Genomic DNA, 284772 nt, shown 5'->3' on the forward strand with positions numbered 1-284772 from the left:
TGAAATTAATTTACCTAACATCAGTAATACCTTCATATTACCTGGGCAGTAGAAACCTGACTTTCTGACTTGGTACGGGGAATATCCAAAGGAAAATGCTCCTTGTATTGTGGGCTGTGAGGAGCATCCTCTCACCCTGCTGTGAGGAGCATCCTCTCACCCTGCCTCGTGCACACCCATCCTACCCAGCCGCTTCTGACTGGTGAGATCCTGGAGACAGAGCTAAGTTACCAAGGAAGCACTCAGGTTAAATTCTACTCACATGTCAATTCTGATCTTGCATCAAGAGGTATAATTAGCTTCTATTGACTTGAATTTCCAGAAAGCAAGCATACAAGCCATTGAGTTAACCTTTGATGTAAGTGCTGCCATCCAGAGAGAGAAATTTGGTCTGAAGAGTACAAGGGTAAGTTGGATGCTGCCTTCCACGTAGCTAAACCCAGACATTGTAATTAATTCTAACGAAGACGCTCTTGTGGCCAAGTTTGACAAATAAACCTCTATTAGGATATAAAGCATTATTGATTGTTGGCAGATCAACTGGAGGCAGCGTGATAGTTCATGGGCACTGGGAAAAGAGAGAGAGTTCAGATCTGCTCCTGAAACAGAGGCAGCTGAAGCTCCTGGGTACCCAGCCCTCAGCAGTATCCCACTGTGGTGCTTCCCTATACAAGTGTGTGTGGGATCGAAGCTGTGAGTCAAAGCTGATCTATCTCCATCTTCCCTGCTATGGAGATACAAGAAAACCATGGATTTTCATCCCAGGGAGGGTGAGACAGGATATGGAAGTGACCTAGTTTTGCCCAACTATTTTTATCCTGAGCACAAGCTCCTGCTCATCTCATCTCAGCTCCAAAAGTGGGATTTTCCAGTGGCAGAAGTCAAATCTGGAATTAGAAGAATTCAGGATTCAGCTGAGGGTAACATTGACACTCTATGAGAAAGCTTGTTTTATGGGCAGCTTTCTGCTCACTGTGGAAAGCCCCTCGGACACTCAGCACTTGGCTTTGGAGCTTTCCCAACTTGACCACGAATATAACTTCATGTTATATTGAAAAGAAGAGGCTCAGACCCTGAGCTACCCCTGGCTGAATGGGCGCAGCTCCCAGGGAAATTATCATTGGCTGTTGTGTCTTTTCCTTTCCATGCTGTTACAAAGAACATGCTTATTCAGCCTTTTAACAGACTGGCTATTTCTACTTATTCAGCTTTCGCCATGTTCCTCATTATTTATGGATTCCTTTTTCCCTTGAATTTCTTTTCTTCAAGATTCTGGTTAAAATTCATGTGGTTTCAGCATTACCATGTTTTTTCACTAAAGCTTTATCAGTGTTAGCAATGTCTGATTTTTTTAATGTCTTTTTTATATTGCAATAATTTATGGGACACGAGTTCTTTCACAATATATTCCCTTTTCTAGAGCTGACAGCTCAAAATATACAATGACCTTGAACTGATTTCAGAATGTCTCTCTTTTGAGATGGGACTGGATAGAGGAGGAAATGTTTATTATTCTGATTGTGGAAGATCTCATAGAATCACAGAACCCCAGACTGGTTTGGGTTGAAGGGACCTTAAAGCTCACCCAGTTCCATCCGCTGTCACGGGCAGGGACACCTTCCACTAGAGCAGGTTGCTCCAAGCCCCTGTGTCCAACCTGGCCTTGAGCACTGCCAGGGATGGGGCAGCCACAGCTTCTCTGGGCACCCTGTGCCAGCGCCTCAGCACCCTCACAGGGAAGAGCTTCTGCCTAAGAGCTCATCTCAGTCTCCCCTCTGGCAGGTTAAAGCCATTCCCCTTGGCCTGTCCCTACAGGCCCTTGTCCAAAGCCTTTCTCCAGGTTTCTTGTAGGTCCCCTTTAGGTATTGGAAAAGAAGATATTGGAAGACAAGGTCTATTTGGATGTTTCCCATTTTGCAAAGTGATTCCTGGCTCCCTTGTACTGGGAGGCAGGCCATACATGTTAGGACTGAAGTAGCTGCCTTTGGCCAGTGGCTCCTTTGGAGAAGGAGAGAAGCAGCGTTTGCCTCTGCCCACATACAACTGGTGAAAGACAGTCGGTGTTTTTGCTGCAACGTGCCATGTTTCCCTGCATTATCTCTCTCTCTCAGGATCACTGTGGTTCAGTTTTCCATTCTGCCCTTCCTTACTCTGTTGCAATTTGCGTTTTGTGGACCTGCCGCAGTGCCAAGGTTTCCTTGGATCAGTTTTCTAAGCGGGTTGTGTTGCCCCACAGGAGAGAAGCATTTGGGTTTATTACAGGTGGAGCTGATGGTTACACCTCTGCCTAAGACAGTTGCTCAACACCTTCCACTGTAAAGCCCCGTTTTAATTACCTTTAATGTTGCAAAACTCCTGCCAGCAAGGCAAAATTTTCCAGGCCAGTTCCTTTAAAAAGTAACCGTTCTATCCCCTCATTGCCAACACAGGAGGCAGAAAAACAGAGAACTAGATTCTTCTGTCAATCCGATCTGGGGGTTCTGTGATTTTACATTGTTAGAGAGTAGTCCCATAATATTTAACAAGGGAATAAACTGTCCATGAGCCTTGTTCTTGCTAAGCTTGAGCATTTAGCTCGAATGCCTATGAAGTGCCTGGGAGAAGGAGTTTTGTGGCAGGCTCAGAATGAACATATCTTCAACTAAGACCTGGAAAAGCGGCACAAATTCAGTATTCCCTGGTCAGGTAATCAGTGGATTTCTCTTTCCTTAATGCTTTTGGAGAACTCTTCCAAAGCAGCTCCTTAGTCATGACAAAGACCTGTTCAGTCAGAGAATACTTTATATTCATGCTTACTTGTTGTTTGTTGCCTTTGCTTATGAGCTGTAATAATAAGCTCTGTGCTTAATGTTGAGTCTATAACATTGAGCAATGCAGAAGTGGGCTGCTGAATCAGGGCTTACTGGAAAAGAAAGAATTCTTATCCAGGCACACTGGGAAAATCTTATAACCAGATTTGGAATTGTATAGATTATCCTCTACTTCCAAAGATTTGTATTCCCTAAAGATGAGTGTAACGACACCTGCCTTGCAACTTGGGAATGGGTGAACACAGGGGTGAAACATAGCGGAGTAGAGAGGCTGGATCCAGAGGGACCAACAGACACCCTCAGAGCCAGCCAGAGGCACAGGTTGACACCCAGAGAAGCTGTGGCTGCCCCATCCCTGGCAGTGTTCAAGGCCAGGTTGGACACAGGGGTTGGAGCAAGCTGCTCCAGTGGAAGGTGTCCCTGCCCATGGCAGGGGTTGGAACTGGATGAGCTTTAAGGTCCCTTCAACCCAAACCAGTTTGGGATTCTATGATTTTATTCTATGATTCAAAGCTTTCAGGTGTGAAAAGGGAGGGACGGAGACATTTCAGTGGAAAAAGAGTTTCAGTTCTCTGGTCACAGAGGAAGTTGCAGTGTCTGTGCTCAGAAAGGAGATGGTAAATAAAACGACCAGAACGGGTGTTATCCGGGAGGAATGAGTCAAATCGATTTAAAACTCCTGACTCACAGTTCTGATACTTGCATCAGCATCTACAAATCCTCTCAGTTGCTTTAGCGTGCCAGTAATCACCGTCAAGGGGATTATTACGAACTTGCCTCCAGTTACCTGTTGGGTACGAGCAAGTGCAAGTTCAGGGTGAGGCAAATCACGGCACCTGCCAGGTTCTGGTTGGGAACAGCTCCAACAGCTCCAACCAGCCCACGGCTTTGGTGACCTTGTGGGACTTCCAGATGTCCATTAACCTGCTCACATCCATCAATGTGCTCAGAGCAGCAGCTGGACAGGGAGGATGTCACTGGAGTGAAGGCATGGCTTGAAAACCCAACTGTGGGGTTCTGTGACCCTACGGGTGATCACTGATGTACCTCAAAGCACTAGAATATGACAGAAAAACCCACAAAAGTGGCTAAAATCCTACTGGAGCACAGCAAAACACTACACATACCAGCATTAGCATAGCATGACACTGAGCGAGAGGAGGTCAACAATTCTTTCACACCTTATTAATAAAGACAGTTTGTTCTACTCAGTCGTGGTGAGCCGAGCTCACGCTCTGCAGCTCGCTGATGGTGCAAGCGTCCCACAAAGTACAACAGCCGATACCGTCTCCAGCACCACCGTGTGCGTTTGCACGACAGAGGCTGCACCGTCCCCTCCGAAACGCGCCCGTTTCAGTGACCCAGCGCCGCGGGGACTGCCGGTACCGCCTTCATCTGCATAGACCCGCCCCCTCTGCCGCGCCATTGGCCAGCAGTCTCCCCAGCAGTGGTGCGGCCCAGGGCTGTGGGGCTAGACGCTTCATTAGCATTCGCCCCGCCTCCGGGCAGGTGGACGGGGAAGCTGATTCGTCGTTTCGGCAGCCGGCGGGCGAGACTGCGCTCCGCGATTGGCGGAGAGGCGCATCACTCCGCCGCTGCGAGGGCCGCACTTCCGCCTCGGTGTCACCGGTGTCGGCCCGGGGGGTGTTGCGGTGGGGCCGTCGCGGGAGCGCGGTGCCAGGTAATGCCGGCGGGCCGTTCCCTTCCCTTCGGGGGGCTCCGCGCTGCCGCAGCGCTACCGCCGCTGAGAGAGGGGCGGTAGCGCCGCCCCCAGCCCCGCCCGGGCGCGGGGCGGCCCAGCCGGGCCGGGGGTCCGCTCACCGGTGGGCCGCGCGCGGCTCTCCTCAGCCCCGCGGGCTGCCCGCTCGGTCCGGCCGGGGTGGAGCGGAGCGAGGCGAGGCGCAGGCGGTCACCGGGCCGGGGTAACGCGGCTGCCCCAGCGCTCTGCCCCTGTCCCCGGTAGAAGCGGGATCCTTGGCCCGCTCGCTCTCCCTCCGGGTCGGAGGCCCGTGCGGCTGAGTCGGTAGCGGGTTGGATGGAGAGGACCTTCCCTCCCGTGCCTCAGCGGCGGGGGGGCCCCGGGCTGGGTGGCAGAACCACTCTCTCAGCCTTGTGGCCGGGCAAGGGGAGGCAGCGGGGCTGAAGGACGGTGCGGATCGCGGGCTGCAGGGCAGCGGGGCTCTGGCAGCACCAGCGGAGGGATAGTTCTCATTTCCTGTGTCTTCCTGATGCCTTTTGGAGCTAAGTGGTTTAGCAGAGGAGCCTGCGACACCCGGTTCCCCAAATAAATGCGTTGAGCTCAGCTTCAGCACCGTGCAGGAGCCTCCAGGGGCCTTTAAGGCCACAGCTGAAGCACAGCGAGCAGCCAGGGTTTATTAGAGTTTGGGTTATTTTTGTTCTTCAGTTACCTACTCTATGTTTCTCTTACAGAGCTCCTGAAAGGGAGACAAGCAGGATGGGAAAAATAGCAGGAAAAAGGCTTTTTTTTTTTTAAATAACATGCCACCAGAACTTCTGCATGGTAACAAAGGTATACATTATGTTGCCATTTATTTAATTGGGGTATTAATCATGTTTGTGCTGTGTGTTTGGATTCAGGGCTGCTTTTGGAAGCAGTTTGTTACTCTGCAGCACTTGCTGGGCTGAGTTTAACAAGGGGGTTCAAAATCACCTTCTGTTTTTTGTCTGCCGTGGCCTTATTTTTCCCTTCAGAAGCATCTGCCAGAGCATGTTACATGCAAGCAGATACTGCTTTCGTTTACTGTGGATTTTCTCAATTAAAATACATAGCCTTCATTTAAGATTTCAAAGAGTTGAAAGGAGAGACGGGCCTGCAGTGGAGATGAGCATTACTGTGCCGCTCTTTCTTAAAGCTTATGCATGCAAGAGAAATCTGTTTCATTCCAGCTTCATCTTCCAGAGTTCTGTAACTCCAGTTGACATCTGGGAGCAAGCACATCTATATCGTATTAACTAACTTTATACCAGTGTGCTCTGGGACTTGTGAAACCTCAGGGCAAGTTCTGGAAGCAGTGACTTGGGTAACTTCCAAACATACAGCACTGCGCCATGGGATGAAGTAGAACTGGCTAAACGAGCATGGAAGCAAGAAGTTCCGAGCAGTGACTTTCCTCGGAGTAACCCTCTGGGTTTTCAGTCACTGTAATCAGAACTTTCCTTAAAATAGTTGTCAGCTCATGCAAATGTTTGAGCATGTGGTAGGAAGTTGAGGGCAATCGAGGGTGAAATCAGGAGTGATTCGTAATGGTGCTTTCCTGAACCAAGAGCACCTTGTAATGAACTTGTCACTTCAGGGAGTGCTCCGAAGGAAACACGGAGACATCTGCTGTCCAGGAATGAACATCCCATTTTCCTCCTAAACTACTCAGCCCTGCTAAGGTAATCTTATAAACAGAAGACCCAATTTCAAGGTATAAAAATGATGATTAGACAACAAACTCTGTGTCTGTGAGTAGCTGAAGGCTATCCAGGTTAGAGGCTTCAGTTGTTGCAGTACTGAAAAGCAGTGTGGTGCGTGGAGTTCTTTGGTTGCTAATACCTATGCAGATGTACCTGGTTTGGTAGCTGAGCAGGGAGGATGACTTTCACTGTTAGATGATTTCTTTAAATCAGTTTTCATTCTCTTACTGCTTTCTAACAGTGTGTGCTTGCTTAAGCTGAAAGGTTTTATGATTGAAACTGGTATTTCTTTCAGTCTTTCTTCTTGTGAATTCTGCTGTGTGGACTTCACACATGCTGACCTAGAACAAAAGTGGAGAGCTTAGCTTTCTGTTAGTGCTGGCTGGAACACAAGCCAGTCAGGCTTTTGTGCTTTGATAAGCCTGTGTTTTTAAATCACTGTTTGTATTGCCAGTCAGGTGATTTATTGCTGCTGTTGTTTGAAAGTGAGGTTCATATGCAGGTACACTGAGGTTTGAAGCGGATAATTCATCAGGTTTTGCATTTGAAGTAACTTGTCCTTGAACAATGCAATGTTACATCATGCTGCTTGGTAACTAGAACTTCTGTTCGCAAGCTGGCATTGATTTTGTCACCTGAGTCATGAAGATGTAAGAAATGTCTGTATTTGGCACTAATAGGATGTTTTAAAGTGCTCAGTGTTCAGTCTGTTCACTGTGAAATAACTAAATGCTTGCTTTTCTTACCTTATGTGGAAGAAGTGCAAAGAATGTGTTAAATATGGAGTGCTCAATGTCTTGAATGGTTTTGCAGAGGTTGTGTAACTCGTCACAGGGTCATCTTCACCGAAGTTGGAAAGTGAGAGCAATGAGCAAGTTGGTCGCCTTGTGTCTGCCAGATATGGGACTGTGATATTTCCTGTTGCAAGAAATATATGTTATGTATTATATGGATTCTGTAGATCTATAGACACTGTAGAATTTGGAATTAAAGAATATATTATCTCAGTCCTTGAATTCTTAATATTTATGTTGGGAAAGACTGTATGGTGATAGTGATTTACTTTGTATTCTTAAATGCTTGTAACAGCAAGTTGCATGAGAGCAGTGAGCGATTAGAACATGTCAAATGTGACATACCATTACTTTCAGTTGTACTCTTCAACAACTTCATTCACTGCACAAAGATAAGGTCTTAATATTCAAGATTGATAAGTTACAAGAATAGACCAAGCTTACTTAAGCTTGGTTTATTTTCTTTTAAATACAGTTACAATTGGAAATTCATTCGCTGGTCTAGACGGATCCTTTAGATTATTTCAGTATATTTAATTGTGCACATAATTTAATGAGACAGACTCTTGGTGAGTTACAGAAGCTCTTCATGCAGGAAATGCAGGAGACTGGACAGTGTTGTCTTCCTGTGGGGGTTTATGAATGTGGTGGGAGCAGGCACAGAAGGTGAATTGTCCCTGCAGCTGCAGAAATACATCTGGACCTTTTAATCTTGTCCCTCTTGGTTTCATAATCCCAAACTTAAACTGTATACTGCTCTGTTGGACATGTAACCTCTGTGGTCGACATGAAACAACTGAAATCTTGGTCTGTGGCATTTCTGTTTGAGTTCAATTTGTTTGCTGTGCTCTTCAGTTTGAGAAGAGGTAAGGTTGTGGCTGCTGGGACGCCATGAACCTCTGGAGTATTACGAAGAAGGCTGCATGCTTATGATACTTGTCAAGAAACATGTTTTCATGAATGGATAACTTCATTGTGTTTTCACTAGAATTATTTTTACTCTTCTGAGTAATTTTGCTTTAGGGCTCCCAAAAGAATTTGTTAATAGATCTCACTGGGGTTTGATTCTGGTGATAGTTTAAAAGTAATGATTATATGAGTGGTGTTAGAATTCGGAGGTGTCTATGGTTCATGTCACTCACTTCAGACCTAAGCAGCTCCAGGCACTGAGGTGAAGTCCTGCTGTGTCCATGGACTGAGTGAGAATGAGAATCTAATAACTCTCAGTTACAAAGCCTGTACGTGTTGAGGCTGCAGAGAGGCTGGCTCATCAGCCTGTTTGTAATGGGCCATTAACAGTGTGTTTGTTGAGGGGATGAAATTAGAACCTTGTCGGAAGAGCTAAACCTCTCCCCCTTGTATGTTCTCTCTAGGTTTTGCACATCAGTTGTGTTGAACAGTTGTTCAATAGCGAAACAAAAAGCTATGTATCTCTAGAGATGCAAATAACTTTATTTACATGGTCTTATTTTGTCTTAAAGAGTTCTAAGTGCTGTGCAGCTGTTTTATTATCTGAGTTAATGTTACTCAGGCAGATAGCTAGGTGGATTCTTCATGAAAAACCATTTAGATCTATTTGTCCTGTTTTCAGAAGTCAAAGTTTATTGAAATATATATGTATATATATTGACAACAGCAAACATAGTAACACCCTTACACTGGAATCCATTGTGTATCTGCTATAGAAGTAGCTTTAAAGGAAATTCAGCCATAGTAGAAATGCTTTTAAAGCTTTTGTTAACTTGTGGTGTCATCTTTAAACTCTCTAACAAATAATGTGCTAGCTGTGTGCATGTGCTGCAGAGCTTCAGTGTGTGAGGAATTGTTGGTTGGCATAAAAATACGGTTTCTTTTGCCTTAGGGCTTTACACTAGGTTAGTCAAGTGTTGTCCTCCTGCTTCATTTGCAATAGGACTGCTGCCATAATAGTTTAAGAGTCTCCATGAAAATGATTTATAAGATACCTTGTAAAGAATAAATGTAAAGTTAGACATGCCTGGAGAGAATGGGGCCACAGAGGCAGAGCTTTAACAGTGCCTCTGAGTAAGAAGATCTATAAACTTAAAACTGTACCTGGTTTTACCATTCTAGGGGTTTTCTCCACTGATGTTACATGCTGTAATTTTCTCCAGTGATCAATTTGTAAGGTGGTTATATTATGATGGGAAAGATTCAAGCATACTTAATATCACCTTCAGAGTAAGTTTTGGCTCAAAGAGAAGTGTTCATAAATGATTAATTAGATATGTACTGACACTTGAGTCCAAAGCCACTGTGCTTGCAGTTATTGATTACTTCCCACCATGTCACTTAGAAATAAGATAAAACAAATCCTCAGGTAGCTGCTAAGGATCACAAGTTTTACAATGCAGTATTGAATTACTGATTTTTGTAACAGTGTGGTTAGAAATGAGCTGGTTTATCAGCTGTGATCAAGCCTCACATCATGCGTCATGTGGAGAAGGCACATAAACCAGAATTTAGTGATCTTTTACAGTTGCGGGCAATGAAATCGTTCCCAAGGGAAGGCTACAAAGTCTGAAGAATGCTGTAGTAGATGCTGTCAGGTGGAAAAATGTCCTTAAATATTCATGGAATGTTAAAAAAGGAGCACATTTACAGAATTCTGTGGGAATTTCACTGACTTGTCTTGCATCAGAAAATATTAATCTGCTGGAATCAAGTTTTCTTGGTCTGTTTGTTTGCTAGGTTGGGTGTTAGTTCTGTGAGGCAGTGTCCTTGGCTATGGAATTTTTGGCTGCAGTGAGACTGGAGTTAGCCATTGGTTCTGTAGGTAACTGAGCACTAAACTATGGTGGTATTTTCTCTCCAGTTACAGTTTCTGTCTTCAATAAATAGTACTTCTGATAGCAGCACTGTAGCTTTGTGCTGGGGGCAACACTTAGTGTGTGGCACAAGTATTGTGGTTCTGATGCAGAAACGCATTCTGTAGCCTGAACTCAGCTGCAGACCAGACTCTGAGTGTTTCGGTTGGCTCTAATTCATGTGAAGCATCACCAAAAATCTGTATTCCTGAGAGAAGAGAACGTGATTCTTCCTACCAGAAATCTGTTTGTTCAGAGCTAAGTTTTCAGATGCTCAGTTTGCTGCCACCATTGCTGTAAATGCTTTAAAAAGAAGGTCAGCAAAACTATCAGCTTAGGATGCTTTGCTTCTGGGGGTGGATAGACCCACACAGCTCCCTCCCTCCCTGGGATGTGGGAGAGAAGTCAAAGGGCAAAAGCAAGGAAATGTAGGGGAAGAGGCAATGACACTTAAAGGAAGGGAAAGAAGCCAAACAGAATAAAGAAAAACAAGAGATGCAAAAGCATTTGCATCTTGGTGGGAGATGCTGTTACTTTCGAACGCTGCAGTGAGAAACAAATCTAACTTGGTAAATAAAATCCTCTTCTGGATTCTGCTGTTTGTGTAGCTGTTCTCTGGCTGAAGAGATTTTAAGTGCATAATAATTACAGCAGGTATCTGAATTGCCAATTAAATTGACTTCTTGGCTAATTTTTATAGATGTTTTAGCTCCAGTGTAACCCAATTTCATGAGTCTTATTAAGATTCATCCTTGCTGCAGCTTTCATTCAGAGATGAAACACTGCAGTTTGATGCTTTCAGGAGATGTGTATGGAGCAAAAACCACATGAATATTTATCTTGTAGTTCAAGCTATTTATTTCTATCCCTTGAAGTACTACAGCTGTGTTTTATTTCAGCTGGCAACCCAAGAGAAGATGGGCTTGGCTCTTATTCCACCAGTCATGCTGTAGACTGTTGGGTTGTTTCATTTTCCTTTATTATTTTTGATGTTAATGTGAAGGGTGGGTATATTTGATCCTCTGCTGGCTCTTTTGGAGTCTTTTTCTACCCAGAAGCTGCATCCTGAATGCAGGATATGAAGCGAATGAAAATGTTGCTTTTTATTAACATTTTTTAGGTGGATTAAACAGGGCATGGCGTGAATTTTCCTTTGTACGGAGCTAATTTTCAATCCTGTCAATGCTATTTCTATTCTATTTCTTTTTCTTGCTTGCAGGTATTCTCCTTTCAAGTGAATAAACTGAATTTGGTTTAAAATCTGCTGTGAAAGTGCACATCCAACAAAACCTTGTTAGGCCTGTTAAAAAGCTGAGGAATGTGCTGCTTCATCAGTTCTTTGGTGGCACTGTAATTCCAGTGCATTGACCTTCCAACACCTTTACTGCTCATGCTGCTGAATGTCTGTGCTCATTTTCATGACTGCTCACTGTTTCTGATCTTGGATTTACTGAACTTCTCCTTGATCTCACAAGTAGAGTGTCTGTATAATGAACATGACCTAGTGGTTTATAGATGTCTCCTGGAGCTAGAACATGCTTTCAGAGCAGAAAATCCAGGATTTATAAAGGAGCAGGATGGTGTCGACAAACAGCCGCTTTCCACAATTGCTGCATGATGTGAAATTTCAGCTGCAGGAGGAATAAGACACTGCAGCTATAGTCAGCCAGCCAGACATCAAAATGGAGCTTGCTGAACAGCATTCCAGTCAAATGAGCTGCTCCAGCTATAAATGCTTACCTCTCTATGGAAATGGTTCTTTGAGGAGCAACTTTTGGTTAACCAGTTGGGTCTTTGTTGAGGATTGACATAGAAGAACAAGTCAGTATGGAGTAACTAGTTATGCTGAATTAACCAAGTCATAGTAATTGCATGTTTAAACTCATACAGGTTGTTTTGAACAGATACTTAGGTTTGGGGTTCTTTAATTGTAAGTTCTGAGGATCCAGGGTCTTGGAGACACAGAAATAAGCTGTTAATTTTTAACGTTGAAGATTGGGATTGGAGAAGGAGCAAGCATGCATGGTGGCAAATGTGAGGGATTACTAACCTATAGGTTAGCATAGAAAATGACAACTTTTAGTACTTGATAAAGCTGTAAGCAAATGCAGGCATGTTATGGACAACCATTCTAGGTCATCTCTGCAGCCTCATCTGGTGGTGAGAGAGCAGGTACATATAGATGCTCGCATGCAGATCACAGAATGCGTTGATACCTTTTAAAGTGCTTTGCAGAGTCTTGCACTTTTGTTGTCCTGGTTTTAAAAATAAATTCAAGTGGGTGGAAATGGTTTAAAATAGGTGGAATGTGCAAAGTCTGGGACTGATCTTACTGACGCTGGATCTCGGGAAAAGGGTTCCGTGTACCTGCTTCAGGGTACCTTCTGCTGCAGGGGACTGCGAGCTTGTACCTGACCCTCCAACCTGCGCAGAGTTAAGCTTTGGAAAGCAAAGCCTGTTACCAGAAGAGGTGACACATCACCTGGTACCTGTCCCCGTTGTGTTCAATGCAGTGCTTGACAGAACACTTTGTTTGACATATTCATAACCAAGTGACTGACAGCTACAGTATGACTTTGTTCTTCCTTTGTCATGGGACCGTGGTGTAGGTGGTAGGAATAGTTACACTCTCTGCATTGAGGCTGTGAAGATCACTGACAGAAGCATGTTATCTCCTGAGGGTGAGCATCTTGGGATCTGCCTTGGTATGTTTTGTGACCATTGGTATGCTGTGTGTGTTTAGGGACAGCCCTTTCTATTTGTTCTCTCTATCTGTAGCAGATGTACCTCTGGAAAGCTGTATGTCAGTCTTAGTAATTCCTCCTCGCTGCAGAGCCTATTTCAAGGTGTGCTATGGATGCAGTGCAGGTTTTCATTGTGTTCCTGCAGTATTCATTACACCTGCGTGCTTTTTGTCCTTTGTCCATCCTCATGTCCTTTAAGAAAAGGACTATCCATGGTCATCAGTCATACAGGAATGTGTGAACCTTTTCTGGTAAAATATGGGAATTTAAAGGAGTTTTAATGAGTAACCTGCTTTTGATTAGCTGCATAGCACTGGGGAAACCTTTTAATAACGAAAGTGCAAGACAGACTTTGTGCCCATGTCAGTAATAGTTAGTTGTATTTCCATCCCTTACCTGTTCAGGTTTTGGGGGTTCTTGTTTGGTACAAACACTGCATTTCTATTGCAGCATTGCTATTTGCATTTCTAAATTGTGCTAGTGGAAAGCATAAGGTCTTGTTTAACCCATTTGTGGATGATTTTTACATCAGGAAGGTGCAGAGCTTATTTCAGAGGAACCAAAGTGGTGGTCCTTTGATTAGAAGATACCAGAAGCTTTTACAAGTTTTTCACTTCAAATGCTCTTGCTGGTCTGGCTTTGTATATTGGAGGCATTGGCATGCAAATAAGCAAAATGACTAGAAAAACTGGGTTCTGCCCAAATAACTTGTTCAAGACTCGCTTCAATAAGCTCTGTTCAGCTTTGTTCTTTTGTGTTAATTGCTTTGCCACTCACTTTAAAATTTATTTCCAAGAGTAAAATCATATTGTGAATATTCTGGACAACAAAATACAGAGAGTTTCTCAGGGCAAAATATAAGAGAATAGAGCCTGCAGTACAGATTTACCAGCCAATGCTGAAGTTGGACTGTTGTGATGGGTATTAGATGTATTTGATGTTTTTATCTGTTGTCTTTCAGCTTGAGCTTCAAAACTAGCATCTTTCCTGTAGGAGATCAAGCTATTACAAAAATAAACCCAGATGTGGCAGTTTGAATTCATGCACACAAATCCCATAACAAATCCAATTAGTATATACCAATGCGTAGCCTTCAAATGTGAGGAAAGAGATGAGCTTTGTTGCTTATCTTGTAAACCACAAAATCTGGGCTGCTTGTAGCCAGTGCTGTGTTGGCATCATTGAACTATGAATTTCCACTTCTCTTAAGAGGCCTTCACTTGCAGCTTTTTCCTATTATTTATAAAATGGTTTCTATAAAGTCTCTCTTTGCCATCAGTGGCAGTGCAGCTGATGGCAGCTGGTCCTAAGCTCCTGAAGGTCTGTCTGACACAGGAGCATTGCACCCTTCCTTGAAAGGCAGTTTTGGTAAGAGCTGTTAACTACAGTTGCCAGTGTGTAAGTGAATTCTTCTGGGTACGTCATGGACATGGGGAGGAAATGCAGATTACAAATGCTGAATATGAAGCAAACAGGATGTTTTTGTCTTCTGGCATTTCAGCCTAATTGAAAGTAACTTTTTGCTATTGCTTTTAGCAAGAGGAAAGGACTTAATCTGTGCTTTTAGGCTCATGAAAGCTAAATGCTGTTATTGTGTCTTCAGCTACATGCAAATTCACATTAACTTCTGCTAAATAAAAGAATGAATGTAAAAGAAGTGCTATGAGTGTTACGTTATTCCTAGTGCAACTGATGCAAAATATATTACTTTATGCTTTTACAAGTGCTTCTAGCATCTTAGGACAATTTGTGATTGTTATTTAAAGTGACTTCCATGATTATTTTGTGATTTAGCTAATAGTTACAAAGCTTGTATATAACTTACAGGGATATGACTGAACTTTCAAATAGAATGAGCTTAAATTGTGGTGTGAGGTGCATATCAGGAGAACACAGTGCAACTCTGGCGTTCAGTTAACTCAAGTCTTTGATTCTAATTCCTCCATTTGTACTTGTGTTTTCAGAGGAAAGCTTCATTGCCTTTGTAGCGCAACTGCATTCTATGTGATGCAGTTCCGCTTCACAAGGCCTTTTGTAATGCAGCTATTAGTGTGCATGAGAGGGGAGCAGAGAAGCTGGTGTTCATCTTTGTGACCTGGTTTACTCCAAGGCTCTTAATAATAACTGACAATCTTTTAAATCATACTTTTTATGTCTTAGTGCCTTCTATACAAAACTACAGCATACCAGAGCTGCTGTTACAAAGCATCTCTGGAGCTTGCAAGCTGATCTGTGAGGTTTGGGTAGGGAGTGTTTTGAGTGGGACTTGTGCTCTTTGCATTTGAATTGAACCTGAGCAGGGATGGGTTTTGAACTAGCTCCTTTTTATGTGTTGCAGATACATACAAGGCTGTTTCAGACCAGAATCCCATTGCATGAAATGTGTGCAGCAATAGGCTAGTCCTGCTGCAAGAGCTTCAATAAAAAGGGAAGAGGCAAGAAAACACAGTGAAAGTGAGGGAATTGTAGCACTGGTCATGAGAGGGCGATGTCCTGTGTGAAATCAAGTTTCCTTCTAGAATTATTGGCTGCTATCTTGCTAGAAGGATGCCGTATTTGCAGCCAGTTGAAACTTGAAGCGTCTTGCATCTTTGAGGATACGGTACCTTGGAGGGTTAAAGAAACCTTCTAATGTAACTTCATTTTTGGCAAATGAGTGGATTCATTCCAATGTGCTGATAATTGCTTCTGGGGTCAGCAGTTGTCCTGAGATGTTCCTGTTTTCTGTTGCAATAGTTTTCTTTGGATTCCCTCTTTCCTCCCTTGCTATAAAGGTTTACATAGTTGCATCCTCAGGGACAGATTTTCTGCAAAGATAGGACATATTTGGAGACCTTGGAAGAGAGACTTCCAGATAACATTGGCTGGTGGGGCTGGGAAGTTTGGAGAAACTCTAAGACTGACAGCAGCTTTGGTATGAACAGGCATTTTTCTTACAGTCAGGGACTGGCTTCTGCTGGGTGAGCTAACACAGGGGTAGATGCACTGACTTGTACTTCCAGTACAGATTTAGATTGATGTTACCAGTTCTGCTGTTCAGTTCACCCAGAAATGTGAGCTAGCTGCTGCTGCTCTGGGGGCAACTGTTAGTTAAGAGGATTTCTCCCTTTCACATCTGACTTGTTAATGTTTCGAGCTGTTGCATCCTTGCCTAGAAGAGTGCAGCACTTTGGCAAAAGGAAGTCAGAAACTTGGGGCTGATGAGCAGCAAAGCTGAAGGTTTAAAGGTCTCTGACTGGAGAAGAGCAGGAAAAAGGAAGGAAACCATCAGCTGAGAGCAATTGCAACAACGCTGCAGCAACAGTCGAGGAAAGCAGATGCATAAAGTTTTGTCCTTGTGGGGCTGAGGACTTGCTGAAGTGTATGTGGAAGCTCAGATACTCACTATGGTGCAGATTGATATAAAATCCTATAGTGGCAAGGAAGTAAGGAGTTCCTAAGGGAAAAGCGGCAAACTGAAATGCCCTGCTTTGACAGGTGTAGGTGAATGCTACATTCATTGACTTAGATATCTGAGTTCCAAAATAGGCTATTTTAGCTCCTCCTCCTGAATGGAGAATTGGAAGGAATGTATATGTGTGAGGCATTCAAAAAGCTTTTGTTCTGGGCAGTGAGGTAAAAAGACTTCAACCACACGAGGAATTGTGCAGTTTGATTTCTTACAGAGAGGAGGAAGGAACTGGCTTCAAACATGACAAGCTCTTCTACTAGGAGTAGAGTGTGCTTCTGGCTTTGTTTCTCTTGATTGGAATGGAATTGTGCAGGTTATAATTACTCTGGAAAAACTACTGTTACAAAAGGAGTGGGATCTTCAAGGATCATAAAAAATAGAGGCTGACAAATTGAGGTTGCTTGGGAGCAGATATTGATAGCATTGCCATGCTGTCATTTATCATCGTGCACTTGGCTTGTCATTGGTACCTGGTGAACATTTGAAAGAGTGGAAACTAAATTTCCTCATTATTCTTAGACTAAAATTGGGTGAAGTAAAGATGTTTATGTTACACCATTGCCAGCCATCTGGAAAAAATCTCATGTAGTCTATCCATAAAGCTGGAATGCTTCATCAATCTGTAAGTTACTTGCAATTTGCCTGCTTTCACTGAGGAAATCTGTTGTTTCTTTACACTCTTCCTCTAAAGAGGAACATCTCCAGTTGTCTCAAGGGTTCACAGCAATAGCCTGACCAAACTTCTGTGATGGTCACTGGATGCTGATTGCACTATGTACAGTGAGGCCCAGTGGTTTTATGCAACACTGAGATTCTGAGATGTCAGGTTCTCTTCTTTGTTCCCAGCTTTCTTGGTTAAGGATGCAGAAGGGCTCATCCTCTTGCTGAAGAGAAGTTTTGTTCTGCCAGCTGTCTTTTTCTTCCTTCTGCTCCTTCTGGCTGTACTTGCTTGAAATTACTTTACAGTAAATAAAATGTTTTACAGTAATGTATATGATGTATTCAGAGAGAGGAATGTGGTATAATACATCAGCTGTTCTTGTGGTAGGTAGTATTTCTCTTCAGAATGACTTCGATAACAAAGAAGGCAGTTTACTTATGAATGCAAAAATCCATCTTTTACCATGTGAAGAAACAGGAAAATTAGTATTTGTCAAGTGTGTGTGTTTGTGCACATCAGAAATGTGGAAGTTGCTAATTCTGCTTTCCTGTCTTGTCAAATAGATCTTCTACAGCAGCTGGGTGTTTGCAAAAGAAGACTTGGACAGCACACAGATACTTCATCTCTAAATCAAGTCCAACGATGCATTAGAGGAAGCTGGAGTGGCTGCACAGCGATTTCACACTGAAGGATGAATAGTGAAGAAGAGTTTTATGATGCCGTTACGGGTGAGTGACAGGCACGGTGCCAGCCACAGACTGCATTGTGTGTTGCTGAGGAGCTGGTAGTGTATTGTTAATATATTGCTGTTAATGAATAAATAAAAAGTAAACTGCTGCTGGTAGAACTTGCAGTGCTGTCTTCTGAAGAGAAGAAAGGAAGGATTGCAATTCATGTTCAGACTTGGAAACGAGGTGGGGGGTTTTGATTAAAGCTTAATGCTAACTATCAATTTATAACAGTCCTTTAGAGGCCATGTCTAGCTTTCATTTTCTGTAAAATGCAGGTGATTTAATAGCAGCTTGAGAAGTAATAATTTTAAGACCTTTTGAAAGGTGAAATGTCTTCCATGGATTATTTTTGTTGTTATTTTAGTCATTTCTTTCTTTTAATGGAAAACTTATCCTGAAGAATTGAAGTAAAAAATGTTTTTCTGGTCAGGAAGAAATTACTGTAAAAGTATGCTTTTACAGTATGTAAAAGGGAGCCAAAAGCCTTTGCAATCCACTGCTGTTTCTAGGAAAGCAAACATGACTCACTTCACACTTGAGCAGTGTATCAAATGGAACTTTCTTTGAACTAATAAGGATGAATGGTTATTTATGATATGGTTCTGATGGTGAAATAAAATGCTCAAAGTATTTTAATAATAAAAAAAGAAATCCTGTCAAAGATCTCAAACAAGTTTAAAGTTTTCCACTTCAATGTTTCCTCAGAAGTCCTGTAATAGAGGTGAAATGAGACGTGATGGCAGTGGTGAGTGTAGACTGCTTAATGTGGAATCACGGGAATATAAAAAGTATACTGGGAAGCATGAAAGCTGAAGGAATGGAAGTAGCATGGAAGATACAAGTGGTAAGGTAGACTTAGACATGGCTGGTTGGAGAGTCATATGACAAGGAGTAAACAGAGGAGGTTGGGTGAAGCAGCGTGACTGACAGTGGACTGGATAGGACTTGTCACAAGTATGTCACAGAGGAGAGAAGGATGTTTGCGTTGCATTCATGCTGGGAGTGATGGGGGCTGCTGCTCCTAATCCAGCTGTGAAATCAAGTCATTGTACTGTACAAATCTTGAACACAGTCTATTGTTCCTTTATGTCTTAATAATGTTTCCATTCTGAGAGCTCAGGACCACAGCCATAAATGTACTGGATTTTTTTCCCCACTGAAAAAAGTGAACAGAACATGGCTCTGAGATCTGTGTGTACAGCTTTGATGTTGATGCATTCCTTTGTCTCTTGCTGCAGAAATACACAGCACTCGGTGTTTGAATCATCTGCATTTGAACACTCTAGTTTTGTCATCTTTCCTTCTCTTTTTGCCTGTCCTCAGCCTCAGAAGGTTCATTCTCCCTGCAACTGCTCCAGGTGGTAATGGCTTCTGAGCTATTGTGTGTGAGATGTTCTTGTACCTGGCAGTCTTGGCTGGCTCTGCTCAAAAGTGGATGTCGTATATCAGCTCTGTGAGCACTCCTTGTCCTGTCCTAATCTCATTCTTCCACCGGGAGGAGTGTGATGACAGGAGGGAAGTTTCTGAGCACAAGAATACCTGGTGTCTCTATAGGCTGAGCACAGCCCTCTTCTCAAGGAGGGTGTTTGGTCTGCAGCAGCCAATTCAGGAACTAAATGAGCTTGAACTTTTTTCCTTTATATATGTTGCCCTGGAGTGTGTCCCACAGGTTTAAGAGGAACACTAAGTTTGGAATACTTTGTTTCAGAATCTGTCTCTCTCAGGGCTGGCTTTAAAGACAGATGCTCAATCTCTTTCTCCAGATGGATGCTTTAGAAGCTGATGACAGTTTGAAGGATTACTTGCACAAACCTAATAAAGTCGAGGCTCAGTTCTTTTTAGCTGTGTCTTATCCAAGTCATATAAATGTGATGTGAACACTAAGAACAACTGTAAGTAGGTTTTCTGCATTCATGTTCCTGAAGTGCTGATGCCTGTAGCAACTCTTTGCCCCTGTTAGCACCATGGGCTGTGTATCTTCCAGTGCTTTGCTGAACTTTTAAGGTTCTAATGGATCCTCCTTCCTTGAGAAAGCCACAGCTTTTCTGTAGTTATTAACTGATGGCATGCATGTCTGGAAGTTGAATCTGTCCTAAGGAGACCCCTGGGTTTTTTTGTCGTGGATTTTATGTCTTTGCCTGGAAGTTTCCTGCTTCTGACACTGTCCCCGTCACATCCAAAAGACATGCTCATGTGATGGAATTACATGCTGTGTGGCTGGGAATCATCCTCCTGGCACATGGTTTGGCCCTGACTAGATGATGACTACACTTCTAACACAGTCCATCCTGTGCATTTACATGAGTGATGAATTGAGTTAGTGACTGGTAAAGAGTTTCCATGGAGAGGAGTTTCTTTGCATTCAGAGGTTATTAACATTGCTGATTAGTTGGACACTTGACATCCTTACTTCATGAATGAGTACTCCCCTTGGGAATCCCTTGGGAATATTACCTGTGGTCTCAGTTATTTCTGCTTTTTCTCAGAGGCAGGAGGTAGTTTTCCCTGAGACTGGATCAGAATCCTTTGAATTTCAGATTCCTTGAAACCTCATGTGAGATGGGGAGCACACGTCTTTGATCACTGCCTCCAGCCTGTGTCACCTGGGGTTCATTAATCTCGTCACAGACTTCTTAAAGACTGTGCCGTCAGGTTCTGCTCTGTCAGAACTGTATCTTTCATTAGTTCTGTCAGGTGTCTACTTGCCAAAGTGCTTTGTGGAAGGATTGCCACAGAACAGGAAAGTGCTTGGCCAGTTACCAGGGTAATTGATTTTGACAAACATGAATAGTTTAGTTTCGCTTTTGAAAGTATTGACCTGCAGGTCCATGGAAATCATGTTCTGTGCCAGGTTCATGCAGCCTGGTGTATTGGTGACGAAGTTGTCCTTCTGTTCCCTGTTGCTTGGCTGTTGTTCACTTTATTGCTTTCACCTGGGGAGGAGGAAGTGAGGTATCTGCTGCCAGATTTCTGTTTTCATAATGTCTGAATCAAATGGGATCAGTGGATTCTGCCGTAACCTTTAAGTGTTGTGGCTCTGTGAAAGGCCAGGATGCCACATCTGTGTGTTGTGAATATGGACTTGTTTGGGAAAGTGAAGGGTGGTAATTTCTGGCAAAGAAAGCATTTGCTCTTGCTTTGCTGTCTACCTACACTTGAGTGGATTTATCTCTACTGCTTATGCCCTTTTTCGGTCTGGAGGTTCTCAGTGTTGTTCTCAGTGCTGGGCTGTTTTGATTTCCTGGCTGAGTGACAGAGCTTAATTAGCCTTTAAGGAAGTTGCTGACTGTATGAAAGGGGAGGTCTTGTGTCTCTGTACATGACTCATAGGACCGGGTGCTGCTCATCTCCCTCCTAGGCTGGTGCAGAGCATAGTCTGCGGGGACTTGTTTCACTTGCAGGATGTGGAAGAAGAAGAAGGCCAAGAGAACCAGAGTTACTGGCAAGTCACTTTTCTTTAAGCTCTTGAAACAGATTAATGTGGGCACCCAACTGAAGTGTTTGACTATGAAAATTTAAGACTTAAAAGTAGCCCTTAACAGATGTAGTTGGGTCTTTTGATTAAGCTAATTTATGACATCTTATTTCTGTGTGTGGTCTCCTGTTCCCCCTTTCAAATTCCCATTTTTATCCTCATCCCCAGTGGCTTCCTGCCACTGTCCTGTAAGTAAAATTTACCTACTCGATTTTGCAAGTTCAAGGCTTTAACGGCAGCTGGAGAAAGGTTCTTTTTGTAACTTAGAAAAGCTACAACAAATCATTTCAGTCAACTGTTTTTATTCCAGATCAGTACTTTGTGAAGTGCATTCTCTGGATAGTTCTTCACTATAATACTTAGAACTATACAGAACTTGGAACTTCATTGAGAAAGAGCTTTGAAAACTTTCTCAATGAGCTTGTAGTAGGCAAGCCAGCTGATCCTGAAGGTTGAAAGTATAGTTGGAAATCCAGTGATTATCTATCTTTGTACTCTAGTGATGGTTTGGGTTGGTTGGTTGATTATGGGTTTTGGAGGGGGGTTTAAAGTAACCAGGTGGAGGTGCACTCTAATAAAGCAGACTTTATACTTCTGCTGTATCTTAATTTTCTGGAGTAGGGATTTAATTGTTGTTGTTTGTGTGCGAGGCACTTGTTTGAACTGACATTTATTTATTTACCGATCATTGTCCATAAATAATTCATATGCCTGAATCTAAATTCCCCATTGTGCCGAATAGGAACAGGGCAAACCAATTCTGAATCATGGAGAAACAGAAGGACTTGTGTGGATAAAAACCAATGAACATTTGATAGGATTTGCAAGGTTTCAGGTACAATGTAATTCCAGTAATGTTTTTCGTAACTATTCCCTTATAAACCATTTGAGTATTCCTGTTACGAAGCTTTACATTTACATTTAGGTGTGTTTATCTTATTGAAGTGCCCATTAAATGTGATGCTGTTTCTCATGTTGGGTGCACGTATCAGCTTTCTGGGTGAGGGTAAGTGTACCGGAAAGCTTATCTGCTTTCATCAGACAAACTACTAAAAGCTGTTTTGCCCAACAGTACTTGCCTTTTCCATCTCCTTGTACTGTAGCAGGTTCCCAAAAAAGGTAACATGTGGTTAGAAATGCTGTTTTAAAATCAGAAATATTTTGTTGTGGATTGACTGAAGCTATACTTCAGTTTAATGACCTGAATAATACATATATATATGTATGTATATATATGTGTGTGTGTGTATATGACTCTCAGACTTTCCAATTAAGTACTAAGGCTGCTAAGGTGTGGTTATTGCTGTATAATTACATGCTTGTGACATCAAAATGTAGGAGATGGTTTAACGCATGACATCACCCATTACAGCTGCTGTTTACCAAATAAAATCCTATCAGTGGTACTTCCTTGTGCAGTTTTGAATGTTACTGTCATGGTCTTTATCCCTGAATGGAAGGACTACAAAAATGAGTATTCCTTAAAGAATTGCATGCCAGCAAATACTCGTTTTCAGGTTGCTTTTGGACTCTGGCTCTTAAATTGGAAGCTGGAAACTGAAATCATCCTGAGGTTCTTGATGAAGAATTGACCCTTGTGGCACTCAGAAAGGATTTCATGCTCTTTGAATTATTTTCAACAACGATGTTCCTTTATTACAGTGATTGATGAGCAGTGCTTTCCATTGTGATGCTGTAACAGTTGTGAAGGAGGATTGTATTAATGTGTCATTTTTAGGGTGCTGTATTGGTGCTGCAACTGAGCCTTATTTGTCGTTAGCAATTGATTCTGCAGTCAGTTTCATCCAACTAGTGCTTAGGGCTGCTTGACGACAGAGGCTTGTGTTCTGTAGGTTCCCATTGGTTTAACTTTCTTTTATTAAAGCTGTTCAAAGCATCTTGTTATGTGGGGTGCTGGCATTTACTTATAACAGTGTTCCAGTAGCTATCTACCCAAGTGGATGGAATTGGGTCATAGGAAATGGAGTCACCTACTCTAGGTCATGCTTTCAGTTGCTTCTAGAGCTGAGAGAATGACACCTGGTGTCCACAGGTTCTTGCTGTAACCGTTAGGGAAGTGTTACATGGTTTGCACTCATGGATGGCAAAAAGAAGTGGGAATCATAGAATGGTTTAGGTTGGAAGGGACCTACGATCATCTAGTTCCAGCCCCTGCCATAGGCATGGACACCTTCCACTAGACCAGGTTGCTCAATAGGTTCCATTAAATATCCTACATTTCTTTTGCTCTAGTAGTATGTATGTTTGCTGCTGGATCTTGAAATTGCCCTTTTCTCTTTTACTTTCTCCTTGCCTGTTTGCAGTGTAAGAAGGCGAATTTAAGTGGTTTTAAGTTCTTTGAGAAAAGCTTCATAACTGAGTAAAATTATTGTAATGACAGCGCAGCTCTGAAGAAGAGAGAATGCAGTGAATCTGATTAGGGCCCACCGAAGAACCCGTGAGCTTCTAAATTGGTTTTATATTCAGCAATGTGAAAAAGGAGTTGAGAATGCTCGATTCTAATGCGGTACTTGGCTCTAAATACTCTTTGGACATGAGGTCACTTAATAAAGTGGTTTTATACTGATATTCTTTAAAATTAAATAACCTGATGTAAGTGTACTTACGCTGTGAAAGTTATGCCCCAGAGTGCCACTCACATTTTATAATAAGGTTCCTAATGAATGCAACAGATTTCTTACGGCTTTTATGCAGGCTTTGATTCTGACAATTCTTCAGGAGACTTTTCAGAAGCAAATCATAAAGTTGCAGAAATGCTTGATCTAGATCCACACCAAAGCGATAGGACTGGGAAGCATAATGGAGAGACGGAGATCCAAGAAAATGGAATTAAGAGACACAGGTAAACACCTGCTACTACATAGTGAATGAGAACTGAGTAAGTGCTGGCTCACTGTCTTTTGGGGCATTACTGTTCTCATTGGAAGAGCTTAATTCTCTGCATCTGAAAAGATATTCTATTGTCTACTTCTTAAGTCAACTGTAGGTTAATGCTTCGCTTCTTTCATAAATGACTTCAATACCTACAGCTGAAAATTACTTGTTGGATAAGGGGCTGATAGTGACAGTTGTTTCTTCCACTTACAGGACGTCGTTACCTGCCCCAATGTTTTCTAGGAATGATTTTAGTGTGTGGAGCATACTAAAAAAATGCATTGGACTGGTAAGTGAGCTTGGACGAAGCATGCTGAGGTCAGGGCTCCTCACTTCAACTGTCCGTTTTATTGCTGAAACCTTAAGAACAATCCGTGGTACATTTTGCATTTTGTCCTGTAGGGAACATCATCTTAAACTGCAGCTCTCAGTTTACGAACTCTCTACCATTTACTAACAGTACTACTTCCTTACCTTCTTTAGCTGTTGGAGCACGTGGATTGGCACATTTGTAATGCTGTCCTACAAGAACTGGACTAAAGCCATTACAAATATAGTCCAGTGTGCTTTGATTAACACAATGCTCTTTTCTGCCTTTTCTTATTCTTTACGTAGCAAAATGTGATTTCAGGGCTTTATTTTGGTGTGGTGGGCAGGTCTGGTTTGGTGTTTTACTTTTTTCCTCCCCTTCATAATTTAAGGAGTTTGTGCCAAACAAGAATTGCTTTAATTTGATGGAAAGGATAGAAAAGCTTGGGATCTGTTAGAGTTTCTTATGGAACCCATTGTAAGCTTGGAGTATTTATGGTGTGATGTAATGGAGTCACAAGATTTGTTCTTGGACTCCCGGACACAGATGTTTACATTGCTCTGTGTTGTTAAAGGACCCTGATGCTTGCATTGTTATTGATCGTCACTGCTGTTTTCTTTTAATCCTTTAGGAATTCAGTTATATTACTTCATTCTTATTAGGAATGAAAGGGATGTTCTACACTGGAGGGCTGTGCTGCCATAGCTGCTTTTTAGAAGCATTAATCCTTACATTTATCTCTAGCCTAGGTCTGCCAGTACAATCCTTTGTGAATGCAGCAGACAAGTCTGTAGCCCTTCTGTTACCTTACCTTATGTCACCTAGGAAATACATCTGTACTGTCAAAATCCCTTTCGTTAGGATGAGCGACCTATCCACTAGAATGCTTTGCTTGGACCAAATCAGTTGAAGTCAGTTGGGTGTAATGTTTTTCTCCTTACTACCTGTGACACTGAGGAAAATGTATGAAGTTCATCTGGTGGCATTCTCCTTTTTGCAAAGCTTTAATCACTTCAGTGATTCTTTAGTGCTCAGTCATGAGTGCAGCCTTTTAATTAAAGAACAAATTTTGCTTGGATATAGTAAAAGAACCTGGAGAATTGGAAACCTCTGTGCGAGGTTCGTGTCTGTCTTGTATCCACATACAAAAAGAAATGTTCTGATGCAAATAACAGGTTGCTGAAATAAAGCCACTAAAATTTGTTAGAGCAATTCCAATGCTATTCTTTACGTAACTGTTCCTTTCAAAAATTAATTTGTGGTTCCTGCAGCAAAACAGTTAGATTTTATGCAAATAGATATGTGAGGATTTCAAAGGAATGCGTGGTACTTAAGTATCAGTAATGAGCTAGCTGGCACATTAGTGCTGCTATCTATGGAAATTCTAACCTCTTCTGTTTCATGTGGAACCACAGAATAGAAGGTAGCATTTTCCTTGAGTTTTCTAGGCTTGCTGCATCCATTTGCTTATTCTTTCAGATGATAGTGGGGTTCTGCAGCACTTTTAGCCCCTTTCAGCTGTAGCACTTAGAGGTCTGCTATAGACTTACCAAATGGCTTTTGAAGAATGCTATAAATAAATTAACCCACAGCTTATTTTCACAGTTCTTGTTTGTTGTCAGTTGTTAACTTTAGTGTTGTGTCTAAGGAATTAACTTATCCTTTTGTTACATAGGAGCTGTCTAAAATTACAATGCCCATTGTTTTCAACGAGCCATTGAGTTTCCTTCAACGGATAACAGAATATATGGAACATATATACCTCATAAATAAGGCTTGTAGTCATGCAGACCCCCTGGAAAGAATGCAGGTAAGTAACAGCTACCACCTTCTGCTTAGTTGAGAGGGAGATTTTTCTCTCCCAGAGTCTTTTAAGACATTTTCTCACTTGAGGAAGTATTTTGTTCTTTGGGGCTATCATAAGGATGCCCATTTTGTCTTTCTAAACAAGTTTCTTGTTTCATAGTGGCTGTATCAGATACCTGTGGCACTTTCATACTTGATGCTGTGCACAGAGTTTGAGCCAGAAGTCTAATGCAGGAGATTTCCACAACTGATGATGCCCAAGGACCTCAACCCTTTTCAGGACTTCTTTTAACTGGGACTTTGGGGTTTTATGTGTTGTGAAGATGAAATCTTGGCTTTAAGTCACACTACATTGACTTGTTTGGTAGCTCCATGATTTTTAAGTTACTGAATAAAAAATTGCTGTGACTGAGACAAGCTTTGCCACTCTTTCCTCCAAAACTGGTGGTTGTTGGGAGTGAAATATAGTACCTGGCTGGTCTTACAACAAGGAACTGAATGTGGTAAAGCCAGGCCTATGTGCATTAGGTTATACTGGTATTGCTCATAGCTCTGTTTTAACTTAAGTGAAGCTGGAATGTACATACTGTACTCTGTAGCACATACTCCTGCTTTGCAGCCTGGTGGAGCTTCCGAGTGTCTTGTGTACTTGCTGGTATGGTTCAAGAAATCTCATCTGTGTCAGAAATACTGCTTGTCTGACACTAGAAAAACTCTGTTCTCCATGAGCTGAGTGTGCAGGACAGTCAAAAAAGGAGAAAAGTAGGTTTGAGAAAACAGGCTGTCCTGTTTGAGGTAGTTGGAGAAGCATGGGCAGAGGGAAATGTGACAAAAGTACAGCAAATAGTTCCTTTTGGAAATGAGATTCTTGTTAACTGCTCATATTTCCCTGCTTCTGTATCTCTTATGCTGTGGCTTACAAATGTTTTGGCCTGAAGCAATGCACAGCATTTCCGTTTTGGAAGAATAATGAAATATTATAATGTGCAACAAATACATTGGACTTAGAGTTTTAATGTGCTGTTCTCATAACAGTGTGTTCTTAATTTGCTTCTAGGCTGTAGCTGCCTTTGCAGTTTCTGCTGTAGCTTCCCAGTGGGAGAGAACTGGCAAACCATTTAACCCGCTGTTAGGAGAAACCTATGAATTAACCAGGTAATAATTACTTTAAATAAGGAGCTGGGGCTATTTGTTGTTTGTAGCAGACTCTCATGCTGGTTTGGTGTTTATGCAGTGAAATACATAAAAACCTACTAAAACATATGTCTGAGTAGATCTAAAACTGTTTTTCCCCCCAGGCTACCTCAGAATCTTTGAGAAGTTGTTATTCAAGTTGGTAATTTTGTTTCTAGGTTTAGGCAGAATATTCTTTGAATCATTCAGAGAAAAACTGGTCCTTGTTCTTCTACCAAAGAGATTTCCTGACCAGGCACTCTTAATTACTTTAAATAGGGTTTGCTGATGATGTTGGATGGATCACATCAGAGTAACTCTGAAGGGCCTCCAGCTTGCTTAAATGAATGAGTGATGTGTCTGCAGCAGAGAAAAGGATTTTCAGGCAGACCTGCTGCTGCTGCCCAAAATGTTCCTGTATTTTCATGAGTTACTTCAGTGAAACATCTGCAGATGCATTTGTGGGTAGCAAGTTGTTCAGGTGTTTGAATGTGGGTGGGTTTGGGGTATAAAGAGAAAGCGTTCAGAGTGCTGATTCTTTCGCTTCATCAATTGTAAATGTGTCATAGGACTAGAAAAGTCTCGCTTCAGCTTCATCTAAAAATCCTTCATGTTTTCACAGCACTGAGTAACTCTTTTCTCCTGTAACATTAAAAAACCTACTTACTGTTTAATGCTCTTTTTTTTTTTTGTTGTTGTTTCTAGGGAGGATTTAGGATTTAGGTTTATATCTGAACAAGTCAGCCACCACCCACCTATTAGTGCATTTTATTCTGAAGGCCTCAATAAGGATTTCATTTTTCATGGATCAATCTATCCCAAACTAAAATTCTGGGGAAAGAGTATAGAAGCAGAGCCCCGGGGAACAATTACTTTGGAGCTTCTGAAGTGAGTATGAGAAGTAAATACCTTTATGTTGATCTCCTTAACATTAACTTGAATATATTGGCTTTTCATAGGTGGTGATCTTGCTGAAGAGGTCATAAGAGTTTCTTTACAAGTTAATTTTAACTGCTTAATTTCAGGGCTTTGCTTGTTTTAAGTTATGTCACGCTTGTGTAGCTGGAGCAATGCGACCCAGTTTTTCCATTGTGAAAAATAGTAGTTCTTAAAAATGGAATGCTACTGAAAGCCAGTTGTGTGAAGCATGTCAAATTTAGAGAGAGAAAATTCTATTACTGGGCTATTCAAGCTCGTCTTGCTTATATATTCTTGTTGGCTTTGATTGTGTGGAAGGAACTGCATCTTCAGAATAGCTGTTCCATGTGAGAAGGGAAGGTGAGGAACTTGTTAGGCTTGCCTTGTCACTTGTTTCAAACTTCCTGTGTATGATCACCTTCCCATTAAGATCAAGAATGCCTTTCCAGATTGCTCCCAGGCTTGTCTGTAGCTGTAGATGCCTCTCATAAACTACACGAGACTGTGTAAGTTGGTTTGTGCCCAGGTGGCACAATGATTCTCGACCTTTCCCAGGTAGGACACAAGGATACACAAGGTAATAGCTGCAGAAAAATTATTCTGCAGTTGAACACTGAAAGGTGCTTTCCTAAAAGCTTTCCCAAAAGGTTGTTTGAGATGTTGTCTTAGGAAGTTTCTATGCAGTTCGTTTCTGTAAGGAGTCAACTTGTCTGCTGTATCAAGCGTTAACTTTGCCTATAGTTTCCTTTGAAGGTATAGTTCAATTCTCGAGCTGCTGGCATCAAATCTTCTGAAGCTTATAAAAGTATGAACTGGTCTTGGATATAAATGGTAATGGAAATAAAAGAAATTTCTTCTGAATGTAAAAGGAGCTATGAATGTTAGTGCAGATGTGACAAAAATAAAGTCTGTTGCTTGAGAGAGAAGCCTTTATTAGAAGGCTATTAAAAGTCCCATTCAGCCTAATCAAATTACAGGGCACTGATTTAAACTGGAATATAAACCATTAAAGCATTTACTTTAAAGAATTGCTTCAAGTTAGCAGCAGAAGTGGAAATCGAATTTTGAGCCTCTCAGTGTTGTGATTCATCCCATTCTGTTGGGTTGAGGAATCTGAAAACTGCTCAGGGCTTGTGTGAACAAACTGTTCAGGAAGCAAAATTGCAAGTCAATGTGAAGTACTGCATTTAAGTTAGCCATGACTGTTTGCAAAACACGCATTAGAAAACACACTTGTTCCTCACTTCTCCAGCACAAAGAAGTGTTTCAATTTATCAGCACTGTCCATGAGTGGTTTGTGTTTTGTTTTATGCTGTGCAGCTTTGGGTGTCAAGTAGTTCATGAATAAAGCTGTGTGCTAAGGCTGGGGGGATGAATTTGGGGGGTTCTGGAATTTTTCCCCTACTTGATGAGTAGTCATTGTCCTAAAGTATGCTTGAAGAAAAGTTGCTGTGGAAAAGTCAGGCTTCAATGCTCTGTTTTGACTCAGCTGGAAAATGCTGGACTAGGTGGAAACATTAAATAGGAGTGTTCTCTCCATACTTATTGAAAGTAGAAGTGCAAGGCATTTGTTACAAAGAGGATACTGCTTGTTTCTGTATCTTTTGTATTAAAATAGAGTTTGCAAGCTTTCCTAAGATGTATTCGTTGCCAGCCAGGTAACTTTAGCATTTCTTTTGCCAGCATGGAGAGATGAGTGGGAAGAGATGGCTTTGACTCTGCTGGGCCTAGTGCTGACTGGAGCCCTGTTTAACATTGTGACCACTTTTAGAATAATGTCTTTTAAGGGTTTAAAATCTTTTAAGGGTTAATTCATCTTTGTGAAGGTTTTCACAAAATATTAAACCAAACAGAAACAAAGTGGGAAATCCTTCAATTCTAGCACTTCTCTTTCCTCTCAGTAAATCCTTTGGGAAAAGGATGGAATTGAGTAATGAATGGGGCTTTCAAATGTCATGTTTACGAAGCTTGAGTATAGTGCTACTGAGTCCTACTGGTGTTAAACAATAACCAATCCCCCCTCCCTCAAACTTGTGGGGTATTTGTATGCAGTTTACTGACTCCTGTCACGCTCTTCAGGTTCAAAAGCCTTTTAGCACCCAGTGCTTGTAGAATGATTCAAGTGCCTTAGTCTGACCAGCCCTTGAGGAGGAGTGTCTGCCTTTATCAGAACTGGTAGTGACTAACCTCTCTGCTGGAAGACTCAACTATTCATGTTCAGTGCTTTTTTATCACAAAAAGGCACTCTAGATAATGATAGAGGTTTACAAGAAAGAGGTTTTGGAAGAAGCTTGGCAGTGCTGCAGCAGTAGTTGAAGAGCAGACACTATTAGGAGTTAGTCTGTAAGTCTGGTTCTCCTGTGAGTATTATGTTTTATCATATACAGCTTTAAAAGTGTAAATGAAAAAGATGAATTATTAAAGGTGTTTATGTTGGGCTGGAATCTGTAATCAAAAGCACATCAACTTACTATTTCAACTGTGAGAGGGAAGAAAAATAAAGGGATATCACTGTATTAACTTGCACTAATGTTTAGATACACACATTGTTGGCTCATAAAGAAAAGTCTGTTTCTCTTCTGTTATGAATTCAACTGTTGGCTGGTCACAGGAGTGCTAAATATTCTGCCGTGCCATGAACAGAATTGAGACCAGGTTTACATTCCAGCTCAAGCACAAGAAAATGATTTATTTCTGGTTTCTTTACAGACATAATGAAGCTTACACATGGACGAACCCAACCTGTTGTGTACATAATGTAATTATTGGTAAACTGTGGTTAGAACAATACGGAACAGTAGAGATTGTAAATCACAGGTAATGCTGATCATGAGGCTTGTAAGAGGAGCAACCATGCAACAGTCCCTACAAGGCAGATAGTTCTGCTCCCCCCTGACTTCTGGCATGCAGTCTATTCCTTGGGCTGGACTTAGTATCATAGTAATGCTAATGAAAAGGCACAAGGCTTGATGGCTTACAGGATGCAAAGATGTGTATTTGTCAATTCCCCCTTCAAATTCAGCCCTATTGACAGAGAACAGGGATTAAATTTAAACTCCAGAACCATTAAATGGAATAATTGTCAGAGGCTTGCAGTGAACCCTCCATCATGTTGGCTGTGACTGGGTTTTGAAGCTCTTCAGTTTCGATAATAGAGGATGTCTTAAATGAAGGGTACAGCACAGAAAAATGGCTGCAGAGTAGGGTAATGTGAACCTGGAGCATATCAATTGCTCTGCCAACTGCCTCTATAAAAGCTTTTTACCTTCTTTAAATGACCTCCTATAATGATGAGGGAGAGAATTCTGTGAAAACTGTTATTTCTACATGTTTTTTTGTCAATGAATGGAGCTTTAATCCAGCAGGGCTGCTGTTCTGGTACTTCTCATAGTATCAAATCTGCAATCCTGTTTCCTCTATTTGCACAAAACCCTCATGATGGTGTGTTTGTGCTTGACATAGAAACTTGGCTTGATACCTCACTGAGAGAGATTATTTACATATATGTACCTTCAGTGCAAGGAAGATGCTGAAATATAATGCTGATTGATGCTTGTAAACTGTTCAGAAGTTTTGAGATGCAATTTAGAGGTAACTTTTGAATGCACTTCACTAAATTTTCATGTATAGGTGATTTGTAAAAGCCATTTCTCATTGCAGTTAGCTTTAAATAGATGCTAATCTGAAGTGCAGTGTGCTAAGTGTGAGTTATGTAGTATACAAGGCTGCATTCCTAGTAGTTATGTAGTATACAAGGCTGCATTTTATTCCTAGTACTGTAACTACCCCCAGCTAACTACAGCTTGCCAGCATGTTTAGGGACTTGCTGCTTTAAGCATGTTCTTGTTTCCTCTGCAGCACTGGAGATAAATGTGTCCTTAATTTTAAACCATGTGGACTGTTTGGGAAAGAGCTTCACAGAGTAGAGGGACACATTCAGGACAAAAAGTAAGTGATAAAAGCTGTTCGGCTTCTCTCTTTCTGAGCACTGAGGCGTTTCTATTGCTGGCACAGTGACCACAGTTGATGTGACTGCGGAGTTACTGGCACATGGCAATGCAGATTGTAACCCAGTTCTGTTCTCTGTGTCAGTATTGAACCCCCTTGATTTTAGGATGATTATTTTAAGAATTATTAGAAAAAAGTCTCCAAAAAAGTTTGAAAATAAAGCTATCCAGGGCAAACGCAGAGTGCCCACAACTGTTGTACAGCCACAATTCCAGTATTCAGTTTAAAATAATGAGTGTGGTTATTAGAAACTTTTAATCAAACCCAAACCTGTTTTTTGACCCTGAGTCTCTTTATTGTAAACTACTGGCTTTATTGCACCCACATTCATTTAACAGTGTCAACAGCATGTGACTAAGTCATGAGGATGTGTTCTGCACAACTGAATGCCAGAAAGACTGGAAGAAGCTGAAACCTTTTCTTTGCATTGTCAAGTATCTGGCTTCTAAGATACCTGCAAATAAAAGTAAAATACAACAAAGTAGGAAGCTGTGTATCAAATATAGAACAGAATCTGTATGACTTGGCTTAGAAGGCTTTGTAAAGAAGGCAAACTAAATATCCTTTGCTTTCTCTGCAGCAGAAAGAAGCTGTGTGTGATCTATGGCAAGTGGACAGAATGCTTGTGGTGCACTGACCCCACTACGTATGAGACCTACAAGAAGAATGAGAAGAGAGGTGGTGAGCAGAAGAAACCGAAGCCGGTAAGGTCCAGGGTTCTTCAGGGAGAAAAGATACTGAAATAAGAGAAATGAGAGGAAAACATCTTCTGTACAGAAATAGTTGGGTGGTGGTGAATGGAGCTTTAAACCAGTCTGTCTTTTGGTAGGGGTTAGATGTGGGCAGTGCTAGTCCTGTGAGAAAGCTTTGGACTTTGAACTTGTGTAGACTTCAGTGTGAGCTGCTGGTGTTGAAGAGAGCTCGTAAGATGATGGTGTTTGATAGAAGTGTGTCAGAGAGAAGTCATCAATTATCAGCCCCAAGCTGATGTTGTCCAGTCCTTGAATAGGGAAAGCAGCTCTACTGCCATCTCCAGATGTAAGAACACTAGGATTTGGGCATTAAAATACTTACAAGTTTAAGTCAGTTATGGGTTTTGGTGATGCAAGCCTTTAGAATGTATGATGTAGACAGCCACGACAACAGGGGGGTCTAGAAACACGCAGGGTTTTTCCATCACGTGTGAGTAGTGTCAGGTGAGTTACCACCAAAGCCTCAGTGTTACATGGTGCAGCAGAAGACTTTTGGGTTTCCTGATGTCAACAGGGCCTTGCAGACCCTGGTTGTTCATTGAAAATGATAAATTAAACAAAATCTAATCACTTAACATTAAGAGGCTTAAACTCATATTAAAAAGTGTTCACATGAGAAGAATCCGGAGGCCTTGCTTTTGGCTCTGGATTCCATCATGGTGCAGGCTTGTATTTTGACTTTTTTCTTTATAGAATAAGGTTCTGTTCATCTTACAAAAATCAACTCTTTCTTTCCTTCCTTCCTTCCTGTTGAATCTATATTTAGATGGGGAACTCTTAACAGTAAACCAGATGTTGACATGGAAAGTAGCCTAAAAGAGTCTTTTTAAATAATGAATACTCAAACCAAATGACTGAAATTAGTCTCTTAACCATATGGAGCTGTTTTCTAGTGTATAAAACAGGCTCTCCTTAATTTAATAGGGTGTTCTTGAATAAAATAAATGGGTTGTGTCAGAGGGGGCAGAAAGAAAGTAGAAAGCGGAGTGGGTGGGAATGAGGGGAGGGAGGAAAACTGTAACACTGTCACTCTAAGATGTTTTTGCCTTAAACTTCTCTTCTGGTGGTTGTGGTTTTAAATGGTTTCTCATGGTGAAATCCTCTTAAATTCCACAGTGCGGCTGTGTCCTACAACAGGCAGAGTCTCTAAGATCATGAGGTCAGCCTCTTGCAGACTACCGAGTTTGATTTTAGATATGCCTTACAGCAGTGCATCTGGTAACAAAGGAACATTGAAGGAAGGATACTGTATTTATAAACTGAAGTGCACAGTCCTTGTAGTGAGAAAAATGGCAGTGATGATAGTTACTAGAATCTAGATCATGGAAATCAGTCTGAAACAAGGGCAGATCTGGTTTTAATTGCACATCCACATCTTTTGCAGATGATGAAGCAGTAGCCACAAGCAGGCACATTCTATTTGTCAGTTTAGGCCATTATGAGAACTGATTTAAATTGCAGTCTTGGCTTACTTCAACCTGAAGGAGTAATAACCATGTTGGGTGAAATTAAGCTATGGCATGGAATAGAATGGAAGTCACAGAAAAGGCTTCTGAAAGACATTAGTTTACTACCGTAAACAGACATTCAAGTTGGTGGGAGACTATTCAGAGACATCAGGAGCAAGACATTACAATAAGAATGAGAGGATCAGTATACACAGTAAGGAAAAGCAAACAGAGTGAGGCAGAAGTACAGGAGAGTGTTTAGTATCTCAGATTGGAACAGATTCTTCAGCAGTCACTGCAGAGCTCTAGATGAAACTGTCCAATTTCCTTTTGTTCCCCTGCCAAATGTTATCTCTGTTCCAGAGTGAAGATGTTATTAAATCTGAAAATGATGAGGCTGATGATATGCCAGAGGTTCAAGACACGGTGCAGTTCATACCAGGCAGTAAATTACTTTGGAGAATAAATTGTAGGCCACCAAACTCCTCCCAGGTAACCGTTTCAGTCAGTCTGTGCATCGCTGTCGCTGGTGGTTTATCCAAGGGAACATGAGAGATGTTGAAGGGAGAACTTGTTGAAGTGTGTGACCTTAGGATGCACATTGACAGGCTCTGGCAGTTCTTGTTACAGCTGAAAAATTACACTACAGTAAGCTCTGTGCTTTGATCCTGTGCTCAAAGCATCACTGCTGTGTCAGAGTTGGTAGCAGGAACACATGCTCTGACTGCAGCTGCTTCAGCGTGGGCCTGGTGGCGTGGGTGAACGTGTGAGAGATCTTTGAGCTTGGAGTGGCTAAAATAAGGAAACGCATTCCCTCTGCTGACCTTGCTGTTAAAAGACAGACTTCCAAAATGCAGTCACTGGGCAGCTGGGTATTAACTTCAATAGTTTCAAGAAGAGATTGTGGTCCTTTAGGTGCGGGTGGGTTTTTGGTTTGGGGTTTTTTGCGTGTTGGTTGTTTTTCTTTATAAAAGTCATGCTGTTATGTATCGGATAGGGAGGAAAATCTGTGTTAATCCTCTGAATCAAAGTGCTTAAAAAATCAAAGCTGTGATTTCCATCCCTTTTGCCTTTCCTTGTCCCTCCCCTCCAAACCCAGTTTTGTATGAGCCTAACCTTGATTCCAGGGCAGTCAGTGCGGGAAGGTTTGACTCAGCAATTTCTCTTGGAAGCTCCATTGTATCTATTCAGTAGAGGGAACCCAGTGCCCCTTTGCCAAAGTAACTTGTGCGTTATCTTTGATTTGCTTTTCAGATGTACAATTTCACCAGTTTTGCTGTGAGCCTCAATGAGCTGGAGAAGGGCATGGAAGCAATATTAGCTCCCACTGACTGCCGGCTACGTCCAGACATCAGAAACATGGAAAATGGGAACATGGGTACGTGTTTGCTGGAGGAGATGCTTTCACATCAGTAAGTTTTGAGAGGGATGGCTGGCGGGAAGTTCCTCATACAGGTCTTCAGTTTCTCATTCCCAGAGCAGCCGTAAATCATTTTAACCCTGTGGTAATGAGTATGCATGTGAACAATGTCTGTTTTCTCCCAGAAAATGTGTCCAGAGTGGATCCCAAGACTGCTGTCCTCTGTTAGGGTGTATTTGCATGTTTGCTAGCTTGGGGGAAACTGGCAGGCATGCTCTCTTGCTCTGGAGCTTGTCTGGAAAGACATGTGGTGAACAGACGTGCTCTGGTGTTTGTCACTGAAAACACATGGCCAAATAGTGAAAGAGTCACACTCTCTATTACGCTTAATCCGAGTTCTTTCCTGCGGTGTTTCTGAGAGAGAAACCACCCAAATTTCATTTTTGACACTGTGTTTGTAGTAGCAACTGTTCTGAAATGACAGTTGAGGGGTTTTAGTGTGTGTGATTGTCGTTGTTCCGTGAGATTTTGTACAGCAAACGCTTTCTCTTGCTTACATGAACTGTATTTTATTCCCTGCAGTCTCTTCTGTGTTTTCTGCATTTCTGTTTCTATTTTGCAAAGTAACCAATCTTTTCTTGACGTGTTTGTTAGATGTGGCTAGCAAAGAAAAAGAGAGACTAGAGGAGAAACAGAGAGCTGCTCGCAAGGAGCGTGCGAAGGATGAGGTGGAGTGGCACACACGGTAAGGGGAGGGAAGCTGGGCATTTGTTTCATGCTTGGAATGGTTTGGTGCGCTGCTTGAGGTGTGTTTGTTCAAGACAGTGTGTTTGATTTCCTGCATGGCAGCACTAATGTCACCTAAAGCAAATTTGCTGGGTCAACAACTAAATAATGTAGCTGGAAGCCAAAATTACCAGTAACTTCTCCAGGACAAAGTTATCCAATGTTAAATGGTGAAACCTGTCTAATGAAGTACTGTGGTAACGTTGGGTTTCTTTGGGTTTGTTTTCTACAACCTGCAGATGCCATATTTTTGTTAGAATGAATAAAATATGAAGTCTCATCTGTTCTTTAACCATGTCCTGTCCAGCTTTTGGCAGCTGAGTAAGACATTGTGGCCCTCCGAGGCCTTTTATTTCACTCTTATGACTTCTTGCCTTGGATACCTCAGAAATTGCTTTTTCTATTGCATATTCGAGTGACTTCCCTGTCACAGAATGCACCGGTGATGTGTGATTTGGAGCCTGCTCCTGCTGGTTCCTTTACACAGATGCCAGTGCTCTGCAGTCAAGTGCATGCCCATGGCCAGTTCCTGCAGGTGCTTCCTTCAAAGGCAAGAACTTTGGGATGCTCCCATGATTTCCTGAAATTCAGAAGAGCCGTTCTCTTCCCGAAGCCTGGAGGAGCAGCTACAGCCTAATTCCAGTTAATGCCTTTGAAAATCTCTTCCAGAAAACATAGAATTGTTTTCAGTCAACGTGGCTAAAAAGGGAGCATCTGTTCTTGCAGAGTACAGCTCCCCAGAACCAGACTCCTTCCTGTTTGGACAGGATTACAAAAAGGATTGTGGAAGGGAGTTGGCATTCCTTTAAAGTAAAATGAATCTATCTAATCTAGAGTATCAGTGTTCTTTTTATTTGCAGTGGGACAGGATGAAAGCCCTTTCATACTCCTCCTTGACTTTATGTTAAAAATAATCATAGAAAAGGTGCTTTACAAGGTGGTGATAACTGTGTAGGAGGTTTAATGCCTTATTTTTCACGCTCAGGCTATTTCCTGAGAGATTTCATTTTCTAATAAGAAATAGCAGTGTGTTTTTCCCAGTGTTTTAGGAAAGAAGCAAAGTTGTTTTTTTCCCCTCTTAATAACTGCTCACTCTGTTTGCTTTTTCCTTGTTTCTTTCCTTTTCCTTTCTTTTGTTTTCCAGATGGTTTCATCAAGGCACTAACCCCTACACTGGGACTTCAGATTGGCTGTACTCAGGTGGCTATTTTGATAGGAATTTCTCAGACTGCCCAGACATATACTGAAATTACAGAACCAATTGCTCATCTCATCTGGACATCCAGCTCCTAGATTTCGTTCCAAGCCAGTCACTGGTTTTGTTGATAGCAAAAACCAGCTTTTCTAAGTAAATTTTAACACAAAGTCTATGGGTCAACAATCAAGGATTTCATTAGCACTAATGTTGGATTGCCAAATATTGAGATACTGTTGCATTCTGTCCATAAAGCTGCACCTGAAATCATCATATTTTCACTAATTTTCAAAGGCACCTTTTGGTTCTTCATTGCCCCCCCTAGTTTCTTTGTCAGGAAGATTCGCTGTACCCGGTAGAGCACATAACATCCTTGAGAACTACGTAACTTAAATAAAATAGAGATAATATCCTTGTTACTTAGTACAATAGTGAAGAATCTGAAGGCTTTTGGAACTCGGAGCAGGGATGAAAAGCTAACCTTGTATCAGCAGGATCAAATCTAGTGCTGCGGATGCTCCCTGTGAAGAGATACATGTGAGCTCCCGTACGGTATGTAGCACTACGGGGGGACCAGGGCCTGGCCCCTCGGTATGATTCAATAATGGATTGACCTGGGGAAACAAAACCCAGCCTGAGCTTCCCAACGTGTAGTTGTCTGTTACAGAGTCTTCACAACTTCGGGACACTGTGAGCATTAAACTGTATACCTGTGATAAACCTACATAAAGCATACGTTAAAGAGCAGGGAAGGGTGCATTAAAAACTGTGCTTTTTCTGAAGTCAAATGCTGTTCTAAAACTACCAGAAGCTTCGGGAGCAATTGTGGGAATGTCGAGGTGGTTAAAATGTAAAATATATTGCTTGCTACCACTTGGAGGCTTAAATCTTCTGCACTACCTTTGGCAGCTTTGGCGCTATGTATGCTTCTATGCTAAACTCTTTGGAAGCACTTTGGTGTCTGTAGCCACACAGGTCCATATTCTGGGGACGTTTTGGTTTGCATGTTGTTCATTATTAGGTCATGTCTGGTTTGTATGTTGTGAAAAAGCAGAAATCAACTTCAAGCTTTGGCAGAGTTCTACCTATTACAAGTTGTCTGTGAGCACATGATGTCAACAAGTCAGATTTCTTTCGTTCCATGTCAAACCATCAAAGCCATATAACCCTAGAAAGGATGACTGGATTGATGCATTCGTTGTCGTTCAAGTGATAACACTCTGGGAGGGGTGAGAGGGGAGAGAGGCTAGAAAAAATAAGTCCAGTCATTAAAGCTAATCCTGATGTTGCTGCTTCTTTTATGCAAGCTTTTAATTGAGTACCCAGGTAAAATGGAGAGTGGCTGCACAGCCGTAAGGTGTTAAGCACCAGCAGCTGGAGGAGCTCATGGTGTGATTGATGTCCAGGACACACGTGGCTTCAGCCAGAGAGGAGGTTCTGAAAGGGCTTCTCTTCCAGCCTCAGGATTAAGAAGCAGATGAGAGTTGAGTGGTTTGTGGAGAGACGTGTTTGTGTCCAGCCAGGCACATCATGGTTAGAATAATGTTAAATGTGGGGGGGAATTTGGGTCTCGTCTTCACTGCAGAAGTGAGAGAAGCTGTAACAATTGAGGGCAGTCTGGAACCTGCTCCTGGCAGCGTTCTTCTATTGCCAGGAATCAGACTGTGTGTGGCTGCAGGTGTCGGGGCTCACAGCTCGCCTCGGTGTACGGTGCGCAGTGGGGTGCCTCGTGAGCACAGAAACCCTTGGCTCTTACACAGACGTTGCTGAGCCCTGTGGGACAGCACAAAAATACGGTTTTATGTAAAAAGATGAACTTCAGTGACCGTGCCGGGCACGGGGACCCCTTCCCAACCCGCTGCGAGCGGCACCGGGAGCCCTTTGTGAGGCGAGGACTGAAAGGATTCCAGTTTAATACCTCATGGGAGGTTAAAGCTTGCCTGAACTAAATAGTGTGTTTAATGGTGGAGTGGTGTTTGCATAGGAACAGAAACTGCCTGAATGGAAGCAGAGTCATTGCTAAAGCAATACTCTGTAAGAAGTGTACAGGTTGGCATCTCTCATGATTTAAGCTCAGAGACCTGAAGCCTTGTCATTAGATGAAAGCACAAACAATGGTTTAATCCAAACTATACAGGATCTTTATGGGATTTAAAAGAAATGGGGAAGGTTTCTAGAGTACGAGCACTCCACTGGTTGTGTCCTTACCCTCTTCTCCCCTTCCTCTGAGGTTTTCAGTTCAGTTTCAGGCTTGTTCCAACCCCATTCTTCTAATATATTGTTCATTGCCAGCACTTCAGATTCTTTCCCCTCCCGGCCACGGGTCTGTGCTTGGCTTCCCCTGGGCCTCCTGATGCTCTCAACAAGTTTTCTTTTCGATGCAGGTCTCGCCTCAGTAGTTTCCGTGTCAGGACATGAAGAACTTTGCACCTTTTGAAAGAATGTCACTTTTATAACTTGATTAAACACTGTCTATATGATACCGGTGTTAGATTGTGTTGATACAGCTCTGGAGAGAAACCAGCTAGAAAGGAATGGTAATAAACACTTAACACCCTTTGGGCCTCTCGATGGTAACAGATTGGTGTGAGACTGAGTCTGCGAGGGCAGGAGCTGACTTCGGGCTTGTTCAGCCCCGTCCGGAGCTGCACTGATGAGACAAAGGTGATTTAAATGCAGTTCAGAGCTCTGAACACCTCCTGCCTGCCATGGAGCCTTCGTCCTCCCTTGGCAGCCTACGGTCTGAGGGGCCTGAGGTTGGGGGGGGTGGTGGTGAAGGGGGGATCAGGGCTGGTGCAGCTTCAGCTGGGGCTCTGCTCATCCTCCTCACAGCTCCTTATGGGGATGGTGCGGGCCCGTGGCAGCAGGGGTTGGTGTTGGCTGGAATGGGTGGCTGCAGACTGTGGTGAAGGGAGTCCCGGAGGTGCTGTGCTCGTGTGTGAGGGAACAGGGAGCAGCCTCTTCAGCCATCCGGCATGCGTGGAATTCCCGGTGTCCGGATTAATGAGGACACGAAGCTGATCCCCTGAATTAACTGCAAAATCCAGCCCCCGTTCGCAGTGTTTACTCCTGCTCAATGACGGACAGTTTATTATCCGCCTTTGTTTGCCAAAATCAAGACTTCTTCCCCCAGAGGTGGAAAGAGTCTGCTCTGGGGGTAGAAGCCCCTTGGCTGGGCCCCGCGCCCCTCACCGCGGCTGCTGGTGCCGCACACCCGCTTTCGAATCACAGCGGGCGCCGGGCTTGGGGTTCCAGGCCCCGAAGGCCGAGCTCGCTCTGTTCCTGCGCGGTGCCTCCCGGTACGGCCCTGACCCGGCCCTGCCCGGGCCGCGGGGCGGGGCGCCGCCATCTTCCGCCGCCGCCGCCGCCGTGACACAGCAGGGCCGCCTGGCGCCACCGCCATGACTGACAGCAGCGCCGGCCAATCGCGTGCGGCCGCGGGGGCCCTCGTGCCGCCCGGCCCCGCCCCGCTGCGGGAGGGGTTCCGGCGCGCGGGGCAGGAAGAGCGGGGCGGCGCGGGGCCTGTGGGCGGCGGCGGCGGCAGGTACCGGGGGGGGGCCGGGCAGGACCGGGCCGTGCTGAGCGGCCTCCATCGCGGGCTGCTCCGCATGCCCCGGCCTGGCGCTGCTCGCCGGGGCCCGCCCGGGGGTGGGTTGCGGGCGTTGAGGGAGCGGGGTCTCCCGCCGGGGGAGGGGGAGCTGTGTGGAGGCGGTGCGGCGGCCTCGGGTCCCGGCTGGAACTCGGCGAGGGCAGAGGCCGGGCTGTGCTGTGGGCCTACCCCGCAGCCCCGCTCCCGGTTGTGTGAGGGGCTCGGCCGGTTCCCGGGTGTGACCGGCCGGTGCCGCGGTGCGCTCGGATGAGCCGGAGCGGCGGGTCCCGAGCAGCGGCCGAGCCGAGCCCAAGTGCAGCGTCATGCGGCCCGAGCGGCGTCTCGACCTGCGGCCGGTGCCGCGCTCTGCCCTCGGGAGGCCGGGCCCAGGCCCCGGGCCGGGCAGCCCCGGGTTCTCCTCCCCGAAGCTAAACGGGGAGCCTGAAGACTGGCGTTAGAGCAGCGCCTGTGGCTGTTAAACCCCCCCAGATGCTGTGAGCTGAAGAAGGAAGCGCCGAGGGGGGGTGTTCGCGGCAGGCTCCTCTTCATTGCGGAGCCCTGCCCCGGTTCTGCTCCATCTCCTCTGGATGTGAAGTTCTGGCGGCCGTGAGGCTGATTGCTCTTGTGGAGCTCTCTCGGTGCAAGTGGACATTTAATGTCGAGAAGAGGGGTCCTGGGCAGGGTTCTCACCGCACCTGCGCTCGTTCTCCTTCCAGGATGTCTTCAGGCGCGCTGTTTCCAAGCCTGGTGCCAGGCTCCCGCGGCTCCTCCAGCAAATACCTGGTGGAATTCCGGGCAGGGAAGATGTCCCTGAAAGGCAGCACCGTGACCCCCGACAAGAGGAAAGGCCTCGTTTACATCCAGCAAACTGATGATTCCCTCATTCACTTCTGCTGGAAGGACAGGACTTCGGGCAGCGTGGAGGATGTGAGTGCTGGGTTGTGTGTGTCAGGGCTGTTGTGTTCTTGTGCCGCTGCTGAAAGGGCTTCTCTGAGATAAATCAGGACGGGAGCACCACTGTAGCTTGGCAGATCTGTGCTTCTGGATTCTCTTCTCTGAGGAGCGCGGATGGGAGGAGGTTTGGGGAGGGTCGAGGTCATGGAATCATAGAATAGCTAGGGTGGGAAAGGACCTTAAGATCATCCAGTTCCGACCCCCCTGCCATGGGCAGGGACACCTCACACTAAACCATGGCACCCAAGGAAGGCTCTGTCCAACCTGGCCTTGAACACTGCCAAGGATGGAGCATTCACAACCTCCCTGGGCAACCCATTCCAGTGCCTCAGCACCCTCACAGTAAAGAATTTCTTCCTTATATCCAATCTAAACTTCCCCTCTTTAAGTTTGAACCCATTACCCCTTGTCCTGTCACTACAGTCCCTGATGAAGAGTCCATCCCCACCATCCTTGTTAGGCCCCCTTCAGATACTGGAAGGCTGCTCTGAGGTCTCCACGCAGCCTCCTCTTCTCCAGGCTGAACAGCCCCAACTTTCTCAGCCTGTCTCCATACAGGAGGTGCTCCAGTCCCTGATCATTCTCGTGGCCTCCTCTGGACTTGTTCCAACAGTTCCATGTCCTTTTTATGTTGAGGACACCAGAACTGCACACAATGCTCCAGTGAGGTCTCACGAGAGCAGAGTAGAGGGGCAGGATCACCTCCTTGGACCTGCTGGTCACACTCCTCTTGATGCAGCCCAGCATAGGGGTGGTTTCTGGGCTTCGAGCGCACACTGCCTCTGTCTTTGGGGAGCTGGAGGGAATACTCCTGTATTTTCTCAAACTGCTGCTGTCTTTTCCAGGATTTGATCATTTTTCCTGATGACTGTGAATTCAAGAGGGTGCCTCAGTGCACTACGGGCCGTGTGTATGTATTGAAGTTCAAGGCAGGATCCAAACGACTCTTCTTCTGGATGCAGGTTTGTGGGAAGTCGATAACAAAGGTCTTGGAACAAAACACTCCCAGTTTGACTTGTACCAAGGAGCAACTTTCTTACAGGAGCCGAAGACGGACAAGGACGAGGAGCACTGTCGTAAAGTGAATGAGTATCTCAACAACCCACCAATGCCTGGGGCTTTGGGTGGAAACGCAAGCGGAGGCCACGAGCTGTCTGCTTTGGGAGGTACAGTCCATTCTCTGCTCCTGCACATCGGAGGCTTTTATTTTAACTTAGGAGGAGCACTGACAGCTCCTTAGGAAGCAATTCCTGGTGCTGTGGAGGGTGAGCTGGGGACAGGTTTAATAGCAGCAGAGTAATCATGCTTTTAGCAGAATAAACTGGGCTGTTAAACAGGTTCAGGCTGGAAGTTAAGGCTGCCAGAAGAAATCTCTGTGTTTCCAGTGGATTCTCTGGAGTCTTACCTCTTTATGAAGCCAAGTTGCATTTATCTTTTATGAGCATCATGAATCCGTAAACACTTGAACCTGTTTTTTTCCATGCAGAATGTGATGCCAATTAATCTCCTGCTGTTTGAGCCGGAGTGCTGTGAAAAACCAAACCAATGTGAATATGTTGTGTTTCAGAATGTTTTTGTTTTTAGGTGAGGGTGGCTTGCAAAGCCTTCTTGGAAACATGAGCCATAACCAGCTCATGCAGCTGATCGGACCAACGGGCTTAGGAGGACTTGGTAAAATGCTTTAATATCTTTATGCCAAAATGGTATTGTCTCCTGCCAGGTTAAATCTTACCTGCCACTGTTTTCAAGCAGTGCTATTGGTTTGAATAGCGCTTCTCTCCCTGCCTCAGAGATGAGCTGAGGGGCAGAAAATGGTGCAGGAAATGGAGGGTGCCACATTCTACGCAGCGCTCATCTTAGGGCTTGATCTGCAAGAACCTCGGTTCTGTTCCTTGCTCCTCTGAGTCTTTGCCTTTTTTTTTCCTCTCCTTTTTCCTACCCCTTCTCTTCCTCCTAAATATTCACTGGAGCAGGGACTGGAAACTCGGGATTCGTTCCCAGTGAATGTCTCAGTTACAGAGCCCTGGAGTTGCTCGTGTTGCCTGTGATCCAGTGAATATTTGTGTGCAAAGCAGAAAGCTCATGAGGAATTCTGCACCCTCTGGGTCAGGGCTTTCTCTCCTGGGTGAATCACTGCTGTATTCCTGAGGGGATGAGGTGTGTTGTAGTTCCTGCTGTGTTTTGCTCCTAATGCCACCCATGCTCCAAGCCCAGCAGAGCACTTTCTGAGAGGTCAGACCCTCGAGTGGAGGCAGGCAAAGGAACACTTGCAGGTGGCAGTGACTGAGGTTCTGTGCTTAAGCTCCAGAGTCTGTTTTTGCAGATCTAGCTTGTGTTTTTCTAGCTTCGGATGCAAATCTCGTGTTGGTCGCTGCTCAGATGCAAATCTCGTGTTAGCGTTGAAAGGCTCTGTTTTTTAGGATGTGTTTGGAAAAGATCTTCCTTCTTGAAGCCTCACAACTCCTGAGACTCTTCCTCTTCTTCTCATCACCTTTTCTCAGCAGCTCTTCTTTCTTTGCTTTTATATCTAGCTGTAAGACATGAAGCTCACTGCTGTAACACAAAGGAAACCATGTGGTTGCCTCTGCAGACTGTGGTCATGGTGAATGTGTGGATCTCTTCCCCCAGTAGTGGCCTGTTCTTTTGCACCTCGTTTGCATCTCTCAGGTCTCTGCCTCCAAGAAAGGAGCTGTAAGCTTCCCCAGCAAGGGCAATCAGAGCAGCCTGGGGTACAGCCGGGTTAGCTTCACCCTCCTGCTGCTGTGGGGGCTTTGATGGGTGAAGTGTTTGGGAATGGTTCCATAGGAACAGATCCTGTGCAAAGGGGGGAGCTGGTGGCCAGTGCTCGCTCTGACCTCAGTGGTCTGCAGCTTCAGTTGCTCACGTTTGCTATTGGAGCGCTGTTGTTCTATCCTCTGCTTGCAGGTAGATCCCAGAAGGTGGGTGATGGATGCAGGTGCTGTGTAGGGACGTGCATCTAATTAGATGTGGCACAAGGAACCACTGGATGGGATGTGTGTGGTAAATGGAGTGTTTGGCTGTTGCGGCTCAGGGGAACTGTAGGGAATGATCAAGTCACCACTTCAGGGCACCTCTGCCAGGCCTTTCCCCAGCTCTCTTTAGCTGATGTTCTTGATGCTGTGATAAGTCCTTGGTTGGGATGTGTGGGTGAAGGAGGGCTGTTTTCTGGTTTCTTTTGCATATGGCAATTGGCTCTAAGGCTGTGTTTGTTTCCTGCTATTTCCTGATCACTGCTCTCCCAGGAGCGCTCTGTCTGTGTGGGGTTGTTCTTACTTTGCTCTGCCTGTGAAGCGTTCTCTGCTGATTCTGCTGCCACATCTCTGTTAGGTTTGAAGCTGCAAACCCATCTGTATGGGGAGAGAGTGGTGGCAACTCTGATCTTGTGCTGAGGACCTTGGCCTTCAAGTTTAGAGAAAAGTTGGGCTGTGGTACAGTGATCATGTCCAGCACAAACTGAAGTGATGTTATCCTTGTGTGAATCTAGACATCAGGTCCTTTCTAAAACACGCAGCTCTCTAAGGCAGTTTCTAATAGAGACATGAAACCAAGAGCTGTTAATGTACAGAACGGGGTGGGGGGGTTGGTCTGGGGTCTTTCACCCCCTCCTCCTCTATTTTAGCAAATACCTTTCAGGTACAAGAGTGACCTCTCCAGAGCAGAGAGGTGCAGAGCCCTGAGGAAACACATTTCTAACCCCCTTCTCCTCTTGTGTTTATGGAAGGTGGGCTGGGGGCGCTGACGGGGCCCGGGCTGGCCAGTCTGCTTGGAAGCGGGGGACCCCCGACCAGCAGCTCATCGTCAAGGTACAGCCCCGTCTGCTCTGGGGTGGTTGGGCTTTTGTAATGTGAAGGTGCTGCTTCTGTGGGAGGAATTGCGGGCTACTGCATGGGAAAGACAGTGGGAATCAGGACTGCTTTATTGCCTGTCAAATGGGGCAGGAGCCCTCCATAGTGTTGAGAAGAAGCTTTAGTTGCCTGGTCATTGCAGGGAATTAATGGTATTCATTGTGTCCCGCAGCTCTCGCAGCCAGTCAGCAGCTGTGACTCCATCTTCCACGACTTCCTCTACACGGGTGACGCCTGCCCCAGCCGTTCCTGCAGCTGCGTCCGTGACCAGCCCGAGCCCGGTGCCCAGCTCGGGTAATGGAACCAGCTCAGCCGCCAGCCCAACACAGCCCATTCAATTGAGTGACCTCCAGAACATTTTAGCTACTATGAATGTGCCATCTGGAGCAGGAGGGCAGCAAGGTAACAGTGTTCTGACCAGGCAGCTCTTGGATCCTGGAGCCCTTTGGAGCTGTTTTACTGTCCTGTCCTGTTCCAAATTGCTTTGAAAGGTCTATGGTTTTGATTCTTAATTTGAGTGCTGTTCTTGGCTGCTTCAGGAGTCGTATTCTCACTCCAAAACTGACAGAGGGAGAAAGGATGCTAGCAGTGTGCTAAGCATGTCCAGTAATCCTGACTAGATCATTTAGTTTACATGAGAAGGGGGTTGTGCACAGTCTAACAGCCAGCCCTCTCTTTTCTTCCTAGTTGACCTGGCAACTGTTCTGACTCCAGAGATAATGGCTCCCATCCTGGCCAATGCCGAAGTTCAGGAACGGTTGATGCCTTACCTCCCCTCTGGGGAATCCCTGCCACAGACTGCGGAAGAGATTCAGAACACCCTGACGTCTCCTCAGTTCCAGCAGGTGGGTGCCTCGCTTCATGGGAAGGTCTCCTTCCTGGCTTCATGGGAAGGTCATGGTGCAGGTCTCCTTCCCTCCTCCCCAGGCCTCTTGCCCTGCTCTGTCAGGTTCCTGGCACTGTTCAGGGTATGAAGTTGCTCAGTGGAAGTGGAAAGGAGAAGGGATGTGCTCTAATGGAGCACTAGTTCTGCCTGCAGTCACCCAAGGGCAGATCAGAATGCGTTTTACTATTGGATTTGGGCTTTACCTTTCTCTTTATTATAAGCACTTTTTGGCAGATGAGAGGAGTAGTGCCTTCATTTTTCCCGGGCAGAGTGGCATGGCAGCAGTCTCTTCTCAGGTCATTTCAAGTGACTAAAGGGAGACAATGCTCACATTTACAGCCCTTGTTCCTCTTGAAACACTAGCACGGAGCTCTGGACAATCTGTGTGCTATTAAACCTGGTGTATTTCAAGCCAGTTGGAACCAGTTGCACTGATGGATTGAAATCTAGTAATGTGCAAGATTTCAGTGGCTAAAGATGACTGGTTTTAGTTTCAGCTACAGCAACTCTTGTGCAGGGAGACTGGGAAAGGAGGGATGTTTTTACTTGCTGATGCTGGAGAAACATGATGTGAACTGGGGGTTTTGATGCTGATCATTCCAATTCACAGGCATTGAGCATGTTCAGTGCTGCCTTGGCTTCAGGACAGCTGGGCCCGCTCATGAGTCAGTTTGGCTTACCTGCAGAGGCAGTAGATGCAGCTAATAAAGGAGGTGAGTATCCTGTTGGGATCGGGAGGAAGTGGTTTGTTGGGGTGGGTTTGTGCACTGCACACAGCCAGGGAATGGGAATGTCAGGATTGGCTTCCATGTAACAGGCAGAAGCTGGCTCTGGGCTGTTTCTTTACAATGGGAAGGTTCATGGCTCAGGGGTTCCCCAGCAGACAGAGTTTGTGTCAGAGCTATACTTAGAGAAGGCAGGGTTCTGCAGAGAGCTCTGCTGAGCAGCCTGAGGCTTGTTTTCTTGATGGAGATGCAAAAACCTCTGGAGGTGTCAGTGCCCTTGTCCAGGAATGGGGTTTTGGTAGGAACTGTTACTGAGTCATGTGGAATAGGTGAACAGAGTGTTGGCTGTAAGACTGCTGGAATAAATAAGTGTGTTGGCTTTACTTAATGAGCATTTAGCATCCATTCCATTCCTGGAATATTTCTGGTCTTAGGCTGCCTGTGCACAGTGAAGTGCATAAAATGCACTTTACATCTGTGTAGAGATATCCAAACGTTATATATTGAATCAGTGTTAAAGTTAACAGATTCCTACCAGAGCAACCATTTACTTTCCAAGTAATGCAGCTTAACCTCATGTGAACAATGAACTCCATCTCAGAAAGCACAAAGTTCACTAACAAAACTACTGTGTTTAACTTCCAGATGTAGAAGCCTTTGCCAAAGCAATGCAGAACAGCGTCAAGTCAGACCAGAAGGAAGGAGACTCCAAGGACAAGAAAGACGAAGAGGAAGATATGAGTTTAGATTAAGTTATTTGCTCTTCCTTACAGATATTCCTAGATACTAACTTAAGCAACTGCAGTAGGATTACTAACTTCATATTATGCTTATATAAATCTACAAATAAAGGAATTTTCTTTATCTGCCATACTGTTCTTTCTCCCTCTGTTCAGCATGCACACGGAGGCAGTACTTGCTCTTATTTGCAGTAGAGTTACTGTTCAGCTTTGATGCTTTGGACATAGGGATAGACTAATCCTTCTGATCTATAGGAGTAATGAGCATCTCAAGGACACAGTACGGACTGCCAGCCAGTTTTGGTCATGCCAGGTTGTGATCTGCAAGGCTGAACATGAGGAGGTTCATTGCCTTCCTGAGCATCAGTGCAGTAACCCTGCTTAGGAGGGAGCTGCCTGGGGCAAATATCCCTATTGTGCTGATTATTGCTCTTCCAGTTCTCCATCAGCCTCATACTTGCTCTTCACCAGTAAAGTGAGAGAGAGTAACATAAAACTTTATTCCAAAGTATGTACCAGTGATTTACAAAGACCATCTTTAATGCTACAACTTAAAACCAGGTCATAATTACATTTGTTTAAGATGGACATGTTAAAACCCCATTTTACAATATTTACCCCTCATAAAAAAACAACCCCACAATATAACGATATAAGTTACAAGTCCATTTCAGAAGCAAGATGTTGTCCCCAAGTGGCTTAGAGAGATATATATACACACACTCAAATATATATATGATGTGTAAGTGCATGAGTGAACTGCGTGTCTTGGGAGAAAAAGGTCAAGTGAAGACTGCACTACAAAGGGGTGAGTGAGGCTGAGCAGGAACAGGCAATGCTGGTGGGGGGGGTGAGGGCTGAGGGCCCCCCCTAGCACTCCACCAGCCTCAGAGGTAACCTCTGTTTCTCCCCCTTCAAGCAACAGCTTCTTGCTTCACGCACCAGGACTATAGTCAGTGTTTCTACCAGCGCTGCAGGCAGCTGCAGTCGCAGTGAGTTTTGTGTCTTTTGCTCTCCCTCAGCCTATTTTGTTCCTTTTTATTTTCCTTTTGATCCTTATAAATCAATGTGGAAGCCGATGCTAATTCTGTGAGCAGAATTTTGTCCACGTTCCCCCTTGCAGAGCTCTGGAGCTGTGGCGGGTGAACTGAGGCTGCCCTTGAGCGGCTGGGAGGTTAAATGAGTCCTTGCTTTTAAAAACACCAAAGTGAGGGAATTAATCCAGTTTGTCCTAATTGCATTTATTAGAAACCAGAAGCTGGCTCCAGCCTGCAGCAGAAGACAGTCTGTGACTATTATTAATAGCCTCAAGTGTTCCGTGAACTAAATCTATGTGCGTTGTGAGTGTGGGGTGAAGGGAGCAGGTTTTAGGACATGATGCACGGCTGCTGCCTGCTTCAGCCCACGCTCTGTACAGGACAGTGGCTCTTCCCATGAGCCGTGTGGCAGCACAAGTCCTGCTGCCGATGCTTGACCACCGGGGAAGGACTCGGCCCTGTCTCCAGAGCCCACTCCAACTATTTGGTTGTGTTTGTGAAAGATGTCCCCAATGTGCCCCCTTCTCCCCACCTTCCTCCCCTGCCCTCCTTCCCCTTGGATCTGTGACCCCTCGCTGGTTTTTGCCCCCCCGACTTGCGCCTGCAGTCACTGGAGATCAAGTGTTTGACCAGCGTTAATGCAATCGAGTAGGTGATGTCCGGGGCCCAGGAGCAGTGCAGCTTTCTGATGTCAGGCTGTACACGGAGGTGCACGCACTTAACTTACAGCACGGGGCAACCCTGAAGGCCAATGGAGCCCCTGACAGTCCCGGTTCGTGGCAGGTTGATGTGCCTCTGGTTAATCACCAGGTTCCTTATGCAGCCCATGTAATGAGGGACGGGAGGTAACGGCGGCACTGTGCTGCCCTTGGCTGTCTCTGCAGAAGGAACAAGTGACAAGCAAGCATTAATCTGGCTCATTACAGGGCAGAGGATGAAGTAGCTCTGAACTGCACCACGACTGGGATCTCTCTGCACTTTGGAGTATCTCGTTCCGCAGCGCATCCTTCCCAACTCACCTGGCAGCCCTCCCATGTGGAAGGTGGCCCGTACGCTGGGTGGAGGAGGCTGGCTGGGTCCCACTGTGTAGTTGCCTTTTGTGTCCACATCAACCTGAATCACGTTTTTCGTTTTCGTAACTTCAACAGAAAACAACAAACAGTGCTGATTCCTTACCCAGAGAGCAAATCCACCTCCATCCTTCAGCCCAAAACCCTCTCCTTCACCTACAACAGCATCATGTCCTGCTCTAGTGAAGAGGGCTGCCCTGTCCCAATGGGAGAGCACACACTGGGTGTACGGGGATCAGCTCAGACCAGCTCTGGCTGCAGACCGGAAGAGGTCCTGAAGCTGAAAATGCAGCAGGAGCACAGGATGGCTCCCATCCAGTGCGGGGTTGAGCAAAACGAAGGCTTAAAGCAGAGCTGGGCTGAGGTGGGGGCTGTGGCTGTGACCTACCCCCAAGAAAGCGCTTGATGAAAACCTCAGCACTTGCTCAACAGCATTAAAGGCTGAGCTGTGTCTGTACAGGGGTGAATCCTGCACATCCCCGTCCCACCGCTGGGCTCCGAGCCCTGTGGACACGCTCTGCAAGTCAGGCTTTCCCTTCAGCAGGATGTGACAGATGGAGCTGGTGCATCCAGGGCGATGTGGGGCATCCTGGGCCTCACCAGCTGCTCTGTGACTGAGAAACACCCCATTGCTCCTGCCCACCAGCTCTGAGAGCACTAACGGATCAGGGACTCTCACTAATTAGGAGATGACCCAATGGCAGCTACAATCACCCAAATCAAGTGCATTCAGGTGGGAACTGGGGTTTAAATACCCGAGGAAGGGCTCTAGGCTCCTCCCAGGAGCTGGGAGCTGAGCAGCAGGAGTGGAGCAGTGTCCCAGAGCCAAGTGCTGGCTGTCACCTCACCTGCGACGCTGTGCCACTGCCCGTTGCAGAGCGATGGGCACGTTACTGATGTGGAGAACTCGTCAGCCCCAGTGTTTGCTCTCAGAGTGACCTGGTGTGAGAGACAAACCCATTAGAACCAGTGAGCTGGGTGGGATGGGCACGAGACTGCTGCTGCCTCTGAAAACCTGTGGGGAAACCACCCTCACATTACCTTTGTCTCCTCCATGTACAGCAGGAGATGGTGCCTTCTCCTTGTGCCAATGTAGAAGATGAGGCCAGAGGCACTGCGGGGACGGACCTCCAGTGTCACCTCCAAGTCCTGCTCGGTCACCACTGCATCAGCTGGAAGAAAAATGCCACTGGTGAAGAGAGGGACAAAGGACCTCCTATGAGATGTGTCCCTCCCAGTCCCAGGGCCATGGGAGCCAGCCCAGGCTGCTGTGGGGTACCCAGGACGATGGAGCCGCCATCCGCAGTGAAGAAGACCCCGCTCTCCAGTGCGCTCTCATAGCACGGCATCACCCCAAAGGTGCGCGTGGGGGGACCCAGGGGCCTCCCGTCCAGCTGCAGGTTCCTCAAGCAGCCGTCAAAGCTGGAGCCCTGCAGGGAGACCATGGGAGTGAGCACTGAGGGGCTGAAAACTGGGAGGCACAGGGCAGTGCTCCAGAACTGCGAATGGGCAGTGACAGGAGGATGCTATGGGACTACCAAGCCCTTACCGGTATGTGAGCCTTGGCTTTGCCAGCTGGGAGCCCTCCTACATACAAAGGTCCCCGGGCCACAAAGAGCCCTGAGGTGGCCATTGCAGCATCCTGGGCTCGCAGCCCATCGATGACCAGCTGGGCCCGGCTCTGGTCTCTGCTGAAGAAGACCTGCAAGGACCAAAGGTCAGTGCCAAGGCTGGGGCTTCCTGGGTCAGGAGGAGCCCCAGGGATATGCCCACGGCAGGGAGACCTCAGCTCGGAGGTTCAGCCAGCCCTGGCTGGGGTTTTACTGTCCCCTTTGCTCCCATAGGAGCATGAGTGTCCTGTGTGTGATTAGGAAGTGATGCCTGCACCAAACTAACCCCCCCGGAGCCCAGCCCTTTGCTCACCGTGTGCCACTGCTGGTCGTGGTACTTGTCTTTGCTGCGGATGCGCAGCCGGTGCGTGCCGATGTGCACCAGGAAGACAAAGCGGCCGTTGAGGACAAAGAGAGACATGAAGGTGCCCCCCTTGCCTGCCACGTGGAAGAGCAGCCCGCTGGAGGAGTTCAGCTTCACCTCCAGGGAGAAATGGGCCCTGCAGGGACAGGGGAGGTGATGGGAACACCCTGCTCTCCCACTGTTCTCCAAGGGAAACTGCTCTCCAAGCCATTATCCCTGGGGCCAAGTGTGTGTGCGGTGCCTCACCTCTGCCCAAAGGAGAGTGGGATCGCATCGAACTCCCAGCGACTGCTCGGGGTGTACCCGAAGCGGAAGGTGCCCCCGGCTGCGCGGGGCTGCGGGTCCAGGCGGCACAGCCCATACTGATCGTGGCGGCGGTCCTTTGAGGCAGGCTTGCTCAGCACCTACACACAGCACCAGGGAACAGAGTGAAGGGAGCAGGCCTGGCACAGAGGTGCTCAGCAAGGGGGAAATGGGGAGTTTCAGCAGCAACTGGTACCTTGGGTTTCCGCCTGTCCTTCTTTGGAGTGGCTCTGAACTGCTGCGGCTGCTCACCCCAGGGACAGCTCATGGTGACGTTGATGCTCTCCATGTTCTGCTGCAGGTCCACCACCATCTGTGGCTCTGATGTCCTACGGGCAGGAAGAAGAGGTCCCTGTCACGAGGCCAGCTGGGAGATGGGACGGGGCAGAGCCCTGCTGTCTGGATGTGGCACGGAGATGCTCACCGCTTGACAAAGACATTCCCGATGCAGCCGGTGAGGTTGCTGAGGGCCCCTGGCTCCGGTGACCCCCCGAGCTGCAGGAGAGGCCGCCTGTCCTGCTGCTGCCTGCTGGGCCCAGAACCTGCCCCGGTGTTCTGCAGCTCATCATCCACGTACAGCCGGATCCTGCGGGGATGAGCAGTGTGAGCTGAGCAGGCCCCGTGGCCACGGTCACCCCATTCCCCAGGACACGTACCCACGGGCGTCACTGTAGAAGGCCACATAGTGGGTCCTGTCATCCGCATAGGCGTTTTCAGTGGTGACTTCAGTTTCCAGCAGGTTCAAGGCTAGCTGGCCCCTTTGGAGGGATACCTGGCATATCCCCTCCTGCAGAAAGCATCACCCCATTGCTGCTCAGCAGATAAACCCCAAGAAGAGCCGATTTCCCCACTGCCCTCCAGGAGCTCAGGACACAGATCTCACTGTGTATTCAGCCCCTGCCCCCACCAAAATCTCACTTTTCCAAAGGCAGAGCAGCACCATCCCCAGAGCAGATGATGATTCTGCCCCACTGCAGGTGCCCACCTGGGTTGTGTGGTGGTACAGTAGCCCCTCGTGTTGGCTGGTCCGGAAGCTGAAGCCGCTGTAGAAGTCCCTCAGCCCTGGTACGTCCTTCAGCGCCAGTGTCAGGTAGCCATGGCCATGGACACTGACTGAGCGAGCCACCTGTGAGGGACACCATGGACACAAGGTGAGAGCCTGGTCATGGTGTGGCAGGGTGCTGGAAGGATGACTGAGGTGCTCAGGTCCTCGCTGGGTCTGGGAGGTGCTATGGCCAGCCCTGCAGAGCATCCCCCCATGATCCCTCTGCACTGAGGGCCTGGGGGTTTATGCTTGTTTCTATGTGAATGAGGGGAGATTAGACCTGTCCTGTGGTTCCTGTGCTCTCTTTCCCCAGCAGACCCTTTCTCCATGATGCCAGCCAGGCCTTGTGCTTACCAGGAGATCAGAAGTGCACCCGTAGCTCACACCAACAGTGCTCATGCGCTTCAGGTCGACGTACTTGCCGAGAGCCTTCAAGCCCTTCATGCAGCCCCGGATGGGCCCACCCGTGGGGAAGAGCGCTTTCAGGCTGCAGAGGAGCAAGCAGTGTTATGAGGACAGCCCCTGATGCAGGATTCAGCCCTGTGTAAGAAATGTTCCTGCAGCCCTTTAAACAGAATGCTTGGGAAGGACACAAGATGGCCACAGGTATCGCCAGTGCCTCAGGCACAAGGCTGCTCCAAAGCACCCAGCACAGCAAAGGAGGACTCAGTGGCACCCACCAGCACCTCATCCCTCACCAGAGATGGAGATGTCCCATTCTCAAAAGCTCTCGGTGATGGGCAGGAAATCACCCCCCAGAACTTCAGCAGGGCCCCAACAGCCCTGGAGGTGGCTGAGAAATGGCTGGGGCCACCACGAGGGACACTGGAGGGGAAGATGTGAACTGTCCCACCCCACTGCAGGCTGGACCCACCTGGGGGGCAGCACATCTGGGGGCACTCCACCCAGGTAGTAGGAGACAGCGTTCTCCAGGGAGTTCTCCTGCTCCACCATGAAGATGGTGAGACGCTCCAGCCGCACCAGGATGCGCTTCTTGTTGTTCATTTTGAGGAGGAAAATCTGGATCTGGAGACAAGGAAAATGACCTGATGATGATCTGTCAGCCCGGGGCAATTAGGCGCAGCACAAGGTCCCTGGTGGTTCTAGTCAAAGAACTTCTTGGAGCTCTCCACCCCCCAAAACCAAGGGTCCAGGTACCCCCTGCCCTCTGGTTGAGGAGCCCTCCAAGCAAGCTCCCCCTTACCGCTTTGTTTGTGGTGCTGCTGATGGTGAGGGAGGAGGAGTTGCTGCTGGGTTTTGCCATCTCCAGGCCAGAGCTGAAGTCATAGTAAAGCACCAGCTTCCCATTCCGGATGGCCAGACACAGGAACTGACCCTGGGGGAGGCAGGATGGACACTGAGCCCCATGTCCTGGTTGTGGCACTAAGCCCGACTTGCCCTTTCGCCCTGGTGGGAGCAGGTCCCACTGCCAGTGCCCCAGTGTGTTGCTGCCCCAATTATTGGGGATTTATCTGCAAAGAGCAGCCCTGCAAGGTGGAAATGCTCCCTGCAGCACTGCCAGCCCCAGTGAACCCCAGCCCAGCTCGGAGGGTCTGTGCACAGCTGCTCTCCAAGCTCAGAGCTGTCCCTCCAGCATCAGACCAGTGATTGCTGTGAGATCTGTGTCCAGCCCTCTTGTGGCTTATAACAATAGTGCAGAAACACTGCTCGAAGCAGCCCTGTCATCTCCAAATCCCTCTTCTCCCCTGTATCCTGAACTGGGAATGCCTGCAAATGGGGCTGAGGGGTGAAGGCTCCCCAGGGGAGCAGGCACCTGCCTGGTTCTCCAGGAAGAAGAGGATGCCATTGTAGGAGACCACCCGGATCTCCTGCTCGAAGCGCTTGGTGGTGCCAAATTGGCTCTCAAACTTGATCTCTGCGTAACCGGTGCCATCGAAGTAGGAGCCATCGGTCAACCAGGGGTCTCCTGTGGACTTGGACCTGAGCCACACAAGAAGACACCCAAGGCATCACTCCAAAGCCAACTGCCATGCTTTGGGGCACCCAAGGGTCACGGTAAGCGCCACAGAGCAGAGCTGCCTGGGTGCAGTGCCTTACCTTGCACAGGGCTTCTCAGCGGTGGTATCCAGCTGGAAGGTGTGTTGGAAGTTGTACAGGCTCACCACCTCCTCGTTCAGGGTGTCCAGCTCCAGGCACCCACGGTAGTTGGGATAGTGCAAAGTGGGAGGAGGCTGGGAATGAAACCAGAGCGTTAGGGCAAGTTTGATCTTGGTTTCCCCACAAAATCAAGGTGGCTTTGCCCCCAGGAAGCTCCAAAGGTATCACTGATACCCCCCAAAAACCATCCCTCCCTGTTGCCCATCTCACCGTGAAGCTGGAGGGGTAACCTCCCACATAGAAGACCACGTTGCGTGGGTCGAGGTTGAGCAGCCCCTGCTCCCCCTTGGCCACGCTGTCTCCCTTGGTCTCGTGCACCGTCTGCCTCTCCACGATCACTGACATGTGCCCATACTGCAGGATCCTGCAGCAGGGAGGGGTGGTCAAGGTAAGGGGAGACCCCCAAAGAGGAGCAAACCCTTCCCTGAGCCAAGGGCCTCCCCACACAGCTCTAGCACAAAGGAGTGAGCACTCAAGTTGTCAGTGCTGCCACAAGGTTGAATGGACTCTCTACGATGAGCTTCATCTTCCCTCTTCTGCAGTCACCCCCAGACCCTCCATGACCTGGTAAGACACCACCTCTCTGCGAGTTCTTTTGATGCATCTCAGTATTGATTATTTAGGGATGATTGGATTATGGAGTCCACAGCACGTCTGCAAGTCCAGGCCCTGTCTATGCTTGGCCACAGCATACCCACGATCCCTGCAGGGGCAGTCTCCCACTGAACTTCAATGGGATGTGTCCCTTCAGTTTCCTACCTGTTGATGCTGATGGTGGCAAACTGCTCTCCAATATCCTCATCAACACTCAGGAAGGCTGGCTCCTCGTTGCCCAGTTTGTAGACCCACTGCACTTTGCGGTCCTTGAGCACAATGCCCAGGTAGTCTCCAGTGGCCTGAACGCAGGGAGAGACAGGGCCACACGATGGCATTTGGGACAGGCAGGAGTGATGAGTGATGATCTCCCCAGTGCTGCACTGGCCAAGCACCCCCATTCACACTGCTCTCCTCATCCACCTCCAGCCAGGCTGACAGCCCCATCCAGTGCCTGTTTGTGTTCCCCACAAAGACACTCAAGGAGCAGATGAAGGGTGAGGGGCTGACGTCCAGGAGTGATCCCCCACTGATGCTACCACCATGGGCTCCCGCTGCCCTCCCTCTGCCCGCACACCCTGGCTCACCTCCCGGCTGCCCAGGTACATGACGAACCGCCCCTCCTCTGTCCCATCCTGCCGCCGCTGCCGGCTCCTGGGCTCGGGGTTTTGGATGTAGAATTTGAGGGATGTATATGCTGCCAAATCCTGCAGGTTCGTGGGCATCCGGACCTGCACACCTGAGCTGCCATTGAACTTCATGGGGACTTTCACCTGGAGGGAGAGAAGCATGGCCCCATGGCACTGAAACCACTGCTACTGCCGGTCTCATTGCTGCCAGCTCTACCCAGTCAAAGCATTTTCTGGAGTCCTTCCATGAGAATGGGACTCTGCTGTGTCCCAGAACTCTTGTGGACACCCCTTCCTTTGCATCCCACCCTCAGGTAAGCCTCATGCACCCCAGCACCCCCTCCCATGAGCCTACCTTGCTGGCAGCGTTCCTCGCCTGCGTGATGAGCTGCCGGATCCGCACAATGTTCTCTGAGACGGTGGCATTCTTGTTCCTCCTGTTCTCCAGGCTGCTCAGCTTCCCCAGCAGCAGTGGGATGGTGCTTTCCAGGCTGGACACTGGGGTGGGAGAGGAGCCAGGGTTGTTGGAGGTTAGTGAGGAAGGGAGATGTGAAGTTCAGGTGGTTTTGAGACATGTAAGTCACGGGACAGTTGACAGCAGTCACAGAATGACTCCTAAATCCAGCAGCCTTGATGAGGGGGGGTATGAAAATGCTCTAGGGCATGCAGCCTCCTACAGTAAATGTATATGATACAGTCACTGCAAGGAGGGAAAGAAAAATGAATTCCAGAACTTAAAGCACCCACTATTGGCTGCTACCTCCCACTATTCTTGACCTGAACTGCAAAGCACAGCTTCCAAAAGCACAGGGCTCTCTGGGGACATCTGTCCATGCACTGGCTCATGCCAGCCTCAGCCCTGGCAGCCCAGTGGGCTCAGCACTCACCAGATTTCCTGGCATCCTGGACTGCCTGGTTCAGGTCTTCATTTCGCAGGCCTCCATACTGGTCTTTCCACTCATCCAGATTCTTCTTCATGCTGCTCAGGGTATCTTCCACTCTCGCAGCTGTTTTGTTGGCGTCGGCAGCTGCTGCTTTGGCATTTTGAATTGCTTCTTTTGTGTCCTCTGGAAAGAAAGGAGAAAAATCTCTGGGATGGCCAGGAACAGGGGGAAACACCCTCAGGTCACAGCCTGGGCACAAGGACGGGAGCAGAGAGAAGCAGTCTAGCTATGCCAGAGCAAACCTTGGTCCCTGCCCAGCATGTCCTGCACAGACTGGAGCTGGCTCAGGAGCTGCTCCTTCTTCTCACGGAGATCAGCCAGCTTGTCCTTTGCTGTCTGCAGAGTGCCTTTAATAGCTGCAATTAGAAATGCAGATGTTGTGCGTTGGATCTCAGTTGGGCCCGAAGGACATCACACCTTGCAAGGAGCCTCTCTCACCCTCGTTGAGCTTTCTCTGCTCTCTCCTCACAGCCTCCTCCAGGTTGCTGCTGTTTCTCTTCAGCTCATTAGAGATGGCCCCGAGATTTTCTGATATGACATTCTGTAACACAAACATGGGCTGCCTGGGACTCTGAAGAGGAATTCAATGGACATGGAAATGCTCGTTCAGACAACTGCAGTGTGTGCTGCTGGGGTGTGATGGGAGACCCAGAGTCCAGCTGTGGCAGAGGCTCTACTCTCCAGCACAGAACAAAGTGCTCAAGTGTCAGAGGGAAAGGACAGCAGAGCCCTGCGTGTGAGGGTGAAAAGTGTGTTTGGCTTTTACTCATTTTCATGGGGCTCCCCATAGCACATACCATCAAGGCCTCACCAGCTGCCTCATCTGCATCGTGGGCTGCTCGTTCGGCTTTTCTCACAGCCTCAATGATGCTGGCATAGGCATTAGAAGCATCGATCGCTCGCTGGATAAAGCCATCCTGGTTTGTGCCCTGGATAATGCTGTGTTGGAAAATGAAGACATCAAGTCCATAGAGAACACTCAGGCTGGGCTCTTGCCCATGCCTCTACAGACAAACCCCTATAGCATCTTCATCACAACATGTGCTCCAGGATAAAGCTTTGGAGATGGCACCCACTGTTGCCCTGCCATGGTGTGTGGGCTACAGTTTCTCATCCCCAGCTCTGGTAGGAGGTGGCCTGACCAGTGAGTGACAGGAACAGTGCCTCACCTGGACAGGTTCCTTGCCAGCTCATCCAGGAGCCGGGCATGCTCCTCTGCCTGCTCCACAATGGGGATCTTGCTGCTGGCAGGGGAGAACTTCTTGACTCTCTCAGTCAGGGGTAGCTTTGCCCCATCTAGCAGGGCTGCCAGCTTCTCATACTCCTGCAAGGATACACATGACTCCTGAGGGCTGCCACCCCTCGTGCTCTGCCCATGCTGAAGCATCTCTGTCACTCACCTCCTTTGCACTCTCCATCTTCAGTAGGAAGTCAGAAACCTGAGCCAGGGAGTCTCTGGCCATCCTCAGGGTCTCCTGCACCAGCGCATGCTGCTTTTGGAGTTCACGGCTCTTGTGCTAAACACACAGACACAGGGTTGGGTATCAGTGAGGCTGGGGTACGCACCCTCACTGCATGGTACTGTGGGACCTCCTGGTGGAGGGTCTACCTGATTCTCCTCCAGGTTGTTTCGGTTCAGGCTGTTCAAGTCCTCTGTCTGCCTGGTTTTGTTCACAGCCTCATTGAGGGCATCACGGAGATCCATCAGCTGGGAGCTGTGCTGCGCCAGCCGGTCCCGGATGCTGCTCACCAGGTCCTGGTTGGACTCCCAGCGCGTGTGCAGCTCACTCTTCACCCGGTGCAACACTAAGGATGGAGGAGATGAGAACCTGATGCTAATTCATCTTCTTGTGTTAAAGGGCTCTTTCTGTACTTGGCTGCTTGAAAGCTTGGTTCTGGTCTCATCTGGCAGGTATCAAGGCCAGAAGTGATCATCTTCCCTCCCTTCCTTCAGCTTAGATAGCAAAGGATCTCATCCAAGAGATGAGATCCAAGCACCCCCATGGTGGTGAGTGAGATGGTTCTAGGTGTTGTAACTTTTGGTCATCAAACAGAACTACCCAGTTAGTAAGATCTGCTCTAAAATTTGCCTTAAGGGAAAAGGAACTACCAATGATCCCATTGGAGTGTCACAGGGCACTCTGAAACTACTGTCAAACTTGTTGGGGTGCCTGTTTATTAGCATGACCATGATGTGTAGTGTGTACAGGGGTTCCAAGCCAGGCTATCAGGGATGGCCAGACCCAGCAGGATCTGTGCAGCCCTGTTCCAAGCCACTGAGCCAGACTCACACTTCTGGGCCTCCTCATGCTCGCGTCTTGCCAGCTCTTCCCGGCTGCCCAGACTCCGCTCCTTCATCTCCCTCAGCATTCTTTCCACCTCGGCCATCTTCTGCCGAAACTCCTCAGTGGAGGTGGTGCTGGTGTTTGCTGCCCCAAACCTGGCCATCTGCCGCACCAGGTCTGCAGAGACATCCAGATCCCCCGTTAGCATTGACCAACCCAGGTCCTCATAGACACCCCCCAAGATCTTTCCTCTCTTACATCAGCCTGAGACTGCAGCCAGCTCTCATGCAGTACTCAGGCACCCAACCCGCTTGAGATCACTCAGAGGTATTACCCCACGTTTCTGTTTCCTTGGCCACTACCAGCAATGCATGCCACATCAGTTTTTAGCTTTACCTCCTCTCCAGTCACTCCCTGTTTTCCCAAATCTCTCCTGAAGCTGTAGTACAGACTGACCCAGTTTTATGCATTTTAATAGCACTTGTGCAAGTTTAATGTGTTTTTCTCCGGACTGTGCTTAGCCGAACAATGGAACTCACAATCAGCCTGGTCAGAATAAAAGCCAGAATTCTGCTGGGATCTTCATTTCATTTGTATTTCCCCTTGTTGTCTCCATAGCTCTTTCTAAGTGATGCAGTACTCGGTGCTGTTTGAAAGCAAGAGCGTGGCATTCCCAGCAGGAAAAATCCCACAGAGCAGAGACCCATCTTTACCTACCTGCAATGCCCCTCTGAATGCTTTGGATATTTAGAAGGAGCTGCTCCCCTCTCTGGTAAGTCTCTCTCGTGTGCTGGTCAATACGGGTTGCTTCTCTGTGAGTCATTGTCATCTACAACAAAAAACACTGGCTTAGCTGAAGTATGAGATTACATTTTACTTGATTTGTCAGCAGGGAAGATGTTCCAAAAAGACACACAAGACTCGGGAATGTGCAGCTTTTGAGGTCCTTGAACCATTTCTCCTCCAACAGCCTGCCCTGTGCTGCTCACCTACAATGCATTTAGTGACGGTCCTATTTACCACCTTCAGGGAACAAGCAATAAATGCAGCTCCAATGCAATAGGCTCTGGATCCTGAAACCATAGAGGACAGCACTGTCCTGCACTCTTAACACAGGCAAGGCCCCATAGCCCGGAGTCAGACCCACCTGAGCCCTGACCAGGACACAAGAAGAGATGGTGGGCTGCAGTTTGGCCAACCAGAGCATAGATGTACATATACAAAGAGGCAGTGTGGCCAGGGAAGTACATCATCAACTAGAGCCACTTCCTTCTCCCTTAGATTAGGAGCAGGCAGTTTATAAGTAACATCAAACCTAGCCCAGTTCGCAAGTTCTCTGAAGACCCAACTGGTATTTTCTAGACTAAGGACTCTCTAAGGAATGTTACAATAAGAAGGTTTGACTCATCTGCTGACAAGGCCCAGGCTCTCCCTTTGGCATAGGCCTCTAGATGTTTCTGTTCCTTCCTGATATGCTCCTCCTATAAATGACTGGTTAAAGTTGGAGCTGCCTCAAAAACAAGTAATAAAGCAAGAAACAATCATCAGTATCACAATATCACAGCCCTCTTAGAGAGGAACGAAGGTCATCTAGCTTGGGAATCTGAGACTATGACACCCAAGCCTAGGGCTGGTGCAGCGGGAGATCCATCCTGCCTGAACCAGGCTCCTCACAGCCTTCTAAGCCTTTGTTTTAGGTAAAGTGCTCTGGCAAAGGAAGATGGAGAAATATCCTACTTTGTGCTGCAGCGCGTTCAGGTCCTGTGTGAGGTCTACATTCTCATCCTCCAGCTCGTCAGTGCGTTGTCTGACCTTGTTCAGGGCCCTCTGGTACTCACGGAGCTGGTTCTGGAAAAAAGGAGACAAAATCAGGCCAACAGAGCAGGAAATGTGGGCAGAAAGTGATGTTAAACCCTCCACTTACAGCGATGGTCGCCATAGTGCTGTTGAAACTGTGGAGGCGAGCCCAGGCGATGGAGCTGGCGTTGAGGTTGAGCAGCTGGCTGTGAATGGAGGGGAAGGACATCTCGATGCTCTGCAGATCCTCCAGCAGAAGCAGGACACAGCTATCACACACTGCAAAGGGAACAGAGCCATCAGCACAGGCCCTTTCCTGGGCTTCCCTTCCCTCTTTCCCCAAGACACAGACCTTCACATCTCACGCTGTCCAGGCCATTTGCCACAGGGATCTCATACTGGTGCATGCAGACATCGCACTGCTTCCCAGTCAGCCCATTGGAGCAAGTGCACTCCCCAGTGCGCGGGTCACAGGAGCCTCCTCTGCACTCACACTCTGCCAAGTTTAATAACAGGAAAGTGGGATCACCTTGTGCTGTTACCACCCCAGAGAGAGGGGAAGGACTGGTTTTATTCCAGTTGTGTGCGATTGAACCTCTGCTTATTATCTACATGCCACTGCTGGGGGCTTCCCTAACAACAAGCACAGAACCTCAGGCACCAGTCAGTTGTTTTCCACCTGGAACAATCTGACGTGCCAGCAATGCCTTGGCCCACTCCTCCCCATGCAGGACCCAACACCCAGGAAGCAGGACTCACTCATGCAGCCACTCTCGCTGAAGCCCCAGTATCCCGGGGCACACTGGTGGCAGCGGGAGCCGCTGACTCCGGGCAGGCAGCTGCACTGGCCAGTCTGTGCATTGCAGCTGCTTCCCACTGCGCCGACGTCGCAGTCACACCTCCGGCAGCCAGAGCATCCCTCGAAGCCATAGTATCCCTCCTAGGGAACAGCAGGACAGTGGGTGACCTGTTCACTGTGCCTCCCTCCTGGGGCAGGCTGAGGTGATGTGGGATCCCAGTCTGGCTTTATAGGACTGTTTTGACCATCACAAAACTCCTATCAATAAGATGTGGAGCTGCAGTGAGAACTTAGACACAGCAGAGCACTGCTCTGCAAACCTGCCCTGGCCCTGCAATGCCCACTTTGGATGCATTTAGGAAAATGGGGTTTATTGCAATTTCCCAAAGGGTACCACATTACTGCCCAGGCTGCAGCTGAATGCTGCCTCTATTGCTTGTTGTCAGATCCTTAACAGGCTTTTGCTTATAAAGGATCATAAATCCAGCTTAACCCCCTGGCTGCCACCACTGCTCTGCTCATAGGCTTGAGGATGACACAAGGGGGTGTCCCTCATCCCTGGCCCAAGGACAGGCATCATCCCAACATGCAGGTGGCCTTACCTCGCAGTGGTCGCAGTGCTGGCCTGTCACTCCTGGCTTGCAGAAGCACTGGCCAGTTTGTGGATGGCACGAGTCAGTCCCGCAAGGTGAACAATTGCATTCTGCCAGGGAAAAACACACCCAGTTATACACTGAAGAACCTGCTCAGCCACTCACAAACCTTATTCCCAATAGGGAATCGTATGTCCTTAGGAGCAAAGACAGCACAGCTTCTCTCCTCTTGGATTTGCTTCTCCTGACAACCTATTCCCATGACACCTGCCCAGAGCAGAGCCGTTTTGCAAGCTGCAATTTGGCTGCAGAAGGAGATGAGCAGTGCTGGGAGTGGACTCTGCAAACCCACACTCCCGGGAGAGTGCCAGCAGTAGCTGCTCAGAGCAAAACTATTCCAGTCTGGCTGCGGTTTGGCAGCTTGCATTTGGGGGTGGATTGGAGGTTCTGGAGTTGTGATGCCTGAGGGCAGGTTTTGGGGGTTGGTGTTTTTAATTATCATCATCTTTGGAGGATGCCTGTAATGTGCATAACCAAGAGTGTGACTCACTGGGGCAACCGCAGCATGGCTAAGGTGCTCAACATGATCACAGTCAGCCTGTCCATCCTTCCCCTGCCCCACCAGTGCTTGCTGCCTGTCTCACTCACGTGTGCAGTTCTTGGCTGCCACTGCATCCCCGTAGTAGCCGGGGGCACAGAGCTGGCACCGTGCGCCGGCCGTGTGGTGCATGCACCCAGTGCAGGTCCCCGTCAGGGAGTCACAGCTGCTGAACAGCATGTTAGGATCTGTGTTCCCACTGCAGTCACAGGGCTGGCACGAGCTGCCAATCACCAAGGGATTGCCATAGTATCCTGGGGCACATCTGGAGAAGTAAGGCAAGTTAGAACACAGTCACGGCATGAGGGGGATCCTCCAGCTTATGCCTGCACCATGCTCAAGTTGTACAATTACAACTGTGCGAGCATCCAACACTTGTAACTGCTGCAGCCCTCAGGCATCTCAAAGCACTTTGTGTTTTGCCTCATGATACGACAGAAAGGTGCCCTTATTGCAGACTGCAAGTCGAAGCAAAGCAGAGATAAGTAATACACCCACAGCAACACAATGCTTCAGCAGTGGAGACAGCAACAGGGCAGCTGCAGGCTGAAAAGGATTGAAAGAAATGCTGCCAGAACAAAGCACACTGCAGGCAGAGCCAAGAGTTTCCTCTGCAGTCTTTACTAGGACAACTTACAACAACCACCCCATCCCTGGAAGTGTTTCCTCATCCCTGGCAGTGTTCAAAGCTAGGTGGGATGGGGCTTTGAGAAACCTGGTCTAGTGGAAGATGTCCCTGACCGTGACAGGGGATTGGAACTGGATGAGTTTTAAGGTCCCTCCCAATCCATTCTATGACTCTATGAACCTTTCTTCTGCCACAGCAGTGGCTGCGTGGGACTAGTGTGTCTGAGGCACCAGAAACACAGATGCCATCCCCCTTACCGCTCACAGTTGGCTCCAGCGTAGCCAGGCTTGCAGAGGCACTGCGTGTTGGAGCCCTTGTGGACACAACCGACAGCAAAACTGAAATGAGAAGGGGTAAACAGGAAGGTGCAGTTATCTCTGACGTGGTGCCAGGGGAGCTGATCACTTGGTGTGGGCTGCTGCGGCCTTGGGTAAGAGGGTATGGACATGGTTTGGGGTCATTGACAAGGCTGGAATTGGGAGAGCTGCCAGTGCCAAGCCAGTGCCCTGATGTGGCACAGAGGTTCCCAGTGGCTAAGCAACAAAAAGGGCAATCCCATCCAAGGGTGCTTACTTGTTGGAAGCAACTGAAAGAGGGCATGGACATCCAACACACTGCAGGGCTTCTTCAGCAGAGCGGCTGCCCACGTAGCCATCCTTGCATCGCTCACAGTGGTCTCCTTCTGTGTTGTGCTGGCAGTTCTGCAAGAAAAAGGTAGGCTATGGGCTCAGCACTGACAGCAAGAACTGGTGGGTTGCACAAAGAATTCCCCCCCAGATATCTGGATGCTTCAGTCCCTCCTCTTTCTCAGAGTTGTCTTGCACCCTAAGCTGGCCCTGAGAGGGACCAGCTCTGAAATGGCACATGCAGCTAATGCTCCAATTCAGGCACAGTCCTGCTCAGTTAGTATGCAAAGAGCTTTTTAATCACATGCTTCAGACCTTGTAACTCCCAAAATATCATGTTGCTTCACTGTTTACTTACCAGACATATCCCAGAGCCCGGCAGGCACTGATCTGAGTGGCCGTTGCAATGACATGGGATGCATTTTCCCAGAAAGAGCCCCTTGGTGTCCCTGTAGTAACCTGGAGCACATTCCTGAGGAGGGAGAAAAAGACAGAGATCTGAAAAACAGCCCAATACGTTCAGGCAAAGCAAAGAAACTAACTTAGTTCCCATGACAGAATTCCCACAGGGCTGTACTGGTGGAGAAGAGATTAAAAGCAACAATGCAGACTTTTCAGTATAGCTCCTTCCTGCTCCTTGTCAATAGGAGATAATCAGCCAGACAGAAGGACCTATTGCAAGGTACTACATACATGTAATTTTAGTCTGCAACACCTGACTGATTTCCCCATCATGCCTCTTCCAAGAGGGCAGATGCAGCTAATGCCTCTCTCCCAGGTGCACTGTGTTGTGGTGGGAGGGGAGCTGGAGCAGGCTGGTATGGGGGAGATGTCGCTCCTATAGCACAACCCAAGCTGCAATATTAACTGAAGCCCTCAGGGCTAGCTTGGAAGCTGGTACTCTGGCACCACTGCTTTGCACAAACATCCAAAGCCCACGGCTGCCACCTGCACCAAGCACAAGGGGTGGCTGAGACCCAAAATGTGGCTGTTTGACTCCCCTCTGCCTGGAGCAGCACATCTGCTTTCACCCTTACCTGGCAGGAGTCCCCCTGGTAGTTAGCTGGGCAAAAGCACAGCTCCACATTGCTGGCACGGGTGCCCGTGGCTGTGTCTGTTGCAATCTCGAGGACCACGCGGCGCAGGGACACAGATGAAGAGAGCTGGGAGAAGAGTGCCCGGATCTGCAGCTGTTCCAGGTTTGCCAGCACCATCATGAGCTCCTCTCGAGACACAGGGTTGTGCGTCTCTGTGTGCCTGAAGTTACCCTAGTGGGAGAAAACACGAGTTACTGGCAGGAAGCACAGGCACCTCAACATCCAGCCCAGCCTTCGCTTCCCTGCTGCTGGGAGCCTCCCCTTTGCACAGGTAAAGCAGCCCTGGCTCTTCACAGCCAGTTCTGCTGCAGTAGGCAGCACCTAAAATACTGGGCTCAAAGCAAGTGTCTCTTCTGTGTACAGGCTGGTCTTGTCCTTTTGGGAGCATCTGAGCACTTGGTCCACACTCGTGTGTGTGCAAACCCACCTCCACCAGCTGCAGCCGGCCTTCATAGACCTCCCCTGGGGATGGGTAGGCGCCTTCCAGAAACATGATGCTCATCTGATTTCCCTGGAGGGAAAGCAAGGAAGGTGTCAGTCACCACCTCATCCCACCCATGCACTAGTGGGGAGCACCAAGGGATTTCTCGGGCTGCACCTTCAGGATCACATCTGGGCGGGACTCCATGGGGATGAACACGTCCCCCCTCCGTGGGTCAGAGTGAAGCTCATAGCGCAGGTGCCCACCAAAGGAGGAAACCTAAGGGACAGACAAACTGCACGTGTTACTGCAAGTCCATGCCACTGAGATGAGTCAGAGCTGCCCATGTTCAACCAGAGCATGAGCAATGCTTGCATATCAGTGGGCATGCTGCTGGCACATGTGTGGTGGGGGTCAAGGATGTGCATGACTACTGGTCCAGCTGCCACCCTGCTCCTACCTGGTCCCCAAGGTAGGAGCTGGGTGCAACCCAGTAAAGCTCTTGGTAGGCATCTGGGAGGTTCTTGAGATCAGCGTGGAGGAGCTGCTCCCGCAGGCTCAGAGTTGTTGGCACTTCCTGGCGGTCGCTGGTCAACAAGAGCCACCCGCTCATGTCGATGAACTGTGGGGGAAGAGCAACCACAGATCTTCTACTGGAGCTACAGAAAGTATCTGGGTGCTGATGCTCCAGAAAAGCATCAGTCCCAGAGCCCCAAAAAGGATGATAACAGGCTCACAACCTCACATGCATCCTGATAAAGCCACTGGAATGCTGAGCACCATCCCTGCCTCCCACCTATGCCATGACTTTCCACCCTATGAGACTCCAGTGACCAGGAAAAGGGGCTGAAAGTGGAAGATGGGCACAGGGAGACAAAGGTAACCCTCCTCACGGTGTATCTTCCAGACAGGTAGGATTAATGCAGGACAGAGCCCAGAGGGCTGCAGGGAGCCCTGGCCCCTCTCACCTCAGCTCTGTGCTTCTCGGCACTGCGGCAGCGATCGGTGGCACCAAAGCAGAAACACTTGGTGCAGCCCTTGGGGTTGCTGGCATCCAGAGAAAATGTCCCCAGGCGGCACTGGTCACACCTCGGGCCCTCCACATTTTCCTGGAAGAAAAGCAAAGCTCATCAGTGCCAGCAGCTTCTCACAAGGCCTTAGCGGAGGACAGAGACAGCAGTATGAGTGATCAAAGCACAATGATGTGATGTTCAAAGAGGATTAAGCAGTCCCTGAACAGGTTTACTTGCACAGCACCCCCCAAACATTAAATTCACATGCAGAAAGCACTTTTGAGCCCTGCAAAGCAGCTGGAGCAGGTAGCTCAGGAGCACTCTGCGTTACTCTGCTGTCATGTAGGAGCAGAAGGAGTCAGAGGGCTAACAGCTTTAGCACCTGATGCAGGGCTGGACCCAGACTGCTCATCTCCCCAGTGACAGCCCAAAGCCTTCATGGCCAGGAAAGATGGGGAGAAGGAGACTTTCAAGGTGCTCTGAACCTAACACCATGTGGGGCAGACTGGCTGCAGCTCAGGCACACAGGCACTCTCCTTCTCCAGCCCCACTCCCTCCCTGCGCACCAGACACCCACAGCCCCCCACATCCACAGCCAGTGCAGGAGAGTCAAGCAGAGGGGAAAAGCACTAAGTGAAGGCATCAAAGAACTGACCTTGCAGTGACATTGCCCTGTGACCGGGTCGCACACACTGGCTTCAGTGCCAGCCTGGTGGCAGTCACACCGCTGGCAGTTGGGGTAGTGGTAGTAGCCAGGGGCACAGAGGTCACACTGTCGCCCAACGATATTGGGCTTGCACCTGGACGGGGCAAAGAGCCACAGCATTAGAAACCTCCGCCTTGTGCTCTGCATGGGGAGCAGCCACAGCTTCTATGGGCGACCTGCGCCAGTGCCTCACCATCTTCAGGGCTCCCTCACCTGCACTGCCCACTGTCCACATCACAACCCGGCTCTGTCAGCTCCTGCACGCCGGGCCGAGAGCAGTTGCAGTCCTCACAGCCGATCAGGGGGTGGCAGCCAAAGGTCTGGGGCTCACAGACAACACACTCTGGTTTCAGGGTGTGTGGAGGGCAGATGCACTGCCCCGTCACCTCGTCACAGAGACGTGTCCCGCAGTCACAGGCTAGAAGGGGCGGAAATGGGCTGTGTTTGGGGGAGCCAGACCCAGGCAGCCCAAGGAGAGCACAAAGCATTGGATGCAGAACTCAACTGCGCACAGGAGCTGGGCTGTTTCACGTAAGTGGAGCCCAAATCAGCCTCAGCCCTCTAAGAGGCAAACCAGCAAGTGCTGGGAAAGCAGCACAGGAGATGGGACAACTCACGCCTGCAGTTGGGGAAGCCCCAGTAGCCGGTGGCACAGCGGGAGCACTCTCGCCCGATGACATTGGACTTGCAGGGACACTGCCCACCGAAGGGCTCGCACTGGCTGCCCCGTGCCCCTGCCTCGTGGCACCGGCAGGGCTGGGCCCCGTTGTTGTAGAAGAGGGAGAGCGAGATGGCAGAGTCACGGCAGAACCTCGATGATGTGCTGGGGCTGCAGGGGAAGGCAGGAACAGTCACCGTGCTGCGCACCCCAGCCTCCCGGCACCCCAAAATCCAGCAGGATCTCCTGCAGCAACAGGTACTGAATTAATGGGAAGAAGAGCCCTGATACTGAGATCCCCCAAATACCCACGGGTTTAGTCATTAGATAAGGAAAGCCTTAATCAGATCCCTCCCCTGCCATGTATGAAGGGAATGGGTTTCTGCTCCTTGAGGAGTTGACAGCAGAGCAGCCATGCAAAGCCAAGGGTCTTACTTGATGTAGAAGCTGTTGATGCCACAGCTGCTGATGAAATCATAAGACTTGTCTAAGGGTTCCTCCTGCAGGTACTGAGAGCTGTAGCTGTCCTCAGGCACCACAAGGATGTAATCCTGCAAAGTAAGGACAAGCCAGGCTCCTTAGCTGAGCCACACAGATGCAGTCTGAAAATGAGCTTACTAAAAGTCCAAACGCACCCTTAACTTATCATCATCATCCCTTGCTGGGACAGAACATTACACACAACGTGCTGAAGTACTGGAAAGATCAGGGTTCATCACCCTATTGAAGTCTGTCCATCAGGGCCCATTTAATCTATTGCTCCAGGTGAGGAGTGGCCCAAATTCGCTGGAGTAAAAAAAGGCAGAATATAAGGGCAGCACTGGCTGTGCTTCTGCAGAGGGGCAGTTTAAGTCACTGCCATTTAAACTTCTAGACATGGAGGCACCCGGGTTCCAGTTCTGTCTTTCAGTCACTTATCCAAATTTTGGTCAATTTTCTGGTCCTGTTGCCTGAGAATAACAAGGGTTACCTGCTTCTATGATATCTGCCTGGACAAGCAATGCTACACAGGTGCAAAATGCTGCTGGGGCAGGAATAAGGCTTATTCTGGATCATCACAAGCTACATATGCAAAGCAACAGCTTCAGTTTCTGCCTTGTTTTGGTATCAAACCCACACAGTGAAAGATAACTGTCATACACAAATGCTGTCTCAGTGAATTCTGTCTTCAAGTCTACGCCACTAAGGTTGGAGACTGCAACTTTCTGGGATAGTCCAGAAACTGAGTGATGGTGAGAAACATTCCAGGGACAAAAAGCCAAGGACAAACTCCAGTCCTGCTGGAGCCCGGTCTGGAGAGAGACTCACCAGCCACAGCTGCTTGCCCTCTGGCACTCGAACAACCACAGTCAGATCATTATCTGTCACATCCAGGATAATCTGGTCCTCAGAAACTACCAGGCTCCGGCACCCATAGCCATGTGGGCAGAAATTAGCATTGGTCTGACCTGAAAAGACAACAGATTGGGCTAACGTTTCTCTTGCAGTCCCCATCACACTCTTCCAGTCTAGAAAAGATGAGTTAGTCTTGCTTCATCTTTATCCTCTGACATGAGAAACTGTTCAGGGCTTCTGCCTACCAGCAGCTTCCCCAGACCCCTCCCCTTCTCACCTTGCCAGATGCGCCCACCATTGATTAACACTTCCACAGGGAAGGTTGGATGGTTGGGCTGGTAGTAGTGTAGGATGAAGGCATAGCGTCCCAGGGTCTGGATCCGGGTGTTAAACACAACAGCAGCCTGGCCCGAAACAGGAGAACAAAGAGATGAACCCCCACATCAGACACCTGCACTCACAGCCAGGATATGGCTTTATTATTGCACAAATTGGTGCTCTTATTGCACACCTGTCAGGCCTTGAGACTTTTGGTGAATCAACCCCCCATGTCTCCACGCTCCCCCCTTTAATGGTGCCAACTGAAAAGCCAGCAAACCAGCCCAACCCACAGCCATGGCACTACCTGTGGTGACTGCAGGAGGATGAGCTCTGCAGTGGGGTCCACTGCTGTGGGAGGCCGAGGTGCAGGTTCCAAGGGGACCCCAGCTGGAGCCACATGAACAGCCTGAGCCAGGGGGACATCAGGGGCGATGGGCAGAGCCTGGCCCCTCTCCAAAATGATTGACTGAGAAAGCTTCAGGAACCTTGAGGGAACACAGGAGCTGCTGCAAAACAAGGAGAAAACAGGATGTCAAGATCTCTGACAAGGAAAGAGAGAGGCTGAAATGGCCCCAGACCTGAGGGAAGTGGGGGAAGCACTTGCTTTTGGAAACAGGCGCATTCATGCTAAAACCCTGAGGGACCTGAGACTCTTACCTGTTGGGTGAGAACGTGCCATGGACACTGATGCAATGCACCTTCGGCTCGATGAACTCCATGGTGAACTGCGCAGCAGGTATGAGGTACACCTTGTGCTGCCACGTGAGAGAGGTGCCCAGTTACGTGACAGGGTCTTGCCACTGGGAGCCTGCAGCAATTTCTGTGCTCACCAGCAATCAGGCTGACCACACTATCACCATCTACTTCCAAACACACCACTGACCACATTCTCCACCCTGGACTGGTCATGACATAGACTAAGATCTAGTATCCAGTCCAGACAGAACTAGAAACCCCTTCTACAGGTTAGGTACCAACTCCTGCCTCCCCTTGCAACCTGTCAACAGAGCTGCCCTTGCAGGGAGCTTACCAGGAAGAAGTCAGCCAGATCAGAGGTGAAGCGAACGGTGGCCTCTGAGGTAAGCTCAAAAGTTGCAATGCGGCTCTGGGAATCCACAGCGATCCCTCGACAAAGGAAACTGAGAGAAACACAGATTGTGAAGCCAGCCTTGAGCAGGGTCATGGCCCATTTCTTGTCTTGCCAGTTCTATGTCCTGAAGGTGTTTGTACAGAGTCCCTGGAAACCTTTTCATGTCTTTTCTGGCAAGTCATAAGACTTTAGTTTCCCAGGGGCACCCCAGACATTGGTTTCCTATAGCAAAGGTTGCAGTCTGAAGTCAGACACTTCTACAGCAAGGGACATGGTTTGACCTGCACCAACAGCTCCAATAAACCTGCCTGTAGGCCATTCTGTAACCCAAGGCCTCTGCCAATGTATTCGGTTGTAAATGGAAGCAAGAGATTATCTCCTAGCAGAGGCATTAGAGGACAATGTTGGGCACAGGTATGTACTTCCCAGGGATGGCCAGTTACTAGAATGAGTCTGGACATACACGAATCAGATGTAGAGCATTGAGGCATTGCTTTGTTCATGTGATAAAGCAGAAAAAGCTCCTCAACTAGGGCAGAACTTGTCCTTGCCATGTCAGAGGAGGACCAAACCCTTTCCCCATCTCAGAGATGACCATACCTGTAGACACATGGGTAGAAGACGAATGTGCCCTGCTGCATGGCCAAGTGCGGTGAGCTCACAGCAACGCCCACCGTCTGCAAAGCATTGGTGTTGGCGTACTCCACCAGCAGCACGTATTTCCCAGGCTGGGCAACAGGCAGCGACAGCTGAACTTCCACCTGGAGGACAGAGAGACGACTTGGTGTCTACTGTCCCACTCCCCATAGCGAATGAGTGCAGGATGCCTGAGCTACAAACCAGCCTCCTCTGCAGCTGAGGGGACAATGGGACAATTCTTATCATGGCATTGCAAGCCCTTTGTAAGTGAGACACTGCTTTGGGGTGCCTTGCACAGGGCATGCAAGCACAAAAATGCAAAACTGATGGGGCAACAGTAGGTGGTACACAGGTGCAAAGCCCTTCTGGTAACCAGATGTCAGAGCAGAGGGATGAGTGCTGCAGTGCCCATGCAAGGGATGAAACAAGTGCCACTCACATCACTGCCGCTGCACGTGGCCATCTGAGGATGGGAGGGCGTGAGCTGCTCTGTGGGACACAGTCTGGGTAACCGGTTGTCCAGCCTGCACACTGCTTCCAGCCCAGACACTGCAGGGAAGCCATCCACAGACAGGTACTTGTACAGGAGGCAGCTAAAAACATTAAGAAAGGAATTCCAAAGTACGGTTGTTAAATCATGACTTTAAGAGTCAAGAGCACCCATGCAGCCTTAGTGCCAGCAAGATTTAAGAGAGGTCCTGGGCAGAGCAACCAGATGCGCTGAGATGCTCCAACCACTACCAGACTGTGCCCATTCAATTTAAAAAGTCCATCAAGACATCACCGTAGCCTTTTTCCAGGACTAGCACTGGGAATCCAGCCTAGCAGAGAAGAGGGCTATGGTCTTACTGGGTGAGCTGGCCATCCAGGGTCCATGAGAACACACAGATTGCCTGTGCCATGGATGAAGAGATCTACGCATTGGCTTTATGGGCCAATGCAGGTTCAGCAAGCTTTATCAACAACAGCAAAGTGCTCCACCAAGCAGTTTTACTGCATCCAAACCCTTACAGAGTGTGAACTGGATATATTTTGTAACCCCAGCCCAAGAGGAGCTGAGTAGGTCCCACACAGCACAAAGACATAGAGATCCTTACTTCTGGGTGGCTTGTTCAGGAGCTGGTTGGTAGGTACATGGCTCCGTGACCTTCAGCTGCAGTATTGGTGCTTCATAGTATGAGCTGGGTAGCAAAACCAGATAGTCCTAGGAGGAGAGATGGGAGAGTTGGATATGTTTAGGACACTTGCCCCCAGGGAACTGCTGAAGCCCCTGTGGTGGATGGAGCACATGGGCTGGTCCTTACCAGCAGCACACCCTCTGCTTCAACAACCAGAGACCAGGTGTTGGGGTTGAGTACGAAGGGCTCCCCAAAGCTGTTCTGTGGGACTGTGACAAAGGCTGGCTCCGTGCTGGGAGCAAAGACAATCTGCTTGGTCTGCTCTGTACCTGGAGTGGGAGGGATGAGAGGCTGTGAAGGGACTGGGATGGAAAACCTGGGGCTGCAAATCGGAGGCTATGGTCAGGGAAGCAGCTCTGTAGTGCAATGGGGAGTCCCGGGCTCCTGCTCTCTCAGCGCTGCTGTAGCAGAGGCACCACAATCCCACACTGTCCTGTAACAGAGACATCCACTCTGAACCTGCTCAGTAGCTTGATGGGAGAGAAAAAAAATAAATCACTGCAATCCTTAATGCTAATCCACAGCTCTCACAGAGTGCTCTGCTTCCCCAGCCTGCAAAGCACGGAGCACTGCATGCCAAGGAGTGTTTTGCCAGCTACAGAAGGAAGGAACTCATCTGTGAAGAATGTATTCCGAGACAGACAAAAAGAACTGCTCAGATATATTCTTCCTTAGGGATATTCTGACCCAGCTCCACAGGCGAGATACCTGTCTGCTGGCAAACCCTAAGCTGTGCTCCTGTCTTTCTTGCCAGCCACAGACTCTGCACTTGAGACTTAGGCATTAATTTTAACTGACAGGACAGAAGGGGTTTGAGGGCAGATCCTGCTGCTGTCGAACAGTTCCTTGGCTTGGCTGACACAGTCCCATAACCTCAGGATTCATTAACTTTGGAAGCAATAACCATACAGCACCTAGAAGCAAACTGTCTGCCTGTCCAGCAGTCTCAGGAGCAATCTGAAGAGCACGACTGAGTGATTCACTGAGTATGGCTGCATGGTGAGCAAACGAGATGAAGAAGGAAGTGGGGAATGTGGCACGCTGACTATCCTGGTGTGGCACATGGACATCAAGGCATAATGCAGAGGGTCAGAAGCTAAAGCAATGGCTTGTGCTACTGCTGGGATGGGTAACCCCTTCCCATGTGTGCTAGCTCTGCAGCATGCCTGGCATCAGCTGAGGCCGAGCCCATGCTTTCTCAGATGAGAAGCAGAGGTGAGGATGCAAGGGATGAAGAGGTTTCCCTGAACAGGCAATGGGGTAGATTTCTTGACAAGCTGAAGTCCCACATCCCTTTGAGATGATTCACAACTCAAACTGAGATCGCTTCTGGAAGTGGGTGGGAGAAACCAGTCTGCAAATCACATACTTGGAAAAGGCTTCCCTTTTTGCAAGCCACATCTTCCAACTTATCTTCTTTCCAGGCTGCTTGTCCTTCACCAAAGTGAAGCCCATTCCACCGCAGCAGAAGGTGGCTCAGCACTTCTGGAGCTGATCTGGCCTATCAAGGAAGCTGCCCTCCCAGATCCCAGTGCTGGTGTGTGTCTGTCACTTTGCCTTTAGCACTAGTAAAATCCAATGTTGCTTCTGAGCAAGGAGGGAAGCACATTAGAAGGCAAATAAGCTCTGCTGCTGGATAGGACAGATTAAACACTTCCTGAGCTCACACTTTTCTTGTCCTTCTGCTGTGTAATGTAATTGGCCATAAAAATAATGAGATATTTTTCTCCTCAAAAAAAAAGTAGAAAAATAGTATCTTGGCATTTCAAGCCCTGCACACCACATCAAAGGCCAAACACCTTCTGTGTCAGTTCAAGACAGGAGAAAACTTCACACACTGCTAAGTTAGGCAGCTGGTGTTGACAGCCTTGTGCTGCGCACGTATGATCTGGAGGAAAAGCTTCAGCAGGATGATGTGGCTGTAGCATCAGAAGCAGTAAAATCAATCTGCTGACCACTCACTAGGGCACTTGCATAGCCTCGGGTCCATCCCCATGCAGTCTTGCTCATATCGATCACCAGAATATTTGTTCAGGTCTCTGGGCTTCTTCAGCCATCTTTCAGTGTCTCTTCTTCTCCAGCAGCTCATTGTTGATGAGAAGACACTGCACCAGAGTGCAATGCCTGTGTAACACATGCAATTCCACACCACTTCCAAACCCCAGACTATGAGTGAAGCCAGCAGCCTGGTTTGGGAGAAGCGCAGGCAAGGGCAGGACTGCCACATGAGGGCATCTATGAAATAAAACCATGTCCAGCTGCCAAAGTTTGGACCCAGTTCCCAGCACTTGGCCCATTCTGGTTTTGTGGAAGCTCAGATCAGCTCAGTTCTGCCTGGGGCACTGGGGTGATCTTGTCCTGTGCTGGGAAGGTTGTATGGAATCCTACAATAGCCTTATCTCACACCAGCCTGGCTGATAACTCCTCAGTGTGCAGCTCCAGGGCTGCGGCCAGCTTGCTGCTGCTTTGTTAAATAAAGGGGGCTGCAAACTCATATCAGCCTCTCAGTTGGAAGGGCAGGACTAATGGGTAAAGCCACATGGAAGTGTCTTCTGGAAAGGATGATGCAGAAGGTTGCCTGGGATGGGGAGGAGGTGGCGATGGTGCAGGGGAGCAGAGCAGTCTGGGATCCTTACCTCTCCTTCGTGGCTGATAAGCTGTAATTTTGCCATACACAGTGGCCCCTCCTGAATTAATATACCTCAGGATGACATGGAACAGATAGAGCTCTGCCTCCTTCACGTCTACAGTGACTCTGATTTTACTCTGCAAAAAGCAAAAAAGCACATGGGGCAACATGTCACTGGGGGGCCAGCTCCTGCCTGCGGGAGAGCCTCACCCGCCTGCCTACCTGCCTGCCTGCCTGCCTCTCTTCCCCCTCCCTTACACCCCATGGCACAGCTCTGGCCGGCCACGAGATGGGCACACTTGGGATGGGCACATCTGGGACGGCAAACCTGGGGGCAGGAGAAGGGGCAGAGGAGCGGTGTCGCAGCATGGGATGCTCTGAGTTAGTCTAGAAGTGAAAAATGCACTTACAGTTGCCACAAACATTAAACTTTCCTTCCTCAACGACCGAGACCCTCCCTTCCACACTGGCAGGCCCCCGGCTGACGTAGCGGAAGACGAGGCGGAAGAGGTCGGGGGAGGTCACATTGAGAGTCACCACTACCTTGGGCTGGTGGGAGAGAGAAAGGGGAGAGAAGCAGAGCACACCTTCAATTACCTCCACCGGCCGCAGCTACCAGCGCAAGCGCAGCCGCTCGGCTCACTGCTCCCAAAGCAACATGCCACAGCGCGAGGAGAGGACAAGCACACCGGCCCTGCTGCAGAGTCATGGCATGGGCACCTCGTGATGCTGTCCCTTTTGGGACCAGCCACAAAGGGAGCAGCCTGCCTGTGGGGAGGGGGTAGAAAGGCTCTGACCACATCTGGAAGATGTTGTGGCAAAGCAGGGCGGTTCGGCTACCCCGGGGCACACCAGAGGAAAGGTGTTTAAGAAGTTCTTGCTGTTGGTATCAGCATGTTGCTCTCACGGGCTTAGTGTGCTGTAACCAGCAGGTACCCAATGCTGAAGTACCTGCTGCTCTGCCCTGATGCTTAAAGGAGGCTGCAAATTGAGCTGGTTCCTTATCCTTGGGACCCTGCAAGGCTAAGGACTAGTGGTGCTAACTGATGGTTGTATCAGTCTTCCCCATGCCTGGACACTTCTTAGCAAGACCTCAGTTAAGGAGGTGCTTATGTCCAAACCGTTTCAAAGAGATGGAAGCATCTGCTTAAAAACCCTCCTGCTGACTGGGCAAAGCTGGGGTCTGCCAGGGAGACTCTTGTGTTCAAAGCTCCAGTTTACACATCTTCCTACCGAGAGCAAACTGCAAGGATCTTGCAGAGAGCAAACCATAAGTGAGGCCTGCCCGCAGAAAGCCATGTGCTAGCCCTTCTTACCAAGGCCTATTTCTATGTCAAACCAACACTGGATGCAACACAAAAGCCACAAATTTGAGCATGAGCTCCATCCTTAAGCTTAAGGTTATGGTTTTCTCAAGGCAGCCTACAAGGAGTTCATTCCTTAGCTCCTACCTACAAATTCAACAGGAAATGGCGAATGCATTTGGCCCCTGTTATCTTACCTAAGCATGAAGGAGTGAAGAAAACTGAAAGTACATGCACCAGAATAAGGAGCATCTTACGTGGGACAAGACTGTCAGAGAATCACTGCCCTGCATCCCCCACCCCAGACACACACAGGTGACACCTCCGCAGGGGCCATGCAGAAGAATCCACCGAGGAGAATAAAGGGTCAACAGATGAAATAGCTTCACCTCTAGGGCTTAGACAATCTAGATTAATGTAAACCCCTGTTACAGCTAACAGCGAGAGCAGAGCAGAACGGTAACAAGAGCTCCAAGCCGAACATAGCTAAGGAGGAGCTGATTTATTTTTGGAGAAGGGAGGAAAGGTTTAAGCAGAGAGCTGCAGGAAAGAGCAGAGTCAGACGAAAGAGCCACAAGGAAACCCAAAGACAGTGTTTATAGACATCCCTGTAAGTAATCACCAAGCTACCACCTTTGTCTAAAAGGATTAGGATGTCAGGGGATTCCCAGTTTAGGATGTTTCTCCTCATCGGTCTATCAGCACTACAGGTCATCCCAGCACTACAGGAAATATCTGTGCGAACAGGCTATATATACACTGTGCTGTTTATGTTGGCCACCATGTGACTTTGGGGGTCTGAGAAGCACTTGGGGTGAAAGATGTGTGCCAAAAGCATGTCAATCCACCGGCCACATCCTCCCGATGGGGAGCTGGGCTGGGATGGTGACAGCAGGCATACCTGGATGGAGGACATCTGAGCATATCCTCGCCAGCTGAAGCCCTCAAACTCCAGGGGGTTGTAGCCGAAGCGCACAGCCCGGCCAGCCGGTGTGGTGCCTTCCTCCAGCTCGTACTTCAGGTGGTGAAGGTCAGGGAAATAATGGTCCCGTGCGGGTCTGGGGAAGAGAAGGAGCACCATTACCTGCTGAGCTACGTGGAGGGACAGCCACGGGGAAGCCTCTGCAGCTGATGTGGCAGCAGCCAAGACAATGAGGTCCCCATCCCCCTGGTGGCAGAGGACATTGTCCCCAAGGGAATGAATGGGAGGCAGAGCACCCCAAGGTGCATCTCCTGCCAGCAGCTTACTGGGTGCAGGTGGGGCCGCGTGTGCTCTGGCGGCAGCGACAGGCTCCGCTCCGCTCCTCGCAGGATGGCCCCAGGGACCCACCGACGTCGCAGCGGCAGCCTGCGGGCAGGAAGCGGCTGTTGACATTCCCCATGCACTAACGAGCTCCTGGTCACTCATCAAAGGTGCGTCCGCGACCGCTATTTTTATTCCATTGTATCCGTTTTCATATTGGCCCCGGCCCCACTTGGATCGGCTCCTCTTCCACCTCAGCGCCGAGCTATTTCCAGGCAGCTGATGGAGGAACGAGGTCTGCAAACCCTCATGGCTTGTTCCCTCTTCCAAGCCCTGCCAAGACCGCAAGGGCTGGCTGAGAGTGGCCGGATCTCCTCTTTTCCCTCTTCCCATGAGCATAATAGAAAGCAGCCAACCTCTCAGGTCCATGCCCACCTGCTCCCAACAGGAGGGATGGGAACAGCTGGAATGACATGGCCAGTGGTTAAAACACACCAGTTCTTAGCACTTAAGGGGGCACCTTTCCTGGCCTTTCATTCCCCAGCCTGACAGACCTGTGTCCAACGGTGCCAAAGCATGAAGTCAGGTCTCCAGATTCACAGCAAGACCCAGGCCCTGCTCTGGGCCATGGTATGATCAAAAGCAAGAGGTGGGACACCTCCTGCTTCTTCTCTCCAAGGCCAACAGTCAGAGCATGTCTGGGCAAACAGTCAAGGCAAACACGCAGAGCTGCTTGCTCCAGGGTCAGCTCTTGTGCTGCTCCATTCACTGACACATCATGAAGGGGGCTCACCTTGGCAGCCAAAGTAATTTGCGTTCTCCATGTTGAAGTAGCCGTCTTTGCAGGTCGAGCAGAACTGGCCACAGACGTTTGGCTTGCAGAAACACTGCCCATCACCCTAGGAGAGAAGCAGGCAGGGAAGCTCATTCCTTCCAGTCACATCGAAGCTGTTTCTCAGTTATTTGGATCCTCGTCTGAGACACTGGAGAAGCATTTTGAGTTTCATGCTCTACATGGCTTCCTGCGTGTGGGTGGCCACATAAATTACCCAACAATACAGGCAAACAAAAATCCAAGCATCCTGGGCCAGACCCAGAAATATTTAGGTGCCTAATTTATGAAAGGTCTTAATCCTGTGTTCTCATGCAAGCCCAGACTATGGTGTAACCTCTGAGAGCCCAGCTTCAGGACAGGCTTCTCCAGCAGCTGCTGGGAGAGACAGAGCTGAAACACTCCCAACACAGCACATGCTCGGAAGCATAGAGGAGCAAACCCACCTGCTGGCACTCTGCGATTCCACTGATGGTGCCCCTGGTCTCACACTTGCAGCCTGGAAAGAGAGAGGTGAACAAGAAAGCCATAAGATTGATCAGCCCCTGAGAAGAAGCCTGCTGGGGGACAGCAACCACCACAGCAGAGGATACCGGCTGGATAAGTGGGGCTGGGAGCTGGTCAAGTAGAGAGTTGTGCTGCACAAGGGCTTGCGTTTAATTCTGGGCAACTACTGTTGAGGACACAAGTACTAAAACCTCTTGCCTTTTCTGCACATTTGGCCGTAGAAAATTAAGTCTACAGGGAGGGCTGAGAATGGCACAACTCATTGCATGACTCCTGTGTTTCATCCCAAGCAAAAAGCTCCAGGCTCCAGCCTTTCCCTGCTCCACGTGGGGGTTACCCAGACCACTCCAGTTTTGACATCACTTCAAGGTAAAGATGGAAGGAAAGGCATCCCTTCCATCCAGCAGTGATGGTCCCCACTGGCTAGGGTTTGGGTCTTGCACCATTACAACACGGAAGGGACTTTCTGGGGCTGTGCAAATGCCATTTCCTTACTCAGGCAGCCATAGGGGTTCTCCGGAGTCAGGTTCCAATATAAGGGCTTGCATCTGTCACAAGCTGGGCCTTCAACGTATGCCCGACATGCACAGGAGCCCTGGGGAAAGGGGTGGGGAGAAAAGAGCAGGTGAGAATTTGCAGCATGGTGCCTGAACACAATGTCAGATACCATGGTGTGGGTAATATCTGCTTTCAGGCTGAGCTTAAGGAAGGATATGGCCCAAAGTGAGAATAAGGGGATTACGTAGAAATGACCTGCAGGGTTTGGCGTGTTCATTTGATACTCACCGGGGCCAGCGAGGGATCTGCAGTCACTAACCCTGCTGGGTTACAGGAGCCCACTGGAAGAGAGACATAAGGGGTTTATGGAGAGCTCACACCCTGGCTGTTCTTAAAGGGGGTTATTTCTTCCCTTGCAAAACTCTAGGGGGATGATAAGCCCATTTACCAGCACCACACCACTATGTCCCAAGCCACGGGAGTCACACCCCATGAGAGAATGAGAATCATAGAATAAACCAGGTTGGAAAAGACCTTTAAGATCATCAAGTCCAACCTTTACCCCAGGGCTGCCGAGTCCACCACTAACCCATGTCACTAAGGCCTCATCTACATGGTCTCTGAACACTTCCAGGGATGGTGACTGCACCACTGCCCTGGGCAGTCCCAATGGTTCCAATGCCTGAGCACCCTCTCAGTGAAGAAATTGGTCCTCATATCCAATCTACACATCCCCTGGTGCAGCTTGAGGCTGTTACCTTCACAGTGTGGAAATCCATAGGCGCCTGGCAGGCAGCTATCGCAGCGCAGCCCCGTCACCCTGGGCCGGCAGCTGCACTGCCCTGTGTCCTGGTCGCAGGTGCTGTGCAGGGAACCCTCCCGGGAACACTGGCAAGCTGCAGGAGAGGGGACAGCAAGTGCTGGAGCGGCAGGGCACAGGGGCTCCTGCATTCAAGGCTTCCCACCAGCAACCTCTTTTGTCTGCCTGACCTTCATCCCCATCAAAGCAGCCAGAAATATGGGTTATAAATAACATGCACACTCATTCTTTGCGTTTGGTTGAAAACACCCCATTTTTTAAAGAAGAACAATAGAAGCTGCAATGTTTATCACACCTATTTTTACATACATTTATGTGTAATTCTGGAGGCTGGGAGAAGTTTAGGCTAAGAAAAAGGGGAAGGTCTGATTTCATCCCCTAAAGGTCAGCGACCAGTGACACATCAGCCCATTTGCATCCAAACAGCCATCGGCCATCAGGGTCTGCCCTGAGGATGCTGTATGTGGGCAGCAGACCGGCCAGCAGCCGGGGGCAAGGGCAGGGCAATGGCTCTGCCGCTTCCTGTATGACTTGTCTGCTGCGAATGCATGTCGAGATCCTGCTGCCCTATCACATGAAAGGTCAGCAAGCTGCCAGGGAGCTGCCTGTGCCCTCCTTACCCAGCCAGTACTCCTCAAATCCCTGCCAAAGGGGCTGGTTTAGGCTGACACCCCCAGACTGGCTAACAGCAAAACATCGTTATAAAACAAGAGATTAAGAAGAAATCAGGTTCTCTTCTTTCCTTGCTGTGACTCCTCTACAGCTCTGCAATCTGGGCAGTGCTTTATGAGACAGAAAAAACCAAACCCATAAGTGAGGACTAACTCCTGTGAGACCACTTCATCTCTGCCTCCAGCCTCTTCAAAGGCATAGTGCCGGCATCAGCATTTGTGAGCAGCCCTCTGCCAGCTGGCTGCAGCTCAGGCGTCTACATTTAGTATGGTGCAAGAGGGAGATGATGATGCTCTTTTGTTGCTTCAGGGAAATTGTATCACAGATGATTTTTTAATGAGCACTAAATTCTTGCCGGGAGACATATGAGTCCATCTGGCTTCCAGTCGGACTGCCGGCAGGGAGGGAGATGGGGACACTGCTGGGAGGGCTATGCAGAATGTCTGGAGCCGCAGGCACCTGCCACAGGCATTGCTCAGCCCTGGTACCAGCAGCTCTGTGATGCAATGCTCATGGAAGTGGACAGAATCATAGGATCATGGAATTGCTTAGGTTGGAAAAGACCTTTAAGATTATGAAGTTCAAATGTTAACACAGCACTGCCAAGGCCACCACTAAACCATGTCCCTACGTGCCACATCTACGCGTCATTTAAAAACCTCGAGGTATTTATATATACACTACATATAAATACTCCACCACTTCCCCTCGTCCAGTGCTTGACAACCGTTTTGGGGAAGAAATTCTTCCTAATATCTAATCTAAACCTCCCCAGGAGGCTGGTTATGGAAAGGAAAGCCATTACTAAGCCAGCAGCAGCAGCTATTCCCTTCCCTCCCTTGAGACCTGATGGTGGTTACTCACGTGTGCAGCTGGGGTACCCATAGAAGCCCAGGGCACACTGGTTGCAGGTATGTCCTGCAAAGTTCATGTGGCATCGGCACTGGCCAGCAGGGCTGCAGTTGTTGTCCACAGCACTCCGGGAATCACAAGAGCAAGCTGTAAGAGCAGGAATACCAACAGCGTGATGACTTGTGGCCAGCCACTGCTGCTCTGAATCATCATTCAGCCCCATAGGAATTAGCCATTTCCATCAGAACTAAATTAATTCCTTAATCCCCTGGAAAGACAGGCAGTCTTTTCAGCTGGAGTCATGGCTATACCAGGAAAACGCCACTGAGGGTTTTTTATAGCCCATTCAACATTCCTCAGCAGTTTAGTAGGTTAATGCTAAGAAGACAAAAAAAGGCATAAGCTGAGACACCAGGTCACAGGAGGGTTGTGATGAGGAAGCGTGACTGATAAAAACTGCTTTGTCTTCCAGGCTTGGGCATGATCCATGACCTCCAAAACAAGTCTGCCAAATTCAGTCTAAACCATGAAGGTTTTGATTTTGAAAAACACCAAATCTTGCAAAAATAGGCATGTTTCTCAGCAGGTGGCTGAAGGTTAATGCCCTTACCATAGCAGTGAGGGTAGGAGTGGTACCCAGGGCTGCACTGCTCACACCGTGGCCCCGTAAACTCAGGTCTGCAGAAGCACTTCCCATCGGAGTCACAGCCTCCTGGCAGCGTCCCGACAGCACTGCAGCCACATACTGCAACAGAGAGAAACCGTGTGCCTGGTGCAGGGAGCACAGGACAAAGCTCATGGCAATACGATTTCCTTCCCGAGGTTCCTAGATGGGCATTTCGGTGGTGCTCTAAAGCGTTCAAACTTGATCTTTACCCATTGCTACATCCTCTAAAACACCCACAAAACCACCTTCCAGTCCTTCAGAACCCTGCCAGAACACTCTGGCTTTGTGCATGCCCACCCAGGCCCACGGTTGACAGATACTCACGCTGGCACAGAGGGTAGTTGAAGTAGCCAGGAGCACACTGGTTACACAAGTGCCCTTCAAATCCCGTTCGACACAGACACTGCCCTGTCTCGCTGTCGCAGGTGCCATCGTACTGACCAGGGCCGGAGCACTGGCAGGCTGGAAAGCAACAGGGGCACTAATAAATAAGCAGCTTCTTCATCTTTCCCCTCCCTAGCAAAGGAACCAGAGAGCGCCTGTTTCTCTGGGGTGGAAATGCAGTCATTGGAGAAACCATGGGGGACACAGCTGGCAGCAAGTGTGCCTGGCCCATAGCTTATATCCATAGGGAATTTCTCAAGAGCCCCGCAGGCTGGGAGGATGCTGGAGGGTCAGGGCTGGGTGGAAAATACCAACAAAAGCCATGGGAATTTGTCACTTGGAAGTGGGGCTGGAGAATTCCAGTGTGAGAGGAGGACAGGGAGAGGCACGCTCCTTCCCAGCAGGGAGGTAGCAGGGCGAGCTCGGGGCTGTTAACCCCGAGTCACTCACGCTGGCAGCCGGGTCCATAGTGGCCTGGGGAGCACTGGTCGCAGTGTGTTCCCTGGAAGTTGGGCTTGCACACGCACATCCCCACCCGAGGGTCTTTACGACAGGCGTTGCCTTCGGTCCCACCGGCGTAGCAATCACAGTCTGGAGTGGGGACACACACAGGAAACACCACACATAGCTGTCAGTCGATCTCTGCTGCTGGGCAGATGATATGTAAGGACAGGGGAGGTGTGAGAGGCAACAGCTCAAGCATTTGCCTCCTAATAACCTTCCTACCAGATGCAAATGTTTTAACCAAACCCTGTGCAGGTGATGAGCACACCAGGCTCACGGGGTTGCAGGGTAACTGGGAGACCTCAGTCACAGAGCTGATTCAGAGTAGCATTGCCCAAGAGCTGTGCAGAACAACCAGAGCCTTCAGCTAACCAGGCTGGGGTTTGGGCTTTCTCTGGTCACTCCATGCTCAGTTGCACCTGAGACCTTCCCACTACCAGGGCAAGTGGGTGCTGCAGGCAAGCGGTGCTGAGGCCAGCCCTGCCTTCGCCGACAGCAGCAGAGCTGGGAGAGGGAAGGGCAAAAATCATCCAAGAACCAGAGGGAAAGGAAGGTGGGGAAATGAGAAGGGAAGTGAGACATCGCAGCTCAGGAAAGAAAAAACTGTCTGGAAGATAAGAGTTTAAAATATCAGAGGAAGGAAAAGGTTATCTGGAGTGCACTGGGAAGCATGAGATGGGAGGATTCGGTGGGAAAAGAGACAGAAGAGCTCAAGGGAGATTAATTGAGACAAGTGAGGATAAAAGAGGAGGGAGGTGGAGGGGAGCAGGGATGAGGGCATGGGTGAGCTTTCAAAACAACAGAGAAAGCAACACAGCAAGGAGTTCTGGGCAGAGGGGCCATCAGCATGGACCCACCTCATGGAAAACACAGGGCAAGCAAGTGCGGCAGAAGGACAGGTTTGTATGTGGACCCAAAGGCTGAGATGTGGGACAGCTCAGGTTCCAGCTCAGCCACAGCCCCTCTGTGATCTTAGGGGATGCTCCTTTACAGGAAGGCCAGAAGGGACATCCCCATCAGCTGCATCCTCTCTCAAAACCACTCTGTGTCAGGCCTGTCTCTTACAACATAGGTGCCCTGTAAGCTGAAGACCTGATCTTGTGCTGGATGGTGAGATATAACAGAAATGATGGTGATTGAGAAAACATCAAGGAAAACTGCACTGCTTACTTATTATCTGTCCTGCAGGAAGCACTTGCTCTCCAGTATCATTGTGAGTGAAAGCTGGAATGGCTGCACAGAGAAAGAGACATGGCACAGGTCATCATACACGCTCAAAGAAATCCTGTCGGGTTGACAGTCCCAAAGCTGAACAGACTGAATGCAGATGTGGAACAGGGAATTAAGTGCAGATATCCCACTAACCAAAGATCCATTACAGCCATTCTTAACCTGGGCTCTGGAAAGATGCCTTTCACAGTGAGACGAGACCCCAGCCAAAAGGGAAGCTTCTGCTGACTCCAGAGAGCTTGGTTCAGCCCAGCTCAGCCCTGTTCCAGCATCCACCCAAGCCAAACTTTGACTTGTTCCCACCTGCAAGAACATTTCCTGGGAACTGCCACATGGCGTGCCGGAAAGGTACCCGGAGAGCAGTCCCAACTGGAGCTGTTGGCTCTTCCTGCACCCACTGTCTCTATGGGGTCCCAGACCTGATCACAGCCCCACAGCCCTCACTTACGGTAGCAGTGGGGGAAGTCGAGGTATCCCTCAGCACAGGCATCACAGTGCTCCCCAGTGTAATTGGGTTTGCAGTAACAGCGGCCGGTGAGGTCCTCACAGGTACCATCAGTGAAGTCAGACTCACAGTTACACCCTGCAGGGAGGGACAAGCCAGCAGCGGTTGTCACTGAGACCCTTGCTAGCCATGAGCACCACAGAAGCATTACTACAACACAGAGCCTCTGGAAGAGACACCCCCATCTGCTGCAAATACTCTCCAAAAATAAAGAGAGATTGGGTCTGGTTTAGAGGAACTGCTGCCGCTGTCCTTGTCCCACTGTGAGGTCCCAAGTAAAGCAGCACAGTTCTGACTGGATTCTCCAGGAGATCCCAAATGCCCAAGAGGGATGGTGGTGGTGGCAACAGTGCAAAAGAGCTGGTGTATATCACAGCCTCCAGACTGAGCTGGGATCCCCAGCAAGCCTATAACTCACTTCTGTCTAGAAATCCCTCCCTTAGGGTATGGAGACCAATGGTCTGCAATTGCCAGCTGAAAGAGTACAGAGATGACAGCTAAGACTCTATTTCCCTCTAGGAACAGCAAGGGGGACAACACATTTTTAGCTCATTCCAGCCTTGGAATATGTCACCACTTCTGATTACACAGAGACTGCAAGCACACATACTGCCAGCATGCACACATACATCTGTACCAGCTGCAGCAGGAACCACTTATGTGGCCACATCATGGTGCCAGATTCACTATACCAGAAAGATCTCCCAGCCCAATCCTGCAGATCACCCTTCCCAGTGCCACCAAGTCCAGGAGAGTATCTACAACCTGCAGAGGAGATCACACTCACGATAGCAAATGTATGGAGAGTCGATGGGGTGGTCAGGGGATCGATAGTATCCTGGAATGCACCTCTCGCAGTTAATGCCAGTGGTGTGATGCTGAAAAACAGTGGGTTAGGGGGCCATCAGTTCCTCTGCCTGCAGGATTGATGTTCATCTGCAAGATGTACTAACAGCTTCAGGGTCAGAGGAAGCAGCTCAGGAGTGTCAGCACACACAAGACCTAAATCTGATCAGAATTCCACATATATCAATTTGAAAACAAAGCATTTCCTGCAAACTGCATCCTCCTATAAACACAGTATGAGTTTCAGGTTCATACTGACCTTGAGCCCATTTCACTTGCTTCAGATGGTAAAATGCCCTGCCCACTTTGTGCTAAGAGGATGGGAGCAATCTGTTTCCTCCCAGCAAGACAGTACAGCTAAAAGTTGCGTACCATGACATGAATTAACCAGCTCACAGTCACCTTGGGAGCAGAAGAGCCACTCTCCCCACTTCCACTGGAAACTTTAGAGACTGAGGAGACTGGCATTTTGGTGGTCAGAGACAGATCCAGAGAGGTGGCAGCACCTGAGCATTGCAAACCAGGCAGGGACTTCCCAATGTGCTCAGCACCAATCTGTCCCTCCAAGTGCAGATCTAACCCTAGAGCATCAGGAAGGTAATGATGCTACCCTGGGGACAGCTAGAAACCCAAGTGCTGTTTTCATTACTGGTGGACACTCCTTTAATCTATAGCTGAGACTGATTTCTAGGTAAGGGGTGTATGAAGGGTTGGTAGAGCTGTCAGCAACAGCAGAAACAAACACAGGAGCTCTTCAGGCCTACCTGACAGTCAATGCAAACACCTCCCCCTTCAAACTTGTCCTCATGACTTTTGCTGGCTTTGTGGCGATCCACCTCTGGGTCGTAGTAGCAGTCATAGGCATGGCCATTGCAATTGCAAGCTGAAAATACAGACAGACGTTAGCTAGGCCACCAGTCCATGGAGACCCTTCAGTCACCAGCTGGATCTTCAGATAAGAACTCTTTCTTGTGGGTTTGACTTTGGATGGGTTACTTTTCAATGAGGAAAGGTGCTTGAATGCATCTGGGTGGTTACATGAGCAGTCAAGCTCCCAGAAGTGTTCCAGTTCAAAACCACAGAAGCAGCAACTCTCTCACAAAGCCCAGTCTGCACTGGAAGAACGCAGCAGGCACAAAATCAGAAGTAAAATATGTGCAGGCATGTATAGACGAGAAAGACATTACCCAACTATGGGGCCTCAAGTAGTCTGGTTTAGAAGGCAGCATTCTTGCCTCTTTTATCCCACCCAGGATAGAGGTGAGCACCCAGTGAGGGTGCTCTTTACAAACCCACAAGACTGAGATCCAGCTGTCCTTTGCTGCCCTGAGTTTATAAGAGACTGTCTGAGGTAACTATGCTCCATGCTCTGCATTCCCAGTGCAGCATAAATTCCACTGTCGGCATGTACCAAAGGTTTCTCTGAACAAATAAAGACATCCTGTGTGTAAACACATCCAAATGTAATTCATCTTGGAGAAGGAATTGAGTAACGAGTCTTGCCTGCACAAACCCTTGGACACGGGGGAGGAACAGGAACAGAAGCAGAATCAAAGTCCCATTAGACCTAATGGGCCTCTCTGTGTGAGCCTCAACTGAGGACAACTAACCACTGTGCAAAGTGTTCTCTCTTGCAGTGCCAGTGACCTCCACTTCCCGCAATGCCCCCACACCACAAACCCCACCACTGCAGTGAACAGCTTCTCTGCACTGCACCAAGGGGCTGGTGAAGCACAGAGCAAGCTGTGCCTTGCAAAGCAGCTGGAAAAGGAAGGAAAACCCCACTCCAACTCACGCTGGCATTCATTCGCGCTGTCGGCAGTGGCAGGCTTCCATGGGAACTGGTTGAAGCCGGGGCAGCAGCGATCGCAGGACCCACCGCAGGTGTTGTGCTGGCAGTCGCACTGCAGCCTGCAAGGGAGAGGAACATGGTACAGCTGAGCCCATGGCCATGACAGGGATCAAATGAGGGATGTTTGTTAATCCAAACAGTCTAAAAAGAGGCTTCTAAGGCTTTTTGTAACGTTTGAATTGCTGATTTGTATCTTTTCTAAGCCAAACTTGCTCCTCCAGTGCCATTCTCTCCCTTCCTTCTCCAGCATCGCTCTTATTTTCTTCACAGGGAGACAAAGAATAGATTAAAATCAGTGTGCCACTGCCTAGCCAGACAATAACACGTGAAATGGCTGGATGTAGCAGCCTGAGCTGAAGTGAATAACTTGAGAGGGAGTAGCATGGTGCGCAAAGATGTCTCCACCACTGTGCGGGGGTAGCGAGAAAGGAATAAATGGTAGCCCAGAGCTGGAGAGGAATGGGGCCACATGGGTCCCATCTGCTCCTCCAGGAATACCTGTGCTTGAGAGAGGAAGGCCATGAAACTTGAATTAAGCCCTTTAGCAGATGCTGGCCCCACGCTCCCTGTGCAATGCACCTCTTGCTCTGTCCAGCCGGCACAGGCTGGGCTGTGCTGGGTAAACAGGCGGCTCCGGAGGCACCAGACAAGAAATCTCAGCCCTGGACTGATGGATCTTGTCCCTGCTCGACCGCAACGGTGATTCATTAACTTCAGTGACATCACCTCCAAAACTTCCACTTAGCAGAAGGCGATTCCCATCCAACACAAACGCTTTCTGTTGTATTAAACTTATGGATAATACAGCATGTTCCAGCTTTTATCTGTTATTACTCATTTCCCCTCAGGGCTGGGCTGCCACTCCCATCTCTCCCTCCTTCAATGCTTTTCCATTCAAAAGCCGTGTTTAAAAATAAATGTAATTTCTTAAAACATTAGGAACAAATGGAGCAGTCATTCTGGGTGAGATGCAGGAGCGCAGACACGCTCCACCAAGGCTGCAGTGAGCTGAGTGCTTTCCACCTACGCGTGTTTTTAAGATGCGGGACCTGCAAGGGTATGTGCAGTGAACATGGGAGAAGTGAACTCATTAAAATGAAATATGGGATGATCTGAAATTCTGGGGCAACACTCAGCATGTTTGCTTCAGCCATATACATATGTGTGGAGAAAGATGGTCACTGAGTCAGGCAACATATAAACCTGCTGAGCAGTGTTAATCTCCCTGGCTGGAGGACGTGGCTCCAACCACACATCCCAGCTCTTTAATGTTCAAGATGTTTGAAAGCACTGGTTCAGTTCCCAGAATGCAAAAAGATGGCACTCAATGAGTAAAGATGCACATTTCAGATGGAGGAGGAGCTGTTTATTTAGTCTCTGCTGTCCAGAGTTAGCAACGACCTCTCGGAGAGCCCATCTATCACAGCAACTTTACAGCACCTTGTGCTGAGTCTGTGCTGCGAGTGAATTATGCACCAATGTGCATAAGCCACAATATTTACATGTTTCATTGATTGAATATATACAAGGAAGAAGAGGGAGCGGCTGTGTTCACATAGCACATATTTCCTGGTCATCCTGCCATAAAAAGTAAAACCACAATCTTCCCACTGGAATTGATGCTCAGTAACAGAGGCTAAGAACAGTCTCCAGCAAGCAGCTGAGTCAGACTGCGAGCAGCACACAAGCACTGCATCTGCTTTTAACCAGGACACCTGAGTAGCACAACCAAGAAAAAACAGCCCTTTCCCCTGACTGCTTCTCGCTGTACTGAGGGAAAATCACCTGCAAAAGGGATTCACACATCTACCGGTACACATAGTGATTTCCCTTCCTTAATGGGCAAGATTCAGGATTCAGCTATGGGAAAGCATCCTTGATCTCCTCCTGCAGATCTGCTTCTGATCAGTCAGGCTGCTGTTGTCTTGCTGGTTATCTTTAGCATCAGGTACAGAAGTACCAGCAGGACTTTGCAGTTGTCTCCTCACTTGTGGTACCCGTGATGGGGCAATGAACCCAGAGAGAGAGCCGCTCTTATGAGGCAGAAGCAGAGCATTTGCAGGGCTTCCCTGAGCTCACATCAGCCACATGTTAACTCATGGTTCCTGTCCGGGCTCACTGCAACACGCCAGGTCCCTGCTGATGCTTTTCTCACTGCTCATGGGGTTTGCCAGGAGAAAGGCTTATGCCTGATCCTCTGGTGTTCACCTTTAGCCAGGACAATGTCCCTTAATGCAGCTCATTGGATTCTGGGGTGAAGAGAGACAGTTGCAACAAATGCAAAGCCCCTTGAGGAGGCTGTACCTGCCCACACAGTGAGACCCATGCACATACACATGCAGGGATCAGCTTAACACAGCTGGATGTGCAGCCTCCGTAACTTGGCACTTCAGAGAAGCTTTCCAAAGCTGGGTAAACATTATCATTTATGGCCAGGAAGTCCGCTCACGAACATGCTCCATCATGTCCTAAAGCCTTTGCCAAGATTTATAGCTCACCTCACCTCTATCAAAGTGCTCATTCTGCCTTTTTGGGCAACAGGCACAAGAAACACAGGCGTGTGCAGAAGAGAGAAGTTAAAATGAGAGGCAGAGACCTCCCAGGCAGGCTGAGGCATAACTGGGACTTTCAATAGTGCCGGGCCAATTCACATTCCTCTATTGGCATTTCCTTGCCCTATTGCTGTCACACATCAGCATCTGAGGAGGCAGGATGTGTGCAGAGGGACACAGCACACTCCTACTCAGATGGGTTGCACAGGTTTCTGAAGAGATGGCATTTCTGACAGCTGGGACCCATGATAAGAAGGGACAGTGCATCTGAGCCCAAACTGCCTCTGCAGTGCCTCTTGCCATGCAGTGTTATGGCAGGTATCACCATGCTGGCTCTGGGCTACCTGAGGGCAGGAGGGGAGGGATGACTGCCCAGCAGTGCCTACTTCATTGGGAAGGCTGCACACAGCTGCTGCTGAAGCCTTGGAGAATGGCAGCATTTCACCAATTACTCATTTTCTCAACTGAAAGTATTGCATTTCTGCTGACTTCTCCGTGCTCCCGGGCTTGCTAACAGGGTACAGCAATGCCAAGAGAAGTTCTGTTTACCCAGCAGCTTTGTCCTGATGTATCCCAAAGGGCTTTACAGATGTTCTGTGCTGACTGTACAAAGCACCCAAGTAGGAAATGTTTTCTCTTCCTGGCAAGCACGATCTGCTCTGTGTGAAATGCAACAGCTGCTTATGAACATGTGCTGCAACATTAGAGCATGGTTTGTGGCCAAGGGTGAAGATGCCAAATGCATCCCGATGAGAGTGGAGGAGGAGAATTTGGGGAGGCAGAGAGTTGTCAGGAGAAGTGGCACTGAACAAAGATTCCCAACACAACTCCTTCAATTCTCCCTCCCTTCCTGGAAAACCCCAAGCCAACAGTACACCAAGATGTTAAAGAATCACTCAGCACCATGAAGTGCTTTTGCCCTAGGACACCGATACTGCATCCAGCAGCACCAAAAGGTAAAACAAAACCAAGGAACTGTGCATTCAAATATTTATGAACTTCCCTTTGTCAGAGTTTGGCTTGCTAAGGCAGGATTGCTTACCAATGCATCTTTGTTTTAGTGCTTAGCACCTTTAACCTTGGCTGGGACTCAGTGGAATTTTATTTTAGAAGATCCAAAAGCTCTACATGATCCTGATGAGAAAGAAATATAAGCTTCCTTCGTCCAGCTCAATCTATCCATCCCTTTCATAAAGGCAATATTCAGGCTGCAAACAGATGGCTAAGAAGAAAACTTTCATGGTTTGAAGCAGCTCTTTGGCATTTCAAGTTGCCAAGGCAGATGGGAAGAGTCTCATGAGCCAAAAAGTAACTGCTTTGCATGCTCTTGTTCTTTTGCAAAGAGTAGTTGTTTAGCTATGTAATATAACCAATTTATGGTTCTTATGAGTAGAAATGGGCAGTAGAGTCTCTGGTTTCTTGGGAGAGCATCTGTCTATGAAAGCGTTGCCCCAGTGCTTAAGCCATGAAGGAAGCAAGAGACTTCTCTGGGCAAATTCAGAAACCAGTGCTGGGCTTTGATGAGAAAGCTGTTCAACAACAGTATTGTCCCTGTGCACCCATCCTCCCATTCCAGCACTGCTCCCATGGGGATGGCAAAGTGAGCAGGGAAACCAGACCAGGGAGCTGATCTGGCTGAAAAATAGCCTGTTTAAACAAAACACTTAATTTCCGCTACTTTAGCTGGACCAATTTCGGATCCCCTCTCAGGGCAGAGCTAGGAACAACAGTGCTCACACAACTATGAGCTCAGGCCAGGACACAACTCCCACTGGAATCTTTCACTCTTAGCACAATTCAAACACTTTTACAAAGAACATTGGAAAATGTACCTGTAAGGGTCATTGGGATCTTTGGCATCACAGACGTCTGCATGGCCGTGGCAGACACAGCGCCCTCCAATGCTGATATCTTTGATGCTGTAGTAATACTGGAGAACACAAGAGAAGTTGGACATTAGTATCTTCATGAATAAGCTTCATGACTGCCCTAAACTCAGCAGCAAAATGATGTGTTGGAATATTTCCCTTACAGTGACAAGCTGGACCTTGCAGGCTGCAATATCTAGCTATTGTAAGACCCATCACTGCTAACAGAGCCCATTAGCTATAAATCAGGCCTTCCAGCATAGCCAGAAAGTCACTAGTGATGCCAGGAGGCACTTCCCAGTGTCACATTGTTGGTGCTAAGCACAGCTCTTCCCAAGCAGCATCCAGCTCCAGCCACAGCAGCAGTGACATCGCTGCAGACATTCGGGGAGCACAAGTACAGAGAGAGAAAGTCCCCATGGGCAGCATCCAGGGATGTCTTCTCCTCAGAGGTAGCACACACAGCCCTCAAACACTTCCGTCTCATTAGCAAGAGGTATCAAGGTCTGCCTTACCCTCCTAGTCACCGTAGGGTCCCTTAAAGCTTTGCCCATGAGGTGCCCGAGCAGCGTGTTGGTCTGCAGGAAGCGCAGTCTGATGTTGGTGGCTTTGGTGAAATTCCGCAGGAGAGGCGAGTAGGAGAAGTTCATGGCTCCTGGGCGCCCGTTCACCAGAGAGACAACAATCTGTGAATGCAAGGAGGGGAAAAGCCACACTGGATGGGGCTTGGAGCAACCTGGTCTAGTGGAAGTGTTCCTGCCCATGGCAGGGGGTGGGAACCAGATGATATTTAAGATCCTTTTCAACCCAAACCATTCTGTGACTCTGTGGAAACAAATCTGTGCAATCCTATGAGGTGGAGGGAATTAATCCCTCCCTCAGCTGATCCCAATCCTTACCTCCCTTCAAGACAACTGAACCGGTTCCCTGCCAGCCTCATCTGGTTTAACTGAGCAGTTTAAGTGGCATTCAAAAGTCAATAAGGGCACCTCCAGTCACTGAGAAACCCTGGAGACCCCAGGGGATGGAAACGTGCAGCTCTCACCTCCCCGTTTTCTAAAGGCACAATCCGGGAGTATTCCGTGGTGCAGATGGCGTGGTCATCCCTGGTGATACGATCCACTGTTTGCAGTCCAAACTTCTCAATGCAGTCCCTCTTGGAAGCTGTTCATCCACCAGAGATGAGAGAAAAGGAACAATTCAGAGCCCTGTATTGATTTTTCCACACTGCTTGTGCTGAACTGAGGAAGGGCTCTGTGCTGCTGGAGCTCTGCTGATGGAGGAGCTCATACCATCATGTTCACATGGCTCCTCAAGGTCCGAAGGAGTGACCAGCACAGAACCACACAGTGGGAGCAACCACAAGGCATAGTCACCACAGAAATGCCAAGGCCACCCATAACCATCCTTTGGTGACAGCAATCTAGGGCTACTGCCACTAAGTGGCAATGCAAGGCTGGCTAAAGGCAGTCACACTGCTGGCCCTGCAACCTGCTTTGGAACACTGCATGCCAAGGCTCTCCTTGCTGCTGTAGGAATGTCCTGGCTTCCTTGCACGGCTCCTCCTGCAAGTCCAGCACGCTGGTCCCCAAGGATGTCTGACATCCCTGTGCTGGCACAGCCAAGTGAACAGGCTGGGGCAGCTCAGGACCTGATTGTGCAGGGTGGTGAGCACCCAGATCTACCCATGCAAAAACCTGCACAGTGCCACTCTCAGGGACTGTTCCCCCAGGGAAGAGGCTGGGGCAAAGGCTGCTCCTTCCTAATCCCATTTCACCTGTGCCAGGAGCTCTCAGCAGTGCAATGCTCCCGAGGGAAGAGAAAGAGAAGGCAGCCAACAGAACCTGCTGCTCCTGCCAGCACTGCGCAGCTCACAGGGAGCTGGTGGGGAAACATCAACCTAATTCACGGGAATAATCCGCCAGATCTGTTGCAATGTGCCTCCAGAAGGCATGCCCATCGCTCCACGTGCTGCACTGGTAGGCTAAGCCAGTCAGGAGGAACAGGAAGGGGGGAGCACATTGAGCTACTGCTTCCCCTGCCTTCACCTCTCTCTGTTGCTTCATCTCCAGCAATGCGGCCTCACTCCATGAAACACTGTTTTGGCAACAGCAGGAGCTTGGTTGAATCCACAGGAAGATGGTGTGGAAACATTTAACGTCAGGTCCCTGGCCACCAAGCTTTAGCTTCACCAGATGCTTTTTTAAAGGCAATTTATTCTGAAGCCCCAGGTGAGGAGCCTGTCACCACTGGCTCAAGATGATGGATTTCCATCATTTTGTGGCTCGGCATGGAGACAGGATGCTCAGCAAGAGCAGCTACTCAGGAAAACCAAAGAACTCCTCCAGTTACCGCAACCTGCACAACCACGTGAGCCAGAGATCAGGGGCTCTTTGAGCTAAACCAGAGCAACCCATCAGCCTTAAACCACAGCAATGCTTTAAGGGAACAACAAACTGCAGAAGCCTACCCTAGGCAGAGGAAAGGGCAGAGCCTCACTGTGCTATGGCTGCCTGCCCCTCCACGGTGGCACTGCCCAGCAAAGGGAGACAAAGTGGGCTGATCCTGCACAACACGATGAGCTGGGGCTCTGTGGGCCTGGATGGGCAGCTGGGACTGAGCATCTTTCATGTCCTGTCCCCATCTGAAGCGCTGTGTGGGGAATCCTTCATGCGGATAAACACCACCACCACCCGTGGTGCTCTCCCCAGCGTTCCTGCTTCTCCTTTGGTGGCCAAGGAAAGCACAGAGCTTCCTGCCGTGATGCATGGAGGATGTGCATTGCCATGGTCCCTCCAGAGCCCTTCAGCTGCACCAACAGATGCTTTCCATGAGTCAGTCCCTGCCCCCACAGGGATAAGCCCAAAAACACTTCAGCAGCCTGGCTGGGGATCACAGGGCAGCCTGGGGAACCCAACACCCCCCGTGATGAGCAGGGCTCGAGGGGCAGCGCTGAGCCCAAGGGGATGGTGTCATCCAGGGCACGGTCACTGGTGTCTCTAGAGGACACTTCAGTTTCTAACAGCTCTTATTACTGAACTGAGCAGTGTTTTTATTAGACCACCTACAGAACTCCTTAGGCCAAAAATAAACCTCTGCAAAGGACTTGTGCTAGCGAATCTGGCAGGTTTTGGAGCAGCCATTTCTTTATTTCTTTATTTCTTTATTTCTTTATTTCTTTATTTCTTTATTTCCATGGGAATTTTCCACTGGGCTGGATCACTGCACGTCACTTCTCAAGGGGGATGGTAACGGGAACTGATGTTGCAGGAGGGAAGGGGACTCCAGCCATTGCAGCATGGCCACTGCAAGAGCTCCCTGCTCAGCTCCAGATCATGCAATAACATGAGTGTAACAGACCCCAAGATGCTCCTTCCTGCACAAAAAAAGGCCAGCAAACCTAAAGCACAGGCTGACAGGTAAGCCAGAAATACGAGCCTTTAGGGGCAACCCACAGCAAGGCCTGTGAGTGCTCTGAGGTCCGTCCTTGCCAGGTTTTAAGCTCTGGCTGTAGATCTTAACTCACATCTTCTCCCAATTACTGAGGCTGCTTTAGGGAGGAACTGGTGGTTAACAAGTTCCTCCACATCTGGCTACCCCACAGACCCTTCGGGAAAAGGGGTTTGTAGAAGCAGCTGTTTCTACAAAGGGATCAGGTTTGAATCAGAGAAGTCAAAGGCACAGACTGGATCTCTGTAGCCACTGTCTGCAGCCGCTGCATCTGATCCCACCTAGCACAGTGGCAGGAGAGCAGTTCCCTGCCCCGCACAGGCTGTATCCGATCTCCAGTGCTGATAAACACAAAGGGACTATTTTCTGCATCCAGACTTTTCTGTTACTTGGAAGCTGGTCTGCTTCTGGAGAAGCTGAAATACATCCGTCTGGATGCAGTAGAGGACAGGCAGACAGAAGACAGCAGGGAGGAGATGATAAGATGATAAGAAATCTCATGTTTCAGATCTAGACAAGCAAAGTCCAACTGTGCCAGCTTTGGCATCCACATACATTTGGGTGTGCACCAACGAGTATTCTTTAAAAAACTCCAAACCCAGCCTCATACATGCACAAAGGGCTGCCTTCACCACGGCTCCACTACCTGGCATGAGGCTGCAGCTCCCTTGGAACACTGGCATACTTACAGGCGAAATACTGCCAGGGCTCGTAGGTAAGGCCAAAGTCAGTAGATCTCTCCAGCACCCAGAGGTCAGGACGAGGGGAATTGGCAAATTTGATCAGGACATATGCTACGTGGAAGAGCTGGAAGAAAGGAACACAGAGTTAGTTGGCTGCTCAAAGCATTGTGAAAACCAGGGAGAGCTTAGAGGGATCCAAGCTGAATACATGAGCTGGCACTTTGCAGATGCTGCTGCTCACAAGCAGCCTGCAGAGCAAAATCCTCCGTATCTAAAAGGATCGTAGTATGACATGGCTGCTGCAGAGCCAGATTAGGGAGCTCAGTTCCCACCAGAATGCAAACAAAACACAGACTTTGTGGCTATGGGCTGTGCTCAGGAGGCTGTGCTGGGAGACACCTTAGATTTAGCCTTGACCCGAGCAGGCAGCACTACAATACATAGCACTGTGGGTATGAAGCTGTCCTGTGAGCCTTGGCTTCTGGGTTGTTCTTGGGGTAAGAGGTTCCCACTGCACCTTGCATACAATACCACAACATCCTTACTTCTATTTCATGTTCTTAAGGCTCTCCACATAGCAGCTCTCCTTCCCCAGGTGCCACAGGGAAGGGAGAGCAGCACTTGCTTGGGCTGCTCCCATCTGTCTGGACACTGATGTGTGCACACACCCCCCTGCCAAGCATAAAATAAACGTACTCTTTAAAGAGCTAAATGTCAGTGCGGGAAGGAAACAAAAGCCGCAGCAGAATTTCCCTTCCCCGGCTGGCACAGGCTCGCTCCAAGAATCCCCACTCCATCATCCTGTCACAAAGTGATATTTAAAGGCAAATAAAGTTCTGTTATCAGAGAAAATTCCTAACGTCAAAAATAACCCAAAAGGGAGTTTAGCAGCTGAAAAGCAGAGATTTATAGGTCAGGAGTCTCTCCTCATACAAAGCTGGTGCTGTATGAGCATACATCCCCCCAAAGACTAACAGGTATCCACAGGGACACTTGTACAAGGGCAGGAAAAGGATGGCTCCCTGCCTGTCTCAGCTCTCCTGCCCCTGCCATGGCCATCTGCAGAGGAGCCAGAACAGCAGCCTGAAGCTCAGCTCTGCCCCAGCCACACACAGCGCTGAGCCAGAGGACGAGCATTAATAATAACAAGCCTCCAACACAGCCCCGACAATCCATGGAGGACTTGTTAAAGGGAAAAAGAGATAAGGAAGAGACATTTAAATCTACCAACTCATCCATAACACACATCTTGTTATGATCATTCAGCTGAGGGAGTCTGAGGGCTGTTGTGTGGGTATGGAGCGAGAGGACAAGTGCACTCATCCCTGTGGACCGGCACCAGCTCTTTCTCCTCCTCAGCAGGACACACAGACAAAAACTTCCTCAGGCTCCTGCTGGATGCTCCTCTGGCTGCTTTGGTTCCCACCACAGGCTGGCACCTGAACTTACACCTAGGGGTAGACCAAAGGGACTCCAGACATTTGCTCAGGATGGAGTGAACTCTGCACGATCCTGAAGCACAGCAGGTCAGAGGCCGTTCTCCAGCTGTGGATGGGCAGGAGGATGGGATTTGTCACTACTATCAGGGTTTGCACTGGTAAGGACTGCTGCCATCCAGCATTAAGATACCAAAGTGGTCACCCAACACAGTTCCCTGCTGTCAAAAGACTTGCAAGCAGACTGAGAAAAACCAGACCTAAATGCTGCCTTACCTCCCCTCTGCAAGCTCCATGTTGTCAAGGAACATGAAACGAAGCTTTTTTGGAGGAGCAGCATTTTCTGCCTGTTTACCCCCTCTGCAGAGCTGTTACTTGTTAGTGAAGCCCAAGAGGCTTCAGCTCAAGCAGCTGCTTCCTCTGCAGGACCAGTTCTCACAGCTCAACGTCTGCCTCTTAGCACGGAAACAGGGCTGACACCAACCAGTGAAGTTAAGTTACGCCTTCCCTCCACTGTAAATCCTCCTCCAGCTTTATTCTACAGGGAATAAACGAATGCTGCTGCTGGAATCTGGCACAGCTTTTAGGTAGACAAAATTCACCGCAGCTCCCATATACCTGCACACATTCTGGTCCCAGGCACCGGGAGAGCCTCTGCCCTGAACAACCAACCACAAGCACAACACTAGCAATGCGAGGCATTTCCCTATCTTCTGCATTTATCCTTTTGCAAAACCAGCTCCAAGTTCATAGTCAGTGAATCCCTGGAGTTTCTGGGGGGTCCTCACTGTCCAGTTTCGTGCTGGAAATAAAATGTTCCTTCTGAAATGTCCTCCAGGCCAAACTCCTCGCACTTTAATAAGCTCTCAGAAATCCCCTGCCTCTGGAGAACATAGGTTATGATCCGGCCAAACCAGTGCCTGGGGGAGTCAGCTTTTGCACACTGAGACTTGAAGCAAAACCAAGCATGGGGCTCAGGGCTTTACAAAGCGCAAACAGCAGCCAAGAAAAGAACCAGTGCTGCTGGTTGCTGTGTGCACTCTGGGACAGGGGAGTGGCGGGGTCGGGTATGCACAGGCTCCTGACCTGCACGAGCCCTCTCAAGCTGGAAGACGGCATAGCTGGTTTCAGGACATCTGAAGTCATGGGAGACACATCCACACATTGGGCACTGGGGAGAACTGTGTCCATGCTTGCTGGGAGCTGAAAGGCCAGTCCCAACCCCAGTGGCAGGGTTAAATATCCAAGACCAGGGGAGCACGCCAAGTATTTATTGCTGCTTTTCACAGGAAAGAACAACAACATCTGGCTGCTTACTGGATAGTGCTGGGTCAACTACAGTATTTCAGCTGAAGCCCAGTTTGGATATTCCTACCCTGCACTCAAAGCCAAACATGATTCCTGAGCTCCATACCCAAAACCATTGCTAGCCCTGCTGCACACTGTTAGACTGCTGCTGTTTTATTCCAGTCGTGACTGCAATTTTGGGACACAAAGAAGGCAGCCAACATGCACACCCACTGCCCTCCATGACCATTCCTACATGGAGCACTGAAAATATGCAGGAGTCTGTGACCGCAGTGAACCCCATCCTGGAACAGGAGCCATATCCTGGTACTCACAGGGATTTGTGTCACATCTGGCCAGGCCCCTGTCGCTCCATCCCACATCCTTATCTTGCGGAATATCAGATCCTGAAGGAAAACATCAAGGCAGATTGCTGCTTCCAGTGCATGTGCTGAGAAATCTCAGAGAGATACAGAGATGGAGCAGTAACCTCTAAAAATAGAGCTGGCACAAAAGCCAGACTTTTCAGTCCATGTTTAGCTCCAGTGCAGTTCTGCCCAACTAATATTGCAAGAAAAACGGCCGGGTTTTTTCCAAAGTCTTTATTTAGCTCCTATTATCAGTCAGATGAATAAAAACCTCTATGCTCCCAGTCCCTTAGGCAAATTTTTTCCCTTCTCTATGGAGGAAGGAGGTGAAGCACCAGATCTAACACACACACACTGGTCTCCAGTCAAGCAGATCCCTTGCTCTCACCCCTATAAAACCACGCCAGGTACAACTCAACCTTTGCCTGGGCTTACATGAAATGAGTTTTCAGCCAGGAAATTGTGACAGTATTTCAATAAGCAACCAACTATCTCTGAAGATAGTAACATCCCTCCATCCAGCTGCTGCTGTGTTAGTGTGTTTGGTGTACGTCCCTAGTAACAATCACTTGGGGCTGCCCCAGTGTCTAGAAGGATGGAGCAAGTCCTGGAGCCAGCAGAGGAAGATGGAGATGAGGGCATTTGCTCCATCTCCCACCCACTTCATCCCTTTTTGTGTGTTTGGGTAGTGGGCAGCTTTATCCAGCACCAAAATCCCACGTAAATCTAACACTGAGTTACTGCCCTGTGTCAGAGTTTGAAGATTTGAGGAGTAAAACCAGAACCAGCGGGGCAAGAGAGGACCAGCACGTTCTCTGTCCATCCATCCATCTACCTACCTATGGAAGCAGCACATGGTGGCAAACTTGCACATTTCTCTTGTATTCTCTCCCTCAAGACACTGATCCCACTTCTCCAGCTCTGGGAGGCACATGTGGAAAACAGGAGAGCAAAGCCGGACCCAGCCACATCCCATGTTTCTTTGGTGAAGGATTTAAGTCCCCGTGACAGTCCTCCAAGGTGTCACAAAGCCACACAGTAACATTTAATATACAAAAGTCAATTCCACATTGTTGTTAACAGTGGCAACTACACGTGGACAAACAGCAAGAGAGGCCCTTGTCTGGCCCTCTTTCAAAAAGGTACGAGCAGGCGGTGCTGGCCAGGAGCTATGTGTTGCTCTGCTCCTGGCCCTGGAGCACACAGGAGTAGTTTATATAGTAAACCACTCTCTAATTTTACACAGGACAGATTTATTACCTTTGGTGTTGACTTATTAAATAGCACCATGTAAAAACAAAGCAGTTCATCTCTTCCTAACCGCTGCTAAATATCCCTGTGGAGCGTGAGTGTGGATAGCGTTACCAGCGCTGCCGTATTCCTGCTTGGGATTTCCTGGAAGGATCGGATAGAGCAGGCGAGCAGGTGCTGCTCAGTGCATGGGCAATAAATCCCACTCTCAGGGGCACATGAGGCCTCCTGGATACGCACAGCATGGCCAGAAGCAGCAGCCAGCAGCAGTTTGGGGCGTACTGGGTCACGCACAGCAGCTCCAGACGTAGAATCATAGACTCACATCTGCAAAGCCCGGTCTGAAGCGGAGAACACAGGAAAAACCCAGATGAACCATTTCACAACCACTGTGTAAAGTGCTTTGGGTCTTCTTATCTTCACTTTTCCTCAAAGCTTTCAAAAGTGATCGATGCTTTTGCTTCCCCCTTCAAGCCCATCCATTCCTTGGGCCCAATACTGTGGCTACAAGCCCAAACCTGGAAGATGTGGCAGAGGCCAGAGCCTGGATGGGGTTACTGGTCCATAGCACCAAGGAAAAGCAGCTCCCTGGGAGCACAGGTCACCTCTGCCCAACTAAAGCTAGTAAGTGACCAAACCTCTTCATCCACCTTTTCTCTCTGCAAACAAGCACGTGGAAGGTGGGAAAGCCTGGGAAAGCCAGAGAGCTTTGGCTTGCTTTGAGTTGCTCTGGGTCAGTGACCTGCCCTTTTTGCATCTTTTGCCTGTAATCATTTATTCTCATGGAAGCAATGGATTTACTCATTAACAGTCTGACATCCCCCTGCTGCCCTACAGCGCACTGATTTCTTCCCAGTGCATAAATCAGAATCCTAAATCTCTCACATTTAGCTGCTGGTAAGTGTGTGCCTACCTTGTCTTTCCAATAACACAAGAACTATTTCAACCTCTTGGCAGCAGAAAAAGGTTCCAAGCAGGTCTGGCTTTTTATCCAGTCATTTACTGCAAGATACTCAAGCCCCTGAGACCAAACAAACCCTGCACAGAAAGGCACAAAAGTCAGTGTTTGAAAGATGGGTGTGAGCTCAAACACACTTTGCCCGTTTCCCTCCTTTGCTCACAGCAGCTCCTGCCTCATTCTTGTTTGTGTGCATGCCCAATCCTTGCTCTGAAAAGGACATTTTCCCCAAACTATTCTTGCTGGTTCTGAAGGAGAAGGTTCCTCCATCCTTGTTCTCCCAAGATTTAGACAGCCAAGTTTTAGAAACAATCATCCATCCCCTTTCACTGTCTGCAGAGCCCATTGCAACTCATCACACCCATGCTCAGAAGCCCTTCAGGTTTGGAACCACCTCAGAGAGAAATCAGAGCTGCAGGTAGGTAGCTCTTATCTTCCTCTGGGACAAGGCACAGGCTGCCCTGAGCCCACTGCTGCTGCAGGAGGTGACAGCATCCCCTGCCCGGCCCAGGACATGCACAGACGCAAGCTCAAGGAGAGAGGACGGAGCTGCAAAGCTGCAGCTGTTCACACACCTCTGCAGGGCTGGGGAGGGAGGTGAGCACCAGACCCGGGCACAGGGAAGGGACTGGGTTTGGCACCAGCTTGTTTCCAAATTCTTCTCTCAAAACTCAAGGGGTTTATTGAGAGAGAGCAAGGAAAAGCCTCTCCTGGAAAGCACAGCTGTGGAGCTACCAGGCAGCATGAAACCTGCTCAGTGATGTAACAGCAGCAGCCACCCAAGGTCTCATGATGTTATTTTACAAACAGTTGCTGTTCCCTCTCTAAGCAGCTCAGCTTAAGGAACAGCTGATAGAGCATTTTCCACAAAGGAGTTTTCTTTAAACACCACTTCTGAAAAGGATTTGGCTCGTCCAATTTCACACACACACTGCTTTATCTTCACAGCACCCTCCTGTGTGCATTGTCCCTCCCCAGCCAGCGCCATACGCTCCTGCCAAAAATCCTCAGGGAACCAAATCTGCATGCAGCACTTGGCAGGACACAGCAGTGCCATCACTTGTGGCTCCACGAGCCCGCACAGGGCTGAATGGAAGATCTGGATAGCCAAGTGTTAGAAATAACCACCAATGGGGCAGCAGTAGAGCCTGACAAGCAGCATGTTCAGGCAGCTGACACTAAGGAGAGGGGCATGGAGGAATATGGGTAGGATGCAGGTTTTGGGGAGCATCCTGTTAAATCCATGCCTGCCTGGAGCTGCAAACAGCAAGTGCCACACAGCCACACATACAGCGTTCAGGGGATGCTGACACAGCAACCTGCACATGCTCAAACACAAGCTTGTGCTTAAACCCCAGCAAGTGGGGTCCCTCCTGAACGAGCCCTTTCTGTGTTTGGCCAACAGACACCCAAGTGCCACTGGAGACAGATACGCCCATGGTGGGTGTAGGTAACTGCAGGCGTCACAGCAGAGCAAAATGCGGTCAGGATAGAAGGGGATGGATGGAATTCCTTGGGATGAGGCTTTAGTCACTTACAGATAAGGCCTTCACCCACACTAAGCTCTCACTGTGCATTAGGAGATACCCTGCACTTGGCTGAAATGGCCTTTGCAACTTATGAGGCTGCTGGGAGAAGTGTAAAGTAACCCCTTACAGACAAGACTTAAATATTTGTCTTTCAGAGCAAACTTGAACAAGCACCTCTCTGGCCTGGAAGGACATGGCCAGGCTAGGATGAAGGGCGCAATGCCCCCCAATCAGTTCCTGCAAATAAACCTTTTAAGTCCACTTCACTTGGCTCTGTCTGGGTCATTCTCCAGTGCTCCTGTTCACATGGACAACCTCTTGCAGGAGCAGCTCACCCCAATGCTGCCTTTGCTCAGGGAACAATCTTAAACCAACGTTTCAAGAACATCAACTGGTTGCTTTGGGAAGGAAGACTCAAACAACAGACGATACACACGTACAAAGGAGAGGCTGGCACAATATGCTGCCACAACATATCCCTGCATGGCTAAAGCCCCCATCTATCATGACTTCTTGCTATATATAGAGAATAAGGTCCAACTCTAGAGCAAAACCTGTCCCTGTTCCCCAGTGACTGCGCATCTCTGCGCAGCAGGCACTTGAGCAGGGCTGGAGGAGAGCCCAGCCCAGGCTTTACCAATGATGGTTTGATGCCAAACCATCAAAGCAGTCTGTAAGGCCTCCTGGGGCATCCACTCCTGGGTCAGAGAGAATGGATGGGCTTGGAGTCAAGAGCTGTAATATTTCTCATAGTGATGGCCCTGCCTGGTACCTCTTGTTTATCAACAGTCTAATGGGGTAGAAACGATGACCTTGAGCACAAGGAAAAGAAAGAATCTCATTAAAAGCCCATGCTCATCACTCTCCCAGCCAAGGACAACATCACCATGAGAAGATTTCACCAAGAATTTGGCAGTCATTGCTCAGAGCTGCTCCCAATCTTTCCCATTCCTTCCAGTATAATTTAACAGCTCTCGGTTAGGCTGGTTAACTGTTCACCCAGCTGCACACACACTGACAGGCACAGAAGAAAGTGTTCACAGTAACTGGTTGTTTGCTCTCAAAACATATAGAAGGAATCCGTGACTTTGGCAGCAACCGTGATGAAACCAAGTCATTAGGACATGGCACATTCCAGGTCCAGATGTATGGGCACAGCTGGGAAGAAGCGCAAGTCCATGGTTCAGCGCAGCACAGCTCAAAGGCTCTGCTTGTCCTTGAGTCCTCCAGGCTCTGCCCATGCACCTCCATGACCTTTTCTGGGATAACAGGGGGCTCTCCTGCACATCATCTCCTTTGATTCCCACTCCTGGAAGCCACCACCAGCTGGGGCAGGCACAGCACAGCCTGCAAGATGCAAAGTGTTCACGTCCTTATAAATTAAAGCCCCAGTGGATTTGCGAGCGGAGCTGCCTGCCCTGAGCCCAAGCTCCCACACAACCAAGGAGGAATTCAGCGTGCACTAGGCCAAAATTCCTCAACTTCCTCCAAACAAACAGCTCCTCACTAAGAAATCTGGTCTGACCTTTCATACCACTTCAGTTCTTCTGCTCTGCAATTCAGCAGCAGAGCCATCAATTTTTGCATGATTTCTATATGCAAACAGTGTGGACCACTGCAGATCGGCTTGGGAGAGCTGAAGCAAATCATTGCCTAGCATGATAAGTGGCACCTACATTGTACTGCTGATGCCTAAGCTCAGCGAACACTGTTTGTGGCTAAATAACACCCCAGTAAGGACGGGGTACCTACTAATGCAGGGTATTTCAAGCCAAGCAAAGAAACTGGCACATTCACAAAGGAGAGTCTGTCTGGTTCTCAGTTCAGGTCCAAACTGGGCTGGAAGGTAGACAGCCCAAAATGAATCTCAAGCTCCTATGAGATACAGTGCTCAGCAATTTCCAGAACCATCCTTCAAGAATGGATTTTGGCTTGAAAGAGTCTTAAACCCCCTGGAGCCAGCGTGACCCTGCAGCCAGCTCCCATAGCTCACTGTATCTGCCCATCACCACTCTGCTTTCAACACCTCCCAAACTCAGGCAGTTAGAGAGAGAAACCTGCAACGCAGACAGGCAGAGACCTCTCTCCCTTAGATTAACAAATCCCTAATGATGTAACACCAAATTCCCAACAAGCTGGGGTGGGAGGGTGGAAAACCAAGACAAAAGGCACAGCAATGAATTTCTCCTCTTTGTGAAAGTGTCAGACATCACAAGATGGATTCGTGGCACAAGAATGCAGGGGAGTAAAAGCTCAAGAGGTTACATGAGAGACCTTGTGATTTAGGCCAGGTATAAGAGCAAAATCCTTTAAATCCTAAGATTAACAACCTAAGAATTCAGTGAAGGAATACACATGTCATCCAGCTCTGAACATACAAACTTATATCTAATGGATGGTCCCAGTTAAACTAGAAGGTGCTCGAGATACATCACAAGCCAAGCTGGCTGTGCAGAGAGAAATAAGCATCCCAAAGGCAAGAAGTTCAGCTTTCCTTGAACCTTCCATCCTGGCAGTTCACCTGTAATCTCTGAAGTGCATTACCTCTACTTGCAGGGCTTACTCCAGCCTTCTGCTGTTATCTTACTTCCAGCCTCTTCCTGCCCCACTTCAAAAAGAACATCTAACATCACAGAACAATATGAATGAGCTAAAAAGAAGCATGTATATATATACACACCAGTCCAAACTCTTTGGCAACCCAACTATCCAGCACATTTGCAAAGGCAGGATGGGGTTTTGCATGCAGAGGTGAGGAGAAGCAATCTCCCCCAGCTGCTGAGGACAGCGTAACTATGGAATTCCTCCAGCACCTTGAGCACAGCTTGACAGGTAAAGCACTGGTCAAACCAGACCAACCTATCTGCCACCCATCACTGATCTCAAGCTTGGCAACACCTACTGGACTCATGGGAGAAGGAGGAAAGGCAAAGACATCTCAGCCATGTTTGTGCCAGGACCATAAGACATGGTCTACATGGTCTACAAAGCAGCCAATCTTCAACCTTCTTTGGACAACAACCATGAAGCAGTTGATTCCTGCAGTTGTATCTGCAAGAGTGCACTGAAAAGTGTTCCCAAGGAGCTGGAGAAAGCAACCTTCTCTCTCTGGGTGAGGAGACCATGTCCCAGAGAAGACCTTTTCTACAGACAACATACACTCATGACTACTGAGAGAAATCTCCATGCCTGTCAGACCAGCAAGGTGGATCCCAGGCAGCCTTCTTCCTTGACAGCATAACAGGATGCACACATCTGTCCCACAGCAACAGTCAGGCACCAACAAGATGCCTCAAAAGGCATCTGAGCTGCCCCGCTGAGGAACATGCAGGACAACAGCCCCTGCAGCTCTTTTCCCCCACCAGTTTAAATAAAACCCCAAAACCAGAACATCCCAGCACTTCCCACACAGACCAGGGCTCACCAGGCACAGCCAGAGCCCAGCCTGCTGCCATGGGATTGTTGCTCAAGCCTGGATCCACCCAGGAAGAGCTGGTTATGACAGCTGAGGCTCCATTCGAGACAGACTTAATCTCCCAAGATAAGGCTTGTCTGTGGTGAAAGGAAATTGGCTGCTTTGTTTCAAACCAGAGCTCCATTGCAAGTACCTTTATGCATACACTCACATCTCCTCCTCCGAGCTGCTCATCCCCATGGGTCAGCACTGAATAAATCACTGCAGCAGCTCCCGGCCAGCACAACCCATGGTGCTGAGGGCTGAGGTCTTCTGTGAACCCCTCCTGGGACAGACTTAATTGGACCCTTTAGACTCTCTTCACATTTCCAAGAGAGGCCGCAGTCCCTCAGCACTATTTGCTCATTGTAGAAGCAAACTCAAGAGCTCTATCCATCAAAGCCTGATGCTAATGAAGACCAGTAACCAATTAGCAATGCCCCAACTGCCTCCTCAGGGGGCTCTAAAGCCCAGATGGGCTGCAGGGTGTTCACCTACTCTGGCTATGCTGCAAGTCTCTTGCAAAGCAGCTTTGAGGTCATCCAGGCTATTCAAGTTTTGAGCTATTTTTAGGGCTCTGAATTATGTAGGGATATCCGGGAAGACCTCACAGATCTAGTCCAATTCCCACAGAGTTCAAGACCAAATTGCTCACAAACTCACGTTATCCTCAAGGGTTTTCTCTTGATGTTTGGCTTATGCCCTCCTGCTTCTATTGGTATTTTAATTCCTTTAAAAATTCTTATTAAACATTGAAGTGAAAAATATGCTGCAGTCTTTGTGGGCGAAACAGATTTTAAAGCATTCCCACATTGGGAATGAAGGTCTAAAATGCCTGAAAAGTCAATTCACATCCTGCTTCCTTCTTAGCTTTGGGCTCTTACCACAGAAAACAGAGGAGAAAAAGAGGATGGAGACATCTTTAAAGGCACATAGGCAGGAGAGAGCAGGGTGGGTGATTTAAGATCCAAGTTGCCAAACTTCAGCAACACAATTAACTAAGATCAGCTGGAATAAATGCAAGGTGGTGTCCTGCCACCCTCTCATTTGCAGCAGTGCCCTGGCCATGCTGGCCTGGCCAAGCTCACCAGAAGCATGCAAGCTGGAGCACCCTTGCTATGAGCAAAGCAACACTGGCAGAGGAGGGAATATTCCACAAAGCTGGAATTCACCCCTCCTCCTCTTCATCCAAAATAGCCCCATTACCAGCTTATCAGGCTCACTGCAGAACTCAACTGTTCTGGGGTCAGATGAGGAGAAAGGAGTCGTAGGATGGAGATCTGCTGCAAGAGCAATGTGTGTTTGCCGACAGCAGGAACGCTGGGAGGCTAATGCAATGGGGATGCTAAAGATTCCTGATCATTTCTGCTTTGGTTTTTGTTTGTCTGGGGGTTTTATCAATGCAAAGCTACCTGAAGGCAGAACCAGACACTTGGTTATTGAATCTAGACCCAGACAAAGTGAATGTGCACAGCCCATATGTTAAGGCAAGACCACAGCGACTCCTGAGCCCGTTCATCACAGCAGCCAAGACCTGCTGCATGCTGCTGCATGGAAAACAAGTGTTACTCACTCGCTTGTCTACAGCATATTACATTTTGAAATATTTATTGCCATCCCAATTGGAAGAAAGAAACATTTCTCTCTTGGACATAATGAAAACCACATTTCCAGCCCTTCACAGCTGGAAGCTGGAAAGGTGGCCAAAGAAAATCCCTTTTTTTTTTGCCTCCTTTAAAGTAAGCATCTGGAAAACTCCTTTGCTGAGGAAGGGGAACCCTCCCCAACCGACCCTGGGGAAAGAGTCAATTAAACTTGGTCACAATTCACAGGCAGGAGCTGATAAGATCATATCGTGAGTGTGATATCAACATCGTGTTTTCTGTCTGCCCCTGGCAGCTCCACTCCGGTAGGATGAAAAGAAGCTGCTTTTCGTTAATGAAATGCAGCAGCTCCCCCAGGCAGAGGGTTCAGTATGGTTTCAATCAGCCACTGAAATATCAGGGAATTCTTTAATCTCTACCATACATCTCTTTGCCTGATACACTCTGGGTGATGCTGACATGATCCTGCTTCCCTGGGATGGCAAGTGAGCTCCCTTCCACTCCCAGCTTCAAGCTGTCCCTGGGAACAGCTCCTCCAGCCTGAATCATAGTATGGGCAGGGTTGGAAAGGACCTTAAGATCACCCAGTTCCAACCCCTGCCATGGGCAGGGATGCCTCACGCTAGACCATGTCACCCAAAGCTCTGTCCAACCTGGCCTTGAACACTGCCAGAGATGGAGCATTTACCACTTCCCTGGGCAACCTCTGCCAGTGCCTCATCACTCTCACAGTAAAGAGCTTCTTTATATCCAGCCTGAACTTCCCCTGTTTCAATTTGAACCCATCACCCTTCGTCCTATCACTAAAGCCCCTAATGAAGAGTCCCTCTCCAGCATCCAACCCCTTCAGACACTGGAAGCTGCTCTGAGGTCACCTCACAGCCTTCTCTTCTCCAGCCTGAACAGCCCCAGCTTTACAGCAGGAACACAGCAGAGGGAATTACAAGTGGCCCAGATGAGTCCCTGTTCCCTTCCTTCCCTTCCACAGGACAGCTCCTCTTGCCCTCACACCTCCAGCAAACCCCTGCTGTCGGACGCATGGATGGCTTTCCCCAGAGCAGCCGATGAGAACAGAAGTGCTCTGCTTTGGACAGGCTTGCCTGGGAAAATGTTTCTCCTCTCAATTTCATGGCAGGTTGGAATTCTTTCGGAGGGAGGACTCTGTGGGGTTGTTCCTAAGGAACACGCTGTGTTATTGTAACTACTAACAGGAAATGGATGGCTTGCTCGGTGGTGGGACAGAAGGCAGTCCCTCTGGGGCAGGCTGCTCACTGTCCCCACCATGGATGCATCCTGTGTGCCAGTGGCACTGCTGGCTGTGCAGTGGAGACTGCCGAAAGCACTGGACACCCCTCAAAGGACCAGCAGTAGATACAAGGGAAGAGGGAAGGCACAAGCCAGAGCCCATCCAGCACAGTCTCCCATAGCTGTGGGGCAACCAAAGCCTAAAGCCTTCCTCTGGGTTTGCTGCATCCACCATGGACACCAAAGGCACTTCCAAAATGAAGTGTGTCACCTCCCCTCCTTATGGGATGGACAGACCCTTCTCCCCTTTCCCCCCCCTCTGCCTTACTGGAGCCCTGGCTACTGTGTACCAACCACTGGGAGGAAAAGCTGCTTCTGGCAAATGCAAGGCACTGAGAAGCAGAATCAGCTCACGCTGTTCTGCAGCACGCACTTATCTATCTCTGCAGGCAGCCCAGCTCTGCCAGAACAAACAGGACATCAAATAAACAACACATTAAGATGAAGCACGCTGCAGACACGTGCGGTCACTCTGGTCTCGAGCCCCAGCGGCTCCTGCAGCTCAGACATCTGCGGCTGCTTTGCTTTGCTCACCATAGAGCCCTGCTTTTCTGACCTGCACAGGGCTGCCTTGGAGGTAACGTTGCTGCAGAAAGCAGGTCTTGCTGCTGACAGACAAACCCAGCTCAAACATAACAGCTTCACTTAGCTGAGGACCGATGCCTTTGACACACCTCCAGCTATCCTGGTCAGAAAGGGCTCAGCAGACAGAGAAGAGGCCAACAGCAAACAACATCCCTCCTGTAAGCGTTGTGCTCAGGCAGCCCTGAGCCAGCAGCAGCACTAATCCACCTGCCCACATTTCCAACACTGGATTTCTGGCTGGTGAGGCAGAGACCCGCAGGAAGAGGCATAGCCCAGAGCTCCTTGAGCCCCACAGGGTGTTTCAGGTCACGCTGCTGACCCAGTTCCCAATCCGGGAGGGTGTTATTCCCACCGGCAGTGCTGCCAGCACAGCACCTGTCCCCCCTCTCCCTGTCAGCAACCTGACCCACGGCAGCTCCACCACGGACACGCTGACATCCTGTCCTGGCCCCAGGGACAACTGAGGCATGCGGGGCAGGGACACTGAACCGCATCGGGTCTCGCTGCTGACGTGAGATGCAGGAGTTAGGATGTGGGGAAAATAAACCCCAGAGCTGTTCCAGCACCGGCACCAGACAGTGCCCCAGAGGGTGGCAGACATCTCCGGTTCCCCCCTTCCCAATGGTGTCGGTACACAACTGATGGGTTCCACCACTGCCAAAACCCAAGCCCTCATCCCCACTCCCTGCCCAGAAAACATCACCCAGGGGACTTTATTACCTCTCAATGCAAGAAAAAGTACCACAAGTACTAGTTATGGATACAGCATAAGCATGGGATTACAGACTCAGCATGCCCTGACCACCAGTGCGCGTCCCTGCTAGAGCAACGTGGGGCCATCAGCACTGCAGGCACAGGCATCTCCATCGGGCTCCAGGGTTTGCTCTCCATTCAGGAGAGCACACAACTGCACACAGGGAGATACATGCTACTGATCTGTCTCCATCCACGCTGCTCCTCCATGGAGCAAGAATGAAGGACATGGGGCTGATGCTTCATTTTGGAAGCGGCAGTAGCATTGCTGCAGCATGTCCTGCTACTATGAGATTAACAAGAAGCTTTTAACAACCTGGTGCGAGTATCCCAAAACACCTTCAGAGCAGCCATTTAACTCCTACCATTTGCTGAACACTTGCAGTTCTAGAGGCAAGGACCTTGCAAGGGCAATTCAGCACTGAATGCAGCACCAAGTGTAACAGCAATGTGAGCATCGTGGGCTGCTGGGAAGAAGTGGCACTGCTCAGCAGGACACTTGCGAACCTGAGCAGTTTGGCTCACAAGCTGTTGGAAGCTGTACTCTGCAGTCCCCGGGAGGCCACTGCTCCCAACGGGAGCTTTATAAATACTCTCCAGGATAAACATTTGTAAATAGTGTCTTTTAACTTGCCCGGGACCAGATTCTTGATCTCCTGTTTTCAAAGAGAGTCACCATCTTCAAAGGAGGGGAGGCAAAGCCATTCACGCAGGCAGGGTAGCTACAGCAATGCAGTTTGGCACTGCTCTCCAAGGCTGCTGTGGTGAGTGTTTATACTAGATGTGCTGCGTGTGTCTCCCGAGCACAGCCAAAGCCTCCCAGCACTGTTCCCAGGCACAGGGAACATCGTCCCGACAGCCTCCAGAAATCGGATCTGCCTGGGGAAAGGTGATCTCCTCCATACCCTGCTGCTGAGGGACAGGGGTCACATTCTGCTAAGATCACAGCAAAGCAGACTGGCATCTGCCTCCAAGCCTCACGGTTCATGAAATCAATATATGGGTTGTGGTAGTAATTTTACCTCCTCTGCTCTTTGAAGAGTTCTCTCCCTCCCCCTTCTGCTGGCCACGAAACCATACCCTGGGTGGTCCCTTCCAAGGCTGTAAATTGGGTTGTTGAAAGCCTTTGCAAAAGAGAGGTCAGATGCCTTATAAACCAAGCAAACCCCATTGTGCTAGACAACTATTTGCCATTATTCAGAGGATATCTACATCCACACTGCTGCTTGCGCCACAGCAGGCATCAAACCTCATCCAGATGCACCCACATTGCACCCGTTTCCTCCAAAACAGCATGTGAAGATGAAACTCCTGGTGCCATGCCCTAGACCTCCAGCTCTAGTTACAGAAAGAGGCAAAGGTGGTGCGAGTTGTGGAGCTGCTGCCCTTCACTATGGTTGGTAAACCTCCATACAGAAGAGAAACCTGTTGGGAAGCAGAGCTCAGACTCAGCACTCTCCAATTCAATGGGCCCACAAGCAAGGAAGATGTCCTTGAAGAAGCAGCCATAAAACCCAGTGTCTTCTCTGCAGGTTCAGCCACAAGCAGGCAATAGAATGTACACGCTTGGAGACGTACACCTGCACATATACACACACAAGGATAATCCAGAGCCTAGCGGCTACCAGGAGGCAATTGCACACTGTGAAGCTACTGCTGAACACTTACTAAAGGAAAAGGGAAAGAAAACAACAGAAGCAGCCACAATCCTTCTCATCAGAAACAGTAATTTCATGAGGACACCAGCCACACTGTCCTTACAAACGATGTTAATGTGGCCAAAAGGCACAGTGCAGCGCATGGGGCTGCTCAGCCCTGGCTTGGCTGGAGCCATTGACAGTGTGGACAGCAGAGCCCTGTCCCAGCACCAGGCTGCAAAAGTGCATATGCTACCTGGTCCCAGAGTCTGCATGGGATACTGAAAGCACTTCCTAGGACTTCACAGTATCCCTATTCTGATGGTTGGAAAGAAGGACAAGAGGACAGAGAGCAGAAGCAACACCATGCAAGCATGTGACAGCAACTTTCAAACCAGTTTTTCAGCTCCTTTCCATAAGCTGACAGCCACATGAGAAATTGCAAACTGTGCTGCATACACTACAAATCCTACTAAAAAAAGAGAATGATTGCCTTGCAGAAAGCCCAGCTGCCCAGAAACTTGGGAAAACCCATCTGTCCCTAGAGGTGCTCCCACTGCTCCAAGCCATACAGCATCACTGCAGAGCAAGCACACATTCACAGCTTGCTCAGCCCCTCCTGCTTCCCTGCTCCCACTGCCCAGCCCTGGAAAGGAACAGAGATAAGGGGAGTGCTACAGAAAACACAAGGGCTTAAGAAAGCTGTGATTTAGTAGAGATAAAAGGTCTGGGTGTGTAAGCACACACCACTGAAAGACCACTGCTGAAAGAAGGAAGGGCATGTGCAGTGGCATGTGTCCAGGGTGGGGGCACAGCACAGGTATGTCACTTACCTGGGAGGTTAAACACACATTTTCAAGCAATAGCTGCAGTGTCTTTCTCACAGCAGCACAGTCTGATGAAGTTCATCCAACACACCTTCCATGGAAGTGGCTCTCTGCAGATGGCAACCCGCTAGAAATGAAACTGCAACCACTGGGACTCTGCAGAGTCCGAACCAGCTCCAGCTCAGCAAATCTGAGCCAAGCATTTCAGCTGCCAGCCCCAGGGAGAACATAAGGCAGGCAGGAATAATACTTGAGTGTAGCCCTTACTCTGAGCACACAGTTCCCCAGGCTCCTTAGTAAGACATATTAATTCTTCACACTGTAAAGGGGAAAGCAAACAGCTTGGACATTTTTGTTCCTATGTAAGGCTCTCAAGCACATTTGCTGCCTATCTTATCAGCACAGCTTTAGCAGCCTTTCTAAGCTCTTTCAAGACTTTGGCCTTCAGAAACCTGGAGAGGGGGGTGGAAAAGCCCACTATTCATACTCACCAAAGCATAGCACATTGTCAAGAGGACATTCCTACCATCCAGAGCAAACAAATGTTCCCAGCTGTACAAGATACGAGTTAAATTACAGTAAGAAATACCAATCCAGGTTCATTGTACAAGACAATTCAAGTATTTGTAGGAGTTCCTGGGCCAGTTTATAACTGAAATTAAGAAGCCAGACAAAGGAATTCTGATTTCTGCTGTAGACAGCTTGCAGGATGGTTTAAACCCGGAGTTCTGCAAGCACAGCTACATCAGCTAGGAACACAAGCTTGTTGAGATGGGCTCTACAAACCTGGGACCTGCTCCATGACCAGCCAGTACTAAAAATAATAAAATACTATAAAAGAGCTATAGTAAGACCCTTGTCAGTGCTGACAAAGCCTTGCTAAGTCTATTTAGGAAGCCCTTGGCTAAATCATGGGCTGAAAAAAGAAACACTCAAGTCCCCTTCCAAAGGATACAAATAGGATCTTGTGCTTTAGATACTGGATAAGACTTGAAACAGCTCCTGCTCCTTCTGTGGCCAACAGTGAGTTAGATGTCTGTGAAGTTCCCAGAGTTTCTGGGGCCCTGGGACAGCAGTGTCATGATCCCACCACAACACAGCATGCACGCAGGTAAATGCCACATAACCTACAATGACAAACAGAGGCCAAACCTTCTGTCTTGCAGGGCACAGTAGGCAGAACATGGTGTTAGAGCACCAGCCTGCTGCACTACCCCCTTCACCAAGGAAGGGCTGTCTCACCCTCTCTATACAGCCCATAACCCCATCACCCCAGAGCCCTGGACATCATTGCTATGGCCACGCCAAGGAGTTAAAACCCAGACACTGCAATTCACCACTTTTCTTGCCACCATCATCCTGTTTGTTACAAAAAGGCTTTCTGCAAACTGGGTGTCAGCAAGACGAGCCTCCAGCTACAGCATGTTGAATGGTGCAGTGGTGACCCTCCTCTTAACTTAGCAACTGAATTCTCCTAGAAACCCATGCCTGTTGCAAGCTCAGCTCTTAATTCACCTAAAACCCTCCCAAGACTCATCTGAACCTTGACAAAGCACAGCTTGTGTAGCTGTGACAATTCCCAAAGAGAAGATTTCAGACCCAGCCTGTCCATAGCCCACCCAGGTCTTCAATTTTCTTGTGTTTGTGGGATAAAAAGCAGTAATAATTCAATACAAAACCCCTGTGTCATGCATTTCACTTCCAGAGCTACAGGAAATCCATTCCAAGCTGCATGCCAGCTTCAGTCCCAGGGTTTCCTTGGGCTGTCCTTTCAGTGACAAGGAGAACAAAGCAACCTTGGCAACTGGCCATGCTAGGAGCAAACGTTTCCCCCATTCCCTTGAATGGAGTGGATATCCTGTCACAAACCTGCACACATGGGAAGGGTGAGGAAGGGAGGAAACGGAAGATGATGAATTAGCTAAAAACTGGCACAAAGTGAGAGGTCTCAGCTTGCCACCAAAGCCACTGAAAGGCTTCTCATTTTCCATGGCCAAATGCCAAAGATGATGGACTCACACAAACCTCAGAGGAATCCCCTTGGCACCAAGAGCAGTATATACCTAACTCCTACCATTGGGTTTGGAAGAGGTTATGGATGCTCCAGCTCTCGCCTCATTTCTGTGTGCTTCTCAACCCAGTTCCAGGAGGCGGCAAATGCTATTCCCTTTCTGCTCTCAACAACTTGTCTTTCTTACTTCCGCCATGTCTATTCCCAGGGCCAAGAGGTGCTGGAAGGTGCCTTTCTGGACCACCACCAGTCAGCAGCTTCATGTCCCACACATACAAAGACTCTGTTCCAAGAGGAAGAGAACTTCCCTTGCACCACTTACTAACTCCCTACACCAAACCCAACTGTCCCAAGCTTCCAAACATTTCAGCAACATCACTTCTCAGCAGTTCTCCTGCATGGGTCCTGCAAGCCTTGACACCAGCGGGTTTAGAGCCACAGCTGTTAGCACATTTCAACAAAGCCAAACCCGACCTGTGCAAGCAGGTTTATTCATCTCAAAATCAGTGTCACAGCCACACACTGCGGTAGCATTTATCAGCAGGTTTCCCTACCATGACACTGCCATTCATAGCCGGGTTAGCTGACCCAACAGCAGCACATACCAGGGCCGCAATGGGATTAACATTCCCAATGCCACTGCTAACACCAGCAGAGATCTGCAGCTACAGTGTTTGTGCGGCAGCTCTTGCTGCTGTTCAGGCATAAGGGCTCACAAGAACACAGGGTTTTACTCACAATACCCCAAGAGCCCCCGCCTTGTATTTACAGTCCCATTTACAAAGACTTGAAGCAAACCTACTCCAAGGCAGAAAGCAATGGCTGGTAAAGAATAAACTAAGCCCAGCTTGGAGTCCAGCCAAAATCTTCATGCTCACTAAGTTTTAGTGGGTGCAGACTTTGCAAAAGCCTGGAAAAGGATTAAGGAACAGCTTTAGCAAACAGCCAGGACAACAACAGTGAAGTCATGATGAAGCCAGTGACAGAGATTTCTGTTTGCAGTCATGAGCCTGTGTTTACAGTTTGCAACTCAGTGCAAATACCAGAAAGCCATTCTTTTCCCCTTCCCATCAGCGCTTGGCATCATGTGCATTTAACTAGATCCAAGAGATGCCTACGGACGCATGCCAACTGTTTCTTGGTCACAGGGCATGGTCCCATCCACAGTGATGGGAACTCATAGGAACCCATAAATAGAGCTCAGCTGAGCGTGTGAGGGGGGGAGCTCTGTATCAAAGCAGGCAAAGAAATTGGAAAGAGCTACTAAATGCATGAGGGAAAAATGGTGGCAACTGTCAGGGTTTGGCTGTTTGCTTGTCACTGTATGGGTTATGCAAACAAGCACTGAGAAGCATCAGGATGCCAACTGAAGATGCAAAATGATCCTCAGGCAGAGCACACCAACAAGAGCCGAGTTATACACACAGGCTTGGCCAGTAGGTCTGCTCCATCAAAGATGTGGGTTGCAGCACACATAGGTACAATAAAAGCCATCACTGAGATCTCCTAGGGTAAAGGCAACTTACTCTAATGGCAGCCACCCTACACTTCCAGATAACCATGTATATCACACAACACAAACATACCCCTGCACCAGGAGCTCAGCTAATTCAACCCTGCTGCCAGAGTCACAGCTTCTCAGATCGATGGGGTTGGGAACAAGAAGCACGATGTTTCCTGCCACATCCAGGAGTCTCACGACTCCCATGAACGCTTTGTTATTCAACAGAGGGAAGGACAAGACAGTGAAACAACCATCCTAACACTGCCCTTCAGGAGCAATGACTGACAAGCCCTAGCAAGTCTTGTGTGGCAGCAATTGCCAGCCCCTGTTACCTGCTCACCCTCTCTGACATCAAGTAGGTGAAATCCAGCCTACCTACAGAATGCATGGAACTGTTTTAGGAGAGAACTGAGAAGGAAGTGGATGCTGAGGCCCTAAACTACACCGCAGCCCCACCTCTGCTCTCCCTGCGACTAGGTGCTGCCTTTCCAAAGCAGCATTCAGGGGGCCAGGTTGGGGTGCTTGGAGAAAACCAGCACATTGCTTCCAGTGCTGCACAAACAGGAGCTGGCACCTTCCAGACACACCTTCCATTAGTGACCTCATGTTAACAAGGGCCTTTTTTATACCCCTGTTCAGCAAGTCCTTCTATGGAGCACAAAATATCATCATTCCTCCCATCCTTGTCAGTCTGGTAACCAAAGTAGCCCCAAACCACTGCATCGTCCTCACCTTGGGAAGCCATCCAAGTGCAAAGGACTTGTCCTCCTCCCTGGATCTCCCACTATGACAAACCCCTGCTCCAGTCTCTCTAAGCCATACCCTCAGCATGCCTTCAGAAGCTGAAACTCAGTTACCAGGTCTGTGTGAATAGGCCACATTTTCCCAGTTAGCTGCCACGGATCTTGAGTCTGCTCATAAGCCATTTAGAAAGACTCTTCTGCCCCATCACACCAGGCATGTGCCTCATCTTGTGTCTTCCTACTGGTCTTTTTGTTTAGTTTCTATCAAACGGGAAGCACGGTACTATTTATTGCACTGCCTGGCATCACACATATGAGGGGAGGTCTGGAATGTGAAGAGCACTGCATCCAGAAAACAGGAAACGGCTGAGGATCAAGGCTGGGCACAGCCCGGAGGCCCACATTTATGACTCTAATAAAAGGATAAGGCAGAGATGAAAGCAGGGCAGAGCCAGGCTTGGTAAAGCATCAAAAGAAAGGTGCAGGGGGCTAGAACAGGCTTGAAAGAGCAGAGAAGCTGACTAGGCAGATGTTCAGAAGTGTATTTAGCATCCTCCCTGGCAGCCCAGTGGATCAGAGCCAGGACATAGCTGAGCCAGGGCTCTGGAGGGCAGGAACAGCTCCTGGAAGCCTGTCCCAGGAAGCAGGAAGAGCCTACTTGAGGGGCTCCTCCATGCTCAGGACAAATATCAAGAACTGAAGGGACTGTGCAAGGCCACAGGATGAGGGTGTCTCCCAGCATCCATGGTCACACCAAGAGCAGGACGTCCAGGCTCCTAACTTCATCAGGGCACACTTGGGTGACTGTTGAGGGCATGAGCTCACCCCGCGGTGGTGATGGGTGCTGGCACTTGCTGAGGAAGATGATGGACAGAAGAGAGGGGCTGCAAGTGACCAACAGCTGTCTGGGGGCTTGACTCAAGAAATCATTCTCTTCTACAAATGATTTTGTACTGCAAGCTCCAGCACACAGACTGTGCGCACAAAATGATGGAGACAGATGCAGTATTCCTATTCTGGAGACAGGGCAAGCCAAAGCACAGCAAACAACCAACTTACTCAGCTGCCATCACACTCACCTCAGAGCTGTGAATCCCTCCTGTTCCACTGGGTTCACTGACCTCCACACAACACTCCCTGGTAACATCAGCTGGAGCAGGAAAACACAACGCTCTGACCCAGACAGTTTGGGTCTGTTTTAGCTTGCCTGGTACAACCACAAACAGGCCGGACAAAGCTGACCCTGGAGCACTTTAATGTGCACACATTCACGCTCTTGTTTACCAGCCAAGCAGCCACTTTCCAGAAGAACAGCAAGAAATGGCAAGGTTTGCCTTCCAGCTATTCATTACACACTAAAGCCTCCCATACGCCAGCTTGCAGCTCGCCTGACCTCTCCCCAGCTCCTGCTCTCCCCGAGGCTTTCTCCTAATCTCTGAAGAATCCCAGGGAGCTGAGCAGGAACGGGCAGCCTGGAGGGAAGGGGGAGCTCACCACCACCATCAGCCTCCTTGTTTCTCATCACGCCAACGTTAAACATAGGCAACAAGAAGTGGGGAGAAATGACAGTGGAAATCTCGCACGCACTTCTTGGAAACAGAGCAATTATCCTTTCATCAGTCATTACCTGGAGCTGTCTGGGAGGGAGGCTGAGGCTTATTTTAACACCTGAATTCTCCAGAGCTGGATCAGGTCTGGGCAGAGCAAGCACAGCCTCTGGGGAGATTAAGCTGCTGAAGCACAAGGGTCATTTGTACAATGCAAAGGATGGACAGGAACGTCCTCCTTGGAGGCCACAAAAGGTGCCACGGTGCTGAGCGATGTGTGCAGAGCCTCCTGCTTCCCTGGGAGCCTCCTCTGTGCTCGCAGCCTGGCAGACGTGAGCCATGACAGGTCTTTGGGGAGCACACGCTACAAGTGAAACACCATCACTGCAGCCCTGCAAAGCTGATTTTAAGCAGCACTGGTTCAGGACTTCAGTAAACATAGCATACAATTAAAATGCATGTGTCACCCATGATTTACCTTAAGGGATGTTCCACACATCTTATCCCTTACAACAACCAAGAGCAGTAGTAACAAAGCAGAAAGAAGTCTCAGCCTTGCCTGCTTTGGATCCAGAAGTGAACCTGGCATCCGACTTGCTCTGGGAGAAATGGAAGTTGGGCATTTTCCAGAGACATGGGCTGGGGAAAACACCATGGAAAACCTCCCTACCAAGGGGAAGGAAAGGAAGAGATTAATTTCAAGTTTCCCCCTGTGTACAAGAACCAACAAGGATGCCTCAGAGGGACATGTAGGCAGCAGATACATCACTCAGAAGCCATGAGCTCTCACAGCAACTGAAACAAAGGGGCAAAAGGAAGAAGGTGAAAGAGGGAAATGCATCTAGTTTTCAGCTGAAAACTCTTCTTGGATCCATTGCCCCTATCCCACACCAAGCATAGGTAAAGCAGCCTCCCAGACAACAGCTCCATTCAATAACCACCATGAGCTTTCCCTTGGGATTTCATGGGTTTACTCATCAAGAAGGGTTTTCTGATCAGTTAAGCCAGCAAATAAACATCAGATTTATCTGTGTGCTGAAGGCTTTTGCTGGGGGCAGGGGGCTAAACCTCAGCCCATTGCTTTGTGAGGCTTTCCTTCCTTCCAGCTGCCTTTCAAAGAGGGCTCCTGAAGATCTCCACCAGCAGCTTCCAGTTGTATTTCAATTACATGGAAATAAATGGGAGGCTTGAAATTGAGGAGAAAGATGATTTCAGAGCACCCTGACACACAAGGTGTTATGCTGTGGTTCAGTGGTGCTCCTTTAGCATTAGGCCAGGCAGCTTTTCACCTACAGAACCCAGCCCACATCTACCAAGAATGAGGAGGAATTTAACATTCACAACAAGAAATCAGCTCACACAAAGAGGATTGACTTGTTCATGCAAGCCAGGCATTCAGCCACATTCACAGAACCTGTAAGTGCCCCCACATCCAACGGCTCTGCAAAGCCAATCCCAAGGGGTCACATTTGCGGTGCAAGAAGTAAAGGAAGTAGGTTTATGCTTTGGAAATGCACCACAGGAAAAACACCCACCTCCCTCTGAGAGACATTTCACACTGAAAGAATAGCAGCCTGCTGGCCAAGGGCTGAAGCATCTAGTGTGTATTGTGCTAAGGAAAAGCTTGACTTGGGAGCCAGAAGAGCCTGGCAAGAAGGAGTTATCAGTTCAATGGAAGCAGGAGAAGTGGTAACTTTGGCACATCCCATTGTAACAGCTGGAAAACTCGAAAGATACTTCTCAAGGCAGCCAGGAAGTTATTGATCTACTCGTTTTCCTAAACACATCTTGCAGTGACTATGGAACACACCTTCACACTGGCCTGGCCTCACAATCCTGGTCCTTTCCTTTCTTTTCAACTCGAAAGGGAGCTGCATTTAAAGCAGCAACAGCCTGGAGCTCTCCAAAGGAGGAGGTTTCTGTTCTCTCCTCCGTGGCAGAGGTGAATGGATGAAGGTGTTTCTCGCTGGTATGTAGAGGAGGCTTCGTGCCCTCTGCACAGCACTGACAAGTTAAATACCTTTGGGATGTAAATCAAAACTCCCTGCAAAGCTTCAGTCTGAATTCCTGCCGTTCTCCAGTGTCACAGGGGCCAGCAGGCTCTGGGATGGGGGGAGATGGGGGATGCTAGCCAGCCACCTTCACACTGCAGTCATTAACCTCGAGCAAGCACTGGCATGAAGCTCCTGCTCTTGCATGACTGCAAGCATTCCTCTTCACAGAGTTTATCATAAAGCACCAACTGTCCATAAACATCTCTGGGAAGGGCTGGCCTGGGTTCACCTTCATGCAAGAAGGATGTCAGGCCCTGGCAGGATTCCAGTCATTCATGTTTCCTTCGGCCTCCTGATTTTTGTCAGCTCTGACTCAAATGACCTTCTTGAAGAGAAAAAAGAAGAAAAGACTCTTCCATCACACCCTTTCCTCCCCTCCACCCACTGGGGCACTTCATCACAGCAGGATCACTGGGGACAATTCCCATAGTGGCAGTGAGTCATGTTTTCCTCCGCTCCCTGCATAGCCCCTTTGCAGCAGAGGCACTTTCCCACTTCCACCCTCCAAAACCTGAACTGTTTCTCATCATGATGCTGTGACGTTGAATTTGCAGCACATCCATGCGGAAGCCCAGCCACTCATCCTAAATACACTAAAGCTTTAAGCACAAGGTCATGATCAAAAGTGAGAAAAATCCATTTAACTTTCCTCCTTGGAGCCGTTTGCCGTATTTCTGGTGCTCAGACCCAGGTCTGACATGGGAAACCTCAAGCGACTTTTCCTCCTCTTCCAGCTTTTCCCCTCACCGATTCCAGAAAGGAAAACTATTCCACCCCAAGGAAGCAGGAACACACAGCACCAGCAGGAGCAATTCAGACCCAAGTGCTCCAGCAGATAATCAGCCACAATCTCTTCCCATGCTGTGGTGGGAGCTCTGATCCCTTTTGCTGATGAAGCTGTTAAGATTAGGCCACTGCTAGCACTGAGATGACGTGATGCGAGTGTTTAATACGCTCACACCAGCTGGGTGGCCAGCCTGAGCCCTTCTTTAGCTTTTTTGCTGGCTGTGAACATTCCTCCCTCCCTTCTTCCCATAGGATTTTAACATCCCTGTGAGGAGAGCAAGCTCTCAGCCAGGAAAGGCAAAGACCAACAGGCTGCTTAATTAAGTGCCACTCTCCCGGTTGCCACAGCCTTGCCAAAGGCTGGAGAAACCCGATTCCAACTGGTAATGAAGTACTTATGGCTCTAAAGGGACCAAGCCAGCAGGGAAGGAGGGGGCTGACACCATAACCCCTTGTGCCAGCCCCTGCTGAAGCACCATGCATCAGCTCCAGGCACTCATGACCCCCCAAAGGGACAAAAGCTTTCAGTCCCTTCAATTAAGCCTGAATTGGTCCAAGAGCTCCCTAGAGGGTCATAGAGAGCAAGGAGAGGCCTTGTTTGCTTGCCAAGAAAAGCCCTGCTCTCAGACAAGCCTTTGAGGGTGTTACCTGTTTCACAGGTATCCAAGGAATGTGCAAAGCCTGGCTGCCAGCTATCCTGGCCTTATCCTGCACTTGCCCTGCAGACCCTGCTGGGTCCCCCGAGTTCCTCTTTTCATCTTCCATCCTTTCCACCAGCTTTAAACCTTCAAAAGGAGGAAATTAGCGATTCTGTAACATTTCTATTGCCCAACCTACCAACACAAAGGAGGGAAAAGCAAAGAACTGCCTCTCACCGGGAGCACTAGCGGGTTATTATAGCAATTACATACAATAAAGGCACGTATTAAGAGGAAGCCATGAAAAATGGGCTGAAGCTTTAGGTCTATGCTCCTGTTGAGACCAGTTGGGCAACCGCTTACTTTGCAAAAGTGGTGCAGAAATAGAGGCTCTGTGAGCCCAGAGAATCTCCCCACCAGGTGAAACAACTGATGCCAGCCTTGGATGCAATCCCATCCCAAAGGGTACCCAGAGCAAATACAGAGGCTTGGGAGAGGAGAGAGAAGGCAAACTTATACCAGCTCAGTTTTAACAGTACTGTAGCCTCCCAAATCATTCCAGGCTCTGGCGCCCAGCACAGCAGATCTGAAGTCTGCAAATCCCCAGGTGAGCCAAATGGAACAGCTTTCAAGTGCTGTTAGCTCTGGCCTAAAGCCAGAAGTTGCCATAGAGAAGGACAAAGAGGAGAAGCAGCTCTCAAGGGAAGTTGGTCATTGAAATTCCCCTTCCAGAGAAGCAGTGAGCGATCAGAGAGCCACATTCCAGGCTGGCCCTTGGTGGGAGGAGGGAGTCCAAGCAACTCAGCACACCCCTGCCAGATGGGAATTCTCCAAGAGACACAGCAGATGCCACCTACGCTGGCTAACGGGATCAGCACAGTGTGTGTGCCCCGGGGAGCCTTTGCCCACACAGCTATTATGCGACGCATGATGTGCTCTGGGCGTTAAGAGATGCTTTGCTGGTGTTGTGTACAGCACAGCTTCAGAGCTGGCACTCATGGGAGGGAACCTGTGAAGAGTGTTTGAGAGGCTCCAAACGAGTGCTGCAGCAGGGCAGGGAGTGGATCAGAGACAATCTTGCGGATTAAAGTGGGTGTTTGAGGCATCTGACAGAGGGTATCACCACCAATACATGCCAGGTATCCACAGCTGTAAACGTGGAGTCACACACCTTACAAACTGCAGAGACAAATGAGCCTTTTCTAAGCCCAGAAAAATCTGAGAGAATTAACCCATTTCCAGAGGGATAGCTTTGTGGATTAATAGAGGCAAGGGGGCTGGCAACAGTGCTATTACAATGTTAATTCCTTTTGACTTGCCAGCATTAGAGACCAAGCATCCATTGTCTTCCTTTGTCTTTTATAGGAAGAGCTTCAGGATGGACTTGCTGTTTGTAAAGAGCTTTAAATGCACCAGTTAAAGTTTTACAGCACAACCTTAAACTCCTCAGGCCTGTGTTCTCCTGTTCTGGGGTGAAGCCTTGCTAACCATGCCCCTTCAGGAGGCAGATGCCCTCTTTAGGGGAATGGCACTTGCAAAGGTTTCCATGACCAACTCAGTATTTAGGGACAGCCTGAATAATAACAGCAAATAGCACAGACCTCACTTAATATTACACATAGACAAGGTTTTCCTTCCATATTTTAACCAAACCCTCCTGCCCTGTGTCGTGGTTTAAGCACTAAACAAGCAGGTTTTATCTCACCTTCAGCAAGGACCCCTGAAGGATTTGAGAAGCAGAGGGGCAGGTCCTTGCCAGCCTGGTGTACAGCATAACCAAGAAGGACTTGGCTTACCTGTCCGAGGTCCAACGTGACATTGACCTGGTTGAACTCCAGGCCCCGGGAGAGAGGGGGGCTCTGCCACCAGCGCTCTGTCCCATCGATGGCATTCGTGATGGGGTGAGCCTTGTTGCTGTTTGCAGAGGAGCAGATGTCACAGTACTGGCCCTGTTGGAAAGGATAAAACCAACATTTAGCATCCCTTTTGTATTTCAGATATGCACTGAGTGTTGGCAAAGGCACTATCACAAAGAACTGGCTGCCAGAGGCAGAAGAGTATGGAGAGAGAGAGAAGCCCCATCACAATGGAGAGCAGAGGCTGCAGCTTCATCTCCTCCACTGAGGCTGCCACTCACACCCTGCTGACACCCAAAGATCCTGACCCAGCCCATTCAGTCATTCCTATGGACCCAGACTGGCAGCTCTCCTGCCCAGCTCCCTGCAATCTGTTTCTTGTCAACCTATTCATTTCAGGAGTACAGTCCTTTCAGCTACATTTTCAAGCTTAATAGTCTAGCAGCCAAGTTCCTTTTGCTGGCGATGCTGCAGTGCCAGGCCAGAAAGGGATGGTCCCTGCTGCCAGCTGGCCAATCACTTTCCTGCCTTGCTTTTGTGGTACTGGTTTGCCAGCTCCATGGACACGCTTCCAGAGTAAACAACTCTTCAACTTTAACAGCACCTCCTGAGCAGGATCAGACAAAGATCCAAGCTGTGAGGGGCAATTCTTTCTTTCCCCTTTAATGCACAAATGGCTCTGACCCACTCTTAAGGAAACCTGCAGAGAGCCCTGAAAACAGGCAAGTTATTTGCTTTGTGGAGCCACTGTTCTGTCACTTGAATTGCTGCTACAAACAGCCTAGAAGGGAAAACCTTACAGGCAATTTTCCCTTAAGGCACAGTTAGGCAAGCAAGCCCTCCTGCAGTCAGCTTTAATATTATACCAAGTAGAATCATAGAATAGTTAGGGTTGGAAAGGACCTTAAGATCATCCACTTCCAATCCCCCTGCCATGGGCAGGGACACCTCACACTAAACCATGCCACCCAAGGCTCTGTCCAACCTGGCCTTGAACACTGCCAAGGATGGAGCATTCACAACCTCCCTGGGCAACCCATTCCAGTGCCTCACCACCCTCACAGTAAAGAACTTCTTCCTTATATCCAATCTAAACTTCCCTTGTTTAAGTTTGAATCCGTTACCCCTTGTCCTGTCACTACAGTCCCTGATGAAGAGTCCATCCCCAGCATCCTTGTAGGCCCCCTTCAGATACTGGAAGGCTGCTCTGAGGTCTCCACGCAGCCTTCTCTTCTCCAGGCTGAACAGCCCCAACTTTCTCAGCCTGTTTTCATACTGGAGGTGCTCCAGTCCCCTATGAAGTACATTATCTCAAGACAGGCTTCCTGCATCTGCATCCCTACAAGGGCTGAATCACTGCAGAGCATGCAATCTTCCAGATGCCCCAAACTCTGGAGGAATCCCAGGGCAAAGGAAAGAGATTTCACAGCATTCTTCCCCACAGCCATGTGCTGTGTTATTTGCAGGCAACTGTCCTGAACAAGAGCACCTTTTAGTTAACACCTCCAGAGATATGAAATAGCAGATGTGCAAGCACAAGGCCAAAGGAAAGGGCAGCTGAAGCCATGCAGGTAATCCTGACACCCGTGCAGGGAGCTCCTGCTGCACAGAGAGCTCAGGACAAGGCTCGTTTGAACATGCACGGAGCAAGGAGGGAGAAGAGACCAGATAAAACTGACCCAACTCTTCAGCTCAACCCTTTAACAGGAACCGGTGCAACAGGTTGTGTGCAAATTGCTGCTGCACAACACACAGCACTGAGGTGGGGGGAGACATGAGTGAGGGTACAAAATGGGGATAAATAACAAAAAACCATAGTGGTTTCATACCGTACATTCTTGCCACAGATGTGAAAGCCATTTTGAAACAAAGTTCACACTGATGGGAGCCAGGCAGTTCAAGTTGAGTAAGAAGGGACTAAAAAATAGGATCAGCTGCTCCCCATTGGTAATGCTGCTGTTCCCTCTCCCCAGTACAGCATGAGCTGCTACTGGGCTGGTAGCACATCAACAGCTGAATTAAGTTTGCTATTACAAGTGCCATTAGCCCCTGTGCTGTTCCATCTGCTCATTAGTTGTTTCATTAGAGCCAGACCTAAACCTGATGAGAACCATTTCCAGCTGTTTGTATTATGGAGGAACTCAGGCTCTGGCACAGTGCATCAGGTCTCTACAGGGAAGGGAGTTCTGACATCAGCAGAGGATTTTAATTAAACAGCAATTGAGAGCTGCAGGGACAGCAGGTTGCCAGAGCTAGGGAGGCACGGACATCACTAGAGCACACCAAAGAAAGAACTTCAGCAATGCAAGAAGCTGCAAGGCAGCTTAAAGAACATAAAACTGCCACTATCGGAGCCAACCGCAAAGGGAGGGAGATAAGGAGGGGGTTTGAATGGAGGGCAGCTTCCAGAGACCTGATCCTGTTCCCGCTCAAGTCAGTGGGAACTTTGAAGTTTCCTCTGAGCATAAAGACCAGCCTGGCACCCCGCTGGCACCGCTTCCCTCGGGGAAAGCAGATGGCTTTGTCCCAGTTTATTTGGCCCTGCCGTGACCCAATCTCAGCTCTCCTCACCTCATTTATTGGAAAACCACAGGGAGCGTGGGGCAGGCCAGGCTGCTGGGATGAGGTAAGGAAGGCAGGAAATGGGGTATTTCAGACATAGAAAGTGCGTGCTTGTAAGCTGTTATTGGGGCTGCCCTCACAGATCAAGTAACTGCTCATACAGGCTGACTCTGTATGAGTGCTGATTCTTCAGGTATCTCTACTGCAGGAAACAGCAACTTGTTCTAGAACTCTGGTGGTTTCAGCTGCAGTTAAACCACTTAAGTCCAGTGGTATCATAGATGTAAACACAGAAGAGATATGTACAGAGAGGTACAGCACCAACTAACACCCAAAGCACAGATTGCCTGGGCTGAGCCAGCATCCACCACCATGCACAGCACAGGATGAAGAAGCAACAAGCCAGATGGTGGCTGCCTACTGCAGGGTATCAACAGAGAATGCCACTTAATCCAGAGACATTCAGGTTGAAACCCCATCTGTGCCCAGCACCATGAAGGGCAAGGGGACAAGACCTCTAGTTAGCATCAACACCACAAAGGCAAGCACAGCAATTCCACATGCATTCAAGTGTTCTGCAATAGCAGGGCTTAGGTGAAGACAGGCTTTAGATGAAAGCAGAAGCAGCACTGATCTGAAATCAGTGAGGTCTGCTGCATGTTTTTCAATTCTAAGGTCTACAATTGCTTCAATCAATGCCACTAACTTGCCTTATTGTTATACTACTAATCTGAACTAAAGTAATCATCCACAGCCCTGCCACACCGAGAGCAGTGAACAATCCATGCCAGCTTTGGCAAGTCTCTGGAACAGCCCCCAGGCAGTGGGTTGGGATGGGGAACATGAGCTATGCCTCTGCAGAGCTGGCTCTGTCTCGGAAGACAAATAGCTACAAGCATCTTCAGTAAAGCTTGATAAGATCAATAAACCTATAATCTCTCTTTTGCCTTATCTTTGAGACATTATCATGAAGGCAGGATTGTCTGTGGGACAAGGGAAGCAAACCTGTGCGGGGAGCCCCTTTCAGCATACCTGAGCATTGCTGCGCATCACATCCTTGCAGGCTGAAAAGCCCCCCCCAGTTAGAAACGCTGTCTTCTGCCAAAGAGCCCTGAATAAAGCAAAGGGGACTCCTTGAGAAGGTTTACAGCCTTCCCACAAACTGTGCCAGAAGCACTTCAAGTGTCTTTAGGGCAGCATTATTTCAGGAAGCTCAATGATTATCGACATTTTAAGGCTATCATGGTTTGCAGCCAATGAACTCCCTTCCCTGAAAGCCTTCTACAATGTCAAATGAAAACAAGCAGAAAACAGAACTGACTGAACTCACTGACTAGATGATTGTATTCATGTTTACGCTGGGTCTTAGGTCAAGCAAATGTCCCTTCACCACCACAGCACGTTGAAATCTCCCGGAGGGTGCCAAGAGGCATTCTCCCAGAATTCCTGACCAAACCTCCCTTTACACCCCAGCTGCACCATGCAGAGCAGGTGAATGGAGAAGGGAAAGGACATGCAGGCAGAGAGGACGTGCATGTGGAGTTCATTATTGTTGCTTCAGGCTGCTCAAATTGAACACTTCCCTCCCACCTCCCGCATTGCTTTAGTCACCGGGTGGTGCCAAACCCCCTAAAGGGAACGAATTGGAACTCTGACCCCTCCTGTTTCCTCCTCTCCCGTTTAGGTGCTGCCTGTGGTCATGGAAAGAAGCCACCACAAAAGGGTTTTTCTAAAGCTTTCAGGCTGACTGAAGACCACTGGCCTGGGAAGTGGTGCTCTGATCAAAGCGACCCCGTGCCAGAGCTGCAGAGGGGAGCACTGCAGAAATCCAGAGTTCAGGAGCTCCGTTTGGCAGAAGGGGGAATCCAGGCGAACGTGCACACCCTATGGAGCCAGGAAAGGGCTGCACTTCAGGATGAGATACAACTGCCCCAAAGCCAGTGCAGCCTGAAGAGTTCACTTTAGTCACCAGCACACTTAGTGTCATGCTAAGCTGGCAGTGTGGCCAGAGCACAGCTGGACAGATGTGGATGGATAAATGCATAGCCACATTTACCAGCTTTTCTGTGAGGTCTTATCCTCCCAGTTTGGCTTGGCAGATCACTCACATCTATTTGCAAATGCACATAGGAGCAGTTACTTCTTCACCTTTCCTTATTAGCTGCAGGCACAATTACTACATCAAGGTTCCTGTAAGCCTCCTGCTACTTGTACTTAAAGCAAAGCTTCTTCAAGTCACATCAGAGTGCAGCAAAGTGAAACAGATCACTTTAAAAGGAGGCAAAACTCAGAGGACAATTAGGTCAGCTTTCTGCCACCCAGTAGCATCTTCAGCGATTCCTACTGCACATGGAGCAAAATTCCATGATATAACCACACAATAGCCAGAACATTCCTGGTACAGCACTAACTTGGGAGAATGTGGCCAGAATGAGAAAAATGCCTCAGAGATGATGCTGTAACAAAGCCACCCCTACACAAAAGGCCAAGAAAGGCTTGATCCAAGAAACCAAGTTTTCCCTCGGTCTTCCTTACTGTACATACAACACTGACAGCCCTAATGCTCCACTGCAACAGATGAACTGGCACCACCAACCTTGTGAGTCACATGCAGAAAACTCTAGAAAGCAGCAGCTCCAGAGAAGGTTTGGGTTGCCCTGGGTCTGGAGTTCTTGCAACTAAAACTAATGGTTTACAAGCCCGTTTACAACTGCTCTGTCTTCTTTTCAAGAGAGCCGTAGCTGTTAAAGTGCACTGCAGTTTTCACCATCTGCATTCCTGGCTGCAGGCTCCCTCTGGTCCACTTAAAATGGGACCCCCGAGATAAGTGACCTGACATTCGCTTGTAAAATTCCCCCTCTTCACTTTCTCCTTTGCTCATCCAAATGCCCCTCCAAACACACAGGGAACGGCAGAGCCAAGACCGGTAAAGCTAAATATTATCACATTTATCATAACGACTCCGTGACTGGCAGAGGGATTTCAGAGATGGTTTGCCCAGGATTTTGTGACCATAAAGAACCGATAACTTTAACAGGGGAACTCAGCAAGCCGCGTTCCACTGGCAACTTCTGGCAAGACCGGGAGAAGAAGAGCACGTGTGTCTCCTTAATCTCCCTGGGGACTCCGGCTAGACTCCGGTGCACAGGTCCGAGCAAGGGAAGATGCCCCGACGACCTGCCCTGCCCACCCCATCTCAGAGTACACATCACCGACCCCTCCGCGCAAGGTCCGGCTGCGGCGGCCGGGCGAGCACAGATGCGTGGGTAAACGCCAGCGGCAGCGGGACCGTGGGGCCCCGCTCCTTGCACCAGCCTCTGCTCTCCCCAGCCCCGGCGAACAGGGGTGGGAAAAGGGAGCGATGGCCGGGGGAGCACAAAGAAGGGCTCGGACCCTCCTGCACCCCCCGGCCGGGAGGCCGCTATGCCACCCCAGTCAGGCTCGCAGGCTGCGTGTCCGTGTTTCCCCGCCGCGCCGGCCGTACCTGAATGGTCTGGTTGGGGTCCCCCCCCGCCACCGGCCCTCCGACCAGCTTGCAGTAGAGATCCTCCACGGCGCGGCGGCTGCCGGCGCCCACCGCCTCCTCGCCGCAGGTGGCGGTGGCGGAGATGCGGGTGCCCTCGGCCAGGTTGAAGTAGGGCGGGTGGAGGCTGTGCCCGTTCACATCGCTGGGAAAGGAGGCGGGCGGCCGAGCGGCGGCGGCGGCCAGCGCTAGCAACAGCCCCAGCCCCATCTCCAGCCGCGCACCGCCCCGCTCCGCCGCTCTCGCCATCTTCACCGCGGCTGCCCCAGGGCGGGCAGCGGCACCGACCTCCCCGTCCCGCCGCCTCGGCACTGCGCTCCGCCCCGCCGCGGCCGAACTACTTCAGCTTCCCCCGACGGGGAGGGGCCGCCCGCAGCCCCACCGCTCCTAATCCTCTTGCTCAGAGGCGGGGCCCTTCGCAACACCCCCCCCGCCTCCCGTGCCGGGAACCCCCCTTCCCATGGGCAGCAGAGGCCAAACGGGGTGAAGGGATCCCCCCTCCCAGGGAAAAAGGGGGGATAGGATCCCCCGGGAAACAATGTGCTCATTGTATCTGCGGGCTGCGCTGCCTCGGCCGGCTCGCTCCATTAATGGAGTTAAACTCCATTAACCGGTAGATCGGTTTATCTTCAGGAAAAACTCCATTACTAATTAACAAACCCAACCTTCTCCCCATCTCTGTGCGGCTCATGGACCATCCCTGCGTGGTGAGATCTGCAAGGACACACGTTTCTGTATACTGCTGAGGGGAAGATGCTTTACAGATAAGAAACTGAACACACTACAAACAGATGCAACAGTACATAAATTAACTCATCAAAACACTACTTTGATTTTCTAGCACAGGCAGACTATTTCAAATCCAAGAACTGAATGATACACACAAAATGTTGTTCCTGAACTGACCAATACTGTTTCTTTTAAAGGAAGAAGCTACAGAGCGGACTACCACAGAAAAGGTCTGGACTCCATAGAGTGGCATTGCTATGGTAATTGGACCATACAGGAAGCAAAGCAAGCTCTTAAGCATGTCCAGGTCTCCACAGGCTGCTGCTGGGCATTTGCTCGTTTCATCACATCACCCTCTTTGTTTCTTTTTTGTGGACAGTGAGCAGGAGCCATCCCTCTTGGGAAAGTTACTGCCATAAATATGAAAAGCTCTTTAAAAAAAAGCATGGTGATGTGTATAGTTAAATACAAAGCTCCATGAGTGCGATCCTGGCAGGCCATGCAGTAACACTCATTTCAGCACTGCCAAGGGTCTTTGGAAGATCCCTTTTATTGTTATCTAAAGCACTGTGCATGGCCTAATGTGTAGCGATATGGTGGAAGGTTACAGTATGGTAGAGTGGAGCCTGGGTCCTCAGCCATGTGCTGCTTGGGAAAGCTGATCAGTCCCAACACGAGGAGGTGAAGGACCCATGCACCATCACGGACCAGGGAGTACCCAGTGCAACCAGTTCCTTCTTGGCTTGGTGCAGTGAGAGATCACATCAGCACGACATCAGGCCTGGCGAGGGCAGTGGTGGTGAGAGGTACCTGGTTCCACATGGCCAGGAAGCACTGAAGCACAGCCGACAAGCCCATTCACTTAGAAACACTTCCTAAAGGGCTTTCAGACATCTTTTAACTCCTTCCTGCCTGTGTCTCTTTTCCCCCTTAATGCAGGATCTTCTCACTCAGCAGATGAATGTATCCTTTAAAAGAGAACCTTTTAAGCCAAATTCCTATAAAAAGAACAGGCATCTTTGCCCTTTAAACTGCTTCAAAATGGGTAGCTGCCTCTGGGGAAAGTGGAAGAGCCACCAGTGAAAATACTTGTGCTCTGGAGTAATGGTTAACTAACATGTTTATGTATGGAGACCAATACTCCACAGGACAGGAATTAGAACTTCCTGCAACTTTCCCAAATGCTATATTTAATGAGCTACTTACACTTGTGAATATGTACAAACAAGGAAGGCAGGGCAAAGATGAAGAAAATAACCTTCTCCCACCTCTACAAGAGAGTTACAAGGCAAAACCCTTGGGTCAGTCTAATATCCCTCTAGTGTTAATGTTGTGGCATGTAATTAATCACCCTCCAAAATGCAATTAAGGCAAGCGAACTCACACTCAACAAGTGGGATTTGTGGTACAGGCTCAGGAAAAAGCAACGTTTTTGCAGCCCCTGGTAAAGAAGAGCTACTTTGCAGACATGGAAGGCTGGAAATACCTTTAGGTGACTTACACAGAAGGAATCTGAAATTGGCTTAAAGACAGAATGTTCTAATGAGTTGGTTGGGGTTTCTTTTCAGCAGAGTTTATAACATAGCTAACTGTACCATCTAGAGGCTATCAGCTTGAACGCTTTCCTGATGCCATCTCTGGTCAGCCAGACCCAGGAAAAGAAGACAGGTTTGCTAGGCTGGACCAGACACAAGTCCCATGTGAGGGTCACCACTGGCAAGCATGGCAGGTGAAAACCCCTGTGGGTTGGGAATACTCTGCTCCTCCAAAAGATGTGCCCTGACCTAAAGCAGCTAGAACTTAGCTGGAATACTGAAGCCTTTCTTCCATTTAAGAAGCTTTGCTAAGCATTAACTTTAGCAGCTTTGGATATTTACCATTCATGTTATCATCTGCTCTGATCGCTCTGAGTGTTACTAGTTTCTCTAGCCTAGCAATGGTGCTTGGCTCAGCTTCACAAAGCTACTGGTCACAGTGACATGCTGTCAAATATGAGATGTTGAAGCAGAAGAGACTTTTCCGTTTACAACCAACCCACCACCAGTGAATGCAGAAAGAATGGTCTGTAGTGATCCTACTCATATCTTCCCTGCCCCTATATGTCGCAACATGACATCGGCCATGCTGCTATCCATCTGCAACTCTTAAAGGCATCTGATTTCCACTGATGATTTTACTTTTGCCTCCCTAAAAACTGCAGGACCATGAGGAGCTTTCCAGAAACTGCCTTCACAAGCTCTTTCTTTGAGCAAGCTCTAGAATGACAGCAGGGTCTAGGGAGTGTGGAGGGACAGGAAGAGCTTAAAAGAGCTCTGAGAACAAAGTCAATGTTTGGGCTCCCAACAGCTTACCTCAGTGAGGGAATCCAGTTCCTAAATCTGAACAAGGATCCAGCAAGTTACAACCAAGAGTTTCCCAATCCCCACAGACCCTTCTAACCTACTACAGAAGTGCAGGGAAGTGTCCCACGGACAGAATCAAGACCTGTTGAGTAATTCCATGGCAATGCAGACACATTCTGCTTGCTGGGAATACATTCCCTGGTTTTGTATTGTCTATTACATGGAGAAATGAAAGAAGCATCCCTCACTCTGGGAAATCCAACATTTGGTCAATGGAAAAAGAACCCCAGTATCCCCAAGCAAGGTACCACCACAGCCAGAGCCATCAGCAAAAGCAGAGCTTGCGCCAAGTGAAATAAGTGAGCATATGGTTCTTGTACCTTGTATGGGGTCAGGAACATGTTATTTTATGGAAGATTTAATTACTTTTCTACTACCCTGCTGCAAGAAGGAGGAACAAACACGTTTCCTGAGCCTTGCTCTCTGCTGACCTAAGAACATTACACCAAGCTCCCCATTTTCATAAGCTTGTCGTGTCTTGACACAATTGCGTCAAGAACAGCTACTAGAAGCTAAGAACTAATTCCATGTGAGCTGGAATTGAACCAACACAAGCCAGAAGAGCAATCAATATCCTTCAAGCACATCTCCAGCTTTTTAATCTCCCAAGCTTCATGGGCTGTACCTGAGAAGACTAAAACAAAATTAAGGTTTCCAGTGAGGCTTCACTGAGTTTGCTGAGCTGACAGAGGCACGGAAAGGGGCTCCCCTCCTGTTCACACAGGCACATACAGACGGTTCTGCAAACAGCCCACAAGCAGACACCCAAAGTATATTTGCCCTGTTTGTTCTTCAAACTGACAGCTCAATTCCAGCTTTTTAAACCCTTCCACATAGGGGGAGGTAGGGCCCAGCTTGCATCTGCAGTGGGAAATGACTGAGGAGTTTTGTGAAGCCATGAGGAATTTGACCAAGGTCTGCCTCACTTTCTCAGACTGGTTCTTATGAATGCAGAAAGCCAAAGGCCAAAAGGGATGCTTGGACTTATCACACTACCTCATCTGCTATCTACTACAGGCCATAAACTTCTACCTCACAGTGTTATACCCAGCACAGCTCTGCTTTTACGGAAATATTCCTGATGCTGGTTTTGCAATGTTAACAGAAATAGTTAAACCTGAACAAACCAGACCAGACTGATAAGGTGATGCAACAGGAAGGAACTCTAAGAAAGAGCATCCTTTGTATCTTTTCAGAATTGAATTACGTTATGTGCAAATGCAAACCCTTGAATCTGACACGTGCCAAGTGAGCATTACCAAAAGCTGAATTAGGACACATCTAGAATTAACGGTTATTCCCTCTCTGTTATATTACCATGTCTTATCTTTGTTTCCTTCATAGTGTTTCTCCTTTAACATTGAATTCAAATGTGAAAAGGCTGGTTTGATACCCAGCTGTCCGTTTGCTGTGCCTGGCCAGCGCCCTTTAGCTCTAACCCAAAGGCAGCACGCATCTGTGTTTTGTCTGCTGTGGACATTCTCACAGAGAGATCAAGAAATTTCATAATGCAGCAGGACATGTTACTCTACACCAGAGAATTCAATTCACTTTAAGGTCAGTCTGTACCTTTCCTGAATCAAAGGGTTCCAAAACCCTCCCAAAGCCAGAACAGGTGTTTCATTCATACTGTCTGTCTACCTGGCAAGGACCCAAATACTTTCCTTTAAAGCCTAAACTCCATATTCTTCTGGGGCACACTGAAAACATACATATGTGCTGTCTCCTTTGCATTCTTCAGGCTTAGTCATCATGAACTATGTGTTTTTCTTTGCACAAATCAAACAGGAACACAGCTGCTTTTATGTTAGTAACTAAATCACACTTTAACTTTATGCCACGCAGCTCTGCCCACAGCCAGAAGGGCCCTGCAGGTTGAGCTGACATGTCAACAGAGATCAGTTCACCCACCGGAAAAGGGCAACTACATCTCGGCTGAGATGTGGTGGCTGCTCAGCACTGCAGGAGGATGAAGATTGTGGTGTCAAGTTGAAACCACAGAGGAAGCAGGGAGATGAGTGAATGGTGAATGTGCTCGGGATGAAAATCAGTGCAATGATGGGAGTTAATGCACCCACTCAAGGGTGAAAGGGCAATGGGGGCAAGCTAAAGACACATGGACAGAACGTTCCAACCCAACCAAAGTCTATGGTTCTAGGAAATAGACACATTTCTTTGAAGGAAGGAAAGGAATGATTCCCATCAATCAGGATTGCTTGGTTTAAATTATCCACTGCGTTTCCATTCAAGAGGTTTCTTTTCTTCTTGCCATTCTTGAGAGCTGGTGGCTAAAGTCACAAATCACTCTGGTAACAGTAGGTCCAGAAGAACATGCTCCAGTTTCTTCTGCTCCTCAGATTTTTCTACTTGTGCACATGTTTTTCCTGATGAAATGAGAGCTGGGTCTTGCAAAGAATGGCAGCTGGGAAAGAGGCTAAAAAGTATGGAAAAAACAATGTGAGAAATAAAGGGTTTCCTCTCTTTCAAATGCACTTTTTGAACATGGGAAATAACCTCATTCCCCATGGCCAGGAGGTTGAAGCATTATACCAATCAGTGTGGTATAATGAGTACGTAGGGCCTCTGCTAGAAGCCTCTGCCACACAGGCAGGTTGTGCTGGTGTCACCAAGCAGCCATGGGGCTTCCAGGTGGGAAGCAAAGACCAGGCATTTACCAGCCTTTACCTGTCCTACTTGTCAGAATTACAGACTAAGACCATTACTGGAACCTTCTGTGTAGCTGTTAAAGCAAAAACCAGTCTCAGTGCACAGGTTTTGTGTTTTCTTCTCGCTTCAGACAGGGCAAGGGCAAAAAAAGGTGAGGAAGACAATAACTGTTTCGGAATAACAATGATCCATGTGGACAAACAGAAGGAGCTGGTATCTTAGGTCTGCTCCATCAACTTGAAACCCCTCATGTTTGCATTATTTGATTTAAGCACATTAGAAGACATAAATGTTGTATCACTAATTCTGTCCAATAGTCCCCATCCTTTACCAGGGCAGAAGCTGCAATGCAAAGAGCTGATGTGCAATTCTTCTTCCCCATGACTGGAGAACAGTCATGTCCAACGGCCTCTGTGTGCTGTGTCCCCGCATGCTGGCGCTGGGGACCCGGTTCCAGCAAACACACTTATGGCAGCCACAGCATTTTGGGATGAAGACCTCTCAGTGTGAGGGCACCAGCTTGTACTGGGACAGGCTGTGCTGCAGCCACTGGCCCAGCATTGCCTGCAGGTGTCTTGGCATCATCTCAACACGGATATGTTTGTATCTGTATTTTCCACTTATTTCCAAGCTAGAAATGGATTAGTTACTACCCAAAACTTCCCCACTTAGCACAAGGCAGTGCTGGATGACAGCGCTTAGCTCCAGCCACACACTGTGGGCTCTGCCAATAGCAAATGCTTTTTTCCCCTTTCTTTTTCTCTGGGATACACCCAATCCAAGCACAATATTGACAATAAGCTCTTCTTTTGGAGATTCCCAGTCCCAATTCGTGGGACTTGCATTGTAATGAAATATTAGCAAGAGTTGCCTTGGTAACTGCCCAGATGAAGCCCTCTTATATTCACTGAAGTTCTCTCAGCGTGACTAATACCTCCTGGGCTGTAGTTACACCGCTCTGAACGTCCTGAATGCATGACCGAGTCAGCAGAGCAAACACACTCAAGCCCCATTTATACAGTTATGGCTTAATCTGATTATTTTGGAGCTTGACTGAGTGCAAGAGAAATCTGTGGTGCTTCTCTCTGCAGTCATTAGCTCCTCACTTTCATCTTGCCCCTCTCATGAATTCAAGCTAGGATTTCCCATTCTGCATCTCCTAAGGCAACAAAAACCAGCACAGCCTAACAGCTGAGTGCAAATTGCACTCATCTGGTAAAATGCATTTGGTTACATTTTCTTTATCCCATTAACCTTATCAGTGAGTGTAACACATGGGGAATGTGAAGGGCCTTCACACCATGCAAAGCGCTTGCAGCCCCTCTGCCCCAAAACCAGAACACAGTTTTCAGTCACTTAAAGCCATTGGTGTAAGAGAAACCCAGCAGAACCATGGGACACAGGGAAAGGCACTGACAGAGATCCTCACCTGACCTGAACAAGCCTTCTCCCCTCACACTTCCCTCCCCACAAGCTCTCTGGCATTGCATACACACAGTTCCCCTTCTGCTGGTTGGAATCTGAAGTGCTCAGGTACGTGCCCTTGGCCATGTACAGCTCCAGGCTTGCAAAGAAGAGAGATTTTCTTCTACTTGAAGGCCTGCAAAGAAAGCCCTGGGCTGCAGTCCTGCTGTTCCCAGGGAGGCTGGCACCATCCCACCCCCAGGGCTGTGACAGCAGTGGAAACTGAAGTAGTTTCTTTGTAAGCTGCAGCTGACAGCAGTAGAGTATTATCATTACTCCAAACTTGGGCTCGCTCCTGGTGCTGGCTCTCTGCATCCCAGCTGTCCACCCAACCCTTACTTTTGCTTCACAAAGCTCCTTTCACTGCCAGAACTGAGGATTTATAGGTCCCAGAGAGAAAGACTCCATGCCCTGATCCTCCCTGCTTCTCACTCTCGCTCTGATTTCTAGGAGTAGGATTCATTTTCTTGAGTGGGATCAGGGGCAGAGCGCCTGCAGGAGCGGGACACTTGCAAGAGTGAGAGTTGTCAGCTATTTAACCCTTGGAAATGCACAAAACCATTTCCTTTGACAAGATAATCACAGCATTCAGACCCCCCTGTTTCTGTCTGGCACATCAAGCTCCCAAGACTCCTGCTTTACACGTGAGTGATGGCAATTGCAGTGTCAGAGACAGAGTAGCTCGGGGTGACAATGTGCTCTGTGATGTTTTCTCTTCTCTTAAATGAGGGGGGATGCTAGTAGTTGTCCAAGCTTTTGAGCTGAAAGACTGAGCACAGCTCGATGAGCACTGTGTAGCTCCTACAAGGTAACTACTGGGCTACATCTTACTGCAGCTACATGATCACTTGGTTCTCCACACTTGCCTGTGGGCTTTCACCTCCAAGTGAGACACGAGCCATATCATATCTCTGCAGTATTAGCCTCATCCTGCTAAGACCTTGCTCTCCTATGAAAGCAAAAGGTCGCTGAAGTTTTGGATCCCTTCCTACAGCTCAAGATACACAACTGGGGGCTGCTGAAGTCTGCAGATGTGATTCCTGCAGATATAGCTGGCTTAGCCATGACACAACCAGCACCAGATTTGCTATCAATCAGAACTACTGCAGGGCAGAGCTCCTTTCAGCATGGGTTATTCCTGAAAAAAGGATTCTTTAACAAGAGAAAAACACAGCAGCACAATCTTCCCTGGCACTAGGGACTCACTTTGGGTTTGTGTTGCACTAAGCTGCATACAAACTTGCTTTTGAGAATCAGTTTATAGGGGATACAGTAGAACATTGCCCACTGTTAAGCCATTCCCCAGTGCCAGCTCTAACTGCATATTCTGGGGTCACTGTGGTAATGGGGGTATTTATGCCTTTCCTTAGTATTTGTCCCTTGCATGCAGCACAAGTGAGTTTTCACACCTGTGTCCCCATAGATAAGCATTAGCCATGGTTTGGGCTCTGTATCAGGAAAAGACTTTACATATTTCCATCGTCACAGTAGTTAATCTGAAATCTAAATTACTTCCTATTTGGGAAAGCATCTGAGTTTTTTCCATGTGGATTATTCCTACAGTAGCTTAATTAATAGGAACAGATAAAATAATTCCTCCCAAATAGGAAAATAGCTGCTTTCTCCAAAATAGAAGAGCTATGAGCCTGTTTCTAACATCACAGAGAAAGATGGTGCTGCAGCCAAGAACCCAGGCTATGTCTGAGGCTCAAATCCCTTCTCTACTAGTTTCCTGCATGACCTCGCACACATAGTTTAACTTGCTCTTTGCTCTCTTCATCCACTCAAAATGAAGAGTAGAGCAGTCATGGGGTATGATGAGAATAAGCTGTGAGATGCTCAAGCATCAAGTGTAGGCACATCTTTAAGTCTGTCAAAAGTGGATTTAACATCTAAGCCTTGCTTGATTTTGTGGGTTAGACAAATTACAGTGAAAACCCCACACATTCTGCACAGCCTCTCCAGTTCATCTTGCAGGAGATTGAACAGCAAGCACAAAGCCTGATGGGTTTGTCAGGATTTACACAATTCAGAAACACCACAGTCTCTAAACTCAGCTCAAGGGCTGGTGAATGGAAAAGCCATCACCAACTCTCACACACACAGGAAGCCTGAGAGATTCTCTAAGGCTTCGAGCTCAGAGGGATGCAACAGGATGCTACAGCAGGCTCTCTGCAGGCTGCCCTGCTAAGCTGGAGTGTTTCAGCTCATCCCAGGATGAGCTGGAGTGCAGAATGGCTGCGAGGTCAGAAACCCTTGTTTATACACATGTGAAGCCCTTTGGGAATCTTCAGTGTAAGATCTTGAGTGCAGTTTTCCAGCCTTTAACACTTCAAATAAGGTGATTGGAAAGACAGCACTGCTGGGTTTGTCCTTCGGGTGTTGGTTTTCAGCTGGAGATCCGCAATAACCTCCAATTTCCTCAGCATTCTGAGGAAGGTTTGTGCTGTGCATAATCTCTGCACAGTCATGCAGGGAAGCAAAGAAATCTCCTTAAGCTTGGACCGGCTGCTTTGCTGGGATAGATCCTGCTACTGCTTGGAATACTTTGCGTTAATATCAAGGAATATCTTTTAAATAGAGAAAAGAGAAACCTCAGAAGCACAGCTGAAACCTCCAAACTGAGGGAGGTTTCTCCTCAGTTTTCAAAGATCCCTGGAAAACTGGCAAGGAAACCAGAAACTATTTTACTTTCTTTAGGAAGAGTAAGGGGGAAAAGGTACTTTGTGGATTAGGAGATTAAAATTACAAATACACTGTCTGGTAATTTTATAGCAATTAAAGTAATTCACTTGATTGTATGCTGCCTTTTCAGCTGCTTTGGGCTTTCAGAATGTTATTTAAAGGAGCCATATTATTAAAGAGCTTCAGATGTGGAATTACTGCTGAAAGGTACCCACTCTGGATTGATCCACAGCTCTGAACTTTTAAGGACTCCCAAGATGAAAGCCATTTGGAAACTCCTTATGTGATTTATGCATACAGTGCCTGACATCCTCATCTTCATGCTGGGGGATTTATTCCTTCCCTAATGAGGTGAAGGTCAGGCATGCCACGCTCTCTGGAAATGGAGAGGATATGGGCGTGCGCCTGTTGGCATTCCTGCCTTCAGCTCCGCACTTCAAGCATGAGGTATGGATAAAGGAATTTAATTAGTTCTTGCCTGCATCTATTAAACCACTCTGGAGGGAGGGATGCAGAGACAGTGCAATAAAGAGAGTATGTGATTTGCATGCTAATAAAGGCACATGCACTTTCTCTGGACAAGCCTTGACTTGATACCAAGATTAGAACTTGCACTAAACCCAACCTTGTTCCAAAGTGAGCCTGCCACACACAGCAGTGTGGGTTCCCCAGGGTTTAAAGTTAATTACATCTATTCTGTGTTTGCTATTTCATGTCTCTCTGGCGTTCCCTGGCCTGCAGCTCACTGAAAAAGCAGATTAAATGCTTTGGGGTGTTTATCAAATCATTATTATTACAGGCACTTGCTGGCTTTGGGAGAGGAAGCATCAGATTCTCTTTTGCTGTTTGTTGATGGTGTTTAGCGCTAGAGAGAATGGAGGAGACCTGCTGCCCACACAGGAGAGACTGAGGCTGTGGCTTGACAACATGTTGTCTTTGGCAGCAGTGTCGATGTAATCTCTTTCTGTCCTCCTTCCCCTTCTGGTTGTGCCAACAGAATCGGTTGTGGAATCAGGCTGTGAAGCAGAATAGGGAACTGACCCAGCTATAAACAGGGGTGAAAACAATTTTTTTGCAGTTTATTTTTCTTAAGCTATCTTAAGCTGTTTAAGGAACAGCCCTCCCTGTGAGACTGCACAAGTCAGAGAGCTGGAAGCACAACTCTTTCTGTCCAAGGCTGTTAACACAGGTAAGCACTACAAGTGGTTGAAATCCAGCTCTTGCTGATTTAAGGCAGCAGTTCCTAATATTAAGAGCAATGATGTATAGCAAAGCGGAGTGTCACTAGGCCAGAACTGAAAGTGATCCATCCATTTGCAGGAGAAGAAGACAGGTCAATGCACTTTTGGCAGAGGTTTCAGCTCTTGGAGCATGCATAAGATGTGCTGTTTCAGCTATCCTTACGGATTCTGGCAAGGCAAAATCCCAGATGTTTAGATGAAGGAATCTCCAACCAAATCCAGATTTGCAATAGGGATAGCAGAGTCAGTCAGGAAAGACAAATCAGCTGCAGCAATCAGCAGCAAAAGAGAAAAAGCCAAAAATATTTAAAGTGCTTATCTGGGTGCTGGGTTGAATCCTTGATTTTCCTGGATTTCCTACCTGGGCTTGGAGGAATTGCTTGCCTGCATCCTGGTTTCCCAGCTGTAAGACAGGTATGATAGCACAGTACACACAGCAGATGAGATGCTAGACACTGAGGTAAAACACTCTCCTTAGGATAACTCACACAACAGCACATGGCACCTGCAGAGGACAGGGAGCTTGTACCCACTGCAGGGACAATGAGATCAGCTGATGGGAGTTTTGAAGCACAGCCATGTTCTCAGGGAGAGATCTGGGTGGTCTCTGATGCAGCTTGACTGGTAATTTGCAATAAAACACCATCTTGGCAACATACCACAAACACCTTCCTATGAAATGAAAGCCCAACTTTGTCCCTGGAGCGTACTGTTCAACCTGACACAGCTGCTCTGAACAGCATCCAAAGGCCCTGCAGAGGATGGGAGGTACATGGGAAAACCCTGCACAAGGGTAGGTGAAACAACCTCCTCATTTCCCCCAAATCCCTCAGCCTATAGCCCAGGCATGGTCTCTGTATTGGTAGTTTAACCACACCACAGCAGCTCTATGGGTTTGTCTGCAGCACATCTTCCCTGCCTGACTGAACTGCCTGCACCAGCTGGACTTGGGACCTTCACCCCCCTGCCCCATCCCATCCCAAAGGATGGGAACATGTCTCTTGTGGAACTGCATCCAGAGCCTCCCCACAGCAGAGCTCTGTGGAATGACAGGCTTGGTGAGCTGCTGCTGGCGGCTGGCCCAGGACCCCCATGGAGCTCAGTGCTTTACACCTGGGGAACAGGAAGCAGGAACCAGCCAGAGGTTCGGCTCTTCTGCTTTACCATTAGCAATTGATCATTAACCTCCTCCAATCTGTCATGAACCTCCAAATAAACTATTGCAGATGGATCTCAAGAACAACAATATCCTAACTCACAGATGCGGGTAAAGACTAATTGGAATGCATTTCAGAGAATGGTTTGGGTTGGAAGGGACCTGAATATTCCCCCTCCTCCAAAGGACATTACTATCACAAGTTAGTAGAAACTCAGTTCAAATACAGCACATCCCCCATATGTGCAGTGGGCTGGGTTTTTCAGAACCCAGTTCCGAACCATTAAAATTTTGGGAAGCTCCATGTTCACACTCTTTAACTCCAGAGTATTCCACAAGGTACTGAAGGACCGAGTTGGGGGGGGAGGGGTGTTTGAGAGATATGGTTTGCAATCCAAATGTGAACACTGTAAAATGGTTACATTAAGGTAAACCATGAACATCTGAAAAGCAGAAGCGCTACACCAGACACTCAAGAGCAATAGCTGTAGTCAGAAGTGCTGCTTTGTATGCAGAAGATACCCACATGAGTACATTGAAATGTACAGACTGACAGAGTTGCTGTCCTGCCATATAACTGCGATGCTTCACAGTCAGAGCTCCTTCCCTGAGAACACCCCAGCACCATCGGAGCCAGCAGTAAATCCCCAAATTCTTTGACAAGTACATACATCCTGTTACTCTGCTTTACAAGTGCAGAACTTAAGGCAAACAACGCTCATGTCATTTACACAAGGTCACAGGGAATCCATGCCAGAATTCTTCAACAGTTGAAAATCCTCCACGAACATCTCCACTGTCCCCAGACAGCAAGTTTGAAAGGAGAAGAGCTGGGGAACAGCACAAGCTCCACCATAGAAAAGGAATCCCTGCAGAATTCCTCAGGAATGCAGAAAAACCTCGTAACTCTTCCCAATATTTGTTCTACTCTCTTGGTGATTACTAATCTTCATGGAGTTTACATTCTGTCTATAATTTTCATAACCAGAGATCAGAAAGAGATTACGAGTGGGGGCTGCAAGCTATTCACACAGGGACCCTGTTTATCTAAGCAAAGAGAGCAGCTCTTCTACTTTAACCATTTGTATGGTGACAGAAACGTTGCCGTGTGGCACATTGCAAAGCTCATCTGCTGCCCTACACCAGTAATTTAGAGGGTGCCATTTAGAGATGGAAGCATCTCTCAATACACAGCAGTCACAGATAGCAAGCACACCCCATGCATATTGCCATTTTTATACCCAGATAACATCCAGCTTGTTCTGAAGTTAACATTAGTAATGACATCCCCTTCTGCCACACTGCTGGGGGGTGCTGGGAGCTGGGAGTGCTCTGACGATGGAGCACGGTGACCTGAAGGCCTCTAGCAGGCATGATTTAGAGAAGTCACAGCACAGATCTAAATTCATACTAAAGGTCAAACCATCCCCTGGGGGCTTGCTGGGGCCAAGGCTTAAGCTGACCAGCAAGAAGCTGAAGCCAGCCCATGCTGCTCCATTTAGTGTGTCTCAATTACCAGTGCCCACTCCCTTGCATGACAAGGTTGGGTGTTTGAGATGCGGCTGCCACCTCTTAACGGTAACAAACACTGATGTTTGAAAAGGTTCCTTTGATCCTCAGCAAACATTACAGCCCTGATATCAGAAATACTGTAGCTTTTGTTCTGAAGCAATAAGTGTACCGCTTCCCTTCCAGCCAGAAGCTTAGAAGAAAATAATTAAAAGGAAATAAAGGAGTAAGACCTTAAAAAAAAAAAAAGCAATAAAATCTCTATAAATATGCAGTGGCAAAGAAATGGAATTGATTTCTTGATGCACTAAACCATCTTCTTAAATACCAGGAAGAACAGTGTCTGCTCTAGAAACTTATATGCTATTATATATAAGAAAAAACCATACGTTTTTACATATAGGAACAAAGCAAGTGATGAAGGTAAGGGAAAGGGACCTCGGAAGTCTTTTTGAAGCAGGAAGGGTTTCCAGGTTGTGGCAAAAAGGGAGAGTCAGGAGGGATTTAATGCTTGTAAGGTCATAGGGCAGACTTTCTGGGGAGTGGATTCTCCCCTACTATTTGCTTGCAGAGTGCCCTGACACCTTTGAAGTACTCTATAAATTACACGATAACCAAGAATAGTGGGATTTACTGGCTTGACAGGTCTTTACTCTGGTTTAACGACCACTCCTTCTATGCAGATACTCGCTTGTTACTTCAAAAGAAGCTGCATGCACTCATTTTTCCTACCAGGTGTGTTTTTCATCTCCTGCCCACCTACTGTCTTGTCTCTGCTGGCATACTGCAGCTCCTATCCTCAGCAAACACAAAGCCTGTGCAGCCCAATGGGTTGGATAGAAGCAGTTCTGCTGGGGAATGGGCATGGGACTCTTCCTTTGTGCTTTGCAGTGAGATGAACCACACAGACTAAACTGCTGCAGCATCTGCAAACTAGCATTAGAAAGAAGATACATGCCCAGGTCTTTAGCTGATGGGGTGAGGAAGAGTTGCTTCAAACCAAAATCTGACAGCCCCAACCTTTACACAGCAGCTGTCTGCTTGCGCTAAGTTAGGTCTGGAGGTGCTCTGCAACCCAGAAAGATGACCAGCAGTCTTCTGAAGTAGCTCTTACCTACCCTCAGCAGGGGCAAGTCCAGCACTAGGCATCCATCCCTCCCCAAAAATGAGTTTTCTGTGGGTTTGGGTTGAGTTCATGCTGAGAGTCCTGGGGCAGAGATGAGCTGTGCTGCTGCTCCCTGTAGTGGGAAGTGCCCCTTCGGCTACAACACACCCTGCAACAGCAGAGCTGATGCTTTCCAGGGCACTCCCCACCCGCTCCCATCCCTGCAGGTACTAGCACCCACTGAAAGCCACAGCCCCTCCCCATGTCCCCCACAGACCATTGCTGCCTTTGCAGTCAAAAGCAAGCCTTGGGGACAACCGCAGACAGCTCAGGGAGGCAAAGGTTACAGGTGTGCCCCATGCTCCCTCCTGGCAGCAGAATGATCTCCAGGCCCTGGGGTGACAGCGTGATGAATGACATGCCACATCAAGGCTGGCAGCTTCTTTGCCTGGGAGGAGCAGGGAGGTTCACGAGCATTTTTCTCCTCTGAAATCATTCCCCTGCCTGGCTGTCATTTCTAGCCCCTGTAGCTCATTTTTTTCCTAATTTAAAGATAAAAGGTACCAGGAGAAGATCACCTCCTTGAGATGAAGTCAGCACTCCAGGGATCTCCATGCTTTGTGGATGGTGGCTTTCCATCTCCTGGCACAACAAGGTGGATGTGGCAAAGGTGAAGACTGCCACTGGGGACCCGGCAACACCTTCTCATCTCTGTCACAGCTGGATAGGACAGATGCTCATCCCGCAGGTCACTCCTGGTTCTTCAGGGCACTGCACTTAGTGGGTATCTGCTTTGTCTTCTTCCCAGATTGGACATTGAATCTTTTTAGCTCTGAAAAGAAGCCTTAGGAGCTGTTCTGGAGGCTGGTGACTACTCTTCATTTCCAGAAGCAGTAGGAGCAGACATCACCAGTCATTCTCTTACTTCAGGCAGAGCAGAGAGATGCTACTTGATTGAAATACAGTCCCTTTCTGCTATGAACAGAGGTGCTTTAATGTCAGCAGGAGACTCCTCAACCACATCAGCTGCTCTACCAGTGTCAGATCCTGCCCGGAGTGCAGTGCAGAGCAGCGCCACCACAAGCACCGCACATACAGCCTCACAGTTATTCACCTCAGCTCCCCTGCTCAACAGAAAACATGCAGAAAAAGCAGAGTCCCTGTGGGAAAATGGATTTGTTTGTTTGTTTTTAAACTCAAGACATAAAATAAGTGAGACCGCAGAACCCTTTTTACTTGGCAAGAAACACCAAGGAAGATCCTAGACACCTGAAGCTACAGGCGTCACTCAGGCAGCTGTATTGCAGCATGGACACCAAATGGATGGGAAAGCACAGCCTGCAGTTCCTGTCACATCCAGGAAGGGCTAAGGCCCATCCCCCTGTGTTTTGGCAGTTTCAAGTGACATATCCGACCATGGCTCATAAATCTCAGCTAACCAGGGCACTTCGTTAGGCCCTCGTATCTTTGTTTAATCACTTTCTCTAGACCATGCTGACTTTCCACATCTCACATGCAATAGCTCAGCAGTTCCAGCAAGTGACAGGAATGAATGTGCTGGCCCCATATACCACCCCCACTGCTTGGGCTGCTGCTGCCTTTGCTCACATACCAGGACATGCATCTGCAACCACCCTGTGAGCTTCAGGAGAGCTGTTTCACAGCAGTGCCAACACCAGGAGCTGGCCTGGACAAAGGTTTACTGTTAAAGAGGTCTGCCTGTGCGGTTTAGCATGCACCATCTACCATGCTGACAAAGATTACATGAGTCATCCTGTTCAGCTGGCCGAGCTCAGCCTCGTGGGGATCTTTGACTGTAACTCAAATCTACTCTACATTAGACTCCTGCCAGCCCAAATGGCTTAATTCAAACCGGACGCTGGGGTGTAACCACACCTTTCAAAGCAGCCTGGATAAAACCCAAAGGTGCTGGAAATCTCAGTGTGGGACAAATGGCTTCTCATGAAAGTCTCCTGAATACGTAAGCCAAGCGGGCTGCTCCTCTGAGATCATGTCTCTGTCTGATACAGATCCATGGGAAAAAGTTGGTATTAGTACAAGGCACAGTAGCAAAGAGTTTAAATTGTCCACGTCTGGGGACTGTTCTTTGAGTGTTCAGTGAATGTCTACTATTAAAATCCTTGTGCTGTAAATAGGCCAAAATCAACTATAATTTTAGCCTGTGACTCAAGCAGCATGTAAAAAGTGTTTTAAAACAAAACAAAAGATGCTTCACTTTCATTTCTGAGATACAAAGAGCTAAGCTGGGATTGGGGGACACACAGTAATTCACCTACAGAATTAATGAGTGGGCTTTATTTCCCTGAGTTTTAAACATGTTGGCCACAGAACTCCAGAGAACAGTGTCCCTTGCATCCTGGTATTTTCCATCACTGGAAGATGGGATATCAGCATGGGATAATAGTTTAATCTTTTTAAGAGTGACACCGCCTGGCTGGCAGTGGAGGGACTAAGATTAGGGACGAAAATGCACTTTTATATGTGGGAATAAGCAGACAGAGCTGTCGGGGTGGCTTTTATTAGGATCACCAAGGTAAGATCCAGGCACGAAGGTGTTCACAGGAAACCAGATGCTAAATGCAACAATTAGCAAACAGAGGACGACTCTTTACAAACAAAACTCACCATGTGTTTAAACAGACGTGCAGATATTCACAAACAGGAGAACGACTATACAAAATACACCATCCTAATGACACATTCGGAAAGCATCTAGTACAGACCTCTCACTTACCCCAGCCCCACTGGTGACCCCAACCCACGCTGAATACTTACACCAACAGAAACCCATTAAAAATGGTGCCCTGTGTGTTAATGAGCACCTTAGTAGGACATGGTGAGCTACTTCTACTTGCAAAGGTCTCAGATTTGAGCAATAGACTGCAGAGGCAGTTGTACCATGTTTGCCTCCATGCTTGCTCCTCCCCTTAGCAGATGTGCTTGGAAAGGGCTGTCCTTGGGCAGCGATCTCAACTAAGACACAGCCATACCAGGGAGAGGTGGAGAGTTTGGGCTTCAGTATTTATGAACGGTGTCCCCAAGACCAGTTCCTGAAGCTGGCATGAATTCCTGTGGGCATTCAGTTCAAAGACAGCACACTTGTCTGAGCACCTTTCAGAACACCTGAGGGGAAAATCCCCACCACAGATGGTATAAAAGGGATATTTCCATTTGCCTCCATACCAAACACTGCAGCAAAAGCACAGAAACACACGAAGAGGGTGAAGTCAGTGCACACAGGCAGCCACTGTCTGTCATCAGCAGAGCAAATGGCCCCTGCAATCAAGAGCACAGGCTCTGTTTGGTTTTGGCATCGTTCATTTCTAATGGCTGCTGCTATATAATGTACAGATGATGTAGGTGAAAATGAACCTCGAACACCACCGCAAGATATCATTTTTATAGCAATATCTGAAGTGAAAGGTATCCCTATGCTGGATTGCAACAATTCAAGTGTTGTTCCTGTCAATCTTCAAAAGCATTTGCAGTCAGATTGAGCTGCCCAAACTACTTCACTCCATTTCAAAACTTATGAGTAATAAAAATAGTGTTAGATAATGAGCAGAGGAGAAGGTGATGCTGAAATGAATTAGCATGTAAAGTCTTGTGGACTGAACTGGATCTCCTCAGCCTGCAAGAAGCTGATCCTTGTAATACTTTGATACAGAATCATAGAATGGTTTGTGTTGAAAAGGACCTTAAGCTCAACCAGTTCCAACCCTTGCCATGGGCAGAGACACCTCACCCTAGACCATATCGCCCAAGGCTCTGTCCAACCTGGCCTTGAGCACTGCCAGGGATGGGGCAACCACAGCTTTTCTGGGCAATCTGTGCTAGCACCTCAGCACCCTCACAGGGAAGAGCTTCCTTATATCTAACCTGAACTTGCCCTATTTAGGTTTTAACCCATTACCCCCTTGTGATATTGCTACAGTTCCTGATGCAGTTACAGATGTGGTCTTGGATCAGGAGAACAAAGGCATGTAGGAAAAAAGTGGTGTTTGAGCAAGTCTGTGTGTACACAATGAAAACACTGGGGTGGAGGTAGGGAAAAGCATGGCTTTTGTACAGGAGAACCTGATCCCTGGGAGGCTTCCCTGATGGGTGACAATGACAGCGTCTGCTCCATAATGGTTGTAGCTGGACAACTATTGACTTTTCCTTCCCTCCCCATTGTGTGGATGGGCCTGGGTGATGCAAACAGCAGAGAGCACACTGTGTTCACAGCACTCCCATCCCCACACACCCTTTTTCCATGTGGGAAGTCTGAGGGAGGCCAGACAAAGGGATTTTTCAGATTTCATGTATTGTAAGTAGCACAGCTCCAAACAGGATCAAACCAGGACCCAGCCTCTCTATCCACTTACAAACCACTGCTGCAGGGGCAGTGCCTGTGCCAGTACAGTTGCACATCCTTTATCTTTGCAAACAGTGTCCTCAGCTCCCCATCCAGCCTCTTACATCTAACACAGGATTTAGTTAATCATATACATCAAGAACACTGCCCTCTTTGTCAGAGCCCTGCAAGGGTAAAAGACTATTCAAGCAATGGGTGGGCATCACTTGATACTATGACATCAATGAGGGCCAAACACTCCTTGTTTCCCTTCCATTAGTCACACTGAGCTTGTGTAACACAGGGGAAAACCTGCATCTGCAGGCAGTGAGCAGGGCAGTGCTCACAGAGGGTTTAATGATGCCAGGGGTGTTACTCCCAGTACATTTGTCTTGGAAGGTATCTTAATGTGTATTTCACTGGTGCTATGAGACTGCTGTTCCTGAAGCTGGTGCCTTGGGTGTATTCTGCATATACCTGTGCCCAACAGTGTCCCTCTAGCATGGAGGAGATGGAGCTATTTGGATTCCTACCACAAGACATAATGCAAACTGCAGTGTTATTTCATCCCTTGCCTTCTCACGGTATATACAGCCTCCCTGCTTTTGAGGTGGGGCTTGAATGCTTCACTAACATAAACTGGGATGTAAACACCACCAACCTCCTCTCCATCAGCTACATTGTGACATCTCAGTTCCTTAGCTCAATCTCTGCTTGAAAACTTGATGGATTTGGTCTGCTGGAGTGGCAGCAACTCAAGCAGCAGTTTCTAGGAGTGTCTCTGTTGGGACAGAACCTCAAACCAGCCAAAACTGCTCCACAGATGCACCTCATGGCCACTTGTGTTCAACCACAAAGCTTATGGGGAAAGCTCAAGTCATCATTGCTTGAAGTAAGCCCAAAGTGGATGTGCTGATCCAAAAGTTGTGTTCCCTACACTCCCATAATGGTGTTTTCAAAATAAGGAATGAACTTACGTGGTCTTGGGCTGGTAAATGGCCACAGGCTGCCCTGGGTGGACCAACATGTGTCATCCAGAACCTACAACAGCTGGAAGAAATGTGCAGGGGCAGAATTCCCAAGTCCAAAACTTGCCTCAAAAATCAGATAATACCATGGGAAAACACAGAGGTGACCTCTGGGAGAAGCAATCCTGTATCACAAACAGCTTTATGAGAACAACTGTAAAGCTGTCTCCACTGTACATAATGCCATTAGTTTCTGTAACTGCAGTAAATGCTCAGTTGGTTAAGACCAAACCAAGGACCAAACTCACTGCCCAGAACTGAGCAATTAAAACAACGTATATTCCACCAGCCAACTCTTTCATTCTCAAGGGCATTGAGCACAGTGTTTAACTAGTAGCAAAGCTTTAGATTCTCAGAACAAGCTATTCTCTCTGCTCCATTTATTGAAGGGAATCAGGGTACGTAAGAGGCTGTGAGTGCAGTTCATTCCCATCGGTACCACCCGTACTGTGGGCTGTGATGGAAATGCCACCAGTCTGGTACATGCTCTTTGGTAGGCTCCCAAGGGAAAAAAGTGGACTTTTAAGAATTGGGCAAGATTCCCATTATGGGGAGAATTCCCTTGGTAGGTTTGTACTACCCTGTTCCCATAGTTGGCTTTATGTCATCTCTCTGACTCCACTGATCCACAAAGGAGAGGTTTTGGTGGTCTGGAAGAGGGCAGTTTCTGGGGGATTTCACACTCCTCAGCACTGGAAGCTCTCTAGGGAGATAATGCTGTCACTGAGTGATGAGCCCACCAGCACTGCTGACACTGCAGTTCTTTTCAAATGTAAACAGCTGCTCATGGGCCAAGCAAGCATTTCACACAGCCCAGCCCAAACGTTTAATAAACCCTCCTCTCCCTGGGTCTGGTTTAAGAATGTCAATTTAATTTCCATGAAGTTAATGAAATCTGGTGGTTTTCATCTGCCTTTTGGTTTCTGGACCATCTTTGGGGTGTATTTCGAGTTTTGCCCTTCAGGCTTCAGGAGTAGAAGAGCTGGTTTTTGAAAATGCAAGCAGAAAAGGAAGCTGGAAGGAAACCATCTGATATGGCAAGACATGATAAAATCACAGGAGCTGGCAGGCTGCCCTCTCCTCCTCCATCCGTGGCCTATGCTCCTTTGTGAATTGCCCTTTGTTTGCTACAGATTCACTCTAGTGGTTTCTCACACCAGAAATTAAGCCCTATTTTATCCAAACCTGGCCCAGAGGCCCTTTGGCTCTCAGCCACAACATACATAGCATTTCTTTTTATTTGCTCTTCCTTTCTCAGTCTCTCTCCCTTCAGGGTCCTGTTATTATTATTAAAGCAAATAAAAAAATCCTGGAATTTCCTGATTAAAGTGCTTACTTTCATGCTGATACATTTGGTTTGTGCTGCCTTTGGGGTCATAAGAAAGTACAAATTATTTTGGATTCGGATTATTTGGATTGGAGCTGGGAGAAAGCTGAGGAGAAGAAGGTATATTATCAAGCATTCCTTTGGTACTGTCACACAGCACTGATATTAGCCTGGTGATGATGCAGGACTGGGGAGGGAAATGGTATTTGGATAAAATGAGATGGTCTGTGATGTGCCTGCAATGGGCTGAGGGAACACGCTGTTATCAGCAGGGCCATGCCAAAGGACGTGCTGCGTGCGGTGGGACATGGGGCCCTGTCACAGCTGCTGTTGGACTGGACACAGGCAGCATGCCTGGGAACAGGCATCTGGGGTAGGGTGTATCCCAGTGCAGTGACTCTGCCAGGGCTGTTTCCTGAGCCCACCACGACACACACTGCCATGTCCCTTAGTGCCGGAGCTTAAAAGTTACAGGGAAAATCACCCCCAGCAAGCTGGTCCTAGTACAAGCCTTGCATTGAAGATAGACAGATGCCTGACACCAGGGACACTCACCCCAGACCATACCTCTGCCAGATGTAGTTGTCAGCATCTGGCACACACATGCAGCCAGGCTGCCAGACTTCTTGTCATACCTAGACATGTCCATGCTGCAAGCTGCATCCCACAGGGCTGCTTCTGTCCTGCTACAGGATGTTGGTTTCTTGGCTTTGTCCCAGCAAACCTCTAGGCTGCTGCTGCACATCACCACCTTCCCAGGGGCAGGCATGGAGTCCTTTGCCGTTTTGCAGCTGACCTGAGAGTTAAGAAAACATCAGGTGAGGAATCTCTAAATGGAGACTCTCTGAGCAAAACGCCCTCTCAGCTGGGTATAAATGTAAGTGGCTTCACAGTGGGTTGGAAATCTGCATGGGAGAGCAAATGAATTCTTCCCCTATTCCAAGCATGGAGGTCTGAGATCAGAGACCTTTCCAGGGCGCAGCTTTCAGATGTTGTTTTTTTCCTAATTCCCAAGGTTTGGGGAACACAGTGCCATGGCGTCATGAGCATCCCAGAAGTCCCTTACTGTCCCTTGCACGCTCACCCCATGCAAGCATCTATGCTTCTCAAGGATGCCAGCACCTTGTGGCTCTGACTGCTCTCAGAAATCCCAAGACAAGGGTGGAATCTCTGAGGGGGGAAAACAACCAGAGTCAAATGGGGAAATATTAGAGGATTGCAGACAAGAAAGATTTTCTCAATGACTTACAGATCTTCCTTCCCATCCTCCTCTTATCTGCTCAGTTCCTTCTTCATATCTAGTTGCCATTTCCACCTTCAAGTTCTCTTTCCTGATCCTAGAGATCTGCCTGTGTACAGACTGCTTCCAACAGATAAACAGCTCCTACCTAACCCTAACCTAACCCATTTCCTTCACTCTTGCCTGTGGGATGAGACCTTGTGCAATTTCTGGTTGCTCCCCCCTAAGGGCTGGCTGATAAGACCTGGACCCTGTAAGCATCTGCTGAAAAGCTTGACAAAAATAGCTACATCTGCAAAGGCCTCAAGCAGAAGAGAGAATGGGATCTTCATCCGAATCTGGAGTCAGTTGTCTTCTTACATCAATTTAAAATGAAATAAGATCCATTCCTCCCTTGTTCCCTCTCCAAAAATCAGCTGTAATCACAGAGCACTCAGGCTCACAAAGGCTGGAGATCAAAATGTGCCTCTGCCACGAGTACTGGGCAATTTATCACAGGAGATTATGCTCGAGGAGGGTTCTCATGTGATTAGGATTTAACAGTCAATTAAATAGCACCAATGTTTCTAACAAAGAACCTGGGATTAAGGAAGGACTCCAAAATGACTCCTTTTCCTTCCTGACTCTGATGTCAACCTTAGGAATCTCCCTTTTATTACCCCAGATGTTCAATTAAAGACAACCAGAACAATTGCGTCTGAAATTTCACTATGATGGGAATCAGAGGGTCAGGTCTGCCCTCAAGGACACAGCTTTTGTGACCCAAGTTTCCAGGGAGGTGATATTACACACCTGTGAAGGTAGCCAAGGTGTTGAGTATTTTCATATGGCAGAAGAAACAACCTTCCCCTCTTACGCTCCTGCTAACACTGCAGTCTGCTATAGAGACATCATGCATTTGCCTGATTGACACCAAGTCCCACAGGTTCATACATCCCTTTCCGCTGTGTGGGGTGAGTCCAGAGTCTTGTTTTATAGGTTCACCCAAAATACCAGTAATTCCCAGCATCCTGTTCTGGACAATGCATCCCAGCAATGCATGAAGTGGTGTTTCCCTTAAAGAGTATTTTATGAGGTTACTTCAGCATCCAGTCTTTGTTCTGCAAGACTTTGTTCTGCATCATTCTTCAACAGCAAATCCATAGTTTTCCATCCCAAAGCTGTGGCTTATTTTTCCAAACAGTAAATGTAAGTTTTCTCCCTCATTTTTATTAAGCCATAGAACCTCAAAACCAATGCTTGAAGCAAAAGCAGAGTTAAGCTACATAGATTACCATGGTGTGGTCTTGTATCCTCCTCCTCAAGTCATCTTCACCTGCCAGGATGCAGGGTAGCTCTGCAACTGCAGTGATGACACCAGAAGGGTGACAGTGACACAGCAAATGCTATGCTATCCCTGTGTTCATGCTTCAAGCGTGGGGTGTCTAATTGCAAGTCCCAAGAGAAATGCTAATTCAGTGTCTTAATGAAGACTTTGTGTACTTCAACAGACAGTTTCAATTAGAAAATCAGATCCCAGAGTCACCATTTAAACAACCTCCATACTTCTGGCATGTTGTTTTTGTCAATATATGTTGCTTTACTCACTAGTGAGTTTTCCAGCCACCTGAGTAAGAGCCGAACAGTAGTTTGGGGCTGTTTATGGGAACAGTAACATGTTCTGCTCCTTCTCCCTAAGGCCACACAGACAGAACTAGCACCCCCACAAAGATTTTCCAGGAACTACTGACTTTCGGGAACAGAAAGACAGAATGGAAGTCATTGATCAGAACAAGCAGCTGTAGATCCCTCGAGGCAATGCACAAAGCAGAACGGGATGCTGCCTGACACGCTGTTTAAACTGGGTGGATTTATGAGCTTCTCTGATAACAACTGTTATCTGGAGCAGGAATCAGTTCCGCCCCCTTTTGCTGGAATTTCTCTTGGTTTGTTCTGTTCCCAGCTCCGAGCACTTCTGGAGGGTGTTTGGTGTAGCTTTAGCAAAGTCATGAAGATGGAGATCTAAGTCTAATGGTATCCTGTGAATTTGCATTAAAGGCTCCATCGACCTCAGACATCCAAGAAGTCTTTAGACTGAGCCAGAGCAGCATAAGCAAACACGGCAGCTACAACCGTGTGCCCTGGAGTATTGGTGGAGCCTACAATGACCTGCGGACATTGTGACTCCTGGGTCCCAGCTATTGACCAAGAAATGGGTGACTGAGAACAGGCTCCCCATGAGCATGGCTTTTTGCATTTTAGAGTCTCCAAATACCAGATGCACTATCTCAGGCTGCAGAGCATTGTAATCAGTCACTCTTTCCAGCAATCAACTGTGATAGGACCCTCCCTCTCATTACCCAATCTTTAAAGGAAAACCCCCTCAAAGAGTCCTACCCCTATAAATGTCACTGGCTTCACAAAGAGAAAAAAGGTACCTGGATTATTTTATTTGGTGCTGTAAAATTTCCCTGCTGAATAGAGGATAAAATCAGTAAGATAGGACACCTGCCTCTGGCTCAACTCTACTGAGTTTCCTCCAGATCTTCTTTATATATTTATATATTCTTTTTGTCACATCATACTGCATTTTCTGAGCATTCCTCAAATCCATTCAAAGCTTCCTACTTTTTCCATCACATTCAGTGTAGAGATGGGTAAATTCTAGTGTGGGATGTAGCAGTCAACATGTCTTCCTCAAAAGAAACATTGCTGTCAGCAGTCAAATCTAGGTTTCCTGAGCTTGGTCCCAGTGCTCTAGTGTTGCTGCCTGCCAGTGAAGCACACTTCATGGGAAGCACACCAGAAACAGCTCTCTGCTCAGTAAAACCAAACAGCACCTTTTCGTTATCTTTTTTAAAGGCATTGAAGTCAATGAAGGTTGAGTAACAGAATAGACATGAGCCACAATATACCTGATGAAGTGACACAGGTTGAGATTTTTACATAACCACATGGAAAGCCGTTATACATGTGTGTGTATGAGGCTTTCCTGAATATTTAGAGGGAATTAAGACTTAAAGACTCATGCCAAATGTGGTCACACTTGTATAACTCAGCAAGAAGGTTACTACTGAGACACCAATTCCCTCTGTATTCAAAAGACCCAAAGCTCAGCACCATTATCTTCTGCAGGAGGATGCAGGCTTTCCAAAGGCTGTGTCAAGATGTGCTGGGTTTCCAGAAACAGGAGCTCTGTACTACAGTGATCAAGCTCCCTCTCAGGTAATATATTTGCAGACTGAAGGCTGCTTCCTTAATCTGTCTTTTGTAGTTCAGGTTTTAATCAGCACCATCTGGAATTAGCTTCCTTTTATTTAGCTAGTTTTGGGTACAGGCAGTCTTAGATCCTCAGATTTTGGCCAGCCTGCCTGGAAACTCTTCCAGGTTTGAGGTTACCAGCTAATGTACTGAACTCTGGGATGATGGTTCCAGGCACTTGAGAGCAGACATAAGACAGCAGCAAAAGTGACCCATCAGCAGGCTCTGATCTTCCCTGCAGAACTGACTTCTTAAGGGCATTATTTCCTCAGCACAGCTGGCTTGTGGGCTGTACAGCCATAGATCCACTCGTGTGCTCGGCTGAGCAATCCAGCACACATAACCCCATTTTCCCAGGAATGCAGAGGGAGTTTGCTGCGAGCACGGCTCCATTGGCCAGAACTGAAATCAGGCGTGTAAATCCCTTTCTTTTAGCCTCAAACTAGTCAAAGGAACAATTAAATCCCCAGCACTTGTAGAGGGAAGAACTGAATGAACCAGGAACAAGCTGCAAGTAATGATCTCTGCCACCTCCCCATGCACTACCCGATTTATTTTGAAGTGCTATTTTCAGTCAGCCTCAGACATTTGGAACGCTTTGCCTAGAGCATGAACTATCCCATTTCCCAGCTCAATGAGCAACCCATATAGAGCTGTGCTAAATGCTTTATGAAAACGCTGCTTTGTGAGATAAACCAGGCAATACCTCAGTATTCTTGCTCAACATTACTTACCTGACGGGCACTGCAACTCATGATAATGGGTGAAACAGCCTGAGAAACTTCACATCAGGACACCAGTGCATTGCCTTTTGGTATGCATTGATAGATGGATCAAGGTGCTCCTTGGGAATCTGTTGCTATAGGAGAGCAGTGAAAAGATTATTGCACTTAGAACCAGATAAGCAGCAGCTTAATTTTGATGTCGGTGTTGTGTCCTAATCCACAGCTTGCAATCGGCTCATCAAAATAAGTGTGACATTTACTCCTATCCCTGCAATAACCCACAATCAATACCCAGCAAGCCTGGCCTCCTGCCCAAGGCTCATCGTCCATCCTCTCAGGAGAACATCTGCCGTGGGTTAACAGATAACACATGAAGCACATTTAATGCTGGTGCTGTCAGATGTCTGACAGATGGGCACACCTCACTTTCAGAGCACCATGGTTTTCCCAGGTGTGAAATATGGATAAATACACGTATTCCACCATAAATCTCATGCAGATCTGGTGCAGGAGAAGCACAATTCAAAACCAAGGCATTGCTGAAGCCCATCATCAGCTGTACCATAGAACCACAGCCTGCCTGGGGTTGAAGGGACCTTAAAGCTCATCCAGCTCCAACCCCTGCCATGGGCAGGGACCCCTTCCACTAAAGCAGCTTGCTCCAAGCCCCTGTGTCCAACCTGGCCTTGAACACTGCCAGGGATGGGGCAGCCACAGCTTCTCTGGGCACCCTGTGCCAGCGCCTCAGCACCCTCACAGGGAAGAGCTTCTGCCTAAGAGCTCATCTCAGTCTCCCCTCTGGCAGGTTAAAGCCATTCCCCTTGGCCTGTCCCTGCAGGTCCTTGTCCAAAGCCCCTCTCCAGGTTTCCTGTATCCCCTTTAAGCACTGGAGCTGCTCTAAGGTCTCCCTGGAGTCTTCTCCTCTCCAGGATGAACCAGCCCAGCTCTATTAGCACCAAAGGTTTTAATTGTACCCACCTTTTGACCAGGAGCAGAGCACTGCCAGGCGCGGGCGCCTCTGAGGGGAGGCACGAGGCCCCCTCACACCGGACACAACCAGTTCCAGCCGGCTCCAGGCGCCTCACCACAGCCATGGCCGAGCCCCTCCACAATGGTGGGACACAGCTGGGAAATGGCTGCTGGAATGGGAAACATGGGTCAGGTAAAGAAATAACTGTGAGAGACAGCCCTGAGAGAGGATGGGGAGCTCCGGGGGTCACCCTGAGGCTGAGCCTCCAAACAGGGGGTGGTGGAGGTTCCCACCATCCAGCTCTGGTTTAATAACCAATACATTGATATCCCCAGTTCTTTTCCCTTCACCTACATGATTTTCCATCTTATTTTCTGTCCTAACCATAATGTTAACGGAGTCATAGAATCACAGAATCGTCAGGGTTGGAAAGGACCTTAAGATCATCCACTTCCAACCCCCCTGCCATGGGCAGGGACACCTCACACTAAACCATGCCACTCAAGGCTCTGTCCAACCTGGCCTTGAACACCGCCAAGGATGGAGCATTCACAACCTCCCTGGGCAACCCATTCCAGTGCCTCACCACCCTCACAGTAAAGAACTTCTTCCTTATATCCAATCTAAACTTCCCCTGTTTCAGTTTGAACCCGTTACCCCTTGTCCTGTCACTACAGTCCCTGATGAAGAGTCCATCCCCAGCATCCCTGTAGGCCCCCTTCAGATACTGGAAGGCTGCTCTGAGGTCTCCACGCAGCCTCCTCTTCTCCAGGCTGAACAGCCCCAGCTTCTTCAGCCTGTCTTCATACCTATCATCACCTTATGAATTGCTCCTAATTCTTAGAACTTCAGTACCTGCCGTTCCTATTGAGGAAGGAACTATTTAATGGAGAACCCCTGTCTGATATTAAACAATAGGGTATTTCCAAGCAGGAAAAAAAGCCTAATTAGTTTTCTCTGGTTTCTTTCCATGGCTGATTAGTCCAACGTACATATGGGGAAGCTGCTTCCCCTGGGATGCCTCAGTGCAAATGGTTAATGAATTAACTAAAATCAAAGCCTCCCTTGACCCGTTCAAAGCACTATTTGCAGCAGAGGGGTTTTATCTCTGTGTATCACAAAGGGTGAATGAAACAGGAGATGGGAACAGGCAGATCTGAACATCCCACTGAACTTAGCTCAGGCCTCTAGGTAGGCTGTCAGCGGCCTCCGGCATCGCTGCACGCCTTAGGAAAGTACATGATATTCCTGGCGAGCTGTCCCAGCTTCCTTTCTGTAGGGAGCACTGCAGAGCCAGCCTCTGCTCCATACGTTCCTTGGGAGCTTGAGCCAGGAAGCAGAGCTGCAGTAATGGATGCACATAAAGGCAAAAGATGCTCTTGGCGTTCTTATTCCTATCCTAAGCCACATTGCTCCTTTCTGCCATGCACACAAGTGCTGCCAGGGGGGATGCCAGCGGAACACGTTGCCTCTTGCCTGCCCTCAGCCTGGCAGCATTGTGCCTGTTTGGCACCTTGCAAGCAAGGGTGATGTTATCAAGGCTGCTAATTCTGTGCCCCCAGGAACAGAAGATGCAGCAGCCTCTCAAACCTGAACCTATGATCACATCACGCTTATGGCTGAAATGGACTCAAGCAGCTCTTCAGTGCTGTGTAGTTCATGAAAAGAATGTCAAGGCTTAACGGAAAAATCAGTGTTAGGAGACATCCACACGCTCCTACCAGAAAAGCAGGTGTTTTAGGGAGCAGAGAGGCTCTCGTCCGCACAGCAAGATTTTGGCCAAAGCCACTTAAAATAGGCCCAGTTAAATCAGATGTCTTTAGGATGCCACTGCCAAGTCCTCGTAAGTAACAGGAAAGAATCTCATGACTTGGTGCAATGTAACCATGTAAGGGCAACTCTGCCCATCTTGTACAGTACAAGTACAGTTCATTCCCTTTCATGGCTCTACAAGGTCTGAACTATTCCTGTCCCAGGAAAACAAAGAGCATTTTACATCACAATACTGGAAAATGCAACTCAAAATGGATTTTTGGGACATGGGTGCTCCCTTGTTAGGATTCTACAGGGATTTTTAGTCCTCATGTGCTCTACAGTCCTGCTGGTGAAGACAGTGTGAACTTCAGGAAGCCTTTAGCACAGCACTAATCCTTTTCCAGATGAACTGGGGTTTAGGATATGGCACTGTAAGATTTCAGAAGCTTTACTTTGACAGGAAATTAATCAAAAAGTAATTAATTTCAAATTTTGAAAAGCCTGAAAACCAGAAGGCAACAATCAGTGCAACAAAGACAGTTTTAAATCACAACTTAAATACTGAATCAATAGAGCAGTGTAAATTCAGTATAGCTGTGTGCTAATGGAGTTTAATGGCTTAAGAAGACATCTGAGAGACCTCAAGCTCATCTTGAACTTTTAAGCTGTCAGTTCACTTTGCCTTATGGAGGAATTCCACTGAAATCCACATGGATGACCAGAGTCCCAGGGGATTAGAAGCAAGTCAACAAGATTTAAACCCTTTAGTAAATAGGCAGTTATCAGCAGTAAACAGTTACTGGGTTTATTTAAAGTTCTACCCTAACGCCAAGGCAAAAGTAGCTAATTTAAGCTATGCCAGAAAGAATCATGAAGTCCAATTAAAACTTATCTCCTTTTACTGTGCACAAAGGAAAGTAATGAGGATTGGCCATAGGCCAAGCTGAAATCTCTCCAGTTTGGAGACTGTATTTGTCTTTCCAGAGAGTGTTTTCAGAGATTTATCTGCTGGAAAAATGAATTATTTCCAGGAGAATCACAACCAAAGGTCCCATCTCCCCTCCCATTTTATTAACGCATCTTTCACGGTTGACTTATACAGCAGAAGAAAACAGCTCACAAAGTGGTTTTTTTTTCTGCTCGTGGTATTTAAAGGTAACACACTCGCATGATTTCTGTATTACTAAGTTCAAAATTAATTCAACATTGAGTCTTTCTTTGGTATTTTTTGCTGAGTTCCCTCTCACTTGGAACATCCAGGAGTTTATCTAATAGGGGTTCTATCAGCTTGGAGGAGGACGACTAAATTCAAATCTTATCAGTGGGAAGACAGCCTGTGCAGTCAAAGATGTTTAATTTATAGCTATGCTAAAAAGGGTGAACAGCTTGCTGATTTCAGTCTTCTCTCCTGAAACAAAGCTTTAGTTTTGTACTTGATATCTAAACCGTGGCTTACACATGAGATCCTAATTTATGATTTGGAAAAAACCTCCCCAACTCAAATTAAAATGCCACACCACAGTGTAACTGCACATTAACACAGCCTGATTTGCTATGCTCAGATGCAACAGATTGCCATGGTGTCAAAGAAACACCCTGACATGCCTAAGAAAGAAAAACACAGATAAGGAGAAAGATGCTACATGTGGGTAGTTCAGCCACCCTCCCCAGTTCAGAGGTGATAGCATCCCTGCTTCAGGCTCTCCTGAGAGAAGTCAAAGGCTGGTTTCCCACACCCACAGTAACTTGCAAACAAGTCAGAAACAAGACACATGGTAACCAGCTCTACATGGCGACAGCTTATAGCATAAACAGGAAAGCATCACCAGAACACTTGCTATCACTTGAGAAAACTTTCAGAGAGGGCTGATGAGAGATTTAAGGGACTGCAAACACTGTCCTAGAGACGATCACACAGGAGCAAACATGGCGTAATCTGGATATAACCTCTCAGCAATTCCTGAGAATGTGCAGATCAGAACACACAACCTGAAGGACAGCCTGTGTGTAGTTGTACGTATCATGAAATAGGTAAAATGCGGCTAACAATGGAAATGATCAACACTAGGTGTATCACAACAGCATATTTTAAAACTAACAAAACCATGTATGACATTCTAATTGATAAAGCACCAGCTGATAAACAAACCTGATGTGGTTAACAAATTCCACCAACACAAAGGCAGCACCTGCAAGAAAGGGTTATCGACTTTTCTCATATCCCTCCTGCAAAACAGTATACCAGTGGAAAAGACAGTGGGCTTTTAAGTCCGTGTAGAACTATAGCCACACCATACTTCTAAGTCCCTGTGGAATTACAGCCACAGTAACTCAGAAATCTCTTTTCCCAGTAGAGGTGCCAGTGATTTTAACTAGACATTTTAAGACACAAAAGTATTAAGTGTCTGCTCCAGACACCCTTCCTTCTCTCAGACCCGTCTTGGTGCCAGCAGTTATTTCTAGCTTAGCACTTACTGCAATTCTCTTTCTCTATTTCTGCACAGTACAGGAAAGAAGACTGTGGAGAGCTTTTGCAATTTAATACAGTGCTTAATACTGTTAAGACATAAAAGGTCGTAACACTGCTGGAAGCACCCACCAGAATGAACGGTGGGACCCCAAACGTTCATCAGTACAGCTCTAGCACTTTGAGCATCCCACTTCCCGAACGCAATCCAGCTCAATGTGAAGAGCTGATCAAAGACAAAAACCAAAAAGGTCATGAAACAACGTTATTTCTGGTGTTCTGGCACAAAAAGCAGGAGGAAGCTCAGAGGTGTCAGGATACAGTGCTGCAAGGTCAGGGTGATCGCAGATTTTTTAAACACTTCAGTTTGACAGCCTATCTCTGACCTCAGCCCTGCAGATAACCAACCTTACTTCAAGATACCGGGTGGATCCAAAGTTAATGCCTGCTGATACCTCAGAAAAGCTTGTGGTTTGAGTATCAGCATAATCTGAGCCAATACGTATTTTCCTTTCACAGTAACTACAGTAGCTTTCCATTATCAGAAAGCCAGCCAGTTCAAATTAAAACTGAGCACCAAAAGTACCGCAGGTAAAACCTTGAAGCAACTCTTTCAAACCATGTGATAAAAAACTTGTGTGTGAGCTCAAAATCCCAGTGATGGAAATTACCTAGAGAAAGGGAACTGATAGGTAAGAGAGACAACATCAAGATGCAGTAGCAAACCTCTTGCATCCTTTCTTGGTTCTGCTAGTAAGATAGCTAAAAAAAAATAATTTGCTTAAAGAATGTGTCAATAGCAGAATAAATATTGTGAGCCTTCATCAGCAGAAACCCCACTAAACACTGATATCATAACCAAAAGAATCCCCTTGGTTTTTCGAGTGAAAAAGCAGGAAGCTGCATTTAGGTTGCTAGAAACTTACTAAATCTGGAAAAGAATGATAGTAAAGCAAAGAGTGAAGTGGAAATTCTTCACTTTCAACTCTGGCACTGCTTTACAAGCTGGTTTGTTTTAAGAATTCATAATCAGAATCTGTGTATCTTTTGACGACGCACATTCCTAAGTCTTTTAAGACTAACTATAATAAATCTACTGATGTTTATGACTTGAACAAAAGACACAGCACGATATAGGTCTGAAGTGTTTATTTTACATCAGATGTTCCATACCAGAGTTTCTTCAGTTAGAAGTTCCTAGAAGAAAATGAAACAAACATTGTTACAAGCCAGTTTGCTTCAGCAGCTCAGGTAAATATTTTTGTCCAACTGTGTAATCATCCTATAACTACATTTACATTTTCCTCTTAAAAGCTGGATTTCGGTATGGAAATTACCCCTGCAAGTGTTAGAGGAGAAGATAAACATACGTACTTGGAAACAATTCCGTCATTTTTTGCCAGACGCAGGATGGAATCATCTGATTCACCCTTTAAAAAAACAAAGAGAGATGATTCTGAAGTGACCAAATAATTGCCAAATACACATTAAAAAAAGAAGCAGCTGCAGCATTAACACTGGCAGTGAACTGCCCAACGCCTTCCACAGATCACTACATTTTATATGCAGAGATTACTGTTTTCAAAACAAACTGTTAAATTCTTTGACATCCTTCAGGATAAGAAATAGTTTTCACTTGATAAAATATACACTTGAATTAGTGAGATATATTTCTGAGTAAGCAGAGTTCTGATGAACTCCAGAAGCTTCACACCGTGTTTAATAAATTTAAGTCATGGTAGTATCTCTAATAATTCTAAACAACAGATAAAAGCCAGATATTAGTAACTTCGTACATTAAAAGGAAAAAAAATATACTTGCATCCTTCAGTGATTTTAAAAATCTAAACATACCTAATTCTACAAACCAAAGGATTAAGAAATAACCAGAAGAAACTGATTCCTGCAAGTGAATTTGGTCACGTCTTCACTCTGCCTTCATTATCCCCACAAAAGCTCTCTCTTGAATGAGTTAAAGGCACATTGTGTTTCCAGGGTCAAATCTAAATCTAAACAATTCCTCATCAATATAAAAGGAAGCACAAGCATCCTGGAGGTCAGGAAAGGACTCACCATTCGACGAATTGGTCCACAGATGGCGTATGTTTTGAACTGGCCATTTACTCTGCCCGTTACCTTGTCAACCTGGAATTACAAGCAAGTTACTCCATGCAGATTCTTACACTGCAAATCTTTTTCTGTAAATTACAAAACAATAAGGCAAATACTGAAGTTCAAAAGACACCTATAGAGTATCTTCTCACAGCAAATTGATAGTTAATGACATGGTGCAGCTATAAAATGGATCTTACACGGTAACAAGAACACAATACAAAACGGAGCTGAAAGAAGAAAACACTTGAGTTCTGAAAAAAAATGGAAAGTTCAGTGTAAAATTCACTTGTGGGTTTTACTGCTTTTGCTATTCTTTCATTTTTCTTTTAATTAAGGTCAGTATTACAGAAAACTTAAGCGAAGGGGGAAGGGAACAGTTTTGCTACACAGGTAGAAAAGCATCCAAGTTGACAGACACAAAATGTCTCATTTCCTGCAGTTGCTGAAAAACAGGAAGAAAAGACTAAACAATATAAACAGTGAAATTAAACAGTGCAGTGAAACCTGTAATACCATGAGGGTTTGGTTTTGAGTTCTACTGATTAGCAGAGTCTTTGCAAACAAGAAATAAGGATCACTGAGGGAATGAAACATGGTGAAGAAGGAAAGTATTTACAGGAAATCAGAAGCAGAGCCTCTCAAAAAGTTAATTCTTTAGTCAGACAGATAATACAAGAGACTCAGTTGTTTAAAAGTATGGGAATAGAGTCTTGTGGTCTCCCATTCAAGAAGAAATCCATCAAGCTATAGAGCTCACAAGGAACTACAGGAAGATTGTGCCCCCAGAATTCCTGCAAGGTAAGTACTAATAAATGGGGAAAACAAAGCACGCTAAAACAAGTTTAAACTAACTGGAGCCCATGTGCATTAACTGAGATCCTGCAGGAGTCAAGGTCTACTGTGGTTTTCTCAGCATATACCTTAAGCTTGGAGGGCTTTGCAATAACACTGAAGATTAAACTTAAGACAGGAACAAATTCCTTGTTACAGAAAGAAAACTAAATGGACAATACTAGGTCAACACATATAACCAGCGTGTCTCAGGCAGAATTCTAAGCATCAATACCCCAAGTACTGAGTTAGTGAAATGATAATGCACAAAGCACACAAACTCATTTGCTATCTATCAGGAGCAGCAGTGACAAGCATTAACACAAATGATTCAAGCAAAACATGGAAGTTCTGCTCCGGAAACTCTATCTCTGAGTTTGGACAAACTAGACAAAACACAGAGAAGATCAACAAGAATAAAAACATTAAAGAGCAGACTGCCCTTGTGCACCCTGAATAATGGTACCGACTTACAGCCAGATGAAAGTAGAAGGGGTAAGAATCCCCCTGAGCAAGCATTTCTTCTCCTTTCCTTCAGGGCAAGGAATTCCCTAGTAACACTAAATATCTAGAGTTAGGAAGCTGTATTCAGTCAAACTGTTAAGCCCTGGAACAGACTGTACAGAGCTTTTCCTCTAACGAATATTTTCCAGTAGGCTGAAAAATAACCAGGGGTGACACAGGAATACACCCGTCTGTGTGTAAGCCCTCAAGCTCTACACTTATATGGTCTCTAGTTTATTTGGAGGTGCATCACAAGCTGTTCTATCTCTTAACTTCTGCCCAAAGTTTAAAGGTGTAGTTCTCCCCACGTATTTGGTATAAAACTTACCTCCGAAATATTTATCTGAATAGAAGCATGATCCTTAGCGCCGATTATTCGGTTGCTAGCAGAGCTAAGGAATAAAACCAAGATGCATTTAAACAAAAGGAAGTGGACAGTAGCAATGAAAACCCCCCCTATTAACACCAAATCTACACGCAAATTAAAGTTTCACAGGGAGTTCAGGCAATAAAGTTTAAGCTTTCAGGGCTCAGAAAATTAAAATGCACTTTTAAGTATATTTAATGGAGAATTTAACTTGGCAGGGTCATGCTAAGTTGCCAACTATGCCTTCATTTTGGTTTCTATATACCCAGTTCACCCCTATAGTGGACACACCTCAGCACAGGCTTTCAAATCACACAGAATATCAAGTTTTTCTTCTCTAAAGTACATGAAGTATTCCTGCTCCGGCAGGGGGATTGGACTAGATGATCTTTTGAGGTCCCTTCCAATCTCTAACATACTGTGATACTGTGTAACCAAGGTAACTGATGAGAAGGCAGTTTCTATGCCTTCTTCATGCGGAGCCACAACAGCTGCCAAAAGGCACTCAGGCTGCAAACCCCCAGAAACCCCAGGCTGTAAAAGCCATTTGACTTAAATCTAATAAAATGCACACAAATGGTTTCTTTTTAGCCCGTTGTTGCTGTTGAACACCCATGTAAAAAGTTTCCCACTGTTCCAACCTACTATAATCTCAAAATTGCACTTAAGGCGTGCTATAAAGGCAATAAATACTCATTTCACAGGTTCACTGTGCTTGTAGCTACAAACCTGCACACCCCCTCCTGAACTGAGCCATACAAGAGCTGTACTGCCCTGTACATACTGCCGCTGTAAAGCTGGCAGTTACAAACACAAGATGCAGAGTTATCACTTTATATTTAGTCTTTGCTTCGTATATTTTATATAAAGCATTTAAAAATACAGAAACAAACAGAAAACATATATATGCTTCAGAGATGTTCGCTGCTCCAAAGCCCCTGCTTTTACACAGACTGTATCGGCCCCTGTTCCAGTTCTCGCCAAGGGCCCATTTCCTCAGGGTACACGCTGAGGGGAACCGCTCACCACTTCCGAGGGACGTAGAGGTCCACAAACTCCCCGGCGTCGTTCTGCATCTCGCTGGGGTCGCGGCGGACGCACAGGCACCAAGCGCTAACACCTACGAGGAGCAAGGCCTGGTCTGCGAACCGCGCTACCCCCGCTCCCTACAGCGGGCTCCACCCCGGAGCTGCCCCTCCCGCGGCCTCACAGCAGCGCGGGCACCGCGGGACACGCACCCCGCGCCGCCTCCAGCTCCCCGGAGCCCCGGCCCGGCCGTTCCCCGCGGAGCGGAGCCGCCATCGCGCTCCTACCTCGCGTGTGCCGCGGCGGAAAGGGAAAGAGGGCGGGCGGCGGAAGCGGAAACAGCCTAGAAGGGAGCAGCGCCCTTCCGGCGCGGAGGCAGGGCGTCACTGGGTCGGAGCGCTGCTATGTAATGGCCGTTAAACGGCCTCGATGGGGCAGTGCGGGCTGAGGGGGCCATGGAGGAGCCGCAGCGCTGCCGCCGCTCGGCCTTTGAGGGGATGCGGGGAGCGGGTGTCATCCCCGAGGGGTCGTGTCCTTCCCCACACCCCGGTCGAGGGCCGCCAGTCCTCATGGCGCCAAGAACCCGAGGGGAACCGACCGCCCTCAGAGCGGGCTGGAGCCAACCGACCCCCATGCTTCGAAATAAGGCGTTTAATTACAAACCACGTACCAAAACAGTGTTTATTTCACAGCATCTTAATCTCACAAAAAATAAAACATGGAACAGGCTACAACTCAGGCTCTTAAATAATGGAGTAAAAACCATAACATAAAAAATGTACAGCTCCTATCAAGAGAGTTCACGCTGAGCCAAGCCAGCAGCATCTTTACACGCTCCACAGCACAAGAACCCTCCCTCGCCTCGGTGTAAACCAGCGCTTCCCTTCCCAGCAAGAGGAGCTGGGCTGTGAAAATTTTTGCCAAGGCGGCAAAATCCATGGGTGAGTTTGGGTCCCGCTTTCAGTTTATTAATGGATAAACGCAATAATAGTCCTTTGCCACATGGTGGCACCTTTTAAGTGGAAAGTATTCCCGCACAGGACTGCAAGCTACACTCTAGGACCAAAAACCAACACATAGACACGCACACGGTACCGTATCTGTGCAGAAGGGTTGGCTCTGCACAGACGCCACAACAGAGGCACTGATGCATGAGCTGCACCCCTGGACGGCATCATCCCCAAACCACGCTCTACCACAGACACCACTGCAGCTCCACTGCAGGGTTTCTGACCTCTGCTCCAGCTTCTGAGCTCACCAATACCCCCCATGTGCCCAAGCCAACATTTCAGTGACCCTTAGACAAAATGAACCATTCTGAACTTAACGCTCCTTAACCTAATGTGTTCTTCTGAAAGGGGAAACAAAAGCTTGCCGGGTTATGATGTGAAACTGTAGGTTCTGCACGTGTCCCTGCAGCCCAAATGCTCACTGCAACTAGACAAACTTCCTCTGAATAGAGTGGCTGGCGAACCAAAGTGCGTTGTTTTCCTTACATGGTGAGAAAGGAAAGTTAATTTTGTTACAGAAAACTCTTTATATGGTAAAGTTGCCAGAGAAAGGCATTTTCTGATTTCATTTATACCAAAATGGTTTGCTAGCTCTGGAGATAACTGTGCCAGAAGTTTCTATGCTCAGTTCTACCTCTGTCCCCTCCCCTAATGGGTCCCCACCCCTTAATGACTTCAAGGAGTGGTGGACCACATCGTTGCCTTCACTGTTAGCTAATTTGAAGGCTAATTCTACACTAGATGCTCGGTACATCACTACTTGCATGCAAGGTCAGTTATATTCAGTAGAAAGTTTAACTAGTAGGCAAGTTTTTAAACCTTTTGGAAGATAACTGGCAAGCTTATGGTCTTAGTTACCATCTTCACTCATGGAGACTGGAAAGTCCTTCTGGGTTAGAAGTCACAAGCATTTTAAATTGTACACAATAACTTGAAGCTACATACAGCTGAACACAGTTACAAAAGATCTGATAGTCACTATATATGAAAAATACACTTTGAGCCCTTCTTAAAGAGGAAGGGGCTCCAGTAAAGTTTGATGCAATTCTAATGAAGCCAATTTAGCTTCAGACAAAACACAGCTGAAAAGCAAAGATTCAGCTTTGGTTTTGGCTACAACCAACATTTAATACAAGGAACAGGAATTTACATTACTGTACATATTAGAGAGCAAGTCCCTTGCCTCAGTACGAGGTCTAGTATTTCATTTAGGAGTCCAACTTAAATGACACATTTCTCACTTGTAATAGCCAAGCATCAGTTTTGTTCCTTGCAAACGGCTGCAGTTTGTATAATAATATTGCTTTAGAAAATAAACCCAAGAGCCAGTATCACAGAGTGTTCCAAACAACAATCAAGAGTTCATTGCCAACCTGGATATTTAAAGTAAAGGAAGGAATAGGCAATGGTCAGAGAAGTTATTTAACCTCTGAGTAAGCATTAGAGCACTGCTGGGCTGTTCAGATGTGCAACAAATGCCAGTTCTATGAGGACCATCACAGTGACCAATGCTGGAAGAACGGAGTGAAAAGGTAGCATTTAAATATTGAGCATGCTTTGTTTCATTGGCTTCATTTGGCAGCAGTAGCTCTACTGACTCATTTGTTCAGAACACATAAGACCATATATAATACAGTCATACTAAAAAGGTGCTTATTTCAGACCGTGGAACACTGAAACAAAAACTGGAAATGAAACATTTGACAGCAAAACAGCTCTTAGTCAAGCACTCATCTTGCACTAAAGGGTGAATTTGGATGGCAATGGCTTTGCTGCAGCAACCTTGTTCAACATGTGGTACTTCATGAGAGATTTTCAACCTTTTAAATCAAATGACTATTAATAACTTAAGAATATACAACTAAATTGGAACGAAGTAATTTCAGTCTTACTATAGATGTGTAGTATAGTAGAGGATAGATGCCCTGTGTATCATTAGTGCAGATAAACTGGAATTGTCTTCCTTCTATGCAAGGCCAATGCAGGTAAAGAATAAATGGCTACACGGATTCAGGATTCCCCACTAAATAAAATAACTAACTTAAAAAGCACTGGTACCAGACCAGCCAGTTTTAGGCACATCATTAAAAAAATAAAGTATGCATTTCATTAATGTAAAAATGCAAGAAGATTCTTAGAAACCTCTGAATTCTATGGTGCACTGGAATGGAAGTGATGCTTCCTTTAGTTTCAAGGAATATAATAAAGGCTTTAAAAATAAACAAAAAGAAACAATACCATAGTATTCTTCATAGGGAAGCACAGTTTTAGTAAAACCAAAAGGATAAATAAGGAATAATAAACAGCCATGACAGCTGACTGGTGAATATCTGTGCTTTAAATGTCCAAAAGAAAATTAAAGTTCATTAACTCTTCTCGTACCATCCCCCGGACTTGCCATACGTGGCCACAACGCATGCCTCAACAGTTCAGTGACACACTGCAAGCTCCAAAAGTGGCTGTAGCCAGGGCAGGATGCACGCAGGGGTGTGACGGGCTGGTGGCAACTCCACCAGCAGTGTTCAGGGATGCCATCCCCAGCGCCACTGGCTGTCAGCTGAACGTAGCTTTGGTTAAGACTGTTGTGTGAGCCGTCTGTAATGAGGTAAAACTTGGTTTTCAGGAAGATAGAGCGCCAGTTCCAAAGCTACGAGGACAGTGAATTCAAACCCAATGAGATCTCTTCTGTTGAATCTAAATCTCTCTTCTAGTTTCTATGATAGGAATAAAAAAAGAAAAGGAGGGGGAGAAAGAATGAGTTAATCCACAAGACACCAACATACTGTTTGATTATTAACATGAAACAGGAGTCAGCGATGCCTGGCCTCAGCTGTACCTACAGGACCAGAAAGTGTTGCCAGGGATCAGACAAGTAAACCAGCTTATCAGCTCAGCTGACACCCCCACAACAGTCACAATTGCTTGAGTAAGTGCAAAAATAACCTCACTGTAGGATCAGCAGGACCTTAGACTGCACCAGTTAGGTAATTTTAATGAATCACACAAATTAATCAAGGAAGAGCCCTAATGAGACATAAAATTGACTGAAAGAGCTGGTCTTAAATTAAAAGCAAGCATGCACTGCTGGAAAACTTGGCTTTGATCTTTGTCTTGTTCTATGAACTAGAAGAAGGTTTTGACAACACCTGAAGCGAGACCCAAAGTACTTACATCTATAAGGTGTTTAACTTCGTGTTTCCTGAGATCACTGCTGATCTTGGCTGCAAGCAGAACACAAGCACCAGCACACAGTTTGCGGTTCTGTTTGTTGAGTTTGCCTTGGAGGACGAGCTTCTCAAAGTAAACATAAGCCATGGAGACAGTAACTGGCTCCAGATTGCACTCTTCACTCAGGTTCCGCATCTCTCTCTTTAAACTGGGAATAGGAAAAGAAACACCCTCTCAAACATGACAGCTTTTATGAAATGCTCTGGAAACACTGCAGCTGGGGAATGCAGAAGAGCACATGGGCAAATCTCCTGTTTGTATAACCACGATGAATATAATCTTAGACTGGAGAAGTCCAGCTGGCAGAAAGCTGGAGCTGAGGCACAAACATTTAACGTAGCTGACTGTGGAAGAACAGTTCCTCACATGCTCATAAGCACTGGGGACTTAGCTGCTTCACTGGCACACAAGCTATTGCTGCACAATTCCCTCTGGGCTCCCAGACTGGTTTGTGATTCATATCATACGCCTGAACAACCCTGACTTACCGAATACCACATCAAAGTCGTGCAGGTCACAGCAGCTGCTGCAGAGAGACCTGTCTACTACACACCGTATGGAAGAATCAGGTCTGAGGGGGAAGACAGACTGGTTTACACACTTTCCACAACAGCTAGCCCTGTGCTTCAGCATTAAGGCGGACTTCATGGTGGATGCTACCTCTCCTGGCTGCCATTCATGTTACTCCTGCAAGAAGATCTCTGTGCGGACACATTACTCAGCTACAAAGAGGAGCATGCAGAACACTAGCAGAACACAGACTCTGCCTGAGCAAGCCCTGGAGCAGAGTTACACGTAGCCCTGGTGATTCAGCAGAGCTGTGTTTAAGCTGGCTATTTCAGGGGCCCTGGCTGCATTAACTGATGTGTAATACCAGCGAGATTACTCCTCTCTAAAGGCACAACAGCGCATCTCATTGATGAGTGGCCAGATGCATTTCCTGGAAGATGAGGAATTGAGTGGCATAATCCTGCCTTCACAAAATGCTTTTCTTTACCAAGGCTCCCCAAACCTAACACTCTTTATCCTAGAATCTTGTTAGAGTCCACCATCAGCCAACTGGTAACTGAAAGGTGAAAATAGCTGGAGGGTCCAGAAAGACAATCCAGTTAGAGTGGGGCTGCCCTACAGCCACACAATCACAAGGATTTGTTTCAAGGCAAATGCTTCACTGTTAATTGGCTATTAGTGTTGTCACACCACAGCTGGTGGAATAAAACCCTTTTAGGTGGAACTATGAAAACCAAGTGTTACCCTTTCCCAGCATCCTTAACATTCCTGTAAAGAGCTGCCATCCTACAGTCGGCTCAACTATCAACAAGAGATTAGTGTTTAATCATATATACTATAAATAGATCTAGTATTTGCTCCATGCAAGCGGAAAATAAAGCAGCCTTGCACAGCGTAGATGATGTTCTCATTATTCAGTGCTTGTTTCTTACCTCCTAATTTTGCTTAGCGTCAGCTTGATATGAGGAAACTTCTCTCTGAAGGTTTCATTCATATCCTTTTTAAGGTCCGAGGGTTTCACGTATTCAATGACTGTAGTCTGAAACACGAGGCAAAATTTACCATTTCTCTTGTGAGCAGTACTCACAGCCAAACAAGCCTTCCAAAGACGCTAACGCAGAGGCAAGCCTGAGTTTTGTTATTCACAGTTTAACATCTCTGTAATGTTGAATCTCAGCTATAAAGGCTTACAAAGAACTAGTAAGCAAATGGTTACAGGAAGCAAATAACACCATGGAGATAGATATGTGTCAGGTTGGTCCTCAATAAACTGAGTGCACGGACCCAAATATTTGTATTTTTCCTAATCAATTCTCAAAAAGTCAGGACTTTTTCTTCCCAGAGGAAGTTTTCTTCCTCAAGGATGTTCTTTGTAGGAGTGTCTTCCAGACACTCACTCCTCTGTTCAGGTATGCCAGTCACTCACCATGTAAGAGGCAAAGATGAGAACACGTTTGTGTTTTCCACAGGGCCATTGAGGATCATCCAGAATATTTGGATCATACTCCGCAGCTTCCCCAGCTTCACTTCCTGAGGGAATGAGCAAAGCACAAGGTACAGAGCTTTAAAGTCCCTCTTTCCTCTTTAAAAAGTTTTCAAACAACGAACTTGAGTGTTGGCAGGTCCCTGTACCCTACCAAGGTACAATACAGGCACTCTGCACATTTGTATTTCAGAAATACACCAGCTGGGTACTAGAATGATTAAAACCCACCAAGCGCTTTCTCCTGCATGTGCCTGATGCATAATTTTTGACTGAGTGGAAACTAAGCTTGTCATCCACAAATATGCACAGAAAACAACTGCTCAAGACTGAATTCCTTTGCTGATATGCTGATCTAACAGACAGCGGAGCTGTCAGGTTTGCTTTTTTACATGAGAGAAGGGATTCTGGTCACAAACTCTTTGGCTGTATTAGAAGGCACGGAGGACCACCTCTACACCAGATGTTTCTTGCTGAGTAATGTGAAACTTCATGCTTCCAAGGAAAAGCTTTGTGCTCCTTGAACTGCATAAACAGAGCTTGGCCAGATGGACAGAGGATGTAAGGAATGTGTGCAAGTCTCAGTCCTAAGGCTCATCATTTATACTTCATTAACATGCCTTCTTTACTAGGCTGTGCTAAACCAGTCTCCCTCCAGCACCAGCACATCCTTCTCAATAATGCACTTTACTCCTTGCAATTGTTTCAGACAAATACATTCCTTTTTAGCTTTTCTGCCATGTGCAGAGTGATGACAAAGCTGGTGACTGGTCCTTACCAAGGTCTGTTCCTGCTGGTATTGGTTTTGCTGTCACAGGTTTGTATCTCGATCCAGGAAGACTCCGAGAAGCACCAGCTCGACATGAGGGAACAGCACCATGGCTGTCGGCTTTGCGAACCACGAGGGCATTGGTCGGATACAGGAATTTTGCATAGGACACAACCTTAAAGAGGAGAGTTGTAGTAGTTAGAGGGGGAAGTTTACTGCAAAGCTTATTTCCAGAGATCTAGGATTTACAGACTCCAGGAACTCTGAGAGCTGGAATTTCATAGGATAGAGAATTTAGGGATTAGAATGTCTGCTACTAGAATATAGTATTTGGGAGTGGAGACCTTGAAACTGTGGGACTGGAAGAAAGGGAAAGGTTGGATGAGGAACATCTTGCTTCCAAACTATCAGTATGGAAGTGTTGTAAGAAAACTAGTGGGCCAGCAAACAAAAGGGGAGGATCTTTTCAGTACAATTCTGGCAGTATATAAACTAAAGGGTATAAATTTGGCCCACATTTCTATCAAAACATCACTCATGTTGCCCGAGATACCAGAATCCAATCAATTCTCCAGAAGCAGAGGCAGAAGTGATCACAGGCTTCAACAGCCTCTTCAGAAGCAGCATTATCACAAGCCAAATATTTCAAACTAAAGATCTAAGCAAACTTCTGCTGCTCTGAAAAGTCACAGTTCTCACTTTAGGGATGGCAAAGCACTGCACAGATTAAGTGATTTACCCCTGCAAGAAATGACCCCAGGGTGACAGCAGCCAGCTCACCCACCCGCTGTGCCCTGCCCTGGTCAATGGTTTGGGCACCGGCATTACAAATCAAGAGTCAAGAAGATAAGAACGTATTTCCTTACCTTGCCATCAGCACCCAGCTCTACTCCTTCCAGTCCAAGCACCATCTCTGTGGAGACTGAAACTCCCCCAGAAGGATGTCGCTGCTTCTGTCCTTCCATTCTTAGATCACTAAATGCAGATAGGAACACGTGCCATTACAACATGCACAAGCCCACATTCCTGTCTGGGAAACACCAGGTCTGTTCGCTACCTATAGCCAAATCCAACACTCAGTTCTCCTGTGTGGGATCAGGGCAATCCTGCAATCCCACCACCTCCAAGAAAACATTTTTAATGACTCTCTTCAAAACATGAAGATACTCATGTTCAAAAACCAAATTTCATCTCATTTTAACTCTAATCATACCAATACACCTATCAAAAGTAAACTTTTTTTCCGCAATATTATATTTCTGCATAAGACCATGCCATTCCCAACACCCAAATGCTCACTTAACAGCATTATACTACTAGATTTATACTACTAGATTTCCAGCTTCCAGAAAGGCAATTTTCCAACCACTGTGCACACACGCTTGAACTGAGAATGAAGCAGAACTCTGCTTCAGCAATGGCACCATGCAGTTTTGTCACCTATATTCCAATGCCAAAAAGCAGCTTTCAGTTGAAGAACTGCATTGCCAGCTTACAAGCAGAATGACACAGCGCTCAGAACTGCTCTAAACCAGCTCCAGTGACCTCCCTGCTTTCCTATTGAGAAAATATTTTCCCATTAACTATTTTTGTGGCAAGAGCATTTGCATACAATGCAATTCCCACCACTAAACATCTGTTTCCTTCATGCATAAGTTATGCACAGGACAGGAGTGACAATACAATTGTTCTGCCAGAAGTGGGTTTGAATAAAATTAGTATTTTCTATGGTCTATTTGTGGATCACAGACCTTCACAGAAGCAATTCAGACTGCACAAGGGACTGAGCAAGGTTGCAGGGAAGTCCAGTTACCAGCTTTGGTTTCTCACAATGACAGTTTCTCATATTGACAGTTCTATGTAGTACAAACACCAAAAGCATTTTCAGTTTAAACCGTTTCTGGTTTTCTTAGATTGCAAATAGTGCCATTCATGGCTTAGAGCTGAAGAATGGAAGAGCATCCCTAACTTATTTAGATGTAACTCCACTATAAAACCATGGAAGTTTCCAGTAAAGGCAACAGCATCCTTCCTTGATGCTCCATGTTTTGTAGTTGATTGCACTAAAGGCAGTTGATTTCTGACCCCTTTAGAAGTACAGCAACAAATCAGCTCATCTGTTCAAAGTGGCTTTTAGGGATTTCACAGGACTAGAGTGCTTGAAATCGTGAATCAACACCTGAAGACAAGTCTCCCTTTCCCACTGTTTTCCTCTTGGAGTTGGAATGAACCCTTTGACACTGTGGCAATGCCTGATTTTACTGCTCTGATAGCAAGCTTTTGTCCTTACACGTAAATAGTAGGATAAATAAGTTCACCTGCTTCAAAACAGCAGCCCCACACCAACCACACTCATATAAAGATCTTTCGCAACCCACAAACCAGCCATCTCACACAGCAGTTAAACACAACTCACCTGATCCGTAAACTCTCCCCGTAAGGTAGGATAGAAAAAGCCACACACAGTGTTCGTTTAGCACAGATTAACACTATCCTGTAAGCAGATGAGTTAAAAATAATCAGGATATGAATTAAGATGCATGAAAAGCAGCTTTCTATGGAACACGAACAGAAGACTCTTCTTGTATCACTCTGCAAGTTACAGACACTGCTATGGATTTGATGTGTTTCAGAAAGCAGCACAAGAGCAAAGGTTTCATTCTGAAAGTGCTTAGATGCAAGCACTTGATGCTTGTAAGTGCTTAGAACCAAGCTCTACATCAGAATCCAGTGTTCAGTAACTTTCGTCACCTTGGAGCTCCTCACAGGAGATCCTGGTCTTTAAATATATATCTATATGTATGTAATTTTTGCATAAGCCTTATGAAAAGATGTAGATAATATTTTACATTTAGATGAATCCTCACACCTCTATTAATAAATACGAATGCAGCCTCAACCTTTCTCTTCTGCCCAGCAACTGAGCCAAGAATTTGGCTAAACCAAGCCATTCTCCTTGAATCCTCCTTAGCATTAACCTCTTTGTGTGCTAGAGATAAGGAGGGTGTTAGAAGAGAATGATTTAACCTGCTCAAAGTAGGATGGCAGAACCATTATAATATTGCTGCAGAGGCAGCAGATATGAGCACCTTCAACAGAAGATATAAGACTAACCAGGACATCACCTTATTCCCACTGATATTAAATGGCTAACTGGATTGAACTAGAGTCTACTGAGCACATCCTATTTCACCCGAGTACAGGAGGCACCTTGCCCTTCAGAAGTTACCTGCTGTTCTTGGTGTCATACTGCCTCATGTTCTTGATGAAGTGCATCTTCTTCAAACTTTTGTGTCTTGGAGACCCAGATATAGGCTTGTTCCTGCAATTACAAACAAAAACCCAAGACCTGGTCAGGGCTCTGACAAAAAAGTCATGCCGGTTGTATGATCGGATGGCAGCACGTGCATGCAGGACCTCAGATATTGGCGTGGAAGAGGGTGGAGGGAGGAGAGGACTGCATGCAACGAGTTGAGATTAATGCTGCTTTTGAAACAAGTACCTTCGTACACTGGCATATTCCACTATGTCTTCTAAAAAGTCTAGAGAGCAGCGCTGGGAGATAAAACGCCTTCTGTAAAATGTACAACACCACGAAGAGTGAACAGTATTAGTTCATGGCCTTGGAGTTTATGAACTGCAACAGATCTATGAGCTCTTAGGACACACGGCAGGTTCTTTGGGTTCTTTTTGTTGTTGGAGGAGGGCTTCACTAAGAGTTTGAAGCTCCTGAAAAGGCCAAGAACTTGTCTCCCCCTCCAGGACCCTGAAAATACATATTTATACCAGCTTCATTATCAAGAACACTACCTTCACCACATAGCACCACCTACCTAGAAATCAAACACCTAAAAAGCTTCCAAATCCTCATTTAAATAATCTTACAAAAAATAGCACAAAGAGCTCCTTCCCATCAATGCAAGGGAATAAGTCATTTCATATTAATCTATGGGCAGATGCAGGTCTATCTGTATGAGGACTGAATCCGTGTGTACTCTCTGTTCAGAATACAGCTATCTCCTGCTGCAGGAGTAAGCAGACAGAGCCTATGGCTGTAGCTCAATAAAATTGACAGATCTCTCCAGAAAACAATAGAGAGGGTTATTAGAGGAAGCAAAGAGTACTCAGTACTCATCTGAAATCCCAGAACGGAAGACAGGAGGAGAATAATAGTAGGAATCATGTGAGTTAGTGTGACAGTAATAAGATATTACAGTTAAGCAAAAAAAATAGACTTTGCCAAAGTAAGATACATGACTATTGTCAAAGTCATTCTTCGTTGGGAGAGAGATTTACAAACGAATTGTGAAACTACAACTGCAATTTCCAGAGGAACAATGCACTCACATTCATCTACCACCAGCAAAACACTGACACTACAGCTATCAGATTCCATATTTTCTGCTTTTGTTTGAGCATATTGTGCTACAGCTTTAGCACAAGCCATGTGCGTTCAAGTCCAAGGTTTTCTTCCAAAGAGATGTAACAATTCAACTAATGGACACTACTGCCATGGAAGTCAATGCAGAAGCAGCATGTAAGACAAAAATTGTATGAATCTGGCTTGACAAGACCTACTTTTGGAAGAAAAAAAAATCCAACTTTAAACTGTATCAGAGCTCTGGCACCACCCAGACACACCAAGACCAGGCTCTGATGCCTGGAAGTTTCAAGGACCAAAGCAAAAGCATGGCACCTTGGATGGGAGGAAGGAGCAAGGGGAGAAAGGTCAAGAAAAAAGGGATTTATGAATTGTTAACAGCTATGGGCGGGTTTTACCCAGCCAAGCCATTTGTAGCTTCAGTTGATTCAAGTTAAAGATCAAAGAAACCTCCTTGGGATTAAGTCTGGTCTTGAAGCCCAGTGCTTCATTTTAAACAGCCGGACAATGTGCTATTCCTGGTGACCCCCGCCTCTCCAGCCTGAGGTGGGTAAGAAACCAAACCACACTGGTTTGTTGCTACAGAAGAGATAAGCCAGAGTTCTGGACATGAACAAAATCCATCTGCTTTTTCCTGAGCATGGTGTCCAGAAATCCAGCGCTTCAGAAGAGATGGGGTTGTGGTGTCCTTCCTTACACATTGACTCAAAACTGCTTGTCTGCAGGCAAGAAGTTATTCCTGTGGTTGTACATACCAATGATTATCTAGAGGTTTTGCAAAGCAACACTTCAATGTGAGTGTTCCTGAGACCAGAGTTCCTCACTCCCCACTGCAAGTTCCTGAGAAACAATTCCCCCTTTTCTCTGTATTCTCAAGTATATAAAGGGAATGAACACCAAACTCATGAACATTTTTCTTCTTCCCCAAGTCTGCTTATGGTGTTATTAAAATAACTACTGCCCTTTCTCTGTGAATTTGTAATGACTTCTACTCCCATATAAAACCTGTATTTTTGCCCCTAGAAGGAAACTGTTATCAGATTCTCAGCAGCACTGTTCAGTTATTCTTAAAAGAAAACGAGAACACAAACAGGTTGGAACTAAATGATCTTTAAGGTCCCTTCCAACCCAACGTATTCCATGATTCTGTGGTTCTAAGAAAAACTAGTGTCCCTTTCTGTGAACACAGGAGAGGTAAATTCTCCCACAGGGCTACCACATTCAGCATTGCTATAGACTGCCTCCTACATATGCACAGCTATTCAGGTCCTACTGAAGAACATTCCTGGCACAGCTTCAGTGCCCTTCACCAGCACTTCAGCTTTAAAATCATTGCTATTTTTTGCTTTTCAATGAGAATTGCACAAGAACATTTAATGTGTTCACATACACACGGTTCTCCAGTCTACTTTGGCACCCGACCTGCAATAAAAACACCCTCCATGCAACGCGGAGGCCAGTGTCAAACCTCCTGGCAGGAATGAAGCTGGTAACATCCAAAGCCTTCCTCCTCCCCTGGATGCAGACAGGAAGACGCCATGTGTGGTGAGCAAAGGGAACACAGAGCTAATGCCAATGACAATAGGCACTGGTACAAAGAAAGCACGTAGTTCTGTGGAAGGATCCTGCTGTGAGTGGATGGATTGAGAGTGCCATGGCCAGACCCTCACTAGAAACTCTGCAGTGCCACAGAACCACAGACTGGTTTGAGTTGGAAGGGACCTTAAAGCTCATCCAGTTCCAACCCCCTACCACAGGCAGGGACACCTTCCACTAGAGCAGTTTGCTCCAAGCCCAGTCCAGCCTGGCCTTGAACAGTGTCAATGCAGTATCTTCATGGTGGAGCCCCATCCCAAGCATTACACCTTCCAAACACCACCTCCTTTTCTCATTAACAGATACAAGAGTGACAAACACCTGAACCTGCTGCTCCAAGAGCTGATCTGTAAGCAAAATCCTCCTGTAGTGAAGGGAGGATCCTGCCCCTGCACTCAAAACCACAATGACTCATCCCCACTCTGCCAACAGGAAACTTCAGTTTTAGCTATGCTTGTAAATAATATCTTCAGTCCTCAAGCGAAGCTGTCACCTTGGAGGAATCCCAGATGAGCAAGACACTCACCCTCAGATCTTAAAGCAGGGTGCATGTAAAGAGGTCTCATTAATCCAGTTAAGAGCACCTGAAACAGTTTCCATGCTCAAGCCAATGTTTTACAGCAACACAGCTCTTTCACTGTGGTCAGACCTGCTAGATTCCTCAATATCATTAATGCACAGAACCTCTTTATTAAATAGTGCAGTACCTGGAGCATGCTGCAGAATTTAACACTTTTTGAGCAGTCTGCACTGATTTATATACATTTGCTTTAGTTTGAGTGCTCTTCTCACACAGCCAATCCACACTTCAACAACAGCCTGCACAAGATCACTTCAGTAGCTGCTAGCTTTGATAAGAAAACCATTGAGTCACGTATCCTGTGCTAAGCAGCTTCACCTAGGATAACACTTCTTGCTTTTGGCCTGGTTCACTGGAATTCAAAGGATTTTAAGTAGGTTACACAGAATGGTTGTTGCCAAATGTAACTAAACACTAAAACTGACTGTCAATGCCTATATATGCACTGCAAGTTACCTTACGCACACCTTTATTGACATGCTACCTGACAATTAGAAATCAAAGTATCCAATATTAAAATGCTTGTGGAGCAGGCTGTCATTTCAACAATATCCTAAAGAACTTTCTATCTGAAGCCTGAACCTGAAAATAGCCTGTTGGAAGCACCAGCTATTTCCTTGACAAGCTAGAGAGACATTGCTTATTGGTACATCCTTGGCCAGGAGGTCACTTTTGGGTGCTTCCTCCCCATGACTTCGGGAGCCAACATAGCAGGAACCTCCCAGACCTTCAACATTCAAACCAGCACCCGTGTTTACACAGCCAGCGTCTCGGAGGGGCCCCCAAGAAAGAAAACACATGCAGCCCATGCTCTGAGATAAGGGGCTATCGAGCAGAGGAATTATGGATTACGCCATGGCTTCTTATCTCCATGTGCACACATGGACACATAGGCCAATACCCTGCCAAATCCCTGATGAGCTAAATATGCACTTAACAAAAAGCCCACAAAAAAAATCTTGCGTTCAGATAAAACCCCAACAAATTAACGCCATGATGCATTTTGACTCTCACCCTGGGAAGCAGCAGCCAACCCTTATGTTTATCCTGATGGATTTCCCACTGAGGAAACCCAACTTCTGGGCACTTCCAGCCTTGGTGTTGTCCTCTTCTGGTCCTGCCAGAGTCCCACTGAGCACTGGCAGAGAAACTCAGTGCAGAGAGCAAACAACAACAGACAAGCAGCATGCAGGATCCCCAGCCCTGAGGTTGCAGAGCTCTTCAGTGTTGCCAGCAAAGAGGACACAGCTCGGAGTGATCTATGTATAGCACTGGTAATCCCTCCATGCTCCCGTCTCAGGAATTGAAAGGAAAAAGCTGGTTAAGTCACAGCTCCAGGTTGAAGAATAGTCACCTTGCCAATGGCTCACCAGGACTGTTTCCCCCTTCCCATGCATGGGCTGGTCTACCTGCAGACACCCAAGAGGACACAGGTACAGGTTCAGGATGCTGCTGTAGTTGGAAGTGTCCAAATTGACAGTTCTTTAGCAGATACTACAGTAGAATGCAAGAGAGACACCAACCCTGTGCTATCAGACTTGGCCTCAGGTACAGGCAGGTCTCTTCCATGCCTGCTTCTGGGTCACCATGTCCTCTAAGGGATGGTGGGGCAGCTCTTCGCACACTCACACTCCTGCTCAGTACTCCCAAACTCTGATTCCAGGTTTGGAAACAAATAACCATCACGAATCTCTTTTTAACTCCTCATATTGGCCTTTATAGTGGCCATGATCTTCCTTAAGCCCCTATGTGCTGCTGCCATTTGGCCATTTTGAAGCTTCTCTCTGTTTTGCCCTCTTGGTTCCAGCATTTCTGCCATAGCTGGTTTTGCTCCTCCCTGAAGGGTTAAATCTAGAATCATACTGGGATTCTCCTCCTATCCTAGTTAAGCCCCAACTCTCACGTGGACAAGTTTGCACTCAGCCAACCACATAACCAGAGTTCAATGGGCATTCAGCTATTTCCAGCAACGCAGCATCTTCTGCCATGACTTCTTATCCTCATCACTTCCAGAACTGCCAAGCCCTGTGACATGGATGTTCTAAAGGCCGTAACATGACTTGAGACCTCCTCCAGCCAAAGGGGCCTGCAGGGTCAATTGGCGTGGGATGGAGTCACATCCATCACTCTTCTGCTGTGGGAAGGATGCTATGCTGCATGCATCCACACTGCATGCACCCATGCAGACACACACCCTGAGGCACAGGGCTAAAATTAGCAGCAAGGCTCATATCTCTGTTCCTCTTTAGCCATGCATGCTGCTGACAGATGGGGGCATGGGGGGAGGTCAAGGATTTTTAATTAGCATGTAAAAGCAGGGGCTCATAGAATTTGGTTTCCTATTTCCCACTTGAAAGAGTTTTATTTTAATATGGATGTCCCTTTGTAAGGTCCTTTAGAGGCCCCAGTGTAATCACAGCCATCACGGGACTGAGTTATTAATATAACAAGGGCAAAACCTCATGTATTGGTTTTCGGAAGCATTAGCTTAGTACCAACTGTCAAAGGTAATGTGCACAAGGAACCCAGCTCCCAAATCCTGTTTACAATAGGAAGACATTACCTGTCACATTTGTTTTGCCAAGACATTATTTTCAAGATTAAGCTGTATCATTTTCCTTCCTTACAGGTGAGCCAACAGCCAGACATGAACCCTGCTTTGCTTTGACGAGCTAAAACACTGCCATCAAGGGATTAAGAAAACCAGTTCCAGCTTTTAAGCTTACTTCTTTGCAACTGCCATCACTTACACAGCCCAGGAGGCACACACTGTTCTCAGGCTTGTGCCTCAGAGCCTATGAGTATGAGCATCCCTGTTCTAGCATCCCTGTTCTAGCAGTGCCCCATGCCTTATCGCCCTCAGTGCTTACAGTAATGAGTTTCCTGCTCTAAAGCAGATTGAGTACAGCTCACCAGGAGCAACAAGTTCTCAGTAATTAAAGCCAAAAGCAGGCAGAGACCACATTTATTCTGAATCACCAAACCCACATACTCAGTGAAACAAATTACTCTAACAAAGAATCTACACCATGAAGCGCCCAGCACTGAGCAAGCCATTTTCATGGCTAGATGGTTTCAAGCTCTGATGTTCAATGAGAGGCAAAGACACCCTGCATAACCAATAATAAGCACACAGCTAAATGCTCCTTCTTTACAAAGGCAGCTACTCACTGCTTTATGGCACCACAAACGTGCTATTTGGATCACAGGTCACCATCCCAGGAGCTCATCCTGACATTTGTTTAAGTGTCTGACTGCCAGAGAATAAATACAAGTCTCACAGCAGGGCTGGTTTAACTTATACCTCTGCCAATCTTCACTTTAAAGAGTAAAGCCAGATGAGCCACATGAGCGTGGAAAAGTGCTTTTATGCTTCAGAGCAGGGTCCTCTGTAAGACCTCAGAATGAGGGGGGAGGCCCAATTCCTTCACCTTTGTGTTCTTATTTGAGGTTTGTTTGCAAACCTGAAGGGGCACCGGGAGCTTTCCTGCTGGTCCCAAGCAGCCAGGAGGAGATCCTGCACTCCTCAGGCACCAGTAAAGCCACGTGCAAGGAGAGGAGTGTGTCATGCAGCCTACGGGACAGGCGAGGAGCAGCACACATGAAGCATAATCTGAATAAAGTGGAGGCAGAGTAAGTGGGAAGCTCGCTAAGCCTGGAGATGTTTAAATACTAACAAGGAAAGAAATTAGATACTGTTCACAGCAGCTGCTGTGATTCACAACCACACATGATTAAGACCTAATGCCACTAGGAAATGAGCTTTGTATTCATTGCCTTTCATAAATCACATTGTTTTGGTGCTCAGAGTGTTTAGACAATCCCAAGGATAAAATAATGCCTTCCAGTAAGTATTATGAAAGCCATCTGTTGCAACAGAACCTCCAAACCAGATGTGAGGTTTGCTCTGCCCAGAGCCCACATCTAAAGCCCACTCCTAAGATCCCTGCTACTTCTCACAAAGCAAACCACATGTGCTGGCCAGGACACAAGCAGTATTCCTCTCAATCTTTACCTGTTTCTGGAGGTGTTTCTAGCTCACCAGCCTGCTCCCTCTGTGCTTTGTGCTCTGCTCACCAAGCACTGAACTGCTGACCTTTTAGGCAAGTGAAATGCAAAGTGTGTCCTTGATAACACTGTGGGCATTATGCTAGAAATACTCATGCAGCTCTCTGAGAGATGATGCTGTCACTTCATCATGTGCCTTGTTAAAACAAAAACCATCAGCACAATAAACCCAAGTTAAAAGAAAATAGAAGAAAAAGAAAGAAGCTTTTAAGTGGGAAGGCAACAATTCAAAACAGACTGGAGAAAACCCAGTCAAAGGAACTTTACAGAGGTTTCCCGGTGTTTTTATGGGCACTTGGTTCTTCCCACTCAACATCAGTCCCTCCAACCCACAATCAAGAGGGTAGCCTCACCAGGGCGAAATATTATGCTTAAATTGCAGTGACCACAGCAAAGCAAGTGCAAATCTGCCCATGGTGCCGAGCAGCAGCTTTAACCAGCAGCAGCTTAGCCTGTGCTGTGGCTGGCTAGCAAACGACACAGGCATCCAGGTCCATCTGCAGGGTACGCCGAGGTTGGGTACCACCATCCTGAGCAAGAGCTGATGCAGGAGGCGCATCCCCTGGGGAAGGTGCTGCACAGGGTAGGGGTGTTCTGAATGCCCAGGGATCACAGCCTCAGGCAGTGGGCAACGGAAATGGATGAGCTTGAAGGTCCTTTCCAACCCAAACCATTCTGATTCTATGAATGTCTCGTGAATCCAAGAGCCATCTTGTGAATCACTTCACTGCCTGCACTTCTGGGACCAGTTAAAGGTTCTTCATTTCACAGCTTTTCCAAAGAATGAGCTATAACAACTTACAGTAAGTTATGCACACAACTGCTATAAACCGAAGGTTAGCTGTTTAAAACTCTGCACTTGAAGAGCCAGCATGACAGAGTGGCTTTAGCTGAGTACCCTCCACCTGCAGTCACCTGCTTTATCAACAATACCTCGTGCTCATTACAGCATCCAAGTTTCATTACGCTCACGTGCATGTCAGGTCCTGCATTTTTAAACTCAAACTGCAGAGCTGGAAGACTTTGGAACAATCTTCAAAAGAAGGCTCAAAAAAGCATCTTCAGCTCAGCCTGACAGGCTCACGGCTCTAACTGGCTGATAGGAGGAATACAGGACAGATGAAGTTAAGTCTTCAAGATTTAATATAACTAAAACATACATAGTGTAATAAATTAGAAATTGAGACTTTTGTGAGAATCACTTCCCCTCTCTCTACTTCTCTCCCCCTCTCTTCTAAACCAAACACTCCATACCCAAATCCAGAGCAGAAAAGCTCATCTGTAGCTCAGAACTACTCCTTAAAATGGAAAGCAAAGATCCTTCCCCCCTGCCTCATCCCAGCTCGTAGTAAATTGCCAAAAAACTGAGAACCACTGCTAGTAACCATAGCCCCAGTGAAGACGCTTCACCCACAGCACTCTGGTCAGTTGGCAAAGCGGATGCAAGTCAGAGCAGTCTGCATCTCTGCAACTATCAAGGAGGACTCTGGGGCTAAGTCATGGTAAGGAGCACTGATAACCTAAACCCATCCTTCTCACTGACACCACAGTGCTCAGTGTACAGCTGCTGCTCAACATGAGCTCTGAGTGCTCAGCCTGAGGAGGCACGTGTTCACCAGCTGAGATCAGAGGGAGGAAGGCAAGAGGCAGAGATAACTGTTCTAGATTCTGAACCAAAGAAATGATGTTTTAAGTGAGTACACTGAGATCCTGCAGACTTCAGTCAAGAGTTACATTGGAAAGTAATAGTCTAATAAAGCTGGTGTTATTTGTCCTAACTTGAAGGAAGCTTGTAAAGTAAATCTTGCAAGTAAAACATAAGGAAACAGCTACAAATGCTGTGCTGCTACAAAAGGTTTTGTTTGGGCAGTGCATTCAAGTTCACAGCCAAGGAGCACCAGGATAAGGAAGCTCCAGTCATAACACTCCTACAGGCCCCACCAATTCGTCCCTTCTTACATTTAATTTGGCAGCATTTTCCCTCTCAGCTGATGGCTCATTGCCTTGAAGCAAGGCAACATTATCCCAAACACCCTTACTGCACAGCAACCATGAGCTGACAGCAAGGGAAAGGTGCAAACTGTGCTTCCAGAGCACCCCCTTTCCCACTGCATCCCAAAACCCACCGCCACGGCTCTAATCCATCCACAGGTAAAATCAGCTGCAAGTACATTTAATGCTGTACTGCCAGCTCCTGCCTCGAGATCAAAGTTACTTTAAAAGCCTCTGGTTTCTTTTAAATGAAGAGGTCACATCACCTTGGCTGTTAAGTCTGGGATTGTTTGACTCAGACCCACTTGCAAAGATGCACAGGATACAAGGACATGCATTTTCTTATCTCCAAGTTCCAGCTTACTTCTGAGTAATATACCTGGCTGGGAATGCCAGACAATAAGTACCACAGGCAGCTCTAAATTATAAGCATTTAATATTAAACACATACAATTCACCTGCAGTTGCAAATACGAGACAAAGCTGCAGCCTTATCATTTAAATAAAGTTCAAGCTTAGGTTATGTTCATTTTCAGCCCCAAGCAGCACACCCCAGTCTGCCGTTCACCTCTGAAAGGTCAAAGCTTGCCAGCCCAACAAGCAGCTTTCTTGCTGCTTCCTGAAAAGCACCGTGTGCGCTCAGGTTATTCCAAATAAGGCTTGAAATGAAAACTCAGGCTTTGAAACATTCCATTTCCTCCTTCTCAACAAAGTCTGTTTATTAACGGGGGGGGGTGGGGGTGGGGGGTGTATTGTTACAACATTTATATCTCTTGAAATGAACCCAGCAGCTAAACTGACAGTAGCACAAAACAACACCATGACTATCATAAGCATAAAAAGCCTGACCAAGCATTTCTGCTCTTCCACCCGAAGAACCAATGGGATCACACCTATGTCAGCAATCCCAGCACCCAATTAACACTCAAAAGCAGAGTTGGTCCAAAGCCTTGCTGTTATCAACTCCTGTTTAAACTCCCACCCTTAAAATGACCTAAATTAGCTCACTTGTTTCTGATTTATCAGCAATCCTGAGCATTCCATCAGCTCCCTGACCAAGGACATTGAAGCATCAGCTGCAAATCATTCAGTCTCTGTATTTATTCTTAAGCCCAGCAAAACGCAGTGAATAGATGACAAACCCAGCTGCTTTACATGACACTATACTGTACCCTCAGCAGCACAAGCATTGACATAAGGGCTGTGGTTCCCATGCCTCATGCTTTCATAACCTGGCTATTTTCAGGGCCCTGTTATCTGTGTTTCCACAGAAAGCTCAGACCCAGCTGCAGAAATTCATTAAGAGAGCTGTGAATGCGGATTTGTTCGCTGTTTGCTGCCTCCCTCCACTGCTCCTTGGGAGGCTGGTTCTGTGAAAGAACAAAAGAACAGAGCAAGATGGAAAAGGAGAAGGCAGGAGGGATGGGGAGCAGATTAAGCAGGCTGGCATAAGGGTTGTAACTGAAGATCCTGTAAACAGAAGATTCCTCAGGAAAACAAAAGTGGAAGGTGCAAGTCATTAAGTTGACAATGCTCAGACAGCAGCACAATGAAACCAAGCATCCAGGTTGAATGGTGCCTCCAAGGGTGTGCACTGCTGAAGTTTCCATTCTCAAGGACCTGACAGCTACTGAGCAACAACGAGAAACTCCACCTTATTCCTTGGGCTGTGCTTTTTACAAGGGCCTGTAGGGACAGGCCAAGGGGAATGGCTTTAACCTGCCAGAGGGGAGACTGAGATGAGCTCTTAGGCAGAAGCTCTTCCCTGTGAGGGTGCTGAGGCGCTGGCACAGGGTGCCCAGAGAAGCTGTGGCTGCCCCATCCCTGGCAGTGTTCAAGGCCAGGTTGGACACAGGGGCTTGGAGCAAGCTGCTCTAGTGGAAGGTGTCCCTGCCCGTGGCAGGGGTTGGAACTGGATGAGCTTTAAGGTCCTTTCATCCCAAACCAGTCTGGGATTCTATGATACTCTAGCTCCTGCCTGTTACTAATAACTCACCACCAACTCTAGCAGAGGTGCCATCACAACCTGCCCCGAGCTATGCTGACCAGTCCCATCAGCTTCTCGTGATTTCTCAAGTCAAACAAGGCCAAGTTTTGTGATAAATCTCTGCCCAATAAATCTATCAGGTTTAGATAAAACAATCCCCATGGATTGGGGCAAACCCCAGCAAGATGAGATCCCCGGGAAGTGGTCATTGAACATGGATGGAGGGAATCTGAAGACCCTTCAGCCTGTGCTCCTGGTGTGTTTAAGGGAGGCTCCACCAAGGGCAACTCAAAGCAGCTTTGGCAGTGACTAAAAAAGGACTCTGAGAAGAGCAGCTGCCTTAAGTGGGCACCAAAGATTAGATGTCCAGAGTCACAGCACAGATTCCGCCTCCCTCTTCCCTCCGCTGACTTCATATGCTTGGATATTTGCATGATTGCACAGCTCACCCATACAAAGTAGCAACATTAGCAAAACAACACCCAGATTGCCATGTCCTAGGAAAAGGAAACCCATTTTGTGATGGTTTGCTGACTTCTGAATCCTATTTTGCAAACACAAAAGGGGAAGTAGCATGACCATCACTGTCCTGCAGGAAAGTTGGTCCCTGAATCACTCCTCATGTATTTGCAGCAAGAGATGCTGCTGTTCCATGGGGATGAAGAGATGCTCTGTCAGAGCAAACCATGGAGCCATCCAGCAACAAAATAAATAGTGATTACAGGGGCACGGTCCATCTCACCCACTCCAGCGTGACTGGGAGGAGATATGTTGGGTCCAACACATCCCCACAGGCAGCATAAAGCCATCCTCTTGTCCAAAGATGTGTTTATCACCACATAGGTCTTCTGAAACCTGAGGGTTTCAGCAGTGTTCTCCACTCACTGTTTTCTTCTTTAGAAGTACAAAAACAGATGAACTCTCACTCCAAATCACACTTGTAAGTAGTACACAGGATGATTAATGCGATACAATACAGCCTTTCAGCCACCTCTCCCAAGCTGAAAAATCATGGTCTGTTTTGTCACAACTCAGACAGAAGCCCTTTCATTCCCTCAATTACCTCCTTGTGCTTCTCTCTACCTTTGAGTTCTGACTTACCATTCTTTTGAGGTGGATTAATTAGAACTCCTATAGCAGAACACAACACCTAAAATCAGGTGCCAAGGGAAGAGGCAGGAAGGACATCACATGAGAAGATCCCAGGAATATTTTCTTACTATGCTATCAACTTGGCGTGGGAAGGGAAAAGACCGAATCACTTACATGAACTCCATCAGCCCAGAACTCAGCATGCACAGGCACAGAGAGTCACACCCGCAGAGGTAACTGTGCTTGTAAAGCTCTTAATGTAAAACTTGCCCTCAAGAGCTTTAACTACAGTAATAAAGCAATGAAATGAAATCACAGAGCACTGAGTGCTCTGTCTTTTGTGGAGCGCTGGGAAGGAGCTGTGCCACAGCAACACCTTCGCTTTGGGCTTTCCTGCTCAACAAGCAGTACCAATCGCTTGTACTTGGTACCCATAGTGCAAACCATGCGTACCAAGCATCCATCCAGCAGACCCAGCTTTAGTTTCTCCATAAAGTAAGGAAAGAAAGGTCTCTTCCATTACAAGAAGAAAAGCAATGGGTGGTAAATGACAGTTCAAGAAGGAAAAAAACCCAGGAGGGACAACACGCAAAAGGATCTCCCCACCGTACTGACAAACAGCTACTTCTCTTTAAGTTCACTTTAAGCTCCGAGTAGTTTCGTGGAGACCCAGAACACTCCAGAGATGTACACTGAAAGGGATCACCCACCAACTGCATTAGCAGAGCTCCCCAGGTTTAAAGCACGGACATCTCTGTTTCAGCTCGCTAACAAAGCTCTGAAGCCTCTCTAAAGACCACGAAGACTTAAAGCCTTTGATACTGCTTTGCCTATCTGCAGGCTCAGAGGGCCAGCTCACTTTACAAAGCTATTTATGCCAGAAACAGCCTGCAAGGAGTTCCTTCAGAGCTCAGATCCCCAGGATCTGAGCAAGAGCCCACCTTCCAATCGACTGGAAAACCAACACTCTCAGGCTCATAGAAGCCCCTTGGAAATACACCGGTAATCCTGCACTAAAGGCCAGAATCTCCTTCCCTGAAGCTGACTCAAAGTTCCCAGCGCCTGGATATTTATTAATACACAGAGTTACTGCATAGAGAAGCAGCAGAGATAAGGACATCGGCAGCGTACACCCAAAGAGTCCTACCTAGCAATGACTCCATCAGCTTCATCTGGAAGCAGAAAGATGCAGAACCAGAGCGAAGGAACAAGCAGGAGGCAGCGCTCGGGATACCGCAGGGCTGCAGCCACAGACTCAGCGAGCGACTCCGCAACCCCCCCACCAAGCAGCCAGCCCCGGGGGCCGCTCACCCCCGGTACGCGGCAGGTGCCCCCCGGCGACAGCGGGGCCGGCACCGCCTCCCAGGGCCGCCCGTTTCCCATGCTCCGCTCCTCACCCCCTGGAGCCGCCGGCCGAGGGCCCTGGGAAACTCCGGCTCTTCCCATGGCCCCGGCTGGGGGGGGTCCCGCCGCTTCCCACGCCCCGCGGGTCAGTGCGGCCGCTCCGGGGGGGGGGGGCTTGCTGCGGGCTGGCCCGGGGGGCCCCTGCCCCTCACTCACCTCTGTCGCTGCGCCTCCAGCACGAAGCCGCCGCCCGCCGCGCTCTGCGTAGGGCTCAGCAGCCCCGTTGTGCCCGGCTTAGCGGCCGCCAGCATCCCCGGCGGGGCGGGCGGCATCGGCGGGCACAGCGGGCCGCCCAGCAGCAGCTGCGGCAGGAAGATGCCCCCGCGGGAGGGGTCCGCCTCCCCTTTGGCTCCAGCGGCGGCGAGCAGCGGGGGGACGCCGGGCAGCAGCAGCGCGGGCGGCGGCGGGCACGGGGGCGGCGGGGACTGCAGGCGCGGGGGGGCTCCGGCCGGTTCCGCTGCCGCCGCCGCCTCCTCCCCTTCGGCAGAGCCGGCGGGCGGCGGCGGCTGCTCGGAGGGCGGGCAGGGCGGGCGGCCGTCCAGGGAGATGTTGTTGAGGAAGAAGAGCGCGGCCTGGCGCCGGCGGGAATCGCCCCGCGGCCGCGGCTGCTGGCGGGGCGGACGGGCGGGCGCGGAGCCGCACGCCGCAGCGGAGGCCATCCTCCGAATGAGCCGCGGCCGCCGGGCGGGGCCCCTGCCGGCGCAGCGCGGCCGCCAGCTCGCACGCTCATTGGCTGCGGCGCGGCCGAATGTAAATGAAACCGGCAGCGGCTCCGCGCTCATTGGCTCCGGGAGCCATCATGGGTAGCTCCGGCTCTCCCCTTACCGGCCGGTAGGGCTCGACCGGGTCCTAGCGCCGGCGCGCAACGGCTCCGGCTGCCCAGGCGGCTCGGTGGTGCCCCCGCCAGGCGGGCAGGGTCTGTCCCAGGGAACGCGGTGGCTGCGGCCCCGAGCACCGCCTCCCCGTGCCTGCCCCCGGGGCTGTCAGGCAGGCAGCGCCTTCATCCCTCGGGTGCTCCCCCACCACAGCCACAAGCCCACTGTATCCGCTCACAAGCACCCACTGTGTCCCTTTGGATGACTTATTTAAAGCTTCTACTCCCCTCCATCCCCTCACTAAACCCCCAGTGACTCTGGTTCCCAAGGTCTCCTGGCCTTCCTGCAGGCAGGGAGGATACATCTGCTAAACCCATCAGCAGCCGGCTGTGCACATCAGACCTATAAAAAGCAGCTCAGCCTGGGACCCAGCTCACCAGCTTGCAGGGCTGGGGTAGATCCCATCCCACCATCCCTGGGGGTTTGGATCCCCATGCACAGCCCTGAGACTCACCGGCAGCCCCGAAATCCATGCAGAGAATCAATCCCGATGCCTCTGAAGCTAAGCTGAGGCAGCGCTGATCACAGGACGTATATGGGCAAAGCAGACCCGGATCTGGGAGAACATAAACTTGGTATTTATCTCCACAGAGTGACATCAAGGCATTTCTGCGCAGCATGATGCTTCCCGGACTGCTCTGTTTATACTGCATGGAATAAACATACCCCGAGGCACTTGACCCCATGTGTGCCACATCCCAGGATGATGCTCTGACTGCTTGCCAAGCAGGAAAGCTCTGCCCTTTCCGCCATCCTCGGGGGACTTTGATGTACATCAACACTGCCCATGCCACTGGGCCTGGCAGAGGGGCTATGGGAGCTTTGCTGGGTGCTGTGAGCAGTGGGGTTGGGTGCTGGTGGGGTATCAACACTTGTCTTGAAGCATTAATAGTAAACAATAATAATAAGAAGATAGGAAACATAAAGCAAAGTTTTCCTGTAGTCTTCCATTAAAAAGTCTACATGGAAATAGAAACTCTACCCTTAAAACCCCAAGAACATCTCCAGAATTGTATGTTATTCAATATAGGTCACATTTGGAGCCTGAATCATTTGGCAGCATCATCTCATATCACAGCTACGGAAAATATAATTGGGATAAAATGGAATTAAAATCCTTCCCGCTGGCAAACTCATCAACCAAGCCAAGGGATAAATGGGCATGGAACCCATGAGAACAAACAGCTCCCTAGAACCCAAGATTGGCTTTTAAAAGAGAAATAGGGTGTTTTACCCAATCTTTCCTTGTAGAACAGCTGTAGGATGTCATCGTCCCACTGAGTCAGCGCAGGATGGAGCAGGAAGGAGCCAGCCTCCATAGCTTAGTGGGTTGTGAACTTCAAAGCTGAATTTAGCGCATCGAATGTTGCTGCTGTTAATGCCGGGGAGCTTTCATCTGCGTCTGACAAGCCAAGTAGCTCACAGTGTGTGAGTTCCGTGGGCATGTTGCTGCGTTGCAGGGAATCTGCTGCTAAAACAGATGGGTGGCAGAGCAGCATCGTTTCCACAATTGACAGAGAGTGGGTACAACCCTAAGCAACTTCTCTCCTTGTTTCCTGCGATGAGGGAATCCCCACAGCAGGGAGACGGAGGGAACCCGAGCTCCATTTCAGCTGGAGATGCTCCTAACGCATCCCCAGGGATGCTCTTTTGGAGGAAGGATGGACTCATCACAGTGATGCTGCAGGGCAGTGGAAGCACGCTCCACTCTTAAGGACCGCAAAGCCCCAGGACAAACTGGAAGGCAGGTAGCTTTACATTCACAACAGCATCATTGCCCAAATGTAAGGCTTTACTCTGAATCTCTAACACTCAATTCAGGCTTGTTCTGTTCCTGGAGCTCCTGCTCTACCCTAAAGGAAGCCCTGGGCTGTGTGGGTACAGTCTGAGCCATTGTGGGTTGCTGGAATAAGGATCTGCTGAGGAGAAGGCCAAGCCTGCAAATCCTCTCTCCAATAGTATACTGGCAGTAGAGTCACCAAAGTCACCAGATTTCTCTGCATGCAAGAACTGCAGGATTTTGTCTCAGCATCTGATATGAAACAGCATTTTAAAGTACATATGTGGGCTGGGTGTTAGGTTTTTTTTGAAACCATGGCCCGAAATTGAGCAAAAATAAACAGGTCATAAATATATTTAAGCTGGGAACCAGAAGAACAGCCTTCCAGCTGGAGGAACTGCTAGGATTAAGATAAGGCTCCAGAAACTTCTGAGCACATTCTTCCCAACATAAGTAAGGGTGTAGATGGGGATCCAAGAGGCCTAACAGGGGACCAGAGTGGTCCCTGGAAGCCTGGCAAGGTCATGGTATCCCAGACTGGTTTGTGTTGGAAGGGACCTTAAAGCTCACCTAGTCCCAGTGAAGAGCTTCTGCCTAAGAGCTCATCTCAATCTTCCCCCTCAGTTTAAAGCCATTCCCCTTGTCCTGTCCCTACAGACTGTTATCCAAAGCCCCTCTCCAGAGGGACCCTTTAGGCACTGGGAGCTGCTCTAAGGTCTCCCTGAGCCAAAAGTAATTCCTACAATAAACTTTGCTTGAGATAAAGAAGCAAAGGAGCTCTTCAAATCTCTTGCTTCCAGAAGCAACCACTGTGTGTTGGGATTGCTAAACCTATCCAGGACTCCAAAGCCCCTTTTCCAAGTGCAAAGGATCATCCCTGTGCTCTGTTCTGAGCCCCTGAGCTGTCCCTATCCCTTTTACACCCATGCAGGGTGCATCTGACCTTGGGAAGGACCTACACCAAAAGCCCAGCTTAAATCCTTAAACAGGACTTAAGCAGGACTTCAGTAATGCCTGGAATGAGTTTTCCTGCGGTGAACCAAGGAGTGAAGCTGTGTTTCCAGAGCCAGCACTATAAATGGGCATTACTTACTGATCAGATCTGGCTAAAAGCGTTTCACTGCGGAGAAGGTGGTGCTCAGCCTCACGAAAGGAGCATGAATTAAGTCACCTTCAAAACCATCCATTGCCATGGGGGCAATACCGCCGCAGGAGTTTGTAAAGGGGAAGGGACTGATGTGCATGACTCTATTTTGGGTGCTTTTGGTTCTTGCAATGCAGCCAGCTGCCTCCCCAGCACAGTTCCCTTTTGCTCATTGGACTTCCCACTTCCCTGCACAGCACCGTTTGTGTTACACACACAACAGAGGAACCTTTGTGTGGTGGCAATCTGGTTTTTTCCAAGAGGGAGGTTTATATTCACTGCGCAAACTTATTGCTTATAAAATGTTACAAATCAGGCTAGAGAGCAGCCAAAAATGTCAGTTTGCTGCTGAGTTTGGTGGGAGGCTGATGCGGGGAGGACCAGGGGGTCTGCTGAGAGCAGCAATCTCAGCTGTGAGAATGATTCAGCACACACATGCTTCAGGATCAGGAAGTAAAAGAGTTGTGGATGGTTTGTTACTGGAATTGGTTTGCATGACGGGCAATAAAGAAACGAGTCCTTGCTGGTCTGGATGGACTGAAGCAAACAGGGATGCTTATACCCTTGCTCTGCCTGATCTGCAGTTTCCAACCCAGCCCCTGACCCAGGCTGCGCTCCCAACCCGTTCCTCTGGGAATCCGGTTCACCAGCCTGCATGTCCTACCTACATCACGTCACTGGTGACATCAGAGCTCTGATCTGTCAGAACAACACAAGTGTGAGCTGCCAGCCTCCCCGAGGGCCTGACCTGCTCGTGGGACAGCTTCTCTTCTGCTTCACTGCTCTGCGGGTTGTAACCCATGCCCTCCAAGGGTAATTTCGGTGGAGATCGTTGTGTAAAACGTCCTTGTACTGAGCAGAAATGTGGCAACAGAAAGGGTTTGACTCTGCAGAAAGCACAGATTGCTGGCGCTGGTCACAGATGTCCCTTGGGCTCATGAGCCAACCTCCAGTGATGTTATGAAGAGGCTGTGTGCTCCCAGGGAAGGCAGGATCAGCCCGTTGGGCTCACCCTTACCTCCAGCAGAACCAAACCTCCATACGGAAAACCTCTGCCAAGCTCCAGGCTTCCTTGCATGTCTCCAATTCCTTCCTTACAGCAGAATAGTTCAAGTCTGAGGCTGCTCTGCCTATCACCCCATCGATACATTCATCTCTCTGACAAGACTGACTTCAACAAAAGCCTGACAGGCATAATTATGAGAATTAATGGCCTTCAGCAATTATCCATGTTCCTGCAGCATGGTGGTGGGAAACAGCAAGCCAAGGGCTGGTGGAGCAGAGTTTCCAGGCCTCGATCAAGCGCAGTGTCTGTATTTTATTCCCCTTCAGCAATGAGCACTTTGCTCAGAGCTGACAGAGCTATTGTTTGCTTTTATAGTCATAGGATTGCCCTAACTATGAAATACGTGTCCCTGCCAGCCCTCAAACACATCCTGCACGGAGATACAGGGCATCAGGTGAAAATCCCTGCTGGGAAAAGGCAAAGAAGCAACATGAAAGAAGTTCGATAAATGAAGGTGGACTCCTTGGTGGTCTCGTGCAATGAGAGGGGAAAAGAATCTCTGAGGAAGGAAAGAAGTTCAATTGTTCATTATTTCTGGCAGGACTTGAGCACATTTTGCTTATGGAGGGATCGTCATAGGGAGGGGAAGATTTTACGGTCGCATTAAAGTTCCCTCCCTCCTCCAGCTCTCCCTATGCCAGTCTGCCTCCCTGCAGCCTGAGGGGCCTCTTTATGGAACTGCATTTCAGCTTCTTATTTTATGTCCTTTTTCCCCTGGATGGGGTATTCTTAACAGACATTTACCCAGTTCACCGCCTGTGGTCAGTGCTGCTCTGGGTACTGCTGCCCCCTGCAAGTCAGCCTGAGCAAGGGACAGACACAGTGCTGGCTGCCCAGGAGGGGAAAGCATCACTTGTGGCCCTGATCCACCTTCCACGGCCGTGATCTGATGAACACTAAGCTGGGGTAAAGCAGCCCTGCAACCTGCACCCCCTGTGCCAGCTCCTGTGCCTGCATCACAGCAATGGGATGCAGAAAGAGGTGGAGGTTACCTGTGCTGAGCTGGTCCCCCAGGCACTGTGTAGGCTGGGGTCTGCCCGTGGTGGTTGTGCCATGAGAGCTCCCTCCTCCCCTGCCTGGAGCCTGTGGACGTGGAGCATCACCAGTGCAGCTGTGATGAGGATGGAGGTGCCTCTTTCTCCATTAGACCGGTTACTGCTTCATAACCTGGATGTCTCAAGCATTCCTGAGCACAGACCTCCAGGGCATTGAGTCCCAGATGGTGCATTGCCAGGAGGTAATTTATGAGCTGGGACTTTGCTCCTGGTGCAAAGCATGACTAAAGGGCTGAGCCCGGAGGAGCTTCTCTTGACTCTATTGCATGGGCTTTTCAAGGGGAAGCGGTTGTGAGATACAAACCCCTTCTGCAACTCCAATATGTCACTTCTTGCTCTGTTTTCAAGGTCTGGCCTGGTGTTAAGCAGAAGTTGCTGAAAGATGGATTGAATGTGAGGAGGAGAAACCCATCAGCCAGGGGCAGGATCTCTGGCAAAGGCATCGGTGAAGGCCAAAGTGTATTAACACACGTGTTCTGCACGGGGCTCTGCGGGGGTTATTTGGAGGCTGTGCTTCCACAGCCAGCCTGCTGCTGATGAAGGTACCCCATGGCTTCAAATGAGCTCTGCAAAACTGCAGAGATGGGAGGAAGATGGGAGCTGCCTAAGTAATTTTCCAGCTTTTCCCACTAGGAAGAACCCAGCCCAGCTCCTGGTGCAATGATGTGTGCAGGGATGCTCACTGCAGCCCTTCTCCTCCCATCCCCTGCCACTCACTGCTGAAGGAAAACTTGCCCATGCTTAATGCATCAGAAAAATAGTGTTTAAGAACAGTGTATCCGCGTGAAAACCAGTTCCCAGCAATGCTGCCAAGGTCAGTGGGAGCTGCTGAGCTGGTGCTCCTCATTTAACAAAGAAAACCATGGGTCAAACAAGATCCACGCATGGATGAAACCTGGGTAGGGATTTAATCAATGCAGGTTTGTGCATGGGGTTCCCCTTGGTCACCACCCTTTGGCCAGCCACTGAGGCCAGTACATGGGCAGTGGGATCTGGGGGTCCATTCTCCTTGCATGAAATCCCAGGGGAGAACATGGTCCTGACCAGGGCGAGTGCTGCAAGGAGGGCATTTCCTTCCCAGCACCAGTCTGCCCCAGTGCAGCACTGGGGGGTCATTGATAGTGCTGCTCTACCAGCAGGGACCTGGCTGCTCCAGGCATCATCCACATGGCTCTTCCTTGCCTGGCTTCTCCTGGGGCACCAAGTGAGGATTCCAAGGGTGTTCTACTCAATGAGTCCTTATGGGTTCCCCACTGCCTGGCCCAGCAGGGCAGGAGGAGCCGCTCTCCCAGCATAGGTGGGATGCTGAGGTCCCCAAGCCCTCTCCTTTGCTCTGCAGTGTCTGTGTCTCTTCTCATCCTGCCCCGCTGTTAGGTCTCCTCGGAGGTAGCGTTGTGGGAAGCAGAGCTGTTCTCTGATTCCTTCGTGCTCCCTGCTGAGCACTGCTCCACTTTGACTTTCTTTCTTCCCCTCATTGACTTCTTAGCTCCTGTAAAAGCGAGACAACTGCAGGAGTTACCCACAGAGAGATGGATTTACACGTATGAGCACAGCGTGGCCTCATCCCAAAATAGGGGCTGCACAGGAGGAAGCAAAGCTCAGCAAAGGAAAGGTGAAGAGAAACCCCTCTCACACGTGAGATGCCTGGGGGAGGCTGTTGTGAGCCTGGAAGCAGAAACAATGTGGGAAGCCGAAATAGGCAGAGAACTGACCTGGTGCAAGGGGGTATCTGAGAGGGTACCTGGACCAGTGGGATGCATTCCTTGGATTTCTCCCCCTCCCAGTGTGGTGTATGGCAGATACCACATGCTGAGAGAGGGATTATACCTCTCCATCACCCCATTCCTGCCACTTCTGCATCCAGCCCTCACTTGGGACATCCTTGGCCATAGTTCCAGGAGTTGGATGGTGCTGCCCTGGGGAGCACAGGCCAGCTTCCTCCCCCGTGCTCCAAGCGGCTGGTTTTGTAGAGCAAATCCTCTTCTCACCCAGCAGTGATGCTCCCTGAGTGATCAGGCACCTCTAAAGGCTAGGCACAGAGAAAGGGGCAGCACTTGCCTGTTAAACAAGCTCCCTTTGTGCTTAAACAACAGCCCCCTCTGCATTTATAACTGGGTCAACACTTCCCTGTCTTTACCCATGGTCCAGAGGGGGTTATGGTGGGGTATTTCTGACAGGGCACTTCTCAAGCCTCCACATTCACACTGTCTTATCCTGGCCCTTATCAGGTGCAGCGTTCTGCTTATTCACCTGTAGGAAACACGGGTACAACACATTCCTCTGTCAGCAGGGAAACCTCCGTGGCTGCACTGAAAGATCAACAGAGCTGGCAGGAACCTTTCTGTGAATGTCAACATCTCACCCCTGGGAATGTGGCCTTCTCCAGTCACCACCTCCCTGACCGGCTGAGCAAACACGATGGACTTAGCCCTGTTAGCTTAGGTGCTCAGGAGGGCTCTCCTGGCCTCCCTGACCAGGTTTCCTTGGCTAACCATTAGCAGGGGCTCCTCTCGATGGAGACACAACCGTGGCCAAAGCATATCACTACTGCAGGGAGGGCAGTTGGTGCCCTCAGGCGTTGCATCCCTGAGCTGCTGCCATAAGGAATTCCTCCTGCCCACCTTTTGTCCAGGGATCGTGTCCTCTTTTTCTCTTCTTCTGCAACGCATAAGCTTTGTCTTTGGTGTGAAAATACTTCCCATCAGCCTGGGCTTCTTGTAGGACATCATCTTCATATGGGGCAGCCACCTACATCAATGAGAACAGCAGTCTATAAACTACCCTGGCTTTCATAGGGAGCTGACGGCCTGGCTGCACTGCTGGGGACCTTTGTGACCATTGCTATGGAGTGGTGACGAATGCTGTTGTTCATAAACCCTCTTGGCTAGCTGGAAAGGGCGGCATCTCTATCCCTCAGCAACAAGTTGGGTAACAGTGTGGGAATGGGGCTTGGCATCTTGTGTAGGAAGAGCCATCACCCTCTGGAGTGAGCTCGGGCAGGGATAACCAGTCTTACACCTCTCGGACCCAACAGCCTAAGCTAATGGCTGAGGAGGGCAAACAAACCTCGCTGTCCGTTGTGTCTGGCTCATCGGATTCCTGCTTCCCAGACTCGGCATCGTTGTCATCTAAGGAAACACAACAGGAAGGGGTTTTTGGCTGGCAGGAGGCCCCACAAGCTCAGGAGCAGATGAAGACCCATTGAGGCAGCAGATTCAGCAATAAACTGTGTTGCAAAGCAGAGGCAGCACAAGCTGCATGGCTTGAAATGAGTATTTATGGCAGATCCAACAGGACTTTGCTGGGGAACCAGCTCCCAGTAAAGCCGTATCCATAGGACTTTGCTACCTTAAGGCCATAAGTGCTGCCCCAAAGCCCATGGCTATGTGCAGGTTGGGAAGCTGAGGGGCATTTAGAACCCCAGACTGCACCTTCCCATTGGAGACCAGGGTGGGGAGAAGCGTGTCTGTGTAAAGAGGCCAAATGGACAATCCAGTGCCGGTCTGTGGCTGTCAGCAGGGCACCTGTGTGGAGGAGCAGAGGGAGGAAAGGCAGGGGAGCTGCCTCCCTGCCCAGCAGAAGGGCTTTGCTGCAGGCTGCTCAACCCCAGACACGCACCTGCATGCACCAGACACGCACCCGACCTTTGCACAGAGCGGAGCTGAGCAGGGACCGAGCCTTGCTGCTGGCATCATGCTGCCTGCACCCGCAGCAGCACAACTGCACTGCCCATGGAGGGCAGGAAGGGCTGAGGACGGAGCTGTGCCCCCTTCCCAGGGGCATTCCAGGACCTCAATACTTGCTGCTCCTTACACTCAGGTCTAGCTGGGGTGGGGTTTTTGGGAGAGCATCCTCCCCTGCTGCCCCTGCCCAGGTGGAGAGCAGACCCTGCTGCTTTCGAGCTCTCATAGAGCCCCTGATCCCAGCCTCCCTTTATCCTTGGGAGGGTTAAGGTTCACTAGAAAGTGCAGAAGTGTTTGTGTATGGTTTCCTGAGCATTGTGTCAACCTTAAGGTGAGAACTGAAGAAAGCCCTGTATTCCCACACCCAGAATGTAATCAGCTGAGATTCTTCTGCTATGATGCTATCTCCCGAGCATGTAAATCACAGAGGACTCCCTGCTCCAGTGTTCCCAAACCAACCCGACACGCCCAGACCAACTAATCCAGGCGAGCTCAACTTTCCGGCCCAGCCAGTAAGGCTGGAATGGAGCAGCAATGGGCAGACGTGCTTCCTGCTCCTCTCCCCATGGCTGCTGCCTGCCTCCCACCCACCCTGGGCAAACCTGGCACCCGCATCCTGCAGTGGTCAGGCAGGGAGAAAGCGTGATGTGTCCCCAGACTGAGGGCACTGCTGAATTGGGGAATGGAAAGGGCTCTTATGGAGGATGGAGCTGGGAAAAGGAGGAGAGCATCCTGTCCTTCCTGCTGCAGGTATCAGCATCCCTTGCCCCGTGCTCAACCCTACATCCTGTGCCAGCACAGGGCATGCTTTGGAGCAAGTTGGAACAGACAGGGATGGTTTGTCCAGCACCAGTCCTGCAAACCTCTTCATTTTCCCCATCTCTGGGGTGACTTCTGAGCTTCTGCTTCCCTGAGAGGGGTGGGTAATGCTGGAGCAGCAATGTTGTCCTGTCATGAATCACTGTCCACAGTGGGTATTGCCAGTGGGTTGATGTTAAACTGATGGCTTTAGCTGCTGAAGAACTCCGTGCCGCCCAGCAGCTGAGTGCAGGATGGTCTGCAGGGTGTGCAAGGGCACCCCATGGGTGGTTCCTGGTCTGTGCTGGGCAGAGACATTAGGCTCTCTCCAGAACAGCCAGGTTATTTTCTCCCTATAGATACAGAGCCTGAATTTTGGGCATCCCTAGGGTTGAAAACTGAGCCCTTAAGGATGAAGATGTGAAACCTGAAGTTCCCCTGATGCCCCAAAAGCGCTGGGACCCAGAAGCACTGGGTTCCATGGAAGGGTGTCCCGTGCTGGTCAGCCACTGCTTCGGTCCACGGGGGTTGCGGGTGCGTGCAGAGCCCAGCAAAGAGCTCCAGGCTGTGAGATACCATCACCCAAATGCTCTTGCTTTCTCCAATGTCACGTTTGCCTGGGGCTTTTTACCTGCTTCTCCCTTCTGTGCGCTGACATCCAGCCTCACCCAGGCCTCTGCAGGGGCCTCTGGGTCGCTCGGTGTGGAGTTGTTTGTCGGATGTGCCCGGGAGACTGTGAGCTGTAGGATACAGAGAGCACAAATGCTGCCTTCACCAGGCAGGAGGAAGGGGCCATCCCCAGCCCCTATGTGATGACTGTGACAGCCGTGGGGATGAGCACGGCAAAGGTGTTTCTATGCACTGGTGGTGCCCAGCACACCTCCTGCACCAGCCTGTGGGACAGGACACAGACAATGCCTGTGTTTGGAACCGGATGGAAACCTCACCGGCATGGGAGGGGAGGTGGGAATGGGAGCCAGGGCTGGGCAGCTGGGGCATTGCCATGTGCAAATACATCCCTGTGGCTTCACACATGCAGCAAAGCCATCCTGCCATGGGACATTAATGGTCATAACAGTGCCTCCTGGGGAGGGGAAGGGGCCACGGTTGATGCCAACATGAGCTGTACTCACCACAGCTGCATCCTCCTCCTCCACCTCCTCCTCCTCCTCACCAGCACCAGGCAGTGCCTGGGTGGCACCGGGCCAGCAGTAGGGGGGGAAGCACAAGACATCCCGCTCTGCCCCGTGTCTCCCATGGGGACCATGGGCTGCCGGCACTGCGGGGCTGTCCCCGGGGCTCCGTGGCTCCCGGCGGTGGTGCCAGCCCCTTCCCCTGCCACGGCCAGAGTCTGACAGGTCCAGCGGTGCGTCTGCACCATCGTCCCTTGCTGCCTTTGCCTTTCCTCGGAGCTCGGAGCTGCCTCGGCTCAGCCAAAGCTCCTTCTCTTCCTTCCCATCCGCAGCATCCTCCAGGGAGGACCTCTCCTCCTTGCACCCTGGTGTGGTGCTCGGCCATGGGGAAAGGGGCCGCTCCTCCGGTTGGAGCTTTGTGTCTCCATCTGCTCGCAGGCCCGGCTGGCACTGCTGCATGAGGAGATGCTGCAGCCGGTCCCTGTGCCTGAGGAGCTGCAGCTTCTCCTCCAGGTGCTGGTCCCTCACATACACCATGGTGGCCGGGAGCTTCAGCAAGGCGGCGTGGTCCTCCCAGCCATCGCGTGGCCGCATCCTGCCATCGGCATCTTTGGCTCTGAGCAAGTGGCTGGAGAAGCTGCTGCCATCCCGGTCAGCAGGGGCATAGTCGCTTGCCAGCCCCAGCTGGTGCAGGGAAAGGTGCTTGTGGAGCAGGCAGAGCTGCTCTCTCCGGGCGATCAGTTTGAGGGTTTCATAGGATGGAACAGCCTTGGGGGAGTCTGGTTTAGTTGCTGACAAATAACTGCAAGAAGCAGAAAGAAAAGAATCACATTAATCAGAGAGTTTCCGTGCAATTTCCCAGCTCCTGCAGATGATGTGCGTGGTCTCTCCTGCTCTTTCTGTGCCCTGTTGCCTGTTACAGCAGCAGGCATCACGCTTGCCTTTGGGTGCTGTGCTAGGGAGGAGGGTTCTAGCGGCCATGGGGCTTGGGCAGCTGGCAGCAGGAAGGCATCACCATCCCACCACCCAACAGTGCTCTCCTGCCGCTGGACCACAGCAGCTCCAGGCAGGGAACTGAGCAAGTGGAGGATGCAGTGACCACTCACATCAGCACTGCTGCTGAGAAGTCGCTTCTCACTCCATCCCTTACAGCCAGAAGCATCCTAAGAACCCTCCACTGGGCTTTCTCAGTGCCTTGGTGGACCTGAAGACCTCAGGACAGAGGAGCAGCCCACCCTGCCCTAACTCACTCAATGGGAGATTCTACAGCCGTGCCAAGAAAGTCATTATCATGCATGAACCTGCCCTGCAAACCCAGTCCCTGCTATTGCTGCTTATTTGGCAGCTTCCGTGTGTGTGAGCTCTTCCTGGGAATGCTCGGCAGATCTAATCCCGCTCTGGGAAATGCGCCGTCTCCAGGTGAACTCCCTGGCTTTGCTCAGCCCTCTGTGCTTCTGAAATCAATGGAGTGGAGAAGCCTTGAGTGCTGAGCCCTGCAGAAAAGCCCATTAGAATAGATAAGGAAGGATTGCTGCTCCAGTGAGGCAAGTCCTCTCCTCCCCCTGGAAGTGAGGGCACCTGGTTCCCCTTATGGGTCTCTCTGACCAAGCTGGAGTAACGAGAGGCTGATCTCGCTGGGCTGGATTCCAGTCATTTTTTACTGGTGTAAACTGGGAGACCCCCCCTTCCCTAAGGCTGTAGGAGAAGTGTGGAGAAGAAGGTGGGCAGATACAGTGAATACCGGCTGCCTTATGATAGAATCGTAGAATGGTTCGGGTTGGAAAGGACCTTAAGGTCATCCAGTTCCAGCCCCCTGCCATGGGCAGGGATGCCTTCCACTAGACCACGTCCTCAAGACTCCATCCAACACAGTCTTCCCAGTGGAACTGCTGCAACGGGCCATGATCAGACCCGCACCATGACCCATGAGCAGGCAACTCACGCCTCAAGGCTGGGGCTGTGCTCGCGTTCCGGAGGGAGAGGAGTCTTCCTGGCTGGTGGGGACACAGCTGCCCTCGAAGGACTTCTTTCCAGGAGGCAGGATCTGGAGCCGGGTCTCACCAGGGCGATGGTTCCATGCAATTGGTTGGCGATCCTCTGGGATGCCTGTGGCAGAGGGAAGAGTCTAGGTGAGCTGCTCTGCTGTGCACATGGTTAAGGGGAGCCCCATCAAGCTCGTTGGTGTGACCAAGACAATCAGCTCTTAAGAGCTCTGTTTGATACAGTCCTGCTCAACAGCTCAACCATGTTTATATTGGTTTTCCCAGGAAGTTTCCCCTTTGTGTTTTCTATCGGGATCTACAGTATTCTGTATCTCCTGGCTGCACTGATTTGTAGGTCTTGTGCCCGCTGTCAAGTCAAGCCATGATTCAGTGGCTTAACCAAGATAAGACCCTGCAAATTCCCTGACCCCCAGTCATTCCACTTGGCTTCATTCATGCAAGCTCCCAGCTTGCACTGATTTGATGAGTGTATTTCCAGTGATGTAGCTGGCTGTGAGGCCAGGACATCACCTTCCCTATCTGCTGTCATGAAAGGCTCTGCACATGTTCTGATTTGACTTTCCCCTGCCCACCTGCAGATGCCACCAACCCTTCCTGCGATCCCTATTAATTATCCTCAGAGCCAGCCTGCAGCCTTAGCAAAACCCCTTTCCACCTGCTCTTTCAAGTGTTCTGTGGACTTCAGGTGCGCAAAGCCTGTGCCAAAACAGAAGCACCTATGTGGGTGTGTATGTAGGCTTGAGTTCCCAGGAGGAGGGCTCCAGGTCCTGCAGCCTCATCTCCCAGTGCCCAATATCACCGTATCCCTCAGCATCCCTCAGCTGACACATCCTTTGTGTTTTAAAGGCACGGCAGGCTTGCACCAATGCACAGAATGACAACCACTGCATGCCAGGATCTCTGAAAATACCAATATTCATGATGCTGCAGGTGGGGAGACATCTGCGCTGCTCCTGGGCAGGGCTGCTGTGGTGTATTTGTTCTCAGCACCCACAACTCCCACAGTTTACATGTTCTCCAGGCTTTTCCAACACTAGCAACGCTCCAGCTTCTTGCTCGCCCGGTTGATGGGGAGCTGACTCCGTAACTCAGGATAAGCTACACTGAAATGTGGCTCAGCACAGCCTCCCCTGCTCCTTCACTGGGAGCTTTCCTCAGCAAGACATCCGAGAGAGGAACCGGAGCAATGGGGGAGGACTCAAGGATGCAAGATGTGTTGTCATGGAGGATAAACACAGGAGCAAAGATGTGCACACTCACAGCCGGGACAGGAGCCTGTGCCAAGCATCAAATGCTTTCCTTGTGAGTGGCAATGTCTGCAGAAGGGATGTATTTTGGTAGGTGTCCTCCTTGGCTCTGGCCACAGCAAACTGACTGAGTGTTTCACCCCCTAAATGCCTCCTGCTCTTTCCCTATCCCAGCCTCTTGATCCAGTTCTGATGACCACAGGGGAAGGGAAAAGGCCTGAGGACATCCGGCTGCCTCCAACACTCACCACTTCTGCAAGGCTGACTTCCTGCAGGACGGTGCCTGGGGAAGTCCTGCTGCTTGGAGAGCTTCTCTGGCTTCTCTGCTCTGCAGGCTTCTCTGCAAGAAAGACACAACCACGGTGATGGTCCCACAGAGCTGCTGCATGCGCTGCAGGGTGCTGGAGTGCCCCAGCTTCCCAAGGATGCCACTGGGTGGTACCAGCCATCTCCTGTTGAGGATTTCGTGTCAAAATCCCCATCTGGCTCAAGCCGGCACTTGACTGAATGTACCCTCCACTGTGTGTGTGTGGCAATGGAACAACACGGTCTCTGCAGGAAACGGGTGGTGGGTCCACACTTGCACAGCGCTCACAGTGGGGGCACCAAAGCCCTCTAACACAGAGCAGTGTCTCTCCCTTGACATGCATTCGCCCACCCCCAGCAGCCGTTCTGTCCACCTGAGCTGCCAACAGCCTGGCCTTTGCTCTCCAGACCTTTTCCCAGAGCAGCTTTGCACCATGGCTCAGTTACTCTTCCCATCCCCAGGTCCTTCAAGGGTAGCAGGAGCCAGCAGCACTCACCTTCCTCCAGCTCGAGGCCTGGCCCATCGTGGTGGGCTTCTTCTGCTTCCCTGTGAGCTGCTTTCTCAGTGCTGGCATTCCTGCTCACTGGGGACAGCAATGCCAATGGGGAGCTGGGAGCGGAGCTGCTTTCCCTGGAGGTGACTCCTGGGGGCTTTGCCCTGTCCCTGTTAAAAGGAGGAAATGAATGAAGGAGAAGGGACAGGAGGAGGAAGGTTTGAGAGCCACTGTACTGGGACCTCTGAGTTATAAAGCCCAATATACAACTATACATATAGATATGTATATATATATCTATATACATATAGATATGTATGTGGATATACCAGATCCTCAGACTCACCTCCTTCCATTGCAGGTTATTGCCAGCTCAGCTGCAGTCTGGAGCATGAGACAGAGCCAGCATGACAGCTCAAGGTCTGATTTCCCCAGGTAACGTCTCAGGAAGCTGTGACGTTGGGAAAGCCAAAACCCAACTGCAGCTGTTGCAAAAGCTCTGTGAGAACCTGTACATCCCTGGCTGGGTTTCAGCCTGGGTTCAGCATGGGGATGTGGTGACTGTCCCCCTTCACCATATACAGCTCGTGGGGCTGATGCTTTTGGTCACTATAAGGGAGTCATTGAGTCTTGGAGACCCCTGCTTATGCCATGGACCACGTCCTGGCTGGACTCTGATGCTGACACATGGGTGTTTGGCTGGAAATCTTCCTATCCAGCAGCCCAGGGAACAGAGCAGGAATGCTCAATGCTCAGCAAACCCAGCCCAACCGACAGCTCTGAAACTCCTCAGGCCTTGGGAAGAACTGGGGAGTAAAAGTGAGAATTCCTCTTTAGGTGGATGGTGCTTCTGGTCTCCAAGGAAAACACATTCCTAAACTAATCTCTCAGTGCTAATTCCTTTGGACTTTAAGCCCTGGAGGGAAGAGCTGATTTGTATGCACTGGCCAGCCTGGCAGGTTACTTGCCTTTCAGCACAGCACTCTGCTGGGATATGAACCTGTTGGTGCAGATCACCTCTCTCTCTTAACCCCATCTCAGTCCCTTGCACGTCACTCTTCTTCCCCAAACACAACCTGTTTCCTACAGACCCTCTCTGGCTGCTGCAGGAGCAGAGCTGGTGCCATTGGAAAGCCACGGAAACCCTGGCTGGGATCCACGGCCAAGGTGAGCAACCCAAAGCTTTACTTCCCATGAGACACCCATGGAGGGGTGCCCAATACCCTTGTTCCCCAAAAACTGAATCCTTGGATGCAGGTGAACAGGGGAGTGAGCAAAGACCAACAAGGACTTAGATAGCATTATGGGTGTTTTGGTATCTAACATCTACAGGACATCATAGGACTTAGATGCTAAAATACCCCTGAGGATGCCACGGTCTGGACGTAGCCCTGCTCTGCTGCAGGGATGCCTCTGTCCTTACCAACAGCCCTCGCAGTGAATGACACCCAGCTGAACACTTACTCCGGGCTCCGGAGCTTCTTCAGTTCTTCCTTGAGCGTTTTGTTCTCTTCCCGCAGGCGGTTCGTCTCGTTGGCTGCAGGGACACAAGTTGTGCCTGGATTCAGGCACTGCGCGGAGGGAGCTGGTGCTCCTCACAGCTCCGTGGGTGCACAGGGACGAGGAGAAGGAAATGGCACCAGGGATTGAAGGGATGCCAGATTTTCTTCCTGCTCTGAAAATACCCCAGGGGCCAACGGATAAAAGGGAGCATCTTCCCGAGCTGGGTTTGGTCAGGACTGGGGGTTGCTTGCAGCTCAGAGGAGAACATGACTCAGATGGGATGGTGGCTGTGGGACAGTGGGATGGACACAGCCAGCACCCTGCCTGTGAGCATCACTGCTGCCTCCCATGAGAGGATGCTGCTTTAGGGGACCCTGGGGGGGATCAGATGAGGGTCAGAGGGAGCTGTGAGCACGCAGCAACTGGGTGCTGCATTGATGAGACAGAGTGAGCTGCTACCTTGGGTCACTCTGCTTGAAAGCATCACCTGGGGAACAATGGCATAACAGGGAGATAATCCAAGGGCTGCTGGCACCTCTGTGTCCCTCCTAACTGCCTTATAGAGTCTCCTTATCTCCTTTACCCTCATGACCCTCGCTGGGCGAGTCAAATCCCCAGGGAAAAACACACAGAGCCCGAGAGGTGCTGGGAGCTCTTGCAAAGACAGGGGAGAAGATCCCTCATGCTTGGTTCCCATCTGCCCGCACTGAGCTGTCTTTGCCAGTGCTGCTCCTCCAGTATCAATGCATCTTTTACCCAGGTGACTGACGCGGCCTGGCCAGCCTGGGGCTGCTCTTGGCATGAGCATCTCCCATCTCCCTGGGGGTGCAGAGGGCTGCAGTCCCCCAGCTCTGCCACTTCATGTGAGTGGCTTCCTCTGCTTGGGGGGGGGACATGGGCTGCATCTGCAGTCCTGCTCAGACCTGATTTTCCAAGGCCCCAACACTTCCATTGGCTCTGTTCCTTCTCCTCATCCCCAAACCCCTCCTTGGGTGCGCAGGCACTGTGAAGGTTCACATGCAAATATCTGAGAGAGGCATTAACGGAGCAGAACTCAGCCCAAGCCGAGCTTGGGGCAGGGGATGGTACGTACTGAGGATGAAGATGTGCTGCAGGCTCTGGAAATGGGAGGTCTCGTACTCGTTCTGCTTCTTTTTGGCCAGCTCCTGGGTGACCATGCATCTGTCGCAGAGACCCGCTCGCAGCCTGGAGGGGAACCCATGGGCAGCAGCTTGTTACCACATGGTTCCTTGAGGAAAATAAGCTCCTGCCCTTCCCATGGAGCAGCATGAACACCCAGCCCAGCACCCACAATTGTAAGAGGGGTTTTCATCTCTGCAGCCCAGCCCTGGCTTTTCCTCCCTGACAGATCCAGTCCCACCACCATCAGCTTAGAAAAGCTCCTCTCTATGTGCTCCTCCAGCTCTCCCAGCAGCTGAGTATCAGGAAAAAAGGGGTTCAGGTGCTATCTGCTTCTGGGAAGGCAGCAAACCCAAACTCTTCCCTTAGGAGGGTGCCCTCACTGCCACCAAACAGCACCCTATTGAGAAAGCAATCTTACCTGTTTTCTAACACCTTCACGTTTTCTTTAAGGACCTTCTGTTGTTCCCTTAACTGGTGATTTTTAGCAAACAACTCTTCAATTCTCTGAGCATCACTGATTGAAGAAACAGAGCAAAGAAAAGATGGTTATTGGATTTCTCCCCCAGATCTGTGCCTTTATCCCCCTATCAAGAGGAAGGATTTCTGCCCTCAGCCCACTGTGCTGCTCATTCCGGTGTAGCTGCATTGATTTTGCTTGTGTGTCAGGAGAAGAAACAAATGTATTGCAGCCCAGATGCTGCCCTGGGTCACCCTGGAAGCTTGCTTCATCCCAGCTTATTGCTTCCTAAGAGAGCAAGCACCCATTGGCACAAGCATCACTCGCCAGTCGGATGGCAAACTGTAGGTAGGCTGGGATTACCCCAAGCCCTGCGTGTGCTGAGGACTTGCATTGAAAATCACCAAAAAGCTTTGGATTTGGCAGATCCAGAAAGGCAAAACGTGCTCAATGAACCAGGCAGCCTCAGAGGGGTGCCCAGAGGTCTGGAAAGGAAGCAGCAGAACCTCCTCTCCACCCCTGTCCTACTGTGGGTAGAGCAGACACAGCATTGCTCACCGGCACTTCTCGGTCATCAGCTCCGTCAGCTTGCTCTGCAGACCTGGGATAAAGAACAGAGACAGATGTGTGGGTATTTATTGTCAGTTCCCCAGCACTCAGGAGCAAAATGCAATGTCGGAACATCAGGAGCAAGGCAGCTTTGCAGAAACCTCATCAATGCACAAACCTTATTTCCGAGAAGGAACAACACATTGCGTGTGTTAAACCACATCACAGTTTAACACAGCAGGAAAAGTAGTGCAAAATGTGAGCGCATTTTGTGTTTCCACTATTTAAAGAGTCTGCATTTCCCTCCCATCCCCAAAAAAGTCTGTTTCTGTGTTGTTTCTCCTCATCTCTCGTTATAGCACGCACTTCCCAGGTGGGCAAAGCATCTTGAAGGATATTTACAGCTGAACAAGCTCATCTTTCACTGATGGATCTGCAGACGTTACATCTTGTCAAACCCCTTTTATGCAAAGTAGATGTAAACATGTGGTTGGAATTGCTCAACAGTTTCCTCTAATTCTCACACGGCTCGAAATTACACAAGAGAAGAATGAATTCATAAAGCAGAATCCTCCAAAAGCACTCTTGTTTTGTTCATAATATCAATAGTGGGAATTATTCTAATAGGAAAACAATTGGATTTGGCATTTGGTTGCTTAACTTAATGGATCTTATTTAAATAATGTATGGCTTGAGGAATAATTTATTCCCTAGAGGAATAAACTATCCAAGCAGACTCTAAGGTTTTCTTTAACAGAGCTTTATAGTTCTGCTGCTTCTGTCTTATAGATTATTGCATTTTCCACTTTCTTCTCGATCCCTCAGTATCCAAATATACTTCAATCCACATTGCTTGGAAAAGATACCTGGCAGATGTGCATGTCACTTCTGCAAACCTCCCAAGTCACCTTTATCACAGACCATGGATGGCAGCAAGAGCAGGAAAGGAGCCACCTCCCTTGTGATTAACGCTTGGAGCAAGTGGGATCCCTGCAGGTACTGATCACCTCCATGGCTTGCTCTCCAGGAGCACTGGATGAAGGAATGGCCTCTCTCTTCTGCTCCCCCTCATCATCCAAAAAGTTACTGATTTTCTCAGTAAACCCCATTGAAGATACCAAGGTGCTATGGACAGTGTGCTCCTTTGAGGGCCAGGCTGTGACCCTGTGCATCCATCCATCCATCCATCCATCCACCCACCTATCCATCCACCCATCCACCCACCCACCTATCCATCCACCCATCCACCCACCCACCTATCCATTCACCCATCCACCCACCCATCCATTCATCCATCCATCCACCCACCCATCCATTCACCCATCCACTCACCCATCCATCCATCCACCCATCCCTTTTTCCTTCCCTCTCTCCAGGATATGCTTGCTGAGCCCTAATTCCCAAAGCTCCCTAACCCACACCGGCTCCTCCTCCCTTCAAGTTACATGAAACCAATCAGATCAAGGTGGCCTTACAAAGAAATGGACCTTGGCTGGTTTTAGGAAGACTTCCCGTGTCTCCTTACCTTGGACCTCTTTCTCATGGATTTCCTTGAGCTTATTCAGGAACTCTGCAAAACTCTCCGTGGTCATGTTCAGGGCTGTGCCGCACACTGGGCTGCTTCCAGGGAGAGGATGTCCTTTTGTTCCAAATTAGTCAGGTTTCGGCCTAAAACAGAAAGGAAAAGCCCAATAAAAGAGAAGTATCTTGTGCCTGTGGTGTTCTGGAAAGTCTTAGGAACAGGACAAACCCCACATATAGAAAGTGAAATAATTTGCTAAACCACAGACAAAGCAGGAGGCTCATCCAGGGGACACATTTTTGTCCACCCTGCCCCAGCCCCAGGCTGGGGACACAGGGAAAACAGAGGGCGATAGCTTGGATAAATGGGAGAACCAAAAGACCAGCTTTTCCAGTTGGGCTTTTCCGCCCTTTTCCATAAAACCCTTGGCTTTTTCCTTTTTTTGGTCAAAAACATCCCTCAAAATGAGGAGGGGTGGAAAGAAACCCACAACAGCCTCAGCTCAGCAAGCTGGGAAAGGCAGGAAGTGAGCAAACAGTATGGAAGAAAAGTAGCTGGTTTTAAAGAATGATTTTAAGATTTTAAAAGGATTTTAAAATTTTAAGATTTTTGAAGAATTTTTGCCCTGATTGTAAGATTTTTTTGCCCTAATCTCAGACATTTTGAAATTGCTAGCAGGGATGGAAAGCGGAAACTTTGGAGCTGAGAAATCTCATTGCATCACTGATGACCTCATTCCTCACCGGGATGCTGATATTGGGATAAACTCTTTCCTTTCCATCAGCCAAAACCTTGGGAGGTCTCAGATCCCCTGGAACAGCCATGGGACCAGGTCCCTCCTGGACCATTGTGGCACTGGGGAGGGGTGTGTGTCCGAGCATCCCTGCAGAGCATCATGGAGGGTCCCCAGGGGTTTGGGCAGGAGAGGATACAATATCCCTGCCCTCCTGAGCAGCTCAGAAAAGCCTTGCCCAAACCCAAACCCACACTGGCAGAAGAGGGACTTCCACATGAGGACATTCAGCATTGCCACATGGGAGCTTCTCCCCTAGAAGTCACGCTGGGTAACTGAGTCACAGCCCACAGCCCTGAGCCCAGAACACTCAGCCTTCAACCACGCAGAGATGACCAGGAAGAAAACATCCCCTCTGCTGTCTGGGGGTGAAAGGCCAGTCTGGGACCTGGGTTTTACAGCCCCACGGCAGCACAGGGAGGTTTCTGCCGTGCTCCAGCCCTGCTCCCTGCCTGTGCCTTTATCTGCCTGCAGAGCAGAGGTGTGCCGGATCAGCTGCATATGCAAGATGTGGGCACGCAGGGCTGGAAGAAGAAACTTTCCCCTAAAGCATCTGATTTTCAAACGAAATGAGGCACACGCCGGCGAGCAGCAGCAGGAGCTGGGCTTGTGGGCTCCCAGCACGCAGGGATCGGCACAACACAAAGCATCTCCGAGGCGTTTCCTTTGCCTTCTGAGCAAATCTGGTAGGAAAGGAGCAGAAATCTCATTCTATGGAGAAAAAGATAAAGGATATTCATCGCTCCCGCTTCCCTGGGCATTGCCCCCTTCCGCAGCGCTGGGGGATCTCTTCCAGTAAGTAAAAGCCACCCAAGGCACGGTGAGGCTTGTTGTGGCTTGTGCAGCTCAGGACTGTGAAATGGGATTGGGATCTCTGCTGCTCAGCTCCAAGATCCATTGAAAAGCAAGGGAAGTGATACCCAGTTCTATTCCAAACAGAAATCCAAACCTTGATGTTAATGGGAAGCACTCCATAGGATCACTGGATCCTAAATTCAGCTCTGCCCCATTCAGATGGGAGGTTGTGAGACCCACCACTGCCATCATGGCTCTGCAACACCCCTGGGAAGGCTTTGAAGTGCTCAGGCATGAATTCCCATTGCATTCCTCAGTGCTGTAAACTGGGAAAGGACTGCAACTGGGAGCAGAGCCAGCAGCAGCCGCTTGGGCTCCCTATGATGCTTGGTGGTGCCGGATCGGCCCTGCCCACCTTGGTGCTTCCCTCTCCTCAAGGCTGCTGGCTTGGAGGGCTGAAGAGCAGCCGGGATTCTGGGACACAGGGCTCTGGCTGGGACATCCCAGGAAGCTGACATCCAGTCTGGAGCTCGTGCCAGCCTGTGTGGTTCATGGGGGCAGGACTGGCCTTGGATGTGGTGGGAGCGGAGGGCGGGGGAGCAGCGCGGGATCTCAGTGCTGGATCTGGATCCCTGTTGCTGTGACTCAGTGCTGCGGGCAGAGCCCAGCACATCAGGATTTGGGGCTGGCGTGTGAGCAGCAGCTTTGCCTCCTGTGCATGGCTGCGGTGCTGCCAAGGTTGGGGTTCACTGCTGATTTCATTCTGCTCAGAGCCCCCAGATCAGTGGGATCTGTGACCTGCTGGGATCTGATCAGAGGAGAAAAGCTTTTGCTGCTTGATGCTTTTTGAGATGCCAGCATCCATCCCTGCCTGCTGGGATTACTACTCTGCAGCCAACCTGGCGAGCACTTTGGGCCTCCAGTCTGCGTGCACACATGGTTATGAGATGCTGCATAAGCATCACTCTTGATGCATCTGTTCCCAGGATTCAGCCTTTTGCAGCACAGAGCAACCCCACAGAGAGCCTGGGCAATCCAAGGGGCGCAGCTTTGCTCAGTTCTCACTCAAGATGTGAAGCCACAGCCCCTCAACTCCTCCACCCTGCTTCAGAGGATTTATTGAGGGACATTACTGATGAAGACCAGACCACAGAGTTCCTCAGTGTGGAGCTTGCTCCTCGAGACAAGGATTTCATTTACAGCCCTGAGCCCTTTCCAGAGCTGTCACTGTAATATACACCCTGTGGTGCCAGATGCGGCCCCGCGGTGGGACAGGCTGTATTTCAAAGAGATGGGTGCCCTCTGCAAACAGAGCCCCAGTGTCGGGGACCAAAGGCAAACTCCTCATCCAGCCCTTAGACCTGACGGGGTTGGAAAGCCCAAGCCCTCGGGACAGCGCGATTGCTGATGGCTGTGGCTTTGCTTACCTGCTCTCAGCATCCCCTGATGTTCAGCTCAGGGTAGGACAAGGGATCCAGGTCAGGGTGCAGGTCCCTGGCACATTGGCTCTCACACATAGGGCTGGGGCAGCCCCCTGAATCGCCTGGGTACCAATGGCATCGCTCCTCAGGGTGGGATGCTCCTCACTGCGGCTGGGGAAAGGAAAACAAGCAGGGAGGTTATTATCCCACATGAGGAGGGTTGGGAAAGGCTGGACAGGACAGCCATGCCCCGTCCCCTGGTCCCAGGGGATTTATAGCCTCTCCTTACCATCCCCAGGGCTGTTGGAGCAAGACAGCGCATCTCCACACTCAGCACTGCTTCCTTTCAGAAGAATAAAGCAGCTCATTAGCCAAATGAGCTTAACTTGTTAAATATAATCATAAAAAGAAGTTAAAAATGGCAGGACTCTGAAGTTCTGACACTGTCGGATCAGAGGAGCTTTAATGGATTTACAACCAGATATTTCCCCATCGGCAGCGCTGGAGTTGTTCAGCTTCAGGCTGGATTTGTGTAATATACCTTCCACTGGGCGACTGCCAGGCAGGGCTGCTTTGAAGAGCCAAAGTTTCTTTTCTTGGCTCCCCTGCGATGCTCCTGCTCTAATTTTAGTTATAAATTGAATTTATACTTGGAAAAGCTGCCTGATCGCTCGTGGAAAATCTGCGGTGCCAGGAGTATTGCACAGGGCAGCACGAGGCCGATCCGATCTGCTGATGTACTGTGTGCTCGGCAGACTGCGGAGGGGTTTATTTGTGCGCTGGAGCCTTTTGCTTTGGCTGGGCATTCATTTATTTACACAGCTTCACATGGCACGGGCTGTGCTACAGTGAAGCCCAGCCCTTGCTCTCCTCTCCACCACACTGGTGTTGGATAGGGGCTGGCAGGTTGCAAAACTCCCCTTGCAACGGGTGAGACAGGAGGAGCAGCTTTGGCTCTTGCCTCGCCGGGGAGAAGGATTTGGTGCCTTCCTCCACCTCGCACAACCCGAAAAGCCTCCCCAAAGCAGGGCAGCTGCCCCGTGCTGCTCTGCCAGCTTAGGGCAGGTTTGCAGTAAGCCCTTGATGCAGACACCCTGCCCCAGGGTCGCCTTTGCTGGCCTTAGAATGGGGCATCCTCATGCTGATGCTGTGGGGCTTTGCTGGTGATCAGCGCTGGTCACAGCCCCTGGACAAGCCAAACAGGACCTGCAGCACCAGGGAGATGCTGCCCCTGCTCACGTGTGTGCAGACATGCCCCGTTGTAGGGAAAGGAGAACAAGAGTGAATCCTCCAAGACGAGGCTCCTGCCTCAAGTCCCAACCTGCACACCTATTTACTGCAACCCTATAAAGTCTGTGTTGCCATAATACAGCACAGCCCTGGCTATCACAAACCCAGCAGCTCCATTTCTCTGCCACTCCAGCCTGTTAAAGGCAGCTTCTGCTTCTCTAACCTCAGTCACAAAACAATGGAGATCTTCTTCTGTTGCCATGTTTCTGCTTGAGAGCCCTTAGCTGGGGAGGTTTCCCAGTGTCCCATGGGGACAGGGACATCCCTCCTCCTGCCAGAGTCTTTGCTGCCCTGAGCTTGCAGGATCACTAAAGGAGAAGATGGTCCTCTGTAGTACCTGAATATTCCCAGGAACAGGACTTTGGCTGTTATACATTGGGGTGAGCAGTTAAGGGATCTCTTCTTGCACTCTCCCCAGCTAGGAGGAAGGTTTTGTCCTGCTCTCAGATCAGATTTAGCAGTAAATACTTGCCCTGCTCCCTACTCAAGAAGGAAAGCCATTTGGACCCACCAGCCATGCCCTGATGCTCCCCAGAGCGTGGTGGGCTTTGGCTGCATCTGTGAGCAGATTTGTGTGCCCGCATGAGGATTTGGGAGATGATTAAAAGTAGCCACCTATCTGCCTGTGCATCTCGGGGTAACCACAGCTCCTGCAAACATCACCTAATTAACACTTCAAAATGCTCTGGGAAGCAGGTAATGAAGCACTATCGCGCTTTTCAGGTGTTTAAATTGGGAAGCGGTGAGGCTCAGGGAATAGCTCAAGGCCCCATCGGCAGCGGAGGCGCGTGGCTGCTGCCTCCACCCAGCCCGATCCCACCACCTCCCCTGTCCCCAGAGCCCTCAGCTGGGGAGAGCAGGTGGTAAATACCCTGGGAAGCTCTGAGAGATGGAGATATCGCCCCATGCTTCGCCTGGGATCCCGTTATGCTGCACATTGAGTCATAGAATGGTTTGGGTTGGAAAGGACCTAAAGATCATAGAATCACAGAATAGTCAGGGTTGGAAGGGACCTTAAGATCATCCAGTTTCAATGCCCCTGCCATGGGCAGGGACACCTCACACTAAACCATGACACCCAAGGCTCTGTCGAGCCCAGCCTTGAACTGTCAGGGATGGAGCATTCAAGACTTCCTTGGAACCCATTCCAGTGCCTCACCACCCTTACAATAAAGAACTTTCTCCTTATCTGCATGAACTTCGCAGTAGCTTGTGGAATTGGGAAGCTCAGTAAAAGCAAATCAGTAAGCAGCTTCACATGCATCTATATCCACTCTGAACTTGGAGAGTCATGGAAAAAAACATAAACACAATCATAGGATAAACATATGGAGAAGGTACTAGATCAACAAACCCTAGGAACAGACTCCAGCTGTTCTTCAACAGCAGTTCATCCAGTTCCAACCCCCTGCCATCGGCAGGGATGCCTCACACTAAACACTGGCAGGGATGGAGCATTTACCACTTCTTTGGGTTCCAGCACCTCACCACCCTCACAGGAAAGATCTTCCTTATCTCCAACCTGAACTTCCCTTGTTTCAGTCTGAACCCATCACCCCTTGTCCTGTCAGTACAGTCCCTCTCCATCATCCTTGTAGCCCCCTTCAGACACTGGAAGCTGCTCTGAGGTCTCCACACAGCTTCCCTTCTCCAGGCTGAACAGCCCCAATGCTCTCAGCCTGTCTTCATACATGGTACCTAAAGAGCATCTCAATCTCACTGTCTTCCCCTCCGTGGCAGAAGAGCTCAATAGCAGCACACTTTGGAGCCCATGCTGCTCCTGATAAATGGAGAATCCATCATTCCTGGTCCTGCATGGACAAGCAAGTCTTGTGCGGGCTAAGGGGCATGAAGATACATCATAACTATGCTTACATAAACTGGTCCCTCTGCTCCTGTGGTAAGGTGTGTGTGGGCATCCTGAGTGAAACTAATGGCCATGCAAATGACAAGAATAAACCTCTCTCCCCTGGATATGGTGCAGGTGATGAAGTCTTTCAACTGAATCAGCTTTTCTCTTCAGCACCATTTAAAAAAGGGGCAATGTGCCAGGAAGTCCTGCAAAACCATCCTGAGTACTTGGGCTGCACTGGTTGAACCAGGCCAGCAGGATGGGGGTGGGACAACCTGTAACACTTCTCCATGGGAGCTCGCAGGACCTTGGGGTGCTGGATCTGGCCCTATCCTCATGGCCAAGGCAGTTTAAAGCCTCTGATGGTGCAGGTTCAAAAGCTGAACTGGGTGGCTGGGACCCCCTGCTAAAGGGATGTCCCAGTGGGGATGCCCCAGCTTTCAGGCGGCTGCAAAACCACATCAGGCTTTTATCCGCTGATGTAAGGCTGAAGTCTTGGTGGTCAGTAAATACTTCTCTTTTTTAGCAGCAGGAGCTTCAGGAAGGGCTCCACATACTTGGAAGTTGTGGGACAACAGCGTTGTGTTTGCTATTATTGTGCAAAACAAACCCCACCACACACAGGACACCTGCACAGGCCATGGTCCCCTTGGCACTGGTGGCTGCAAGCTGCTAGGACCACAATGGTGCTGGGTTTGGGGGGAGAGGAGGTTGGGGTCTGCAAAGGGCCCTTTCACTCACAAGGATCTGCTCCACATGTGCCGTGCTCGCTGCTCCAGTCTTGGGCAAGTATTCCCGCTCTGGGTTTTCCCATACATCCCACATAGCTCTTCCGCAGCAGTGATGGAGCACATCTCCAGGTGCTGCTTCTCTGCTTTCAAGGTTTGTTTTGGGCAATTTGAGCAATGACAGGGTTTCAGGTGTCATGCAGGTGGAGCCTCCACAGGTCAAGAACAAGCAGGGCAGGAGGTGTGGATGCTTTCTCTTCCCAGCTTCAGCATCTGCTCCTGGTGAGGTTTGGGAGCCAGGTTCCCATCGCTGAGGTGGTACAGGGATGTGCTCATGATGCTGAGCAGCTGGAACAAATGAGCTGCCTCCAAAAGCCCTGGAGAAGCTTTGACTAAAGATGCCAAGGACTAATTCCATCAAATCTTCGTCCTTTGGGAATTCCTGCAGCTTATGTCGAAACAGGGGGGAGCTCTCACCTCCCGCTTCTGGAAAGTGCCCGAATCCTCTAATTTGGAAGCAAAACTTACCCAGTGTGGCTTTGCCTTCCTCACAGCCACACATCCTTCCAGCCAGCTGCAGGCACATCTGCCAAGCAGAGCGAGTCCACCCCTGAGCACATCCGCTAACACACTGCATACTTGCAGGCTAGCCAGGACATGTGCACCCTCTCACTGCTCCCGAGCGGATCCAGGGCAAAGCTCAGTGGGAGATGCCATATTTGGGAAATATCTGCTTCTTCCACAGGCTTGCACAGGACCACGCTTCCAAACCTCACTGCACAGAGTGCTGCCGGCTTCATCCTGCATCTTATCCAGACCAAGCAGTGGTTTGACCCTGCTCTGCGCTGGCTTCAGCCCTGCTGCAGTATCATGGAGGGGTCCTCTCTTACCAACTCAGCTCCCATTGTGCTGTCCAACAAGTGGAATGGCCACAGTCAGGCATTGTTATGGGATGAGGCATCTCTGCTTGTCCCAGATGCTTGGTGACATACTGGTGTTGAGGACACCTTGCTGTCCAAGATGGATTTTGAATCAATACCACACATCAGTGTCCCATGTCCTCCGCTAAAGCTATGGGAGGATCTGTGGTCATCTCCCCTGCAAGTGCTTTCAGGGCATTCCCCATCAAGGGACTGTCCTAGCAGAAGGGACAAGGAGCAGGCGATGGGCATGGTTCAACCCACAGTAACAAAATCCATTTGTGGACACAGCTCCCCCCTGCAGCAATCCCACCATCACTTCCTTTGACCTGGATTTAAAGTAGGGAAGAGAGATCACAGCTCCCAGTAGCATCACACCTCTGCTGCGTGTGGGAGCCCCGGCAAGCTCCAGCACTGCTCAATATCTGCACTGCCTGCAGGAGCACATCCCCATGCCCAGGAAGGCATCAGCAGGATGTGCCATGGGGAATACAATGGGGACAGAGAACCACCTCACCCAGCTATCAGGGGTCACTGCAACCCAGCTCCCAGCTGCCACAGGGGGAAAAAGGGAGCAAATTCCTTAGCCCTGGCAACAGGGATGTGGTCAACACAACCAACCTCGAGGTGAGCAGCGCTGCCTGCCTGGGACAGGCACTGCCGCCAGCCCCTGTGTTCCCACCATGCATCCCGAAGCATCCACAGACCCGGCTCTGCTCACACCATGGCTGTCACAGCACAGATGTTTGCTCAGAGCAAGCTCTGATGTTTGCTGACTCTGGTCCCTGCTCTCTACATGCAAATGCAGCTGGACTCCCTGGTACTCACATAGCCCGTGACACTCACTAGCTGCTGTGACCCTCGCGTAGCTGTTGCATTTTGCCTGAGCTAGAACTGGATGCTGTTTCTTTGCATTTCAGACTCAGGTGATCTCCCATTACCTTTTGCGCTCAAGTAGAAAATGCCAGAGAAAAAGAGGAGAGAAAGGCCCCAGGGTCCTGGCTGGGCAGCAGCCACACAGCTCAGCTCCTCTCCCACCCAACCCCGCACACCCATAGAAGCAGAGCTGCCGCTTTGCAACAAGCCATTAACCTCCCGACTGCTGGGAAGGTACAGATTTCCTCCTCAAACTCCGAGAGGGGATGCAAAAGCAAAGCAGAAACCAGTGACACAGCAGCCTCAGCCCATCAGATGGAGCTGGAGCTGGAGCAGGCTCCGGCTGCCAGCACTAAGTGACAGCTCACCCCGGCGCGCTGCTGCGTGGATATTGAACAATTCTCCATGCAAGGCTCCCGCCAGCTCCCTTCCCAGCTCTGTAACACTGCCCAGGATGCCAGGGGACAGACAGAAACCAGTGCAGGCACAATACTCACATTGGGGGGCTGTGTCTGTGTCTCTCCCTCGGCTCCTCTGACTCAGTTAAGTGGTGATCAAGAGACGGTCATCTGGGACACGGGAGACAGGAGTGAGCAGTGTGGGTGAACTCGCACAGACAATAAGCCATAATTTTTCTCTGCAGTCTGACTGGCTCTACTGGTTTGCTTTTCTTTGCCCCAGCAGCAGAAAGGAGGCTCAGCTTAACTAAAGCTGCCCAACAGGTTCTGCTATAATACAACAAAGTGGCAAGACCAGTATGGTGTGAACCCAGATAGAGATTTGATTGTTTTCCCATAATTACAGCTCAACCTGTGCTCTTGGTTGAAGTCAATCGCATCAGCAAACAGACCCTTTTAAATCATTCATTCGTCATTAACATGAGAATTTTTATGTTTTATATAACTTGGTCCTTTCAGAAAGGAAGAGAAAAATCAGATGTGACAGCAGCAGCATCCTACTAAATCACAGCAGCACTGCCCAGGGCACACAAGAGCTTGGGAGAGGGGAAGGAACACGCTCAGGCTGACATAAACAGCTACTTGCCAGCGCAGGATGAAAGCCTGTGGCCCTGGAATGTCTCTTGGGGGCACTTTGCAGTGATGGGGGATGCTTTGGGGACCAGTGGGGAAAGGCTGGGTGACTTGTGCTGATCCTGGCCAGCAGCCCTGGCTTAGCCCGGGATTGCCTCCCAGCTCCAGCTGCTGACTCAAGCAGCTTCCACCCGGAACCGTGGGCAGGTGGAGCTGAAGGCAACATGGACACGTCCTGAGCCTTTGAAGTGCAGCTCTTTCAGCATCCCCCGGGAAATTGCTGGCATGGATTCCCCTGCCCAGGCTGGGCAGGAACAGCCTTCCCCCGCATGCAGGGGCTGTGAAAGCAAGGGATGCATTCACTCACCATCAGCACAGCGCAAATAGAAAGCAATAAATGGTTGTTGCCTACATATCTGAGACCCAGACAGCACATCCTGCTCGGTCAGGAGCTGCCCGGTGAGCGCAGGGCCCTGCTGTGCTGGCACAGCCACCTCTGAGCACAGCTCTCTACTTGGGAAGGACGCGTTCGTGTTGCTTAATAGGACACGTAAGTCGGGAGGGAGGCTTCCGATATTTCCAAGGCCAGTGGATAAGGAGAGCTCCTGTGGAAGGGGATTTGGAGCACAGAGGCTGAGCTCCCCTGCTGAGTCCTCCTGTGCTGCACATCCCTGGACTTCGGTCCCCAGCCAACAGCTCAGCCCCTCGGCTGGTGTAAAGTCACATCCATCCACCAGCAGCAATATCACCACACTGATTTACACCCCAGCTGCTGAGCTGGCTCCTTAGGAAAGCCCAGCACAGCTCTGAGCATCCTTGGCAGCGTTTCCCTGCAGCAATCGCACCATCCATCTGCAGCAATGCTGCTAAACAGTGGCTTTGAGCTTTGTTCCCCACACACGGACAGGTCCAGGTCGGGCAGGCAGGGAGCAGCCGGGGCTCCCAGGAATGCGGCTGCACGCCCTTGCTATGGAAATGGGCGGCAGGTAAACAAGCAGCGCTTGGTGAGCAGTGGTCCTCGGCAGACCTGTAGGGACTGTTTGGTGGTTGCTCTACATGCATGGAATTCCTGGCTCGTTCCTCTGCAAGAGGGACGCATCACGGGGCTAAGGAGGGGTAATTTCCATCCGAGGCTTCTCACGAGCCATCTGCAATAGGTGAAGGGAAGCTCTTGGCCTCTTTATTAATTTTCTCTTTCCTTTTGGGGTTTTCGCTTTACTGAGGGATATGGCAATTAGAGATGGGTTCCTCGATATGGTCTGATACCTCAGGCAGATGCTTGCGGTGGTGGAATTAATGGCAACCACATGGAAGAACCTTGCTCAGACCAGCCTGGTGATACCATGGGAGTGGCAGTGGGGTAACAGGGAGGTGCAGAGCTTGAGGAGATAACCCTCAGCAGCCAGGCCTCTGAGCAGCAGCAGTGGGACGTGTGGCACAAACCCATTGGGGTACCACCACCATGCCTGCCTCCAATGGCGCAGCAACTGCTCTGTCTGCAGCATCTCCCACAGGGGCTTTGGGAAGGGAAGCACTAAAAGGAGAGCTTAATGGTAGTGGCTGCTTGTGGGGAGTGAGGAGACCCAAGGCAGGAGCAACTGCTTGGAAGTGCTGTGCTGGTGCACAGGAAGGCAGAATGGGCATTTCTGGGGAGCAGGAAGTGATGCACATTGATATATTCTCTACCTTGTCTGTTGGAGATCACACAGACTGCTCACAGGAACCAGGATTACACCAAAACCTGCTCTGCTTCCAGGCTGAAAAGCCAGAAGATCTTTCTTTACACCGGTTTCTTTACACCAATTTCTTTACAACTGGAAACTTAAATAAAAATAAAATAAAAGCCCTTTTTCTAGAAGAAAAAGAAAAAAACCTTCTAAGAAAAGAAGCACAAACTCACTAATGCAACCTGGAGGTGTTTGATGAAGACTGAGACAGATGTCTGCAACTGGAAAACCAGCAAGACATCAGAGCATCACTGCACGGGCTCTGCAGTGCTGGGGCTGTGATGGGCAACATGGGAGAAGAGGCCATGGGATAACTGCATCTGAGAGAAAAGCAATCCAGTTCAGAGATGGAGCTGTCAGAGGCTGCTGCCAAAACGTATCAGCCTCTGAAGACGATGATCACTGGGTGGACGCAGGGCAGAAACCCCTCCTGAATCACCATGGGCATGTGCTGCTGGGAAAGTGCTATGGGCTTGTTGGATGCCTGGAGGAGGGTGTTTGCCAGGGTGGGAGTTCAGAGCAGACCCCAGGCACTGGTGTCTATAAAAACAGCTCCTCCCCTGAGCTGATTCTGTAAATTCAGGCATATTTTCCCCCTTACAAGCACATTTCTCACCCTGCCCAATGCCAGCTGCTGCCTTTACTGCACAAGGCAAGAAGGACCTTCCCCAGGCCTCGACCTATTTGCTGGATGGGAAGGACACGACTGAAATCATAAAGGGAGCCCTGCACTCCCAGAATAGGTCTGGGAGGTCTGAGCTGGGCTTCCTGCTCCTTGGGAGCCATCTCCATCCTCCAGCACATCTTACCCAGCCAGTGCTCAAAAGCCACCAGGCCAAAAGCTGGTTGCTCTTTGCCTACAACTTGGAAGTCTAAATAGGATGCAAAGGGTGGAAACCTCTCCCTCTCCTGCTAATAGAGAAAGAAACCTTCAGTTTTCCCACCACCTTTTTGTACCAGAGGACTTGATAGCACATTAGAGAAAAGCAAATCTATTGGTCTGAGACCATCAGCTCAGTACATGAGGAAACTGTTTTGATGGTGAGAAAACACATCCCTGAGTTGATGCTCACTGACCCCATCCAGAATCAGAGGATAAGAGTGAGCTAGGCTTTCAAGGAAAGCTGGTCACCAAAAAATAGTATCTATTATGGATACAGGTTATCTTTTACTCCACAGCTTTCAATAGAAGAGGGGAAAATTCTATTTCATAGCAGAAAGCACATTATTTGCCCTCACTGAAGGGGATTAAAGACACCCAGGAGGGACCCTCGCCATGGGCTGGGCTGCAGTACCTGAGCAACGAGCAGGGCAGAGATAGGGATCACAAACGGGTTCATCCAAGAGCCCAGGTTACCAGGCGAGTTCATGGTGACATGGGCAGAGCTGGAGACCAGCATCCTGCAGCATCGCTGGGACAGGGAGGAGCAGCCCCATGCTGGGCTGAAATGGGCTCCAGGGCAATCAATGTGGGTGGAGGCTGCTCAGGGTTGTTAAAACCCACTAGCACCTCTGGAGCCCTGACAAAAGCATCCCTACATCATTAGCAGCCACTTAAAGACACAGGAATCAGGCAAGCAGGGAACAGAGCCCGATACCTAATTTTAGGGTACATCCCTGGTGCCAGCTGCAGCACATGTCAGTGATGCTGGAGCCAACATCACCTGCCACAGCCTGGGAGCTGGTGGCCCTGCAGCGTGCAGCTCTCTGCCAGTTAAGATAGATCCACAGGGTCCTGTTGCCATTCTGATGAGTGTTTTGAGGCCAAATAAAGTGAAATAGAAACCCAGGCTGACACCAGGAGCCAGAAGTCTCTGCCAGCTCCAGGGCAAGATGAGCAGCAGGAGAACCCGCTGCTGCTCTTGGTTGCACTGCGCTGCACAAAGAATGCCCGAGCACAAAGCTTTCTTGCCCATCCTTAATTCCACTTAGATATAAGGCAAGCTCACAGTCTCTATCCTCCACCTGCCTTGCCAAGTCCTTATCCCTGTTACAGACTGGAAATAGGCTGAAATCGGGACCTACCAGTGCGGCTTCCACGGGGCAGGCACTGCAAATAGGGACCAGAGCTCCAGATGCCGTTGGTGATCTCAGATTGGAGATGCAGCCTGAAAAATGTTTATGTACAGTTTCCTACCGCCTCCGATTCACTCTTGTTGACCATCATCTCAGTGCAGAAACGTTCTTCCAGGCTTGCAATCCTCATTGCTGATGCCCGTTGCTCCCTGCAGCAAGAACAAGCAGATGGATCACTTCGGCAGGACGCTGCTCTGCAGAAACAAAGGCAAAACCATAAAGAGGGGTTAATAAATGCAACCAGGCAGGGTTGCAATGAGATAGCGAAGTTTTCCCCGGTCCAAACCACCCCATCCGTCAGCGGGCAGGCTCCAGGCTACCGCAGCACATATAGCAGGCAGCATCCACCAGAGGCTGCTCGATGGCTTCCCAAACGCCGCCGTTGCCTGCAGCTGCCTCCGCAGGACACGGCTCCGGGTCTTGCCTGGGGCAGCATCCGTCTGTCCGCGGGCCTGGAGGGGCTCCCTGCTGAACGGACAGCGCTGGATGTTGGACCCGAGGGATGGACGCATCATCTGTGAGACCAGGGCGAGGAGGCTGCTTTTCCTGTCTTGTGGTAAAGGAAAAGCCCTGTAAAAGTGGGATAAAGAGAGGTCAAGCTTAACCAGTTATAGCTGGTGTTATAAGCTTTTAAATAACGCTAAATAACAAAGGCATGCTGCCTTCGTGCGCTGTGGATGCACCATTTCACCCGGGATTTGTACGGGGTAGCGCTGGGTGACAAAGGGTGCAGATGAGAGGCAGCCACCTCAGCCCTAGGGGATTCCTATAGATCTCAGAAATCTGCTTGAAAAAACCTTGTTTAAAGGCATTACCGACCTTGAATGTCCCCTACTAAAAGATACCAAACCAGATGAGCTGGGAGAAGGGCAGCCAGGGCAAGTGTACTGATGGCACAGAGTAAATGCGGGTTTATGCATGTTTTCCTCCTTCTGTCTGCTCCTGGAGAGTGTAACTCAGCTTCTCCAAGTTACCTCACTCATTTTAAAGCCAAGGGTTCCCTGCTTGCGAGCCTCCTGTCATAATTAGTGAATGGGAGCAAAATCACCAAGGCAGAGGATGAACTTTGGGAAACCTCTAAGCATTTAGACCCATAGCAAAGGGCATCACTTTCTGGACCTGAGAGTTTCCCTCTAACACAGCAGCACTGCAGGCAGGGAACAGCTATTTCTAGAAGCGATGCTTGACATAAGGATATCAGTGCTTTTTGGGTCAGGTCTTTATTGAATCAAAGAACCCACCTGCATGAGATGTGGCCATGGAGCTCCAAGTAAATGGTGAGAGCAGATAAACGTGTGATGCTCACACAGCCCAGCTCTCCAGCAGATCACCCAGCTCTTTGCTCTGAAGTGGGCAAATATCATGATCCCCCTTTGCAGATGCAGAAGTTGCCAGATTGAGATCAGAGTGACTTGTTCAGGGTCATGGAGCTCACCTGTGGCCCTGGAAACTGCACCTGATGCCTTATGGATGGTGGTTGTCCTGCAGGGTCCTTTGTGCATCAGGGTCCTTTGTGCATCCATCCCACAGGTGCCACTCCAGTGATCCCAGCACTGGCAAACATGCCATGCAAAACCAGGAGCGCTGGTCACTCGGAGATCAAGGAGCCACATTTTTATCCTTTCACCTCTCAAAATGACAATATATTGTCTGGAATCACGAAGAAAATGGGGGTATTTCCTGCAAACCCCATTCTTTCCCTTCTCTTTTGACCAGTGCTGCCAGCTCCATCCTGGATACCCACTGGTAAGAGGTGCCTGCACCCCAGACTTCCTCCCACTGCTGCTGCTTTGCCCTTTAGCTGTCATTATCCTCTCCACTGGAAGGAGAAGCAGATGAATCCTTCCCACTCCGGCTCAGTTTTCCTTCACCTTCTTGAACCTGCACCATCTGGGTTGCAAACACGCCGAGCATGTGGCTCTTGCCTTCCAAGGTGCAGAAGAGTACAAAGACATCGGCAAACTGGGTGACAGTTGATCTCAATGAAGTGCAAAAGGATGATGGAAATGTAGCTGTCCATGTCAGGCTTTGGAACGACTCGTCTGGACAGGAAACACATTGTAAGTTTCCACAATCCCACCTCAATTCACCTGTTCCTATCACTGCTGCTCAGATTTTCCCAATAGCCCAATGTATGCATATTTTATACCCTAAAATACACCAGCCTGGCTCTGTGGATGGTGTGCTTTGCAGAGTGCATGGTGCCTGGTTCCATGCTGAGGATGCTGAGAACCAGGTGGGCTGTGAATCCCACTCTATCCTTGTGAATCAGCCTGTTGGAATGAGCGTTTCTTGAACACTAGGAAAACGCCCCTTTTTTGGCTCATTCATCTTCATGCCACCCTTTGGCTGGCAGTGGCTCAGCCCAGGCTGCATGTCCTTCATGTCATCTTCACCTTGCCTTTCCCTCTTGCAGTGAGGAGATTGATACAATTAGGGCTTTATTAACCATTTCCTCACTAATGTGAACCATTTCCTCACAGCCTCCAAGGGATGGGGATGGCCGGGCAGCCCCTCTCCCAGCCTGGACGGGATGCTGAGCTTGCAGGGAAAAGGGAGCCAAGTCCATTTTCATTTAGCTTCTTCTCAGCTGAACCAGAGAGGACCCCACTGTCCTCTGACACCTCTTGGCTTTCTTTTAAACGGTCACGACCCATAGTTAAAGAAACTCTGCACTTAACAGCCCTTCCTATCTCTTACTCCTCCATCTCTGCTCTGCCTCCTGCAATATCCATTTTCCCCCACCCCTCCCTCCTCCCCTGGCCAAAAAGCAATAAAAAATTAAGTGTGAATTTCAGAGCCAAAAATGCTTTTGGGGTTGGGGTTTTCTAAGCAGCCACTGAAGTGAAAGAAAAACCCCTCCTGTAAATTATAGTTCCATCAAAGTGGCTCCGGTTGCACAGGGTTTGGCAAATGACAGAAGATGCAGATGTGAATCGAAGAAACTCTAGTGGAAAGGCTCCTGCTCTCAAGAGCTGGGCAAGGATGACAGCTCTGTACATTCTTGGTAGGCTTTAAATGGTTTACCCATAACACACAACTATGTCATTTATCCCTTTGTAATTAATTCATCAATAATATCTTTGAGACAAGAAAACTTATCTTGAACTTCATTTCTGGCACAGCTTCTTGGAAAGAAAGATGCTTCATTTCTCTCCTCAGCTGTCCTTGATGTGTTATCTCCAGTGGGGCAGCACCTGAATACCTAATATGCAAACCACGAAAGTGCCAAAGCTGGGTTTTTTCTCACTCTGTTTCTCTCTTCTTCCCCATGATGGGAAACCAGTACCAAAGTGGTCACACCACAGTAAAAATGCAGGAAGAGACGATTTGCCTGAGTCCAGTTGAAGTGAAAAGAGTGAATGTCAAACCAGCTGTGGAGCATCCAGTGTCACTAACCCATCACTGGTTTCTCACCAGTCTCCTGTTACCTAATGAGTTTCTTCAGAAAAAACAGGGAAAAACCTGATTCTTCAGTTTGCAGTGGTCGCTGATCAACTCTTAGGCAAACAAAAGTAGCTCTCTGCCAAATTAGGCTGCAGAAGCCCCTGGAAGATGATTCCCATAGCCTCCAAAACCAGCAGGGGAACAGAAGGCCTGAAATGAACACTGCACTTACACAGACAAATTGCTAAGCTAGTGCTAGCGAAGTTCTATTTAACTTGTGGGGCCAAAAGCTTTGGAAACGCAAGACTTGCCTAGTGCCTCACTGCTGATGGGCTGTTCCATGGTGTAACACTCAAGAGTGGTGTTGCGCAATGCCACAGCTCCGGCTGTGTGAACCTGTGATTGATGGCCTTTCCTCCTGAGCACAAATAAAAGGCAACGCCATCTGATGTATTTGCAAGGATCTCTGTGAAATTCCCTTCTCCAAGTGCAGAGTTCCCTTTGGGGAACGTGGTTTATTTGGACCAACTTCTCCCTTGACCTGTGCCAAGCGCTGTGTCCAAATCACGACTTCCCAGCCGTGGTCTTTGCAGGCTCCCTGTGCCCAGCTTGCTCCTTCCTTGGTGTGGGAAGATGCAAAGCGAGTGTGCTCAGCACATGAGGGTGGGCAGGGGGAAAGGCTCTTCCAAACCCTTCCTTACATCTGCCTGCATTGCTGGGAGGGTTCCAAGCACCCCCACCCCAGCCATGCACTGCCAGGTCCCCCCCTGGAGCCTTATGCAATATTCCTTTTGGGAAGTATTTTAGCATGCTCCTCTCCATCACCCTTTAAGAGCAATGCCCGCTCCGTGCTCCTTGCAGAGATGAATGTGCAAATAAAACTGGAGGTGAAGGGCTTCACTGCCTGCCTCCATGCCTGGCCTAGCTGCTCCCAGCCCCATGATTTATGCTTTGATTTGCGAATGCCTCTTCCTGCCAGGTGATCACATGGGCCTACACGTTATTTTTGCATTTGCTTTTGCTTTCCTTCCCTCCCTGTCCCCCCCCTCCCTTAAAATGGGTTTCATTTTTATCAAAGCAATTTATTCTGCTGGTTGCCAAAGTCTTATCAGGTTCGGCATAGGTTCAGACAAGTCGTGCCTGGTGATTTTGGAGGGGGGGTGTTTTTGGGGGGAGGGAAGAAAATGAATGAAAGCAACTCCAAAAGGGCTGGAGAGAGCATGGCTGGGGTCCAGTGCTGAGATTTCAGCTCCAGGCAAGGGTGGAGGTCAGGAGTGAGACAGCCTGTGTGGAGCTGGGGAGGAGTAGAAGAGGGGCAAAAGGGATGGGGAGAGATATTTACACCCCCTCGAGCTATTAGCAATAGGGCTGCTGCCAATCTGGAGCTGTTGGTATTTGAAATGGCATGTCTCTCCTCTCTCTAACGTACGTTACTGAGCACCCTGCTAAGGAACTCCTTGGAAACATCAAGGGAAGACAAATCCTCTTCGTTGACGAATTCATTTTCTCCCTTTGCTTGACCCTCCAGCCTGTGCTGCCAGCAATGTTCCCATTAGCTTCAGCGGAGTTTGCCAGCATCTGCTGAGATCCAAGACCCATAGAAATCCACTGGAGCCTTTCCATGGATCTCAAGGAGCTTTGGGTCAAGTCTCCTGCCTGCGGAATGAGGCTCAGGGTATGTGCGTTGGCTGCCTGCTCAGAGCCTGCCGGTGAGTGATGAGCTGTTGAACAACGTCTTCATCTCTGGGCAGGGCTGGGAGGAGGGATGGGGATGCTAACTGGAACCAGCCTGAAGTCATTTGTTTCACTGCGCTGTTTCCCTTCTCCTTCAGGCTCCCAGGGAGGGAAGCAGAGCTTGCAGGCTGTGATGCCTATGAAAATCCAGGGCTCTTACTTCATTGTGTTAAAGCATCACAGTCCTTGAAGACGTTACCCACATCCAAAGATCAACCCACCACAACAGACCTCCCACTGCTGCTTTCCTGTAAACACTATGGCTCTGCTGGGAAAGGGCCGTGGCAAACACTAGGGCAAATCACGGCCAAAGAGAGCGAAATATCTCCAAACCGACAGTTTTCGAGCGCTCCTTGCGAGCTAAACATGGGTTTTATCAGCGTATGAGAGCTTGCAAAGATAACACTTCAAAGAAAACACATTCTAAATACACTTTTAAAAGCCTTAAAATGTAATTCCATAAATGTTTGTGTTACTTGGGCAAGAGATAAAGCCAAGTGGTATTACCGAACTGTAGTGGGGCCGCATACCTGCAAACTTCCCTCGTGTCCCTATCAGATGAATGGTTCACTTATTAATCTATATCTGGATACAGAAGAGCCCTTTCCTTTCTCGATAATCTTTCCCCCCCATCTCTGAGTGCTGGCTGCTCTGCTGCTCCAGCAAACATAACAAAGCATCATGCTGACACCTTTGGAAATGTTGAGCATTTCCAAAGCATCAACCTATTTTAGGCAGTGGATCTGCCCATGCTGGCACACGTGCAGCCTTCCAACAGTTTAGGCTGGCAGCAGGATTTGACCATTAGTGGAAGATTTTGTGCCCATTCACCCAATCTGTCCTTGGCTTGAAAGCCAACTGTGTCCCAGGCTGCATCGAAAGGAGCGTGGCCAGCATGTCGAGGGAGGGCATTATCACCCTTTACTCTGCTCTCATAAGATCCCCCCCACCATCCTGCATCCAGCTCTGGGGGCCCCAACAAAAGACATAGAGAGGGGTTTTTGGCAAGGACAAGTAATAAGAAGACAAATGGGAATGGCTTTAACCTGACAGAGAGGGGAGATTGAGATGAGGTATTAGGAAGGAATTCTTCCCTGTGAGGGTGCTGAGGCGCTGGCACAGGGTGCCCAGAGAAGCTGTGGCTGCCCCATCCCTGGCACTGTTCAAGGCCAGGTTGGACACAGGGGCTTGGAGCAAGCTGCTCTAGTGGAAGGTGTCCCTGCCCGTGACAGGGGTTGGAATTGGATGAGTTCCCAAACCGTTCTATGATTCTATGACTTACAGCATCTTTCTTGAAGCTCAATATGGGGGGATCTGGCCAGGCATCCCAGCGACCATCACCATTAAGTGGTGGCGCATATGAACCAGCAAAGGGACCAGTCTCTGTGGCACTGTGCAGCCTCTGAGGTTTTTTATCCTACGTGAAGGGTGGAGATGAGGCCAGAAGTTTTCTGGCAGAGCTCGCAGCTCCCAGCCTTGGGCAGGTCCCCCTGCCAGCACTAATGGTCCTGGAATGGAAATCGATGGCGGTGCAAAGGCAGCACAAATTGATCCAAACTCTTGTCTGATGGACAAAAAATTCCCAGCATATCGTTCAGTGCACTTAGTCTTAAATAATTAACATTAGTATTAAGGTACTTTCTTCTCTAGACCCCCACATGCACCTTTCTCTGTATTTAACCTGTGCAGAGCACTTTTCAATCTCTAGCACTTTCTTTCTCCCAAAACGAACCCTCTGGATATCTTTGGATGCCAGAAAACAAGAGTTTGAATATTTGGTTTAGATCCAGAAATGCTTCCCTGTCTCTAAACCAAAGAAAAGGCATTTGTAATTCTTTTGTACTGCGTAGTGCAGAGAGATGCTTTGAGAAAGGGGCATAAGGGGTGGTCCAGGGTGTGCTACATCCTATTGCAGCCACTGCTGGCACCCAGCAACCCCAGAAAAGACCCCAGGGAGCCAGTTTCCACCAACTATAACCTGCACGGTCTATAGGGAACCTCGATGATGACAGGGTTTGAAGGGAAGGTGACTCTACCCTGCAGAAAGTGGCTCTGAAAGCCAGGGGTGGCTGGAGCTGCCTGCCTGGTGGGCTGGGAGATCAAAATCAGGAGTCAACAACGATGAAGAATGGCAGAAGCAGAAACCCTGTGTTTTCTCTCAAGGAGATGTTTTCTCTCCTTTATCTAGAGCACAAGCTATCTGGGATGTGTGTATGTTTAGCTGTCAGTGCCTGGGACACTTAACATATTCCCTTGTGCTCAGCATCCGAGGGCGAACCCAGGAAAGGCAGCGGCTGCAGCAACACCACCAGCAGCTCACGAGCTTTTAGGGAGCCAGGGTGGAAAGCACCCATCCTTCTCCAAAAGCCCCTTTTGAAGCCCAATTCCATGCTTGTCCAAGATCTTCTCTGGCTCCTTGCGCTCAAGGTGAGTCCCCAGCATACAGGGTTGACAGCAGTGCTCTGGCTTGGTAAACTGAGTCACTAAAGGTAAATAAAGGCTTAATCACTCGAGTAATCTTTCCTAATTAGCAAAGAAAAGCAACTACCCAGAGCCCACCCAGAGGCTCCGGTGTCAAACACTTCTCCCTGTGGTGATTGATGCTGGGTCCCCCAAATTCAAACTGATAAGAGCATGGTAAGTGAATGCTGGTGGGCAGAAGGCACCATAAGGAGGTGGAGATGTACCCCAGGAGGGTACATGTCACCCTGGGGTTTTATTTTCAGCCCTGAGCTCTTCAGCCCATGGCTGTGAGCAGTTCCTACCAAGGCAACACTGATCATTTTTCTGGCTAATGATAGCATTAAGTCATCAAATAGAAAGTAACGAAGGAGAGAGCCAGAAGATGTGAAAGGGAGGAATTCAGAGGAGCAGAGGGAACCAGCCATCATCCAGGCAGGGCTGCTGAACTTATGCATGTGTTAATTAACATTTTGATTCATAAAGCATTGCTTCTTGGAAAGATTCATTGATGAGAAGCTGATTTCAGAGCTGGTGCCAAGCAGGTCCCATCCTGCCCTCATTGTGCTGGTGCGGCATAGAAATGGCTCTTACATGCAAATAAAAAGAGAGGTAAGCAGAGCATGTCTGAAGGGGCAAAGCAGGAGCAGAGGCACTTGCCTTGGCAGCCCACTGACAGGCCACAGCACATGCCCAAGTGCTCCATGCCCATTTCAAGTTTTGTGGCGCATTGAAATAGTTAAGAAAGGTTGATGAAACCCAGCATCTGGATCCCCCAGCCTTCATTTATATATAGAAAGCACTGTACATCTTCTCCTGGCTGGCATTACATGGCATAAAGAGGTTACTGCTATAGAGATAGGGATGGCCGCATTACTCATGTGCAGCCAAGTGCTGAATCATCTGGGGGGGGTCACCTTATGAGATGTCATCTGTACTTGTCATATATATTTTACATAAGGAATATTTCCAGGATGGTTTAGAGAGCATTAATATCATTTATATGTATTGCTTCATTCATCCCTTTGCATAAAAAGCCAGGAGTATTTTTTTGCTTTGAATCCAGCCACCTGGGACTTTAAAAAGAGAAGAGTTATAGCTCAGACATTTCAGATATCTCTAAAATGCACCTGCAATAGTTTCCTCATCCATCACTGTGCTATTATTTTAAGCTCCAACATTCTGGGACTTCCCAAGCCTCCATGTGAGCACTGATGTCCTCTCTCCAAGCCTCCTAGAAATTAATAACTATAATTAAGAAGGTGGACAAGCTTCTCCATGGGTGGAAATCAGCCCAAGCCACCAAGCCTTGCTATTGTACACCAGTAGAAGACCTGGCCCTAAGCTCTAGCCTAGGAAATACTGATCCAAGAATCAAAGGGATGTGAATAATTCTTCTTGAGACACTTCAATACCTTCTCCTTTGGCTTTTAGAGTAGGAATTACAGGGACTTATAGACACAGAAATAACCTGATTAATTCTACCTGAACATCAAGAAATGAGGAGGTCAAGATCAGAGATTGGTATGTACTGTATCCAGCCTGCTTCGCCCAGCTTTTTTCCTCATCTTGCTTTTCCTTCAGGAAAAACCCCAGCCAAACTGCCCCGCTGGCAAACTGTGCCTTGAAGAAGTGCATTTGGCCTCATGAGGATGCATCAAGATTTTGATGCTTAGCAGGAAATAAACCTATTTGCACTCCATTCATTTCTGGAGCACACATAAACTGCTCCCCCCAGGGCACAGCCACAGGAAAGACTGGAAATAAAAGATAAATCCTAAACAGCAGTAAAACATTTATCGCTTTGGGGGTTGTGAGCATTCGGCTTTTATTACTGCGAAAATCAATTTACTGAACTGGGGTTTACTGCAGAATCACAGGCGTGAAAACCTGGATTTAGCCGGCATCTGCGGCTTTGCTGCTTCTCCCTTCCTGTGCCCAAGGAGAGACGTGTCCCATATGGCCCCAATCTCTGCCTCCTGCCCACCATCGCTCCTCTGCTGATGACAGTCAAGCCTCCCTCTGTGCAGCCTCTTTGAGGGCCTACAAGACAGAGAGTAACTTTATACAAGGGCCTGTAGAGACAAGACAAAGGGGAATGGCTTTAACCTGACAGAGAGGGGAGACTGAGCTGAGCTCTTAGGCAGAAGCTCTTCCCTGTGAGGGTGCTGAGGCGCTGGCACAGGGTGCCCAGAGAAGCTGTGGCTGCCCCATCCCTGGCAGTGTTCAAGGCCAGGTTGGACACAGGGGCTTGGAGCAAGCTGCTCCAGTGGAAGGTGTCCCTGCCCGTGGCAGGGGTCGGAACTGGGTGAGCTTTAAGGCGCCTTCCAGCCCATTCTGTGACTCTGTGTGAACAAGGATCCAACCTGAAAAAACAAACTGAAGAAAAGAGGAAACGTCCCATTTCCTCCACCAGGAGTTTTGGTTGAGTTTATGATCTTGTCATGAGCCGTGTGCGGGATGGGGATGCAGGGTATAGCTGAGAAAAGGGGTTGCTAAAAGCAGCCTGAGTGTGAAAACCCTCCTGGGAACCTCATCGTAGTAGAAGTGCAGGAAAGTGCAAATCTGCATGTTCCAGATAATGTTAGGATATTGTGATAGTGATTCCAATGGTCACAATAATAATAAAAAAGAAAAAGTAGATGCATAGAAGTCACTTCAGTGTGGCTGGGTATCATTCAGTGCGGCTAGGTACCACTCGGTGCAACCCAACCCACCAGCAAATCCCACATAGCCACTCCTCTACTGTCAGTTCTGGGGTTTTTAAGGCTAAAATCAATGCATGTATTAAAAGAGGTAGTAAAAAGCAGCGCAAAGAGTTTGGCCAAAGAGCTTCAAGCATCTGCCCCTTAACAGCGACCGAAGAGAGACCCATGGCCAGGCTGCCATGACAGTAAAACTTAGCACATCTGTCACATTCCCAGTTCTCAGTAAATGCAAATATTTCATATAAAGAGAATTTCATCCCTGCTGATAACTTTTGGAAAAGTTGTAGCAGAAACCCCATTTTTCTTCCCCAAATAAAAGAGGAAAAATATTGGAAGAGGGTTAGGTCAGCTCTACAAATAGTCAAAGTAAAGGTGATGAGGAGGATGAAAGCTGCCGAATCGAGTGAGTCAGCAAATAGCTGGGAATAACAGAGAATTCCAGGAAGGAGAGGTGCAGCTCAGGAGAGTGTGTTTGGGGTGGGAGGGTGAAACTCCTGCCCGATATTAATAGGTTTGGCTCACTCTCTGTGCTGAAACGTGGTCAGTAAGACATGAAAACAAGGTGAGTGAGAAGGAAGGGCTGCAAAGCCTGGTGTGCCAGCCAGGCTGGTGCCTTCATCCCCTGATAATGGGGTTTGGGGGCACCACTGACCACCTCAGGGTTTGCATGGGGAAGGTTCTCCCTGGAGCTGGCACACAACGTTTCCTCTTTCACCCTCCAAAAGAGAGTGAAGTGCCCAAGTTTTGGGGTGCGTGGGGGTGCCTGTCCAAGGTGGCCACTAAGTGTGGTCCTGGGATCTGCATTTGGGGTTCTTTTGTAAAAATGAGATGGTTCTGGAGTGAGCCTCAGCATCTCCCTGCAGAGAGCCAGCAGCACTGCCAGGACCACAGGCTGGTGATGAGGGGGCTGTGGATAGGGCAATGCAAACAGCCATAGCTCTGTGCGCAGCATTCATCCCCGCTGGCTGGCCTGAGGGCTCTTTGGCATCCTTGGAATAACAGTATGATCCAGGGACCACCGGGTCCATCCGTTCCACACTGGTGGGAAGGGAAGGGCACAGGGCAGGTTTGGATATGTGTTGCGGGTACTGATAATGGGTAATTTTCTAAAGCCCCATTTTGCGGTAACACCCCCATCCAATGGCCAACAGCATCCCTCAGCCCCTTAGCGCCATGCAGCACAGTCTTTGCTTTGCACTTTTTAAAGCTTATCACAGTTTGCTTCCGTTCTTGCTAAGCCTGGATGGCTGCAAAGGGGATGCTATCCATGGCAGCATGAACACGACCCACTCCAGATGAGATAGGACTTCTGCCCTTTCCCTTCCACCTCAGCATCCCTCCCCTCAGTCCCCTTCCCAGCTGGATTTTGCAGCTCCTGCACCAAAGCAGCCCCTCGTGCGTTATCTATCCATCTTGCAGAAGATGGAAAGTGCGTTACCATTTTTCCAGAGGTCATCTGATAACCCTGTCAGGCTTAATTGTGCCATAATCAAAACCCTTCCTCCCAGCACGGGGCGGGATGAATCAGTCGCGAGCAAACACGGCTGACACCCCACCAACATGAAAGGCATGAGCTCACAAATCATCTATTAAAAATGAGAGCATTGGGCAGGATTCGTTTTCTAGCAGAAAAAGGGAAAACAAAAAAGAAAGTGTTCTTGGCTCGCAAGGGAGCAAACAAGAGGTGGAGGAAGAGGCATTAAACTGCAATGAATCACGGAGGAAGGGCTTTTCTTCAGCTGTGTTTCCCCCCTCCTCACCTAACAGCACTGGGTTTTGAAGTCCTCCCCACTCTGCCCAGCACGGAGCTCTGCCTGTGCTATTCAGGACAGTTTGCTGCTACCTGTCTTTAATACACCAAGTAGCGACTTGGTGCAGAGTTCAGCACAAACCTGCTTGGCTGATCCCTATTTCTGCAAGAAGAGGAGCTATCCCTGTCACCCCCAATACACCCGGTGACAGATCAGTGATGGAAACCTGTAACTATACCCCAGCACCCTTCCCTTGGGCACACAGAGCTATGTGCCCCAACGCAGAGCACAAACCACCCACAGAGCCATCACAAACCCATCACACCAAGGGGTGATTCCCCTGTGGATCTGCTGCTGGGCAGGCACACAGGGCAGGGGGAACTGAGGGGTGGCCCTGAACATTGAGTGACGTTCCAGGGGTTGTATCCTGCTCCAAACAGTTTGCTGGGATGCTCTCTGTGTGAGCAGGATGAAAAAGACTCAATTGAAAGTCAGTTATTAGAGCTGTATTTGTCTTGCCAAGGAAAATCCAAAGCCCCTTGGAGTTTCCTCTGTGCTGGATTTATTTTCCAACAGACTCTCTTCCCCATACAACTCTGGAAGTGACATACATGAGCAGGATTTAAGTCATAAAGGTGCTGAGTTTTGCATTCCTGGAATAACCTTTGGTTGGCATCACAGGGAAGAGAAAAGCACACATGAATATTAACCTGAATGTTCACCCAGGCTTGGGCTGTTTTCCCTGGAGAGGTTCAGGATGTCCCCAGTGAGCATTTGCCTCTACAAATTCAAACCCTAACACTCCTGTTTGACATCTCCCCTCTTTGTAAATGGCTGATACAGTCAAAGAGGTGATGCTGATCTTGATTCAGCATCATTCAGATGCTGCTGCAGGTTCCCTAGGCAGGAGCTCCAGCTCCAGCTCCAGCACCAGCACTGTTGTTGCAATGAGAAACAGAGAGACATGCTCCTTTTGCTCTGCAGTGCTCAGAGCACATATATTCCAGCTCCTACACAAACAACCCCTCTGCTGTAAGCTGATGGAAGAAGGGTGACAACTTTCCTTGCCGCTCCTACTACGCCAATGCACCACAATGGGAGCAATGCCCTGATTTCCAGACTCCTTTGACCATTAACCTGTGAGTGTTTATTTCTCAGCAAGGGTTTCATGGGAAATACCCCTATTAATCCAGCTTTCCAACAATGATTGTACAATAAATATCCCTTTAATCAACCTTTCAAGCCACTGACTTCCAAAAAGAAAACCATGGATTCTATGTAGATTATTTAATAGACTTCCCCAGTGTGAACCAAACACACCAGCCACCCGCTGTTCCCTCAAGCCATGACGATAACCATAACAACACCAGTTTTTTCCCTATACAACCATTCCAGAAGGGCTTTCCGACCGACCTCATTTCCTGAGATCGGCAATGCCCTGCAGGAACCGCTCACATTAAATATGGGAAATGACTGCCACCTCCAGCCCTCTGCCTGCTACTGGAGCCAGCAGCTCCCAGCCCGCCTTGGGTGACTGGAGGGACCTGGAAACTTGTTTTACTGCTTGCTTGTCCCAAAGATATAAACAGTGGGGCTCAGAGAGCAGAAACATGAGATGGCAATTAGCCCAGAGCTATTAGCTGTGCCTGAATATCATATAGTCCAAGCTTCCTTGATCCACTGGAATTTATATGACCATTAATGGGGACTGTAAATTGCTGTCAGTGGGGAGAACTCAATCCGTGCTCTTTTGGAGAGGTGGAGGGATGGGGGGCAGTGGGCAGGAAGAGGGGAAGGTGCCCCGAGATGGACAGAGGAGCTGTACAACAGCTTTAAGGCACTGCTGTCTACCGGCATATAACAGATAATAAAAATATGGTTTAATTTAGAACGTAAGGATATGGTGTCAAAATAAAATGTCTCAAGGACAAGTAGGGAACATAAAAAAGTCATAGCCCATGCAGTGAGGATCAGCTGCACATCATAAAGATACATTAATGGTATATTTCTTTGAAAGAAATTTTCATACTTGGGAGTTTTATGAGAAATCAGAGTTTAAAATATTAAAAATGGAAATTTTATGATGGGGGGAACATTCAGATGAAGGTGACGGGAACAGAAAGAGCACAGAAGTAAAGCTCTGGTGCCTTTAGTAGTGCTGGCAGCGACCGAGGGCAGTGACTCTGCTGTGCTGTTCCCACCAACCTAGCATGTCAACTCTTCCCTCTGCACACTCTGCATCCATGGAAAGCAATGGGATTTTCTATTGAATGGGAACAGAGTCAGGCCCCAGAGGTCGCAGATACAGACACAAAGTAATGTTGTATCGTAAAACAACAATCAAGCAAAGCTACTTAAACCAGATCATCAATTCCATTGATGATCTTAAAGGTCTTTCCCAACTTAGTTGATTCTATGATCCACTTGTGTGCCAATGGTCAACAATAAAATCAATGACAGAAACAATGCTTTGCTGTCAAATCCGAATGTTAGAGACAAAAGTAATTAAGCTGGGTGTGGATCATTCCTTTTTCATACTGGATTTGGAGAAATGTCCTAGGAAGAGCTTGCTGCATCAGAGCATCTTCTCAGGACTGATGGCTTAAAGCCACAGAATAAGGATCTCTGTGGCCAGTCTTCCTGGGTTCATCTGGGCTCTGGAATAACAGACAACCATGAGCTCATTTTTATCAGGGGAAAATAGCATTTGAGTCCAACGACTAAAATATCCCTTCCTATTGTTCCACTTCTCTGTCAGCCACTGGGAAGAATAACCTGGCATTTCCTTCCTGTCCTGCCATTAAACCTCACAAATAGGGAATTTCTAAAATACGATCTCCTGTATTTAGTCATCAATGGGAAGCAGCTGATGACAGTCACTGCTTGGAGGGATGATGCTTTTATCTGCATAAGGATATTTATCTGCACCTCTTCTGATTCCTTAAAGGTGAAGAGATTTTCTGCCAAGCCGTAGAGTCCAGAAAGGGTGGGCATTGCTTGCAGAGATTGTATTTGGTTTCTCTTGTTTGGAGGATGCTGCTCCCAGCTCCAACCTAACACAAAGGACCATGTCCAAGGACCATTGGACTTTCCAACCCTAACTATTCTATGATTCTATGTACACAGAGTTCGGGTGCACAGGCAGTTGCCAGCACACCCCCAGTCTGGAAACCCCAGCTCTGGAGAAAGGAGGGTTAAAACTTATCCAATCCTGTTAGGAAGACACCTTTTCCCCAAATATAAAGACAAATTTGGACACCATAAATATTGATGCAGAGTACATTACACTGGTGTAGTGTAAGTGTTAATGATGCATGAGTATTAACACCCTACATCTGAAATCTCTCTCAGGTCACTCAGCGCCCATAAGCAAACCTTCGTGGCTCACCAGAAGAGATCCTTTCCTCCCTGGATTTAAAACCTGTGCTCAATCCAATGTGCAAAAACTGTCACTGCGAGCACTACGGTAGCAGAATTGTAGGAGGAATCTCCTTAAAATGAAACAAAACCCTGTTCTCTTGGTCCCCTAACGCTGCACCATCGTACCCAGAGACCATCTCATGCAACTGGGCTCTCCAGGAGGCTGAAGGTGGCATCTCTTTCTCCCGTGGTCCATGAAACATGCCTACTGTTGTCAGGCTGCTCGGAGCCTTGTGTGGTCCATTATATTTTATGCCGGTTTCCTAAACATTCACAGTTAAATAAACCATGATAACACTTCATAAACATTTTTCTAACATGCGGAATGTTTGACATGAATTTCAGCTATTTTAAAACTAATAAACAATTGTCAATCGGATGTTGGAGACTAAGCAGAAGCCACAACTGCTCTTATGGAACATCAAAGGCATAATAAAGATCTGATTTCTTTTTTCTAAGTGAGGCTTTTGTACTTCTGCATACGAGCCTCTGTCAGAGCATGGAGGGATGAGCGCTGGGGCTGTGCGCTATTGCCTGCTGTGCATTGGGGTTTGAGTGAGGAAGAGGAGGTGTTACACTTCATAGGATCAGATTGCACCGTAATCTCCTGGTATTTGGGATAAAGAATAATAAAAGCCAAGCAGATGTCAGGCTCCCGCTCCGCCTGCTGCAGATGTGCTTCTTTCTCCCAGGTCAAAGGCACCTTGCGGAGCTGTTTGCAGCATCCCTTATTGTGCCATCCCTCCAGCATCACTCCTAGGGTGAGTGCATCCCCACACCAGCACAAAATCAAGCAGCCTGGGGCTGAGAAACTGCCTTTAGGAGATGTGTCACTGGGGAGCTGCGCAGTGATGCTGGTCTGAATTACACACTTAGTGGTGGCCGAGTTCAACCTCCTTCCTGCACCAGCTGCCCCACTGCTACATGTCTGTAAGCAGGAGCAGCGAAGGGAACCAAAGGCATCATAATGGTCACACAACTCCCTCCCCATAGAGCATCTCTGGAGGATTTTTGCTGCAGTATCAGCACATATGGGGTCCCCCAACTTTCCCATCCAGGCAGGGATGGGAGCACAGGACCAGTGCCCCACAGCCACCCCAAGCACTCGCAGCTCCTCCCCAGGGCAGGACCAGCCCTTTGATCATGCCCCATTGGGTGGGAAGAGGAGACAGCTCAGAAAAATATTTGTCAAGAGAAACATGATGTCAATGGAATATTTTTTTCTGAGGAGTGCCCTGGGTTGGGGAAAAAAAAGCTCATTTAGAATAACAGCTCCTTTAGCAAGAGATAGTCTGCCTCCTTTAATCTATTGTCCGCAACATCCCAACTGGTTAAAGGCTTCCCGGCCCAACAACAAGAGCTTGCGAGCTTCAGAGAGGAAACTACCACTGCTTAATATTTATCTCTGGGCACATACATCAGGAAGGAGTCACCCACGAGAGCAGAGCTATCAGGCCCGTGTTCATCTCTCCTGTGCCACGAGGGATGTGAGATTCCAGACAAGATGAAAGCTGTTCCCCTGTTTGGGATGATGACGGATGGTGGTTGGTGCTGGGGGAGGATCGCCGGGATAATTGTGCTGCTTTATAGAACTACAGAGTTTTGGAACTGCATCTAAGGGAATGTTGCAGTCTCAGGGCCAGATGCACTAAAAGCTCCGGGTTTTGTCATGACTCAAGACAGAAGCACTGGAGAAGTCCTTTAAAGGACTTACGGGGGTTTGGGATGCTCTTGCCAAGCAGCTACGGAGGTGGGACTCTCAGTATTGGGCTGTCTCTGTGCCCTGAGCAGCTCTGCCTCCCTGGAGCCCCTCTGCCCTTATAAACCTTACTTCTATTGCTACTTACTGCCCTTATTACTCAGTAAAACCCAAGAGGTCCATAAGATGAGAAACAAGGAGGGTATGAAGCCGAAGCCGTCAAGCAGATATCCTGCCCTTCCCTAGTGCTTTCTGCAGGCTCCCGGGTGTGATCCCAGGGGAAATCACGGCAGGTTCCCTGGCTGGATTCTGCTCCACTCCAATCAGGAATCCCCCCTCTAAATCCACACCTCTACCCACGCAGATGCCCTGTGCTGCTTCTCAGGCTTTGCTTTGGTCCATTCCATCCTGGGATGTCGCTTCTTGCTGGCACAGCCCTGCCTCTCGCATCCATGCTGCTGCTGTGGCACCGGAGCTGCGGGAAGGTTTTCGGCTGCTCTGCTTTCCTGTGCCGGGGCCGGCACCCAGCTTTTCCCACCAGCAGGAAAAGGCTGGTGAGCCCCACTGGAGCCAGTCTGGCTGCTTTCGGCCGAGCTGGGCGCTGGGGCAGATAAGTAAACACTTGCAGCACTGACATAAATTACTTTAGTCCTTGACAGCAGGACACTGACCAGGGTCGCCAGATAAGGGAGGGAAAGCCTTGCATGTCTCTCAGTCCCACTCAGATATTTCACAATAAATGTCACTGGGAAAGAATAGACACTTCTGTACCCATTAGGCAGCTGCATGTTCCTGTCACCTTGAGGAGAAGGGACGCATTGTCAGAGCTGTCGGAGCAGGCAGGAACCAGCTGTTAATCTGCTCTGACATCCTTTTTCACAGAGCAAGTGTGTAAGGGGCGTAGGGAAAAGCCAGTGGAAAGGTGATTAAAAATAGGCCCTCAATTAACACCTACAGGGTCTGTCACTGCACCACGGATGGGGAGCATCAGCCAGAGGACCAGGATGAAGGCACCACCTCCTCCTGGTTCAGCTCCACCAGCCCGCCTGCCCCCTGCCTCAGTTTCCCCTCAGCGAGGGTCACATTGCCCAAGGGCAGGAAATCTCTACTTGCGCTGGAGGCTGAAGTACATCTTGCCTTTGCAGGACCAAGGATCACCCAGATCATCCTTCAGGGCTGAGTATTTTGGGCTAGGGCTGGTTGCTCAAGTCCAAGTGGCATGGTTGCAAAGCTGATTGAACTGGATGGACCAACAGTGCTTCAATTGGATGGGTCTTGGCAGATCTCGCAGTGATACCTGAGGATGCCACCAGTGCCAGCTGGACACTGTGCTCCTCTGCCAGTCATCACCAATGGAAAGCTGCCTGTGCCTCCAGCATCAGTACCCAGCTTCCTCCACCAACCTGGCTGAGGGGCTCCTGCTCATTATGGACCTTCTTGCATGGCAGTTCTCACTACAGGAGCTGCCCACACTGATGTGGTGCAGAGACGCTGGTGACAGGTATCTGGGAAGTCAAATGAGCCCCATGGATAGCTATGGACTGAAGCTCCTGGAGTGTCCACCTAGGAGAGGACCTGGGCATCACTGCAGCTTTATTAGAGGCAGGCGAGAGAGCTGGAGTCTGGGCAGGGAGCAGTGTGCCTGCTCTTCCATAGGTGCCCTGGAGAAAGTGGGATGCAAGGCTGAAGATGGGTTAGATGCCCATTGAACACTCTGGCTTCAAATTATCTCCCAAATGAAAGATCTCTGCGTTCACCACTTCTCCTTTTCTTAGTGACATTGTTGACCGATGTACAGATTTCTATAGTGGAAACGGGTTTGATTTTCATCCCAGTGGGTAAGATCACTGCAGATCCCTTCCTGGTCTTGTAGCCCATTGCTTACAGGGAGACTTTGCTGGCCCAGCTTTTGCTCTGTGTAAATCACCTGCACGCACTCTCTGCAGATCCTTCATCTCTTCTTGAATTCCCATGTCCTGCAAATCTTCAGGGCTTTGCTACATGGTCTTTCAGCTACAGGTCCCTTTATTTCTTCAGATATTGGGAAATCCTGGGCGGAAGACATCTGCTTAGTGTCTAACGCATTTAGGCATTCGTTCATTAAAGGGATATTCCCCTGTTATCTCATGCCTGATCTCTGAGGAGGATGCCGGCCTTGCCAGGGCCCACCATAGCACAGCCCCATGCACCCCCAAGGACCTGGCCTTGGCTCCTGCCCGGATAGGACAGGTCTGGCCAACACTGTAAGCTGAAAGCTCCCTCACAACCCCATGTCAATACTTGATTTTGCTCCACTGTTTGGCCTTTTAATGTGGTTCTGCTTATTTTTATAGGTTTCCCAATCTGCCCCCTCCCCACATTGTTTATATTTTTGGAAAGCCTTCTGTTTAGTGCCTGTAATACCCCTGACGTCCTTTAGCCGCAGTGATCTCCCCTTACTCGCTCCTCTGCGGAGACTTAACTGGGATTTGTTTCAACACTAATCTCTCCAACTGTTTATTAAACCACCTCCTGATTTATCTGCAAAAGATTTTCCTTGAACTTATAAAATTTCAATGAGAATTCCTTTGGGAATTCCACATTCCCCTCTTACAAGCACTAAATCCTATTTGTTCTCAGCATGAACCCCCCTTGGCTCGTAGCCTGGAGGAGGCAGAGAGCGTGGACGCACACTGCAAGCAAGCGGCTCTGGTTGCCCCCCTGCCCCATCAACCTCCCACCTCCAAACAAGGAGACTTCTAGAGCTGCTCTGCTGAAACCATTTCTTTCCTTTTCACCCTCAGACTTAGCTTCTTGCAAAGCTTCCGCATTCTCCAGAGTGAGTTTTCCTTGTTGTTTCATCCCCTCGCACCTAGTTCCAAGCCCGTAACATGCTAAATAATTCCTCTTCCACCTTGGTGTTTACATTCTTCAGATACTTTCCGCTGCTTTTCATGTCCTGACTCATTCGGCCCTTTGCTGGGTTATACACAGCTCCTTTCATCTTTTCCTGGTGGAGCAGCCTCCTGTTCCCTGCTCCCTCCAGCAGTGGCAGCACCAGCCAGGCTGCTTTCTTCTCCCCAGAAGGCTCATCCACCCATCCCAATCCTTCCAGGATAAGCTTTAGCCAAAGCATGAGCTTGTTTCCTGTGCCTAGATCCCTGTTATCCAGCAGCTTTCCCAGCCAGCTCATTCCTCTTTGTGTAAATCAGGTCTAGTTTGGACCAGGCAGTGTTTTATACTGATTTCTCACTCCACGGAGAATACAATTAAAACCCTGACTTGAGAGGCAGCCCATGAACGCACATGGCAAAGCTCCATCCTTCCATACCCAGCTGCTCTACTCTAATTCCCACCACCACAGCTTTTCCTAGTGCCCAGGGCAGCTTTCAGCTAGAGATGAGGACAGAAAACATTTCACCCATGTGGAAAGAAAGTATTTAGTACTCAGCCCTTCAAACAGTTTTTGGGCTCTGTTAGAGGAAGAAAACTCTTTAATGGTCCATATACCAACTAATGTCACCTTGGGGGTTCAAATCCTTCCAAGGGTTCTACCCTTGATGTCATTTGATGGTGTATTTACTATAGCAAAGGAGTGGCAAGTCAGTGACTGAATAATACAGCTATAGAAAAGGAATGGAGAGACAGTGATTGGGATAATGCAGCCATGCAGAGAACTAAAAACCGCCTTATTAGTTTAATACACACCCAACACACAGCTCCTGACTAAAGTCAGCCAAACAAAACAGTCCACCTACTTACATGCAGGACACTTCAAAGAGAAAATTAAAAGGGACAAAACCGATATGAGAGGATGAAGAATCCCAGAGGGTCCTTATCAGGGTCCCTCTCAGTGGATGTTCCCATGTTTTAATGGAATAAAAAAACCAAGCAACAACAACAAAAAAGACCCGGAGCAGGAGCCTCTGTGGCTGATAGAGGATTTTCCTCTGGCTAGACACAGAGTCTTTAGAAAAGCTGTGGCAGAGTGTGGGATCATTAAACACCTTCAGATTCCTTCCCCGCTGCCAATCACGGCATCAGCAACCGCCCTCTCCGTGGCGTCTGCTGATCCCACTTTGAAAACCTCCCCATTTATCACTGCTGGGAGAGATCCTGCTGAGACCGCTGGAGCCTGCTGCTTGTCAACAGGGCACCTTATCTTCTCCAAACATTTACTTAACCCTTTGTCTGGCAGGCCAGGAACAATGGGAGCCCGGCCACGGCCCCGTACTGGGGATCCCAGTTCTAGCTCTGCTGGTCCTTGCCTGGCCACCAGCACTGGCAGTGGGCCGAGCAAAAGGAGGATGCTGGAGACCATCCTAGTTCCAGCCTCCGTCTCCATGGAAAAGGTCACTTGCAACACAGTGGAGCAGTGATTCATTTTTTAAAGCATTTTCTACCAGGGACAGTGTACAAGGACCTTTTCTAACTCTAAGAAACCAGTGAAATACATCATGAGTAATTCATATGGAGCCCCAAAATCAGCTCTATCAGCCCAGAGTTGGTGCAACTCTACTTGAAGGAATGATACCACCTTCAGAAAACGTAGCTCTTGCTGTGCACTGCTCTAAAGATGACTTAAATTTACCCTATACTCATTGCCACTGCAGGTAGAAGATTCCAGATGCATCTTCACTGAACAACTCATTTCAGAACAGCTTTTCTTATAAAAACTGGCTTTTTTAAGAACTTTCCTATGATGCTGCAAGTGAATCAGAGTTACAGGTTCCCAGTGGAGATGGGTCGGACACTTGCAACAGGAACATAAGGTCTTAATTCTTGACCTTCAATGCAACAGAAGAGAAACCCACAGGCGAGATCCTGCTCCCAGCAACCTCTGATGTGTACCTGCTCCTGCTGTGCCACCACTTACGGAGTTAAGCAGCAGTGACGAGGAACCTGATGCCAGGAAGGATGCCCATGGGGCCACTTTTGGCATGAAGAACCTCAAGGCTACGCATGCTCACCTCATAACAAGCCTTTATCAGCCCTGCAGCAGCTGGTGGCAGGGACAGAGGCACTGGCTTAGCAACACAGAAGGATAAAAACCCATAAAGAACCAGAGGACACAAGGATGAACTCAGTTCTCCCAGTTGTGAGCAACCTGACTAGCTCAGCAGCTGCACTGAGGACAGTAACAAATGGCTGTGTATTTGAAACCCCGTTTTAAGTCTTTGTATTGCTGTTGTAATGCTTTGTGCTGTTATCTGTGACAAGAGCTGGGAGTTCACATCTTTATCTAGGAATAAAGACTCACAGATCACGGCAGCGTTTGACTGTATGACAGCCTTGGGAAATCTGGGATATACTTAGCAACAAGCAGCCCTTCCAGCACAGCAGTGGTGGCAGACTGATGCTCCTTTCTTAATCCCAATCCAGTTTACCAGCTTCTCTGAAGCGTTTTAATTAACTCTCCTTCATGTACTGGCTTAGCAGAGCTGGGAATGAGGTTGATATGTGCTTAAGTGTTTCCTATCACTCCAGCAAGTAATGCCATCCAGGCGGTCTTCTGAGCCATTTGGAGGGAATATTTTCCTAAAGACCTGTGACCAAGAGCTAGTGTTTGTTCATTGCCTCTCTATTTCCACCCCCGTATGCTTGTCCTGCAATTTTGGACAAGGAACACACAAGCTTTCTACTGATAAAGGGAGAAAAGATTTCCTTGTCTTATGTCATGGTCTTTAAAGGATGTTGTGATAGGGAACGAAGCACATAGAAGTAGGTCAAAGAAATGGTGTTATATTTGAAGCGACATGTGAGAAACAAGCACTCATGTTTACTTGTTTGCTAAAATAACCCCAAACAAACAAACAAAACCCCAAAGAAATCAGTATATAAGAGGCTCAGATAACTTTGGATCTAGAAGGGGCTTTTGATGGCAAAGGAAAGCAGACTTTGGATGTAGCTTGTACAACATTAATCCTAAGAAGAACTATGGGAATGTGACATATAGTTAGCCAACACGCCTTGAACTATAGAGGACACTGCTGTGTAACTCATGAATCTCATTTCCTTATGTTTTTATTGAGAAAGGCTCCCTGAAATTGCCAGACATCTGCTGTGTTCCACTGCGAGTGAAGATAATCCTTCTGGCACAGGGCACACAGCCTTTTGTTTGCATGGAGCGTTGCTGGACTGAGTGCTGAAGTGGCTGTCACACTGCAATGGTGAGCTCTCCCCAAGCTAAGTGACATTCCCATACCCTTGGCAGCACAAGTCATGTTTTGCCAGTGATGGAAGCGTTCAGAGGAAAGCCCCGCATGCTTTGGCAATGCCAGCTGGGTACCTGGCAAGGATCACTCAACACCGCTTGCCCTCACTCCATCCCACATTGCCTCCACTATGATAATAGGAGCCTGCAAACTCCTAATCCCAGCAAGCAAACTTGGAATTGCATCAATCTTTAGGGAAGAGAAAGACACCACTTTCAGATGGATGAATTATGGGATCTCCTGTCTAATTGAGGACAGAGGGGATAGACCACAGTTCTAGCTCACCAACACAAGCACAGCCGTGATGCACAAGTTTCAACATGAGCACAGGGGATTAGACACACTGAAGGCAGCACAGCTGCCATTATACATTGAGTTATCACACAGTAGTCCCACTAGTGCAAGTAAGAATTTAACAGCAGCGGTTAAAGATGTTTTCCCCCACCCCACCAGTTATGGGCAAACATTCAGCATTGGGCTGACAGCACACCCAGATCACTGCTGCTGTTTAGGTGATATCACCTGCTATTTAGGTGGTAGGATTCTGCCACACTCCCAAACTCCATGTAATAGCATCAAAGATAAGGAAACCCCTTTGGGATCATCAGAAGTACTCACAGGATTCTTGGGGTATGCATGAGGAAGTCACATTTTATTGAGCTCTCCCACCTTTCCTTGGAGCCGGTTGTGCAGGAACAGCAACCTGCCTGCAGAAACACCAAACCATCACTGATTATGTGATAGCTGACATCTATAGCATCGGGTGCCTCCACAGGTAAACTTTGCCTCCTTTAGGGGCAATATTCTTTAGGAAGAGAGGACTAGTCTGAAAACGCGTCCTTGATTTGAGGCATTGAACAGAGTAAGTTGGGTCTTTTTCCCCCCATCTGAGCTAGATTTGTTTAATTCAGCAGAGAAGCATGACTGTCAGGAGGAAAAAGCCCTTGTATTGCTCTGTTCTGCAGCTTGTGTAAGTTAAATCTCATCTTCAGGCTTTCATTTCTGCATCAATCCCACCAAGAGAAGAACTGTGTTTTGAGTCACCCTCTTCAGATCCCTGGTACCCCAGCTTTGCCCAGAGCACTATGTTACTCTGGTGGTAGCAGTGTTGGGTAACAAGAAGACAGTTATGAAGCAATAGGAAACAACGTGAGATACACCCAGGATTGTCATAAGGAGTCTTGGGAAGGGTTAGAATAGACATAATCTCTTAAAAATGCTTAGCAAAGCTGGGGTTTAGCTAATAAAGCACCCAGGATTACCACAGTAATCCCCTATACAGATAAATAGCCACAGGTGGAGCTGAATAGGTGAGCTTCCCTGGACCACGTCCTGCCAAACTTGAGCGCAGAAGCCCTGTATGTGTCATGTCCTCCTCAGTAATTTGGGAGCAGGAACAGAGGGGTCTCAGACCGAAGCCCCACAAAGGAAGGGAGATTTCAAGCTTCTTCACTGATGAACGAAACACTTCTGACAGAAGCCAAAGTTATTTCAGACCTTGAAGTCTCATCCTGAGACAATACATAACTTAACAGACATAACACTGCAGACCAACCAGGAGCAGGTCCATGGCTCTCATTGTCTTTGCTTGGACTTTGAACCTCATCTGCTGCACACCAGGAGAGCAACAAGTACCTACATGGGGGTAAATGCTGCATCCTCAAAGGTAGGTGCTGCTTACCTGAGCCCAGCAGTGCCTTTATCTTCCCTCTCTACCAGCACTCAAGCACCTAAAGAACCTCCCTTATGTAGCCCAGCCCCTCCAGCCAGGGCTGGGGTACATCCTGCTCACTCTTAAAGAAGTACTATCCAGATCCAGCCCATCCTCATTGGAACAGGCTGTGTTAGAGGGAGATGATTGCAAAGGAAAGCTTTGGGCAGTGCTGCAACCAGGGGTGGATGTGGGTTGTGCCCACCACTCATTTGGACTACACAGCATTCATGGAGCATCCTCTGCTCCACATAGGGAAGGGCAGAATGAGTATTTTATGCATAATAGGTCATCTTTCATTCATTGTCAGCTCTATGAAGTGGCTCCAATCTGCAGAGAATTAGCTGGAAAAGTAGGAAATTTTTATACCCCTATTCCTTAATACGAAACGTTCCTTTGGATACTCTTCTCAGCTTGCTCCTCTACCTGTCATGGTCTTCTTTCAGGCATCATTTTGTTATCTATTATTTTAATCCCAAAATGGTGAGGGAATGCTACATGGAAACAAAGAAAAAACCAGTGGGAAATAGGCCCAGCAAATGGAGTTAAGGAGAGATAGGAAGGAGCCAGGGTCTGTCAGCTCCCCGGGGCCCTGCAGGGCGCCTGCAAATGACAAACAGCATTTCCCGGGTATCAGACGAGGCCAAACACATTTCTTGATAAACTAATTAAGTAAATGTGTTGAAACAATGTGAGTGTGACTGGTGCTGGCTCCTCTGCCTGCGCTGCCTGGGGCTGCTCCCAGGGCAGGAGGCAGCCCTGAGGCTGCTGAGGAGGGCACAGAGGGGGTAAAGCTTTCTTTTGGGGAGATGGGACTGAATAATGGGTGATGTGGGAGTGGGTTATGGCCAGGAGACCCCTTGTCACTGCTCAGTAGGGGATCTGCAGTGCCTGCTTGAGAGAAGCTCAGTGGGTGCCCATCTCTGCGGCATCATTCTGCTGTTTGCAGTAATAGTCCCCTTATGGGATTTGCCTGATAGAAAGTGTGGATGCAGGTAAATAAGGGCTGCCAGCCTGGACCAGTTGGGCATTGGCACTGGGAGTACTGAGGGATGTGTCGCAGGGACCTTTGGGTGATAGCTCTGGGTGAAACAAGCTGCATGTATTATTTAGTTGCAACACTGGTGCTGCTGGAGTTGCTGGTGAGAGTGAAGAAGAGGATGGTGGTGGTACCCTGGAGAGGAAGGAAGCCCAGTGCATCCATCGCCTGCTCTCTCAGGTGAGCTGAGAGGCAGCCTGAGCTCATTTCTGTGTCCTGGTGGATTTGAGCCACTCACCAGTATGATTTAGCCTAAACCCTTCTGTGCCCATCTATTCGGTGCTTTGCAGCCTTCTTCCTCAGCTCGCATACCCACTTTGAACCCTGACCAGTGGTATCTTTAAATCTCCTCTTTATTTTCCACTCAAGAAGCACCCGTGACTTCAGCACGGTGTCCCCAGCATGTCCTGCATTTTGTGCTTTTCCTGCAGCCAAAAATAGAGATCCAAGTCTCAGGAGAGCAGTGCCAGGGCTGAGGACACAGTGGCTGTGGTCTGACCAGGCTGGGGACTCCCTTCCTCCATCTACTCGGGGCCAGACCACCGGCAGAAGCAATAAGAAATACTCCCATCCCACATGCTCGCTCTCAGGATGAAAGATTACATCCTATCCTTCCTTCTCCTCCCTCTCGGTCCTCCCCTGCCTTCCAAATACGATGCTGAGCCATGTGTATCCCAAGCAGCATTCGCTCAGACATGACAACCTGGACTTGACCCCTGAGGTTCTGGCTCCATTGAGTCTTCCTGGCGGTTTCAGGCAGCAGGAACCTCTGTCAGTGCTGGTGATGGATGGGTTCATTGGGAGAGAGGACTACAGAAAAAAAGTCTCTCGAACACAGCGACAGGCAAAAATAAAATAGACCCTGAGCAGCAGCAGCTTGTTGTGAGCAGAACTCATGGTTCACTGCTGTAAAGAGCTGGCCCTTCTTGGGGCTGCTCAGTTGTCATCATCCTTTCTTGCAGCCCATGTTGTAAATGAGAGCTTTTTCTCTTGCCCAGGTGTATGTTGGCTTTCAGGATTTCCTGCTCTTCAGCTTAACCACCATCAGCTGAAATAAAGCAGATCATAGAAACATTGAATTGCAGAACGGTTTGGGTTGGAAGGGACCTTAAAGATCACCTATCTCCCACTACCAATAGCATGGACTGGGGTGATGGCTTGCACTGCAAGAATCCCTGGTGAGAGGCATCCTGGAGACTGGATACATCAGCCTCTTGACTCCTCTGCAGTGTCAGTGCAGACAGGAGAGGAAATAAGGGCAGAGGAGAAAAGATCTAATCTTGTGCTTCTGCCTCTTTTTCCAGATTAAGCCATATCCTTATAAGAGACCCACACCCTGCAGTCCAAATATTAGCTGAGATTCCATTTTGGGCAATGCCATCATCAGCAAACTCAATCCCAGTATGTGTTTGCACCCAACTCTATTTCATGACATTTTAACATTGAAACTCTTCAGTTTTTAAGACTAGCATTTCATTTCTGTATCCAACGCAGAAGGCAGGGTCATCCAAAATATCATGATCCACAGCACTGGATTGAGGGAACATCAAATCAGAGGGACAAGTCACAGCAACCATTTGCTGCTGCCCTGGCTCCATGTGCCAGGACATGAGCAGAGCAATGCTGCTTCTGGGGACACCACCAAAGCAGCAACAGGACCCACATTGTACAAACCATTTCCTTCAACCGGGAGGTTGAAGACTTATCCTTTGGGATACTGACTTTGACCAAGGAATAGGGGTTGCTGTCGGGCAATGACTGTGTGTGCTCCAAACCCTTGCCCTTATTGCCTGTGCCCCTTATTCACCTGGTACTTTATGATGGGTTATGCTAACATACATGAAATTTAATTTCCGGTTATTAACCCGCAGGAAGGTATTGCTGTTTTAGGGGAACTGCATTGCTTCCAATTAGTGTTGCCCTTTGGTTTATGGTATGTTGTTTTTCTTGAAAACCTTTGAACCAGGTTGTACACCAGCTGAAGGGCATTCTGGGGATCTTAATAAAGATTAACTCTTTTTAAGCAAATACACGTCCTGATTAATCTATAAGGATTGCACTGTTGCAAAGGAAGGGGATCTCAGGATATATTAGGTGTCTCTTTGCTTTTCCTTCAGTTTTCCTCTTATATATTTTTATGCTTTCCCCTTCCTGGGGTCCAATTTTCCAGCCTTGCTAAAGCAGATGTCCTTCTTTCCATTGCCACAGCAGGTCACGACAGCGTAAGAGTTGTCTTCAGAAGCTGGACACTTAGCAACTGCCCTTCTTCTAGAGAAAGGTTTTGGGCTGGCTTTGCCCAATCTCCCTGTAAAACTTACATGGACAACAGGAATCTTGTGACATCAAGAGAAGGGAAATGGGGGTTATTGTCACTTAGGAACAGTGATATACAGATCTATTTAATGTATTACTGAGTCTTGACTCTCACTGCCCATCTTTCCCCATGCTACCATGAAATTGTATGGCTCCAAATCAGCTTTAGTCTTTCTGCTTGTTGTGTTTCATTCACCCACACCCTTACCTTCAGAGTGCCAATGTATCATACAGATACAAAGGCAAAAGTGTCTTTGATTTATACATTTTCACTCTGACTGCCTTTCAGCTTACTTTTATTACTACTTTACACTTCTATCATGCTGCCAAGGGCTGCAATCTCCCGTGTTCATTTATTTTGTCCTTTCATTGGACCTTCCCTCGTCAAAATCTTTAAGACCAAGGGGAAAAAAAGGAAAATTTAATTTAGAAAATTTAGCCTACATTCCTGACCTTCAGCCAAACACTTCTCCTGGCTTCCTGCAGCTCCCACAGGACCAATGTGGTTTGCAGTGTGGGTACTTGTGCTACGCCTCTGCAAGGCAAAGTGATGGGGGTTTGTCCAAGGATGACAATTCAAAATATATCATTTTTCCTTTAATAAAGCTGTTTGCACAAGCAACACCTGAAGCTTATACTCCTCTTATTTAAATAAATGGCACACAGCCTGTGCTGTTGTTCCACATATAACAACAGTGTAGCTCTTATTTTCCAGTAAGATCACTTGAAGAGAAGGCTGTTGGTGTTTCCAATTAGTCGATGGCAACTTCTCTCTTAGGGCACTACGCCAATCAAAGAGGCTGTTGAAGGTGATCCCACAGCTAACAACTGTCACTGCTGCAACCTCTCAAAACAATGCCGGCTCTTTATTAGCTCTTTACCATCCAGGCTATGACTTGACGCTAAGCAATAAACCACCGATGGAGCTGAGCCACCCACCGGTATGTTTTCATCTAAACTCTTTGGATTGCCCCTGGCTCTTTCTTTCCCCTTCCTGTTGTGTCTGAGTGGCATGAGGTATAACTTTAATACTGGGTGCTTCTCAACTTGGTGCTGATCTCCTGATGCCCATGGAGGGCATCATGGAGGCAATGCCTGCACAGATTTCATTGCAATTTAGGAGCACCTCAGCATTTCGCAGATGCAAACTCAAGATCTGTGTGCCAGACAACCATGGGTCAATATATTCTTTGGCCATACTCATTCCATATGGAAATGGGTGCTTCATTCTCCACCTGCTTAATCTACTCTCCTGGGCTAGTGCTTCTCCTGAATACTGGTCTATAAAGCAATGAGCCAAGATCCTGGGTGGGAAATACATCACACCTCCCTGTTTTCAGTATGGCCATAGATCTGCAAGGACATGGGGTGAGCAAAATGGCTGCAACCTTGGTGGGTCTGCAGATATTTATTGTGAAAAGCAGCTGGGGAACAATCAAAGTAATTGCTCGGGGCCAATGTACATGTTTCTAATGAGTCTTGTTGCAGAGGGACTTTTTCAGCGCGTCTGCATTATTTACACAGGACAGCACTATCAGTAAAAAGCCTTATTATCTTCTCTGTATTTGTTTCTATATCCTTCGGTTTAGCAACTCTCAAATTCAGTGTGGGGGTTTAGGTTTATGGCTTGTTTCCTCTTTAGTGATATTATCATGGAGCCAATAAAAGCGCTTTCCTTCTACATCTGGTCAAGGAAAGATTTTGCTGGGTACATGAGTCGTATTTCTGAAAATGCCTCCAAGTGAACATAAAAAGCTGTGGGAAGCAATTGAGTTTATTGTTGCCTTATGTACTGTCATTAATTAGGAAATAAAGCAAACTGTGGTTTATATCACTTGTAATCAAAATGTTACAGTCTCAACATTAAGTCTTCCAAGTGCAGAGCCTGAAAGCGCATCCTGTTCTTGTACAGATGAGCAGAGAAGAAAAGGATAGGGAGCTTCTTTAAAATTCATGGCCCGATTTTTCAGTGACAGGATAAAAGAAGCTGCCATGCAACAAGGCAGGATACAGGCAGCTGCAGAGAATGCAGGCAGGATAATGCATGTTGTAAATACCCGGATAATCATGTGGGTGCTGTGATTTATTCCACCACTGCAGCATCACTGTAACTCTGGTCATTGGCTGAGCTCAGTCTGGTTCCCATCCTTGGGTACCACAAAACACTCATCTTCAGCAACCACTCTTTTCCTCTGCTTTAGATTAAATTGACATTTTTCACCCCCTAATCCTGTTTTCATAGAGTTCAGAGTTTTTCGGACCCCCTTTCCTGCCTCCCAGTTCAAAACATTGAGCAGGATAAAATATAAATAAGAGACACAAACAAAATACTTTAGAAGAAAAAGGAGAAGAAAAGCATTTCATCAGCAACCCTTTTTCACAACCATTAACATTAGGTGCCTTTGTCAAGTCCATTAGGACCATATCTGCCCTTTCCGGAGTTTGAATGCTTTCATATATTTGGCTCCATATGAACAAACTGGTGGAGCAAACATATTAGTAGATCATTTGCCATGTACATGATTCAGATACCCAGACATGTACAAAACCCAAGCAGGGATTAACCAAGTCTGACAGCACTGAAGTGACTCCAGTTCTGTGTATGCATAAGCGATAATGAACCAAAGGCCCTGTTTGCCTTCAAATAACACACAAAATGATTAATTAGACAGAGGGCATGAGTAATAATCACAATATTATATGCTCTACCATAATGGAACGCTGCTCTCTTCTTGCTTTGTTCCTCTAATCTCTGAGAGGCAAATATCCACAGGGTGTTACCAACAGAGCTGGAAACAGATTGCAGTTGCTCGCGGTTTATAAGCAGCACTTCTTTCCCATTGTGATTTTATACCCTCGGGACAGACAGAAAACCCTTTCAGAAAATACATATAGTTGCTAAAGTTTTAAAGGGGATCTACAGGGAAAAAATACAAATCCAGAAAGCTCTCGTAGATTACAGAGTTAAACGTGTTCCCATTAAATTCAGTGGCAAAGTTTTCTTTGATTCAAGGTTGGATCCTGAGTGTTTTATCATCAAGGTATTCTTTGGGGAAAATTCCATAGTTTGTCATAGAGATACATAAGAAAGTGTTGCTCAAACCCACTTCCTGTTTCTTCATCTACTTCTGATGTAATGCAAAACAGCCCTATGGAGTATTTACCAAAGCAACTCTTCTGGTAGCAGGGTTTCCACTCTCAGCAATGCTCGGGCACAGGTACCAGCCAAGGCTCGCAGAGTCAGCAGAGGGAGCAGGAGCCTTGACTTGCTCCTCGTCCCTCAGAGGTGCAGTGTGGACAGCAGGTTTCCAAGCTCAAAAGCACAAGGTGATACCAGGAGCCACCTTACACACTGCTCCATGGCACCAGCCTGCTTCCAAACCCCTCTGCAGCTAGAGCCCTGTCCTCCATCCCTCTGCCCTACTCAGCTAAATAGCAAACAGAAAAGGGGGCAAAATCCTCTGCTGACACCCAGTTTCTTTATGGAACAATCCATACTTTTTCCCTTGGGAAGTCCACCCACTGTCCAACAACCCTGGGGTAAGTGCAGAAAGGTAGTGCCCAAAAAGTATTATTGGTTTCAAAATCAAATCCATGTCAAACCAGTTATCCAGCTAAAGAGTCACACACTTTGATTTCCTCATTTGAGCAACAAAACCCATTTTTATGTATTGCCTATATATAGGTTTGTCCTCCTCCAAGTTTAAAAATATTATAAGCAAATTCCTGTCTTTCCCTATTTTTAGTTGCTATTGTCCACTGTGACGTTTCAGTTGGTGCTGTGTTGACTTGGATGCTCATGGATCTGGGAGAGGTTTTGAAGGGTTTTTTTTCAGTAGGAAGTGACCAGAGAACACAAACTGTGATGCATTTCTGCTTTTTAATGCATTAAGTAGAGCTCACCCCAAGGGAAGCTGATGCACTTCCTCAAGTACTCCTTTATCTTCTCCCCCTGGGACCCTGGGGTTTAGAGGGAGACGGTGATTGCACCGCCTGCATGGGAACCAGCCCCAGACAATGGAGTTTCTCAATGCATATTTACTTTGTGTCACCATATTTTTCTCCTTCAAATGACTCCCACATCTCTTTCCTCAAAGGTGACTTGGTCTGGGAGGTGCACTTTGCAAGCAGGCCAGGTTCAGGTGGAAGCAGCAGTCAGTTTTTCAGTCCCCAGGGTTATTTCTGTCCCAGCAACAACAGTTTCTAGTGGAAATCTTTATCCAGGATTGCGAAAGGGCTTTCTCATTCTTTCAACAAAATAAGCTGTTGCCATCATGACCTCCTGGTCCAACTCTGCCTTTGAAGCACCTCAGGCTGCTGATGGACATTGTAAATGAAGATGTGATTTACCTTCAGAGGCTGTGCCAAGCTCTTGCTTGTGTCTGAAAGACGTGAGCAAGAAAGGTGTTCTTCTAGCCTACTCTAGAAATACTACTTGGATAAGCATGGGAAAACTGGTAGCTATTTGTGATTTACCTGCCCTTGCAACGCTGCAGTAACCTCTGAAACGCAGAGCCAGGCAGCTCTGCCAGTGCAACTCATCAACATCAGACTTGCCTTCACCGCTTCTTGACCCACATCATCCCCATTCCCATCAAGGGTTGCCCACCCAGCACCTTCCCTTCCCCACAGCCTCTGAACCCCACAAGTGCCCTCCCTGCCAACCCTGACATCTACACACAGGCTCCTGTGAGCAGCCTTGGCAAAGTTAGAGCCTGATGCAGAAGGGAAAATATTCCCTTCACTTGACATACCTACGTGTTAAAATGAAACAGGCTTGTACAGGGAAAAACCTCACCCTTATCAGTGTGACATTGTGGAGTCTCGGGATCACAATCCAATATTAGTGTGTGGCAGGGATTCTGCTGCTGGTGCAAACCATGCCGAGGGAGAGATTGGACCTTGTGAGTGACCTCTGCCTGGCTCACAGGTCCACCTTCACCTCTTGCATACCCAGCATGGCCCTGCTCAGACATGGGTACTTTTTACTTTAGGAGTGGAGAGAAAGGAATGGGACCTTTCCTCCTCAGTCACTGTCCTTGTGCAAGGTGCTCTGTAAGAGGGAAAAGCCACCAGGAAAAGCCAAATCTCTCTGGGCCTCCTTTATGTCCCCAAAGCTTCTCAAGCTTACAAAAGGAAAGACCATGGAAAGCAGGGAGAGCTCTGTGCTGGGGAGATGCAGCAGGGCAGAAAGGGAGGTTGGGGGACAAATCAGTGCCTTTTCCCATCAGTCTGCCTTCCTGATCTGGCCCTCTCCTTCACCCTGGAGGCCACAAGTTCATTTGAGTTCCAGCTCTTTATCTTAAACTTGCTCAATTACCCCAGTTTTCAAGGACCTCACGTTTTTAATGCAGCAATCACATGAGGTATGGAAGTACCATTATTTGCCATTTATTCTGTTAACACCCACTTGCCCAAAAGCACAGGGCAATGGCTCTAGGGGGACACGTCAGCCCCACTGCTCCCCTTTTAGGGTGCAGAAGGAGGTATGGGGAGCCAGGCAACTTTGTCCCCAGTACTGCTGTCATCTGAGGCTCCATCTTGAGCCACTGGACCTACATGATCCAACTGCCCTCCTCACCCACAGGGATAACAGACTGCTTTATAAAGCCAGGTTGAGGTGTAATAGCATGAAATCAGAAGCTGAATCTTTAAGGACAAAAAACCATCAAATATTCCAAAGCAAGGACCCATTGAACTGGAACAAACCAGATTCGTACTGGCAGGAGCTTTTTGCCCCCTGAATAACCCATTCAGGGATAATACCTGCACCCACTGCCCAGGCTCCAGGGTGCAAGTGACAGCAGGACTCGGCTCAAAGGTGATTGCATGAAGCAGAGTTTGGCCCATAGCCCTGCTTCTGGACAGGGATATTGGACAAACCAGTCACTCCCTCCTCTGAGCACGGTGTGGTTTTGTTGAGGAGTATGGAGCTGAAGGCCAGCAAGTTTCCACATCCAACTGGGACCCACGGGAGTAAGCCTTGTCTCCACAGTTTGCAATCAAACCCCAGCCAACAGTACCCAAAGAGACCCCAGAACCTTTCCTTTTCTCATAATACAGTGATATGGGTCAAAATGTTATACCTGAATGTAAACCTGAGAAGCTTTGTGCCAAGTGATCGTTTAGGAGCCTCAAAGCTGTATGCTTTGCAGGGAGGGCACCAGACAAGTTCATCTGGCACCCCAACACACACTAAGCCTCCTGTAAAGCCCTGCCTGCAGCTGGCAGTGTCAAACCAGCCACATGTGCCTTTCATATTTATCATCCTATAATCTCTCTGGCTCAAGGAAGGACATTTAACATGTCAGTCATATTCCCATTACTGCAGTGATTCATTAATGCGTCGGAATAAGATCCTGGGAGAAGCCCTCTTGAAGGAAAGGGGAGGAGAAACAGGCTGGGGAGTCTGCAAGGTTAATTCACTGAGGAATTGTTTTACTTTTTAATTCAAAGCAAACTCAATCATGCTTGCCAAGCACTTTAAGGAAAACACAATTACCTCTGGTGCTAACACACTGCAGAGACAAACGTAACTAGGGACTGACCTGAGTTACACCCCTAAACACAAGCCAGATTTACAGGAGCACGAGAAATAGGACAGCAAATGGCACTGCTCACCCAGATAGCCAGGTATCATTTCTCCTAACTGTAAGATCTAAACCTAGTTTCAAGTTTAGCACGACAGTGATTAGATGGTGCTAGAAACCCTCCTTTTGCTTTACACCCGCTTGCAGCTCTGCCTGCGTAAGGTAACTACACCAAAGCAGCACCCACACCAGATCAACGGGATGCACATGAGCTTCTGGAAGCACAGTATTTGTCCCTGCCCTACAAGCATCCAGCCTTCATCACGATGCTGGGAGCATCCATTTATAACAGAGACAGCGGAGATCCTACTCAGCACTGCGGAAAGGCTCTTTACGTCATAAATTGCGTTTAAAGGCTCTTTCAAGACGACAAGCAAATTGAAGAGGGCAGTTAGCTTCTGGCTCTTAGATGCATAACTTTATTTGAGTATTCAATTTCCTCCTTCATTCATAAAGTAAACATCTGAGTTATCTGAAAGTGACTGTATACTTACGCAGTGTTTTCTTAAAAGAGTCAATAGGAGCAAGGCGACATAAAATGCTCCAGAGAGCATGACACAGGAAAACACAAGCCTCTAAATTATACACATTCAGGAAATGGTTGAATTCAGCATTTTAGATGGAAAGGTTAAAATGTTTGTGCTGAATTGTATTAAATCTTTCACCAGCAAATCCTGTAGGAAGCAGAACATTTGAAGGAGCCTACTTATTCCCAGTGTCTAGGAAAGACTCCCAGAGTTTCAAAGGAAAACGTCCATTAATCTCTTTGGACAAGTGCAATCTAATAAAAGCTGTTGTTAAATTAAGGCAACTTCGTTATTAAGTGTTTTCCAAATTTAGTCTGTTTTCCCCTCCCCAACAAAATCCCTTTTTGTTCTGAAATGGAAGAACTTTGTTGCCTTTTGGCCTGAAATGATCCTTTTAAGGAAAACTACTGTACAGAGAATTGGAAATCCACCTACTAGGGAATAGTTTTATTTACTACACACCTGCCTTCACAGGATTCTTATGTCGATAGATGAGGTTTTGGTTTGGAAATCGCTTTAGTGTATCCTACTGACCTTTACACAGTGAACAAGGCCTCTGTTGGTTTGGGAGCACAGAAGCCTGGCAGGAGCCACAGCCTAAACTTTACTATGTCGATTGTTTTTACTCCCATTCCTTAACTAAATCCAGCCTCAAGAAAACATTCCTGCCCCTGACCTCCTGTTGGACCTTGGGCAAGTCACTTTGCCTCACTGCATCTCAGCTCCATCACTGATAAAGTGTGGATTCAACAGACGACCTCCTGCATGAGCATCATGGAATGGTTATGGTTGGAACGGACCTTAAAGATCTATTTCCAACCCCCTGACACCTTCCACTAGGCCAGATTGCTGCAAGTCCTGTCCAACCTGGCCTTGAACACTGCCAGGGACCGGATGAGACACCAGAAAGCTCCCTTGTCACCACGGAGTTAAAGATTGGAACCACACTTGAAAGTCTGATAGAGGTTAAACATTTTAACCAGTGCTTCACCAAAAACATCTCTGGGGAAGGGAAGGAAATCAAATGACAGCATATTCACAGCCTCTTCCCAAAGCAGACCTGAATTAATGCTCAATTTCAGTGGAAGACTAAAAATTAACAGCTGGATTTATTTAATCTTTAAAAAGGAATTTAGCACTTCTGAAGCCTGGAGAGCCTGAGGAGCTGCTGCATTGCAACTCATGAGCTTCTCTGTGGTCGATTCAGACTTGGCTGGGAAGGGAAATTCCCAGCTTTCTTACAAAACAAACTAAGAGCAAAACAAACCACTTTTCCTGGTGAGACTTTCATTCAATTCTGCAGACTCAGGAAGCTCATGAGATAAGCCTCCACTCTGAGGATACATTCCGAGCTGGCTGAAGCCTACACCCGAGCTGGCAATGAGCAGCAATGCAGCGCGCTTAATGAATTAACACATTTGGGCAGCCTGACTCAGTGTGGAAAAAATAACCTCAACTCTTACAGTGTTTTCTGCAGCCTAATTGTACACCTCAAAGAAAGGCATTGGCGATAACAAAAAGTGTGCTGGTCACCCAAGAAACCTCTCGAGGAAGTCCCCAAATTTCCTGGTTCCAAGTAGGACTGAAAGATGATGGGGATTTCTTTTACTCTTTCTTTTGGACCTCAGTGGGAAATGAAGCAGCACTCAAACACCAAGTTAAAAAAGCTTTTAAACCTCAAATCAGATTCTGGTTTTGTTTGGATTCAGTTTCTGATGGAGATATAAGTAGATTCCTATTGTATCCAACCAGTTTCCTTCTAATTACAGACTGATCCCCAACCTGGTTTTCTTTGAAAAAAACAAAGCTGAATGTAATTACAAGAGCAGAAAACAGCTATTTTAACTGGAAAACATGGATGCTGTTGTGGTTTTAGTTTTGGCTTTTGCCTCCTGCAAACCCAAGAGGGTTTGGTTGCTATTTATTCAGGCTGTCTTTACAAAAGGAGCTCCATCCCTGGTGACCTTGCTCAGTGCATTGCTGGTGTAACTGATTTTGTGGTTATGTTACAAGCCCCATTGACATCACTGCAACCAAAATGATTGGTGATGCACAAACCAAGCCAGAAAATGAAAAGTGAAGAATATCGTCATTTCAGAGCAACCACCGGCTCCAAAACGCTTCAGGAAAACCACTCTGAAACCTGAAGCTCCCGAGGAGCAAAAGTGCCAATATCCCAAACCAGCTAATGATGTTTTCAATCTGCTCTGGCTTTAATGCCCCAAATCGTACATGGCAGTGGCTGCAGCTTTTAGACATAGGTACAAGCTTTCAGGGGTAGGAGACAAGGGCAGACCAAGTGCTCCCTCCCCATGAGCACCCCAGGGTGCTGCTCATGCTGTCCCAGCCATGAGTCTTCAAGGTGATGGGGCAGATGTGGCTCTTCTCTCCCCATGTTTATTGCCATTAACACTGCAAAATCACCAGCTCTGAAACAGGGGTGCCCGCAGCACCCTATGCAGTAGGGAAAAGGAAGCAACATAAGGACCAATTCTGTATCTTTGTCTAAAGATAAGGGCAAGCAGCAATGTCAAAGTCAGTAAGTTCAGAGCAGCCTGTCCGAGAAGGGGCACTCTTATGAAAACTTGCTGCTCAAAATGAGTTATCCATTATTAATATTTTAAATTGCTAAATCCTTTCTAATCATGTTTTAATATTAGGCAATGCTGCATGATTTAAAAGCAAAGCTCAAGCCACTGCCAATCACTCCTGGGCATGTGGCAAAGCTTGCCGCAGGAATACTGATGAGACCAATTTCTTTGCAGGAGACTTTAGGAGCAGGTTTGCTGGGTCCTCAGCCTCCTCCAAGAGATGCTGTGTGGCCTTTCATGCTTTGGAGCTTTCCTGGAAGCCAGAAACTGAAGGTACATTTACCTTGAAGGCAGAGCACAGGGCAGAGCTGGCACACAAGGCTCATAGACTCTCTTCAGTGGATGCAAGGCTGAATGCAGCAGCAAGCCCTGCAATGTACCAAGAGAAACACACCCAGGAAGAGCATCCCTTTACCCTTTGTTTTTGTCATGGGCTTTCTACAGACTTGTGGAACTGTGAGATCTTTCTGGCACCTCACCGTTAGCCATCGCCTTCCATGGAAGTCCTCTGCTCCTGTCTGGTGCTGAGACATTACCAACCAGGGAGGAAAAATGTCAAGGTCAGGCTCAAGAGTGGCAATCACCCTGCAGTCCCCACTAGTGCTGTCTCACAGTGACAGCTCTGTGACAGAGCTCCACAGCACAGGAATGTGCTCCCACAAAGCAAACAAAGGTGGATCTGAATAAACTGCCTCCCCAAAAGGCCACTTTATGGTGCCCTTTGAGCAGCAGCTTTCCCATTTGACTTTTATGCTTATAGATCCCTATACACACAGTGTCTATTATAGCCTCCATCACACTTGGGGTAAATGATTAACACTGCCTATTCCACCTTGCCTCTCCCCTTAGTTCTGCTGCTCCCACATGGAGAGGTAATTTCTCCAGCATCATTTTCCTACCCCATGCACTAAGGCCGTATCACTAAAAGCAGCTTAAGCACCCTTCCAGTCAGCTGTTATAGCTGCCTTCTGCAGCTAAATGCCCTTCATTTCCATTCATTTCACGAGCTGGAACTATTCTCTTTTAATGCAAGGAAGGAATGAACAGATGGGAAGAATGATACTGACACCTGAAATAACAGTGACATCAGGGCCCTGCCCCACATCCCGTCTGCACCCACCTCTCCTTTCCTCCCACATTCAACCTTTCAGTGGTCCCACAGGAGGGTCAGTCCCATGCCTTGCCCTGGAGCTATGGGAAATGGGAGTACAGGTGAGACTGGGACAAGGGCTGGAAGCTCTCACCAGTGTTTGCTTTTAGCCATTTGCTTGTTTTGGAGGAAAGCAATAGTAAGATGCACTCCTACTTTACTGTTCTCTATCCATCCTTTCCCCCATGTGTGCTCTTATCCGCACTCATCCCTGAGATGAGGGCTCCCAAAGGTTTCACAGACATTAAGCAGCTAGCTTTGCATCCAAGAGAAAAGAGTCTTCTACTTGGATGATAAAATTTTCCCTCTTTCTCCTGTTTTCTTCTGGATCATCAGGAAATACAAAGAGCATCCTGCTAATGAGGGTAAATCTTTATATGCTGGTTTAAGGGAAGCTCAGCATGATCGGGCAATGTGCACTTGCAGCCCAGACAGCCAATTGTGTCCTACAGTACAGGGCTATGATATAGAAGACCAATTCAGCACTGTTACCTTGTGCCAGCTGAGAAACTGGTCCTGAGGGCAGCTCAGACTCCAACATTTTCAAACACCACAGTAGCCAAGGTCCACTCATGGCCACATTTACCATTGCTGTGGAAATGGTTGTTACAAAACCTTACTTTAAATTCCAATACAGTGTATTTCCTAATAACATTGAAAGCAGCCTGGCAGAACAGCAGACAGGATGGGAAATGCTCAATCCCACTGACATTAAAGCACTGTAGATAAAGCTGCTTTTTGCCATGTTTGCCCATAAAGACAGTCCAAACCCTCTCCCTTTCTTTCCTCTCAACACCTACTGTATCCATGACATGCTATATTCTTGGGCAGGAATGCTACTGAAACATGGGATCTGAGGTTTTCAGACAAGGCAACAGGATGGGGATAAACTCCACTTAACAAGAGCCTTTTTGGAATGCTCTGCTTCTCACCAAGCTTCCACTTGAGGAGGAGCTGCTTTGAAATAAGAACACTGTGCAAAAGGTGCTATTGCTCCTCATTAAGAGTCTTTTGGGTTATTCAATGTAAATTTGATGTTGAAAAGGAAAGGTTCTTGGAGATACCACCTCCCACCAACCCATGGCCACAAAGCTGTCTCCAAGAAGCACCACCTGATGTGATGAAAGGAGCAGTGCTGTTTGTTTTCTCCTTCTATGAATACAATGGTGAGATTGAATATTCAGCTCTCATTTAGCTGCTGCTCAAGTAAACAGCCTGGACATTTAATTACTGCTGCACATTGACCTGGAAAGCAGCATGAGTTGTTTTCCTTATTCTCACATAACCAACTCAGCAATAAAAAGCACTGAAGAGGAGCATAGAAGCAGTGGACAAGGACTGGGAGGTAGCAGTGAATTTGCTTCTCTGCACTATGAAGCACTTCCAGAGGCATTAAAAACAGCAACAGAGCCCCTATACCCCCTAGAGCAGTGTTGTACCTGGTTCATAGCCTTGTCTTCACCTTCTTCCCAGGAAAAACCTCTTGGATCCATACAAGACTCCACAGACCTACCAACCACTAGGAACAAGAAAGAGAACCAACCTTCTCCCATCCTCTTATAACCATGATGGGCATGCTCCTCAGCTGGCATAGATCAGCCTAACTGATGACTTTGGTGCTTAACTTCACTTGGGGTTTGTTATCTCGAAAGCTTGTGCAAAGGAAGAGTCAAACCCATTGAGAACTGGGTGGTGTTGGCAGCTGAGCTGCCGCACAAGTTGTGCTGCAGCCTTCTGTGTGCAATGCATTAAAAATGCTGGCTCTCTGCGCTCCAGCTTCAAAGTGACACCCCATTAGAGAGTCTGGGGCTGCAGGGCTCCCAGCAGAAATGAAACCACAACTTCCCCTTTTCCACACAGAAATCAAAAAGAAACTAACTTTTTCCTTTTGAAAGCAACTGCTTGGGTGTGCAATGATTTTATTGCGCTATGAATATGATCATAAACAAGAACAACATGTGTTTATAGGCTCAAGGGCTTCATTACTCACTCGCTGACTTGGTAAAAATCACCGTGGCATCAGTATAAAGTGCAAAATGGAACGGATCATTGTAGTCACGTTGTAAAATCCTCTGGGCAGGTGACCTTTGAACAAAGGCAATTGATAGCTCCGAGGCAGATGTACAACAACAATAAAGATAATAGGTGTCCCCAAACCACCAGACCTCTAGGAGAGAAGCGCACACTGTGCCTGGGAAGGGGAGAGAACACCAAGAGACTGAGAAAGGTCTGGGAAAGAGAAGCTGATCTCTGAAGTGAGTCTTGTTTGGGGATGGGGCAGGGAGGGGTAAGGCTGATCATAGAAGGTCTCCCGTTAGGGCTGACCAGGAGACAGAAGTCCGCAGGGAGGACTTCTGCCTTGGGGATGGGAGCGTGAAATGTGGCTGATGCCATCCAGTGAATGCAGGGAGCAGGCAGGAAGGAAAAACTACACACATCCCAGTTGTTTCACTCCTTGTCCCTCTGCCTAGATTCATCAGCCACCAACCCCCGGAGCATCCCGACGCCCGGTCGACAGTTACCAACAGGCAATAAATAAAACCTCTGGAGCCACTGGTGTCAACATCTTGGCCTTGTTTGGGTCTTCTTGTTTGCCTTTAAAATAACTCTCCCCCTTAGGGTCATGCAGATGAAAAAGCGAGGACCCCCCTGCCATCGTCCATAGAAATCATCTTGCCATGACTCGTGTTGTACTGCCTTTACATTGCCTGCAAAGCCTGGGGTTTGGGGAACTGCCCGGGAGCGTTGCTCATGCTGCATCCAGGGCTCCTGCTCCCTCCTGCCCGCCCCTGTCCTGACACGTCATCCTGGGTGCCTGCAGGTTGCCCGAGCCAGGGCCACATCACTCATTTCCCTGACTCCCAGAGGCACTGTTTGGGCTGGGTTTGCTGGTAGTGGCACCCCGGCAGCCCGGTGCTGCTGGCTTATCTGCTGCACCGCTGTGCCGGGCTCTGTTTGAATGTTGGCAGGCCAGCGAGTGGAAAAACAAATGGTGGAGACGTGGATCCATGGTGAGAGCCCGGCCATGCAAACATGGTGTGCCCAGCACTGGAGGGATGCCCTCCTTAACAGCCTGGCACTGGAGGTTGGTGTGATGAAAGGTGCTAATGAAGCTTTGGGGGCACAAGAAATACTCTACCGAAACAGTTTTCATCTATGAGCTTTGATAAAAGCGTGGCTTAACCCCCCCATGCTCACATAGGCATATTTTGGAGGACCAGGGGAGCTGGAACTAGATGATTTTAAGGTCCTTTCCAACCCTAATGTTCTATGATTCTATGATCAGCATCTGAGCTATGGCAACACTGAAAAGAACCAATGCTACCCAGTGCCTGGAGCAACTCTTTCTCCAGCAAGGGTTGCATGCTGGAAAGCATCGCCCTCCATCTCAGCTGAGTTGTGACTTGATGTCATATTCACTCTCCCTGATCATCTTTAGCCTGTTGTTTATAGTGAAAATCAAGCGATCCATCTCTTCTGACAAGAGGAAGAGTTGCTCCAGGAAGCCCTGGACAGGTCAACTTCTATATTAAGGAACTATTACTTGACAGCTTCCTGGCCATAAATAGCCATCGAGCCAGGCTGGGGATTTGATTTAGAAATAACAAAGCAGGCCATAGAAGTAACTTCATGACCTTGCCCCCCTTCATTTCCCACCAATCTCCCCTCCTCGGTATGGCCTGGGGTCCCCAGGCTCCTTTGGTGCTTCAGGGCCCCCTTGCATACCCCTAGCAGAGAATATCCCCCCATTGCTCACCTCACCAGGGCAGCTCCAAGAAGCTGTAGCAACACCCTGTTGCCAGCTTTTGGAGGTTTGACGTGGGGTTTGCATCACTGATGATCTTTTACTACAGATTAGCTCCAAGAAACTATTTTCTACTTGGCTTTCATGAAAACAATTCCTAAGGAATCTCTGCCTTGCATGGAAATCCTTGATTCAAAACCTCCCCAAAACTGGATGCAAAGAAATAAACCTCCAATACATCCTTTATTTTTCAATCCCTCTAACTTTTGGAGGCCTAACTTCTGATTTTCTACTGCTCAGAATTGGCACTATCAAAACCAATGAGGAAATACAAAAGAAAAAGAGCATTTCGGTATTCTTTTATTACTGGGAGGTTTTGACCATTTTTGTCATGTGGTTTGCCTAAAAAAATGATAAAAAGCCTCTTTCTTTGGAGCTGGAAAGGGAAGAGCAGTGTGTTTATTTCATGTGGGACTCATGAGCTCAGTGTTGATATGTTGAACGCTTCAGAAGCTAACACTCTATAGAGATGATCCCTTTTAATACAAAACAGTAAATGTTTAAAACAACCGTTGCTGCTTTTTTCCCTCTCTTCCTGTTGTGGCCAAGGAAACATAAGGGAGGCCACACAGTTTACATTTTAAGAAAATTAAGTTATTTGGTGCCATGTTATTACAGTCTTTATTGGAAAGCTGAATAAATTGCACACAGAGGAGTCACAGGAGGGAGAAATCACTGCGAATAAACATAGATTCTGGGATGCATTTATTTGCTGGTTTCATCTCAAAGGAGGAAAGGCTTTTCCCCAGGAAAACAGAGGCAGCCCCGGGGCTCCGGCCTCGGAGAGGCAACCCTGGGTTGCTCCAGCTGAAGATGAGACTTTTAGGGAGCTGGTGCCACAGCGGGGCCATCCCGGCCCCATTCAGCCAATGTTTTCCATGCGCATCCTCCAAGAGAAACTCGTCCTGCAGCCGTGGCTGGACACCCCGCAGTCCCGAAGCGCTGGGGCAGCCCATCCTGCCCATCACCCGTCTGCAGGGCCAGCCAAAAACCTTGGTCCTGAGGGTTTCTGCTGCAGCTTGGGGGTTTCTAGGCGAGCGCCAGGGCGCACCAGGAGTCCTGCCGGAGCGGCACGCTCAGCCCGGGCTGCGGGGCCATGCTGCTGGTGGAGAAGGTGTAGTCCTCGGGCTCAAACTTGAACTCGCCGTGGCCGCCAGCCACTACCTCATCCGACTGGCTCTGCGCCTGCCCGGGAGGGAAGCAGAGAGTCATTAGAGAGCCTGTTATTAGCCAAAGGGTCACTCTCCCCCTTGCTGTAACGTGGTGGTAGGACTAGGATGGATTATGAACAGGGTGGGTTATCCCTGAGGATGGATTACGAACAGAGTGGTTTACTCCTGAGGATGGATTATGAGCAAGGTGGGTTATCCCTGATGCTACTGCTTCCCTTAGGAGGATCCAGGTAGGTAGGATGCTCCATTCCCAGCAAGCACAAAGGCCAAGCAGGGAGAAAGCATCCCAGGGCCCATCTGCATTTAGTCATTGACTAAATATGTCCAGTTTGGGGATCTCTAGGCACGTGTATGTTTTGACAGAGTGTGACACACATCAGATTTATTGGTTTCAGCCAAAAATACGCCTATCCCATATGGTGCAGGTGGCTGAGCTTGCTCTCCATTCACCCAGGTCCAGCTTGGGGAGGGCTTAGACCCAGCATAAAGATAGTGCTGGGTCACAAAATTCTGATGTGTGGGTTGCTTTAGAGCCATTTTTAACTCTGCCAAGACAAAAGAGCAATCCGCCGCAAAGAATTCCTTTGGGCATAAGCACAGCCTTGCAGTTTGGGGTGTCTGACAGCATTACAGCTCTGTGAGCACTGAGCACCTCAGGGATATAAACTCCAGACAATGTATGCCCAGGGAGCCTTTTCATGAGAGCTACAGACGTTTCCACCCTGGGCTGATCTCACCAACTCGACACAGTTGTAACTTCCAGGATTTCATGGCAGGAGATTAGAATTAAATCCTGCTCTGCACCAAAGCTGGTTCATCACTGATTGCCTCTAGCAGCAGGGTTTGGACCTCCCAGTTCCCCACTGCAAAATGGAAGAGCTGATGTAGAGCCAACAGGCTGGAGCCCTTCCTGGTCTGCAATGTCTTGGCTCACACTCCCTGCTTTCCTCAATCTGAGGCAGTTCATCAGGCTGGTGGCCTCTAATGCAGTGAACTAACTGCTTAGTCTCATCAAGGCTCCCCAGGTCAATGACTACTGAGGTGTGTGGAGCACCCACCCCAGCAGGCCATGGCCCCTGTACCTTACCTGGGACACTGACACCAGGGTTTGTCCGGGATACTGCGAGGATGCGCTGGGCTCTGACTTTAAAGTGACCGTGCTGTCTGAGTTCGTAATGGAAGAAGGGGAGTTAGTGGCCGAAGTTGTAGACCCTGGAAGACAACAGGTTCAAGACAGTGAAGCAACAGAGGTGCAAATGTGCTCTTAAGAAATTTGTATTTTAATGGCTACCATCACATCTCATGGCACGACTGCTCTGTTCTCTTTCTCCACCACACCTCTGTCAGGGTAAGGCTTTGTATTTGGCTGTCAAGATGCTGATGGAGGAAGAGGAGCAGCATCCTTCCGCAGTCTGGCAGTGCTGATCCTGGCACAGGCCAGATGGGCTAATGTTGAATGCATTGTGATACCTTCCTTTTAACTCCTTAATACACCATTCCCAACCCTGTTTTTTCCCATTACTCAATTTAGCCCAGATCTGTGTGAACAAAACACTGCTGGGCTGGAGCTGGGTGTCCACAGCACAGAGGAACCTCAGAGGAATATGACAGCAGTGAAATTTCCCACCCTGCCCCCTCCTTCCATGTGAGGTCTATGCATAAATACAGGCCCTCTATCTAAATAAAAATCAGAATGTTATTTTCTAATTATCATAATTTCCTGCAGAACACATGTTGAGGTGAATCATGCTCCAAGCCCCCACAATGGATCATAGCAGCACTGTACCTGTTGAGGTTTTGCCTTTGGTAATGTTCTTAGGCTTCCTTTTCCTAGTCTGGATGCTTTCCTTTTTCATGGCCAGAGGTCGTGGTACCTTGACATTCATAAAGTTTAGTATCATTAATATTGTATTTTACTAAGCTCCTTCCCACACGTGTTGCTCCCCTATTTATGTCCCATAGCTCATGCAAAGCACCTAAAGTCCTTGTCCTTCACTAAGTTGCTATTTTTCTCTGCAACAGGCCTTGGCTGGAAGATGTATAAGGCTAACAGCTACGCGTTTCCCACAAATTCTGTTTTTTCCTTTATTTCCTATTTTCCTTTTTCTGATTTATTAGTGACCTTTATGACAGAGCCCTATTAAATTACACTGACAAACTGAGAGCCTACTTGGCTCAAAAGGAACAGTCATGGAATAAAGAGACTTTAACCTTTATGGCAGAAGTTTGAAGAGGCCTGTATGGAAGGATGGTGGCTGTATGGAAGGATGGAGGGATGGTTCTCTTTGGCTGATGGACATGTTACCAACAGTTCCCACCCTCTGTGGGTGAATGTTATCAGCCAGCCTTCACATGGACTCCTTAGCATCCTTCACACATTCTTAATTACCACATCTCGAAGAAACAAGCTCCTTATCTCCACTCTGGGTTTGGGGAGCTTCAGTCTCCAGCTACTGGAGCCTGGTAAGCTTGCTTTTCTAAAGAACCACAGCCTGGTTTGTGTTGGAAGGGACCTTAAAACTCATCCAGTTCCAACCCCCTGCCACGGGCAGGGACACCTTCCACTAGAGCAGCTTGCTCCAAGCCCCATCCAACCTGGCCTTGAACACTGCCAGGGATGGGGCAGCCACAGCTTCCCTGGACACCCTGTGCCAGCGCCTCAGCACCCTCACAGGGAAGAGCTTCTGCCTTATTATTACTTTTTGGGAAGTAACTTAACAAAAAGCCTAATGAAGAGCCACCCAGTGCCAGAAATCTCTCCTCTATGGAGGTACCTCCTGAGAGTGTTCCAATACTTATTCTGGACAGCCTCAGTAGACTGAGCTTTTAACTGTTCTAGGAGACAAGACTGGGTTATGGCTCTTCTGGGTCCAGTCTAGAGGCTGGTGCCTCCAGACCTGACATCCTGGTCCTGCTATGCAGTGATGCCAGCACCCAAAGGGTTCCTCCCATTTCAGAAGTGCTTCTCACCCCATGGAGCTTCATGTACAACCCGCAGGCATTGCAGACGGGCTCCCCTTCGGCATTCCTTCTCCAGAGGGTGGTATTGGTTGTGTGGCAGTTAGTGCAACATAGGCCAGCACGTCTAGATGAAGACTTAAAAACAAGCAAACACGCACATGAATGCACACATAGGAATGATTAATTGGGAAGTTTCCTTTCATATAAACCCTACAATTACACCACCTTCCTGGAAAATGTGAAGCGCACGCGATAGGGAAATCCAGATCAAAGAAATTACATTCAAATGAGATCACTCCAATTTGCAAGTTCTTTTTTTCCTATTGAGCTAGGTAAACCTGGCAAATATCCTTGCAACTCTTTTCACAAACTTCCAACAAATCTGCTGGAAGTGTTCAGGACTTCGAGCACAGAGAACTTTCCTCCAGGAAATCCACTCAGATGGGGAAGGAGAAGGAAAATGCCAAGCAGCCTTTAAGTGCACAAAGAAAACTACTCATGTTTTAAGTGAACTCTTCTTGTTTTCTGCACTCAGAACTATCGCTAAAGTTAGCAACATCCCAATTAATCTCTGGTTTAGGACAACTGGAATCAACTGGCTGCACTGAGCAGAACCAAACTGAACTGGCCCATGATGGTACCAGGGAGGTAATTCTTCACACGTCTCACAGATAATCTGTTCCCTTACATGCTGCAAACACCCTTACTGTGCAACCATTAATTTATGACCTATTTTGTGAGAGCAGTGATTGCTGGCTCTGAATGTTAATGCTTCAAAAGGCAGAAGGAAAATATTCTGGCAGAAGCAGCAAACTCCTTTCTGACAACAGTGCTCCACGCCACTGGAAAATTCTCAAGTGCCTATACAGACGTGTCAGCTCGATAGGCATTTCATCTGAAAGACTCTTAACGTTAGGTATTGAAACTAATTTAATAAAGACTTCACTAAATATAAGGTACCAGTGACATGAGTGGTGTCACAGCCTCCCCACGCTCAGGTGTTTGAACATGTTCTTCAGCCTTGAGAAAAATCACTTTGATTCCACTCGAAGGCAGACGATAGGTGATGCAGGCAATAAAGAACTCCCTGTTTGTTTATTCTTCCATTATTGCTTGACATCAGGACTGAGCAATAGAATGAATGAGGTGGGAAGAGGGGGAATAAAACCAAAATGTTTTTACAAGGTTAGCAGCCAAATAAAGATCATCTTTGAGGTTCAAGAGACACAACTGACGTGCCCAAGCTTTGATTCACTCAGCAGAGGTCTCAGCAGCTGTTTGCTAATAATGATATTGCTTTGGGAATTATTTAGCCTTCAAGAAATAACCAAGCAAAAATTACAATACACCGAGGTGTGAGCTGACAAGCCTGGCACAGGGGAGGGGATGGCAATCCTTGTGCCTAGTACAGGACATGGTGTCACAACCATGTTCCTTAAAGCCTTTCATCTGCCGGAGCTGTGTCCTTCATCTCTGCAACTAGGAAGGACCTCAGCTCCTATGGGAGCAGAGAGAAATGCCAAGCACCTGAGGGGTGCAAGAGCTCTGAGGTCCAGCTCCTGCCATGGATGAGGAGGGGAACATGGAGGCACTCAGCCCTGGGGTAATTTTGCCTGGTGTGGGCTGGTGAGGTCTGTCATCGCCTGTGGATGCAGGGAGACCAACCAAAGCCCTTTGGAAAGCCCCAAGATTTCTGGGTCACTGCAGGTCCCTGGAAAGGAGGGACACGCTGTTCCAATTTCATACAACACCTTGTCCATGGCTTGCAGATGACGTGGCAACAACTGAAATGCACCAAGAAACTTTGGCTAGAGAAGGTACTGCCTAAAGTGCTGCTTCCATCCTCCCCTACAGTAAATCCTTTCTGTCGAAAAGCCATAGTGCTCTGAACCCAGACAGACTGGAGCAGAAGGGCTGCTGTGCAGGGGATGTTGCCTTTATCTCAAAATAAGGAGCAAGAAATCAACTGGGAAGGACACTGCCATTGCTCACCCTCTGCCACGCACAAGCAGGCTGAGCAGCACTGAGCTGCAGGACATCGTTCCCGCAGCATTATCTGGACTACATTGTGTTCTCCAGGGCTTTCAGTGAGACTTTGCTTTGTGAAAACAGAACTCGGAGTAACTCCTAGTGCAGCATCTACTACAGAACAAAGGTCATCCCCTAAAGAACAAAAGGGACCATTTCCCCTTCCCGCTTCTGTGAAAGAACCAATTTCACGGTTCCTAGAGCGACAATGACACTGCTTTGGTCCCACCCAGACCTCGGATCTTGAGGCTGTGAGCATGGAACACATTCCCCACCATGGAAATCATTCAGGGGAAGAATCAACCCAAGCCATGGAGGTGCAGGTCGCTCCCTTTGCAGGGTACACCTGGCACACACGTCCATCATCAATGGATTCCCCTTCTTCCGACGGGGCAGAACTTGCAACACAACAATTCAAACCCTTCGGAAAATCCAAGGTTTTGAAATGTTTTGTTTCAAAGTCAGGATGGAAAGTCAAAATTGCAACCCCTTTTCTAATCCATACAACAAAATTCCCGCAAGTATTTAAATTGTACTGAGATGTTTTCCCTGGATAACAATCATCTCTTCCATTTAGGCTTTATCATTATTACATTGATTGTAAAAATAATGTTAAAATAAGACTAAAATAATAATAAAAAAGGTTGGAAGTGCTTTGATAATTCCCGGCAGGATTTGCTGATCCTTGGGAAAGAGTTCTAACCCTGCAAAGCAGCATTCTCCACCAGAAAACTCTACTGAATAGCAGCAAAACCTCTCCAATTCCTTGGGGAAAAACTGTTTAAAAAAACCCTGGAAATCCACCCAGCACCACATTTGGATTTTAAATCCATCTCCACAGTCTGAAATGTGGAGTTGGATTTAAACCGGTTTGTCCCTATCTCTCTGTGCAGGGATCGTATCTGCACTGAAGAAATGCACGGCGTAACTCAGATCTGCAGCACAGCAGCGACCAGAGGCCACTGCCAGGGAAAGATTTAACTTCGTTACATTAAAGGAGACCAGGAGAGTTTGGTGAGAGAGGCAAATCCTGTTGGATAATGCTAAATATTTCACAGAAATGCCTGGATTTGAAGAGCAAAATAGGACTATTTTCCATGGAGCCGCCGCTCCTTTCGTTTTGCAAATCCAGAGCTGCATTTCTAGGATCGGAATTGGAATAAAACATCTTGCTCAATCCCAAGTTTTTTGTCCTCGTTTTCTTACATAGAAACTCAACAACTGTTGGGTTGTTGCTAATGCTTTGTTTTGCAATGCACAAAACCAAAAAGGGGAATACACCCCGAGCAAAACCAAAGGAGCTCCCAGCTATTCCCCAGTGCAGCTCCAACAAACATCCTGTTTGTGATGACAGCTTCTGATGACAGGCTCCGAAACCAAAACTGTTACCACCAAATTTAAACATCCCAAAGTGACTCTATGTAAAAAAAAAAGGAGGTGACTTTCCTCTCTCACAATGGGATCCCAATTGGAGGAAGCTCAATATCAGATTGAGGAGAGGGGGAATTAAGGCTTTAACTTGCAGGGAAACTGAGAACTACCAAAGCCCGAATTTCTCCCTTAGGCAGCTGGGTGAGGGCAGCAGGGATCTGGGCCCCATTCTGTGAACAGCCACCAACCTGCCTGGGTAAGCTCAGGATCAGCCCTGTCTCCTGTTCACCACCCTGCCTAGACCATGGGTGTCTGCATGAAGAACTAGGAAATTATTACTCCTACTATTACTATTATTATTATTATTATTATTATTGAATAAAAAGCAACATGCCCGCTGTGGGATCAGAGCTGGGGGAAGCCTATAGAACCCCAAGCCACCTCTGTGCCGCAATGAGGAGCTTCTGCCGGTGCTGATGGCATTTTGTTCAACCAAGGGTCAAACAGACCCTAACACCAGTACAGAAACCCCAATAGCTCCTGCACCCTCTGGATGGAGCCGGGAATCCCTGCGGAGTTTCCCCCTCTTACCAGTCTCTTCTGCGGCTTGAGTGGCCGGTTGATGCCGTTCATCTTGTGGTAGAGGCCGCAGGCGTTGCACAGGTAGTGCCCGGTGCCGTCCTTCCTCCAGAGCGGTGTGGACATGGCCCCGCAGTTCACGCACTCCCGGCCGTCCCCGGGGAACTCCTCCAGGTACTCTGGAAAGGACACCCAAGGTGAGCGGGTCAGGAGCTGTCCCCACCAGACACGGTCACTGGTTGCCCATGGGGACCCTGCGGGTGAGGATCCCAAATCCTCTGTGCCCCACTACCCCTCTGCAAGTGAAAACCCCTGCCAGGGGGGTGAGTTTATCTCCACCCTCCAAACTCTGCACTAAACCCCTTTATTCCCTCCACATCTTTCAGTGTTTTCCTCCAAGACAGCATATTCCCCCGTCCCAATTCCAAAGGTTTGAATGCGGTTGAGGTCTTCTTAGAATGGGAAGGGGCAGGGAGCCTATCCGTGGTGCTATCCCCGAACAGAGCTGCGAAAATAAATTGGAGGGGGAGCAAAACAGGGCGATTTTCCTGATTTCCATGGCCGCTGGGGATGGCTGGGCTGGGAAGGGCTCCGGACTGTCCAGGGAGCAACGCCGGGTTACGGCTCTGCTCCCGCCGGGAGAGCATCCCCTGCCACCGCAGCCTCCTGCGACCGGGGTTCTTCCTGACTTTCCTTCCCAAAAGCCTCGGGAAGACGCCGCGAAGCTGCCCGCTCCGAGCACCGGTCCCGGTGCAGCTCTGCCCCGAAGGCGGCTCCGCGGCAAACAGAAGCAAACCCGAGGTACTCCTTGATTGCGAGTCGGTCTCTTCCCTCCTGCTGCTTTTATCTCTCTTTTTTTTTTTTTTAAATATAGAAATAATTATAACTAATAATATTATTACGTTAAAAGAAAATAACTGCCTCTGCCTGAAACGTTATTTACTTCCAAAGAAAAATACGCTCTTATTTTTTGTTTAATCTTCGATTGGATTAATGATGATCCAAAGAAAGAAAAAGCAAAGTGAAGAAAAAATAAAGATGGGAAAATTGAAAATAAAAATTAAAAATATAATTTAAAAGTTGTAATAAATCATTAAATAAATAATAATAAAAAATAGTTTACGCTACTTAAGAGCAGTTTACACTATTCAAGAGCAAAAACAAACGGCGGGGAGGACGGCGGCCACTATTCCGGCTCCCAAACCACCAAATCCAAAGCGCACAAGGGATTTCTGCACCATCACCTCTCCTCGGCAGGACCGGAGCGATCTCTTACAGCACAACGCAACGGATTTTCTCAAACAAAGAGAAAATCCTGGAAAGAAACCGCTCCCAAGCACCTCCGGCGTTGGGATGAGGGGGGGAAGCGGAGCCGCGGAGGCAGCTGGGGGGGTGGGAGGGCTCATGCCCTGGTTTAACTTTGTTCTTGGGGTAAAGATAAGAGAATTCGGTTCACCGCAGTCACGATGATAACGCGGCTGAGATTTTGAAGTGGCTTTTAAAGGACTTTGCAAACCACCGCCGGACGAGGATGGTGAACCCCCCCCCCCCCGGGGTTATAAACTCTGCGCACGGAGAGTCCTTTTAAAACAAGCCCCCAAACTTTATTTGCCCGGCGGGCTGGTTTAAAAGGGCTCTCCGGTGTGGATGCAAACGAATTGCAGGCACGTTTATTGTTCAACGCCTGAGCGCGTTTTCAGTGTCCTCGCAAAGGCCGCCGAGCGCTGCAGCTGCGGACCCGGCTTGGCGAGGGCGAATTAGGAGACCGAGAGTCTGTCCAAATATAAACTAATTTACCACAATAAATTACTTAAAAGGGAGGGAGCTATAAATCTGCCTCGCTAATTTAAACACAAGGGTAAGTATTGAAGCCCAGGCACAAAGTCGATATTGTGGGAAGGAGATATCGGGGGTGGGGGGGTGTTGAAAGGCCTCTGTTCCTCTGTCCTGCAGGGGAACTGCTCTCCTTTTAAACATGGTCTTTGCCCTTCGTGTCACACAAACACCCCACCTCTGTCCAAGCTCAGCCACATGCACCCCGTGCCCGGACCATCTCTCCATCCTTGGATAAAGTCATCCCCTTCTATCTCTCCATGCCTGGATAAAGCAATCCCCTCCTTTCCCGTCGGGATGTCAACGGGGCAGCGCACCCCTGGGTCAGGCCACCAACACGCCATGGGGATGGGGATAGGGCGCCGAAAGCCGGGAAACGACACGGCGCCCCGAGGCCACGGTGAGGGGCGACGGCAACCTACCGAAAGTGGACCTGCGGCCGGGTAAAGCCGCCTGCCTCGTCTGCAGGCTGTGCAGCACGCTGCTCTCAAAGTGTCCGGCCGTCCAGGAAGGCGGTATTTCGGGGGTCACGTAGGCGGGGTAGGGGCTGGAGTAGGACCCGTTAACGGAGCGCACCAAGGCGTTGCCGTACTGCTCCCGACCCCCGCCGCCCAGCAGCAGGGGCCCCTGGTAGGCGCCGTCGCGGCCCGGGGGGCTGCTGCCCGGCGGGCTGTGCGTGTAGGAGAAACCCGACGGCGGGTGAGGGCTGCCGGCGTTGAAAGCGGCGGCTTCGCCGCTGCTCTGGCCCCAGCCCGCGGGGTTGCCGAGGTGGCTCTGGTGCGGCTCGCAGCCTTGCAGGTAGGGCAGCGTCTGGAGGACGGAGGGCACCCGGGTAGTGGGCACGTAGACGGGCGAGCCGGCCGACGAGTGGAGGAAGTTGCTGGAGTCGTGGGAATAAGCCGACTGGCCATGGTTGGGGGCGAGAGCCAGACCCTGATACATGTTCCGTCCTCGGCGGAGGCGGCGGCTGCTCAGGGCCCGGCCGGCTGCGCCCCGGAGTTGCCGCGGGGCTCACTCAGAGGAACCTGGAAAGAGGAAAAGTTGAGAGTGAGACCCCGCAAGAGCTCGGGACACCCAGCCCAGGCCCTCCCCACCCGCCGGCGCTTCCCATGGCGAAAGCGCCTCTCCCCTGCCTCAAGCAAGGGCTGTGATTTGTAGTTATTATTATTGTTTTCCCTTTACACTTTCCTCTGCTCAGCTCGTCCCGCGGAGGGAACTCGCAGCACAGGGCCGAGAGCAGTGGTTGAGCCACGGCGAGAAATAACCTCCGCAAACGGGCCACAGCCCCGCGGCTCCTTCCCGCCGCCCGCCCGAGCACTTCCAAGAGGCGAGAAAAAAACCCCCAAACCCCATATTTTTAATGTATTTTAAGTATTTCCTTTCCTGTTATTTTTTCCGAGCCCTGGGCCTGAAGCGTTCCCGGGGCCTTGCTAGTGTGAGGCGGCCGGACCGGTTGGGAGCAGGGTACCGGCAGCTCCAGGCAGCGGCTCTGGACTGGGAACATCCTCGGTGTGTCCCACATCCACCAGCGCTGCTACTTTCTTGTCAAAAAGTGCAATAACGCTGGGGCAGAGCGGAGGGCTCCAGCCGCGGAGCACTGCAAGAGGATCCCGCCCCCGGCACCCCCTCCGGTACTCACATGGCAGCGGGCCGGGAGCGGAGCCGGGCATGGCCGGGTGGGCATGAAGCTGCGCTCAGGCCGTGCAGGGAAATCCCAGGAAAGTGAAAATAACAGCGATAGTAATGGTAATAGAATAAAGATTACGGGGGAGGGAGGAGAAAACCCAAACCAAGCAGGAGCCCCTGGCAGAGAGGGGCTGCCCTCCCCCGGTCCCTCCCCTCCACCGCCGCCTCCGTCTCCCGTGGGTGCGTCCCTGACTGCTCCCGCCGGGGAAGTGGCGGCGGCGGCCTCGGCGGCGGCTCTTTACGGCGGGCCCCGGTACGGCCCGGCCCACGTGACGGCCGGCGGGATAGCCCCGGTCCCGGCCAGGATTGGGCGCCTCCCGGCAGGAGAGGGGGAGGACGGGACGGGATAAGTCCCGCCGGCTCCGCTCCCGGCGGGGGGGACGCGCCCGACGGCTCCCCCCTGGCGCGGGGCCGTGGGGTCAGGATGCGGACCCCGAAGGTGCCCCGCAGCCCCAAGTACCCCCCTCGAAAGGCAGGAGGTGTCCGCCCTCCCCCCGGGGAGGGATGAGGGTGCTTCCCTCCTTTGCGGGCCCCGTTGCGCTTCTGGGGTCGCTCCGACATCCCGGCGGGAGGCGGTGCCCCCCCCGGGCTGCCGGTAGAACCCGGCGGAGGGTCGCGAAGCAGAGGACGTGGCTTGGTGGTTTTCTGCTCCGAGCCATTGCTCCGGCTCCGCTTTGCACTACTAGGGAAGCGGGGGTCGCCAGTCTGTCCCCCAGCCCGTCCTGCCTTTATCGAGCCACTCACGGCCCCACCGAGGCTTGGGCGACGCTTGGAGCTGCCACCTCAAAGAGCAGCGCTGCAGCCCTTCACTTTCCCGTCAGGGCCCTCGGGCCCTGGGCTGCCCCGCTCGCTGGGAGGGGGCCGCTGGGAGGGGGCCGGCAGCAGCACCGCGGTCGAGCGGCTCCGGCCTTGCGGCGGGGGTACAAATCCTTTCCGTGCTTTGCCCGATCGCTGCGACCGCGGGAATAGGGGACAGGAGGGGAAGTAGCACCAGGAGTCCCCTCTCAGCGCGGGTAACCCGGCCGATAGAACTCTTCTCCGGTACCGGCGTCCCGACCCGCCGCCGGAGCGAGGAAATAATTTCATCACTATCGGGTTTTGCGGGGGGATTTCTGCTCCTTTTCCTCACGGCGCCGATTTTCTCCTCCTCGGAGAAAGGGATTAAAAAACCCTTCAGCGAATGTCACCATGCACGGACGGACAGGGATTTGCCGTCGGGATCAGGCCCCAGGAGCCCTCCTGTAGCCCGGAGGTGCGGTCCAGTCCCGGCGCCCCGGGAAGCCCGTCCAGCCGCGGCTCCGCAGGGACCAGCGCTGCGGGAAGGGTGGGAAATTTCGGCTCCAAAATAAACTGGTGCAGGAATGCCAGCTATTTCCCTCAGAATAATGCAACGCAACTGGCTGGAGATGTATTTATTTGCTAGCGAAAGCGGCCGGTTTACGGCTCGCAGGGTATCCCTGTGCCCGCCGAGCAGAGGGGGAGGGAAAAACCCCAAACCCAGAAAAAGAAAAAACAAAAAGGAAAAAGTAAAATAGCAATAATAATAATTAAAAAAAAACCAAACCAAAAAACCAAACAAAAAAACAAAACCCACAAAAAATTAAAAAGGGAAAGAAAAAGAAAAGGAGGGGGAAGGGTAGAAAAAAAGGAGGAAAAATAAAGGGAAAAGCGATGTACAAAAAGAAAATAACAGCCCGGAAAGGCTCCTGCTCAGCGAGTTTTCCGTCCCCACGGAAAACCAGCCCCAACCCTTCTGTGGCTGTGGCGGAGCCACCGCCGGAGCTTCCTTCGTTTCGTTTCGGTTGTTAAAAGCGGGGTGAAGCCGTGGGCCCTCACGGGTTTGGCAATTTCAAGATATTCTGTAACTGTGATTTATTCTATTTTTTACTATTTAAATGCTTGGAACTGCCCGCTCCGATCGTTCCCGGCGTTCAAATAAATGTGAAAACTTTGAAAGAAAAGAGGCGCTGCTGAAATCCGAAGGGATTTACCCCGGGAGCCCCTTCATGCCTAAGGAAACCGCCGTGCGCTAAAACCTGCCCGTGGTCGTGCTGCGTGTCCGTGTTCAGACACATCCAATTGTTTCATTTTCATTTGTTTTCACCAGCCTTTCAACCCACTTTCTTCCCGCGGTGGCATTAACTCAGCTACCGACGATGCGGCGGCTGCCCAGCTCTCGCCCTACCGGGCAGCGCAGCCCCGATGCTGCGCGGAGGGGCGGCGGGTTCCGCGGGCGGGGAGCAGCGCTGCGGGCAGGTGCTCTGGCAACGAGGGGTTCCCGCACCACCGGCGGCAGTCACCGTGGGACTGGCCTCGCATCCCGGGGCCTGAGCCACCCAACGGTGAGGCCACTGGATGCGGAGCCGCCGACGTGCTGCGGTTTGGGGGGTTTATAGAAGTCTGGGGTGAGCTCGGTAACTGGGAAACAGACGGAGGGTGCGGGGTCCTTCCTCTGAGGAAGGCCCGGAGTGGGAGATGTTTCAGGTGAAGAAGGAGGGAAGGCATCTGTGTGGCACCGGAGCCAGCAGCGATGCCCCGGCCGCAGTCCCCGCACTGCGCCCCGGGAAGACCCACGGGGGTGCGGACACCGTCCCGCGGGGTCTTCCCAAGCGCTCCCTGCCCCACCAACGGCACTCCCGCAGCGTCGTCGGGGCACAGCCGGACACCTCTGCTCGCGAGCCAGCTCACGGCGAGGCTCAGACGGACGCAAACTCCCTAAGACAAGCATCGAGGCAGGTGATTCCCGTATCCCACGGAGGACACCGCGGAATCTCCCTACAGCCCCGTCCGGAGCGGGGGAAGGCGGGGAGGCCGCCGGGGAGAGCCCCGTGTCACCCCGACGGGAGCTTT

General features: G+C 48.6%; 7 protein-coding genes across 15 annotated transcripts; 2 read left to right on the top strand and 5 right to left on the bottom strand.

Annotated features, from left to right (window-relative positions):
* Nucleotides 1-4380: 4380 nt before the first annotated feature.
* OSBPL2 (oxysterol binding protein like 2) lies at nucleotides 4381-40055 on the top strand. 5 transcript variants are annotated; one of them, XM_080627604.1, is made up of 16 exons: nucleotides 4381-4491; nucleotides 5241-5340; nucleotides 6125-6209; nucleotides 17269-17433; nucleotides 23627-23774; nucleotides 24020-24095; nucleotides 25792-25926; nucleotides 26980-27077; nucleotides 27801-27983; nucleotides 30723-30830; nucleotides 31872-31961; nucleotides 32602-32725; nucleotides 34585-34713; nucleotides 35476-35599; nucleotides 36236-36326; nucleotides 37512-40055. In XM_080627604.1, the coding sequence occupies exons 4-16, from the start codon at nucleotides 17397-17399 to the stop codon at nucleotides 37612-37614; spliced, it is 1446 nt and encodes a 481-aa protein (XP_080483730.1). In that variant the 5' UTR covers nucleotides 4381-4491; nucleotides 5241-5340; nucleotides 6125-6209; nucleotides 17269-17396; the 3' UTR covers nucleotides 37615-40055. The 5 variants fall into 5 exon arrangements, with proteins under 5 accessions (XP_080483730.1, XP_080483731.1, XP_080483732.1 ...); XM_080627605.1 differs by lacking the exon at nucleotides 6125-6209; XM_080627606.1 differs by lacking the exons at nucleotides 5241-5340; nucleotides 6125-6209 and having other exon boundaries at nucleotides 4429-4491; nucleotides 37512-37567; nucleotides 38057-40055.
* Nucleotides 40056-40231: 176 nt separating this feature from the next.
* Nucleotides 40232-48455, top strand: ADRM1 (ADRM1 26S proteasome ubiquitin receptor). Of its 3 annotated transcripts, none has more exons than XM_080627608.1 (10): nucleotides 40239-41106; nucleotides 41868-42078; nucleotides 42951-43067; nucleotides 43148-43271; nucleotides 43690-43776; nucleotides 45848-45929; nucleotides 46144-46373; nucleotides 46659-46816; nucleotides 47468-47570; nucleotides 48228-48455. In XM_080627608.1, the coding sequence occupies exons 1-10, from the start codon at nucleotides 40964-40966 to the stop codon at nucleotides 48332-48334; spliced, it is 1362 nt and encodes a 453-aa protein (XP_080483734.1). In that variant the 5' UTR covers nucleotides 40239-40963; the 3' UTR covers nucleotides 48335-48455. The 3 variants fall into 3 exon arrangements, with proteins under 3 accessions (XP_080483735.1, XP_080483734.1, XP_080483736.1); XM_080627610.1 differs by lacking the exon at nucleotides 40239-41106 and adding an exon at nucleotides 41127-41210; XM_080627609.1 differs by lacking the exon at nucleotides 43690-43776 and having other exon boundaries at nucleotides 40232-41106.
* A 1627-nt stretch (nucleotides 48456-50082) lies between these two features.
* On the bottom strand, nucleotides 50083-132185 carry LAMA5 (laminin subunit alpha 5; the record flags this gene model as incomplete). The annotated part of the gene is made up of 80 exons (XM_080627585.1): nucleotides 50083-50237; nucleotides 50379-50498; nucleotides 51278-51368; nucleotides 51471-51601; nucleotides 51709-51859; nucleotides 51979-52131; nucleotides 52353-52539; nucleotides 52650-52807; nucleotides 52903-53035; nucleotides 53131-53292; nucleotides 53363-53493; nucleotides 53692-53832; nucleotides 54106-54238; nucleotides 54626-54777; nucleotides 54956-55087; nucleotides 55530-55692; nucleotides 55810-55943; nucleotides 56080-56233; nucleotides 56629-56765; nucleotides 57051-57236; nucleotides 57448-57590; nucleotides 57980-58159; nucleotides 58279-58392; nucleotides 58475-58577; nucleotides 58834-58975; nucleotides 59206-59360; nucleotides 59437-59553; nucleotides 59646-59842; nucleotides 60328-60498; nucleotides 61039-61150; nucleotides 62059-62169; nucleotides 62246-62397; nucleotides 62471-62614; nucleotides 62878-63058; nucleotides 63520-63620; nucleotides 64159-64373; nucleotides 64994-65074; nucleotides 65310-65437; nucleotides 65721-65834; nucleotides 66400-66630; nucleotides 66887-66970; nucleotides 67058-67159; nucleotides 67341-67502; nucleotides 67849-67989; nucleotides 68549-68693; nucleotides 68813-69017; nucleotides 69217-69428; nucleotides 69693-69808; nucleotides 70566-70705; nucleotides 70870-70996; nucleotides 71218-71419; nucleotides 71571-71668; nucleotides 71944-72052; nucleotides 72604-72764; nucleotides 73082-73235; nucleotides 73740-73846; nucleotides 73947-74089; nucleotides 76860-76998; nucleotides 78655-78811; nucleotides 79002-79101; nucleotides 79790-79895; nucleotides 80275-80327; nucleotides 80831-80930; nucleotides 81122-81174; nucleotides 81592-81729; nucleotides 83190-83324; nucleotides 83788-83922; nucleotides 84169-84306; nucleotides 84679-84819; nucleotides 85903-85965; nucleotides 86411-86545; nucleotides 87255-87345; nucleotides 88078-88196; nucleotides 89109-89224; nucleotides 93550-93647; nucleotides 94101-94271; nucleotides 94631-94749; nucleotides 97725-97842; nucleotides 125792-125944; nucleotides 131898-132185. 80 exons carry the CDS (start codon nucleotides 132183-132185, stop codon nucleotides 50083-50085), a joined length of 11070 nt encoding a protein of 3689 aa, XP_080483711.1.
* A 32950-nt stretch (nucleotides 132186-165135) lies between these two features.
* Nucleotides 165136-169199, bottom strand: RPS21 (ribosomal protein S21). 2 transcript variants are annotated; one of them, XM_080627667.1, is made up of 6 exons: nucleotides 169134-169199; nucleotides 168847-168940; nucleotides 167782-167845; nucleotides 166077-166148; nucleotides 165378-165433; nucleotides 165136-165200 (listed from the first exon to the last, which is right to left on the bottom strand). In XM_080627667.1, the coding sequence occupies exons 2-6, from the start codon at nucleotides 168894-168896 to the stop codon at nucleotides 165191-165193; spliced, it is 252 nt and encodes an 83-aa protein (XP_080483793.1). In that variant the 5' UTR covers nucleotides 168897-168940; nucleotides 169134-169199; the 3' UTR covers nucleotides 165136-165190. The 2 variants fall into 2 exon arrangements, with proteins under 2 accessions (XP_080483793.1, XP_080483792.1); XM_080627666.1 differs by having other exon boundaries at nucleotides 169059-169149.
* A 314-nt stretch (nucleotides 169200-169513) lies between these two features.
* CABLES2 (Cdk5 and Abl enzyme substrate 2) lies at nucleotides 169514-193605 on the bottom strand (the record flags this gene model as incomplete). Of its 2 annotated transcripts, none has more annotated exons than XM_080627664.1 (9): nucleotides 169514-172570; nucleotides 173028-173232; nucleotides 174527-174633; nucleotides 175021-175124; nucleotides 175856-176021; nucleotides 176713-176821; nucleotides 178263-178340; nucleotides 179076-179168; nucleotides 193103-193605. In XM_080627664.1, the coding sequence occupies 9 exons, from the start codon at nucleotides 193603-193605 to the stop codon at nucleotides 172430-172432; spliced, it is 1506 nt and encodes a 501-aa protein (XP_080483790.1). In that variant the 3' UTR covers nucleotides 169514-172429. The 2 variants fall into 2 exon arrangements, with proteins under 2 accessions (XP_080483790.1, XP_080483791.1); XM_080627665.1 differs by lacking the exon at nucleotides 193103-193605 and adding an exon at nucleotides 192690-193056.
* Nucleotides 193606-200236: 6631 nt separating this feature from the next.
* Nucleotides 200237-213774, bottom strand: RBBP8NL (RBBP8 N-terminal like; the record flags this gene model as incomplete). Its single annotated transcript, XM_080628138.1, has 13 exons — nucleotides 200237-200355; nucleotides 201488-201614; nucleotides 201933-201994; nucleotides 203979-204087; nucleotides 204481-205282; nucleotides 206423-206586; nucleotides 207979-208070; nucleotides 208534-208700; nucleotides 209995-210067; nucleotides 211127-211239; nucleotides 211595-211690; nucleotides 212192-212234; nucleotides 213708-213774. The coding sequence occupies 13 exons, from the start codon at nucleotides 213772-213774 to the stop codon at nucleotides 200237-200239; spliced, it is 2034 nt and encodes a 677-aa protein (XP_080484264.1).
* Nucleotides 213775-271321: 57547 nt separating this feature from the next.
* Nucleotides 271322-281178, bottom strand: GATA5 (GATA binding protein 5; the record flags this gene model as incomplete). Its single annotated transcript, XM_080628040.1, has 6 exons — nucleotides 271322-271477; nucleotides 272552-272676; nucleotides 273251-273338; nucleotides 274435-274560; nucleotides 278416-278582; nucleotides 280659-281178. The coding sequence occupies 6 exons, from the start codon at nucleotides 281176-281178 to the stop codon at nucleotides 271322-271324; spliced, it is 1182 nt and encodes a 393-aa protein (XP_080484166.1).
* Nucleotides 281179-284772: the final 3594 nt, after the last annotated feature.

This window comes from Psittacula echo (assembly GCF_963264785.1).
Source record: "Psittacula echo genome assembly, chromosome: 12".
Classification (NCBI taxonomy): Eukaryota; Metazoa; Chordata; class Aves; order Psittaciformes; family Psittacidae; genus Psittacula; species Psittacula echo.

Coding starts and splice junctions, on each gene's coding strand:
- OSBPL2 (XM_080627604.1), top strand. CDS start 17,397: ATGAATAGTGAAGAAGAGTTTTATGATGCCGTTACGG. Junction 23,775..24,019: donor AATGGAATTAAGAGACACAG/GTAAACACCTGC, acceptor TTCCACTTACAG/GACGTCGTTACCTGCCCCAA. Junction 27,984..30,722: donor ATTACTTTGGAGCTTCTGAA/GTGAGTATGAGA, acceptor GTTTCTTTACAG/ACATAATGAAGCTTACACAT.
- ADRM1 (XM_080627608.1), top strand. CDS start 40,964: ATGACTGACAGCAGCGCCGGCCAATCGCGTGCGGCCGCGGGGGCCCTC. Junction 46,374..46,658: donor TGGAGCAGGAGGGCAGCAAG/GTAACAGTGTTC, acceptor TTTTCTTCCTAG/TTGACCTGGCAACTGTTCTG. Junction 47,571..48,227: donor AGATGCAGCTAATAAAGGAG/GTGAGTATCCTG, acceptor TTTAACTTCCAG/ATGTAGAAGCCTTTGCCAAA.
- RPS21 (XM_080627666.1), bottom strand. CDS start 169,122: ATGGCGGCTCCGCTCCGCGGGGAACGGCCGGGCCGGGGCTCCGGGGAG. Junction 168,941..169,058: donor GGAGCTGGAGGCGGCGCGGG/GTGCGTGTCCCG, acceptor TGCTCCTCGTAG/GTGTTAGCGCTTGGTGCCTG. Junction 167,846..168,846: donor CTCTACGTCCCTCGGAAGTG/GTGAGCGGTTCC, acceptor TTTATTCCTTAG/CTCTGCTAGCAACCGAATAA.